Source organism: Ornithorhynchus anatinus, chromosome X1 (genome assembly GCF_004115215.2).
Source record: "Ornithorhynchus anatinus isolate Pmale09 chromosome X1, mOrnAna1.pri.v4, whole genome shotgun sequence".
NCBI classification, from domain to species: Eukaryota; Metazoa; Chordata; class Mammalia; order Monotremata; family Ornithorhynchidae; genus Ornithorhynchus; species Ornithorhynchus anatinus.
Genome location: NC_041749.1, coordinates 63,787,906 through 64,076,263, shown reverse-complemented (window position 1 = coordinate 64,076,263; position 288,358 = coordinate 63,787,906). Strand labels below are relative to the sequence as shown.

The following is a 288,358-nucleotide window of genomic DNA, read 5'->3' as shown; positions in this document are numbered from 1 at the left end:
TCTTTCTACTACCCACCCCGCACGCTCCGCTCCTCTGCCGCCCACCTCCTCACCGTCCCTCGGTCTCGCCTATCCCGCCATCGACCCCTGGGCCACGTCCTCCCGCCGTCCTGGAACGCCCTCCCTCCTCACCTCCACCAAACTGATTCTCTTCCCCTCTTCAAAACCCTACTTAAAACTCACCTCCTCCAAGAGGCCTTCCCAGACTGAGCTCCTCTTCTCCCTCTACTCCCTCTGCCACCCCCCCTTTACCTCTCCGCATCTAAAGCCTCATTTTCCCCTTTTCCCTCTGCTCCTCCACCTCTCCCTTCCCATCCCCACAGCACTGTACCCGTCCGCTCAACTGTATATATTTTCGTTACCCTATTTATTTTGTTAATGAATTGTACATCGCCTTGATTCTATTTAGTTGCCATTGTTTTTATGAGATGTTCTTCCCCTTGACGCTGTTTAGTGCCATTGTTCTCGTCTGTCCGTCTCCCCGATTAGACTGTAAGCCCGTCAAACGGCAGGGACTGTCTCTATCTGTTGCCGACTTGTTCATCCCAAGCGCTTAGTACAGTGCTCTGCACATAGTAAGCGTTCAATAAATACTATTGAATGAAAACATTACTTACCTTGGTTTTACTGGCACTGCCCTCTCCTGATTCTCGTCCTATATCTCCGACCTCTCATTCTCAGTCTCTGTCATGGGTTCCTTCGATGCCTTCCAGCCCATAACAGTGGGAGTCTCTCAAGGTTCAATTCTGGGCCCTCGTCTATTGTCCATCTACACCCACTCCGTTGGAGAACTCATTCGCTCCCATGGCTTCAACTACCATCTCTACAAATCTACATCTGCATCCCTGATCTCTCTCCTTCTCTGCAGTCTTGCATATCCCTCCAACTTCAGGCCATCTCTATCTGAATGTCCCACAGACATCTCAAACTTTTTTTATGGCTTTTGTTAAGCGCATACTATGTGCCAGGCACTGTTCTAAGTGCTGGGGTACATAAAAGCTAATCAGGTTGGACACAGTCCCCGTCCCACAGGGGGCTCACAATCTTAATCCCCATTTTACAGATAAGGTAACCGAGGCACAGAGAAGTGAAGCGACTTGCTCAAGGTCACACAATAGATAAGTGGCAGAGCCAGGATTAGAACCCAGGTCATTCTGATTTCCAGGCCCATTTCCTATCTACTAGGCCACACTGCTTCTCATGTTATTTATGTCCAAAACAGAACTCCTTATCTTCCCACCCAAATCCTGTCCTCCCCCTGAATTTCCCATCACTATAGACAGTACCACCATCCTTCCTGTCTCACAAGCCCATAACCTTGGCGTTATCCTCATCTCATCTCTCTCTCATTCAACCCACATATTCAATCTCTCACTAAATCCTGTATGTTCAATCTTCATAACGTTGCTAAAATCCACACTTTCCTTTCCTGACAAACTGCTATCATGGTAATCCAAGCACTTATCCTATCCCACCGTAATTACTGTATCAGCCTCCTTGCTGACCTCCCTGCCTCCTGTCTCCCCCCACTCCAGCCCATACTTCACTCTGCTGCTCAGATCATTTTCTACAAAAACAATCAGTCCATGTTTCCCCACTCCTCAACATCCTCCAGTGGTTGCCCATCCACCTTCACATCAAACAAAAACACCTTACCATTGGCTATAAAGCACTCAATCACCTTGTCCCCTCCTACCTTACCTCATGGCTTTTCTACTTCAGTCCAACCCACACACTTCACTATTCTAGTGCCAGCCTGCTCACTGTGCCTTGGTCTCATCTATCTTGCCACCAACCTCTCACTTACAACCTTCCTCGGGCCTGGAACACCCTCCCCCTTAGTATCCAATAGACTATCACTCTCTCCACTTTCAAAGCCTTATTGAACGCACATCTCCTCCAGAAGCCTTAGCCCTCATTTCCTCTTCTCCCTATCCCTTCTGCATCGCCCTTGCACTTGTATTTTCACCCTTCCTTCACCACTCCCTCAGCCCACAGAACTTATGTACTTATCTGTAATTCATTTATTTATATTAACGTCTGTCTCCCTCTCTAGACTGTAAGCTCATTGAGGTCAGGGAATATGTCTGCCAACTCTGTTATATTGTACTCTCCTAAGCATTTAGTATAGTGCTCTGCTCATAATAAGAACTCAGTAAGTATGATTTATTGATTGATTGACTGGGAAGATATAATACAATAGATTGGTAGAAATGACCCCTGCCCACAAAGAGCATACAGCCTACAGGGAGAGAGAGACATTAAAATAAATTACAAATAGGGTAAGTAATAGAGCATAAGGATTTGGGGCTGGGGTGAGTATCAAAGTGCTTTAAGGTGACACAGCCTAGTGCATAGGTGATACAGAGGAAAGGGTGGATAAGGGAAATGAGAGTTTAGTCAGGGAAGTCCTCTTGGAGGAGATCTGAAAGTCTTGTTCTTCCTCCAAATTTTGATTGTGCCCCCTCTTCTCCATCCATTCAGCCATCACTCTGGTCCAGGCACTTGTCATAGCCTTGCTTTGCTAATGCATCATCCTCCTCACTGATCTTCCTGCTTCCAGTCGCTTCCCTCTCCATTCAATACTTCACTATGATGCCCGGATTATTTTTCAAAAACGTTGTTCTGCTCACATCTCTCCACTCCTTAGGCACTTCCAATAGTTGCCCATTCCTCTTCTCCTCAGGCTAAAACTCCTGACCACTGGGCTTAAGGAAATCAGCTCTCTCCCTCCTGCTTATGCAGTCTTTTCTCTCACTATACCCCAGATTGCATGCTTTATTCCTTTCAAGCCATAATTTTCACTGTACCTCTATCTCATTTCTCCTGCTGCCAAACTCTTGCTCATGCCCTCCTCCTACTTGGAATTCCTTTTCCTTTCACATCCAGAAGATCACTCCTCCCCCCATCTTTAAAACCCTTCTGAAATCCTGTCTCCTCCTGGAGGCCTTCCCTGATTAATGCTCATCTTCTCACTCTATATCCCCTCAACTGCCACTCCAGTACTTCCCCTCCATCTAAACCCTTGCATATTAAACATTTATGCACATACCTTTATATTCTACTACTTCCTCCTAGCTACAATTTATTTTAGAGCCTGCCTCCCCAACTAGATAGTAAGCTTCTTGAGGGCAGAGATCATGGCTGCTAATTCTCTCATACTCTCCCAAGCACTTAGTACAATGCTCAGTAAATACTACTGTTTGATTGATTGATTAATTGATACCCAGTTCTTAGATCTCCTGAGTACCCAGTGAAATTGCACCTAAAAGCAATTTCAGAGAAGCAGCGTGGCTCAGTGGAAAGAGCACGGGCTTGGGAGTCAGAGGTCATGAGTTCAAATTCCGGCTCTGCCACTTGTCAGCTGTGTGACTGTGGGCAAGTCACTTAACTTCTCTGTGCCTCAGTTACCTCATCTGTAAAATGGGGATTAACTGTGAGCCTCACGGGGGACAACCTGATTACCCTGTATCTACCCCAGCGCTTAGAACAGTGCTTGGCACATAGTAAGCGCTTAACAAATACCAACATTATTAACATTATTAAAACCCCTCATCATTTTAAACATTCAAAAACACAAATAGAAAAATACAGCTATGTATTAGCCTATAATCTGGACAATTATGGCCGATTTGCAGGCTCATACTCTATTTCTTCCTGGAGCTGGACTATAGCTCATAAACTGCCAAATCAGCCTTTTTGCAGTTTATGAGGCAAAGCGAAGCGATCCCCTCAGGTACATTGCAATTCTGTATTCACCCAGTGGCTTTCTCTTCTCTTTGTGTCATAAACCTCTGGCAGTGATTCGTCTAACTCCTTTCTATAACAAAGGGACAGTGAGGACATCAAATAATGACTTCAGCAGGGATGTACTCCAATGGGCAGGCTATTTTCCTTTTCTTTATTCATTTCTCATGGATGAAAAAGCCAGTGCTCTAGGTGCACAGTATGATCCTTTCTTTCTCAAAACTATCTAAGAAAACCCTTCTTGATAAATCACACAATGTAAAAGGAAAGCTCCATTTTGAGATCCGATGCTTTAAAATGAAAAATACACTGCAAATCAGGAGCCAAAATAATATGCTACTGCATCATGTGTGCACCAAAAGCAATTTTCTCCCACATATCCTGACACCTTTCAGATGATTAAAATTCACCTTGACAAACTCTGGGTAGTTATTTTCTTGCACACATGCCCACCATGCTTAATACAAACTGAGTAGATGAGAAATATAAACCGAAAACCTGGCCATGATGTTTCCAAATTCTCAAATTGCTATGGCAGTTTAGGTACAATGTTCTCATAAGTAGTCATTACTTCTAGAGAAATAAAGCATCGGTTTCTTATGTTAGAACCATCTTTGTCTTATTTGGCTTCAGAAAAACAATATGCTTTTCATCCCTTATTGTGACGAGTGCAGAAGAAATATTTAATAATCAAGTTCATTTTCTTGCTTTTCCTCCCTAGAAATGTAAATGCCATTTAAATACCCCAAGGTATTCCTAAAACAAGCTTCTCCCACCCAACCCTGTTAACCTTTGGGCTTTATTGTATTAGTTGCTAGGTAACTGAATAAGATTCATAGTCACCTATTGTTAATTTTGAAGGCAGTCTTCAGCTCACCATAAATAGCATTGGAAGCAGACTCCACATCAATGCACCACAAAACCTTCCAATCAGCTTTCCTAGGACAAGACAACCCCTCTTTAAGCAGTCCAGGGCAAATCAACAACAGAAATAACAATGACTAATCTACACGGTGCGCTAAAAAAATTATAGTACCCTAAAAAAATTATAGTGCGGGAGGATTCACCAAAGCCTCCTGAAATAATCCTGCAAATTTAAGACATAAACTCCAAACTCCAGTGCCCTCTTGTGCCAGCTCTAGTATATGCTTCTTAAGAGCCACATCCAGCAGGCAATCTTCACATGGCTGCATGAAATATCCCACTGTGCTTCTTTCACTTATACCTTAACCCACATTCATTTTTTAATAGAGCATTCTGATCTAGCAGAAATGGCAAGGAGGTCTGGGTTTAGGTGCAATTACATTTATCTGCTCTAAGGCCTTAGGACGCAGACCTCAGAGTTTATTACAGGATGGTATGTGGATTTTAGTGCCACTAACAATTTAAGTGACCCCTTCAGCTATCCTTCAGGAGAGAACAAGTGGCTTCAAAGCACATCATTCTTTATTGGACTCTAGCAGAACTCTCTCCTTGAAGGATTACCTACACAATGAGCTTCTGTCCAATGTTCCTTCTATTTTGAAGCTCATCTGAAGAAGAAAAATGACTGTGTTAAACACTTCAGAGTATATTTATTCTGGTCTGCACATAATACTATTCACCTGGGACTGCTCAGAGACAGGCAGGCTCATTAAACTTAGGACCTCAAATTAAACCTTGCATTTCAGCCCCAGAGGTTATAGATCACTTAAAACCTCCCCCAACACCCTCCCCCCAAAAACCTCCTTTGACTTGTGTACCACCTATGAAGAGATACTATCTTCTTCTGGGAAAAGATTATTGTATCCTTATCATTCCAGGCATAGCTGTACTTTAGGAGCTTGGTTTTTTTTATATATCCAGGAGCTGATTTAAAATGAAAAGAAATGAAGCAAATTAGGGAAGCAGCATGGCCTAGTGGAAAGATCACAGACCTGGAAGTCAGAGAACCTGGATTCTAAACTCAGCTCTGCTACTTGTCTGATGTGTTACTTTGGGCATGTCACTTAACTTCTCTGTGCCTTAGTTTCCTCAACTGTAAAATGGGGATTCAATACCTGTTCGTCCTCCTAAAAGACTGTGAGCCCTATGTGGGACAGGGACTTTGTCTCATCTGATTAACTTGTATCTACCCCAGCCCTTAGAACTGTGTCTGACAAGCAGTAGGCACTTAACATATTTTATTAGCATTATAATCATCGTTATTATTGAAAATAATAATAACAACAATAATAATTATGTCCCATTTCTGAATTACTGAGGGACTTTGAGCCAATCATTTAGTTGCCATTGACCCAAGTGGACTGTGCATGAGAGAAATCAGGATCCATGGAAGTTAGTGTGTTCAAACAAATTTAAAAATACAACTCATAACTATTACTATTTACACTGGGGCTACTGATGTTCACTGACAGGAGTAAATATCCTTCAAGGCTTTCTACCAATTTACTCCATCATACATGTTAGTTCTCTTCACATAATAAACATTCAATAAATGACACATTGTTTGAAGGTGGGGAAGTAAACAGCTTTGCAAGCACCTGGAATTGTTGATCATTTTGGGCCATGTGGGGCCAGTGAATGGTAGGCAGGCTCTGGTCTGGCTTAGATCATGGTCATAGAAAGGATATGGAACTGGGAGTGGGGATATAATGCTAGCTCTGCCTATGGCCTGCTGTGTGACCTTAGGCAAGTTACTTAACTTCTCTGGCCTCAGTTTCCTCATCTGCAAAATGGGGATGAAATTCTTGCTCTTCCTCTCTCTTAAACTGTGAGCCCTATGTCTTTTCTGGGTCTGGGTCTGGGTCTATCACCTATCTACCCCAGAGCTAAATGCATAGCAAACCCTTAATAAATACCACAGTTATTAAAGGTATTTCCTTTAGTTATTAAAGGTATCTCCCTCACACCCACCAAACTGGCTCTCTTTCCCCCTTCAAAGCCCTACTGAAAGCTCACCTCCTCCAGGAGGGCTTCCCAAGCTGAACCCCCCTTTTCCTCTGCTCCTCCTTCCCTCCCCATTGCCCCTACTCCCTCCCTCTTCCCTACCCCTTCCCCGCCCCACAGCACTTGTGTATATTTGTACATATTTATTATTCTATTTTATTAATGATGTGTATATATCTACAATTCTATTTATCTATTTTGAAGCTACTGATGTCTGTCTACTTGTTTTTTTGTTTTGTTGTCTGTCTCCCCTTCTAGACTGTGAGCCTGTTGTTGGGTAGGGATTGTCTCTGTTGCCCAATTGTACTTTCCAAGTGCTTAGTACAGTGTTCTGCACACAGTAAGCGCTCAATAAATACGATTGAATGAATGAAGTGGGACTCAGGATGGTTTTTGTTTTGCACCTCCTCAGGCTGTGGGGGCTCCTGGCAATGGTAGTAGTAGTGGTGCTGTCATGAGACAGTCCCTGTCAGTTCACTCACACTAGCAAACAGTAACCAGGGGCTGTGCACTAAACCCACAGAATGGTCCCAGGTCTCTGGGTCAAGGGGAAGGGGTGGAGGAGGAATTGTCCTGCCACCTAAGAACTTAAGATGGGACCCCTTAAAGACCCTCTTTCAGCCAGGGTGACAGGAGGGGGGTCCCATCAGCCATGATGGCAGTGGCAGTGACATGGTAGCAGGAGGGAAGGAGAGGAGGCTACACAACTTCCATCTGGTAGGCAATGATGACTGTGGCCCTGGTGGCTATCCCAACTAAAGTGGCCTATCTAGACCATATTGTTCGGGCTACTGCCATTTATGCTCAGGTGGCAATGGCAGAAGACAGCAGAGGTGGTGGAAATGGCAAATGAATTCCCTTCTCTCTGGTCACCTTTTGGCTCTTTTGCCTTCCCCCCTCTAGACTATAATAATAATAATAATGTTGGTATGTGTTAAGTGCTTACTATGTGCAGAGCACTGTTCTAAGCTCTGGGGTAGATACAGGTTAATCAGGTTGTCCCACATGGGGCTCACAGTTAATCCCCCTTTTACAGGTGAGGTAACTGAGCACAGAGAAGTTAAGTGACTTGCCCACAGTCACACAGCTGACAAGTGGCAGAGCCGGGAGTCGAACCCATGACCTCTGACTCCCAAGCCTGGGCTCTTTCTACTGAGCCATGCTGCTTCCCCATATAAGATATGGGGACTATAAGATATAAGATATAAGGCTATATCTTATATAGTCTTAATTATCTTAAGATATAAGATATGACTATAAGATCCTTGTGTCTGTTATACTGGTATGTTGTACTCTCCCAAGTGCTCAGTACAGTGCTCTGCATACAGTAAGTGCTCAATAAATATGATTGACTGACTGACTTGCCTTTCTCTCGTATCATCACTCTCTTTCTCCCTTTCCCTACCTTCTTCTTTCCTGCTCACTCTCTGCCTCTCTGACCCTCTTTCTTTGTCTCCCTCTTTCCATCCCTTCCTTTCTTTCTAGCCCTGCTCCTCTTTCTGCTTCTTAGTGACCATGACTTGATCAAGAGACCTCAGGTTACCTTAAACTAGCAGCTCATCACACATAATAATAATAATAATGTTGGTATTTGTTAAGCGCTTACTATGTGCCGAGCACTGTTCTAAGCGCTGGGGTAGACATAGGGGAATCAGGTTGTCCCACGTGGGGCTCACAGTTTTCATCCCCATTTTACAGATGAGGGAACTGAGGCGCAGAGAAGTTAAGTGACTTGCCCACAGTCACACAGCCGACAAGTGGCAGAGCTGGGATTCGAACTCATGAGCCCTGACTCCACCATATCTAATCTTACAGTGGAAAAACAGTGGATGCCATAAAAGCAGCTATATTACCCTTTTTCCTGGGTATATTGAATGCCAATCTGAATATAACTTTCAACTTGGGTTTAAATGAGAGTTGGATTTCTGTACCATAAGTTCTTCTTTTCACATCTCCCTCTTTGACTGGATTCTTTTCTCCTTCTGTGCTACAGCAGCTGTGCGTGTGTGCATGTGTGTGTGTGTGCGCATGCACATGAACACACTACACAAACACACACACACACAAGTGCGGGGAGTATTCTCACCCCAAGTCCCCTCCAAGATTTAATGCTGAATTTGGTCAAGCTTTTGTCATTGCTAAGGGGGCCAACTGTCCATCATTCTGTGTATAACTCTTGCTTCTCCCAACCTCTAACATAAAAGCCCCAGAGTTCCTGAAGGTCCAGAGATCCTGCTGTGCTTCAGTAATTTAAATGGAATTAGAAAGTAAGGGAATGACCTTGATTGGCTTGAGTCACACAGGGTAGCCAATTGTTCTTGCCCTTTCTTTGTGTCTAGATTCTCTCTTCAGGTGAGAGGAAATGCTACAGAAAAAGATTCAGCCAGTGGAAAATGCAAGTTAATTTGCTCAGTCAGGCTGCACTGTTGTTTGAAAAATAATAGCTGCAGTGAACACAGCCCAGAAGAACTGATACTCTATTAGTGTGAAGTTCAAAATCATCACTGAAACACCCAAATGGAGTATCAATGTAAAATGGAGTATCAATGTAACTGCAGCTGCCCAATCTGGCAGCTGGTGATTGGGTATTTCTTCATTAGCCTTGAGGTGCCCATAACAACACCAACTCCACTGCTAGAGAAGCAGTGTGGCCTACTGCCTGGGAGCACCAGGTCTGGGAGTCAAAGGACCTGGGTTTCTAATCCCAGCTCTGCCATGTGCTGCTGTGTGACCTTGGGCAAGTCACTTCACTTCTCTGTGCCTCAGTTCCCTCATCTGCAAAATGGGGACTAAGATTGTGAGCCTCACATGGGTCAGGGACTTTGTACAACCCAATTTGCTTATATCCACTCCAGAACTTAGTACAGTGTCTAGCACATAGTAAGCGCTTAACAAATACCATAATTATTCTTCTTCTGTGCTTTAGTTTCTCCGTCAGTGAAATAGGGATCAAATACCGGTTCCCCCTTCTACTTAGACTGTGAGCTCATTGTGGGACAGGGACTGTTTCTAACCTGATTCCTGATTATCTTGTATCTACTCCTGCACTTAGAACAGCGCATGCCACATAGTAAGTGGTTAACAATTATTATTATCACTATTCCTACTTTCCTTAGTGGAGGGGTGGCAGTGGAGGCAGGCAGCTTTCTTTGGACAGTGAAATAGAGCAAAATGCAAACTGCAGTAGACTCTTGTTAGACTACTTAGAAAAAGAAGCTGCATTATAATCCAAGGTGAGCTTCACTTTTGTTTGGATTTTACTTAATACACATTCCAGCTGGTATCTCTTCTAAGAATCTTCATCATTATTATTATTAGCATGTAACACAGTCTTGGAAAGCTCTCTGCATATGGGGTTAAGTAGTTATTCAATGTGCTAAGTATACTTATACATATACATATATGGGAATTTATATATGATCTTGACAGAGAGGATGGAGAATTTTGAGAGGTGTGAGACGTTGTGTGAACGTTGTGGGAACTCAGTTGAGTAATGGTACTGGGTCAAAGATGAGTGCTACCGAACTCAAAGTAAAAAGACATTTCTGGCTGCCTCACAAATTGTGGTTTGCCCCCTCCAGCTTATTTTGCTCAATCCATTAAATCGTGTTCTGGAGATTTTAGTCATCATGATCTCAGCTACATGAACATGGCCTGAACCAAAAGAAATAAAGCCACTACCCAACTTGTCATACGCATCAGCAGTGTGACAGACGGATTGAAGGAACCTTCTGGGAAACATCACATCGGGACTTGTGTATACTCTTATTTACTGGGCTGCTATTTTAAAGTTGTCATTCATATTTTTAAACTTTCTTGACGTCAATGAAGTGGTTGCCAATTCAGCGACAGGAGAAGTGTTTGCCTTTTCTCTAGCTTTATGTCCCAACCTTCAGTTATTTTTCATTAAAAAGGTAGGCTTTGTCCTCAGAATGGTTTCCTTTCTGGACAAAGTTTGAAGGTCTTATGCATAATAGTCATGTTCTGACTACCCCCTGCATGCCTGACACTGACATTCTCTTGAAGGACATGGATCAGTGAGATCTGGGCTGGGGTGGAATAAGATTGATCCCAGATTCCTTTGCATTTCAAACAAATTCAGACTCAGCAGGAAAAACTAATGATGATGTTGAATGTGATAATGATTATGTAAAACTCAGTTTTCTTTGAGGGGCACAGATACATGATCCCTAAATAAATGGAGGAGAACCCAGCTTTCCTGCATCCCTTCCTTGATCTGTCATTGAAACAAGAGTACATCTGACCTGTATCTGCTTAAGGCCAGAATTGCTAGGCAGAAGAAGCACTCTACATTGTCTCTATGCTCCTTGCAAGACCAGGGTCAGTCCTAAGGACTGCCGATTGGTGACCAACTGCCGCACCGCAGTGGGCTCCTAAAGGGTGCCATGTGCCACCCAGCACAATCAATCAGTGGTATTTATTGAACACTTACTGTGTGCAGAGCACTGTACTAAGTGCTTGGGAGAATCCAAAACAAGAGAGATAGTAGGCATGCTCCTTGTCCATAAGGGGTTTACAGTCTAGAAGGGGAGACAGACATTAATATAAACAAAAGACAGATATGTACATAAATGCTGTGGGGCTGAAGATGGGGTGAATGTTAAGTATTCAATAACATTTATTGAGTGTCTACTTGGGAGAGTCCAGTAAAAATTAGGAAACATGGTAACTGTCTTCAAAAAGCTTATAATCTGATGGAAAAGACAGAAAGACATAAATTATTTACAAATAGTGGGCTAAGAGACAGAACAATGCTAATTACATTGTTACTAGCAGGAGTAAGGCAGAATAAATAATAATAATGATAATGGTATTGGTTAAGTGCTTACTAAATGTCAAGGACTGTTCTAAGTGCTGGGGTAGATACAAGCTAATAATAGTAATAATAATAATTCTGGGATTTGTTAAGCGCTTACAATGTGCCAAGCACTGTCCTAAGCACTGGGTGGATACAAGGTAAATCAGGTTGGACACAGTCCCTGTCCCACATAGAGCTCACACTCATATCCTCATTTTACAGTTGAGGTAACTGAGGCACAGAGAAATGAAGTAACTTGCCTAAGGTCACACAGCAGACAAGTGGTGGAGTGAGGATTAGAACCTACGACCTCTGACTCTCAGACCTGTGCTCTTGCCATACAGTTCCTGCCCTATTTAAGTAGCAGAGAGAACATGTATTGAACTCCCATTTTACAGATGAGGAAATTGCGGCACAGCAAGTTAAATGACTTGCCCAAGGTCATACAGCAGGCAAGTGGTAGAGCCAGGATTAGAACCTAGGTCCTCTCAGTCTCATACTCTTTCCACTAGGTCATGTTAAATAGAACAATAAATATAAATGAATATGTGTGTGTGTGTGTGTGCAACCACATACTAAGGGTGCTTAAAACCTTGGGAGGAAATTAATCAAACAATGTCTTCTGGAGCAGGGGTGTTTTCAAGAGAGTCTTTGTAGATGGGTAGGGCTGTGGTCTGGGGAATTTGAAGGGGGAAATAAATTCCAGACTGAAAGAAGGGAGTGAGCAAGAGGACAGGACACTCAAGAACAAGGTATAATAAGGTGGATTACTTGGAATGAGCACTGCAGATTGGAGTTTTGTAGGTGGAGAGAGTGATGTCAGAGGACAAGACCAGGTGAAGTGCCTTAAAGCCAATTGTTAGGAGTTTCTGCTTAATACAGATAGAAATGGGTAACTATTGGAGTTTTTTGAGGAGTGGAGAGATATGAGCTGAACACTATTTTAGAATGGTGATCATGACACTAGTGTGTAATATAGAGTGGAGCTGGAAGAAGCATGAAGCAGGAAGACCCAAAGGTTGATGCCATTGGAACCCACAATCTATCAGCAGAGCAGATAGATAAGAATGTGGCCCTGGCAGAAGACATGAAACAAATGTGCAGGTTAAAAGAATATTGAAGTAAAGCTAAATGTCATCCAGGACCCGTGGTGATTTTGCACATAAGAGTTAAGAAAGTCCTATTTGTGCCTAGCAGTTCTCATACAGGAAACTAAGAATGGGCAATTTAATCAAATTTGAGATAAACTGCATTAAACACTCAGTCCATCAGAACTGAAGATACTTTTTTAAAAAAACAAATCTTAACCTTTTGCTTTTATGGGCTGTCTGAAACAAACAAAACCATTGATCGGCAAATTTCATAGACTGTTGGACATCATCTAGGGATTTGAGAACCTCAGTTCAGAACATGGTATTTATGAATATCTGTCATGCAACCAGGAATATTATGTCAATTATCAATTGTTAGAATGTACTTGGTGACTACCCAAATTTTTATCGTGTGTGAATACTACATTAATCTGAGAAATGAAAGATAATATTGTTATGATGATCTTCATCTTCCAATGTTGGATTTAGATGGACTCAATCTTCAAAGAGATTAGAGCACGTTTATGTTCTCTGAATGCACAAGTCTTCTCCATATGGTTGCCCCATTTTAAAGCTGGAGAAACTGAATCACAGAGAAGTCACACAGTCTGATCACCATTTTAGCAAAAGTCATGTTTTGGTGACCCTCAGATCAGCTACCTTCCCTTAAGGTTCCACCACTTCAAGATATGCACAATGATCCTAAAAGCAGCTGGTGTCTCTTTTGCTCCTCTGGATACACCCAATCCAATAGTCTATCAAGTTTAAGATAGCTGTTTCTGTGGACTGGGGTGATTGTTAGGACAGCCTGGCTAATCCCTCTCCCACAGCCCTCTTTGCAAATGGGAGAGTGCTAGACCATTAGTTCCTGCTGATAGACTGCCAAATTGTCTTCTCTGCCCCACAGGGTGAAACCAATTAAGAGTTTTATCCCAAATATTTCCTTGTGCTTAGTGTAAAAAGCAACAAAGTGGATGACATCATTTCAAAAGCCAGGTCAGTGGCTAGCAAGGAGGGCTCAATATGGAACAGTCCTCTTGCCTGCTTACTCTAAAGGATGGATCAGAATGAAATAATTTCCTACATTTTACCATTAAATTAAGGAATTGATCCATTGGCATGATCATTTTCTGAGCACTTCAGACCAAACCCTAACTGAGTTTTGCTGGGCAAATCTTACGGCAGCAACATCATAGCAACTGCTAGTGATATCCAGTGCAAAACCGGGTGTCTGAGTCCTCTCTTCACCTCTCAATTTAAGTGAGACAGATAAAAAATTTTTTACAAATGGTGGGAACAGGAGAAAGAACAAAGATCAATCAATCAATCAATTGATCACTTACTGTGTGCAGAACACTATACTAAGCTCTTGGAAGAGTACAATTGAACAAACACATTCCCTGCCCACATGACAGATAGTAGTAGAAAATACATAGGTAAAGAGGTGCTGAAGCTGGCTAAATAAGGGCTGAGGAGGGAAATAGGGTGGCTGTTGTGTTGGTATGACTCAGGTATTTGTGGTAAATTAATCAACAAACACTTCCCAGAGAAAGTTGGATTTTAGGAGGGCTTCAAAAATGGGGAGACCCGTAGTCTGATGGATTTGCAGCCAGGAAACAACGAAGATAGAAAAGCAGTTACAAACACATTGATAACTGAACAGACATTGAGCACAGACAACAGACCCTAGAATGACAAACAGCTTGCCCTTAGTTACTCAAAGCAACAGTTCTTGTCCTCAGTTTGGTTGTGGCATTAGAAGATAAAAGTTGAAATCAGAAATCGTGCTTCCCTCATGATTTACTGAGGAATCTGACTTCCCTAAATCCTAGCCTCACAGTCACTTTGATTGGTTCATTTCTTGGTTTGGGAGAAAAGATTCCTTTTCTAACTTTTCCATCACGTAGTTATTCTCTTCTTTGTTCTGACTGCTCCTTAAGGAGGTATAAATTGCTAATTCACATAAAATTTTGACAGTGGAAAACTGCATTGGCATGGCATTTAAGGATTAGATGAGATTGATCCACTTGTATGGGGTTCCACAAACAGACCTAAAGCGGAGAATAAGCTAAACTGCCCAGCTCTGTGATTCCAGGTCAAAGTTTTCTGGCTTCTGCTTTGATTTTCTTTTCCTTCCTTCCATAACAGATGCAGGTGTGCCAGCTTGGATCATTAACAGAATTGAAAAGTGCTTCTCAAAGATTGCAGCTCAGTGCTAATTTTGACACCACTATATGGCAGATAAAAGTACAGCATATGCATTCATTTTTCTAAATATTTTTAAAGCAAAATTAGATGTGAAGATGACAGCATGCAAATTTCTATTTTAGGGACTCATGCCACATGAATAAATTAAAATATGAAATCATATGTGCAAGCATTTGAGTGTAAAGTTTGCTTTGGAAATGTTTTAGCTAAATCAGGGCTTCTTTATATTTATCTGCTGCTTACATGACAATCGATCGAAAGTATTTACTGAGTAATTACTGAGAGCAGAACACTTTACAAAGTACTCATGAGAGTACGATAAGCATAAAAGACACAGACTCCTCAGAAGACAAAAAAAATCTAATACAGAAGACAGAAAGACCCAAATTATTTATGAGTTGAGGGAGCAGGAGACAGAACAATGCTACACACCTGTTGATAGCAGGTTAGAACAAAAACCTATTAATTTAAGTCACGAAACCATAAATTCTAAAGGATAGGTGTATAAGCATAAATTTTATAGGAGATTACAACCTGGAGAGGAAATTAATCAATCAATACCTCCTGGAGGACGGTTGTTTTCTGGGGAGCTTTGGAGCTGGGAAGGGTTGTGGTCTGGAGGACTTGAAGAGGAAATGAGTTCCAGATAGAGCGAAAAGTGTAAGCAAGGGGTCAATCAGTTGATCATATTTATTGAGGGCTTACTGCATTCAGAGCTCTGTACTAAGCTCTTGGGAAAGTACAGTGCAACAGAATTGGTAGACACATTCCCTACCTATAAGGAGCTTAAAGTCTAGCGGGGGAGGAAAAAATTGTTTGGGTCTAATTCCCACCTATATAATCTTTACCAGTGGTTAGTACAGTGTTCTGCACACAGTTAGCACTTTAGAAATACTATTAGAACACTACTACATTAAAAGAAATGAAAGATATGTATATAGGTTCTGTGGGTCTGAGAGTAGGGTGAATAAAGGGTACAAATCCAAGTGCAAGGGTGATGCAGAAGGGAATAGGAGAAGAGGAAATGAGGACTTTTTTAGGGAAGGCCTCTTAGAGGAGATGTGCCCTTAATAAGACTTTGAAGGTTGGGGGAGTAATTGTCTGTAGAACATGAAGAAAGAGGGAGTTCCCGGCCAGAGGCTCAAGTGTGGGTGAGAGATTAGCAGTGAGATAGACAAGATTGAGGTACAGTGAGTAGGTTGGCATTAGAGGAGTGAAGTGAGCATGCTGGTGTGTAGTAGGAAATCTGCAAGGTAAGAAAAGAGGGGGCAAGATAATTGAGTGCTTTAAAGCCAATGATGAGGAGTTTCTGTTTGATGCAGAGGTGGATGGGAAACCACTGGAGGTTCTTCATTCATTCAATAGTATTTATTGAGCGCTTACTATGTGCAGAGCACTGTACTAAGTGCTTGGAATGTACAAGTTGGCAAGATAGAGACAGTCCCTGCCCTTTGACGGGCTTACATTCTATTCGAGGGAGACAGGCAGACATGAACAATGGCAAAAAATAGAATCAAGGGGAAGAACATCTCATTAAAACAGTGGCTAATAAATAGAATCAGGGTGATGTACATCTCATTAAACAAAATAAACAAAATAAATAGGGTGATGAAGATATATACAGTTGAGCGGATGAGTACAATGCTGAGGGGGTGGGACGGGAGGGGGGAGGAGGAGAGGGAAAGGGAGGAGAAGAGGGTTTAGCTGCGGAGAGGTGAAGGGGGTGATAGAGGGAGCAGAGGGAAAAAAAAGGGAGGAGCTCAGTCTGGGAAGGCCTCTTGGAAGTGAGCTTTAAGTAGGGATTTGAAGAGGGGAAGAGAATTAGATTGTCGGAGGTCAGGAGGGAGGGCATTCCAGGACCACGGGAGGATGTGGCCCAGGGGTCGACGGCGGAATAGGCGAGACCGAGGGACGGTGAGGAGGTGGGTGGCAGAGGAGTGGAGCATGGGGGGTGGGTGGTAGAAAGAGAGAAGGGAGGAGAGGTATGAAGGGGCAAGGTGATGGAGAGCCTTGAAGCCTAGAGTGAGGAGTTTTTGTTTGGAGCAGAGGTTGATAGGCAACCACTGGAGGTGTTTAAGAAGGGGAGTGACATGCCCAGATCGTTTCTGCAGAAAGATGAGCCGGGCAGCGGAGTGAAGAATAGACCGGAGTGGGGCAAGAGAGGAGGAAGGGAGATCAGAGAGAAGGCTGACACAATAGTCTAGCCGGGATATAACAAGAGCCTGTAGCAGTAAGGTAGCCGTTTGGGTGGAGAGGAAAGGGCAGATCTTGGCGATACTGTAAAGGTGAAACCGGCAGGTCTTGGTAACGGATAGGATGTGTGGGGTGAACGAGAGAGACGAGTCAAAGATGACACAGAGATTGCGGGCCTGAGACACAGGAAGGATGATCGTGCTATCCACGGTGATAGGGAAGTCTGGGAGAGGACCGGGCTTGGGAGGGAAGATGAGGAGCTCAGTCTTGCTGATGTTGAGTTTTAGGTGGCAGGCAGACATCCAGGTGGAGTCGTCCTGGAGGCGGGAGGAGATGCGAGCCTGAAGGGAGGGGGAGAGGACGGGGGCAGAGATGTAGATCTGTGTGTCATCTGCATAGAGATGGTAGTCAAAGCCGTGAGAGCGAATGAGTTCACCAAGGGAGTGAGTGTAAATGGAGAACAGAAGAGGGCCAAGAACTACCCTTGAGGAACTTCAACAGTTAAAGGATGGGAGGGGAGGGGAGGGCAGGAGGCGCCTCCGAAGGAGACCGAGAATGACCGGCCAGAGAGATTAGAGGAGAACCAGGAGAGGACGGAGTCCGTGAAGCCAAGGTGAGATAAGGTGTGGAGGAGGAGGGAATGGTCAACAGTGTCAAAGGCAGCTGAAAGGTCAAGGAGGATTAGAATAGAGTAGGAGCCATTGGATTTGGCAAGGAGGTCATGGGTGACCTTAGAGAGAGCAGTCTCGGTAGAGTGGAGGGGACGGAAGCCAGATTGGAGGGGGTCTAGGAGAGAATGGGAGTTAAGGAATTCTAAGCATCGATTGTAGACGACTCGTTCTAGGATTTTGGAAAGGAAGGGTAGTAGGGAGATTGGACGATAACTGGAGGGGGAAGTGGGGTCAAGAGCGGGTTTTTTTTTTAGGATGGGAGCTGCTGAGCGCTGCTGGCGAAAGTGCAAGCACCAAGCCGACCTCACACACTTCAAATTTATCCTTTCCTGCCTTAACTCTGCCCTCTCCTCCGCCAGGCAAAGCTTCTTCTCCCTCATCGACACCCATGCCCGTCACCCCCGCCGATTGTTCCGGACCTTTAACTCTCTCCTTAGGCCCCCTGTTCCTCCCCCTCCCCCATCTCTCACCCCCAATGATCTGGCCACCTATTTCCTCACAAAAATCAACACGATCAGGTCTGAGCTCCCCAAAGTCACCCCTCCGCCTCTCCCCTCCCCCCCACCAACCCCCTCCCCTACTTTCCCATCCTTCCCTGCAGTATCCTCAGAGGAGATCTCCTCCCTCCTCGCAAGTGCCACCCCCTCCACCTGCGCCTCGGACCCCATTCCCTCTCACCTTCTTAAAACCATCGCCCCTGCCCTCCTACCTTCCTTAACTTCTATTTTTAACCACTCAATCTCCAAGGGCTCCTTCCCCTCTGCCTTCAAACATGCCCACGTTGAGACCACTTCATTAGTGCCTTGTTTGTTTTTCAAAGGAGGCTTGGCCTGTGTCATAAATTAGCTAGTGTGTTTTACCTCCATCATTTGAATTATGAGAGGTTATCATGTGGGCAGGGAATGGGTCTTCCAACTCTGTTATACTGTACTCTCCCAAGCACTTAGTACAGTGTTCCGCATACTCTAAGCACTCAATAAATATGATTGATTGATTGACATAGCCTCTTGGATAAACTCCTTCTTGGAGAAAATGCCAGAGGAAGGAAGAAGACATGGAAATGGAGTTCTGATTGGAATTGAAGATTTTAAAGCCACTAAGCACCTGAGTTTTTATGGCAGGGAAGCAACAGTGACTAATAACTGGTAAGAACAAGAGTTTGAGAATCATCAGAGATTCAAGTTTGAGTCCCAGCTCTGCCATTGACCTGCTGGGGGATCTTGGGCTAGTCACCTATCCATGGCTTAGTGGATAGAACAATGGGCCTGACCTGGGTTCTTATCCTGGCTCCACCACGTGCCTGCTATGTGACCTTGGGCAAGCCACTTAACTTCTCTGGGCCTGAGTTACCTCATCGGTAAAATGAGGATTAAGAGTATGAGCCCCATGGGGGACAGGGACTGTGTCCAACCTGATTAACTTGTATCTACCCCAAGAACAGTGCTTGGCACATACTAAGTGCTTAACAAGTACCATTATTATTATTATTATTTCTGGGCTTGTTTCCCCAGCTGTTAAATGGAGATGACAGATTGTGAGTCTCTTGTGGTACAAGGGACTGTGTACAATTTGGATTTTATAATCTTGTTTCTACCCCAGCATTTAGTACATAGTAGGCACTTAAACAGTATAAGGAGGGATTTTCTGCCTCCTTTGACTACTAATGGTCAGAATTATTTATCTAATAATAATAAAAAGGTTGGTATTTGTTAAGCGCTTACTATGTTCAGAGCACTGTTCTAAGGCTGGGGTAGATGCAGGGTAATCAGGTTGCCCCACATGAGGTTCACAGTCTTAATCCCCATTTTACAGATGAGGTAACTGAGGCACAGAGAAGTTAAGTGACTTGCCCACAGTCACACAGCTGACAAGCGGCAGATCCGGGATTTGAACCCATGACCTCTGACTCCCAAGCCCATGCTCTTTCCACTGAGCCACGCTGCAGAAGTTGGGCTCCACATATTGAAATTAATTGACTGAACACATTCAATTGGTGGTACTTATTGAGCGCTTACTATGTGCAGAGCACTGTACCGTGCTTAGGAGAGTACAATATAACAGAATTAACAGACACATTCCCAGCTTAAAAACGATCTTACAGTCTAAAGGGGGACCTTATTCTGTAACCTTATCCATTCGAATGCTATTTCTCATCAAGCTACATAAAGTTAAACCCCACCCCCTCCAAGGCCCATAATACCAGAGGTTCCACAGCTTTCCACCCAGCACCCCTGCTGCCATTATCTCCCCTCCCCATGAAGGCCCAGACCCATGTCAAATACCCATCTCACAATTTCCCCAGTACTTAGAGTACAGTGAGCCGCAGGCCTGTGATGATGATTATAACAAGACAAACTAATTATCCTTAAGTAACTCTTTCTCCCAAATATACCCTTTCTCTGAGGAAGCCATGAATAAAGCTTCTTTCAGGGCCAAAACAGGACCTTGTGAGGTAAGATTTTAAAGCTGCAGTTGTGTTTACTGCCGTGACTGGCACTCCCTCTGCTGGCCCTTGTAGCTAAGGAACATAAACCTCTTTGAGTCTCCTCTGTTGTAATTGAGATGGAATGCTTCAGGCATGTCCAGTCCTGAAATAGCAGTCCCTATGGAACCAAAGAAAGATTTGACACAGCGACAAAAGATTCAAAGAAGTCAGAGGGAAGAAAGGCCCTACTCAGGGTTGTCCTGTTTGCAAGACAGAAAACACATAGGGCATTCTAAGAAAGAGGAGTGGCAGGAGCATTACCCCTACCAGAAAATTATATTTAAAGAAGGCAGGGACTGTAGTTTAACTCCTGACTCAGACAGGAAACTATTAATCCTTCCCACTCCCACTTAAGCATTCTAGGAAACACAGCACCTCTTCTTTATTTCTTACTTAGTGGGATAATATGGCAAGATCACACTAAAAGAGAGTATAGTTGCTTGGTAACCCAGAAATCGATAAAGATAGGACAGGAATGATCTTTTGAGGACCATTACTTGTTTCAGTAAACAGGACCAGATGTCATCCTTCTCTGCTTTAGCATTAGGTAATGAGGTAATAGCTAATGGCTAACTCGTAACTCCATTGGCAACATTTTTAATATTTAAAATTTGCCTTGCCATTAAGTATCCCACACTGACTCACGTGCCCATTCCCGGGTATTTGAGTGCTTACTATGTTCAGAGCACTGTACTAAGTGCTTGGGAGAGTACAATGCAATATAGTTGGTAGATGCAATCCCTGCCCTCAAGGAGCCTACAGTCTAGTGGGGAGACTAGAGTCTATCCAAAGTATTTAGCAGCTGAGCCTCCCCACAGGAGACCAACAGGTGAAAAAATGAAGTAAATCTGACCCCAAATGGGTGCTCACCCTGGTGGAAAGTTGAGAACACTCTGCACACTGTAAGCATTCAGTAAATATGATTGATTGATTGATTGATTGATTGATTGAAGGCTGCTTTACCTCCATGAAGTAGTTTCTCCAAATAGCTGCACTAGCAAAAGCTACAAAAGGACAGCATGGCTCAGTGGAAAGAGCCTGGGCTTCGGAGTCAGAGGTCATGAGTTCGACTCCCGGCTCTGCCACTTGTCAGCTGTGTGACTGTGGGCAAGTCACTTAACTTCTCTGTGCCTCAGTTACCTCATCTGTAAAATGGGGATTAACTGTGAGTCTCACGTGGGACAACCTGATGACCCTGTATCTCCCCCAGCGCTTAGAACAGTGCTCTGCACATAGTAAGTGCTTAACAAATACCAACATTATTATTTATCTTTTGTACAACAAAACATTGAGAATGTTTGTTGAGAAGACTATTACACAGAACTCCTAAAGGATAGAAGATATGACCCTGTGAATTTTGTTTCAAGCCTTCTAGCTGAACCAGTTTAAAAAAACCCCACACAGTTTTAGACATTTCTCTATCTAAACATACATTTCTTTCTCTGTCCTAAAAAAGAACCCTATTTTGCAGTCCTTGTCGCATCTTAGGAAGGATGTAATACAGCTGAAGGTGCAGAGGACAAAATGATTAATGGGTGGAGACACATCCATGTGAAAATAGATCAAAGAGATCAAAACTGTTCCATTGTGGAGATGCAGGCCGTGACATGACATGACTGGAGCCTACAAAACCACGATGGTGGTGGGTAGGGCAAACAGGGAATTGTTGTTCACCAAACCCCAAAATACCAGGCAGCAAAAGTACCAACTGAAGCTTGAAAGTGGTAAGTTCAAAATAAACACTTTTTACCATAAGGAATTTGCTGCCACAGGATTAAACTGTCAGCAAGTTCAAGGGGGATTTGGATCAATACCATGGAGGAGCAGTGCCCAGTGGGGTACTAGAGGGAGAGTTTGGGATGTTAGCTGGTGTAACCTTATTCATTAAACAGATGTGACTATCATGTATTTCCTCTAAGCATCAGGGACTATTCATCTGACTCAGTAATGGCATTTCTTATTGTCTTATGATCTTTAAAGATATTTTAAATAAAGAAATGAGCACTTAAACTGGATATAGGGTTATCTGAAGAGAGTAGAAGAGAGTAAAGCCATTTTTATTCGCACAAATCAAAGAAATATTGCAGTATCCAAAGAGAAAGCAAGATAACAGTGAAATAGCATGCAGAGAATTCAGACTACCCTCTGGGCGATTCATAAGCTTTTCAAGGCAGCAGAGGATCAGATATAGATCAGATTCTTTTACTATACTGCTGAGGAAAGAGCAAATAAGTGTCCGGGGCCATTACTGAGGATACTTGTTCGAGAATTCTGTGAGCCAGGCAATTGGTCCATGGATGAATGCAAGAGCTCTATTCATCCTAGTCATTGATGTAAGTCTGACCCTGATCAGGCTCTAACCATGTGATTTAGTGGATAGACCATGGAGGAATGTCTAGTTCAGACATTGACAAGGTTTGTTATGCTATTTAGAAAGTGGAAATAGAGAAAAAGGGTGGCCTGGGGTACAGGAGATGGCTCTGCTCAGGAAAGCAGTGTGCCTTAGTGGAAAGAGCACAGGCCTGGGTTGTAATCCTGGCTCTGCTTGTCTGCTGTGTGAATTTGGGCAAGTCACTTAACTTCTCTGTGCCTCAGTTACCTCACCTGTAAAATGGAAACTAAATCCTACTCCCTCCTATTTAGGTTGGGAGCCCCATGTAGGACAGGGACTGTGCCCAACCTGATTATCTTGAGAGAAGCAGCGTGGCTTGGCAGAAAGAGCACGGGCTTGGGAGTCAGAGGTCATGGGTTCTAATCCCGGCCCTGCCACTTGTCAGCTGTGTGACTTTGGGCAAGTCACTTAAATTCTCTGTGCCTCAGTTATCTTGTCTGTAAAATGGGGATTAAGACTGTGAGCCCCATCTGGGACAACCTGACAACCTTGTATCTCCCCCAGTGCTTAGAACAGTGCTTGGCACATAGTAAGCGTTTAACAATTACCATTACTATTATGATTACACAGTAAGCACTTAACAAGTACAGTTGAAAAAAAGAAAACATAAAAGCACCACAGAGAAAAATTGACCTCCAACTTCAGGAGGAAAGTCCAGGACCTCTTCTTTAGGAGACCATGCACTCCACCAAATGGAGGCCTCACAGACTGTCCTGGAGGTCATATGCCCCACAAATGGAAGGCCACAAGGAATGGGCTTCAAGCGAGGTTAAGCGAACCCAGCTTAGTTTTTCACAATAGACTTGAGATTGTGAGCCCCATGAGGTTCAGGGATGGTGTTTAATTCCCACTTTCATATTTTCTCAGTGCCTAGTACAGTTCTCAGCACAAAGTAAATACTTAATAAATACTATTACTATTACATCCCCTCTGACTCTCCTTCATTTCCTTTCTGGCTTCAATTTCAGGCCCTTTTTTTTTTTTAATACTTCTAACTCTGTTGGCAGGAAGCATAATGGACACTACCCCCAGCTAGGAGTGGAAGCCATTGCGATGATGAACTTACTTTGGGGGCAGATGTGCCAGGGACCAAGGGTAGGACTCGGAGACCTGTATCCCCAGGGTGGAGGTGAATAGGAGTTCATGGAAGCAGATAATGAAGTCACAGCCCCAGGAGTGGATGTGAAGTATGGGGAAGAGCAGCATACCTGCATATGGCCCAGAGGGAGGAGGAGGAGAAGGAGGAAGAGTTCAGCCCCAACCAGCCTGGGCCTGGGCCTTAGAGGAACAGGGCAGACTAGGTCTGAAAGATGGGGCCACAACTCCTGCATCTCAACAGCTTTGTCTCTCCTACTCTGGAGATGGTTCAGTTGCCCTCAGGCTGAAGAGGAATATTTCCTCCACCCCAGGTCAGAGAACAAATCACTTGACTAGAAATTGTTCACAATCATTCAGTTCTTTAGACCTTCAGAAACCACCTTCTTGGCACTCCTCTGCCCAGGTCCTAGATCTTGTTAGTGATATTGAGTGGTGAGGAGTGTGGAACAGCCCTTTTGTGGCGCAGAAGGAAGAAAGAGAACCCCCAATCCTTTCCCTTCACCCCTACCAGGACCCAAGGGTGCTATGGCACTACCCAAATTTCCAGAGACCTCACCAGCCAGATCCATGGTGGGCAGCAGCAAGCCCAGTGCTGGCCCCAGAGCCTAGGGTCTTCTGGGCACTTTCCTGCACACTATGCCATCTTCCCATAAGGGACAAGTAGGGTTGAACACCTCCTTAGAGCAGTGTCCTGAACCTATTGCTTGGAAAAGCACAGCAGAAGCACATAACACACTCCCTCACCCCAAGGAGCTTACACTCCCTTTTATCGGGAGAGATAAAACTGTTTACCAATCGTTCAATCAATCGTATTTATTGAGTGCTTACCGTGTTCAGAGCACTGTACTAAGCGCTTGGGTGAGTACAATATAACAGAGTTGGTAGACACAGTCCCTGCCCACCATGAGCTTACAGTCTAGAGGAATCTAAAGAAATTACCAGCAGTGTAATCAGGATAAATAAATTGGATAACCTGGCTCCTCTAGTGCCAGCTTGCTCACTCTGCCCTGCTCTTGTCTATCTCACCACTCACTCCTTTCCCGTGTCCTCTCTCTGTCCTGGAATTCCCTCCGCACCACCACCATAAGACAGACCACCACTGTCTCCACATTCAAAACTTTATCAAGGTTACATCTCCTCCAAGAGGACTTCCCTGATTAAGTCCTCTTTTCCCCAAATCCCTCTCCCTTCTGTGTCATCTTTGCACTTGGATCTGTACCTCTTGAACACTTGATATTCACCCCATTCTCAGTCCCACAGCACAGATGTACATATTGGTCATTTACTAATTTATTTATATTAATGTCTGTCTCCTGCTCCAGAATGTAAGCTCATTCATTCATTCAGTAGTATTTACTGAGCGCTTACTATGTGCAGAACACTGTACTAAGCGCTTGGAATGTACAATACAGCAACAGATAGAGACAATCCCTGCCCATTGAGGGGCTTATAGTCTAATCGGGGGAGACAGACGAACAAAAAACAAGACAACTTAATCACAATAAATAGAATCAAGGGGATGTACATCTCATTAACAAAATAAATAGGGTAATAAAAATATATACAAATGAGCACATTGCTGAGGGGAGAGGAAGGGAGAGGGGGAGGATCAGAGGGAAAGGGGGGAAAGGGGGTTTAGCTGAGCGGAGGTGAAGGGGGAGCTGAGACGGAGCAGAGGGAGCAGAGGGGAAAGGGGAAGCTCAGTCTGGGAAGGCCTCTTGGAGGAGGTGAGCTCTCAGTAGGGCTTTGAAGAGGGGAAGATATTTAGTTTGGCAGAGGTGAGGAGGGAGGGCATTGCAAGACAGCGGTAGGATGTGGGCCAGAGGTTGACGGCAGAATAGGTGTGAACGGGGGACGGTGAGGAGGTGAGTGGCAGAGGAGTGGAGCGTGCGGGGTGGGCAGTAGAAAGAGAGAAGGGAGGAGAGGTAGGAGGGGGCAAGGTGATGGAGAGCCTTGAAGCCTAGAGTGAGAAGTTTTTGTTTCATGTGGAGGTTGATAGGCAACCACTGGAGGATTTTAAGGAGGGGAGTGACATGCCCAAAGCGTTTCTGCAGGAAGATGATCTTGGCAGCAGAATGAAGAATAGACTGGAGGGGGAGAGACAGGAGGAAGGGAGATCAAAGAGAAGGCTGACACAATAATCCAGTCGGGATATTATGAGAGCTTGTATCAGTAAGATAGCCATTGGGATGGAGAGGAAAGGGCGGATCTTGGCAGTATTGTAAAGCTGAGTGGACAGGGAACGTCAACCAAATCTGATGTATTGTACTCACTCAAGCACTTAGTACAGTGCTCTGCACACAGAAAGCATTCAATAAATGCCATTGATTTATTGATTGATTGATTGAAGAGGGGGAGGAAAAGGAAGAAGAGGAGACTGGGCTGGCTTTCCTCTCTTCTTTCTTCTATCTGCTGCCATACTGCCTCCAGTACTGCTGTAGTTATACAGTCTCTTCCATAGAGCTCCTCCATTAGACTGTAAGCTCCTTGAGGGCAGGTTTAATGTAGGCTGTGAGTAGTTTAGTATGCTCTGCCCACTTTGGTACTTAAGATGATGATGATGTTGATGTTGTTGTGTCCTATCTTTAACTGGCAGGATGTAATCTTGAGTGGCAGGATAATCCTGATGTAGGATTTGGGATCACCTTAATGTAGCATTATACTTAAAGGTCTTCTAGTGTTCTAGGTGTAATCAATCTTGACATAAGCTAATTATACATACTGTATTTCTACAGCCTCTTTCAAAGTACTGCAACCCCAACACCATTCTATTATGCTCAGTATTTCAAAGGAAATTGGGACACAGAGAGGATAAATGTCTCAGCAGGATCAAGATGATATTTATTGAGCACCTACTGCTTGCAGACCACTATGTTCAGTGCTTGGGAGAATGCACAGCAAGTCAAGAGGAGCCCTGCTACTAGAAGTGACTATCTACATTTGTAGATTAATGGGTAGCCACTGAGTTTCATAGAATCTGATGCCTCCATTGCAAAAGTCATAATCGCACACTAGTGCTAACTGATAAACCTATTGCTGTTATTTCCCTATACATGCTGGGTCAGAGTAGAGCTGGCTGTGAGGAAACTATTAGTGTTTGGGATGGAACTCTGTTTTGCAGATCAAGGGTTTTGACAATCTGGAAGTCCCACAGAGACCAGCCAAGTACTTTCCCAAATTAAATCCCTTGTAAACTTTTGCCTGAGGTTTGATCAAAAATGAAAAAAAAAATTCTGTTCCCATCAGCTTGTTACCTGGTTACCTCAGTGAAAACACCATTCCAATATGATATGATGTCTCCTAATACTGGCAGTCAAGAACAAAACAACCAACATCGTAACCCTCTTGCATAAGGGTAGAAAATATTTACCACATTTATTAAAACCACTCCTTCCCTTTGGGAAGTACACAGGTAATAAATATAAATGAAACCAGCATTCTTTCATACACCCTCAGCCAAATTGGTTACTGGCCCAAGGCTATTAAGTGTTTGAAAAACTGCAGTATTCTGTGTCTTCATATATAGTTCCTTGCCTTTATATTGTAATTCTATATAGATCAATATATCACATATTATTTGGATAGTTCTTCAAAAAGCTCAAAGTACAAGATACCATATGGAAGATGTAATAGCCACGGTGGTACTTGCTAAGCATTTGCTATATGCCAACATTGTCCTAAGTGCTTTTGTAGTAACAATGCAATCAAAATGGATAAAGTTCCTGTCCTACCTGGGGCTCACAATTTAAGGGGATGTATTAATTCTTTCAGGGACATTAGAGTGATATTTAGTTATGAGAACTCATTTAGAGAAGTTTACTAGAGTAATGTAAAAAATGCAACTTCCAGAGACAAGTTAGTAGTTTAGTGGAGTTTGGCCTACTTAGCCCCACAGCACACCTGATTCACAGTTCAATTCTCTATCCACAAGTCAATACCCACTCTAGTCATCCTTTGATGTGGGTTAAGATTGTACCAGTTCTACTGAAAAATGCAACCCAAACCCAGATAGTCAACACAATAAAAATGCTGTAGAGCAATTTTATGTAGGCAATTAGCACATGCACTTAGTACACTGCTCTGCACACAGAAAGTGTTCAATAAATAGCATTGATCGAAGGTACCATTTGCACATTTAGAATCGATTACAGTTTGATATTTAATGCATATTATCCATTTAGTATCTAATAGAAATCTTTTTGATCCACATGTCAGTAGAATCCTAGTGCTTAATCATTCATTTCCCCTCTCAGGATCACACCTGGAGAGTTTTCAGTACTCTACAAGTTTCTGCTAAGGGAGGGAGAGTCAAGCAGGGGCATACCAAGTCCATTCCTAGCCCAGTGGCTAGCGAGTGGCAGGCAATCTGCCACAAGTCAAAACTCACCTGTGCTGGGCAGCAGCGGCATGGGAGAGAGTTGAGGTGGAGACTCAGGTTTTCTGCACAGAGGAGGCAATAGTAAACCACTTCCATATTTTTACCAAGAAAACTCTATGGATACACTATCAGAACAATTGCAGATGGAAATGGAGCATTCTGGGAGAGATGTGTCCATAGAGTTGCTATGGGTAGGAGATGACTCGACAGCATAAGACAAGACAATCATTCATTACTACAGAGCAGCCAGATTCTGATTTAACACTGAGCCACAACAGCACCTATGCTTGCTTGATCTTTGGCACAGTGGGCAATATAACTTTTCCTAGGAATGGAAATCATCTCCTAAGATATCAAAACATAATTAATTGAGAGTGGGGAGTGGTCAGCAGCCTCTTGCAAAATACATAGAGATTTCAACATACCAGCTCCGTCACATAACACATTCTTTTGTACCCGTCAAAGGAGTAATTGTTTATCACATTTGTTGAAAGGCTGTGCCAAACTCCTTACTTCCTCCAGGAGCACATGGATTTTCAAGGGGGTGGGGTGTGTGTGGAAATGAACTGCATTTATAATGGAAACCAAATACATGCCCCAAAGACTTCTATTTATGTAAGGAGAATTGAGTAATATAATTCAGTTTCCCATCTGAGGATATTTACTTTGGTCTAATGAGATGCAGTAGTTCCAGGGCACACATTTAAAATTCAGCACACTCATGCAAATAAACTTAAGGAAGGCCACAGGTGATGTGGTTTAGTGTAATCTTGTTGCAGCAAATGGCATGAATGTAATTAACAACTATTCCCCTTTAGGATTGAAGCTTTTCCCTCAGAACCCCAGCTTGCCTCAAAATTTAAATTGCAGTTCTAATCTCTGTTAGATTAGCATGCATTGTTCATAAAATGATTATTGAGTGTCCATAATTTTCTGAGAAGTCAATCAAAAGCCACCCTCAGTATCAAATGACAGGACAAAATGACTCACAACAAATCCTGGAATACAATTAGCTCTCTAGCTTAAAGCAGCCCAACTTTTCTGGGTGGGACATGTGAGAAAAATGGATGACAGTAGGGATATCCAAACAACAGCTGAATGAGAATTAGAAGGGCACATGTAAAATATGGGAAAACAAAACAAATATCTGAAGACACAGTGAAGGAGGAGACATAACAATGGACTGTTAGAGGTCACCACTGCAGACAGCATGGGGTTAGTAATAATAATAATAATGATAATGTTGGTATTTGTTAAGCGCTTACTATGTGCAGAGCACTGTTCTAAGTGCTGGGGTAGATACAGGGTCACCAGGTTGTCCCACGTGAGGCTCACAGTTAATCCCCATTTTACAGATGAGGTAGTTGAGGCACAGAGAAGTTAAATGACTTGCCCACAGTCACACAGCTGACAAATGACAGAGTCGGGATTCAAACCCATGACCTCTGACTCCCAAGCCCGGGCTCTTTCCACTGAACCCCGCTGCTTCTCCAGGGTAGTAATTGGAGAAGGGATGGCTCTCCTTGAATGGGAGTTTTGTGAAGCTCAGAACACCATGAGGCATCATCAGAAACAGAGATAGGAATGCAGAAGAGAGTATTGATTGTATGTATATGGGTTTCTTCAACCACACTCACGTGCCTGGATAAGATCTCATCATCAATAGTAAAATCATCTTGAAAAGTGAAGGGCAGCTATATTTATCAGTGTCTATGGGATGTAGAGCACAGTGCCTGTCCTCTAAGAGCTTAAACTTTAAGGTAAACAGAGAAAGGAAGAAGGAAGACTCATTATAGATTTCCAGAGGCAGAGAACATTATGTGCTAGTGAGATTAATGTCAAAATAATCTTGATAGGTTTTCCAGGAGAAGTGGGAATTTTGGAGGGATTTGAATGACAGGAGGTGTTAGAATTACCTTGAAACTTGAGGCACTGATAGGTGAACTAAAATTGAAATTTAAGTTAACCTTTCAGAAATCAGTTCCTCGAGAGATATGACCTAATTGTGATCATCCTTTTCCCACGAATTTCTGTAATAAGAGTGAGTAAAGTTGTTTGACCCTTTCACCAAGTGGGTAGAGGTAATCACTGTAAAAAGCAACACTACTCTCACTGCCACCACGGTCCTGTAAGAACAGATATTCTTCTGCTGGAGCCTTCCTCAAGAGATCGATTCAAACAGTGTCTACCACCTATGCATTCTCTCCTAGGGCTTAGTACAGTGCTCTGCATGCAGTAAGCACTTACTAAATACTATTACTACTATTACCAGGAATCATACTCCATGGAGCAACTGACATACCACTGGGATCAGACCAGAAATTCCAGGTTGTCTACCACCCGCAGTTCTCAGGTCAGGCAGAATGAACCAAACTCCAGGCTGTAAGCTCATTATGGGCAGGGAACTTGTCTGCTCATTCTGTTGAATCATACTCTCCCAAGTATTGAGTACGGTGCTCTGCACAGAGGAAGCACTCAATAAATATAATTTATTGAATGAGTGATTAACCAAATCATCAAATATGTCTTAGAGAGCAGGAAGTATCGGAACAGTGAACTCACGATTGTGCTCAAGCTTCTGAAAGGATCTCAGATCAGAGCAACTGATATCTCTCCCCTCAAGACAATGAGTAGACAGAAAATGCAGAACACTGAAGGTCTCTTGGTACCTCTACCAAAACTGCTAAAGTTGGGCACTCTCAACAAAAGGTGGCTATAGACCATAGAAAAGCATAATGGCTTAGTGGAAAGAACATGGGTCTGGGAGTCAGGGGTCCTGGGTTCTTATCCTGACTCTGCCACTTGCCAGCTGGATGACTGTGGGCAAATCACTTCACTTCTCTGTGACTCAGTTTCCTCATTTATAAAATGGGGATTCAATCCCTGTTCTTAACTGTAAAACTGTAAGCCCAGTTGTGGGACAGGGACTGTATATGCTGGTTCTACCCCAGTGTTTAGTACAGTGTTTGGCACACAGCAAACACTTAACAAATAGCATTGCTATTATTAGAGTTGAGCAAATCAACAAGATAGATGCACTAGCTAGTGGCAGAGAAGGTGGGGATTAGTACCACACAGGCAGCCCAATACTTGGACAAACAAATCAGGATGGAATGTTGGGGACTGGGTCATGATAAAGAGGGACAATCCAAGTTTGATGGCTCCTTTGGCATTGTTGATAAAAGTAAGTGCAGCCCCAGTGAATATCTGGCCAGGTTAAAGGCCACAAAGGGGCACAGACATGTGATTCCACATTGATCATTGAAGTTGTTGAAGGGAAGTAGCAGATCTTTGTGATTCACATTTTGAAATCACCCTCCACCCTCTCTCCCAGCCCTCTTTGCACAGAGTTTTGGTAGGACCTGACTAAAAGTTTGGGAGGATCTACCCATTGGACCCTGAAGATGACTCCATGAATCAGGGAAGCAGCAGACCTAGTGGATAGAGCACATGCCTGGGAATCAGAAGGACCTGGGTTTTAATTCTGGCTCTGCTACTTGTCTGCTGTGTGATCTTGAGCAAGTCACTTCACTTCTCTGTGCCTCAGTTACCTCATCTGTAAAACAGGGATTAAGACCATGAGTCCCATGCAGGGCAGGGACAGTGTCAATCAATCATTGCTATTTATTGAGTACTTACTATGTGCAGAGCGATGCACTAAGTACTTGGGAGCATAGAATACAACAGAATTAGTGGACATGTTCCCTGATCATAACGAATTTACAGTCTAGTGAAGCCTAATAATAATAATAACGATGGTATTTGTTAAGTGCTTACTATGTGCCAAGCACTGTTCTAAACGCTGGGGTAGATACACTGTAATCAGGTTGTCCCACATGGGGCTCACAGGCTTCATCCCCATTTTACAGATGAGGTAACTGAGGCACAGAGAAGTTAAGTGATTTGCCCAAAGTCACACAGCTGACCAGTGGTGGTATTCCCAGACAGTTACACATGCAACTACTAACCAACCTGGTTATCTTTTATCTGCCCCAGTGCTTAGTATAGTGCCTGGCACAAAGTAAGTGCTTAACAAACACTATAAAAAAAAGCTGCCATGACCATTGACCTGAACAGTAAATGAGATTCTCCCCTGAACTGGACTATGGTGATCAGCTGGACATGGCTATTCTGGGATCATGATTGTGACATCCCTTCTACTTCTTTGGACTGAGTCCCCTGAATCACCTTGCTCCATTATACCATCTTTCCCTGATTAGATTCATTTGTCATCTGTAATGTGTATTTATTCCCCCTTGATTTTGGTTTATTATGAATGTGGTTCATCCAGTGTAGTTTGTTTGAGTTTATTTGTTTCTTTGTATTGGTGAGTGGATTTACTTTGTTTTGTTGTTTATTGTTTGCACAATATTTAGCTGTTCCTTTTTACTTTGGTCACTGTGGACCCCTTCTGTGGTTGATTCTCCCTTTATTTTGTTTTATAGTTTGAGTTGTATTGCTTTGGAGGAGAAGAATAACTCCAATCCTCTTCACTGCCACTGCCTGAGATCTGAACTGTTCACTGGCCATAGTGCACCTGCTCCCATACACAGCTACCAATCAATCAATCAATCATATTTATTATTTACTCTAAGCAGAGGACTCTATTAAGTACTTGGGAGAAGAGAATGGAGTTAGTAGATATGATCCTTGCCCTCAAGAAGCTTACAGTCTAGTGGGAGAAGACAGACATTAAAATAAATAACAGATATGGGAAGCAACAGAGTAAAAGATAGGTACGTAAGTGCTATTGGAGGGAGAAGAGACGAGTGTGAGTACCCAAGTACTTGGGTGACACAGAAGTTCTGAAATGGCAGTTGGAGGGAAGTAGAGTAGGGGTGATGAGACATTAATCAGAGAAGGTCTCCTGGAGGACATATAACTTCAAAAGGTCTTTGAAGATGAGGAAAGCAGGGATCTGGATGTGAGGGGGGAGGGAGTTTGAAGAAGAAGGAATGATATGAGTAATAGGCTAATGGTGAGACACAAGAATGAGGCACAGTGAGGAGAAGTTTGGCTTGAGATGAGTGAAGTGTGTGAACTGGGGTATGGTGGGAGAGATGTGAGAATAAGTAGAAGGGAGAGAGCGAATTATATGCCTAAAAGCCAATGATCAGGAATTTCTGCTCGGTGCAGAGAAGAATGGGCAAACATTGGAGGTTTTGAGGAGTGGGGAGATGTGTGCAAAACTATGCTTCAAAAAAAATGATCCGGACAGCAGAGAGGAACTACAGAGGGACTAAGAGAGGGAAGAGACTGGCATTTTGGCATTGGGCTGGTCTTGGTGAGACTGTGGAGACAGTGTGGGATCCCCTAAGATGCAACTGCTTTTAGACCAAGTGTTTCCAAGAGGAGAGCGTAGTTCACAGTGTTGGAGCCAGCTGAGAGGTCAAGGAGGATTAATATAGAGTCTGTTATATTTGGCAAGTTAGAGGTTGTTGGTGAGAGTGACCTCACTGGAGTAAAGAGGGAAGAAATCAGATTGCTAAGGGTCCAGAAAGGAGTTGGAGGAGAGGAAGTGAAGGAGTTTGGATGGGATTGTGAAGAGGGATCAGGCAATAGCTGGAAGATGCAATTGGATCCAAAAAAGGTTTTTTTAGAATAAGGGAGATGAAGTCACATTGAAGGCAGAGTGGAAGGAGCCACCCACCAGAAGCAGTTGAAGATGGTAGTGGGTGTGTTTTTAGAAAGTGCGAAGAGATGGGCTTTGAGGTAGTAGTGGAGGAGGAATGTGTGAGAGATCTCTCTTCTTGAGAGATGATTGAGATGAATAAATGAGTGGATGTAAGGTGGGAGGGAGTGTAGAGAACCAGTGTATGCTTGGGAGTCAGAGAACATGGTTCTGATCCTGGCTCCGCCACTTGTCTGCTGTGTGACTTTGGGCAAGCCACTTAACTTCTCTGTGTCTCAGTTACCTCCTCTGTAAAACGAGGATTGAGACTGTGAGCCCCACATGGGGCAATCTGTTTACCTTGTATCTACCCCAGCGCTTAGAACAGTGCTTGACACATAGTAAGTGCTGAACAAATACCATAAATATAATGATAATAATAATTATTAATTATTGTTATGAAGGAGCTGCTACTGTCTCTGCTGTTACCATGACTCAGTTGGACTTCCCAGGCCAGTTTCTGGAGGTTTCCAGAACTGCCTTATGTGACATGTTTCTGGCTGTGTCAGAATCCTCCAGGAAATAGCCAGGTCTCATACAGGGCAGCAGCTTGCTTGGATCTTGTCATTCATTCATTCATTCAATAGTATTTATTGAGCGTTTACTATGTGCAGAGCACTGTACTAAGCGCTTGGGATGAACAAGTCGGCAACAGATAGAGACAGTCCCTGCCGTTTGACGGGCTTACAGTCTAATCGGGGGAGATGGACAGACGAGAACAATGGCAATAAATAGAGTCGAGGGGAAGAACATCTCGTAAAAACAATGGCAACTAAATAGAATCAAGGCGATGTACAATTCATCAACAAAATAAATAGGGTAATGAAAATATATACAGTTGAGCGGACGAGTACAGTGCTGTGGGGATGGGAAGGGAGAGGTGGAGGAGCAGAGGGAAAAGGGGGAAAAAGGGGGTTTAGCTGCGGAGAGGTAAAGGGGTGACAGAGGGAGTAGAGGGAGAAGAGGAGCTCAGTCTGGGAAGGCCTCTTGGAGGAGGTGAGTTTTAAGTAGGGTTTTGAAGAGGGGAAGAGAATCAGTTTGGCGGAGGTGAGGAGGGAGGGCGTTCCAGGACCGCGGGAGGACGTGGCCCAGGGCTCGACGGCGGGATAGGCAAGACCGAGGGACGGTGAGGAGGTGGGCGGCAGAGGAGCGGAGCGTGCGGGGTGGGTGGTAGAAAGAGAGAAGGGAGGAGAGGTAGGAAGGGGCAAGGTGATGTAGAGCCTCGAAGCCTAGAGTGAGGAGTTTTTGTTTGGAGCGGAGGTTGATAGGCAACCACTGGAGTTGTTTAAGAAGGGGAGTGGCATGCCCAGATCGTTTCTGCAGGAAGATGAGCCGGGCAGCGGAGTGAAGAATAGACTGGAGCGGGGTGAGAGAGGAGGAAGGGAGGTCAGAGAGAAGGCTGACACAGTAGTCTAGCCGGGATATAACGAGAGCCTGTAACAGTAAGGTAGCCGTTTGGGTGGAGAGGAAAGGGCGGATCTTGGCGATATTGTAGAGGTGAAACCGGCAGGTCTTGGTAACGGATACGATGTGTGGGGTGAACGAGAGAGACGAGTCAAGGATGACATCGAGATTGCGGGCCTGAGAGATGGGAAGGATGGTCGTGCCATCGACGGAGATAGAGAAGTCTGGGAGAGGACCGGGTTTGGGAGGGAAGATGAGGAGCTCAGTCTTGCTCATGTTGAGTTTTAGGTGGCGGGCAGACATCCAGGTGGAGACGTCCCGGAGGCAGGAGGAGATGCGAGCCTGAAGGGAGGGGGAGAGGACAGGGGCGGAGATGTAGATCTGCGTGTCATCTGCATAGAGATGGTAGTCAAAGCCGTGAGAGTGAATGAGTTCACCGAGGGAGTGAGTGTAAATGGAGAACAGAAGAGGGCCAAGAACTGACCCTTGAGGAACTCCAACAGTTAAAGGATGGGAGGGGGAGGAGGCTCCAGCGAAGGAGACGAGAATGACCGGCCAGAGAGGTAAGAGGAGAACCAGGAGAGGACAGAGTCCGTGAGGCCAAGGTGAGATAAGGTATGGAGGAGGAGGGGATGGTCGACAGTGTCAAAGGCAGCAGAGAGGTCAAGGAGGATTAGAATGGAGTAGGAGCCATTGGATTTGGCAAGAAGGAGGTCATGGGTGACCTTAGAGAGAGCAGTCTCAGTAGAGTGGAGGGGATGGAAGCCAGATTGGAGGGGGTCTAGGAGAAAATGGGAGTTAAGGAATTCTAAGCATTGATTGTAGACGACTCGTTCTAGGATTTTGGAAAGGAAGGGTAGTAGGGAGATAGGGCGATAACTGGAGGGGGAAGTGGGGTCAAGAGCGGGTTTTTTTAGGATGGGGGAGACGTGGGCATGTTTGAAGGCAGCGGGGAAGGAGCCATTGGAGATTGAGTGGTTAAAAATAGAAGTTAAGGAAGGTAGGAGGGCAGGGGCGATGGTTTTAATAAGGTGAGAGGGAATGGGGTCCGAGGCGCAGGTGGAGGGGGTGGCACTTGTCAGCCAAGTTTCCATCACTTCAAGACTAATGGCAAGTGGTGATGGTTCTCCTACCACATACCCACTCCTCCTCTCTTTCCCATCTCTACTGATAACACTGCCAATTTCCCTTCCGCTCCTCCCAAATTTATCTTTCAATTAATTATACCTCACTCATGACTTTCACAACTCTGACCTCACTCATGACATTCAACAGCCTGGAATTCTCTCACACCAGATTCACCAGACCCACCTTTCCCCATTTTCAAAGCCCTCCTAAAATCCCACCTCTTTCTAGATTAATTCACAGCATCCCATTCATAACCATCCAACACTCACAGCACTTCTGTACTTTGCTCTCTCTCTCTCTCTCTGTATTATATATAGAACACTTTCTGTGTGCAGAGCACTGTGCTAAGTGCTTGGGGGAATACAATATAACAATATAACAGAGTTGGTAGACACATTCCCTTCCCGGCTTACAGCCCTCTATATATAGAGACTGTAAAGTCCTAGACAGTAAGCTCATTGTGAGCAGGGAATGCGTCTACAAACTTTATTGTATTGCTATATTGTACTCTCCTATGTGCCTAGTATAGAGCTCTGCACACAGTAAGTGCTCAGTAAATATGGTTGATTATATATATATATATGTATATATATACATACATATACATATATATATATAAACATATTGAATATACTCTTCAAAGAATTTAGTACAGTGTGCTGCACATAGTAAGTGCTCAGTAAATACCACTGATTGATCATCTTCCCATCTCTCTCTCTTCTCCCCTCAGTCTTTCTGTACTCCCCAATAAATCATATTTATTGAGCTCATAATGTGTGTAAAGTACTGTATAAAGTGCTTAGGAAAGTGCAAGGGAATTAGAATTAGAAGACACAATCTCTGCATTGAAGGAACTTACAATGTGGGAGGGGACACAGACTAATTTACAGATAAAAGAAAAGAAAAATGAATATATAGATGAATAAATGCTTAAATAGTAGAACTTGTAAGTCATTATATATCGATGTTCTGCAGGTGAATGTGAGTGCCTAAGTATATAGTTGGTGCAAGATTGCAGAGGTTGCAGTTGGGAGTTATTATTATTGTTATGGGATTTGTTAAGCACTTAAAGTGTATCAAGCACCATTCTAAGTGCTGGGGTAGATAGAAGTTAATCAGGTTAGACACAGTCCCTGCCCCACATGGGGCTCACAGTCTAAATAGGAGGGAGAAAAGGTATTGCATCCCCATTTCACAGTTGAGGAAACTGAGGCACAGAGAAGTTGTGACATGCCCAAGGTCACACAGCAGGCAGTTGCCAGAGCCAAGATTAGAACCCAGGTCCTCTGACTCCCAGGACTGTGCTCTTTCCTCTAGGTCAGAGTGCCTAGGGAGAAGAAAAATTAATTCAGGAAGGCATCTTTTCCTCTGGATTTTCTTACAGAATGGGTGTGTTAATTAGGGCTGTGTGCTTAGGACCTGAGCAAGTCCTGTGGGTCCAAATGATTCCTGTAGGAGTCCCCTGCTAGCCTAAGATAGCCCTGGTGGACTGTTGGAAATTAAAATGGGAATATATCTTGGGGTATTCACTGAGTCTAGCTTCTCCCCTCTCCTCTGGAAGCCTCTTAGTGTAGCTGGGGAGGGGAAAATACCAGGAATGGGGGTGGGGAAAAGAGACAAGAGAAAAGACCTGTCTTCCCTTTGCTTACTCGTGACTCTCCTGGAACAGAGAAGAAATATAGAGTCCAGTTAGTGCCAAGGTTTGCCCCTTGAACAGGCGGCATTGGGATAAGTGTATTGAGGACGTTCAGCATGTTGGGGTATCATGGTCTCTGCCTTTGAAAGGGAGCATGTGTGCTAATTCTGTTATATTGTACTCTCCCAGGAGCTTAGTACAATGCTCTGTAAATAGTAAGAGCTCAATAAATACCAATGGTTGATTGATTGATTGTTTGACTGATGCACTTAACTACTGACCTAATTTTAATGTTGCTGTAATTCCACCTAATCACAAGTCCTTTCTAATACAAAACCAAACAGCAAGGGAGACAATTTTTAGTTAACATCCCTATCTTTATTTCATGCAGTGTCAAAACTTCAGTTTGCAGCTGAAATAAAAATGAATCACATGACTAGTATACAAAAGACCATAAAATTCTTTTTCATTACCAAGGAAAACTTTTACACCATTTAAGATGTAATCCTAAATAATTTAGCATAAACAGAGAGGAGGAATGGAAATTGTTACTGAAAGCCTTGTTCTGTTATTGAAATAGATTGTGAAATATTGCATGCCAAACTTCAGAGATCCAATTAAATGTGTTGGGAACCTGACAATTGTTTCCTGATGTGGAAATCACTTTGAAACATGAAAGCTGGTTGTTAAGGCTATTAGTTTTCCTGATTCCCATTTTGGCTTCAAGGACAACTACAAAGAAAATATTTTGTAAATTGCACAATAACTATGGCTTTGCCAACCCCTGAGTTAGTCCTAACTGATCACACAATGGCTTTTAACACTTCATTTCATATGTGGGCTAATGCACAGTGGGAGACTGAAAATAAATCTTTACTCATAAGGATAATATCAGAATTATTTAAAGCCATAGGATGCTTTGAATTAGATGTTCAGTTAAGACTGTGTCTCTTTTTGCTGAAAAAACACATCTTTCCGTGCACTAAAATTGTGGAATGCCAATTACCTGAAGAGCTCTAGCCTAATTTTTTCATTTCAAAGCAGGACTTATCTTGCTAGATGCAAATACAAAAACTGGCATAGCTACACTGTACTTCAAAAAGCTCTCTAGGTAATCTTTAAAGGTGAGTTATAAAGAGAAATGGAAATATGAGCAAAGCACTTATGTGTTTTATTCCTCTTCTCTGAATTTATGTACGTATGAATATTTTATTTGTATGTTCAGTTATTTATTCAGTTATTTCATCCTGAAATATTAAGCACTTAATAAATACTATTACTACTATTACAACTACTACTACTACACAGAGACAGGAAAGCTATCCTTTTCCCAGTCATAGCACTTCTCCAATTTGCTTTCCATTTTGCTGAGCTGCAGTCCTGGTTGCTTTGTCAAAAGGGGAAACAGCAACCCTGTCCTGGGAAATCTGGCATGTCCCTTGAGAACTCCAATAAAGGTTATTCACCAGTGACTGAATTTCATTCCCACTACTTGGTTGCATCCTCTTCCACCGCTCTTTCACACACAGTATCAATCAATCAGAGAAGCAGCATGGCCTAGTGGAGAGAGCACAGGCCTGGGAGTCAGAAAGAACTGGGTTCTAATAGCGTCTCTGCCACTTGTCTGCTATGTGACCTTGGGCAAGTCACTTAACCTCTCTGTGCCTTAGTTACCTTGTTTGTAAAATAGGGATTAAGACTGTGAGCTCAATGTGGGACAGGGCCTGAGCCCAACCTGATTAGCTTGTATCCAACCCAGCACTTAATACTGTCTGGCACATAACACTTAACAAATACCATAAAAAAATCAATGGCATTTATGGAGTACTTACTATGTTCTGAGCACTGTACTAAGCACTAGGGAGAGTACAATACTATGTCTCTTTCATTCTAATTTCCCTCTGTGCCAAACTCAATTATATTGTGCAATTAACATTGCACTGTAATGTTAAGAATGATCTGCAAACCTCAAGGGCTCAGGGAGTCCTATCCCACCTAGTGCAAACCCAGTCTTGCTGTTGGTCCAGTGGAAAGACCACTGCCCAGGAATAGTAATGGTGGTAATTGTTAAGCTCTTACTTTTTACCAGGCACTGTACAAAGCGCTGGGGTGGATGCACGCAAAGCTGGTTGGACACAGTCCTTCTCCCACATGGGGCTCACAATATAAATCCCCATTTTACATATGAGGTAACTGAGACACAGAGAAGTGACTTGCTCAAGGTCACGCAGCTGATAAGAGGCAGAGCGGGGATTAGAACTCAGGTCCTTCTGACTCCCAGACCCATGCTCTACCCTCTAGACTATGCCAGGAGACCTCAGATTTGAGTCCTAGTTCTGCCTGTAGTTGCCACTGTGGGCAAAAATTCCACATGCACTTTGCAATGTGTTGCACCCCAGTTCACCCACTTGCTCGCTGCACGCTGTGCCCCAGTGGGAAGATGTCTACACAAACCACTAAGACTGAGAAGCAGCGTGGCTCAGTGGAAAGAGAGCTGGCTTGGGAGTCAGAGGTCACGGGTTCTAATCCCGGCTCTGCTGCTGGTCAGCTGTGTGACCTTGGGCAAGTCACTTAACTTCTCTGTGCCTCAGTTACCTCATCTGTCAAATGGAGATTAAAACTGTGAGCCCCACGTGGGACAACCTGATCACCTTATATCCCCCAGTGCTTAGAACAGTGCTTTGCACATAGTAAGGGCTTAACAAATACCACAGTTTATTTATTTATAATTTCAATTTTTCTGCAAGGGTTCTCAGTCATGAAGTCTCAGTACTGCGGCTCATCTGGCTTTATTGAGAGGGAAAGACTATCATGAAATCCCAAGATTCCGTATTGAAATGGCTGGGACCAGGGCTTCCCTCAGCTCTCACATGCCTAGAGTCCCCTACAGCCACTAAAGGACACCTTTTCCAAGCCCAGTAAGTAGGGCCTAAGACCAGAGGGGTACACAATATGGGTATGAATTGTTTAGGACGATGGACTGGATTATGGGATGTGCCTGAGCTCTGTATCTGATCACTCTCCACCTAGTTTAAGGGGTTGATTTAAAATCTGCTAATCAGCTACGTCCCACGGATTGGTTCCTGCAGACAGAATCTGATTGACTGGAACCTCTGCCACTCACAAAATTTTTCTCTCCCACTGCTGCTTGTCATTACAGCTGCTGAGAAAAAATTTCAGACCAGCAATTCTCATTTCTTTAGAACACCTGCAGCCTGACTCTTTAGAACACCCCACGCCCATTCATTCAATTGTTCATTTATTCATATTTATTGTGCGCCTACAGTGTGCAGAGCACTGTACTAAGTGCTTGGGAGAGTACAATGTAATTATAAACACACACATTTCCTATCCACAATGAACTTACAGTCTGGACTCCGGCTGTCCCTCCGAACCTCACACACTTCTGTGAATTGGCTCCTTGAGTGTGCGGGGCATCGTCTCTGGAGCTTTGCACACCCCCACAGGCCTCACAGCACCACATCCAGGTTCCTGGGAGAGGATGTCATCTCCACAAGACTCACAGTGCTGCGTCCTGGCCCCTCTGGGAGAGAGGGGAGGAGTGTTATGTCTGTCACAGCTGCTGGGGACATTCCCCTTCCTGCCCCCACAGCCCATGCCCTTCCAGAGGACAGAGAGGAGGTAGAGAAGGGCCCTAGTAGTGTCATTCCACCACTGCTGCCTTTCCTCTGGACACAGAGAGGTGGCAGGAGGAAGGGGACACCGAACCGCTGTGAGAGAGGTAGAAGCTGGGCTCACTGGTTACTTCTAAATTCCCTCTTCTCTAGGCCAGCCGCCTTGTCACTAGATCAGTGATTAAATAGTTTAAATCACTTATACAGTGGATGAGGTGGCCAATAAGGAAGTTGCTTATCTGGTCATCTTGAAGGACTTTGCCATATAAATGGATTGTAGTTCAGAATGATGCTAATCCTTTATGGCACTGAACAGAGGTCTCAGGGTCCCTTACTCTGAACCTGGTAAATGTAAGGACCGTGGCGCTCAGGGGTTCTGAATCCCAGAGGATCACCTGGCTGTACCTGGGAGGGACATGACAAAACTGAAGAACATCTGTGGAAATCACAGGTTACCAAATCCATTTAAAAATAATTGCCTTTATTGTCAGCTCCATCTCACTGAGACTTTATAGCATTTGCCTTTCAACGTGGCCAAATTCTTTTGCATGTATTGGAGAGGAAATTGAATTATTCTTTCCCCAATGTCCCTTACCTCTCCAAAATATCAGTTGTTTTACAACTCATGTGACTAAGTAGGCTGAGCATATGGGATCACCTCCAATAGACCTGACAGCAATGACGCTCTGAAACTGAAAATATTTCATTAGGTTGTAGTTCTTCTAACAGAAACTTCTTAAAATATTCTCTTGTCTCCCAGTGGCAAATTCTCTGGACTGTCATTCATTCATTCAATCGTATTTATTGAGAGCTTAATGTGTGCAGAACACTGTACTAAGCACTTGGAATGTACAACTTGGCAACAGAGACAACAACGGGCTCACAGTCTAACAGGGGGAGACAGACAACAAAACTGCAAGTCATGCACTGCCAAACTGAGTGAAATTCTAAAGTTTCACATGTATAGTGGACTTTATTATTCCTTGTGAATGCCCGAAGTGCAGGAGGGTTATTAGTGCTTGGTTTAGGCCAGTAGGGAGGTTCTAATTTCACAGATCATGTTACTCTAACATGGAGGATAGGTATAAATGAGGACAGTCATTCATCCAGTTTCCTAATAGGCACCCAAGTTTTCAGCTGGTCTGCTTCTTGTCCAGTAAGGACTCAGTACCAAACATTTGTATCTTGGTCCCATTAAATTGTAAGCACCTTCAGGGCAGGGATAATGTCTACCAACTTTAATAATAATAATAATAATGTTGGTATTTGTTAAGCGCTTACTATGTGCCGAGCACTGTTCTAAGCGCTGGGGTAGACATAGGGGAATCAGGTTGTCCCACATGGGGCTCACAGTCTTAATCCCCATTTTACAGATGAGGGAACTGAGGCACAGAGAAGTTAAGTGACTTGCCCACAGTCACACAGCCAACAAGTGGCAGAGCTGGGATTCGAACTCATGAGCCCTGACTGCAAAGCCCATGCTCTTTCCACTGAGCCACGCTGCTTCTCCAGCTTCTCTAATACTTTATTGTATTATACTTTCCCAAACACTTAAGTACCGTGTGCATTGCACACAGTAAGCAGTCAATAAATACCATGGATGGATTGATTAATTTTCAGATGCTATATTCAAGTTAATTCAGCCTTGGACCACCTCCTTCTTCTTGAAACATGATCTAACCTGGACTTCATTGACACTGTCCTCTCCTGGTTCTCCTCCTATATTTCTGGCCATTTATTCTCAGTCTCCTTCACAGGCGACTCCTCTGCTTCCCAATCCCTAACTGTGGAAGACCCTTTAGATTCAGTTCTGTGTTCCCTTCTATTCCCCAGCTACACCCACTCTCTTGGAGAACTCACTCACTCCTTTGGCTTCAACTACCATCTCTATGTGGATGATTCCCAAATCTACTTCTCCAGCCCTGAGCGCTGTCTTTCTCTGCAGTCTTGTATTTCCTCCTCCCTTTAGGACATCTCTACTTGGATGCCCCTCTGATACCTCAAACCTAGCACATCCAAAAAAGAATTCCTCATCTTCTTACCCAAGTCCTGTCCTCCCCTTGACTTTCCCACGACTGTAGACAACATCATCATCCTCCCAGTCTCACAATTCTGCAACCTTAGCATTATCCTAGTCATCTCTCTCATTCAACACACATGTTCATTCTGTCACCAAATCCTGTCATTTCTACCTTCATGGAATCACTAGAATCTGCCTTTCCTCTTCTTCCAAAATGCTACTATGCTGATCCAAGCATTTATTATACCCCACATTGACTACTGCATCAGCCTCCTCCCTAATCTCCCTGCCTTCTGTCTCTCCCAACTCCAGTACTTCTCTCGGCTGTCTGGATATTTATCTTAAAAAACCCAATCAGTCCATGTCTCCAAACTCCTCAGGAACTTCCAAGTAGTTACCCATCTATGTCTGGATTAAACAGAAACTCCTTACTGTCAGCTTTAAAGCACTCATGCAGTTCTTCTCCTCCCATACCTGACTGATTTCCTACTACAACCCAGCTTGCTCGTTTCCCTCCTCTGACAACCGTTTCTAACTCACTGTAACTCAATCTTGTAAATCCCACCACCTACCCCTTACCTACTTCCTCCCTCTGACCTAGAACACCCTCCTCCTTCATATACAGACTACCAATCTCCCCACTTTCAGAGCCTTATTAAATTCACATCTCCTCCAAGAGATCTTCCCTGACTAAACCCTCATTTTCCCTACTTTGTCATCCCTTCTGTACCACACTTGCACTTGGATCTGTACTCTTTAAGAACTTGGTACTCACCCCACCCTAAGCCCCACAACACTTATGTACATATCTGTAATTCATTCCTTTATATTAATGTCTGCCTCACTCTCTAGGCTGTAAGATCCTTGTGGGCAGGGAATGTGGCTGACAACTCTGTTGAATTGTACTCTCCCAGATGCTTAGTACAGTGCTCTCACACAGCAAGCACTCAATGAATACCACTGATTGATTGCTTGGTTGATTAGGAGGGAACTCTGAAAGAAATGGAAAGGTCAGAGAACCACAGAGAAACTCTCTAGGTTCAGGCTGAATAGGGCAAACGTTTTTGAAATAGCATCTGGAAATCCCTCTCTCTGACCATAACCTTCTCACCTGCCTCATCTCTCACACTCCCTCCCCCTGCAAATCATTGCTACTGCCCCACAGAGACCTCCGCTCTCTTGATCCCATCCATCTTTCCAAAAGCATCTCTCCTCACCTTGCCGCCCTGTCCTCACTTCCCACTCTCGATGATCAGGTCTCCCGCTCTCAACTCCACCCTCTCTACTCATCTTAATTCTCTCGCCCCCCTTTCCCTCCGCCGCTCTCGCTCCACTAACCCACAGCCCTGGATCACCTCCTCTGTCTGCCTCCTGTGCTCCTATGCTCGAGCTGCTGAGCGCTGCTGGTGAAAGTCCAAGCACCGAGCCGACCTCACACACTTCAAATTTATCCTTTCCTGCCTTAACTCTGCCCTCTCCTCCACCAGGCAAAACTTCTTCTCCTCCCTCATCGACACCCATGCCCGTCACCCCCGTCAATTGTTCTGGACCTTTAACTCTTTCCTTAGGCCCCCTGTTCCTCCCCCTCCCCCATCTCTCACCCCCAATGATCTGGCCACCTACTTCACAAAAATCAACACAATCAGGTCTGAGCTCCCCAAAGTCACCCCTCCGCCTCTCCCATCCCCCCCACCAACCCTCTCCCCTACTTTTCCATCCTTCCCTGCAGTATCCTCAGAGGAGATCTCCTCCCTCCTCGCAAGTGCCACCCCCTCCACCTGTGCCTCGGACCCCATTCCCTCTCACCTTATTAAAAACATCGCCCCTGCCCTCCTCCCTTCCTTAACTTCTATTTTTAACCACTCAGTCTCCAATGGCTCCTTCCCCTCTGCCTTCAAACATGCCCACATCTCCCCCATCCTAAAAAAAACCGCTCCTTGACCCCACTTCCCCTTCCAGTTATCGCCCTATCTCCCTACTACCCTTCCTTTCCAAAATCCTAGAACGAGTCATCTACAATCGCTGCTTAGAATTCCTTAACTCCCATTCTCTCCTGGACCCCCTCCAATCTGGCTTCCATCCCCTCCACTCTACCGAGACTGCTCTCTCTAAGGTCACCCATGACCTCCTTCTTGCCAATTCCAATGGCTCCTACTCCATTCTAATCCTCCTTGACCTCTCTACTGCCTTTGACAGTGTCGACCATCCCCTCCTCCTCCATACCTTATCTCACCTTGGCTTCACGGACTCTGTCCTCTCCTGGTTCTCCTTTTATCTCTCTGGCCGGTCATTCTCGGTCTCCTTCGGAGGCGCCTTCTCCCCCTCCCATCCTTTAACTGCTGGAGTTCCTCAAGGGTCAGTTCTTGGCCCTCTTCTGTTCTCCATTTACACTCACTCCCTTGGTGAACTCATTCGCTCTCACGGCTTTGACTACCATCTCTACGCAGATGACACACAGATCTACATCTCTGCCCCTGTCCTCTCCCCCTCCCTTCAGGCTCGCATCTCCTCCTGCCTCTAGGATGTCTCCACCTGGATGTCGGCCCGCCACCTAAAACTCAACATGAGCAAGACTGAGCTCCTCATCTTCCCTCCCAAGCCCGGTCCTCTCCCAGACTTCCCTATCACCGTGGATGGCACGACCATCCTTCCTGTCTCTCAGGCCTGCGATCTCAGTGTCATCCTTGACTCGTCTCTCTCATTCACCCCACACATCGTATCCGTTACCAAGACCTGCCGGTTTCACCTTTACAGTATCGCCAAGATCCGCCCTTTCCTCTCCACCCAAACGGCTACCTTACTGCTACAGGCTCTTGTTATATCCCGGCTAGACTACTGTGTCAGCCTTCTCTCTGATCTCCCTTCCTCCTCTCTCGCCCCGCTCCAGTCTATTCTTCACTCCGCTGCCCGGCTCATCTTCCTGCAGAAACGATCTGGGCATGTCACTCCCCTTCTTAAACACCTCCAGTGGTTGCCTATCAACCTCCGCTCCAAACAAAAACTCCTCACTCTAGGCTTCAAGGCTCTCCATCCCCTTGCCCCTTCCTACCTCTCCTCCCTTTTCTCTTTCTAGTGCCCACCCCGCACGCTCCGCTCCTCTGCCACCCACCTCCTCACCGTCCCTCGGTCTCGCCTATCCCACCGTCGACCCCTGGGCCACGTCCTCCCGCGGTCCTGGAATGCCCTCCCTCCTCACCTCCGCCAAACTAATTCTCTTCCCCTCTTCAAAACCCTACTTAAAACTCACCTCCTCCAAGAGGCCTTCCCAGACTGAGCTCCCCTTCTCCCTCTACTCCTTCTACCACCCCCCCTTCACCTCTCCGCAGCTTAACCCTCTTTTCCCCCCATTTCCCTCTGCTCCTCCCCTTCTCCCTTCCCATCCCCTCAGCACTGTACTCGTCTGCTCAACTGTATATATTTTCATTACCCTATTTATTTTGTTGATGAAATGTACATCGCCTTGATTCTATTTAGTTGCCACTGTTTTTACGAGATGTTCTTCCCCTTGACCTTATTTATTGCCATTGTTCTTGTCTGTCTGTCTCCCCCGATTAGACTGTAAGCCCGTCAAACGGCAGGGACTGTCTCTATCTGTTGCCGACTTGTTCATCCCAAGTGCTTAGTACAGTGCTCTGCACATAGTAAGCGCTCAATAAATACTATTGAATGAATGAATTAATATCTGCATATCACTCTCTATGTCACCATAAAGTGTGTGACGTCATATGCATCCTGGGGTCTAGTTTTTTGGACAGCCGTTGCTATCCACTTTAGAATAAATATATGAGCGCTAAGGAAGGCTGCTTGGTTGAAGAAAGTTGTGGGGTTCGTATTCTGAAGGAGTTGAAATTTCCCGGGAAGCTTTGTAGGTGGGGAGAGTTGTGGCTTGTTGGATTTACAGATGGAGGAAGGTCCAGGAAGGAGGAACAGCATAAACAAGTGGTTTGAGACAGGAGTGTCAAAATCAAGGTATAGTAAGAAACTTAGTTTTACTCCCATGTGTGACATCCTCTCCCATTAGTAATGCATCTCCATCTTCCCTCATCTTGCTCTCCTCCCCCAACCCTCCCCTCAACATCCCCCATATCCTGGCAGCAATTTGAGCCCTCAGGGGTCCTCTGCACATAAGCTCTCCACACCTCATAATCCCAAACTTGCCTCATTGGGTTCCCCATTTCTCCAGTGGTATGCCCCTTGCAGGCCACCTTCTCCATTGACTTGGGTAACATCCCCATCTCCTAGATCTTTCCCATCCCCTCTCCTGTTTTGATGGCCCAGTTAGGTATTTCTTCCCTTAATTCGGGTTAATAACAGGGTAGACAGTACCTTTAACTCCATGTGCATGATTTTTAAGATAAGAAAGGTGAGTTCGACCCATAAGGGGTGTTTTCATTATTTGATTTCGATAGAACACTACTCAAGAATTAAGGAACAGTCTTTCAGCAACTTGTGTCTGTCTGGATAAATGCAAGCTGCTGTAGGAAGAAGGGGGAGGGTGCACTGCTCCTTTTATTCACCCCTCCCTCAGCCCCACAGCACTAAGCAGCGTGGCTCAGTGGAAAGAGCACAGGCTTTGGAGTCAGAGGTCGTGGGTTTGAATCCCGGCTCTACCACTTGTCAGCTGTGTGACTGTGGGCAAGTCATTTCACTTCTCTGGGCCTCAGTTACCTCATCTGTAAAATGGGGATTAAGACTGTGAGCCCCACGTGGGACAACCTGATTCCCCTGTGTCTACCCCAGCGCTTAGAACAGTGCTCTGCACATAGTAAGCGCTTAACAAATACCAACATTATTATTATTATTATTATGTATACATCCATAATTTACTTATGTATATTAATGTCTATCTCCCCCCCCTTGACTCTACGCTCATTGTGGGCAGGGAACATGCCTACCAAGTCTCTTAGTAAGAGCTCAATAAATACGACTGATTGCACACACCGTCTATCATGCAATGAGCATCGTAATGTGATTTCACCTTAACAGGGAATTCCTTAATAACACAACTTCCGCATTATAGGAGAACTGATTGTGTTTTGGAGCACTTTCCTACCTCTAATGAGTATCACCAAGTAGTTGGGGATTTCACCATCCAGCCTAACTTCCAATCTGACTTGACTGACTTGAGGGATGGGGGCACTGGAGATAATAGAAGGAGAGAGGAGCCATTATTGATAAATTCTAGCAGCACAAGTCACCTCAAACACCTTCTCCTCTACTCCCCAGAACCTGACAAACCTGACTCCTATTGGTAGTCTCCATTCCCAGTGGGAAGAGAGGGAAGCTGGTGGATATGTAGTCACTAAGCCCCACTTGACTATTTACTCTTGACACTATTCAAGACCATATGGAGAAAAACTTTTCAGAGTCAAATTCATTATATATCATTTCATTTATTATATTTTGAGTAAAAAATACTTGTATACATATGCAATGGTCAAAGAGTCTTCAGTCCTCCATACAAATATGTAGGGTAAAGTTAAAAAGCACATTGGAACCCCTGTACTGAAAAGGGCAGGATAAACCAGACAGGATAGGCAGGGTTAGGCTCCCAGGAACTGACTAAAGGGCAAGGAAAGGAATTATTCTTACTTATGGAAAAGCCAAACACATGGGTGACATAGAGCTTGCCCCTCTTGAGCTAAGGCTATGAGCTTTTCCACAAAACCTGGATACTGAGCTTTAGACAGCCCTATTGCTGTGTCAATCTGAGGAAAGCTGGACACATGGCGGAGAAAGGGATCTATACTGTAGAGTGGCTAGGAAGTCCTTTAATTCTTATCGGAATGACTGGTGGAACCCAGCAGACTGGTGCCAATCAATAGTTATAGAGTGGGCAGCCAGTTTCAGGGTCAAATGACAAAGGGATCATTGTAATGGTTCATATAATGTATGTTCATGATTGATATTGAAAGCCCTTTAAAGGGGTTATGTCAATGTGCAAGTTTTAGTTATTCATTACCACCTTACTTACTACTTTAGACCCTAAAGATGTTAAAAATAAATATAAAGGGACTGCTGTTCTTTGGGGACCTCTAGGCTGACCTCAGTCCTAGCTATTTTATGAAAACATTCATCTGAAACAACAATGCCTATACTATGTAATACGTCTGTAATAAACATGGCAACATAATAGAGCAGAGGTCATGAAAAATGATTATGACAAATTAAAACTTACAATACACACCACAAACCTCTTCATTTCCTTTGGTAGGAAAGAACTGCAAAAAGAACCTATACTCTGGAGAAGGCACCAGCAAAATTTTTCGAAATACCGCAATAATACTTGTCTATATTAAAAGGCTAATATTATTCAAGGTCTTTTTAATCCGTCAATACTTCTTAAATGAATATTTAGTTTCCTCACTGCTCATTTTTTATTTTGTCTACTTGAACAATATGGAAAGACTGCAATGGCCTGACTTGGTAGGATTAAATATACAGGCTTTTGACAACAGTTCTCTGTATAAATACTTCATTATAGAAAAAAATAACCTGCATTTCCTAAACATTGATTAATGAAGCACCATTGTTTTTCTCCTGAAGTTTATAGTGCAATTTTCCCTTTTTCTTTATAGAACAGAAATTTTCAACAGAACTAGTCATGATATTACCATATCATAAATACTATGGGTTTGTTTTTTTTGCTGGAACTTACAAATGGGATTTTTTTGTCCTTTCTCCAAAATATAAATTGCGTTATTTGGAGATGCGCTAAACACACCTGTGACAACATATTATGGAGGATGACTCTGTTCCCAGGAGAACTGTCTCAGATGGCTTGGGTAGCCAAAAGAAAGCCAATGAGACAGACCTGGGGCATTTGTCTTCCTTTGTAATTCCAACATTAAGCTAACTGGATTAACACAATCTGTAACACATTACGACAAAGATTTTCAAAACAAATTGGAAACATTTTCATTCTCACCCTAATTAACGTGTCTAAGCAATGTGGATTCCAAATGGTTGGAATTAAGAATCTAGGTTTTAATTATCCACTAGTATTGGAGGTCTTAAACTTAGTATGCTTTTCTCTGGAGCAGTCTGAAACTGAAATTTGGCTTAGAGATGATGCCAAACTTTTCATAATAGTTTTGTTCCTCCAAAGGTGTCAGGGAATATCAACCCTTGTGCCAGTGACAAGGTTTTCTTTCTCCCTACTCATCTGAGAGTGTAGTAAAACGAAAAGATGCACAGAATATGCATTGATAAAAATGACACATTGCATTATCTTTTATGCCTAAAGGCCCTTTCTTTGATTAACCTGCAATCACCTGACAGATGTTTGCAACCACACAAATAAGTGAAAATTCACAGACTATGGGCCTAAAAGAAGTTAGGCTATGAGTGAATGCAAAATTGAATAAAAATGGAAAACGTGAAGACCAGCACCATTTTTGTGCTCCTTTAAGGTGTGGAAGCTCTTGGCCGTCATATGCAAAGCCATTTATGAGTGTGAGAAGAGCTAGGAAACTTTTATTTTCTCCTGCTGGCAGAGTTTTTGGACTCTATCTGCAAAACTGTATGAACACATTTATAATTTCAATATGCCCATGAAGTCGGTCAGGCCATTTCCATTTTTAACTGCATAAGAGTTGAGGCCCAGATGGCAGAAGCCAAGTGACTATTCAAAAAGAGTCCATCGGACTTCAAAAAAGTGTATTTCAAACAAGGGCAAATATCTCAGTGGATTTTTTTTTTTTCAAATTATTCTACCCAACCCAGAATTTGACTGTCATTCCTTCCTTTTCTTATAGGATTACACTATCTACATTTCTAAATCTAAAGATCATTAAAATACATGATATTAGCACCAAAGGGAGTCATTTTTCACAGAGATCCTATGAGACTGAACATGTAGTTAACATAGTTAATAGATGCTGTATTCTGCAATACCAACCTATTAATATTGGCGGTTACATCGTTTAAAAGATAAAAAAACAAAAAAGCCTATTAAATATCAAAATACCCTTATTAAACTCACATAGCACCAAAGTGGCAGCTGGAAACAATATAAAAAATGTACAGATTGACAGTAAACAATAGAGTACCATGATGATAAAGGAACACTTTTGTCATATTACTACATATGATGTAGAGTACACAATAATAATGATACTATAATAATAATAATAGTAATAGTAATAATAATAATTGTGATATTAGTTAAGCATTTACTATGTGTCAAGCATTGTGCTAAGCACTGGGGTTGATACAAGATAATTGGGTTGGATATAATTACTGATCCACATGGGACTCACAGTCTAAGTAGAAGGGAGAACACATATTGACTCTGCATTTTACAGATGAAGAAACTGAGGCACAGAAGTGAAGTGACTTGCCCAAGGTCACACAACAGGTAAGTGGTTTGACTGCAGAGAGCAAAAGAACATGGAAACAGCCATAATATATACCGTTTTACGTACAAAAATATTAAATCAAAATAAATAATTCCAAACATAAATATTAAATTTTACATCATTAAGGCTATTCAATATATATATATATAGTATATATATATATATACATGCATACACTCAAACACACAAGTCCATATGCACACGCACTCACACACACGCGCAGTAGAAGGTGGAGGTATTGCAATAATATCCTTCATCCATCCAATTTGACTTCCTCCCGAGAGCACCTGTAAAATAGCAATACCTGCATTATTCATTTACCTTTTGAAATAGCCTTTTGTTTCCAATTAACTCTCTTGAAAATGGACATATGAACCTTCATCTTGTTCTTTTATATCAAACTGTGACATTTCAGATCCTGGGATTGAAATCAGCCACAAAGATCATTTAAAAATGTGAATTTGCCCCAGCATCTTGGAATTGGCTACCTAAACCAGAAATGGAGAGGTGGGGGGAAATAGGGGCTGGTGGGATCCTGAGGGAGATTAAGGGGGACAGTCACCCCACAGAGACTCTGCTTCTCCCCAGCAGGTCTAGAGTATGTGGAAGAAGAGGTTGCAAGTGCTGCAAGGAAGCAGCCACCACTTAAACGCAGGGATGGTACAAGGATGTGGTGCCTGAGTTGTAGGCATCCCTTGTATGTCTGCTTCCAACTAGCCCCCAAAATATCTGCCTTTTTCTTCCATTCATTCAATCGTATTCATTGAGTGCTTACTGCGTGCAAAGCACTGTACTAAGCGCTTGTAAAGTACAATCGGCAACCCATAGAGACAATCCCTACCCAACAATGGGCTCCCGCTGACAGCCACAGATAAGGGTGGCGATTGGCTTTGTCCATCTGTTTCTGTCTGGGAAAGGTGGGGGAGGGTAATGGTATAAACTTAAGAACAACTACTAGTTTCAGCCATGCCCACTGATACATAAGAGCTAACGAGGAAATACGCTGAGCATAGTCCGCTCAGGAAAGACCTACCACAGCTATAACACTTGAACCTCAAGGCCGGTTCCAGAGGATGGAGTGCATTTTCCACAGTAACCACCACATTTCCCTGTTACTTTGGTGCCATCCTGTAAGCAGAAAGAAAGAGATGCCATCTCAGACTGTTCCTTTGCAGTATTTGTTTAGTACCCACAGTGCATATGTACAGATCCGACAAACAACATACTTCTTGTCCTCGGAGGGACAAGCAGGAGCCTGGAAAGTGGCATGGCCTAGTAGATAGAGCATGGGCCTGGGAGTCAGAGGACCTGGGCTCTAATCCCGGTCCCACCAGTTCTCTACTGTGTGAATTTGGGCAAGTCACTTCATGTCTCTGTGCCTCAGTTACCTCATCTGTAGTAAAATCTGTAGATTAAAACTGTGAGACCCATGGGGGACGTGGACTGTATTCAACCTTGCATCTACCCCAGTGCTTAGTACAGAGCCTTGCACATAGTAAGCGCTTAACAAATACCATTTAAAAACAGAAACCTCCATTCTAGATTTAAAAATTAATTGAATGGCAGGGAAAGCAATTGCTAACTTCATCAAATATTTAAGTATGTGATTTGGTGGGAAGAAGAGGGAAACTAAACATTTCATTAGCTGCAAACACTGTCAGGATCTCCCTCTAGACTCATGGGTAATTCCCTTTATTGCCTAAGGAAGTTAGATGTCCTAACAAAGGTAGATTAGATGCCCTAGCAATCATTTGGTATTAACTATAATCTGTTCTAAACTGGTTTTCCAGCTTTTCTATAAATTCCCCTTTCTTTGCTTGTTCATAAAAAAAGGGTAGAAGGGTTATTGCTAGCCCTTGTTAATCTGTCTATAAGGCATGACACCTCATGTGTAGCAAAGGGAATGTCCAGGCCTTGGTGTCTGCTCCCACCCAGTACTTTAAATCTAGGGTCCCTAGGGAAAGCAGGCCACAAGGATCAACCTTTGTTGCCTATTTCTAAAGCCACACTTTCCTGCTTAGAATAGAAAAAAAATATGAGTTTGTACCCACATTCAATTTAATTAGTCTTCCTTCCCTTTATTCATGCATAACTAAGACTACTTCTAGGCATAACTATATATACATTTGATTGCTTTAGGTGTGTAATCCTGACAAATATCTGGGTAACATGAGTGACAATGATTGCGGTGGCTACCAAGATGCTTTTTTAAAAATATGGTATTTGTTAAGCACTTAGTATGTGCCAAACACTGTATTAAGTGCTGGGATAGATACAAGCTAATCAGGCTGGACACAATCCACAGTCTTAATCCCCAATCTCTGAGATTCAGAGAAGTTACCTGACTTGCCAAAAGTCACACAGTAGGCAAGTGTCAGAACTGGGATTAGAATTCAGGGCCTCTGACTCCCAGGCCCATTCCCTATCCACTAAACCCTAATGCTTCTCTAAGGCCTTACATTCATCCAATCGTATTTATTGAGTGCTTCCTATGTACAGAGCACTGTACTAAGTGCTTGGAATGTAGAATTTGGCAACAGATAGACAATCCCTGCCCAACAACGGGCTCACAGCCCAATCTAGGTATCTCTTAGCCTGATGGCCTTTTTCCAGTGGTAAAAAGACCAAGTAACAGCACTGTGTCCTTAACCCTAAGTATTTCTCCCCATTAAATCTTGGGACCTCCCCAGCCATACTCTGGACTGTATACCTCTTCCTGGGTAAGAGGTCTCATTTATAGTGCCAAGACAGGAAGAACACTCACACTAACCCCTGGGATGTCTGAATTAGGATTTGTGAAAGGCCTTGGTAGCATTTTTAAGTCTTTGGCAAGCTCTGTACATCAAAATTATGCTGAACCTCTGAGAGACAGTCCTTTTCAGTTTTGCTAAGTTTTGTTGTGGCTCTAGGAAATTTATTAAGGGATGGCATCTGAGCCTTACACTGCATCTTGTTTTTATGGTATTTGTTAAGTGTGTATTATATGCCAGGCACTGTATTAAGTGCTGGGGTTAAGACAGGCTAATCGGGGCTTACATGGGACTCATAGTCTTAATTCCCATTCGTCAGATGAGATAACTGAGGCCCTGAGAAGTGAAGTGATTTGCCCAATGTTACACAGTAGACAAGCAGTGGAGATGGAATCCCAGGTCCATGCTTTATCCACTAGGCAACACTGCTTCTCTAGTATGAACTTATATTCATAGTCATTGTCAAGGACAAAGGCTGTGGATGTTGAGGCTTCAGTGTGGCAGACTCGCCTCTGCTGGCCCAGTCTGCCCACTTCCTCCAAACCAGTCAAGGATCAAAGGCATTTACTGACTGGTTCTGGAAGCACTACAGAGCACTGTACTAAGCACTTAGGTGAGAACAATAGACGCTAAAGACATGGTCCAGGCCCTCAAAGAGCTTATGACCTAATCAGGGAGATGGACCCAAATTATTTACAAATAATGGGAGCTGAGGAAGAACAAACCTACAACTGGTAACAGCAAAAGTATGGAGAATGAATAAATCAACTGATAAGTAAATGAAGTGTGTGTGTGTGTGTGTGTGTGTGTGTGTGCGCGCGCACGCGCTCACAGAAGTACATGTGCTGAGGGTGATTTGGGGGATGACGAGACCTTTAGTATTGGAAATAACTCAAGGAATATCTCCTGGAAGAGATGGGATTTCAGGAGGGCTTTAAAGAAGGGGAAGTCTATGGTATTGCAGATTCGAAAGGAGAGGGTGTTTTAGTGAGGGGAAATTCGTGAGCAAGGGGTTGGAGGTCAGAGGCAGGAAAACTGAGAGCAGGCATAGCAAAAATTTCAGTATGGGAGGCATGTAGAGTGAAGGTTGGGGAGTAGTGGGTGAAGAAAATAGATATGCAAGAAGAAGCAGGTATTACTTCTAGACTGTAAGCTCAGTGTGGGCAGGGATTGTCTCTCTTTATTGCTGAATTGTACTTTTCAAGCACTTAGTACAGTGCTCTGCACATAGTAAGTGCTCAATTAATATGACTGAATAAATATGATTGAATGAATTACTTAATGCAGAAGGAGATGGGTTTTTAGGAATGGAGAAATGCATGCCAAAAACATTTTAGAAAGATGATCTCAGCAGCAGTGTATAAAATAAATTAAAGGAAGAAGAGGCTGGAAGTTGGGAATTCAGGGAGGAGGCTGATTGGTTGGGTGAGGACAAGGTTTGAACCAGTGTGGCAGCCATTTTGGGTAGAGAAAATAGGGGGGAAATGGGAAATATTGTGGAAGAAAACCTGGTGGTAGCTGAAGCCATGTGAGTGAGCTCCCCAAGTAAGTAAATAGCAAAAAAGGTAGAAAATCCTAAATGGAATTTTGTGGAACACCCCCAGTAAGAGGGTAAAGAGCCAGCAGAGCCTGAGGAGCAGTTCAGAGAGGTAGGAAGAGAGCCAGGTAAGTACTGTGTCATCAAAACCAAGGTCATGTAGCATTTCTGGGTGTAAGGAGTGGTCAGTAATGTCAAAGGCGAGCAAAAGATCAAAGTCACAGAGGATTAGGATAGAGTAGAGCACATTAAACTGGGGTGAGAGGAACTCACTGGAAACCTGGGTGAGCAATGGAGTTAAGAGAGTACAAATAAATTGTATTGGGTCAAAAGGAAGTTTGATGGGAGAGACAGTGAAGGCTCTAAGTGTAATCAACCCATTAAAACAGTGTGTACAGGAATGGGATTCAGAGAGGACTACTTTAATTTAGGAAAGATTTGAACAAATGTGAAAATAGAGGGGGAGCCAGCAGACAGACAGTGAGAAATTGAATCACTCTATCAACCAATGCCATTGTTGAGCACTTACTATGTTCAGAGCACTATAAGCACTTGGGAGAGTACAATGCAATAGAGTTGGTAGACACGTTCTCTGTCCACAGCTATCTTACAGTCTCGAGGTAGAGGAGAGGGAAAGAGGGCAGAAACAAGTGTTTTTAAGAGGTGAGAGGGCACTGGGTCCAAGGCATGGGGTGGGGGAAAGGCAGGTTGGATTTAGAGTACAGGTGGGAGACATTCTCTTTAAATACAGTTAGGAAGGAAAATATGGATGTTGGACAGGACTAAGTTCATGGCCAATGAATTATGCTTTACCAACAAGAGTAAAATACTTTTCGGGGAAACAGAGACATTGGAATCCTCTGAAACATCAAGTTGGGAAAATAGAATTCACCTGAACGTCACGGCAAACACAAGTCTCTTATAATTGTAACCCAAAGGGCTGATAAAAACATGATTCTTCTAAACCATGGATAATCTAGCCTTTCAAAATAGAAGCATTTCATAAAGGATCCCATCTCTCTTTTTTCATTGTATTACCTTCCCAAAGTTCATGGAAGCAGAATTAAGACAGCTAATTACACATACATAGGCACCATATTCTACCTATTGCTTTTAGCTTCATGGTTAAGCAGACCTCTTAATTACTTGTAGTTGTTCACATCAAGTTGAATAATTTACCATAAGAGAAGCATGATTATGAGCTTTTTTCTCTCTTACTTTTTTTTAGTGATTTACACTTGATTTAATTACATAATTTTATTCTCCATATTTCAAACAACAGTTTGAAGAGAGTACAAGAAACAAACAGACACATCAAACCTTCACAGACATACAGTATTCAGAAAAACAAAATTATTTTCTTACCAGTGATTTTTTAATTTCAGAGATGGCATAATTCCCCTGTGATATCCATTTTGCTGCTTCTGTTAAGGTCAGGCCGGTTCCATATAGGTTGATGCTAAAACGACCCTAAAAATATACACCAAAAAAAGTCTTAGGTCACATTACATCACATGAAACTACTAAACACGGTGGGCTTTGAGATGTGAATGGATTGTAAAGTTCTATTGTGATGTACTCATAATTATAAGAATCCTTCAGAGACAAAATGACACACTGTAATTTTTCTAACAAGATCTTTCTGCCAAAGATTTCCATTTTTCAAATCCTGACAGTGATTAACACGTAGTGAGTAAAGCACAGCAGGGCTTCCAAGAATTTCTTCTAATTTGCAACTTCAAAGGAGAAATTACTTCTCCCAGTTTACCAGGAGAGGGCACTCTTGGCCTTCTCACAACAGCTATGAGCAAAGAACAAGAATTTAGTTGAATTATGGAAAGGAGATAAATAACAGACTGCTTCTTTTCCATCTCGCTACCATTGTCTTACTATTAACCTGGAAAGGATATTTGTTGCCACTTTATGGTAGTAGGTAAGAATGTATTACCCTATTCATATCTAACCTCATCAGGTTATATTTTTCTGTGCTACCTAAGCACTAGTGTACGCACAACTTCCCATTGCACTCAGGAACATACCTTACTTACCCTAGCATTTAAGTGCTAACGTAAGCACAGATCTCCTTTTCCTTCTTCCTCCAATGTAGATTACTGTAGTGTGTGTCATCTGGCTAGATTGTAAACTCCTTGAGGACAGGAATCATGACTATTTGCACCTCTGTATTCTCCCATGCGCTTAGTACAGTGTCTGCACTCAGCAGGTTCTCAATTTAAATACTATTGATTGAAAAAAAACTTAAGAGTTCCCATCTGGAACATGAACATAAGTTACATACAACCTGCACCAAGACCTCTTCATGAAAGAGAAGTAGCATGGCTCACTGGAAAGAGCCCGGGGCTTGGGAGTCAGAGGTCATGGGTTCTAATCTTGGCTCAGCCACTTGTCAGCTGACTTTGGGCACTTAACTTCTCTGTGCCTCAGTTACCTCATCTGTAAAATGGGGATTAAGACTGTGAGCCCCATGTGGGACAACCTGATTACCTGGTCCCCCCCGACTGTCTCTATCTGTTGCCGACTTGTACATTCCAAGCGCTTAGTACAGTGCTCTGCACATAGTAAGCGCTCAATAAATACTATTGAATGAATGAATGAATGAACAGTACTCAGCACATAGTAAGTGCTTAACAAATGCCATCATTATTCTTATTATGAAACAATCTTTTTCTATGTTCCTGTTGTTAGACTCTTCTGCAGGAGCAGAGATGGAGGCTAGTCTACTAAAATCCCCTCAGTCAAGTTGATGAATGTCAATCTTGGGCTACAATCTTAACTAACATTTTTGTAGTTGAAAAATCAATGCGTATGAACATTTCTGGGATCTCTAACTCTGAAATCTAACCACCTCTACAAAGCCCAACCTGAACAACTGGATACCAAGTGTCAACTCTCTCTCCTACCTATTTCCTCATCACATATGCTTTTTCTACAACAAAAAAAGTTTCCTCTATTGCAGTTACATAAATGAACTATAGTCTTCCAGGACCTAAACTCAGGCACTCTTAGAACCTGAATTAATTCTTTCAGACCATTAGCACATAGAGACAGCAAGTGACTAAATAGAACAGAGCCAGTACATGCTAAATATTAAATATTAAAAATTTCAGAAAAATATGTGCCAAATGATCTTTAAATTGTTCTTTCACTGGTATCTGCTTTAAGTGGATGAAAATTCTTTGGTTGAAAAAGCAAGAGGCTGCAGGACCTATTTTATAGTCCTATTATTTTTCATAAATATTTGCACATACAGCCCTGGGGTTAATAGGTTCCTCAATGCTTTAATGTACTTCATCTTGACATACATTCATTTGATCGTTTTGTTTTCTTTTGGTTTTTGTTTGAAAATATTTGAAAAATATGAGGACAGCCTCTAGACTATAAGCTTGTTGTGGGCAGGGACCGTATCTACCAACTCTGCTATACTGTACTCTCCCAAGTGCTTAGTACAGTACTTTGCACACAGAAAGCACTCAATACATACCATTGATTGATCTACTGAAAACGAAACGTCAGCATGAAGTCCTCCCAAACTAATCCTGCCCTTTTCCTGTCTATACACTAGTCACTCCAACTTCCTGAGTTATTATGGGTAGGTTTAGGTAAACATTTCTGTAATTTTTGCACTTCTCCTTTGGTCTGTGTAGCTGTTTGTGTGAGTATCAGTTGCTTCTGTTACATCAGAAAGCCATCAAATGCAAGGTATCATGTATTACTCTTCTTTTCTCATTCCCATGAGCATTTAATATGGTACTTTACAGAAAGTAGGCACTAAGGAAATGCTGCTGCTGCTGAAAGGCTGAAACCGTATTAAAGGGTCCTCAAACCTAAACCACTCTAAAGGACATACATTTCAAAAGCTTTTCATTTCTGCAGTTTCTGGGTAACTCATGAAGGACCATTTTATATTGAGCTCCTTGTTCATTTTGTTCACTTTTCTGAAGCGTTCAATTTGAATCTCCCTCCCACTCAACCCGCCCCTGGAAATCCAGTGGTCAACATCAATTTCCAATAACTGGGAGCGATAAAACACTGGGGTTAAGATTCTTAAGTTTATCCCTCAAGTGATATGTTTGTTGTCAGGGTTCTTCCAGCCTCATGAGAACCCTGTCCTAGGAAGAAACTCTGTAAGAAAAACATTTATATCACTGTAGCCCCAACTCCAGATTTGAGGTAAACTCTAGGCATAGAAGGCCATTTCACAGTGCATTATGAGCAGGGAATGTGTCAGTTTATTGTTGTATTTTACTCTCCCAAGTGCTTGGTACAGTGTTCCACACACAGTAAGTACTCAATAAATATGACTGAATACATGAATTAATTTAATTATATTTTTGGAGAGACTTCAAATGTACTAAATAATGATGATGGCATTTGTTTGTTAAGAGCTTACTATGTGCCAAGCACTGTTCTAAGCACTGGACTGTAAGCTTGCTAAGGGCAGGGAATGTGTCCACTAAATCTGTTGCACTATATTCTTCCAAGCTTTTAGTACAGTGCTCTGCACATAGTAAATGCTCAATAAATACCATTGATTGATTGACTAAAGGACCCATATTCACTTGAACACCGAATTGCTTTATTTTTTTGTAGCCCACCCCACCTTGGCCAACTTCCATTAAAATCAAACTAGTGACCTTGCAGAATAACAAATTATCCTCTTTTTTAAAAGGCCAGTGTTAGCATAGTGGAAAGAGCACTGTTCTGGAATTGGAAGCCCTGGGCTCTAGTCCTGGTTCTGCCTGCTGGGGCTATAGGGAAGCAGCATGGCTCAGTGGAAAGAGCACGGGCTTGGGAGTCAGAGGTCATGGGTTCTAATCCTGGCTCCACTGCTTGTCAGTTGCATGACTTTGGGCAAGTCACTTAACTTCCCAGTGCCTCACTTCCCTTATCTGTAAAATGGGGATGAAGACTGTGAGTTCCACGTGGGACAACCTGATCACCTTGTATCGCTCCCCCACCCCCCAGCGCTTAGAACAGTGCTTGGCACATAGTAAGCGCTTAACAAATGTCATCATCATCATCATCATCATTCATTCAATAGCATTTATTGAGTGCTATGTGCAGAGCACTGTACTAAGCGCTTGCAATGTACAATTGGGCAACAGATGGGGACAATCCCTGCCCAATAACGGGCTCATTGTTTAAACGGGGGAGACTGACAGCAAAGCAAAGCGAAACAGAACAAAACAAAACAAAACAACATAATCAAAAGATAAATAGAATCATGGAGATATACACACCATTAACAAAATAAATAGGGTAATAAATAATATATACAAATATGTACAGTGCTGAGGGGAGGGGAGGGGGAAGAGCAGAGGGCGGGAGAGGGGGAATGGGGAGGGGAGGAGGAGCAGGGGGAAGGGGGGCTCAGTCTGGGAAGGCCTCCTGGAGGAGGTGAGCTATGCCATCATCGGTAACGATTGCTGACTGGAAAACCACTTAGGGTATTCTGAGAGGTAGACAGGCCCAAAAGTTTTCCTGAAAAATAGTTGGTCCACTGCTTGTTGGATCATGGTGGATCAGGACTCTTCTGTGATCACTTTGGCCATAAGTCGATCCCGCATGTAAAAAGCAAAGAAACAAAAAAAACTGCATGCACCATGCAGTGTGCTACATTGCTGCTTGCCTCCTTGCTCAATGCATTCCATGCCCCACCAGGAACGTGACTGACAGGGCAGAGAGATTGTGAATGGAGCTGGCATAAACCGTTAGCACTAATCAACTTTGCACAGGTTCTCGGTTCTGAAGTTTTAAGTATGAAAGGGAAGTCTCAGCCTTTGGGTGAAAATGAGGTGAAAACTCCATAATGCAGAGAGTTTCTAATCGAAGGAGAACGTGGGGGCTGTGGTTCAGTTGCTTGGGGGAACAGGATCCCTTAGAAAAAACATAATCGATTAGGCCAAAGGGGTGCTCAAGAAGATACCTGAGGGCACTTGGCAGCACTGTAACAGTCCCCAGCGGTGGCAAAAGGAACAGGTCGTCCATCGTGTGTCCATGCAAACTGTAAGTCGGTGGCTGCAAGAGATATTTTTCATTCAAAACAAAGGGAATAAAGGAAAAAGGAGGCAGGACAGAAAAGATTCAATATGCTGTTTGCTAACAAACAAATCCAGATGGGCTGTTGCTTCTTCATTAATAATTTGAGACACCAAATTCCTTTCTGTGGATTTTATCAACTACTAGCTCTGTCATCACGATTTGTAGGCTTAAACTAAATTTAAATTACTTTCCAATTGAATTTTACATCAAACACTAGGTGCGTTGCCCCACCCAATGTAGGATAATTGGGTACCTCAGAAATCCCAAAAAGGAAAGGAAATATATTGTATTAGAGGATTTATAAAGGAAAATAAAACCTCCCAAATCATTTCCAGCTACTTATAAGTTATTGTGTTAAGTTTTATGCATTCCATACCCAGCGGCTTAAAGACTGGCATCTCCAAAAGGCAGTGCAATTAGAATAGACATCTTGAAAGTATTAATGGCAACTTCTCAAGTTTTATTTTATCTAGTGGTTTTCAAAATAGTAATGAAAACAATTCTGAACTAGTCTGAAGATTGTTAGCCCTCTGTTGAGTTCAAAAAATCAACTTTGCAAACCAAAAAACATGGACAGCAAAGAGCTATGCTGTGATACCACTAAAGTGTGCTTTCTCCTGGTCAAAATTAGGGTTAATGTATTTTCTGTTAATGATTTCTGGATTGGTGAAAAAAAAAGATTTAATTCTCTCACACTGTAAAATGAAAAGACTCTTCACACAGTAAGCACTCACTAAATACAGCTGATTGATTGGGGCAGTGTCCTGAGCGGATGGGATTATGGAATCAGTGGAATCAGCAGCAATAGCAGAGCCACTGAGGAACATTCATGACATTATAATGCTGTGAAAGCCTGCTACTACAATGTCACAGTGTCACTCTAACTTGATGTCATAGCCTCGTATCCAACTCTTCCTCAGACTTGAAAGCTTTGCAAGTTGAAGGACTATGCAAATAAGTCCTTTAAATTTACAGACTCTAGGTGAGACCAATTAAAAAATAAAAATCTGAGGGCAAATAGGGTTCAATTTACCTCAAGGGTAAAATAATCCAATATAACAAGTATAATGTAATAAGGAAAAATTAATTATTCAAGATTCTCTGCTTTTCCTGGATTCAAGGAACCAGGTAGGACATTTGAGTTGCCTTTAAACTGCTTCTGTGATTAATGTCCCAAAATTTCTAAGTACTTGAGCAAATGCATTGTATAAGGTTATTTGCAGGGAACTAGAAATAATAATTATGTAGATTCTTTTTGTGATAACTTGTGATTTGTGGAAAATAAATAATTTCTAATGAAATCCATTTTTACTCACTTATTATTTGCATAGTGTCCAAGTCCAGCCGGACTTTCCGAAAGGTGGAAAATCCAGCCGCTGTATAATCTTTCCGACACTGGCAGTCTTCTCTCCTGCTCCCATTGTATGGGCATTCTGTTGGATTGTGCAATCTAAATCAAAAGAGAATTCTTTCTACTAATGACGGGAAAATATTTCCAAAGATTCCAATTCTTCCAAAGTTAAACAGCAGAAGCATTCTTACCTGTGCCCAAAAACCTCAGAGAAATTTTCAGAATCCCCATTTACTAGAGTCACATACTCTTTGGGGTTTTCAGACTGCATCCCTGCACAAAATATCTGAAAGGAATGAGAGAGAGCCCAGAAATGTCCATTAGACATCCGGGTGGAAAAGTGATTATAGACTCAAAAATAAGAATTCAAGTATGGAAAAAAGTGAGAATTACTGAAATATGTTTGAACCTCTAAAACAATTTACAATTATCAATTGTAATAAATTCACCTTTAGAATCCGTCCTTTAATTATAAGATAATATTCGCCATCTTCAATAACACCTTTGAGTCTTTTCACCTCTTTACAGCTCCTGGGTAATTCACCTGGAATAAAGCCAAATAGAATGGGAATTAGATTTGGAACAATCATAGGTTACCCCACAGACCTGACACTTTGATGGTAGGAGGTGTGGGGGGAAGGGGGAGAGGAGATGTCATCTGCTTAGCCTCCACTGCTCTTGGGGCTAGCTCATCCCACCTCTTAAGCAAGAAGGGGGCTGGAGATGGAGCCAAGATGGCGAATCTACCCCTTTTCCTCTGCTGGCAAGACGTGACTCCTGGCCCGGGAACTTGTGGGGGTGAGCTATCCCCTTCACTGCTTTCATGAGGATCATCTGTCCCCCACCTCCCTCCACTGCCAGCTGCAAATAGTAGCAGCAACAAAAGTAGGTTAGCTAAGCAAGCCACAGCTGCTGTATGTGGGATGCACACCAGGAAGGGGATGTTGCTCCAGCCGGGCCTGGATGAATCAAGTGGTGGTGGCAGTGGAAGAGGATGCTGCTGCCATGTTTCTGATTTTCAACAGGACCAGGCACGGGCAGTTTCCCTTATCTTCACAAAGGGGCCTTGAGAGGGAAGGTCCTATGGCTCCCTTTCTTAGATAGAACAGGTCAGCACCCTGGGACAAAGAGGCCATGGCACGAGGCCGCTTTCACAGCTCTTGATGGGGCACATGCACCTTGGTGATACAAAATGGATCCCTGGCAGGCAGGCAGGCAGGCAGGCAGCCCCTCTTTGTGGAAATATGGAGCAGGAAGGAGAGAAAAGCCTGTTTTTGGCTGGGTGTGCCCAGGAAGCCCTGGAACACGGTCCTCTTTTCCTTCCTTGAGTCACCTGATCCCAGCCACTGCATTTGGTGCAGACCCAAAAGCAGTAGTGGAGGAAGAAGAGAAACGCTACTATTCTTTTCTGCCTCCTCCTCCCTCTCTCCTCTTTCTCTCTTTCTCTCCTTTTCTTTCCCTACTCTTGTCTTCCTTTTTACACCAATACTGTGCCTTCAAGTTTACTCTCATGTTTAAAATGAAACAAGAGGAGATACTCCTGATTACAAATGATTTTTTTCCTAATATGGCAAAAGACACATTTCTTTAGTAAACTGGGTAAACCAATACCAATATAAAAAAATTGGGTTGAAAATTGGGTTGACCACTTCAGAAAAGCAGCGTGGCAAAAAGAGCATGGGCTTGGGAGTCGGAAGGACCTGGGTTCTAATCCCAGCTCCACCACTTATCTACTGTATGGCCTTGGGCAAGTTATTAACTTCTCTGGGTCTCAGACACCTCATCTGTAACATGGAAATTAAGACTATGAGCCCCATGTCTGACATGGACTGTGTCCAACCTGGTTATCTTGCATCTACCCCAGTGCTTAGTACAGTGCCTGGCACATTGCAAGAGGCTTAACAAATACCATAAAAAAGAATATTTGTCAAAAGGACTCACAATTGTGAATTTCATGGCAGGTCCTTCTTTCTTCAGGTTTTAGCTCAATTGGGCATAAGTCACTTGCTTGGTCATCATTTGTTAAGCACTGTACTGACCGATGCATCACTCCAACTCCACAAGAAACGGAACACTATAAATCAAAACCCAATAAATAATGTGTTCCTGCAAGGTAATATAGCAGGCAAAAGACAAGACCCAAAGACAATCACTGGTAACTTCACAAGTGTGGACAGGCTCAGGACCCCTGGAGCATTCTGGCTTCATTGGCGGAAACTAACATACCAGAAACCAAGCACATCAAAATGAGGGTGAATTTTCCACATCCCAACACTGGTCTTTTGGTATTGCACAGCAAAGAAACGTACTCAATGGATGCTTAGAAATTATTAAGGAATTTTTTATTTGAAATCCTCACTGACTTCCCCACAAAGTTCAGCATCACAAATAACTCCAAACTCCATTCTCCATAGTTCCCTCTCTATTCATGGAAATTAATCAGGTGGATAGTATAATTCTGCAGGGAATTTAGGATCATACACTCACCCTGTTTCAATATTTCAGGCCTAAAACCTCTGGGAATAATTGTGCAAAAATGCTTTTGCATATCAATCCATAACTTATTTATCATACCCACAATTTATTCATTATATCCATAATTAATTTATTATACCCTTAATTTCCTCATTATACCCACAATTCATTTATTATACACATAATTTATTCATCACAGTCATTTATTACACCCATAATTCATTTATTATATCCATAATTTATTTATATTTATGTCTGTCTCCCCCTCCAAAACTGTAAGCTCTTTGTGGGCCGGGAATGTGTCTATCAACTCTGTTATATTGTTTTCTCCCAAGCATTCAGTACAGTGCTTTGCACACAGTAAGCACTCAATAAATATGATTGATTGATTCCATCCATCATCTTCCTCTTTGGCTGTGTAGATACAACATAAGCAAATTCAACTGTGCCTAGATCAGGGAAAGCATTGCATCCAATTAATCAATCAATCCATCAATGTGTACAGAGCATTGTACTGAATGCTTGGGAGAGTACAATACAACAGAGTTAGTAAAAACAGTCTCTGCCCACAAAGAGCTTGCAGTCTAGAAGGGGAGACAGGCATTAAAATAAATTACAGCACTATGAATCTATATCTAATTGAATGTTAAATATCACACAAGCTACAAAATCTTCCTTTAGCTTTATTATCCCAATAGAATGTAAGTTCTTTGAGAGCAGGGTTTGGGTCCATTTACCCTATTGTATTCTCCCAAACACTTAGTCCAGTGCTCTTCACAGAATAATTGTTCAGTAATCATAATAATAACTGTGGAATTTGTTTAGCACTTATTTTGTGCCAAGCACTGCACTAAATGCGAGGGTAGATACAAGATAATTGGGTTAGACACAGTCTCTGTCCCTCCTGGGGCTCACAGTCTAAGTATGAAGGTGAATAGATATTGAATTCCTATTGATTTTTTGATTAAAATCTTTTCTGACATGGGAAAAATTATGGTTTACTAAGTGGAGACTTTTTACCATCATATAGAGTCTTGACTGTTGTTGATCAGATTAGCATGACTGCTAGACCCTCCCACCCCCACTCCATTTCACCCCCATTTGGATGTCTAGGCAAGTTTACCAGGAAGTGCATAAAGCCTGAGTCTATCAGCTCTCTCTCTTACCACCTGGAGGAGGATTCCAACACATTTTGATCTTTGTAACCTTCTCTTGTCAGAGGGCAGATTCCCTTCAATTAGCCAAGGTTACTAAGCCAATGTACCAATTTCTTCCAGGGCCTAAGCTAATTTTTGGAAGCAGCTTTCATTCTTTCACACTAATGAGGGTACTAACAACTTGATTTACAACTAAGAAGTAGCTTAGGCACTGGAGAATCTACCTGAATGGGCTTGATTTTCTTCCCTATGAGGAAGCCGTTAGTTGGCTCCCACTTATTGGCCTGGCTAGTGTAGTGTGACATGAAACTGCCCCAGAGAATTCAAGAGGAGATGAAAGAATCTTCTCAGTGACAATGAGGATGCAGTGCCGGTACATACTTCAATTCCAAATTGTCATATAAATTTGCTTTTCTATTGTGTAATTAAGCCCTTCAATCATTTACTTATGAGTAGGCTCCATTTTCCAAACCTATAACTTTATATTCTTTCAAAGATGGGCATAGGTCTTGCCCAATTGCTCATCAGGCTATTTTGAGGATGCCAGAAAGCATTACAGCTGCCAGGGAGGATCCTCTGACTTATCCCATACATATCTCAGCCTTCCTCATCCCTCCAGTATCTGCACAGGATAGCCCCTTCCTCTCCAGATTTCCTTTCTGCACTACAGAAATCACACTGCGATTTGAAGCTCTTCCAGGGAACTGCAGGAGAAGCTTCTACCATGAGGTAAGTCCATATTGCTGACCTGGGACAATGTAGGGGAATGTAACTGTACCCCTCTCCTGTTCTTCCTAGCAAATGGAGAAGCTATGCTGTGCTGATCACACCACCAGCCAATTTCATTCTGGTCCCTCCTGCGCCCTCCAGGGCCTCTATCTACTTTATTGAAGAAACAGAGGCACCTATACCAGTAGGCAGCATGACTCAAGTTCTGGTCTACTCACCATGAGAGCAAGTCAGGGAACCTCAGTGGTCCAGCTACAAGCTCCTTCCTCTTCATTCCAACCCCATTCCTCTGCTCCCCTCGTTAAGTGGGGCAGAAGGTGCACTAAGTCATGGGAGAGCACTTTATCGTCAAGCTCTTGAGGCTCTCTAATCTTCTAGGCTTTCATTGTGCTTCTCCTAATGGGGAAGCAGTGATTCAGAGAGTGAGAGACCACCTACATGTGGCTCTCCGAACTAGACAGGGAACTTGACCTCCAAGGTTTCTAGTTTTACAGAGATCCTAGAAGATGGAGGAGGAGTGCCCAATCTCCTCCTTTAGACCATAAGCTCCTCATCGGTAGGGAATGTGTCTATCAACTGTTTTATCGTACTCTCCTAAGCTTTTAGTACAGTTCTCTGCACTAAGTGCTCAATAAATACGACTGACTGATTGCGGTGAACCCAGAAAGCAGGAGTGGGATCTCCTATTTCCCAAGAAATCTAATTGGGTGGTTCCATTCCACCCTAAGATGAGGTAAGCTACGCTGCAGGTTTTCCAAAAGACTTCTAATTCCAAATCATCTTCTCTCATCAGACAAAACCACTGCAAAGTTCCTGGAGCTCCTGGAAGCTCTCCTCCTTTGTCAAATATGCAGTGGAAACCAAAAAACAAAAATACAACCCCAAGTCGCTGAATGCAGCACTGAATCCTGTGTCCAACATCAAAATTTGATTTTCAACAAGGAACATCCATTCAATCAAGACATGAACACCATCTTTCAGGATGATCTGATCTGGAAATCATAACCCTAACCCTGAACGCTAATTTGATAAACCAATCCATAAGCAATATCTGCATGGCAACAGGCTAATTCAGAGATGACTCATCTGTGGTGGTGGACTGCAGTGTACCATTATTACAGCCCTTTGGTAGTGGCGTTCTTGCCTACGTGGGCCAGGGCCAGGGAGAGGTGCACCACTTGATCCTGCTCCGGCTATCTCTTGCTCAATACCTCCTCCGCTTACTGCCAAAACCCACCCTGGGGAACACTTGCTTAGCACCACCTCACTCTCCTGGAATACCCACTCGCCATCTCGCTTAGAGGAATGCTTTTGTTTTTCAATCTGTGGTTTTGGCCATGTTGCGTTTTTGGTTTGTGGTTCACAAAGCTTAGGTACCTCTGTTCTTATTTTTGCCATAAGTCTTGTCATTGCTCAGACCCCGCACCCAACTAAGAAACTCATATGTTCTTCTCAGTCCTCCAGAAGCTGTTCCAACAATGGCCTCCATCTTCCCTACTGGAGAACATCTGTAGGTTACACAGCCTACCTAACCATTAAGCTGACCAGAACTTTACCCCCCTCTGAGACAAACAGGTTATTTACCTGTAACCTTTGTTCTCTGAAGGTGTTGTGGGGTCTCATCAACTCATCGTATCCCACTCGCCTTCCCCTTGGATGAGGCCAGTTCCTTTTCACATGTACACACTGTCTAGATGAGCAAGCTCTTGATTGTATTTCCCTGGTTCATTCCACTACTATCTCCTGGGTGGAGGCAGAGAGGTCATGAATCTGGACCTTTAGGGCAGGTGTCTGGCCTCTTCCCTGAAAGGGAAGCTCTTGGAGCCTTTAACAGCAATTCTAATCCTCTCTAGCATTCAGGAAGGGCCCTACCTAAAGGAGGAGATGATAAGGCACCACACCTATGCAGAACAAAAGCATTCTGTTTTTATGTCACAGCAATTCATTACTAGCCATCAATGTTCCTCCTGGATGGGCATTAATCTGTAACTGCAGGTTGATAGGAAATAAATGACTAGGAAATTTGATTGTCTGGTAAAATACAATCTTGAAAAGAGAAGCACATATTATAAAACTTGGCCATATTCCTTTTTCTGTCAAAAACAGTTTATATTCCACTTACAGTCCCCCAGTTTCCAACTCTCCAGGTAGCTGACACGGGGCATTCTCCAAGGTAACAGGGGTGGACACTGGGAGGTTGTGTGCCTGGGCAGTTGACAGTGTTTTGGTATCCATACTCATAGTGATCCTTCCCAGTGTAAATCTCACTACACGAAACAAGTCTTTGTTTATAGCCCTTGCCACAGGTCACTGAGCACTGTGAAAATCAATGGTCAAAGGAGAAGTTTGAGAAGTTTTGTACAGCATCTCAATAACCTCTTTGTCAAAACTGAAAACCCCAGCCAAAATGCTCACACTTTTCTAGCTTACTTTTTCCATGTTAGAGGCTTTGAGCACATATCAAGCATAAAAGTAAAACATTTTCTTATAATATTTTTAGCACAACTTTCACTGCCCATAAAATTGCAAGCTGCTCACTTCTTCTAATGTATGCTCCCAACTACCAAGTTCAGAGCACTCAATAAATATTGATGATGATGATGATAGTGATAATGCCCATCCCCCCTTGCAGGGTCCTCTTCTCACCCCAGAGAGACATTATAACTCATATCCCTTGGAATGAAGGGCATTATCTGCCTTTCACTGAAACTGTCTCAGTGAGTTTGAATTCCAGTACATACAAAGGAGACACATTCCTTCAAAAAGAAAATGTAGTCAAAATCTTTGGCTTGGTAACGAGGGACCTAGTCTTGGTTTCATCACTCAGCTACCTGTGAGTTTGAGACAGGGTTCTTAACCTGACAAATGTGATAGTCATTTCCTAGGCCTTGGCTTTTCACTTTTAGGGTTGGGGCAAGAAGGGGACAGGGATTTTAGGGGGATGAGGACTGGGAGGGGACAGACTTCAAAGAATAATAACCCAGGACATTATTGTGGGTCTTTTCTGCCCTGAATAGAAACTTTCTGGTCTTGTCAGTGACCTGGAATGAGCGAGGCTGAAGTCCAGCTCAAAAAGCTGTGGGGATCATCATCCCCATGAAGTTGACACCTATAATAAGTGCTTGGTACAGTGCTAAACACTTAGTACAGTGCTCTGTACACTCATTGCACAGATGAGAGACTAAATGTGATAAGCAGCGTGGCTTAGTGGAAAGAGCACAGACTTGGGAGTCAGAGGTCATGGGTTCTAATTCCGGCTCTGCCGTTTGTCAGCTGTGTGACCTTGGGCAAATCACAACTTCTCTGTGCCTCAGTTACCTCATCTGTAAATGGGGATGAAGTCTGTGAGCCCTACGTGGGACAACATGATTACCTTTTTTCTACCCCAGTGCTTAGAACAGTGCTTGGTACATAGTAAGCGCTTAACAAATACCAACATTGTTATTATCATAACATCAGTGAAGTGTTTGAAGCTGATTGCTACTACTAACAACCTACTACTTAACCTTCATTTTGAACATAAGGTTTGTTCTCCTCCACCATAACTCTCTCCTTTCCTTGTCTCCCTCCCTCCTGATTGTTCTGGTCCAATCTGGTGCAATCCCACCACATTGGCACTCAGCAACTTCTCAATGCTCTTTGCTTCCACTTTGTCCCAGAGGCCTGTCCACTAGATTCTGGAGCTTCTCGGTCAGAAGGTCATCTAGACCCCCTTTGTAATCCATGGGGACAGGTGAGGATGGGTGAATGTGCCATCACCCTTCACTCTGACTCCATCTTCACACTCCCACTTGACCTTATGATTGGGATTCTTCAACAGTCCTCTGGGGCATTCAGGATATAGGAAGTGCATTGTTCAGTTTTTAAAGGATCTTTCAGGCAAGAAGCACAATAGAGACATGCCAATGGATGGAGTCTCCCATCAAGAATAATAGATGAGCCTCAATCCTGAGACTTTAGGCCTGAAAATCTGTGCAGAGGAATTGATTAGAGTGCTAGTGGCTAGTGCCTGCCTGTCATGTTTCTGCTGGGACATGGAGGGAAACCTGCATATGTGGTCTTCATCCACGTTCGCCGGTTACAGGCAAAACTGGAACTAGAACCCAGGTTTCCTGATTCCCACAGAATCATTCTTTCCATCTGATCAATGACAGAGCTCAGGCATAACAATATGGCATTACTGTCAATCTCTCCAGCTGCCACTTAGCACTTACACATGCTTCCGTAAGTGATGTACATATGTTCCGTTTAAAATACATAAGTCATTTACTTGCTGAGCCTTTTTCATTTGCAGTTTATGGTTATCCGTATAGTTGCGCATTTTGGTTTACCTTGTTTCCCTCATTAGATAAGAAGCTCTTTGAGTTCTGGGTCCATGTCTTGTTTTTTCATTATAACCCCTTTGTAACCCAATGCCTGGTTCAGTGCTCTTTGTACAATAGGTAATCAATTAAGTGTATGATGACCTACTTCCTACACGGTGGTGGCTCTTTCTGCTTTTGTTGTGACATGTTGCCCAGAGCTAGGAGGTGTATATCTCCTTGATTCTATTTATTTTGTTGATGTTGTCTTGTTTTGTTTTGTTCTGTTTTGCTTTGCTGTCTGTCTCCCCTGTTTAGACTGTGAGCCTGTCATTGGGCAGGGATTGTCTCTATCTGTTGCCGAACTGCACATTCCAAGCGCTTAGAACAGTGCTCTGCACACAGTAAGAGGTCAATAAATACTACTGAATGAATGAATAAGAGAGTAGTACTGGTCCAGGAGACTTCTCTTTCCTTCCATTTCTTATATTATTTAATAAGCCCTTACTATATGGGCACAGTGATGGCTGACATTATTATTGGAAAACCGTTTCATTTTCTTACTCTGTTTTGCATTTTCTGTTCTTCTCTTTGGTAGAGAAATTCAACATAGATAAAAACTGCCCAGGGAGCATTAGCGAGGCAGTGGATAAGTATGATTGTGATGCATTTTAGTGGTCAGAGCAAATACCTTTGCAATCTTCTGGGGATATTTGGAAATCTCTTGCTTCATTTCTACCTTAATAATCATTGCGATAATTATTAAGTGCTTACTATATGCCAAGCACTGTACTAAGTGAGGAGTAGATATATGGTAATCAGGTCCCACACATGGCTCACATTATAAGTAGGAGGGAGAACAGGTATTGAATCCCAAAGTCACAAATGAGGGACCTGAGGCACAGAGAAGTTAAGTGACTTGCCCAAGGTCAAACAGCAGGTAATTGGCAGATCCAGGATTGGAACCCAGTTCCTCTGATTCCCCGGGTCTGTGCTCTTTCCACTTAGGCCACGCTGCTTCTCAGCAGCCTTTAAATCATCATCACAACTAATGAAACTCCATGACAATCCAATTAAATCTCCATAATGGAAATTCTTTTACCTACCTCAGACCATTCTCCTGTAATCCATATGTATTCACAAGGTTGTAAATTGCAGCTCTCTCGGTCCACTGGTCGCTTGCTCATATCACATTGCATGCTGTGCTCTTCTTTATTGTCACTCACACAAACAACTTTACGGTATCTGGAACCCTCGCCACAAGTTTGACTGCACTGGTAAGAGAAAATAAATAGGAGAAAATAAATATTTAATTAGGATGACCTTGATATTTATTTTCTGTGCATCAATAGATCGAGATAATTAGCTGAATTGTGAGTAAGTAGGCGGGAGAATGGCAGGCCCCATCCCCTCCGAGTAGTAGCCCCAAACCACCAAACTGTACTAGGTGGAAACATGAAGTACAATTCCTGGAAGCGTCAACCAGTGGCCTGGTATCATGAGAACTGATCCAGTGTGCTGAGTACAGTGGTGGCCACTAGATGCTGATCCAGCCTCACAACCTCCCTCCAGACCAGTGTGGGACAGGAGCTCCAATGCCCTATAGGAGTGGGGATGGCCACTAGCAGAGACCTACATGGCCTGGAGACCCCGTAAGACTGGGAGCTCCTGCAGTCACCCAATGTCAATCCAACCTTGCCTCCTCCAGACAGAACAACATGTCACATCAGAAGTGGAAACAGCAACCTCCGCATAGGAACAAAAGGAACTTCACTTACTATACCAGATTCTAGTTGGCATGATTCTTACCATTTTTCTCAAAGAATCTGAAAAAGAGCATTCTAGGCAGATTTGTCTTGTTGGTCCAGGACTCCCCTTTCTAAGACTAAGGCATGAAACGCCAACAAAGAGTAAGGATAATAATGATAATGATGATGGCATTCGTTAAGCACTTACTATGTGTGAAGCACTGTTTTAAGCGCTGCGAGGGGTAATCATAGGGTAATGGGGAAATACTGGCAATATCCTTGAGTGCTTCTCTCTGGGAATTTCTGATCTTTTTTCTTGTCAATAAGCTAGCAGCTGTGTTTAGTATCATTCTAAAGAGAGAGGCTCAGAGTAGCTCTTTGCAAGAAACTGAGTCCCTCAAAGGGTCACTTAAGACTATCCTTAGAATCCACAGGATGTTGCTGTATTGTCCTAAGGATTTATCAATCAACAATCAGTGTCATTTATTGAGCACTCACTGCTTGGGAGAGCACAATTCAATAGAGTAGGCAGATGTGATCCCTGCCCACAAGGAGCTTATAGGCAAGAGGAGGAGACAGACACTCAAATAAATCACTGATGGATATGTACGAAAGTGTTGTGGAGGTGGATTGAAAATTAAAGTGTTTCAGTGTACAGACCCAAATGCACAAGGGACGCAGAAGGGAGGATGAATAGGGTGGGGAAATAAGGGGTTAGTCAGGGAAGGCCTCTTGGAGGAGATATAATTTTCGTAAGGCTTTGAAGATGGGAAGAATGTAGCCTGGCGGATATGAAGGTGGAAGTAGTTCTAGGCCATAGAGAGAACATGGTCAAAGGGTCAGTAGTGAGAAAGCTGAGATTGAGGAACAATGAGTAGATTGCCATGAGTAGAGAAGCGAAGTGTGTGAGTTGGGTTCTAGTAGAAGATCACCGAGCTAAGGTAAGAGGCGGTGAGCTGACTGAGTGCCTTAAACCTGAGAGTAAGGCTTTAATTCTTACTATCGCACCTACAAAGACATGCCTGATAGACTGGCTCTATAGGTATCTTTCTCAGAGGCTCCTTCAATCTAAGGACCATGTTGATGTTTTCTCAGCCCAAATGACCATGTCCCTAACTAAAAACAAGATAGTTGGAGGCTTCAAACCATAAAACCTCAGTGAGTGCCAGACAAAAACAAAACAAAACAAAAACCTAAAACGAATAAACTGCTGGATAACATTGGGAAGAGCAAAGAAAACTAAACATGTAATTTTGCCACTATATAAAGTCATGGAACATCGGCTCCTAGAATAACATATGCAGTTCTGGTTGCCATATTTTGGAAGGACTATAATAAAGCTGGAGAAAGTACAGAGGAAGGCAACCAAGTGATAAGATGGATGGAGTAACTTTCAGATGAGAATAGACCAAAAAGTTTAGGACTCCTCTGACTGAGAAGACAAAGGCTGAGAGGGGATATGATTGAAGTTCACAAACTCATGAAGGGTGTGGATAGGGAGGATGTGGAATTGTTCAACAAATCCCACAAGCCAGATGAAGAGTCACTCAATAAAGCTTGAAGTTGGAAAGTTCAAAACAAAAATAGGAAACACATCTTTATGCAGTGGGTGGTTAACATGTGGAATTTGTTTCCACAGAACATTGTACAGGATGAATATGCCAATAGATTCAAGAAGGGTTTGGATAAATTCATGGATGTGAGGTCCATGATGGGTTATTAGAGCGAAAATTAGAACTGAGAAGGGAAGTTAAGGATTTTAGATAACATATTTGTAACTACCAGGATGGCCATTAGGAAGGGTGATCACAACGTGATCCACATGTTAGAATACTGGATTAGATGGACAATTGAATTCTCTTGGTATTGGAATTTCTAATAGCCCAGTGTTTTAAGGCACCCAGAGGCAATTTGATAGCCAAGGGACGCAATGTGTGTGACCTATGGGAATGATCATGAGGCTGAGGGCCAGAAGGCATGAGTTTTAATCCCAGCTCTGCCACTGTCTGCATATTGTATGATTTTGGGCAAATCATCATATAACATTTTTTAAAAAAATATGGTATTTGTTAAGCACTTACCATGTGTCAAACACTTTTTTAAGTAATGGAGTAGATGCAAATTAATCAGGTTGGACACAATATGTCTAACCTTTCTCTTCCTCTGTTTCTTCATCCCTACCTCATAGACTGTGAGTTCGGTGAGAAATAGGAACTATGTCTACTTTGCCTGATCTGATTATCCTCTATCTACCTCAGCATTTAGCACAATGCTTGGTACATAGTAAGCACTTAATAAATGCACTAAATAATATTTATTATTCCTAATTAACATGTTTATATATAATAAAATAATTATAATACTATATATTGGTATAAATGAATTATTATTATTAATAATAATAATAACTGCAGGAAAATCTTCTGTAAAAGAACCTTCCATGCTTTAATTAATCCAACTTTTGGTTTAAGGTGTTTCTTGCCTTCTTTTGCATAATCCAGAATCCCTGATTTATTTTTGCCCTGCCCTAGAACCTCTGTCCAACATCCAGATGGGGAGACCCATCTCCTGTTTGAACTTGCCAAGTTGGTCATGGGGAGTTGGATTGACTGATTGATATATAAAAAAATCAGAGTCTCATGGGAGATTTTAGTATACATGTGGGCAGGGACACAAATAGGTAGGAAAAAATTTGTGGGACAACACGAGACCAATTAGCTAAACACCATTAGCTGAACACCAAAGTACTATTTCTGCTCACAGAAGATATCAAACATCAACTCATGATCACCAACCAAGAGAAAGATATTCTCGATGTCATCTTCCGTCACCAAAACCTGCTGGTCTCACCTTTATAATATCGCCAAGATCCGCCCTTTCCTCTCCACCCAAATGGCTATCTTACTGTTATAGGCTCTCATAATATCCCGGCTGGATTATTGTGTCAGCCTTCTCTCTGATCTCCCTTCCTCCTGTCTCTGCCCTCTCCAGTCTATTCTTCATTCCGCTGCCCGGCTCATCTTCCTGCAGAAACGCTCTGGGCATGTCACTCCCCTTCTTAAAAACCTCCAGTGGTTGTCTATCAACCTCTGCACGAAACAAAAACTTCTCACTCTAGGCTTCAAGGCTCTCCATCACCTTTCCCCCTCCTCCCTCTCCTCCCTCCTGTCTTTCTCCTGCCCACCCCGTAGGCTCTGCTCCTCTGCTGCCCACCTCCTCACCATCCCCCGTTCTCGCCTATCCCGCCATTGACCCCTGGGCCACGTCCTCCCACGGTCCTTGAATGCCCTCCCTCCTCACCTCTGCCAAACTAATTCTCTTCGCCTCTTCAAAACCCTACTTAGAACTCACCTCCTCCAAGAGGCCTTCCCAGACTGAGCTTCCCCTTTTCCCTCTGCTCCCTCTGCTCCCCCTCTACCCCCCCCTTCACCTCCCCTCAACTAAGCCCTCTTTTCCCCTCTTTCCCTCTGCTCCTCCCCCTCTCCCTTCCCCTCCCCTCAGCACTGTGCTCATCCGCTCAGTTGTATATATTTTCATTACCTTATTTACTTTGTTAATGAGATGTACATCGCCTTGATTTTATTTATTGCTATTGTTTTAATGAGATGTTCACCCCCTCAATTCTATTTATTGCTATTGTTTTTGTCTGTCTGTCTCCCCCGATTAGACTGTAAGCCCATCAATGGGCAGGGACTGTCTCTATCTGTTGTCAATTTGTACATCCAAGCACTCAGTACAGTGTTCTGCACATAGTAAGCGCTCAATAAATACTATTGAATGAATGAATGAATCTTAGGTCTGAGCAGTGGCATCTTGCAGATTCTACAATCATCTCCCAGAGAGACCTGCAGGATGTTCATACTACTGCTATTACTGGGGCTAGGTGCTGGGCTGACCATTGCCAAATGTTCACTAATGTTTAAGTCAATGCATCAGAAAATGATATTCAAACCATCCAGATATCTGAAAGTCAATCTCCTGGAAAATTAAGACCTATGCAAGAAACTTCACAAAAGTATCAGCCAGCCCTATTAGAAAAAAGAAACCCCATTTGCCTCTACCAAGCTAGCCAATGATTGTATATCTCTACTGAAAATTCCCTCTCCAAAATGTAAGCTCCTTGTGGGCAGGGAATGTATTGACCAACTCTATTGTGTTGTACTCTCCCAGGCATTTAGTACAGTGCTTTGCACACAGTAAGCACTCAAGAAATATCACTGATTGATTGACTGAAGGGAAGTAAGCTAATTGTAGTGTCCAGCCTTCTTTATGCTGAGAAATTCAGACCTGCCATAGGCATCACATCCTCTTTCTATAGCTGGTCCATCTATGTGCACTCTTAACCTTAATTAGAATGAACTCAGGCCACAAGGATCAAAGCTGAGCTCAGTACAATACAACCTCTACAAGATGTAGGAAAGAATGCCTGAAAGCATGGTACAGAAACAGCTGCACAACAGCAAGCTAAAGTGGAGTGACCATAAACATTGATAAATGATTTAAAGAGACAGTGAAGAAAAAAACAATGTGGCATAGGAGTAGGCAGTTGGGAAACAACTACAAAGGAGAGCTGGTCCTGGCAAATGGCAATTGGAAATCAGCCAGCTATGTTGGAGCAGAGGTTTGGAAAGACTGGAACACCAAGACGGAGAAATGAAAATGGCACCAAGCACTGTGACAAAGTCAATAGTTCAGCAAGGGCCAATCTTCACACGTACATGATGTGGATGAGATTGTCAGTCATGTATTGGTCTCTTCAGCCACACTGAATCTTATCATTAGTAGCATAATCTTTGAACCCAAAAGAAGCTCTCTCTCTATATAGATCCAGCATTTATTCATGGAGCCAGACTTCCCTAGTGCTCAAACTACTCCTAACCATGTATTTGGTAACAATGAAACCTGCATTAATTCAAGCGTGTTATTCAGTAAGTCATTGAAGCAGTAACTTCATCAGATAAGAAACCACATTTTATTGACTTGCTCTCTAATGTTCTGAAAGAGTTAATGAAGTTTCCTGAAGTGATTAACTTGGGAGTAGTTTGGGTATTGGCACAATCTGGCTCAGTAAATAGTTTTGTCCTTATAACAACAGTTAAAACATAATTTGTATTGTCTCTTTCAAAGCATCACTGGGGACTCCAACAAATTGATAAAACAACCTTTCTCATGTACATAGTATGATTATCTCTTTACTAGGAGTATAAGTGCTTATATTTGCATTTATTTATGCACCTTCCTTAACTGTGTGCTCTTCTTTCCTGTAGCATCTCCTTACCTGCCCCCCCCCAACCCCCACTTCTATTGTTAGCTACTTTAGGTCAGAGCACAGTTTAATCTATATTAAGTAAAGTGTCTTGTATCCAGAGGGTGTTCACAAATTATCATCGAAAGCATTTATCATGCACCCAACTGTAGGCAATAATAAGCAAAAACTGCTAAAGAACACAACCCCCTCTTCAAGGAGTGGACAATATAAGTTATACAATGCCAAAGTCAACAGGAAGATTAAAGATATAAATGAATGAGCAAATACACAAATCAAACAAAAGCAGATTAGGGCATTCATTAGGTGGTGATTAGACAAAGCAAATATAGGATTTTAGAGGCTATTTGAGTGCTGTAAGGGTGAGAATTTAGTGAGCTGTGGGTAAATGGGAGTATTCAGATGCAAGATATGGCTTGGGAAAAGTGTTTTATCCCACATGTGAAAATAAACAGGTGATGTTTTAAGACAACATAGTTTCAAAGCAACACAGCTCTGACAAACAAGACTATGCAATTAAACCTAGAGATAAAGCACATGCTATAGAGTCCATTATTTTATAATCCTCTTCCTCTGTTACTATTCATTACTATTTCATCTTTCTTGGATTTTCAGTACTTATCCAGTCTCATGGTAGTTTCTGAAGATTTTACTTAAATACCATTATCATTATGATTCTTAGGAAAAATGTTTCTAATATCCCCTGGTCATTTTAAGCTATACTATGCTCCATATTTGAATGAACAAAATTATAGTGATGTGGGCTTAGATCAGATACCTGCCCCTCTTGGAACTGAAATCTAGTTTTTAAAAGTACCTACCTGTCCGTAGGAAGATAAAAACCACCCAGTTGTCAAATTGATAATGGGAAAATACAATGATTAGTTTTTGCAATACGATTCTAAGGTGCTGCAGTTTTCAACTAAAAAGATAAGCCATTATTCAGTGGCATGAAAAGAATCGCTTAATATAATAAGAAGAAAATATATTTCCTAAAGAATGGTTTAATCTGCCAACTGCCTAAATATTTAGAATAAAATTTTCAAATTAAGTTACTACAGCTTGGAGAAACCAATCAATGCAGATTCTTTTGCTTCAGTGTTTGCTCTCTTTTATCTATTACTGAACCCATGATTATATCTATCAAGATCTGTGGTCTATGCATGCACAAAACAATATAAATTTATAGGAAGCTTAATGACCTTGTGTTTGTAACACTTAGCTCTCAACCAACCAACCATTTTATAATCTCTCAGGAGAACAGCAGTAAAAATTAATTCCTCAAAAGATTAAAGGAGATAATAAATATGTAGCAATGCATCATTTCTCAGTTATAAATCTGTAAAAGTCTGAACAAAAACTTCTAAGCAAAGTTCTTTGGCATTCTTGGATGTAATTATGCCAAACAAAGATGCCTACAATGAAAATAGAATTTTGGAAAACTTCTAGTAGGTGTTAGAAGGTTGATTATTGCTTAAAACCAACAGATCACAAAAGACTCAAAGAAATTTGTGACCTTACTAGCTTTTTGCCTTAGCATGAATGGCATTCACGGTTCTGAGATGATAACTACAGCAAATAGGAATATGACAATTCACTAGAATATGTTGTTTCTGCAGGTTAGGGAAAAAGTTGCCCTTTTAGGATATCATTTAATTCTATAAACATCGAATTTGAATAGTAAATATTTTAAAGAAATAAAACTACAATATCTGTCCTTATAATGCATACTAGAATAGAAATTGCAACTTGATCATTCTTCCTCAAATTTATTTTCTTTGTTTTCATTAATTTTTTTAAAATCCACTTTCCAACAATATGGGCAATTTTAGCTTTCTTGAGAGGTTTTAACTTACTGCTTCATGACCACTGCTGAAGCAAGATACAAATCCTGCAGTAAGAATCAGTCCCAGAGAGGCAAAAGCCTGTGGGTTGGAGTGCAGTGAAACTCAGACAAGGTTCAAGATGGCAAATTCCTTAGGTACAGAAATATTTCAGGACAGTAACTTTGTGTCCTCTCTAATTCAATGAAATGAAACAGTCCTTCCAAGACAATCTCAGATTTTTCTCAAGTTATACTATATTTCCCAGGCTTCTGGCTCAGAGATGAAAACCCTGTGTTAGCAGATGATGTCTAAGTTTTTTTGTGGGTTTTTTTTGACTACCTGAGAGATAATTTTATGTGAAACTGCTCTGAGTGATTAGTTAAAAAAAAAGTGCTTTGGAAATCCAAAGTATTATTCTCAGTGGTTTTTCCTGGGAAAAAAGGACTCCCATTTAAACAAAGCCACTGGCAGAACTTCTAGGGGTGGATCTTCCAGATAGAGATAACAACAAAATACAATATACTGAAAGAATGATCAAATGTTCTAAAAGTCAAAAAACCCCACCTACAAATTCCATAGTATGGTGACAAGGGGAGGAGGATGGATAGTTTTTGCATCTATTTAATGAATGAATAATAATAATGGTATTTGTTAAGTGCTTACTATGTGCCAGACACTGTACTAAGTGCTCACTCAGAAGTCCTTCACTTACCACCACCAACCGCTCTCCAAAATGTTGCCTCCAGCTTCTTGCTCTCCTCATCCTTTTTTTCCCAAATCTCTTTCTTTCCTTTGGTTTTTAATAATAATAATAATAATGATGATGATGATAGTATTTGTTAAGGACTTACTATGTGCCAGGCACTGTACTAAGCACTGGGGTGGATGCAAGCAAATTGAGTTGGACACAGTCCCTGTCCCATGTGGGCTGACAGTCTCAATCTGCATTTTACAGATGGGGTAACTGAGGCCCAGAGAAGTGAAGTGACTTGCTTAAGGTCACACACTAGACAAGTGGCAGAGCTGGGATTAGAACCCATGATCTTCTGACTCCCAGGCCTGTGCTTTTATTGACTACACTCATGCCACTCTTTATTTCTTGTTCCTGTGGTCCTGCATCTTCCTCCTTTTTGCTCTCTGGTCTTCTCCTTAGTTTTCTTTGTTAATTCTTGTGGATTTTTTCCCCTTCCCTTTTATTGGCTCTCTTTTTCCTCCCTTTTGTATTGATCACCTCTTATCTGTTTACCCCTCACCCATCTCCTCAGTCTTTATCACTTTCTTTTTCATCCTCTTTTTCAAAGAGGTCACTCTTTGCTCTTTATGTGAATGGACAGCAGGCATCATCCTGGGCCTCCCAAATTCCTGGAGTGCTCAATCAATCAATGATATTTAGTTAGCATTTATTGTATAACAGAAAAAAGGAGCAGGTTCAGTAGAAAGAAAGAACTTGAGGGCCTGACCTTTCCTCCCTCTCTAACCCCCTAAAGCACTATCACCCTAACCAGGCCAACTGTCTCATACACACTGTTACGACCCAGTCTTTTCCTGCCTCTCAAACTTTCCCTTCCCATATATTCAGTGTGACATGGTGATATGGTGTGTTTTTTTTTAAAGGGAAGAGGCATCACTCTATTCAGCTGGCATGAGTATCCCACTTTATCATGTTCCCCCTGAGTAATTATAACTTCATGGGGATCATTGGCATGTGCCCATCCTGACCCTGCAGGATCAAGGATGATTCAGGTGCCTCAAAGAGGCTATGGTTTGGGCCTTCCAACTCATAGAACAGTTTACTGCATTCCGGACCAGTGATTCTCAAACTTTTCCTTTCACAACCTTCTCAGGGTTTCCCATGACCTCCTTCACCTGCCATCATGCCTCCCCCCTCCCCCAATTAGACTTTCTTCCACTTGCCATCATAGCATATTTTAAAGGCTGGGAACAAGGAAGTTGAATACAAAAGCCTAGAAAGAGGAGGTGGGGGAGGAGGAAGAAGAGGAGGAGGAGAATGGCTCACCCCATTCCTGTAACCCACAACTCACCACAGCCACTACTTGAACAGCTGTTGAGTCTTAGGAACTCCAATCTCCCTGACAACTCCCTGGGGTCCTAACCCCACTTTGAGAAACACTGCCCTAAATTATCTTGGATTGCTTTCAGAAAACTCTTTTGTGTCACTGGGCCAATATATCCAAACAAATCTTTACAAAAAAGGCTCAGAGAGTCTGAAAGCATATTTTTATAATATATTTACTAGCTTAATTTATTTTTTCCTTTGCTTTTGTGGGAAACATTTTCCTGCAGCCCAGAAACCCAAGATTTCTCTATTAGATATTGCCCTCCTCTTTGGCGGCAAACAGATTTCTTCCTCCTGAGTTTTTAATGGAGCTTGAAATGAACCCATTACTTTTTTTGATTGGTTCCAGAATCATCAAGAGTCTCTTGTCAGCACAACTTAAAGTCTGTTAGTTAACTGACCCTAGCAAAGTGCTAAATTCCATGGCCTGATTTTTAGCAGAAGCAAAAATAGGTAGGGTACAAAAACATCCAATAATTTCTTGTATTAGGAATATCCTTCATTTCTGCCATCACCACCTTGCATTAATATAGCCATCCTTTCCGTTACATGGGAAAGTAACTAAATGCAGTCTTTATGTCTATAAATGATAGAGGGTAATGTATAGTCTGTGATCTTCTGCTTTGTGACATTTCTCTTTCTAGTGCTATTGATATTATTTATTTATATTAATGTTTGTCTCCCCTTCTAGACTGTAAACTCACTGTGGCAAGGAACAGGCCTACCAATTCTATTGTACTGTACACTCCCAAAAGTTTAATACAGTGCACTGCTCACAATAAGTACTCACTAAATAACACTGATTGATTGATATTTCTTTGCAAGACACTTGGTCTCAAACAGTGAGGGCCAACACTTTGAAGCAGGTATTACTCTCCTCCGATCATTGAGAATAGTTTTGAATATTCAGTAGACAATTTTTAAAAGCCTGTTTTAAAGGATAGATGAAAATGAACTCAAAACAAGCAACAGCTGTTTGGCAGTTGTTTAATGATTATTACAAAAAAAGATCTTTGAATCTCTGTTGGGCTCGAGCCTGTGACATGAAACAGATTTTAGAGCATGCTCAGTGCAGAGTAAAGGACTGAGAAAGGTGGAGGAAGTCAATATCACCTACAATAGAAGAATTGTTACTGGAGTGGAATGATCTCCAGTTGTAGAAAAATTATAAGAAGCAAGAAAGACAGGATGACTGCAGAATGGCAGAAAGAAAGGCAGTTATCAGGCTAAGCCTGTAAGTTGCTATAGTTAAAGTAACTTTATTTTCTAAATCTCTGCAACTGCAATATACCAAATGGTATTGAAGGCAGAAAATGAAATTATACATTGCCTGTAAATTCTTAGAGGATCTTGAAATGTATGTTTTGCATAAGCATATGGAGAGATATTTCTGTTGGTCTGAGAACCAGTGGGCATTCATCTCTCTGGCTTTTGGTAGCCATTTTATCCTTATAAGGAGCACAAAGCAGCCAAAATATAGCCTCCTACCCTGCATGCATGCCTTCCACAAAGGCCACCTCAGCCAATTCTTCAGGTCTCGAAGTTCACTGACCCTGATTTAAGTTCATTCTCCCCTACCTTTAGGGTTAACTTTTTGGGTTAGCTAGGAAGCAGTGAGAAGACAATTACAACAGATCTGCTTGTTGCTGTTTGCCTACAGTGCCTAGCATTCTGGCTGGACATTTTCAAATAATTATGGTATTTCTTAAATGCTTTGCATGTGCCAACCACCATTCTAAGCACTGGGGTTGATACAATATAAACATACCAGACTCCTGTCCCACATGAGGGCAGGAGGCCGGGGTGGCTCACAGTCTAAGTAGGAAGAAGAGGTATCGAATCCCCATTGTACAGATGAGGTAACTGAGGCCCAGGGAAGTTAGGTGATGTGCCTAAGGTCACACAGCAGGAACGTGGCAGAATGGAGATTAGAACCCAGGTCCTCTGACTCCAGGCCCATGTTCAAATCAAAGCTTTAACCTCTTCCAAGCTTTGCAAATAAAACCCCCTATATTTAGTGAGGAGCTATTGCACAAATTACCCTAATACACCTAGTTCTACTTTGTATTTCCTTGGTCTTGTGCATTCAGAATCATATTTTCAAATGAAGGTGCATGGAGGGCCTCTGCCAAAGGAGTGCTGCAAATGAAGTGCTGCCAAGGTCAGTGTGTTAAAGGTCAATGATCAGTTCTGTGAGGGGCACTCATATTTTTCCAAGACCATCAGAAAGAAGAAAATTCCATTTTTGACATGTAGAGGACAAAGCTAACCTCTGACACCAATCTAACATTTTCAGGGATCATTCTGTGCAGATATGATGGCCACTAATGGAACACATGGATACCAATGGTCCTTTACCGACCTGGAACTAACAGCCGTCCATTACATCTGTTACACAACATAATGTAATGTCAAACGGAGCCTTTTATGGAAGTCTGCAGAACCTGGAACCTGTCGCTGGGGGGTCAGGGGGAGGGTGACCCCTGAATGCCTGCTTTTGCTCCACAGACAGTGTGTTCCCTTCCCAGTTTCCTGCAAAAGAGGTGGCACATCTGACCCACAGATCTCGGCAGAGAGGAGCCAAAGAGAATGGAGGCTGCCCATTTAAAATGAAAATATCATCATATAAAGATGTCTAGTAAGGTATTTGAAGTAGCAGTGTGGCCTAGTGGATAAAGCATGGGCCTGGGAGCCAGAGGGCCTGGGCTCCAATTCTGGCTCTGCCACTTGCCTGCTATGTGACTACAGGCAAGTCACTTCACTACCCTATACCTCAGTTTCCTCAGTTGCAAAATGGGAATTCAATACCTGTTCTCCCTCCTATTTAGACTGTGAGCTCCATGTGGAACAGGGACTGTATTTGTCCTGATTAACCTGTATCCATGCCAGCACTTAGAATAGGGCTTGACACACAGTAAGCACTTAACAAATCCCACCTCACCAACCAACAATAATAAAAAAAATGGTTAGCTGAAAACTAGGCTGTCCTGTATACAACTGGATGAATGGCCACCCTATGACCAGACAAAGGAAGTGGTTGGTATCCGTGTTTCTCTAGACCTGCTCAAAACCTATCCAGGGAACTCTCTTTGATAAATGTCATTCAAGCTTTTCCAGCTACCCTAGCGCTGTTCTCTTACTCTAATGCTGCCTGCTTTTAAAATCATTTCTTGCCCCCACCGCCACCAATAAGGTGTTCTCTGCTGCTTGCCTCAGTAATTTCCATATTGTAATTCCTTAGGACATTCGAGCACAAAGGACACATTGGTCCACTTTTATGAATTAAAAATTCCAGTTTACATTGAGATTCAATGCTGTAGCTTGAACTATTCAATTCTAGGTAATCTTTGGCTTTCACTAGCACTCCAGGGTAGCAGCTTTCAATCAGGCTGACTTCCAGCCAATCAGGAGCCACACCCAGGATATAGTCTTACTCTTATGGGGTGATGGTGGGGAGTGAGAAAGAAGTAGAAGAAATAGCTGTATGTTTGGGACCTCATCAGATGGAGTCCAGTTCATCCAAATAAACTATGACAAACCCTATTACTACAAAGCACCCATTTGTTCAATCACTCAATTGATGGTATTGATTGAGTGTTTACCACGTGCAGAGCACTATACTAAGTGCTTGGGAGAATAGAATACAAGAGACTTGGTAGACATGTTCCCTACCCACAACGAGTTTACAAAGGCTGAAAATGAGACTTCAGATATTTGTGCCTATAACAAATGTTTCCATTCTGAAGTTATTTTTTTCCATGAGATGGGTGTTTCTCCCTGTGTAATCGCAGTACCATAGAAACTAATGGAATCAAACCCTCATTTTAGTGCCCATGCTATTTTCTTCTTTAATACATTTAGTTATGGTATCTTAAAATATTGCTTTTTGATTGTCGGAACATCAAATTAATGTTAATATTGGATCCCAAACATGGGTTTTTATCCATATGAATGCATTAGGACTGCTCAATAAATTTCAAAAACAAATACCAAAGGGAGGGGATAGGAGAGCAAACACTGAGGTTAGGAAAAAAGAACACAAAACATTTCAAATACAATTCTTAAAAAGTTGCACTAACCTATTAATCACTGACACCAATACAGCATTTTTAAGGATCTTTTCCCCTTCCTTCCTTATCTATCTCATGGGTGAGCTTATTAACTCACAGATCAATAAAGAACATTCTAAAAGAAACTGAAAATCTGAACCACTGTCTCCAAATGAATATTTATACTGTACAGTTGCAGGCCATCAATGTTGCTCTTTGACAACTGGGATCAGAAACATCACTGCTATGACCATTATTAAGTGTGAGTGAAATGGGTGAACATATGAAGACTGGCACACAGTTTTGTGGGCCAGGAGATATTTAAACATATTTTCAAGGCCTCTGAACAGCGTAAACTGGATATATAATAGGGATGTAAAAAAAAAAACAAGTGAAAATCAATTAAGGACTGGCATTTTCTATCCTCTGACTGTGCAGTGACATGTCCTATACCAGAGACAGGGCTTGGCTTAGGCCACTGAATCTCCCATTTGAATCTCTTCAAATAGAAGAACACTGGGAAGGCTGTTCCACCCGTGTGCTTGACATTCGGGTGGCTAAATCCTGATATATAATCTCCAGATAAAGGAACCACCCACAATTTTTTAGTCTGCTGTGCAAGTTTAGTTTTTTCCTCTCTTCTATCCTTCTGAACCTTCACCTCTTAAAGTCTAATAGGTTTTGTGAGCTGCTTTCACTGTTACAGTCAGTTCAACACTAAATCATGTTTGCTCCAATGCACTACATTCTTGGGCATCCCCCCAACCACAGGAGATATGGATAAACCCATCTCTGAGCAGCTAGGAATCTATATACTTGGACTTGTTTAATGCAGCTCATTTCCACTTTGAAGGTGTTTAAGAACAATATAGATAATTTAAATTGAAAGTTAATCTAAAAATCGTGGTTTTGTCAATACTTCCAACCTTTTCCAACAAAGCTTCAACAGTAGTACTCTTCTAAAAGAGCAAAATGAACTTCATCCCTTGCCATTACCTCATTTGAACAAAGCAGGTAGAGTAGAAGCACAGGCACTGGTTTATCTAAAAACTGGATAATCAGTCCATGAATAACCAAGAGTTAACTGGACATGACAAGGCTCATGAGGATGAAGAATAGGCAGAGACAAAACAGATGAGGCTAGCTCCCCCAAATATGAGATAATTTCATGACAAAGGAATAAAGACACTTTTAAATATTAGATTTAGAATTACAAGGCACCCTATCCTCAGAGTTATCCCACCATTAAAGATGCTTCAGGATTTCCCACTCTGATCTGCCTCTAAGGCTCTTTTTCAGACCCAACCATCCACACTGTAAAAAAGTCTTTTATTAGGTTTGGAACATGATACATCATCTAGAATTTCTCAATAACGATTTAAAAATAGGCAGTTCGTTATTCCCTTTGCATTCCTCTCACAGATCAAATCTTCATTCTCCTACTCAATTTTTCTTTAACAAAACATTAGCTGATGATGAATAAAACACAAGTCATCCACCCTGATTCTATTGAGCAATTCCTTCAGATTGTTTTGATTTTTTTATGCTATCTGAACAACCCTGGAAATTTTTTTTTAATGACTATCTGCCACCTATCCAACAAAAGGCATGATGATAGAATTAAGCCCCGACTTAATTTAAACAGTACAACAATGAAAATAATGTGTAGGGGAACATTTGATTTTAGTTATTCCCTTTTTCTTCCCCCAGGGGAAGCTGAAATTATCTATATGCATTTAACCATACGATCTAATTAAATATTTCTTAGAGCCAGCCAAATTTTAATTTTCAAGTACACAGCCATCTCTGAACTGGATAAAAAGGAAAGAACTCTCACCCTAATTAGTGTAAACCTTGGCCATCTGACAAAAATGTTTTTGAGCAGGCCATCTCATCCTGCTTTGTGGATCACACTTCCCAAAGGGAGTAATGTGATACTGGTGAGCATCATGAACGATTATGCTTTGAATATTGCTGAAGCTGTCGGCTCCAGGCCCTCTACTTACTTCTTGCCATTCCTCTGCTTTCCAAGTGTACATGGAACATTCCGTTGCCAGGCAGACTTGTTCAGACACGGGTCGGGTGGATAAGTTGCACTCAGTCTCTCTAGCTGCTCTGTGGGCTCCAATCTGACAGTACACACTTCTCTGCTGAATTCCTCTGCCGCAGGACACCGAACACTGAGGAAAGACAACGAGTAAGTGGTAGTTTTTGTTGTTGTGCTTCCCTTTTCTAGTGAAACACCTTCCATAGTATTGTGACATTTCTAATTATCCTTAAAAGTGTCTAAGTCAATCCTTTGTGTCTGAAAATGAATGCTCAGTAGGTAGATCCATAGGGAATACTGGAAATCACTCTTGCTTTTTGAGATCAAAATGGATTTTTCTGCAAGAAATTTGAACAAATGAGATACAGGAAGAAAATGATACTCATAGCTTCTTCTGTTAAAACATGCAAAATTGCTGTCATTTTCAATGAAAAACACTAAATTTATTGGTGTATCTGGAACACTGGAGACTTAGAGATAATATACAACTAGAGTTTCTCAGTATATTGCTGCATATTTTTTAGCTGTGCAGGCAGAATTATTTCCCTTGCTTGCATATTATAACTGATTACATGAAACAAATTTTAGTCTACTTTGATGTATCAATAAGTGCATATTTAAAATGGGAGATGCATATATTATATATATACAATTATGAAGCCATTCTCTACACTTAGTGTTTTCAGCACTTTAAAATACTGTAAGTCAGATGAAAACATTTTATGGACCAAATCTGTACAATATATGCAATTCATATTTCTCCAAATTAATTCTTAAAGTATTTTTTGTTGTTAGATTAAATTACCTTGCTTTATCAGTGGAACAATTATTTTTACCCTAATTATTGTTTAGAGTTAGACAATATGTAACAGAGAGTAATGACTGAAATGAGCATGCTATTATACTTACCCATTAAAAATATTACCGAGCCTCAGTGATATAAGGATTGCTGATAGGTCCACTTCTGGAAAAGCATGCTTAATTTAAATATAGTCAAGCCAAATCCATAAATGTAAATCATTTTAAGTACTGGATTTATGCTGTTTACAATGAGAATGAAATACTCTAGGAATTAACTTTTTAGGACTATTTATCTAGAAAAGCAGCACTGTGAACAACTGATGATAATTTATCACAAACCACCAGAAAGCATATAAAGCTAAAGTAAGGTCTCCATTAGAGACATTTATGCTTTCCATAGCAATTCAAATGATTCAAATGTTTTCCAAGAGAAGTAGCACTTTTTATTACCATACATTCTTCTATTCAGTGTTTGAAAATTCCATATAATAGCTGGCTGAATAATGTATTCTCGATAACCAAGAAATTTGCTTTTTGTTGTTCCATGCAAGACAATTTGACTCTTTAAAATTAATAATATACAAAGAATAACACTTTATAATCTTTTTAGGGATAAAGTCTAAACTATTGGTGATAGTTCATGGATAACTGCTTTTTAAAGGCAATGGAAGTTCCATGTCTAATTCTCCTTGCTATATAAGTGTGGGGAAAGGATACATATCATTTTCTACTGAAATGACAGACATCCCACTTAATGTGGGCAACAAAAATTGAAAGAAAACCTTAAACTAATGTTCTATTCGAACATTGTAACATATATGATATCCATGCCCAAGAATAGATTTCATGTAAAAATGCAAATTAATGGAAAGGGTACATATTTCTTTTAACTCACTTTTTTTTTAGTGAAAATATACAACTTAAAAGCTAGGTCTGTCCAATAAATTTAAAAATATGTCAATATCTGATTTTTCATTAGCTAATCAACAAAAAAGCATGAACAGCTTTGAAGGCAGAAATGGCAAATAAGTATTTTGAATGTTTACTCAACCAAAAGTATTTTTGAGTGCCTACTGTATCCATAGCATTGCACTCAGCTTTTCATAACATTCAAACTAATACTATCTAGTTTCACCTTCGGATGATACTGTTACCCTATTCATAGCAATTGTTCTAAATAATGGTAGAAAGATCAAAGCATCAGTGCCAGCAATTTAAGAAAGTACATTTCAGTTTAGCATTTGGAGAGCTATTAATGTGCTCCTTTTTTGAAAATACATCATTTTATCATATGGAAGTAATTTAACAAGAAGAAGAAGAAGGATGAAATAAAAGATATAATTTAGATGGTAAATGTTTTGCTGGTTTACAATGTTAGTAGCATGTAAACCATTAGAATGAAACACTGTCAAAGCTCTACATGATTAAAAATATCAAGCAAGGTCCTTCTGCTTCTGCTTCTCTGCGTCCATCAGGTTTTTAAATCAAAATGAGATGTTTTAAACTAGAGGATCAAATGCCTAACTTTTCATATCTTTTTGACTAGGGAAAAAGTTATCTACAAACCCAATCAAGAGAGGTTTTCAACAGATTATTCAAAAACCTAAAAATAAACATAAATAAATGCATAATCCTGATGTGTTAGAGCCATTATTTCAGTAAGACAGACTTATTTGTTCTCATTTATTCTTCATTCAATAGTATTTATTGAGCGCTTACTATGTGCAGAGCACTGTACATAGTACTGTACTGCTTGGAATGAACAAGTCGGCAACAGATAGAGACAGTCCCTGCCGTTTGATGGGCTTACAGTCTAATCGGGGGAGACAGACAGACAAAAACAATGGCAATAAATAGAGTCAAGGGGAAGAACATCTCGTAAAAACAAAGGCAACTAAATAGAATCAAGGCGATGTACATTTCATTAACAAAATAAATAGGGTAATGGAAATATATACAGTTGAGCAGACGAGTACAGTGCTGAGGGGATGGGAAGGGAGAGGGGGAGGAGCAGAGGGAAATGGGGGGAAAAGAGGGTTAAACTGCGGAGAGGTGAAGGGGGAGGCGGTAGAGGGAGTAGAGGGAGAAGGGGAGCTCAGTCTGGGAAGCCTCTTGGAGGAGGTGAGTTTTAAGTAGGGTTTTGAAGAGGCGAAGAGAATTAGTTTGGTGGAGGTGAGGAGGGAGGGCATTCTAGGACCGTGGGAGGCCGTGGCCCAGGGGTCGATGGTGGGGTAGGCGAGACCGAGGGATGGTGAGGAGGTGGGCGGCAAAGGAGCGGAGCGTGCGGGGTGGGCAGTAAAAAGAGAGAAGGGAGGAGAGGTAGGAAGGGGCAAGGTGATGGAGAGCCTTGAAGCCTAGAGTGAGGAGTTTTTGTTTGGAGCAGAGGTTGATAGGCAACCACTGGAGGTGTTTAAGAAGGGGAGTGACATGCCCAGATGGTTTCTGCAGGAAGATGAGCCGGGCAGCGGAGTGAAGAATAGACTGGAGCGGGGAGAGAGAGGAGGAAGGGAGATCAGAGAGAAGGCTGACACAGTAGTCTAGCCGGGATATAACGAGAGCCTGTAGCAGTAAGGTAGCTGTTTGGGTGGAGAGGAAAGGGCGGATCTTGGCAATATTGTAAAGGTGAAACCGGCAGGTCTTGGTAACGGATAGGATGTGTGGGGTGAACAAGAGAGACGAGTCAAAGATAATAATAATAATAATAATGTTGGTATTTGTTAAGCGCTTACTATGTGCTGAACACTGTTCTAAGCGCTGGGGTAGACACAGGGGAATCAGGTTGTCCCACGTGGGGCTCACAGTCTTAATCCCCATTTTACAGATGAGGTAACTGAGGCACCGAGAAGTTAAGTGACTTGCCCAAAGTCACACAGCTGACAAGTGGTAGAGCCGGGGTTCGAACCCATGACCTCTGACTCCAAAGCCCGTGTTCTTTCCAGTGAGCCACGCGATGACACCAAGATTGCGGGCCTGAGAGACGGGAAGGATGGTCATGCCATCCACGGTGATAGGGAAGTCTGGGAGAGGACCGGGCTTGGGAGGGAAGATGAGGAGCTCAGTCTTGCTCATGTTGATATGTAACTGTCATCATTTTTTAATGTTACATATGATACTAGCATGGGAAATGCTAGATGCTTCATGAGAGATATTTTAAATGTGAGGCTAATGATAAGTAGGTAATCGCGGCTCCCCCTCTCAGAATGGCACCTGGAGAGTTTCCAGTACTCTACCAGTCTCGACTATGGGAGGGAGAATCAAGCAAAGGCATACCCATTCCATTCCTAGCTTGGCCAGTGGCTAGGGAGTGAAATGCAATCTGCTACAAGTCAAAACTTGCCTGTGCTGGGTAGCAGTGGCATTGGAGAGAGTCAAGGGTGGAGACAAGTTCACGGCGCACAAAGAGGCAATGGTGAACCACTTCTATATTTTTACCAAGAAAACTATATGGATACACTACCAGAATGACTGCAGATGAAGGTGTGGCGTTCTGGGAGAGATGGAGACCCATAGAGTCATTATGGGTCGAGCATAAAACTCGACAGCATAAAACAAGACAATCTCAGCTTACTGTGTTTCCAACAGGAAATTCTTATTGATGTAACTAAGTAGTCGATACTTATTTCAGGTACATCAGGAGGAGAATAGGATTTTTATTTCTCAAGGCCATGTCCACTTATTTATATGTAAACACATCCTATAAGTGTTCACAAAACCATAAAGGAAAGTGTTTTCACTGAAATTGGAATGCTGGTGTCATTTTGAAAAAACAACAGGCATGGGAAACACTGCTAATAAATACACCAGCTAATATATGGGCCTCTATAGAATTATACAGACCAAAGCCTCCACTAGACATATATAAGGATATTGTCCCTACGTAGAATCATAATTCGATTCTTAGCTTTTAAATATTGGGTTAATTTGATTCAAATAGAATCTATTTCCCCACAAAACCAAAAATATCAGTTTCTGACTAGAGAACATTGGTGTTTCCAGTCCAAATGGCACAGAAATGAAAAGGAGCTCACACATGATCTAAATATCATATTCTCTATCATTGACAAAACGGATACTGGTACCAAAACTTCAGGTGGATTACACACTAAAGGTGAATTACAGACAGCTTTGCAAGGCCCACAGATACCTATGAAATGCACTAGTTGCAGAGAACCAACAGAAACTGAAATCTGAACTAATGTACCCCACTCTCTCCCTCTCATTTCACACATTCATTGAACCTAAAACAGTGAATATGATTAAATTGCATTTTATGCTAATTCTGCAGAGTACTCATTCTCTAATTAGCAAATATTTTTCTAATCCAGACCAATGTTCTTTGTGATTTCTTTTCACATCTACAAGTCCTCCATTTCATATTAATCTCAGAAGACATAGCAAATCATTAAGCGGACTGGAGAAGCAGGCTAGAGTAGTGGCGTAGTGCATTGAGAATGGGCCTGGGAGTCAGAAAGTTATGGGTTCTAATCCTGACTCGGCTACTTGTCTGCTGTGTGACCTTGGGCAAGTAACTTCGCTTCCCTGTGCTTCATCTGTAAAATGGGGATTAAGACTGTGAGCCCCATGGGGGACAGGGACCGTGTCCAACCCTATTTGCTTATATCTATCCTAGCGCTTAGTACAGTGCTTGGCACCTAGAAAGGGCTTAACAAATAGCGTAATGATGATGATAAGTTTGTGTTCAGTTTCCCTTATGTCATTTGGCTAAAGAGCTCTCAAAGTGTAACAAGTCGATTCAGTATTTTATATGGACTAAATATGCACAACACTGATAGTCATTTCTCTATATCAAGGGTGCACTTTAATTCAAAAAAATCAAATTCCCAACCCATTCCAACTCTTAAGGGAGCATTATGGCTGGGGTGGAGTGGGGAGTGAACCTTGGAGAAAATCTGTGTTCTGTTTTTAGTTGGGCTGATTTCTACAAAAGCTCATTTCTTTATCAAACATCGTTGGGTTCAAAATTGAAGCAAATTATACAGTCTTATCTGGACACATGCATAGGGTAAGGATTTTTAAGGTATTACTCTATAATCCCCCAAATCATTTTAAAAAACCAGGATGAAGTCCCCAAATACTTTGTTTTTAAAACTTAAGCTTTTGCTTAATACATTTAAGCATTTTTACAAATCCATCTTAATTATTTCAGGATTTAGCAAATTTGTATAAGAATTGTTAATATCCCCACTCCTGACCAAAAAAACATTTTAAAATATCTCAAAGGTTTGGCCATTTCTAAATGTATTATGAATATATATATATATATATGTAACATAACATACCTATATTATTTTTTTCCTCTGTGAGATTTTCCTTCTACCTATTCTGTAAAAGAATCTGGAGTTTTTTGGTCACCTCTTGCTTATTTCTTATGTGAATGTCCTCATCTTCTTGGCCTCATCTCATAAACAAGATTTGGATATTGAAAAGTTTTAGATTCTCTTTGGAATCCAGTACTCTAAATTAATCAAGCTGCAATATGTAACATTGCCATGTATACAAAAAGGTAACCACAATGTTGAGCTTTTGGAGGCTTTTGCAAAGAAAAGAGTAGGTTTTCTGAAGAAAAAGTTGACAAGTGTATGTTGTATGTGAATCATAAAAAAATTAAAATTTGATATTTAAATCCAGTTTGGACAATTAAAAAAGAAAACATTATGATAATTATTGTTTAAAAACAATAACCCTCAAAATCTTTACCATACTTCCTTATGAAATCTTTCCTTGAAATGATATTCCATGAAATCTAATCTCCTGTGGGCTACTGAAATAGCTTCTCTAGAAATTCTGAAACTCAAGTTCCATATGACATTTTGACACTAAAGTATACAAGTTTTCTTGCTACTTTAATTTTCTAATACAGAAATATATTTTATCTATAAGCTCCTAACAATATGTATTGACAAATGCAACAAGAAAACAGAGAAACAACAGAACTGGTATTTTCAAATGATCTGAACTGTTTATGTGAACTGTTATTTTTACCTTTTTACCATATCGCTGTGTTAAATTTGAAGCATATGTAATGTTTCTATTTAGAGCCAAATCATCATACCAATATTCTTAGGGAATGTGTCTACCACCTCTGTTGAACTGTACTCTCCCAAACATTTACTACAGTGTTCTGCACACAGTAAGCACTCAATAAATACTACTGATTTACTAATCCAGTCACTACAGAATCATAGTGCCATAAATAATAGTATTTTTATAATGTGCTCTGCTTCTCCAAACAGCAAAAACTGAATGCTTTCACATAACACACTGTCTTGCAAGTCTTATCTTATATTTTTAACAATAAAATCTGTGTGATTTAAAGCAGGCCACAGACCAAAATGAAATGGAATTGATGACTTTCATGAAGAAACAATAATTTCAACTACTTTGGAGATCTCTTCTGCCTAGCAATTCTAAGAATTCTATTTTTGTCATTGTCCAGTTGAATAGACAATTTTTAAAATGAACTACATTTAAATGTTCATGCTTTACTACTCAGAGATGGATGCAAATACAGTAGTATAAGAAACAGAAAGAAAAGTAACAAAGCATGAGACTTTTCAAGGAAATAAACACCTTAGTTGTAACCTTAACTATTCATTCATTCATTCAATAGTATTTATTGAGCGCTTACTATGTGCAGAGCACTGTACTAAGCGCTTGGAATGAACAAGTCGGCAACAGATAGAGACAGTCCCTGCCGTTTGACGGGCTTACAGTCTAATCGGGGGAGACGGACAGACAAGAACAATGGCAATAAATAGAGTCAAGGGGAAGAACATCTCGTAAAAACGATGGCAATTAAATAGAATCAAGGCAATGTACAATTCATTAACAAAATAAATAGGGTAATGGAAATATATACAGTTGAGCAGATGAGTACAGTGCTGAGGGGATGGGAAGGGAGAGGGGGAGGAGCAGAGGGAAAGGGGGAAAAGAGGGTTTAGCTGTGGAGAGGTGAAGGGGGGGTGGTAGAGGGAGTAGAGGGAGAAGAGGAGCTCAGTCTGGGAAGGCCTCTTGGAGGAGATGAGTTTTAAGTAGGGTTTTGAAGAGGGGAAGAGAATCAGTTTGGCGGAGGTGAGGAGGGAGGGTGTTCCAGGCCCGCGGGAGGATGTGGCCCAGGGGTCGACGGTGGGATAGGCGAGACCGAGGGATGGTGAGGAGGTGGGCGGCAGAGGAGCGGAGCGTGCGGGGTGGGCAGTAGAAAGAGAGAAGGGAGGAGAGGTAGGAAGGGGCAAGGTGATGGAGAGCCTTGAAGCCTAGAGTGAGGAGTTTTTGTTTGGAGCGGAGGTTGATAGGCAACCACTGGAGTTGTTTAAGAAGGGGAGTGACATGCCCAGATCGTTTCTGCAGGAAGATGAGCCGGGCAGCGGAGTGAAGAATAGACTGGAGCGGGGCGAGAGAGGAGGAAGGGAGGTCAGAGAGAAGGCTGACACAGTAGTCTAGCCGGGATATAACAAGAGCCTGTAGCAGTAAGGTAGCCGTTTGGGTGGAGAGGAAAGGGTGGATCTTGGCGATATTGTAAAGGTGAAACCGGCAGGTCTTGGTAACGGATAGGATGTGTGGGGTGAACGAGAGAGACGAGTCAAGGATGACACCGAGATTGCGGGCCCGAGAGATGGGAAGGATGGTCGTGCCATCCACGGTGATAGAGAAGTCTAGGAGAGGACCAGGTTTGGGAGGGAAGATGAGGAGCTCAGTCTTGCTCACGTTGAGTTTTAGGTGGCGGGCCGACATCCAGGTGGAGACGTCCCGGAGGCAGGAGGAGATACGAGCCTGAAGGGAGGGAGAGAGGACAGGGGCGGAGATGTAGATCTGCGTGTTATCTGCATAGAGATGGTAGTCAAAGCCGTGAGAGCGAATGAGTTCACCAAGGGAGTGAGTGTAAATGGAGAACAGAAGAGGGCCAAGAACTGACGCTTGAGGAACTCCAACAGTTAAAGGATGGGAGGGGGAGGAGGCTCCAGCGAAGGAGACGAGAATGACCGGCCAGAGAGGTAAGAGGAGAACCAGGAGAGGACGGAGTCCATGAAGCCAAGGTGAGATAAGGTATGGAGGAAGAGGGGATGGTCGACAGTGTCAAAGGCAGCAGAGAGGTCAAGGAGGATCAGAATGGAGTAGGAGCCATTGGATTTGGCAAGAAGGAGGTCATGGGTTACCTTAGAGTGAGCACTCTGGCTCCCATATTGATCATATGGCCAAAAGTTTGAAATTCCAAATCTAAAGAAATGCATCAGCACATCAGAAAAAAATTAATAAAGGATAGCTAGTATGAAATCTAGCTTTGGAATTCAAACACTCCAGGAACCAGCCTGAGAATTGTAGCTGGTGATGAATACTCATTCATTAATTGCTCCATAAAAGAAAGAATTGATTGTTCACTAGATAAAACCCAAAAAGGATTCAAGGAATTCTGCAAGGAAAAAACACAAATCCATAATCGTATTTCCAATGAAGTATGGGTGAGCTACCTGTGGTCACAGCTAACAGCCATTTGATGTAAATGGGGGAAAAAAGGATGGCTAGAGTTCATTTCTCTTTGAGATTTTCAAATTGGGAATCCAGATTATTTTTACACTACTATGTCTAACTCCTAGAGAACATACTTTGCACTTAATTTAATGGCACAGGAGGCCTTAAAGCATCTTTGTTGGAGGTAATTGCTTTTATAAGCTATTTTTTTTTCAGTAAAATTCCCCAAGTCACCTATTGATTTTTCTTTAGGAAAAAGGAATGGAAAAAAGCACTTTTTCAAATGTATAGTGAACACTACTCCACCCCTACCCCCACAAATGTATGTGTGTGTGCATGTGTAAAAGTAGTGTAAACCCTACTTAAAACTCACCTCCTCCAAGAGGCCTTCCCAGACTGAGCTCCTCTTCTCCCTCTACTCCCTCTACCACCCCCCCTTCACCTCTCCTCAGCTTAACCCTCTTTTCCCCCCATTTCCCTCTGCTCTTCCCCCTCTCCCTTCCCATCCCCTCAGCACTGTACTCGTCTGCTCAACTGTATATATTTTCATTACCCTATTTATTTTGTTAATGAAATGTACATTGCCTTGATTCTATTTAGTTGCCATTGTTTTTACGAGATGTTCTTCCCCTTGACTCTATTTATTGCCATTGTTCTTGTCTGTCCGTCTCCCCCGATTAGACTGTAAGCCAGTCAAACGGCAGGGACTGTCTCTATTTGTTGCCGACTTGCTCATTCCAAGCGCTTAGTACAGTGCTCTGCACATAGTAAGCGCTCAATAAATACTATTGAATATTGAATGAATGAATACTTTGGTATAAGCAATTTGCCTAAAAAGGACTAAGCAGTTGGTAGAGGAGAAATAGTGTTAGCTCACCTGACCCCAGTCTCCAGTTTTCCATTTGGGGCATCTTCCTCCTCTGCACTTTCTTTGCACATTGGGCTTAGCAAGATGTTTACAGTAATCACTTTCTAAATGGCTTCCATCTTTTGCCATGCAGTAAACATTTCGTTGTTTATGTCCCCGACCACAAGAGACAGAACACTGTAATATAAAGCAATGGCAATATTTTTTAAATCACATGGAGTTTTAAAAAAACCCGTTGAGAAGTAAAGATGATGTCCATCTAAAAGTCACAATTGTCCCATTTGTCAGTAATCATTACGGATGTTATTATTATTATTGTATTTGTTAAGTGTTTACTTGTGACAAACACTGTTCTAAACACTGGGCTAGATACAAGTTAATTGCATACGCATTCTTCGTCATCTCACATCTAACAATGAATACTGAATACACACACACACACACACACACACACAAATACACATAATCAAAAATCTATGACCCACAAATCAGTTGAAAAATACTGATCATCTTGACTTTTCTAGGTTAAGCATAAAAATGGAATGTGTTGGTCTGATACAGAGGTATAAATCAAGCCTGTCCAATCTGGAGATGAGTATGAATCAATAATGAAAATTTCCTTTACACAAGTCTAACTACCTATCATGACATTTTTCAGATGAAAGCTTCCACATTCAAGAGATTCTTGTAGTTGATATTATATGCAGTAGTAAATAAAAATGTTTCCCATTTCTTAATTAGGTTTTTTAAAGAATTTGCATTCATCAGACAAAGGATAAGCATCTCTCTGTATTTTGACATTCACATAAAAGAAAACAAGGAGGCAGAATATTAAGAATTAAAGGGCAAGTCAGCAGGTAGGTAAGTGCCAAACTTTGTAGTGAAGCAACTAATTTCAACCTTTCTATGCAAGTTCACTGAACTGCTTTAAATGTGACCATGTCTGACATCCAGACCCTGAGCGACTTTACTTTGATTTCAGATTAGGCTACTCTGAAAGATTTAGAAATCAAAAGGCCGCTGAAATCACGACAAGAATTTCATATGACAGCTTCTTGTAGAACAAGCTTCTTACAGAGATTAACATTCTAAGGTACTTTCATTTCCATTTCTCTTTTGCTGATTTATATTTTCAATGCAAACACTTGTTTCTCAACATGTAATTATATCTCTTCCTTTTTAGAGTGAAATGAATAAAAGAAGAGAACATGAAAATGCTGCCTGATCAATTTCCAGATTCTGCATTCCCTTGAGTTTTCTCCAGGAATTCCTATTCTTTTGTTAAACTAAAGTTTAAAAATACTCCCATTTTACTTGTTGATAAATAACCTGTGAAGCATTAATTGAAACATTATACCAAAGACACTGAAAGTTAGGTGGCAGATGAAAATAATAAGTTGTTTTATGAGATATTTCTCAATTGCAGCAGTTTAAAAATCTAAATCTCAATTAATATGAATTTTTACCTTTTATTTTCTCAGATCAAGTCATCGTTCTCTTCTTGGTTGCCTCTTTTGACTTGTTGTTATAAACTTGGGTCATTTTAAATCTCAAAGCATTTTACAATACCAGTACTGCAGTCTTTTCCCACAGTCAACACTAATGTCTAATGCCACACACAGGCTTAGCAACCTACCAGTTTTAACTCCCCAAATTCCTGGAGTTAAAACTTCTCTAATTTACTGAGATAAAATTCAACAAAATACTTATTTTTTAAAGGATATTTTCTCTAACCGGACCTAACTCTTTAAAACATGGCCATCAAATCCACTGACTGCTAAGATTAAGACTAGGAAAAGGTTAGGGAGGTGGACCTGGAATTTAGAAAAAGTAATGTAGACATTTTAGCTGAGAAGCTGCCAACACTAGCTGCTTGATATCCTTTTGTGATGAGGTCAATATCCACTAAACTAGCTAAAAGTGGAAAGAAACTGCTTAGCCCAACATCATATTCATGGATGATTAAATTATTGAAGTTGAAATAATTCATTCACAAAATCTTCTTCACCTAGAATAAATTGGACTAGGGACAAAAAGAATGTCTATCCATCTATAAGATCTTCATTTCCACCTCCTTTAAGCAGATCTCTCAATTTAAAGAGCCAGCCACAGAGAATACCATCCATAATAATAGTATTGATGGCAATAGAAATGGTATGTACTCAAGCCAAATTAAAGGAACAAAAACCTAAACCTGGTAATAAAAAAAACCCTCTAAAATTTAGTTAAAATATATCTAAGTCCATTTCTAAGTGCATGTGTCTCATTATTCATTATTTTGCCAGAATATAATTTGACTTGAGAAAGAAAAGGTATACTTAAGCATAAGCAAGACCTGTTGCTCTTATATTTAGTGGACTAATTTTTGTTCAGTAAGAATTCTTAGTATACGGGACCTGACAAAAAAACACCACTGCACTCTCACTTTTTAAAGTATAGATGAAGACAGCTGTTTGTAGATATTTGGTGACCTAATTTGTTTTAATGAGATTCATTGTACATTTTTAGAAAATACCACCAAAATGAAAAATAAAATCAAAAATAAGGAAGAATTTGGAGAAATTCTACCAAGTCATTTCCAATACTTTCATAATTATGGGATTTGTTGTTTTTTATACTTACAGAGTCAAATTGACTCAACCAATTTAGCCTGTTACTTAGATTGTTATATATTAGAAAAACAAATGGTTGGATTGCTATATTTTTCTTCTAATCCTGCAACTAATAGCTTCATAGTTTGCCAATATAATTCTAAATATTTTTCAAATCTATAAATAACACTATCATCTTAAAATCATCACTTTTTTCTTTGTCAGTCACAATTCCCAAATGATGCAACCCCTGCCTAAAATCACTTAAAAGAAGTAAAGGTCATCAGCAAAAATGTCTATCTTTTGTACTTATGTTTATTTGAAGTGGTTCAAAGGAGAGGGTGGAATTTAGAATCTCCCAGACCCTGTACTAACACTTCATGCTAACTAACTAGGCTTCAAGTGTCAGAAATGCTTGCTTTCAAAAACAGCTAAAAGCCAGTGGGATTCAAGACTAGATTTGGGACCAGTTTGGGTATGAATCAACTCCAAATCTTCCATTTTTGTGAATGGAAATTCGTGAGGTAGGTTACTTTCAAGGATTAGGGCTTCAAGAGAAGGATCTATTGTACTTTTGGTCCCCACAAGCTCCTTCACTGATACTTTTCAGTATACTATGTTTCACCTTAGGGCAGGACACAATCATGAGGCATGGGTCATGAGATGAGAAAGCTGACCCAATAACATCCTTCATGGACATGAAAGATGGAGGTTCCTGCCCAGCTGATATCCTTCAATGAGAAGAACAAAAAGCTTAATTTGCATCAGGAAGAGGAGAAATTAGCTATAGGAGAACTTCAAGGCTACAAAGGTTATCAATCACTAAAGCAGGTTACACTTATGTTAAAAATATGGCATTTAGCCATCTCTCTCATATAGTTCAGAAGCAGTCCTATCCTGAGGAAAACTAGTGGGCTAGATGACTAAATTATGAAAACAAATAATTCAATTTTAAAAATAAATGTTAATTTTAATTACATAAGGCAAAGCCTTTATGAGTCCCATCATAAAACTAACCCAGCATTCATGACCTTCATCTAATAAGTATACTAGCAAAAGAGATTATGATTTGAACAAATGATCCATTAGGGCTGTTAACATTTATGATAACTTCTGAAGCAAGTATCATTGGTTATACAGGTGGTCCTCAATTTAGGATGTTTTGAGACATGATGAATGGAATTTACAACATTTAGAATCTCACACCCTGATTCAGTTTTACAACTTTAGTCTCATTTATAGCATTAGATCCAGAGGTGCCTGCATGGGAGTAAAAAGGAACTCATGGGAGTTGCAGAGAATTTGTTAAGATCTTACTAGGTGCCAACAATGTACTAAGTGCTGGGGCAGATAGAAGGTAATCACTTCAAAATACAGTCCAAGAAATTGGGAAACCATTTTTAAAAGTCACCATGGCAGGAGGGAAAGGGTCAAGAAGTTTAAAGACAAGCAGGGGAGGTGGAGAGAGAAAGTCCAGGGAAAGAGGGAGTGATTACCTGATAGAATCACCAGGGAGGATCAACACATCCACTTTACATTAGAAGAAGCAAAAGTCAATAAATCAATGGTATTTGATTCGGAGTGCTTAATGTGTGCAAAGAACTGTACTAAGTGCTTGGGAAAGTGCACTTCAACTGAGTTGGGAGGGGCAATCCCTGCCCACAAATAGCTTACAGTCTATAGGGGAGACAGACATTAAAATCAATTATGCATAGAGAAAATAGTAGAGTATAAGGATATTTACATGAGTGCTGTGGGGCTTGGGGGAATATCAAAGTGCTTAAGGGGTACACAGCCAAGTGCATAGTTGGCACAGAGGGGAGGGTGGGTAGGGGAAATAAAGGGCTTAGTCTGGGAAGGCCTCTTGGAGGAGGAGGTTTTGAAGGGGGTTTGGGGTGGGGGAGGGGAAAAGAGTGGTGGACTGAGAGGGAGTTCCAGCACTGAGGGAGGACTTGGGCAGGGAAATGGCAGCGGAACAGATGAGCTTTAGGTATAGGGAACAGGTTGGTGTTAAAGGAGCAGAGCACACAGATTGGGTTATTTCTCTGTCTCAATATAAATACATGAATGCAGCTATATTACTCATCTATAATCCACTGAACACACAAGTCTAGGTAGTTCAGGACCCAATACCCAATTTATAATATTGTTCTTATTCATTCATTCATTCATTCATTCATTCATATTTATTGAGCACTTACTGTGTGCAGAACACTGTACTAAGCTCTTGGAAAGTACAATTCAGCAACGAATAGAGACAATCCCTGCCCACAACGGGCTCACAGTCTAGAAGGGGGAAGACAGAAATCAAAACAAGTAAACAGGCATCAGTAGCATCATTATAAATAAATAGAATTATAGATCTATACACATCATTAATGAGAAAATTGGTTCAAATTTATAATGTTTCAACTAAAGACACAGGAACCAACTGTGGAACCGATTTTGGCCTATGAATCCTATTCCTACACTTTGGCAAACTGGCTCCAGGATTACCAGATCAGCTTTAACAGTGGCACAGGGAATGTGTGTGTGCTCCTCTTCACTCTATTCTTATTGCACTTTAGGACTTCCAACCTTTTTCAGACTAATTTCTTAATATGAAATATTCCATGTTTTATGGAATATGTTTTATACAGCACCAAAGTTCTTGAGGGAAAAGGGCAAAAAAGGGCAAAAAAAAATCTCTAACAAATGGAGAAATAATTTGAGTAGAGGATGCTCCCTAGAAATGAAGCAGGGCAAAGTTTCTTAGGGCAGCATGTTAATTCCTGCTTCAGTGTGCTAATTATTGCTCTGGGAATGAGGACACTGATGCCAAAATGTCTGGCCTACCCCCAGGAAGTAGTCTACAATTGAGAAAAAGTGACTCAAGTGAAAAGTAACGTCATCACTAAACTTGAGCAAAATTATCACTAATCTAAAAGAAAAGAAGTAAAACAATTTAAACAGGAAATTTGATATATGTTATGTAAACACACCCACAAATATAGAGTCAGCTTTCCCAGCATTTTGGGATTAAGATTTTGAATGAACATGCGTGAAGGAAATTCACAATAATCAGGTGCCACATGGGGCTCTCTCATTCATTCATTTATTCATTCATTCATTCATTCATTCATTCATTCATCCATCCATCCATCCATCCATCCATCCATCCATCCATCCATCCATTCATTCATTCAATCTTATTTATTGAGTGCTTACAGTGTGCAAAGCACTGTACTAAGTACTTGGGAGAGTACAATATAACATCAGACACATTCTCTGGCCACAACAAACATATTCTGCGGGGGGGGACGACAGACATTAATACACTTAAATAAATAGATAAATGAATTACAGATATTCATAGTGAATCATATTTATTGCATTACATATATGATATATATCTCATATTATTTATACAGACATATATGTATGTGCTGTGGGGAAGGGAGGGAGGATGAATGAAGGAGTAAGTATGAGTGGGGCAGAAGGGAGTGGGAGAAGAGGAGAGGAGGGCTCAGTCAGGGAACAGAAGGCTTCCTGATGGAGATGCACCTTCAATAAGGCTTTGAAGTGAGGGAGAACAATTATCTGTCTGATATGAAGAAGGAGGCGTTCCAGGCCAGAGGTAGGATGTGGGCAAGAAGATGGAGGCGACATAGATGAGACTGAGGTACAGTGAGAAGGTTAGCACCAGAAGAATGAAGTGTGTGGGCTGGACTGTAGTAGGAGAGTAGTGAAGTGAGGTAGGAAGGGGCAAGGTGTCTAAGTGCTTTAAAGCTAATGGTGAGAAGTTTTTGATTGATGTATAGGTGGATGGGCAACCATTAGAGTTTCCTGAGGAGTGGGAAAACATAGTCTGAATATTTTTGAAGGAAAATGAGTCAGGCAACAGAATGGAGTATGGACTGGAGTGGAAAGAGACAGGAGGCAGGGAGGTCAGCAAGGAGGCAGATACAATAATCAAGGAGGCATAGGATAAGTACTTGCATTAATGTGGTAGAGTGTGGATGGAGAGGAAGGGGCAGTTTTTGTCGATGTTGTGAAGGTAGAACTGACAGGATTTAGTGATGGCTTGAATATGTGGGTGGAACGAGAAAAAGGAGTTAAGGATAATACCAAGGTTCTGGGCTTGTGAGACAGGAAGGATGGTGGCGCCCTCAACCTGGATGGGAAAGTGAGCAGGAAGACAGAGTTTGGGTAGGAAGATAAGAAGTTCAGTTTTAGCCATATTAAGCTTGAGCTGATGGGAGGACATCCAAGTACAGATGTCTTGAAGGCAGGAAGAAATGCAAGATTGCAGAGAGGGAGAGAGATCAGGACTGGAGATGTAGATTTGGGTGTCATCAGCAAAGAGGTGATAGTTGAAGCTGTGTAAGTGAGAGTTTCCAAGAGAGTGGATGTAGATGGAGAAAAGAAGGGCACCCAGAACTGAACCTTGACACCGACAGTTAGGGGATGGGAGGCAGAGGAAGGGCCTGCAAAAGAGACTGAGAATGAGCACCCAGAGAGATAGGAGGAGAACCAGCAGAGGACAGTGTCAGTAAAGCCGAGGTTGCATAATGTTTCCAGGAGAAGGGAGTCATCGACAGTGTCAAAGGCAGCTGAGAGGTCGAGGAGGTTTAGGATGGAGTAGAGGCCATTGGATTTAGCAAGAAGGAGGTCATTGGTGACCTTTGAGAGGGTGGTTTCTGTGGAATGAAAGGAACAGAAGCCAGATTGGAGGGGGTCAAGGAGAGAATTGGAGGAAAGGAACTTGAGGCAGAGAGAATAGACAGCTCGCTCAAGAATTTTGGAGAGGAATGGTAGGAGGGAGATGGGGCAATAACTGGAGGAAGCTGTGGGGTCAAGGAGGATTTTTTAAGGATAGGGGAAATATGGGCATGTTTAAAAGCAGTGGGAAAGAAGCCACTGGAGAATGAAAAATTGAAGATGGAAGTTAGAGAGGGAAGAAGGGAAGGGGCAAGTGTTTTGATGATGTGCAAAGGAATGGGGTCAGATGCGTGAAGGCAGGAGATTTACTCTAGAGATAGTGCTGGGAAAGATGGGAGCGTTGACAAAGGGGCAGCAGAGGGAGTACAGGTATTGGATCCTCATTTGGCAGATGAGGAAACTGAGCACAGAGACTAAGCAACTTGCCCAGATAACAGAGAGGAAAAAAAATAGAAGAAAAGGGGTGGAGAGAGAGAGAGAAACACTGCAAAAAATCCTCACAAACTTTTCTTCACTTGAGTCAATGTCTGTTTGTATTCATGGGACCATCTTGGGTATGTCGTGAAACCAAGGAAGCAGAAACATGAAGGACAGTTTGTTGATTTATGTCAGCCCACAGATTCTAAAATTAAAAGTCTTTACTCAATGACATCAATGCAAGCCTGAGGGAGAGTTGGTAAATCAACTTTTCAGCCATGCAAACACTCACATAGCTATGCCTTTTCCAAACATCTAAGTAAGAACTAGAAAATATAAATGTTGTATATTCCTCCTGGAGCCTCACACCCTTCTCTGGGTCATTAATTATTAACATGGTGCCTCTTGTCAGAGAAATACTGAAAGAAAAGAATGCCACTATACCTACAGACACCCATTATTTCCTGCTCTCAAATAGTTCCTAAAGAACCATTCATATCTCTAGATTGTTAAAAAAAATTCTGATTCAAAGCCAATAACTGTGATAACCATCAACAAATACATATTTATTTAGTGCCCAAGTGTGGATGGCGCTGGACTTGATGCTATAAAAATTCTTTTTAAAAAAGAATCTCATAAAAGTTCTCCAAATGAGTATGTTGGTGCATCTCTTGCATATGTGATTGAGAAGACTTTTCCAAGTGTATTTTTCATGTGGAATGCCTGAATTTCTACATTTACTACAGGGGAAACCCTTTCCTGGAAATACATGGACCAGGTCTAGAGCAGTTTGGACCTACCATATCTCATCAGGGACCCAAGGGGATTTGAGCAGATGTAATACATCTGTGTTTTTAGGTCTCCTTTCAGGGGAACATGCAGCAGTATTAAGACATTTCTTTAAGCACAATTTATGGCATGAAGAACTTGAGGACCTCGGAGGCATTGTTAAAATGGAAATCTGATAGGATGAGAGTTAAAAGTATATTTGGGACTGTGTGAGAATAATTTTTAAGAAAAGACAGAGGATTTTGGATGCTGGGAGAGTGGAAGGGATTTAGCAAGTTGCAAGGTCCTATAACAAATAGTTATCTGAATAATTAAAACTGTATGGATGTGATCCCTAGGCAGCAGGGGAAGACTGAGAGGAAATCAAAGGACTTTGAGATGAATCTGGGTGGGTCCAGGACATGGCAAGGAAGAAGAAGGTGGGGGAAAGATACAGGACCCTTTGGGAAAAGCTACTGCCTCACCTGCTCCCACCTACTTTCCAACCCAATCAAAGTCATTGCCTGGCCTTCACCTGCTAAACATGGAAGAGTATTGTTCCATGGATGAGGATTTGTCACTGGACTGAATTTCAGAGGACTGAAGGAGAGTTCAGCAACCAAGGAAAAGATGGAGTTTAGGATTTCACAATCTGTGAACCTCAAAGCAAGTTGGCAGAAGTCCTTGCTTTTGTGGAATCACACAACAAAGATGTTTTTCTTCAATTTGGCTAAAATCCACATTACATTACTAATTATACTCAATATTTACTTGTTTAAAAAGACATATATACACATTTCTTGATTCCAAGGAACATCTTTGCCATTCTTAAATTATCCTTCTCTACACTGGTGTTTTCGCTTCTCACACTCCTAGATCTTATATTATCCATGTTTAAGATCTACACCTTTAGCCTATATAGTATTCTCTTCAAGATTTGTTTTATTTTCCAATCAATTGATTTTTTTTCTTCCCTTTCCCTATTCCTTGCTTCTTCTCTTCCCTCATCTATATCTTTCCATTACATTACTCCATTACTGTGTGAAGAGCACTGTACTCACCAGTGCTTAAAGGATATAAATCCAAGTGCATAGGCGATACAGAAGGGAAAGGGAGTAAGAAAAATGAGGGTTTAGTTGGAAAAGGCCTCTTGGAGGAGATGTGATTATAATAACTGCATAATAACTGCATATTTGTTAAGTACTTACTATGTGTCAAACACTGTAATAGATGCTGAGGTAGATAGGAGATAATCAGGTCGGACACACGAGACTCACAGTCTAAGATACATAGACGGTCCCTTAGAGGGAGGGAGAACTGATATTTAATCCCCATTTTACAGATGAGGAAACTGAGGCATAGAGAAGTTAATTGACATGCCCAAGGTCAACCAGCAGATAAGTGGCAAAGCTGGGATTAGAACCAGGTTCTCTGACTCCCAGGCCTGTGCTCTTTCCACTAGGGCATGCTGCTTTCCTAAGGCTTTGAAGGGGGGGAGAGTAATGGTCTGCCAGATATGAAGAGGGAAGGAGTTCCAGGCCAGAGGCAGGATGTCAGTGATCATTCAGTCGTGAGATAGGTGAGATCTAATGCCTACAGTTAGTAGGTTGGCATCAGAGGAGCAAAGTGTGTGTACTGGGTTGTAGTAGGAAATCAGTGAAGTAAGATAGGAGGGGACAAGGTGATTGATATAAAGCCAATTATGAAGGTTTTCTGTTTGATGCAGAGGTGGATGGGTAACCACTTGAAGTTATTGAAGAGTGGGGAAACTTGGATTGAATGGTTGGTTAAAAAACGATCCGGGCAGCAGAGTGAAGTATGGACTAAATGCTTGTTTACAATATTTAATCAGTTCAAACACATTCATGCCTGCATCATTACATTCATCATCTCTGTTGTATTTATCTACTGGCATGTCCCACATTTTCAAAATCTTCTCTAGAGTTCCTTCAAACAATCCATGATATTTATTGAACACTTACTCTGGGCAGAGCACTATACTAACTGCTTGGGAGAGTACAAAATAACAGACCTAGAAGACACATTCCCTGATCACAAGGATCTTACAGTCTAGAGGGGGGAGACAGACATTATTAGAAATAAAGTATGGATAAGTACATAAGTACTGTGGGGCTGAGCGTGGGGGCAGAGAACATGTCTACTAACTCTACTGTACACTGCCAAGTACTTAGTACAGTGCTCTGCACACAGTAAGTTGTGAATAAATACTATTAATTGATGGAGTGATTGGAAGGTATTTGTGTAAATGGAAGAGTGACTTTAATACACAATTCATACCTCAGATTAGATACATATTTGTTGAGGTTGGATGGAGACTTAAAAAAATCAGAAAAAGGATTGATTTTAGTTATTACTGAATCAGACACATATCCTTTACTTGTGGGTTTGCAGAATGAGATTTCAAAGATGATGTATTCAACTTTTAATTATGCTGGAACTAATTTTCAAATTTGTGGATTACTTAGTATTGGGCTCCCAAGTTCTTTAAAATGTCTCAAATTTTGATTCCAAGTCACAAAACTGTAATTACTCTCCATCTAAAATCTATCCTTGCCTCTCCATCCAAACTATTGCCTTGCTAAACTGAGCACTTACCCTATCCCACCTTTATTACTGCATCCTCCTCCTTTCTGATCTCCCTGCTTCTTGTCTCTTCCCACTCCAGTCCATTCTTCACTCTGCTACCCAGATCATTTTTCTACAAAACCATTCAGTCCATGTTTCCCTATTCCTCAAGAACCTCCGGTGGTTGCCCATCCAACTCCACATCAAACAGAAACTCCTTACCATAGGCTTTAAAGCGCTCAATCACCTTGCCCCCTCATACCTTACCTTTCTGATTTCCTAACTACAACCCAGCCAGCAAACTTCATTCCTCTAATGCCAATCTACTCAGTGTATCTCCATCTCATCTATCTCACCCCTGACTTCTCATCCACATCCTGCCTCTGGCCTGGAATGCCCTCCCTCTTCATGCAGACAATCATGGTCCCCAACTTCAAAACCTTTTAGAAGGCACATGTTCTCCAAGAAGTCTTCCCTGATTAAGCCCTCATTTCCTTTTCTCCCACTCCTCTCTATGTTGCCTTTGCACTTGGATTTGTACCCTTTATTCACCCCTCCCTCAGCCTCACAGCACGTATGAACACATCCGTAATTTATTTATTTATATTAACGTCTATCTCCCCCTCTAATCTGTGAGCTCATTGTGGGCAGGAAATATGTCTACCAACTCTTTTATACTGTACTCTCCTAAGCGCTTAGTAGAGTGCTTGCACACAGTAACTGCTCAGTAAATACAATTGATTGATTGACTGATCCGGTATTCATTAAAAGAGTTATTGGGAGAGGAACCTGAAAAAAAGCTCATGGTACCTCCAAATATTTTTCCAAATACAGAAGTTTAGTTGATTGAAAAGGGAATGAAAAAGGGGAAAGCCGAACCAGATCTAAATGCTAACACCCATAGAAATGTAGTCTTCAATACACGTACATATAAGCACTCAGGCAAATTTCCATAGATACCCAACATTTTGAGCTTATGTATTCATAGGCTGCATTCCAACTGAAAACTGAAATTCAAGTGCTGCAGTGAGACCAGCATGGCATACTACAATCCAGAAAGAAGTGGCTCCTTTTGAGTAGAAGGTAATAATAATGTTGGTATTTGTTAAGCGCTTACTATGCGCCGAGCACTGTTCTAAGCGCTGGGTATGGAAGGAATGGGAAAAAGGCGAAAGCAGTGTAGCCTAGTGGAAAGTCATTCAACTTCTCTGTGTCTCAGTTACCTCATCTGTCAAATGGGATTAAGACCATGAACCCCATGTGGGACATGGACTGTGTCCAACCTGATTAACTTGTATCTACCCAAATGCTCAGAAAAGTGACTGGCATATAGTTAATACTCAACAAACACTATAAAAAAAGAGAAAGTAAAAACAGTGATATGTCAGCACAATAAGGGACACCCTCTGTGTATGCAATATGCAGCCAAGACTGAGGGTCCAGTACATGCATCAGTTGATGAATTTCACTGTCAATAGTGTCATCTTCAAGTATGAAAGAAATTCATATACCTTTCCACTTTCCCTCCCTTAGGTCTCTTCCTACTGGTCTCTGGTCCCATATTGTGTCCTGCCACTTATGCCTGGATGAGGTATCACAAGGGACAGTATATTTTAGCAAAGTGTTATCAGACTGTGCCTTAAAAGGCAAGGATAGAATGAGTCAGTGCTGAATTGAAAACCTCAAACTGGCTGCTGATTGTTCAATTTCACAGATGATTCTGGAAAACTTGGCCTCTGATTTGTGGGAGCCTTCAATCTCTGGATTTAGGCATGGTACAGATTGCTATTTCCCCTTTAGTCCCTTGGCTCCAATAAATACAATAAATTCACTTGCATTTGCATGGCCCTTCAGTCACTTGGCTCCAACATGAGCCTAAACATTGTCACAACAGGCTTAGGCAACATCCAGGCACTTTGTTTCTTCACTATCTCCTTCCCCTCACCTGCTTTTTGATCATCCTACTACTTTTTGCCCTTAATGCAGAGGTGAGGAAGAACAGAAAGAAGAGATGACACTTGTTAGAACACTGGTGAATGGTTTGGCAAGGAGATGGTTAAACCAGCAAAAATTAGAAATTCAGATCATTTATTTGTTTATTTTACTTGTCCATGTTTTGAGAGTTATATGCATTTGGTATGAGTTTTTAGTCCCTATCTAAAGCATTTAGTCTTATATTCTAAATAGACCAATACAATAAACCTATACAAGAATCTTCTCATGAAGTATAAAGTCGAAGGTAAGACATCTGTTTATATCAGATTTTCTTCATGAATGCACCAATGAACAGCATCAAATAAGACCCGAGTAGGAAAATTTGTTACTTTAGTAGTTCTATCCCTAGCTGTTGTTACCTCCATATACTGCACATTTCTGGAAAGAATTTCTTAGTTTCTCCAGTGATGTTACATTTAAATGGACTTTGGAAAACTTGCCAGATGGAGAAAGTCAAAGTGAAAACTGAAAATAGAACATGAAGGAACTAGAAAAGGATGATGGACTCAAATAGGAAGGGATAAGAATTTTTTGTTATAATATAAAACTTTAGGGATAAAATATACCAAAAATCCTATCAAGTCAGCTTTCTTCCTATTAATAAAAATTTTTAAGTTAAATATTGACCTGATGCCCATCCAAGCTGAACCCAGATTATTTTATATCTGAGGGAGAGAGAGAGAGAGAGAGAGAGAGAGAGAGCTTTAAAATAACTGTATAACCATGTCTACACTACAGAATCCTTGGAGGATTTAGGAATTCTGAAAATTAAGCAAGTCCCAGAATTCATTTGCATTTCCATGGTCCAATTATCACTTGTTTACTAGCAAGTTACCAAAACAACAATGATTTTTTTTTTACCATGCATCTTTATCCTTAAGAAATATAACTTAATTTTATGGGTGTTTGCCTTAAACTAAATCTTTCCTCATAAATTATATCCAAACAAGATTAATATTATCTGTACATTAAAAAATTATCAATCTATTTTTATGATATAAAGGATAGCACATGTCCTAAAGTATGTCATTTTTATAGTAGCTACTTTAAAACATTCATATTTATTGCTAAAAAGCATGGTTAAAATGTAATGTTGCATTTCCATATAGGACACAATTAAAAATGTAATATAGTAGTATGTTTTCAGATTCTATAAGATACTTTTAACTTTAAGAGTATATCTGTGACTCTAAGTTTTCACTGACCGTGGCAGAATGATAAGCACAGACTGAATCCTTCTTTTAATTGGAAGCCATAATGTTTTCTTTAGTATGTAAGATCCACCAAAAACTATCTAAGGCTCAAGGCAACACACAGGTTCTAGATTTCACTTCTTTCCTATACTGATAGATTTCTTCAAATCGCAAGACCATACAATAACTAGAAGGTTTATGGCTCCTCTTACAGGGAGGACTTAACCATAAAAGGAGAAATTGAGAATGATTTCCTTCCTTTTGCCAAAAGAGCTATAATCTACAATGTACCGTATACCTCTGCTACCATGAACTGCTAAGAATATTTAGGGTACAGTTTCTTACTATTTGCCAGGTGTTGTACTAAACATTGGGATAGATACAAGCTAATCAGGTTGGGCACAGTCCATATCCCACATGGGGCTCACAGTCTTAAAACTTAAAACAGTCTTAAAACTTCATTTTACAGATGAAGTTACTGAGGCCAAGAAAAGTGAAGTGATTTGCCCAGGGTCAAATGGCAGAGTCGGGATTAGAAACCAGGTCCTCTTTCTTAGGGTGAACAGACATAATAGAAAATGGGGCCAAAAATATTGCTCCTCTAGAAGAACATTTTTAAGGCATTGGTCAACACACACTAAAATGCATGATGACCCCACAAAACTGGGACTGCTGATCAATCCCCTCAATCCTGAATTTGCATCTTCAGTATGAGCTATTGTAAAAACTCAAAATGAATAATTTAAACTGAGCACTGTTCCCAATATTATATTTATACTTCCCCTGCTCCAAAGGATCTTACTGTTTCAAAGAGACAGAGGGTATGAATACAGAAAAATACTTCCTATTATCATCTCTATGATTTTTAAATGGTGTTGATTTTCACATTATTTAAAGACTTATTGAGCTATTGGTATAAAATATTAGAAAAGACAATGATTCCTTAAAAAAAGGGTAGCAACTTTTGGTAGCTGAGTACCAGGTAAAGTGCACACTAAAACTGGCATTGCCATTTTCCTTAATATAAGAAAGTGGTGGCAAAAAAATAAAAAAAGAATTTAACTTCACATTCAAAGCTGCCTGAACATAAACCCTCTATCAACCTTCAGAAAATAAATCCCCAGGGTTATTTGCCACAAAGCTTAAAAGTCATCTACACATAACCACCACTTGAGTGTAAAATCACTTTATTAGAAATGTGCTATAATCCTTCCTTCTCATAAGATAAATCCTCACTGTTCCTCAAATTTCCAGAAGGGAAATCAATAATATGTCAGTGAGTGTACATCACAAAAATGTACATTTTAAAAATGATCAAACTATATGTGGGTTTAGAAATCCACAGCCTAGACAGTCATTTTTAAGACTCTTACATTTTCCAATTCAACCTTGAAAATCATATTTAGATTTTGTTGAACTTGATAGTTTCCTTCAATTTAACATACTGTTAAATTACTGAATGTGAATTCCAAGTTGGAAGCAGTGATTCCCAATATACAAATAGTAACAACTGTTTCATTCCCTATATTCCCCTTTTGCTTTTCCTAGGGAGGATCAGGAAATCAGTAGAATTTGTTGAGCACCTTCTGTGTGCAGCGCACTGTACTGCTTGGGAAAATACAATGCAGTAGAGTTGCTGGATACATTCCCTGTCTACAGTTAGCTAACAGTCTAGAGGGGGATAGAGACATTAATATAAATAAATTATCCATAATCTATAATTTATAGATATGTGCATAAGTGCTGTGGGGGTGAGAATGGGTTTAAGATCAAATGCTGAAAGATCACCATCTAATGGAAAAATGATTAGTATGATAATAGGTAAAGTCTATTATTATTATTATTTGGTTGTTAGAGCAACTCAAATAATATCATATCCAGATGCCTTTCAAGGACATCACTGCCATAACCATCTGGTGTGAGAGGGATTTTAGAGCTCTGCATAATTTACTTTCAACTGTAAAAGAAATGATAAAAATCCTATGGGTTTCATGCTGGACCCTGACCTACTTTGCAGGGAATCAGAGACACTACTTTGTATTTTTGAGATTTATGTCAGAATTTGAGTGAAAATCACAATGTCCTTGGGAAAAAGGAAAGAAAAATGATACTGTTCATATAGGCCGTAGGGAAAAAGAAAAGAGCTTTGAAGAAAGTTATTTTGTGGCAGATGACCTGCATCTTCAGCAACAATTACTTTTAAATTTGGATGACACTGCAATTGGAGAGGGAATGAAACAAACTCCTGAAAATATAACCAATTTAAAAAATCTAAATGGCATTCTTCCTGCCATGAGAAAACCCACTTCTGGAGTCTCCAAAATACAGAACTAACTTTTAGGCTCTTTGGAAGATGCTCCTGTAGTCTGGTACTTTCTGCTTGCCAGAAAATATAAAGCGGTAAACAGAAATCATGGCTTCAGTTTTTAATAGCTCCATTTCCATACAAAATGTCATATTATGATATTTCACAACACACTTTATCACCAAAATCTGCAAATCATCCAGTAAAACACTCTAAAAAATGATTTATCATCCTCTTCATGCATGTATCTACATTGTAAAGAATAAATTCAGATGTTAAATTTTTCATCTTGAGTCCTCACTGGTCTTCAAATATATTAAAAATTCCCCTAAAATACCATTCATCTTATGTTCAATATAACCTGATTGCTGCATTTTTTCTCATTGTTTTTCAAGGACCACTTCTCACTCAAAGCATAGACTCAGCAATACCTCTTTTCTCAGCTCTGAGGAGTTTTCTTGGAGCAGAATAAAAAAAAAATAGGTCCATGAGAACAGTGAGATGCTAAAAATAGTTAGAATATATGAGAATATAAATTTTGGAGTCCTATTAATGAATTCTAGTAATAAGTCTCCCAGACTATTTGAAATAAAATTAGTGTATGAAATTTGTTAAGGCACTAGACTGAAACTCTGGTAAGAGCAGTGGGCCAAAGTGGATAGAGCAGGGGCCTGGAAATCAAAAGGACCTGGGTTCTAATCCTGCTTTGCCACTTGTCTGTTGTGTGACCTTGGACAAATCACTTCACTTCTCTGTGTTTCAGTTACCTCATCTGTAAAATGGGGATTAAGATTGTGAGCCCCACGTGAAACATGGACTGTGTCCAACCTGATTAGCTTGTATCTACTCTGGCTCTTAGTATAGTGCATGATACATAGCAATTACTTAACAAATACCATAAAAAAGAGATAAGTGCATTTAATCAAACAGTGGTATTTATTGACATTTAATATGTACAGAGCATTGTAGTAAACTCTTGGGAAAGTATAATATGACAGTTTTTGTACTAAAGTACTACAATACAGTGAGACTCACTATATTGTTGCCCAATATAATGGGGAGAATCCCATCTCACTGCCATACACGATGCTAGGGAATCCCTGGATACTTGCAGAAATGGGGACTGATATTTTCTGTACCCTTAGCTCATGGGAGTTTGGGGAAAAGGGAATCTCCATCTTGTAACCCCATGGGGTGCTGTGGATACCTTTGCTAAAAGATGGATGTGACTTTCCTTAGTACTATATGGTGCTAAATTTTTTTTGTGGGGGCATGGTTTGGAATCCTAAATTGTGCTCTATGATATAAGACTAAATGCTTAGAGCTACTGTACTCTCTCCCAATCACTTAGCACAGTGCTCTGCCCAAAGTAAGTACTCAATAAACATCACTAAGTTGATTGACAGATGGCTTACTTATAGTGAGGGTCTCTCTGAAACACTTTGAATTTTTATGGCTGTAGCTGAAAGCAGTTCTCTTACAAAAATCAAGATTCAGAAAGTAGATTCAGAATTTACTTTCAGTTAAATAATAATGTTGGTATTTGTTAAGCGCTTACTATGTGCAGAGCACTGTTCTAAGCGCTGGGGTAAACACAGGGGAATCAGGTTGTCCCACGTGGGGCTCACAGTCTTAATCCCCATTTTACAGATGAGGGAACTGAGGCACAGAGAAGTTAAGTGACTTGCCCAGAGTCACACAGCTGACAAGTGGCAGAGCTGGGATTTGAACTCATGAGCCCTGACTCCAAAGCCCGTGCTCTTTCCACTGCGCCACGCTGCTCCTCTATCAGTTAAATGATCTCTAACAGTGAATATTCTTTAACTGGAAATTCAGGGTTAGCTGACTTTGTACATCATTATGCTAAAGAAACTTAGATCAACCCAAATACCTACAACACTACAACTTTTATTAATAATACAGGACAACTCACTTATCTAAGTCCAAAGTGGAATAGGGATCTTTTCTGATCTGATCATTTTGTATCTATCCCAGAATTTAGCACAGCACTGGACACCTAGTGAGTGGTCTTAATAAATACCATAATTAACATATGGAGAGAGAAAGACAGAGAGAGAGATAGCAAGAGGTGAGAGAGATTGAGAGAGAGAAGTATGGTCCTACATACTTGATGAAAATACAGGGATATAAAAATGTTCAAACCCCTAAATCATCAGGAGGAGTAAATATTTATTGGTAACTAAAAAACAGATTTATTAAAATGTCACAGTATTAAGAAACTTGCTTTTAGGGTTTTTTTATAACAAATCTCAATAGCTAATAATTCACCCACACAGTGAACCTACACAGCTTGCTCATTCAACAGATCAATCTACACAATATGACATTATAGTTTTTTTACTAAACTTTTTCAAAACAAAATGCAAAGAGGAAAGTCTTTACAACTTTTTCATTCCCCTTAAATTCCTAATTTCCTTAAATGAAAACAACCTTGCTTTTCACTGTGCTTCATAGAAACACAAATCAAACTGAGCTCCCCAGAATACCAGAGGATCTAATCCTGGCTTTGCCCCTTGTCTGCTGTGTGATGTTGGGCAAGTCACTTCATTTCTCTATGCTTCAGTTATCTCATCTGTAAAATGGCATTAAGAACATGAGCCCTAGGTGGGACAGGAACTGTGTCCAACCCGATTATCTTGTATCTACCCCAGAGCTTAGAACAGTGCCTGGCACATAGTAAGCTCTTAAATACCACAATTATCATTATTTTTATATTATAAGAAGAGTAGGACACTAAGAACTTTTAAACCACTGAGTTGTATTAAAGGATGAGTACTGTTTTACCAGCTGCCTTTACCTTCGGGCAGTGAAGTTACAGCCTTGAGACAGAAGGTTACAATGTTTTCCTTCACTTTAGATTCCTTTTCATCTCTTTCAACTGGGAGAGAGTGGAAAATGCAGAGAATTTTAAAATCAATCATTTATATGAGGCTGAAGGCAGGAAGTAGAGGAATGGTAATAAAATTCAGATATGCTTTACAAGGGCAAAGTTTTCCACTCAGCTGTTTAAATGCCCTTAAATAAATTCCCTCCCCATCATGGGAGGAAGGGACTTTGACAGCTCTGGATAATTATGTGTGGACTGATTTTAATTATGGTTACTCTTTTCTGTTAGGAAAAAGTCCCAATCATCTGCTGGAAGAGGGTGATGTAGAGTAGAGAGGGATGTCAGGAAGCCTTGGAGGGGGTGTTGGGGGCAAGGAAACATATGGAACGTGGGGAGGAGTGGCAGGAGAGGGTTGGATTTCCCCCAGTCCCCAGCCAATTTTTCCCCAGACATCTTACCCACGGCTCTGCTCAAGAGTTTCTGATAATGAATATCCATTCATTCTACCCTAGTATAATAGATCTTACAACTTTTGGGGAGAGAACAACTTTGGTAGATGGATGGCAACTGAGATTTATCTCCATTTAATTGATAAATCAATCAGTAGCATTTATTGAGCACTTACTGTGTGCAGAACACTGTACTAAGTCTTGGGAGAGTACAATATAATAGAGTTGATAGACTCAATCACTGCCCACAAGGAGCTTACAGCCTAGGGTCTACTGATCTGGCCATTAATTGTATGTCCTTTAGTCATTTGCTGAAAATTGAAAAAGCTATCAATTGTATGTCTCTAATTCATTTTATAAAAATAATTAATGGAAGCTTATTTTCCCAGCTACAGTCAGAGATCCATCTCCACAGCAAAGCGTCAATGGTGATAAAATGTAAATTTTCAAAGATTCGTCTGGTCCCCTTCTTCCTCAGGCTTTCACTTCAAAAGTATATAGTACTGTATAAGCAGCCTAACCTAATGTCCAACCTTCAATTTGACTGTGAAACCTGGACTTAACACATATACCACTTTATTAATAATAATGATACTAATAACAATGGTACCTGTTAAGTGCTTACTATGTGCCAAGAACTGTTCTATGTGGGGTAGATACAAGTTAATAAGGTTGGATACAGTCCTTGTCCTGCATGGACACTCTTAATATCCATTTTACAGTTGAGGTAACTGAGGCCTAGAGAAGTTAAGTGACTTGCCCCAGGTCACACAGCAGATATGAGGCAGAGCTGGAATTAGAACCCAGGTCCTTTTGACTGACTCCCAGGCCCGTGCTTTATCCACTAAGCTATGCTACACTTGAGACTGCTAGAGTGTTAAGAGCATCTATGTGCTATACTATATACCGAGTGGCAAGCTGGAAAACAAGCAATGGGATTCTCAAACACAGTGCTTCAATCAGTATTATTTTTGTTGCATCACAACTTTGCTGGGCAAGACATATAAGGAAAATAGCCACTACCTAGTGAGTTTATGTAGGGGCACCTCATGCCAGGATGACAGAAAGGTTTTAATGTCATGATGGAGTAAAATCTCAGGTGATGTGGCATAGCTGTGGACAGCTGAGATGTAACAGCAGAAGACAGACTGACCTGCTGCACAGCAATTCAAAATGGAGGGATTCTTAGAGCAGAGGCTCTAAGATGATCATGAAATCAAAAGGCAGAAACAAAAATGTTCCAGCACATCATATGACATGAAAGCGATTGTCGGTTATGTATCTACAGTCACATGCATGAATAAAATTCCACTGTCAGTAATGACATCTTCAAACCTTGAAGGACTTATAAATTTTATACATATTCATGTAGATACACAGATAAGAGTAGTCTACCCTCTAAGTGGCTTGGATTTAGCAATACCATTAGGTAGTAATGAAGGGTCTAAAAGTACCAGGTTTATGAGAGTAGTTTTCCAAGGTCAATTATTTTAGTGTCTGTTATTAGGAACGTCTTCACTAAGCAAAGACCATGAGGAGATATTTAAATAGCAATTTATGATTCTATAAACAATAATAACAATAGTAACAAGAATAACTGTGGTATTTATTAAGCATTTACTATGTGCCAGGCAGTGTACTAAGCGCAAGGATAGATACAAGCAAATCAGTAGGACACAGTCCCTATCTCATGTGGGGCTCACATTCTTAATCCCCATTTTAGAGATGATGTAACTGAGGCATAGAGAAGCTAAATGACTTGCCCAAGGTCACATAGACAAGTGATGGAGCTGGGAGCTGGGAGCAGATCTACATCTCCGCCCCTGTCCTCTCGCCCTCCCTTCAGGCTCGCATCTCCTCCTGCCTCCGGGACGTCTCCACCTGGATGTCGGCCCGCCACCTAAAACTCAACATGAGCAAGACTGAGCTCCTCATCTTCCCTCCCAAACCCGGTCCTCTCCCAGACTTCTCTATCACCGTGGATGGCACGACCATCCTTCCCGTCTCTCGGGCCCGCAATCTCGGTGTCATCCTTGACTCGTCTCTCTCGTTCACCCCACACATCCTATCCGTTACCAAGACCTGCCGGTTTCACCTTTACAATATCGCCAAGATCCGCCCTTTCCTCTCCACCCAAACGGCTACCTTACTGCTACAGGCTCTCATTATATCCCGGCTAGACTACTGTGTCAGCCTTCTCTCTGACCTCCCTTCCTCCTCTCTCGCCCCGCTCCAGTCTATTCTTCACTCGGCTGCCCGGCTCATCTTCCTGCAGAAACGATCTGGGCATGTCACTCCCCTTCTTAAACAACTCCAGTGGTTGCCTATCAACCTCCGCTCCAAACAAAAACTCCTCACTCTAGGCTTCAAGGCTTTCCATCACCTTGCCCCTTCCTACCTCTCCTCCCTTCTCTCTTTCTACCACCCACCCCGCACACTCTGCTCCTCCGCCGCCCACCTCCTCACCGTCCCTCGGTCTCGCCTATCCCGCCGTCGACCCCTGGGCCACGTCCTCCCGCGGTCCTGGAACGCCCTCCCTCCTCACCTCCGCCAAACTGATTCTCTTCCCCTCTTCAAAACCCTACTTAAAACTCACCTCCTCCAAGAGGCCTTCCCAGACTGAGCTCCTCTTCTCCCTCTACTCCCTCTACCACCCCCCCTTCACCTCTCCGCAGCTAAACCCTCTTTTCCCCCTTTCCCTCTGCTCCTCCCCCCTCCCTTCCCATCCAGCACTGTACTTGTCCACTCAACTGTATATATTTCCATTACCCTATTTATTTTGTTAATGAATTGTACATTGCCTTGATTCTATTTAGTTGCCATTGTTTTTACGAGATGTTCTTCCCCTTGACTCTATTTATTGCCATTGTTCTTGTCTGTCCGTCTCCCCCGATTAGACTTTAAGCCCGTCAAACGGCAGGGACTGTCTCTATCTGTTGCCGACTTGTTCATTTCAAGTGCTTAGTACAGTGCTCTGCACATGGTAAGCGCTCAATAAATACTATTGAATGAATGAATGAATGGATTAATAATAATAATAATAATAATAATGGCATTTGTTAAGCACTTACTATGCACAAAGCACTGTTCTAAGTGCTGGGTGGATACAAGGTTGTCAGGTTGTCCCATATGGGGCTCACAGTCTTAATCCCCATTTTACAGATGAGGTAACTGAGGCACAGAGAAATTGACTTGCCCAAAGTCACACAGCTGACAAGTGGTGGAGTCAGGATTAGAACCCAGGTCCTTCTGACTCCCAGCCCAAACTCTATCCACTAGGCCACGCTGCTTGGATTTTTCCAAAGAAAAGTAGAAAGGTTGATTGCTTCATCTTTACATATTGTGCTTAAATTAGTTTTTGATCTGAATGCTAGGAGTTTTATTTTGACAATTGCAGGAAATTGCTATTTTATTCTTCCATTGTTCTAGTCAAGCAAAGTTTCACACAACTGTCCTTCCACTTTATTACATCTACACATCCTTCCCCACAACTACAAGTAGCAACCTAGAACTAGCTCCCTCTATCCACGCCAGAACCCAAAGCCTCCTTCAACGAAACCACATATAGGAAATCTGCTCAATGGCACGTAATAGGGAGAAGGTACACATTTGCCTCAAAGTCAAACCAGCAACCTCTCTCTTTTGTCACTATTTTTTTCCTAAAAGGGAAAAGCATAAAGAGAAAACTGCTCTATTCCCTCTCCCCTTGCCAAGACTTTCAGGTCACACTTTGGTGATAATAACAATGGTATTTATTAAATGCTTACTATGTGTCAAGCACTGTGCTAAGTACTGGGTTAGATACAAATAATCAGATCATGCACTGCTCCTATCCCACATGGAGCTCCCAGTCTAAAAGGGAGGCAGAACAGGCATTTTATCCCCCCATTTTACAGATGAGGAAACTGAGGCACAGAATTTAAGTAAGTGAAGTGTGCCCAACGACACACAATAGGCCAGTGATGAAGCTGGGACTAGAACTTAGGTCTGCTGACTCCCAGCATGTGCTTTTTCTATTAGGCAGGGGAGAAAACAAGGGCAGAAGTGGCAAGACTGCTGCCCTGAAAGCATTCATTCTTCCAAAAGGGGAAGCGCTGTCTTCCCAGAGTGTGTTTCATTCACTCCTGCTCCCCATTCCTAGATTCAACCAACTCCACTATACTGTATTCTACCAAGTGCTTAGTTCAGTGCTCTGCACACAGTAAGTGTGCAATAAATATGAATCAAGAATCAACCATAGAATCAAGTTCACTGGGAGCTCACCCACGTTGTTGAATTGTGAAAAGAATGGAGTCAATTTTCATTTAGAATATTTTCTTTAAAAGGGTATTTTCTCAAATGCGTTTTACACTAAAGCCAAATGACTACTTTATGCTCTTACCCAGCTATCTAATCATAGTCAAAAGTTATTCTTTCCACCTAATCTTATTATGCACCATGGGCCACTTTCTCCCTTGACCAAGTCACGTATGTGCATAAAGCCCTTCTCCTAATCAAATGCTGGTTGTATTTTAAGATTAAAGTTCATATTGCATAGCTGAGACCCAAGGAAAAGGAAGAGCAATTTCAGAAAAGAAAAACCAACAAAATGCTAGTCAATGTAAATGTTTGTTTATAAGCAGCATCATTTCCATTTCAGAAATCTTGAGAAAAATGTTTTTAAAATATACAGATGCAACTATTATATTACATGATGCTTGTCATTTACTTATTGTGAATGTTTGGAAATTTACAAAATTAAACATAAATATTAATTAGTCCCTATGGGTCTTTACATGGCCATCTGAATACATTCTATTTGCCTAACATCTAATAAAAGCTGATTTTAAACATAGTAAATATAAGCATATGTGTTTATATAAAATTAAATAACAATATTGAAAAATAAATACAATTTATTGCATAAATACAAAATTCTATATTGCTTAAGGTTTTTAGGCAATACCATTCTCCATTGCTTCAAAAGGGTTGAGAGACATGGCAGGATATTTACAGGTGTTTTTAGAAATGAAAGCAATAAGGTCATAAAATTCTAGTGACATTTTTCTTTCTATTAACTACAGTAGTTGCACACTTTAATATGAAAATGAGGTAGACACAAATTTATGAGTTTGCCAGTATGCACAACTTTTGGTGGAAATCATAAATGTTCAAGACTTAGGTCCACCAACTGTATTTTGAATGCATCCAAACCAGAACTGTCAGACAGAGAACAACATATGGAGAATAAACAAAAAACCAAGCAAAATAGGTCTTATAAACTAAAATCAATTCTATATAGAAAAAGGCTAGTAGAACATTATCTAACAATATTGATGTATTTGGGACCATCTATCAGGTTTTAGGCTTTAATTACTCAGAAAAACTGTGCAAACAGTCCTCAATTCACCCAGATTGTGCCCAAGTGCACTCTAGCTTGTCCGTGTAAATTTCTAACAACTCAGTTCTGCAATCATTATGTGTGACCATATGAATTGAAATACATTATTATCACTAATCATTATCATTAAGCACTTAGTATAGTGTTCTGCACACAGTACACACTCAATAAATACAATTGAGTGAATTACCAAGGGTCAGGTCCAGTTTTTCAAAAGGAAAATTTAAATGGGACACCCAAGGTTCCTCAGTCAGAATTTAGTTGCCTAAAACAGCTGTTTGGGAACTGAAGTTTTGGACAGAGTCTCCAAAGACTCCCCTATTCTTTACAATTCTAAATCAAGCAGGGCTCATGGATCTCATTTGTGAAAATTGTTATAAAAAAAATTCAATAATAATGCAGAATTAAGCTAAAATGTAACACTATAACTCCATGTCTTATGACCTTGAAAATACTGTTGCATATGGAACAACACAAAGAGCAAATATGCAGTGCTCATTTTCGAAAAGCTACTTGGGGAGAAAATACATGTTCTGAAAATTAGTTGTGCTTTACTTAGTTATTTTAAGCCATAGCTACCTTTTCATTTCAAAGTGATACATCAACACCTCAAGTAAAATATTTAATGCCACCATCAATTGCAGTACTGAAGCACCATATAATGTAGTTTTATATTTTTTATGGCTAGCTATACACATAATTAACTGAGGTAAAATAGAAATATTAGAATTGTTAGGAAATGTTACCAAAACATCCACAGGATCTCCTGCAATAGGATTTTTGAAAAAGCATATACACTTAGAAAAATCAATATATAACAAATGAATCTCTTAAAAAGTATTTTAAAATGAAAATTAAGTGCAATTAAACACACAATGCACTTTGACACTTTTGTAGATAATTTTAATGTATACGTAAATGATGTTTAGGTCATCAAAAGCTTAAAAGACTCACATGTAATTTTAAATAATCTATCATATTTTACAGATACTCAATATGTTATGAGCATGTGAATGTATCTGTGAATGAGCCTAATGTAGCACTAGAATTCTACCAGGTTGCTAGTATTTCTAAAAACCATGAACAGGTACTAATATGTTGAAGTTAAATAAATTCAAAGGACTAATTTTTAAATTAAAAGGTAGGATATTTCAAATTTTTTAAATAAAGAACTAAACCTGAAAATACTGTATTTAAATTCCAATGAGTCATCCCCATTTTTTAAAGCTAAATGAGAATTAAGATATATGAAAGATGCACCACGCAGTATAATAAAATCCAAATAAAAGAAACATGTTATTTAGCAGAAAGTGCTTTGAATGAAATAATTTTAGCGGTTTAAGTCTCTCTTGAATCATTTCTGACCTGAACTCAGGAGCTTACAACATTAAATTTAAAACAGTTTAAAGCCTGAAAAAACCATCACAATGTGCCCATTGGGAAATTACTTCCTTTGGTGTCATCTGCTCTTGGTAGGCACACTCACTTTTCAGGATATTTTAGGGACCATTTGTTAAATGATTTCTGAAGTACACTAAATATACACTCCCCCACCATCATTGGCTTGGAAGAATAAATGCATCTGTGACAGTGCTCACTTACACCCAGATAGGTAAGATCTCTGCATCTGACAGAATCAGGCACAAGTGTGTTTTCATGTAACTGTGTCACTAAGCAAAGAGTTATTTGTGTTATGAAATTTCTACACACGAATTAACAAATATAAAGATTTATGGTCGTACCGAACTCCAAGGACCTGAATTCCATCCTGCATCTTGAGGACATGCCTGAGTGTTGCACTGTTCCCGATCTGGTGGTTTGTCAAGAATCTCACAGCTCAGATCAGTAAATCTTTCACCATTAGGTCTCTGGCACACCACAAGCCTTGTCCGTGTTCCTCCACCACATAGCTTTGTACACTAAGCAGAGGAAAATATAGTGCCATAGTATTCAATATGCACAGTTATTGATTTTTTGTAGACAGCACATTTTTCCACCCCCCCAAAAAAAGGAAATCATAATATGACCAGCAAGGTCATGCTCTTGATAAGTTGGATCACAGTGAACCCTCATATACAGGTACCCCAAGCTTCAGGTTGCTTCACAGTTCACAATTTTTCCAATGAGAGAAACCCAGAAGAGCAGAAATCTGCTAATAGGGCTAGGGAGTGAGATATTTCATTGGTTATGTTGGTTGGAAACTTACTGTCAAAATGACCTGCTCATTTTTTTTTCTAACTGCAACCTAAAATGGCTTAGCACACCAACTGATTTTTTAAAAGTAACATTTCCTATATAGTTGAAAGCTTGGAGAACAAATTAAGTTTCTTGGACTGCTTAGCTATATTCACATGAAAAAAGAAAAAATTCAGTTCCTATTACTGGTTGAGATCCCACAGATTTTTAAAGATCTGGATGAAATATTAAGACGTTGGCTCTTTCTAGCAAAATCTCACAAGCCAACTTTATCACCCCTAATATTACTCAACAAGAAGTTCAGAAACTCTACAGTAAAGGAAATTCAAATGATAACTTCCTCTTTATGGTTCTGTTTTCAAAGCCTGAAATATACATACTCTTCCCCATTTCTAGCTCATATTCTATAATTTTGTCAAGAATAAGTAGGGCAGCATTGCATGAACATTCAGGTTTTTTTAGGCTAAGTCTTCCAAATGATATGTCCCTTGATCTCCTTCATTTGTTTGCCCCAGTTGGCCTAATTATTAAACCTCATACTTACTCTAAACTTTCTAATTGAGACTGGGCAGTGAATTCTTGAATGGGGTTTTTTCAGTACTCAGTATAACTAGGCATATCCACGATTACTAAATGCAAAACAAAAATCTGAAGCAAGGGCTGGAGTTGTGCTGCTGAGGAGCTCTGATGGCTTAGGTCACCTTGCACATTGAAGCACCGCCCCACTTCCCCCCAAACCCCACCCCGCAGTTCTGAAGTTCCACTATCTGCAGGAGAGGAAGATGGGTGAAGGAGGATTTAGCTTAGTACAGAGTCTGGCACATAGTAAACTATTAACAAATACAGTAATGATAATACTAATAAGAACACTGTGACAGTGATACTATTTTTTTTTACTGTTTTTTGGCTTGAAAAGGGAAAGGGATAGAGGAAAAGAGGCCATCATTATGCTCTGAACAGTCTTGATGAGTAGCACTTGTTTAAATATTGACATGTTATCTTCAATTTTGTTTCAGTTTTTCTTCCTTTCTAGATAATGAGCTCCCTGTGGGCAGAGACCATCTTTAATTCATCTTCCTAAGCACACGTAATTTTCACTCAGCAAACATTTTTTGATGAAGATGATGATGATCAGGAGATGGAAGACAATAGCGGTCCATACCTTGGATTCTTATAGGGTAGAATGACACTAAAATATTTTGCAGGTAGGAGGAAGTAGCAGGGTTTAAAGATTTATATAAGTGCTGTGTGGGTCCAGATACTGCATAAAACACATGTGAAGGTGTAAGAGAATCGATTTGTGGAAATTTCCTTTATGACACATCAGCCTCCACTTATGTGGGGATGAACAAAACTAGGTCAGGAAAATACCCTTAGATGACTTTGAAAATGAAATACTGTGGCATCGTATGCAATTTCATGAAGAATAATATCAATTTTCATGAAGCTCTAATCTTACCTCTCCCCAGTTGCCATACGCCCATTGAGGACAGGGTCCAGATTCACATGATCTCTGCTCATCAGGTTTTATTCTTTCAACACAATCATTTGCAGTGTTCCCATTTTCATCTTGGCACACAACTACACGTCGCTGGAATCCACCAGCACAAGTACTGGAGCACTAAATAAATAAATTTTTAAAATTAATCCATGTTCCTGATCTAACTCCTACAAATAAGAAACTGATTCAGTAATGATGAAAGAATCATTTGTAAGAACTCATATTGGAAACTAGCAATTCAGCCATCACACTTAGCTGCTGTTAAATATGCATAGGTTAAACTGCTGTTTACATATCACTTTTACTTCACACCACTTTCACCTTCATTTTCCAATTTTATCCTTACAACATTGTCTTAAGGTAGAGAGGGTCATGATCATTAATACAGCTGGTGCATCCATGTGGTTATTTTGTTTATTTTAATTCAGGTTAGTTTACCTGGGTTGGTTTTTAACTTCCCTTTTAACCAGCACCCAGTTTTATGCTCAGGTTCACTGTCAGTCATTGAAATGAAAGCCACTGAGTCTCTTGTTTGCAGAACTCTTCAGTTGTTGTCCAAGTTATATGCCTTTTTACATACAAAAACAATTCCTTTCCCTTTCTCCTAATATTTCCCAAAGATGGTGATTTTAATATTTATTTTATGTTTTGCTTTTCCAGTGTGTTTTGTTAAATCTCACATTGTCAATTTACCCTCTATATATACTGCATTTCTTACCAGTCTAGTGGTCCCATTCAATAATGGGTTTGAAGGAGCCACTTATGAGTGGCAAGGGAGGTGGACAGACCAGACCAGGAGAGCTCAGGGAAGGAGAGAAAGGAGGCCAAAGAAAGACCCATTGCCATGGAAAGCCCAATTCTGGATTCTTCCAAACTGCCTCTTCCCAGAGTCTCCGTGGGCTAGTTATTTTTCTTATTCTAATTGTATTTATATTATTGTTGTATTTGTCTTTTTTTAATGGTATTTGCTAAGTGCTTACTATTTCCTAGGCGTTGAGTACAGCACTGGGGAAAATACAAACTAATCACATTGGACACTATTTATGTCCCATGTGGGGCTCATGGTCTTAATCTCCATTTTACAGATGAGGCAACTGAGGCTCAGAGAAATTAAATGACTTGCCCAAGGTCACACAGCAGACAATTGGTTGAACCTAAGTCCTTCTGACTTCCAGGACTGTGCTCTATCCACTAGGCACACTGCTTCTCACGCTCTCATTAAGAGCTTACTATGTGTCAAGCACTGTTCTAAGCACTGGGGTAGATTTAAGTCAATTCAGGTCAGACACAGTCCCTGTCCCACATGGGCCTCAGAGTCTAAGTAGGTCTAAGGCTAAACTAATTCTTTTTCTCTGGTCTTTTGGTTTTTCCTGTTAGGGTATTGCAAAATGCATGCTGAATGGCCAGAAACTCCTGACATATGTAGGGGCTTCTGATAACCACCCAACATCTTCCCCTACATCTCTAAGTGTATATTTCAAGAACTTCCCAAGCAATCTTTTCATACCTCCTTTATTGTATTACATTTCTTGAGTATTTTCCTCTTGACATAATTTCCTTATCTTTCTACGTCTAATTTGTGTTTGCAAACTCCTTCTGTCCAAACAGAACTCAATTCACCTTTAAAGAGAACCATCTGTTCTAAAACGAATCAAGTTCCCAGGGTTTTTTGGAGTCTACACTTGTATCCTTCCTCAGCCAGTTTTGTTATGTTCATATAACTAATTTGCAGTAATAATAATGTTGGTATTTGTTAAGCGCTTACTATGTGCAGAGCACTGTTCTAAGCACTGGGGTAGACACAGGGGAATCAGGTTGTCCCATGTGGGGCTCACAGTCTTAATCCCCATTTTACAGATGAGGTAACTGAGGCACAGAGAAGTTAAGTGACTTGCCCACAGTCACACAGCTGACAAGTGGCAGAGCCAGGATTCGAACCCATGACCTCTGAGTCCAAAGCCCGTACTCTTTCCACTGAGCCGGTACTCATCTAGCAAACTGATATCATTCCAAAAAAGCAGATCACCCTGGATTCCACTCTCTAGATTTCAACCTAGCAAAAAATACACACACACACACACACACACACACACACACTCTCTCTCTCTCTCTCCCTTTTATTTATCCCATTTACCTATGGCCACAACTAAACTGGTCAAACCAGTTTTTAAACTGTTAAGTGCTATGTGGCTGGCACCTGCAAAAAGCATTTAACTTTTTGTTTTTCAAAAAAACATACAGTAACGAGAGATTTGCTATTTTTCCCATGAAAAACAATGCAAAGCATCCAAACTGGAAAACCCACATTTAATCTCCTAAAAGTGTAAAGACCACTTTGTTAAATGGAAAATGCTTATGTTTTCTTCTTTCAAATAACCTGCATAGTTATCATAATCTTTTGATTGCCCTCATAATCCTTTAATTTATGTGGACATTTGAATCCCTTTACCCTTAGCCAAATGTTTACTTTGACACTCAGCTACTCAGTAAAACTAACATATTTGTTGGTTTTACTAATTATCTCTGAATAATCTCTGGATCACTGTTATTTCCTTAAGATTTTTTTTGTTTTAATTCTGTCACCAGCTACATTCACATCCTTGGAGAGAATTTTGTATCTTACACAGTCATTATAACAAGCTCACAAGTGAATCACTTTTAGCGGTCCAGAGAAAATCTTTTATTATTTTCAATTTAGCAGGGACTAATTTCCAACTCAAGCTTCAGGTATTACTCCAGATTCTCTTCATTATGAATTTAAAGACTCTATACTCCACGACAAAATAGGTCACTCATTTTCAGTGTGCAGGGCTTTCAAGTGGCCTGGGCCTGAACATGTGCATCTGAACATATGCAGGGGGTTAGAAATAAGGAAAGGGAGGAGAAAAAAAAGCAGGAAGGCAGAGATATAAGAGACAAAGGGAGAAAGACCATTTTCCTTCTCTTGCATCACACAGATTTCTCCCAATCCTCACTTTCCCCTGGATCCCCCAAGACCATCCAAGTCTTTTCTCCTGTCTACCTCTGGATGGAACTGGAGCTGAAGCTGGGATTGACTGATGAGGAAATTCTGGTGGAGTGAAGCAATCCTGGCACATCATACCCAGGGTGAGGGAGGGTGGGCCAGTGGGATTCCCAGTCACTAGAGTTCCCTTCCGCATAGACCACCACTCATCTGGTTCCATTATGAAAAATTGCCAGGAGTCAAGTGGTTAGCAATTAAGGTGACAGACTCCCCAGATGGCTATCGCAATCCTGCATTTGGGAGACATGAAGTGATTGTGCAGGGTAGTCACTTTATATATGAGTACTTTATCATCCTTACTGTAGTAGAATGGAACAAGTTTGCCCTTCAAAGGTCAGACTACCATGTTTTCCAACACTGGCATCTCTTAGTACTTGAACACAATTGTGAGCACCTATAATAAGAATGAAATTTGATAATTTCATAATAACTACTGAACAGGGTTTTTGGGAGTGGGAGGAGGAGAGGATGTGGGAGGAAGAATAGATCCCATCTTTGTCATTTTTCCCAGAGACACAGTCAATAATCTCAGTGTCAAAAGGTCCAAATCTGGTCCTAAGTAATAACTGTGTCTTCTCAGGGGGAGTATTAAAAACTACAAATAAAATGAACATGTAGGCATTTGAGAGTCTCAGACCAAGAAGAATCAGAGAGCATTCAGAGATTTTCATTAAGCAGTCTTTAATCCTTCAGAGGCTAAATCCTTTATAACCTATGTAAAAAAAAAGATTGAAAAAGAAAAGGAAAGAAAGAAATGAGATGAAAGCCTGGCACTGATTAACTCGATGGGTGCCCTCCACATAATCAGCATTTGGAATGGATCAATACACTCCACAATTTACCAGCAGTCACATAAAAATGCATCTAATTTATTGAAACTGCATCACTGTGGAAAACTGACAAATTTCCTCCAGAAGCACTTTGTTTTGTACCCATTAAATAATTAAATACAATTTACGAGTGAGGGAAGAAATGATCATGATACATAATTTTTAAAAGACAATTGAGTAATCAGTAACTCCATACCCTCACCACACATGGGGTTAGGGAAGAGTAGAGAATTTCCAGGTCATCAGTCCTACATGCCACTCAGTTAAATTAAAAAAAAATGTGATTCACCTGACAATGTGCTTTTCAGATAAATGTCAAAGGGACACAACATTCATTCATTCATTCATTCACTCATTCATTCATTCATTCAATCGTATTGATTGAGTGCTTACTGTGTGCAGAACACTGAACTAAGCACTTGAAAAGTACAATTCTGCCACAAAGAGAAACATTCCCTGCCCACAACAAGCTCACAGTCTAGAAGTGGGGGAGACAGACATCAGAAAGAGTAAACACGCATCAACAGCATCAATATAAATAAATAGAATTAAAGATATATATACACATCAAAACAAGTAAACAGGCATTAATATAAATGAATAGGATTATAGATATGTACATATATATACAAGTGCTGTGGGGCGGAGGGGGTAGAGCAAAGGGAGCGAGTCGGGGAGTTGGGAAGGGGAGAGGGAACTGAGGAAAAGGGGGATTAGCCTGGGAAGGCTTCCTGGAGGAGATCAGTCTTCAGTAGGGTTTTGAAGGATGAAAGTGTGATTGTTTGGTGGATTTGAGGAGGGAGGGCATTCCAAGCCAGAGGTAGGACGTGGGCCAGGGGTCAATGGCGGTACAGGCAAGAACGAGCAACAATGAGAAAAATAGGACCAGAGGAGCGGAATGTGTGGGCTGGGTTGTAGAAGGAGAGAAGGGAGGTGCGGTAGGAGGGAGCAAGGTGAAGGAGAGCTTTGAAGCCAATAGTGAGGAGTTTTTGCTTGATACAGAGGTTGATAGACAACCACTGGAGATTTTTGCGGAGGGGGGTGACATGCAGAGAACATTTCTGTAGAAAGATAATCCAGGTAGCAGAGTGAAGTATAGACTGAAGTGGGGAGAAACAGGAGGTTGGGGGATCAGAAAGGATGCTGATGCAGTAATCCAGTCGTGATAGGATGAGTGATTGTACTAACGTGGTAGTGGTTTGGATGGAGAGGAAAGGGTGGATCTTGGCCATGTTGTGAAGGTGAGATCGGAAGGTTTTGGTGATGGATTGATATGAGGGGTGAATGAGAGAGCAGAGTCAAGAATGACACCAAGGTTGTGGGCTTTTGAGACAGGAAGGATGGTAGTGCCATCCACAGCGACGGGAAAGTCAGGGAGAGGACAGGGTTTGGGAGGGAAGATAAGGAGCTCAGTCTTGGATATGTTGAGTTTTAGGTGGCAGGAGAACATCCAAGTGGAGATGTCCTGAAGGCAGGAGGAGATGTGAGCCTGGAGGGAGGGAGAGAGAACAGGGGAGGAGATATAGATTTGGGTATCATCCGTGTAGAGATGATAGTTGAAGCCATGGGATTGAATGAGCTCACCAAAGAAGTGATTGTAGCTGCAGAATAGAAGGGGACCAAGAACTGACCCTTGAGTAACCCCTATAGTTAGTAGATGGGCGGGGGAGGAGGATCCAGTGAAGGAGACTGAGAATGACTGGCCACAGAGACAAAAGGAGAACCAGGAGAGCAGAGTTGGTGAAGCCAAGGTTGAATAACATGTTGAGGACAAGGGGATGGTCCACACTGTTAAAGGCAGCTGAGTGGTCGAGGAGGATTAGGATGGAGTATAAGTTGTTTGATTTGGCAAGAAGGAGGTCATTGGTGACCTTTGAGAGGGCAGTTTCAGTGGTGTGGAGGGGATGGAAGCCAGATTGGAGAGGGTCCAGGAGAAAGTTGGAGGAAAGGAATTCGAGGCAGCGAGTGTAGACGACTCATTCTAGGAGTTTGGAAAGGAAGGGTAGGAGGGAGATGGGGCTAGAGGGGACTGTGGGTCAAGGGAGGGTGTTTTTAGGGTGGGGGAGATATGGGCATGTTTGAAGGCAGAGAGGAAGAAGCCATTGGAGATTGAGCAGTAGAAGACGGAAGTTAAGGAGGGGAGGAGGGAAGGGGAGAGAGTTTTTATAAGGTGGGAGGGAATGGGGTCTGATGTGCATGTGAAGGGGGTGGCACTTGAGAGGAGGGAGGAGATATCCTCTCAAGATACTGCTGAGAAGGATGGGAGAGTAGAAAAGGAGTTGGGGGTGGAGGGGATGGAGAAGGGGGAGGGGTGATTTTGGGGAGCTCAGACCTGATGGTGTTAATTTTCCTAATGAAGTAGGTGGCCAGATCATTGAGGGGGAGGGATGAGGGAGGGGAAGGAACAGGGGGCCTAAGGAGGGAGTTAAATGTCCATAACATCTGACAAGGGTGATGGACGGGGTGTCAATAAGGGAAGAATAATAGATTTGCTGGGCAGAGGAGAAGGCAGAATTAAGGTAAGAAAGGACAAACTTAAAATGGACAAGGTTGGCCTGGTGTTTAGATTTCTGCCAGCAGCGTTTAGCAGCTCGAGTATAAGAGTAAAGGAGGCTGACAGTGTTGGTGATTTAGGGCTGTGAATTAGTGGTGCAGGAGCGATGAAGGGATAGGAGAGCAAGTATGTTGAGTTGAATAGAGAGGGAGAAGTTGAGAGTATCTATTTGGTCATCAAGAGTGGGTAGGGAGGCTAAGCCAGTGAGGTTGAGAGAGCAGAGGTCTCTGTGGGGGAGTAATAATTCTCCTCCATAGATTTTAAATATTTCTAGAGCATGAACTAATCTACCTACAATATCAATTACATTATATTTGCCAGCATTTTCCTCCTAATCCAAAGCAACAATTTTTTTCGAAATTATATACCCAACTAAGCTGATCTGAAAGTACACTCATCTTAAAAATAGCAAGAAAGGAAATTACTTTCATTTAGAACTCTCTGCTCATAAGTTTCCTTGCCTTCTCAATTTCCCCACAGATCTGCACAGTCAGTATCTTCAAGAATCAATCATAATTACTCTCACAATCTCTCCCAGTAGACTATCCTATCAACACGTATATACTGGAGAAGCCTCTCAATCAGTGGGAGGTGATCTCCCCAAAGCCACTGTGATTTAATATAGATGTGCAAACCCAATTGCATGGTATCACTTCAGCAGTAATGAGTAGACTTTTACAGTCTTCTAAATCAAATCAAAACACGATGGAGTGTCAATCCCATATAATGACACCACATTCGATCATTTTCAATTTGTTTTCCCTGAATCTGTTCAGGATGAAATTGGAGAGCCTGAATAGGGAAGTGCTTCTTAGGATACTTACTGCACCCCAGGGTCCAGTTCTCCACTGATTGCCACCGAGAATGTGGATGCCACTTGGGTTTGGACTTCTGGGTTGATTCTCTTCATTTGGGAAGGGGTTTTCTTCTTGGCCATTGCCCTGGCTCCTTTGGAGGCAGGGAGACATGGAACAGTCTTGATCCACTTCTGGGATGTCATCCAGGTCACATTCGCTTCGATCAAGCACTTGATCACTATAGTTGACACAGACCACTTGGCGGGTTGCCTTACCTTGCCCACAGGTCACTGAGCACTGGGTTGGAATTTCAAAAAGGAACAAGATTGATCATTTGGTGATGAATGTAGGAGTGAATGCTTGTCTTCCCCCAACCCTTAAAGCACACATAACCACAGGGGGAAAATTGTGAAATAAATCCTGGCCACCACGTTAGAGAATCGCACAGCTACACTCTACATTCTACCCCCAAATAATAAATGAACTTGCTTACAGAACTCCAGTCAAGGGCCTTCCACTGACCACAGGGTGTCACTGTACACACTTCCTTCGCTGATGGTCTGGGAAGGGGCAAACAAGCTTCTGCATCAGCTACCGAGCCCTGTTCATCACGGCAGCTGACATATCTCATCCTGGTGCCTTTTCCACATGTTGCTGAGCACTGGAGAAAGAGAAGTGGGCAGAATAGTTATGGGAAGCTGCCTCCTACTGGTCAGGGGCTTGAACCCTACCATCACACGAAAAATAAATATTCTCTCTCTTCACACGTTCAATTTAACTCCCTTACCGGTGTCCATGATCCAAATCTCCACTGTGTCCTTTGTACATGAGGCAGATTTCTTTTCAGTTCTGGGACAAGTGGAAGCTGATGGCATGGCACTGTTTCACAGTCCTAGTGGAGGAATGAGTTGAGTTTATTTTTCAAATGATCAATGGTATGTATTAAGTGCCTACTGTGGGCAGAGTACTGTACTAGGTACTTGGGAGAGTACAGTACAGGAGTGTTGGTAGAACTGTTCCCTGCCACAAGGAGCTTACAGTCTAGTGGAGGAGACAGGTATTAAAATAAATTACAGATACATACATGAGTGCTGTGGGGCTGAGGGTGGGGTGAATATCAAATTGCCGCTTCCGCACTATCCCTCCTCCCCCCTCCCTCTCCTTCCCCTCCTTCGAAGACCATATCATTCGCCTCTACCACCCCCTCCAGATACTTGTCGCTGTCATCTACCGCCCTCCTGGTCCCACCTCCGACTTCTTCAACCACCTAGACCCCTTTCTCATCTTCCTTCTCTCCTTCTCTCTGCCCACTCTGATCCTCGGAGACTTCAACATCCATATGGATGTACCCGATGACTCCTCTGCCGCCTGCCTGCTATCCCTCCTCGACTCTGCCAACCTCCTCCTCCACCATACCGCGCCCACCCACTGACTCGGTCACACCCTCGATCTCGTCATCTCCTACCGCTGCACTATCTCCTCCCTCACCAACTCTGAAATCCCTCTCTCTGACCATAACCTTCTCACCTGCCTCATCTCTCACACTCCCTCCCCCTGCAAATCTTCGCTACTGCCCCACAGAGACCTCCGCTCTCTTGATCCCATCCGTCTTTCCAAAAGCATCTCTCCTCACCTTGCCGCCCTGTCCTCACTTCCCACTCTCGATGATCAGGTCTCCGCTCTCAACTCCACCCTCTCTACTCATCTCAACTCTCTCGCCCCCCTTTCCCTCCGCCGCTCTCGCTCCACTAACCCACAGCCCTGGATCACCTCCTCCGTCCACCTCCTACGCTCCTATGCTCGAGCTGCTGAGCGCTCCTGGCGAAAGTCCAAGCACCAAGCCGACCTCACACACTTCAAATTTATCCTTTCCTGCCTTAACTCTGCCCTCTCCTCTGTCAGGCAAAACTTCTTCTCCTCCCTCATCGACACCCATGCCCATCACCCCCGCCAATTGTTCCGGACCTTTAACTCTCTCCTTAGGCCCCCTGTTCCTCCCTCTCCCCCATCTCTCACCCCCAATGATCTGGCCACCTATTTCATCACAAAAATCAACACGATCAGGTCTGAGCTCCCCAAAGTCACCCCTCCGCCTCTCCCCGCCCCCCCCCACCCAACCCTCTCCCCTACTTTTCCATCCTTCCCTGCAGTATCCTCAGAGGAGATCTCCTCCCTCCTCGCAAGTGCCACCCCCTCCACCTGCGCCTCAGACCCCATTCCCTCTCACCTTATTAAAACCATCGCCCCTGCCCTCCTCCCTTCCTTAACTTCTATTTTTAACCACTCAATCTCCAATGGCTCCTTCCCCTCTGCCTTCAAACATGCCCATGTCTCCCCCATCCTACAAAAACCCGCTCTTGACCCCACTTCCCCTTCCAGTTATCGCCCTATCTCCCTACTACCCTTCCTTTCCAAAATCCTAGAACGAGTCGTCTACAATCGCTGCTTAGAATTCCTTAACTCCCATTCTCTCCTGGACCCCCTCCAATCTGGCTTCCGTCCCCTCCACTCTACTGAGACTGCTCTCTCTAAGGTCACCCATGACCTCCTTCTTGCCAAATCCAATGGCTCCTACTCCATTCTAATCCTCCTTGACCTCTCTGCTGCCTTTAACACTGTCGACCATCCCCTCCTCCTCCATACCTTATCTCACCTTGGCTTCACGGACTCTGTCCTCTCCTGGTTCTCCTCTTATCTCTCTGGCTGGTCATTCTCGGTCTCCTTAGCAGGCGCCTCCTCCCCTTCCCATCCTTTAACTGTTGGAGTTCCTCAAGGGTCAGTTCTTGGCCCTCTTCTGTTCTCCATTTACACTCACTCCCTCGGTGAACTCATTCGCTCTCACGGCTTTGACTACCATCTCTACGCAGATGACACGCAGATCTACATCTCCGCCCCTGTCCTCTCCCCCTCCCTTCAGGCTCGCATCTCCTCCTGCCTCCAGAATGTCTCCACCTGGATGTCAGCCCGCCACCTAAAACTCAACATGAGCAAGACTGAGCTCCTCATCTTCCCTCCCAAGCCCAGTCCTCTCCCAGACTTCCCTATCACCGTTGATGGCACGACCATCCTTCCCGTCTCTCAGGCCCGCAATCTCGGTGTCATCCTTGACTCGTCTCTCTCGTTCACCCCACACATCCTATCTGTTACCAAGACCTGCCGGTTTCACCTTTACAATATCACCAAGAGCCGCCCTTTCCTCTCCACCCAAACGGCTACCTTACTGCTACAGGCTCTCGTTATTTCCCGGCTAGACTACTGTGTCAGCCTTCTCTCTGATCTCCCTTCCTCCTCTCTCGCCCCGCTCCAGTCTATTCTTCACTCCGCTGCCCGGCTCATCTTCCTGCAGAAACCATCTGGGCATGTCACTCCCCTTCTTAAACACCTCCAGTGGTTGCCTATCAACCTCCGCTCCAAACAAAAACTCCTCACTCTAGGCTTCAAGGCTCTCCATCACCTTGCCCCTTCCTACCTCTCCTCCCTTCTCTTTTTCTACTGCCCACCCCGCACGCTCCACTCCTCTGCTGCCCACCTCCTCACCGTCCCTCGGTCTCGCCTATCCCGCCGTCGACCCCTGGGCCACGTCCTCCCACGGTCCTGGAACGCCCTCCCTCCTCACCTCCGCCAAACTGATTCTCTTCCCCTCTTCAAAACCCTACTTAAAACTCACCTCCTCCAAGAGGCTTTCCCAGACTGAGCTCCTCTTCTCCCTCTACTCCCTCTGCCACCCCTCCTTTACCTCTCCGCAGCTAAACCCTCTTTTTCCCCTTTTCCCTCTGCTCCTCCACCTCTCCCTTCCCATCCCCACAGCACTGTACTCGTCCGCTCAACTGTATATATTTCCATTACCCTATTTATTTTGTTAATGAATTGTACATCGCCTTGATTCTATTTAGTTGCCATTGTTTTTACGAGATGTTCTTCCCCTTGACTCTATTTATTGCCATTGTTCTTGTCTGTCTGTCCCCCCGATTAGACTGTAAGCCCGTCAAACGGCAGGGACTGTCTCTATCTGTTGCCGACTTGTTCATTCCAAGTGCTTAGTACAGTGCTCTGCACATAGTAAGCGCTCAATAAATACTATTGAATGAATGAATGAATGAGTGCTTGGATCAGCAGAGTAGCAGTTTTAATGGAGACAAAAGTGTGGATTTTGACAGTTTGGAAGGTAATAATAATAATAATAATGATGTTGGTATTTGTTAAGTGCTTACTATGTACTGAGCACTGTTCTAAGCGCTGGGGTAGACATAGGGGAATCAGGTTGTCCCACGTGGGGCTCACAGTCTTAATCCCCATTTTACAGATGAGGGAACTGAGGCACGGAGAAGTTAAGTGACTTGCCCACAGTCACACAGCCGACAAGTGGCAGAGCTGGGATTCGAACTCATGAGCCCTGACTCCAAAGCCCGTGCTCTTTCCACTGAGCCACGCTGCTTCTCCAGGTAGAAGGTAGAACCTTCTCAAGGTAGAACCGACAGGATTTGGTGACAGACTGAATATGTGAGTTGAATGAGAGAGATGAGTCAAGGATAATGTCGAGGTTATGGACTTGCACTAGAATGGTGGTGGTGTCTACAGTGATGGGAAAGACAGGGTGGCGGGGGTGTGGGTGGGAAGATGAAGAGTTCTGTTTGGTCATGTTAAGTTTGAGGTGTCAGCGTAGAGATGTCCTGAAGGCAGAAGGAAATGAGAGACTATAGAGGAGATAGGTCAGGACTGAAAGGTAGATTTCATTCTAATTGGTTTAAATTAGCTGAATTAAAGAAGCAAAGGACTGGAAGGGATGAAGGGGCATTGAGGTCATGACCAGGTCGCCTACTGAGAAATATTCTTTTTCTTTAAAAAATAATATTATTTTATAGACATTCTGATCTCCCAGGACTACTACATTGTTGAAGATGAGCTGGTGAAGCAGAAAATATTTCTATATCATGCCCATTTCCAATTTTCTGTCACCCTCAGAGCAAGCACCAGTTGGTGTTAGGGCTCTATCTTCTCATAGCCCTCTTCAACTGTCTCCTAGATGCTTTTCAAGGATTTTCCCATTTTCTACTTTTGCTTCTGCTGGCCTGGACCTTGGTTAAGTCACTTCACTTCTCTGGGCCTCAGTTATTTCATCTATAAAGTGGGGATTGAGACTGTGAGCACCATGAGGGACAGGGACTGTGTCCAACTGGATTACCTTGTATCTGCCCCAGCACTTAGAACAGTGCCTGGCACATAATAAGCGCTTAACAAATACCATTAATCCCCCCCCCCCCCCCAAAACCCTCTTGTGGTCTTAGTCTGCGCCTGGGGTTCAGGACATTTTTGAACAATATCAAAACAGGGTTAAAGCTAAAGCAACAGTCATCCTCAGGCAATTATATCAGGCCTGAGGAAAAAAAAATTGCTATCATTTGCACTTTCTATCCAATCAATAGCATTTATTGATTGCTTACTGTGTGCAGTGCACTGTATTAAGCATTTGGGAGAGTACAAGAGAAGCAGCGTGGCTCAGTGGAAAGAGCACGGGCTTGGGAGTCAGAGGTCATGAGTTCGAATCCCAGCTCTGCCACTTGTCAGCTGTGTGACTGTGGGCAAGTCACTTCACTTCTCTGTGCCTCAGTTACCTCATCTGTCAAATGGGGATTAACTGTGAGCCTCACGTGGGACAACCTGATTACCCTGTATCTACCCCAGCGCTTAGAACAGTGCTCTGCACATAGTAAGCGCTCAACAAATACCAACATTATTATTATTATTATCTCTTCCCTTAAGAAGTGTACAGTCTAATGGGAAAGAGAGACATTAAAATAAACTACAGGTAGGAAAAACACAAAAGGACATATAAGATGATCATCCATCTGCTTATAGATCAGTTCACTCATCTTGTCATTTGACTTTCCTCACAGATCTTCACCACTAGCTTATCCTTGTTACCCTTCGCCTCCCCTCGTGACCCTTCCATCTGCCTGTCAGTTTTGTTATTTGACTACATTGGTCATTCACATCTCTGAGAGGGGAGCCCTTTAGTTCTGAGGCTACAGTAAATCTAACAGCCAAGACCCCTGAGAGACTATACAGATCAAGAACCCTTCAAAAGTTCCTCCAATTATTCCTGGAAATCTCACCCAATCAGACCTGTCCAAGAGCCTACTTTCTGTAAAAGAAAATGATAAGGAGTTTGAAATTTCATTTTTTTATATCATTTGACATAGTGGTACCTCCCTGAAACAAGCAGGAACTGCTGCCCAATGGCTTCAAGGCATTCAATCATCTTTCTCCCTCCTACTTATCCACTCCCTTCTCCCATTACATGCTGACTCACTCTTCGTTCCTCTCATGCTTAACTACTCATGGTGGATTATTGTTCTCTCTCTCACCACTGACCCTCCCTCCTGTCAGAAAATCACCTCATCTTTCACATTTGATACTCCATAGCTCTCCTTATCTCAAAGCCCTTCTGAAAGCATATCTCTTCACAACTGACACTTCAACACTTCCGGCCACAAAAACACTTAAATGCTCTCAACTTCCCTTAGCACGTAACTACTTAATAACTAACTCATATACACATTCTGCTTTCTTACTTCCTATCTATAATTCATTTTAGTGTCTATCACCCGGATAGAGCGTAAGCTTCTTGATGTCAGAGATGGTGTCAATTTACTCTACTGCATTCTCCCAAGCTCTGTACACAGTAATATTGTTGATTGCTATCAATACTATTGACTGATTTGTAAGGAAGGGAATGCTCAGCTTACAGCACATTTACTGTACTATATTTTGTAGTTCTGAGAAGCAGCATGACCTAGTGGAAAGAGTATGGGCCTGGGAGTCAGAGGACCTGGGTTCTAATCCCAGCTCTGCCAATTTCTTGCTGGGTGACCTCAGGCAAGTGACAATTTCTCTGTGCCTCAGTTACCTTATCAGTAAAATGGGAGTTAAATACTCCTCCCTCTAATTTAGATTGTGAGCCCCATGTGGGACAGGGACTGCCTCCAACCAGATAAACTTGTATCTACCCCAGTGCTTAAAACAGTGCTTTGCACATAGTAAACTCTTAACAAAGACTATTTAAAAGAAGGGAGAATTTACCATCCCAACACCTAGAATCAAGATTGTAGTAATTTTTCACACTCGACTGCTTACCCAGAGCTATGGTTTACCCAAGGACTGAAGAGTAAAGATTGTTTTGTGCTTGATATTATTTTTTACTGTTTTTAGTGGCAATCATTAAGTGTTTACTATGTGTGAAGCACTGGGGTAGATACAAGCTAATCAGGCAGGACACAATCCATGTCCCAAATGGGGCTCAGAGTCTTAATCTCCATTTTACAGGTGAGGTAACTGAGGCACAGAAAAGTTAAGTGACTTGTCCAAGGTCACAGAGTAGACAAGGGGTGGAGCCGGGATTAGAAGCCAGGTCCTCTGACTCCCAAGCTTGTGCTCTTTCCACTAGGCCACTCTGCTTCTTAAATGGGTCGATTGGTCTATTTTATCTGTTCTTCCTTATTTTGACTCATTTAAATTGTTGACTTCCTATCCTTCCTCTCTCCTACACATTTAGATTGTGAATCCATTGTGAGCCAGGAACTGCATCTGAATAAATGTCAAAATATTTTTTCCAGCACTCAGAACATTGTTTTGAACATTTTAAGTGGTTGATAAATGTTATTGACTATTGGAGTAGAGCAGCTTGGCCTTAATGGAAATACCATGGGCCTGGGAGTCTGGAGACCTGTATCGTAATCCCAGTTCTGTCACTTGCCTGCTGTGTGACCTTGGGCAAGTCACTTAACTTCTTGGTTCCCCATTTCTCTCATCTGTAAAATGGAGAAAATGATACCTTTTCTCCTTCTCTCTCAGACTGTGATCCCTGTTTGGGGCAGGGACTGTATTTGAGCTGATGACCTATTATCTACCTCAAGAACAGCACAATGCTTGGTACACACTAAGTACTTGATAAATATCATGATTATTACTATTAGAAAAGATCAATCTTACCAGAGTATCTGTTGGTCTGGTAGCAGCATTGCATTCATTGTCATCTACTAGTGCCAAATAGGCACCAAAAACACATTTCACTGCTCTCATTTGGTAGCCCTGTCCACATGTTACAGAGCACTGAAAAGAAAAATAAATAGGTGTATATGTGTACATCTGATACGACATAAATTCTTTCCTTTTCACATTTTTCATAACATATGCAAAGGGACATGATCATGCCTGCCAAACTAGGGAGCATCTTGAGAATTATAGATTAAAATACAAAATGGTAAGAATTTAACAGAACAAGCACAGAAAAGAAAAAAAAAGAAGCAAAAATATGGCAGACATGTTTTAGCACGGTAGAAAATGATATATTAAATGAATCAGCAATACTGTGTTAGGGCTTAAAAAGCAAGTTGTTATCTTTTCTATTATTAGAATTTTTCAACTTTTAAATTTAGGCATTCTGTTCTAATTTCTATTTTTTTTCACAACTGAAGAATAATAAGGAGAATTTAGAGAAATCAGAAAAAGAGTGACAAAAATACACCAAGGTGATAAATTACTGCATGTTAATCAAGAAAACTTTTTGTTAAAATGCCTCTGGATTCTCTTGGGCACTTATTTATAACACACACATATACTGAAAATAGGGTATGGATTTTTTGGGATTTTACCTAAAATAACCCAATTTCTACTCTCTGGTGCACTTTTTTTTAAACAAAACCCACTGTTTTTTAGTTTTTCTCTCCATTCACTGCCAAAATGAACTGAAATCAATTTACAAATCCATCTGCACTTTTGCCGTGGTATATTTATGTTTATTTAACATAGCTGTGCAATGATGAGCCAATATCTCCACAGATGTTAATAGGTTCAGCTTGTATATTGGATTATGATACCTGTAATGTTTCATTATTTCAATGTATTAATAATAATAATAATAATGATAGTATTTGTTAAGCACAATGCACCAAGCACTTTACTAAACACTGGAGTGGATACACGATAATCACATCCCATATTGGGCTCACATTTTAAGTTGGAGGGAGAACAGGTATTGAATCCTCATTCTGTAGATGAGGGAACCGAGCCACAGAGAAGTTAACTGACTTGGCTTATGGTCACCCTGCAAATAAGTGACACAGCAGAAGGTCACCCTGCAAGTAAGTGACAGAGCCGGGATTGGAACTCAGGACCTCTTCAATCCTAGGGCCAGGATATTACCTCTAGTCCACGCTGTTGTAAATATTATATAGGGGAAAATTTCCCATTTGCTATTCTAGAGTCTGGAATTTCCAGGTAACTGGCACTCAAGATCAGTTTTTGCTTAGCTCTTGTGTATGTGTACCATTCTTCTTATTCCACTATAAAGTCTCTGCCTCAAAACCAAGATGTAGATATTATTAAATTTTGGATTGGGGCTGAATACTAATACCTTATATTGAATACAGCTGAACAAGTAGACAGGATGTCAAACTTAGTCATGTGTGACATTTGTAGACCCCAGAAATGATAATAGTACCAAAAAGGCTCATCTTTGCCATGTAGATGTCAAAAGTGAATCATAAAAATGACTGCTAACAAAAAAACCTCATTTAAAAAAAATTTTTAAGCACAATTTTTCTTTACATTTTCATAAGAATAAAGGCCCATAATTTGCTAGATGAAAGGATCATAGCCAAAGCAGTGTGTTTTAAAATCCTTTCCAGCAGACCTGGCAAGATAATTTCAGGTGAAGAAAGGACCAGAACAAGTCGAGAGGTTAATTTTGCCTTCACTTCCCAGAAGCTATTGACGCATTCTGGGAGGAGTTTAGCATCTGTGCCAATAGTAGAAAAACTCCATCCTGAACTGGTTGCTCTGTTTAAACTCTAACCAGGGTAAAAAAGAAGCTAGAGTGAGGTAATTAGGAGATATTTTAGTCTAAAACCTTTTCTATCCACTCCCCAAGACTTAGGATGCCATGTGATGAGTGGTGAGTGGCTTTTGGTAATCAAGTTCTGTATTTGCAGCTTTAAATCTCAGTGGCTGTAAATATGTAAATTTTACTCTCTGTCTTTCTGTTGATAGTCTTTCCAATTTATAATATTAATTAAATCTTGGCGAAGCCTAGTGGTAAGAGCATGGGCCTGGGGATCAGAGGACCTGGGTTCTAAGCCCAGCTCTGCCATTTGTCTGCTGTGTGACCTTGGGCAGTTACTTAACTTCTCTGTGCCTCAGTTCCCACATCTACAAAATGGGGATTCAAAACCTGTTCTCCCTCCCACTTAGACTGTGAGGTCCATGTGGGACCTGATTATCTTGTGTTTACCCCATACTTGGTACAGTGCTTGGCACAAAGTAAGCGCTTAACAAACATTATTCATTATCATTATTATTATTATTATTATTATTATCATTAAATTTGGCAATTATTCTGTTTGGGAATCTGGTTCAGCTTTGATTACTGGGGCCTTAACAAAGCCATTAACAAGCTCCTAGCTGAAGTTTATAATCCTGTATTGTGCCTGGATTGCTTGGAATATGAATTTTTAGCCCAATTTACAGTTGAGCAGCCCCAATTCCAAATTTAAGAAGCTTCTACTTCTGAGACTAACAACTTTTCCCTAAATCACTTATTTTCAAACCTGAAAAATCCATTCATTAGCTGTAAAACAGTATTTACCAAGAGTAGAATTTGTAACTGTTACTTTGGTTAAATGTTAGTATTTGGAAGCTAATTTTTCATTTCAAAGTAGAGTACATGCAGATATGGCAACAGTTGAAACTAAATGGATTGCTGTACTCTGAAAAGTGCAGTGACAACCCTGAGAACTGAGGCAAAGTACTTATGAAAATGCACACTGTATAATCACCATTCAGATCCTGTACTGTACATGCCATACTGTGCAAATGTTTAATTCCAACTATTGAAGTGTCATTTATCTAGCTCTCTCTAGATAAGAAGAAAGAATGTAGTTAAGGACCTTATCATTTAAAATACCTGTCCCCATGGCCCTACTTGCCATGATGCACATTCCTGTTGCTGACATGTTTGCACAGAATCTGGTTTGGTCTCAAGGTCACAAAATCGATCATTTAGTCGGTCTTCACCAAAGTGACACCAAATCTGGCGATGTTTATGTCCTTTACCACATGTTACCAAGCACTGAAATGAAGAATGGACAAAACTAATTTGACTGCTGAACCAAGTTCTTTTTTCAAAAAAATTAATTCTTAAAATCAAATTTTCAAGTCAAGATATTCCTCCCCTGAGAAATGTTGTTTTGTAAAAATATATAACAAAGCCCAAGCAGTGTCAACTTACTTTTTGAAATAAATACTAAAGAATGGTCTAACATCTTATGCTTTGGTAAATGTGATGCTAAAATACTTTCAATTTCTAAGTATCCTGCATGTTAATTTTTGACAGAAGCAAAGGTACTAATTTTAATTATTTTCCTTCTTTTTAAATGTCACAATAAAATGTTAAAAGAATACAACTTCACTAGCATTTAGCACAGTGCTTTGGTATATAACAGTGCTTAAAAATACCATTTTACCATTTGGTAATTAATATGTATTTAAGTGCTTACCATTTCCCAAGCACTGTATTAAGCATTGCACTGGGGTAGATACAAGATAATTGGGTAAGGCAAGGCCCTGTCCCATGAGGTTAACATTTTAAGTAGGATGGGGAACAGGTATTAAATTACTATTTTACAGATGAGGAAGCTGAGACACAGAGAAATTAAGTGACTTGTCCAAGGTCACGCAGCAGGCACGTGATGGAGCAGGGATTAAAACCTGGATCCTCTGACTCCAGGTCTGTGCTCTTTTCACTGGTCCATGCTGCTTCTCATACTAAAAACAGTTTTAATACTAATACTCTATAACCCTACAAGGGTATTACTTCCAGCACATAGTAATAATAATAATGACTGTGGTATTTATTAAGCACTTACTATGTTCTAAGCACAGGCAGATACAAGATATGTATATTCGACACTGTCCCTGCCCTAAAGGGGATTCACAGCCTAAGTGGGGAGAAGAACAGGCATTTTATCTCCTTTTTACAGATAAGTAAATAATGCCCAGAAAGGCTACGTAACTTGCCCAGGGCCACACAGCAGACCAGTGCAGAATTCAAACTTGAGCCCAGGTCTCCTGACTCCCAGTCATGTGTTTTCCACTAGGCCTGGGTACCACCCCATAGTGTTTTTTTTTTAACTACAATATCTCAATCTAATTAGCCAGGCACCAACATTAATTGAATGTTACACAATCTCAACTCCAAAATAAATAATACACAATTCAATATCATTTTTAGGGGCCATTACTTAGTTGATAATAAAAAACTACATGTCTATCAAACATTAAGGATCTATGTGTCTTACCTCTGACCAATCTCCTACTTTCCACTGTGGACACAGAAAGTCACTACATCTCTGTATGGTGACCTTCTCTTGCTGACTGCATTTAGTGTCATCCAGTATATCATTGAACGTATTAATGCAGACAGCTCTTCGCCTCCTTGTTCCACCTCCACAGCTCTTGGAACACTTTTTAAAAAAGATATATAGTAAAAACTTTCACCTATGAGAGTTTTTAATGCCACACCATCCATTACTACATTAGACCCCCCACTAATAATCTTCACCACCTGTAAAAATAATGAACTGAAATTTCCCAAATCAGGCATTGAACATATTGTTAACCCACAGTCCTTCTGAAGTTTGAATCATTCCATTGGTGTGTTCACAAAGTGCTCAATGAGAGCTATAAGGGATGAAGAGAAACACAACTAAATGTAAGAAAAGAGAAAGAGACAAAATCTGAGCACTTTTTTCAAAATAACATTTCCTTTCGGTGAACTGACTTACCTCCGTCCAAGCTGAATACCGCCAACCACCCGTGTTACACTCTCCTGAGCATTTTTCCCTGTTGCTTGGTTTGGGTTGACTGCTACAGAATCGGTCATCAACTTTTTCCGTCTTCCCTTCTGGCCTACTGTACTTAGCACAATAGAACTCTAGTGTGCGATAACCTAACCCACATTGTGTGCTACATTCACTCTTTCTAGCAACATGCCACCTGTATGATAAAAAAAGAAAATGGAAACTACCTTCAATTGGAAGCAAAAATTTTCAAATGAAAACATATTAAGTCTGCAAAAATGATGAAAGAACTAGAGAAGAAGTGGATAGAGTATGGGCCTGGGAGTCAGAAGGACCTGGGTCCTAATCCTGGGTCTGACATTTTTCTGCTGTGTGACCTTGGACAAATCACCTCACTTCTCTGTGCCCCAGTTACCTCATCTGTAAAATGGGGATTGAGACTAATAATAATAACAATGTTGGTATTTGTTAAGCGCTTACTATATGCAGAGCACTGTTCTAAGTGCTGGGGTAGACACAGGGGAATCAGGTTGTCCCATGCAGGGCTCACAGTCTTAATCCCCATTTTACAGATGAGGGAACTGAGGCACAGAGAGGTTAAGTGACTTGCCCACAGTCACACAGCTGACAAGTGGCAGAGCTGGGATTCGAACTCATGAGCCCTGACTCCAAAGCCCGTGCTCTTTTCACTGCGCCACGCTGTGGGATAGGGACTGTGTCCAATGAGATTATCTTGTATTTACCCAGCGCTTAGTAGACTGGCACATAGTAAGTGCTCTGCCGCCCACCTCCTCACCGTCCCTCGGTCTCGCCTATCCCTCTGTCGACCCCTGGGCTACGTCCTCCTGCGGTCCTGGAACGCCCTCCCTCCTCACCTCCGCCAAACTAATTCTCTTCCCCTCTTCAAAACCCTACTTAAAACTCACCTCTTACAAGAGGCCTTCCCAGACTGAGCTCCCCTTCTCCCTCTACTCCCTCTACTCCCTCTACCGCCCCCCCCTCACCTCTCCGCAGCTTAACCCTCTTTTCCCCCCATTTCTCTCTGCTCCTCCCTCTCTACCTTCCCATCCCCTCAGCACTGTACTCGTCTGCTCAACTGTATATATTTTCATTACCCTATATATTTTGTTAATGAAATGTACATCGCCTTGATTCTATTTAGTTGCCATTGTTTTTACGAAATGTTCTTCCCCTTGACTCTATTTATTGCCATTGTTCTTGTCTGTCTGTCTCCACCAATTAGACTGTAAACCCATCAAACGGCAGGGACTGTCTCTATCTGTTGCCGACTTGTTCATTCCAAGCGCTTAGTACAGTGCTCTGCACATAGTAAGCGCTCAATAAATACTATTGAATGAACAAATGCCACAATTATCATTATTTTTAAATTACTACTATAATGCCAGTTATTAAAATATAACTCAAATCAACCACTTATGGCATTTACACCATTATCAAATTTAAGGAAAGTTCTATAATGTTATCAATGTCTAAGTTTATAGTTTTGTTTTAATCAAACAATGTGGTGCATAAACTTGGTAGTTTAAACTTCAGGGAACCTAATATGGGTAATTTGGAATTAAAGAGGTTCAAATTAATCCAACCTTTCACTAACTGCTTGAGAGAAGACCACTTAAGTCTGCATCTTCAAACAAAGACTGTAAATGGGCCTGCTGGCTTGTCCAGTGGAGAGAAGGTCATGAAAAGGTTACGTGGTTTACAATCTAACCTCTCCCTTTCCTCCCGTTGAAAAGGAATCACAGTCCTTCCCGGAGTGTTGTTTCGTTGCTGCTTGTTTATTGGTGTCTGAGAACTCTCTTTTCCAGCTCTCCTAAACTAAAGACTTCTCTGGACCTAATTTCTTTTTCAAATGTGTATTATCTATATAGGAGTAAACAAACAATTTTAATGGGAAAACGATCCAGTTATCTGGGCTTGCATTAAAATGCCATTTTAATTTAACCTATATTAAATTGTGGTTCACTTTTAAAAATTGAATTATGGAGGGTAAGCCAAAATACTTCCCTTTGTTTAATTCCAATGAGATAATTATTTAAAATCATAAATGGACAACACGGACCAATTTTTCAGCTTGCCTTAGCTGAAAATTCTTTTTTCAAGTGTTCTTTTTTTTTTCTTTTTGCAATTTATGAGACCACTGTAAGGAAGTCCCTCAGTTGTTGCCCCTTATTCTCATTCCCTTCATTCTACCTAAAGCCTCTCCAAAAAGTAGGTCAGAGCTAAAATTCTGGCTAAGGAAAATGAATTGCAGTTATTTTCCATTATAATTACATTGCATCTTTTTTGGGTGTTTTTCCCAATAAATAACATATTAAGTTAGGAATTGTAAAACAATGTTTTATCTCATCTGTCATAGTGTAATCAGGGTGGACTTATTTCCTCAAGGAAGTGAGTCAAAAATTTGGCCCGATTCAACAGAGGAATTGAAGACTTTCATCCACCCTTCAACATTTGGCCAGCTTTTGGGGGCCATATCCTAATGGAAAGGTCATTTCCATCCTGGGTCAAGGTAGCCAGCTATCCTATCCCAGTTTACAAAGTCATTCTGAAGGAAGCTTCAAAAAACGCAGTGGGGACTCTACTTTCACTTGTAGAATTAAAGCATAATACCTAGTAAGTTTTCTTCCAATTCTGAGTAGCCTTTCTTGAGACTATCACTCCTGTGAAGTGGCATTAGTGGCATCATGTAGTATTTATTAAGCCCTTTCCATGTGCCAAGCACTGTAAACGAAGGGCTGGCTAAGAGACAAATATAACAGATGAGGCACAGTCCCATCGTGAACTCACAATCTAGATTGGGCTAACAATAATAATAATAATAATAATGATAATAATAATAATGATATTTGTTAAGTGCTTACTATGTGCCGAGCACCGTTGCTGGGGTAGATACAAGCTTATCAGGTTGTCCCACTTGGGGCTCACAGTCTTAATCCCCATTTTCCAGATGAGGTAACTAAGGCACAGAGAAATTAAGCAACTTGCCTAAAGTCACACAGCTGACAAGTGGCTGAGCCAGGATTAGAACCCAATGACCTCTGACTTCTAAACCCATGCTCTTTCCATTGCTTCTTCAGGGGTAGACTGATGAAGACAACAATAAGGGTGGATTGCAAAAATAACACCTAATCAAGACAACAATGCTAATGTTAATAGGGCAAGAATAGAGAGGTGGGAGTCAACAGACTGCCCACTGCTCCGGGTAAACAGTCCTTATTGACAAACCACCACAGCTTGTCTTCAATCAATCATATTTATTGAGTGCTTACTGTGTGCAGAGCACTGTACCAAGTGCTTTGGAGAGTAATATATAACAGAGTTGGCAGTTTCTCTGTCCACAATGAGCTTACAGTCTAGAAGTACAAGGAGTCTTGTGGTGCTGGGGGACTGGGGAGAGTGACTTAAAATTCTATTTATGTTATATTCCCCAAGAATTCCAAATATGTCTCCCCCAAGTTCCATATCAAGAAGGCCTTCACCTTCATCAGTTTTTCATAAATACCTGATTTTTCCATAACGTGATTATTAAACTCTGAGGTTTCAGCAAAGTACTATGCTGTCAAATGGCTTAAGTACCAGCATGTTCAAGGGCTGTGGCATGAATTAACATAACTGGAAGAGAAGCAGCATAGTCTAGTGGATAGAACATAGGCCTGTAAGTCAGAAGGACCTGGGTTCTAATCATGGCTCCACCACGTGTCTGCTCTGTGACCTTGGGCAAGTCACTTACCTTCTCTGTCCCTCAGCAACCTTATTTGTAAAATGGGGATTAAGACTGCAAGCCTCTTGTGGGACTTGGACTGTGTCCAACCTGATTAGCTTGTATCTACCCCAGTGCTTAGTACAGTGTAATAAATGTGTAAATGCAAATAATAAACATTTAAGAAATACTATAAAAAATCAAATCAATCAATCATATTGAGCACAATGTGTGCAGAACACTGTACTAAGAGTTTGGGAGAGTACAATATAAAACAAAACAAAATAAAAAACTACAAGAAAAAGAATTCTTGAAGACATTCTCTGGTCTCATGATATATCTCTGTGAGTTTGTTGTATGCATGTAAAGATGGAACAACAGTCAGTGAGAGTTCATCCATGTGTGAGAGAAGCAGCAGGGCCTAGTGGAAAAAGCATTGGTCTGGGAGTCAGAGGACCTGAATTTTAATACTGGTTCTTCCACTTCTCTACTGTGTAACCTTGAGCAAGTCACCTAACTTCTCTGTGCCACGTTTACCTCTCCAGTAAAATAGAATTAAGACTGTGAGTTCCATGTAGGGCATGGACTATGTCCAAGCTGATTAGTTTGTATCTACCCCAGTGCTTAGTACATCATCTGGCAAATAGTAAGTGCTTAACAAATACCATGAAAAAAACAAACTGAAAAGATAGTCACTTTCACATTATTTGAAAATAAGAGTAGATCCCTGCACTGCAAGATTAAAGTTACCAGGAACAATAGGTGGGTGAGCAGGTTTTTGTGGTAGGCAATATTTACGGGACTAACTTTTGCTCCTTCACCATTCTGGGTAGGTAGTTAATTCCTAAATGTGGCTGCCCATACACCCAGGACATAAGTGAAGGCCACTGCCTCAATAGTGATCCAACAGCCACTATCTTGGGCTGAACACTTGCAGAGGACTACTGCTCAAGTATGGAGTAGGGAGTCTTTATAAGAAAGATCTCTAATTAATCAATAGTATCCATTGAGCACTTATTATATGCAGAGCACTTGTATGAAGTACTAGGGAGGGAACAATAGAATTAGTAAGTTCCTTTCCTAAGATGCCTTTCAGCAAAGTTACAGAGCAAAATAGAAATTGAATGAAACTCTTTTTCCATTGGTTGGTCAGAGCCCTGTCTCCAGCTAACTCACAGAAAAAAAGAGAGAGATAAAGAAAAAAAGGCTTTTAACAAGTGCCTCTTCAATTATAGTTTGTTCTTTCAAGTGTTATCTTTTCCCAATCTTTTTGAATTTCCCCAAGAGGGTTGAAAACTATTATTTTAAGAATGCCTGTTATAATCATGACCTAAACTTCAGGCACTGAAAAAGACTGCCCAAATCTGAAATGGATACATAATCAATTCATAAATTCATGCAGCAATTCTTAAAATATTTTCTTGACCTATGAAATTTCAGCCTTTGTAGTAAAAGCTAAATATTCTTAGGCGACTAATTGATTTTTTATTATGTAATATCACTCAAAATCCTTTCTAGGAACTTGGACCTTTTCAAAAGCATAAAAGGTTCTGATAGGGTTGCAGATAAGTGTTCCATTCTCAGCACACTCTAAACACTTGGTATTTGAGTCTCTCCTCCCAGACTGTGTAGGATGTCTACTTGTGATGCAGGAAGGAGAAAAGTCACAGTCATTTAGTAGAAGACCTCAGTATCAAAAAAGAAAAAAAGTTTTCTTTTTTTAAAAATTTTCTCAAGGGGGTGGGGTGGGGTGGGGGAGGGGAGTTTTCTTTTTTAATGTTCCCAAAGGAAGAAAAAAGCTGAAAGGAGGATAATGACAAATCATTAAATGGTTGTCATTAGGATTATAACTGAAAGGAGGCAGTTTGATCCAGTGGGACGTTCCCTAAATCTGGAAATCTGAGTTCTAGTCTTAGTTCTGCCACTGACTCACTGTATGAAATTAGAAGTCTTGTAATGTCCCCTTCTATGAAATGGGAATAATGTCTGTTTCTTGCCAAACTCATCAGGATGTTGAGAGGACAAATTGAGATACTACACTATATATCTATATGGACTTTAGGATCATAGGGTCTATATCAATCCACAGTACTATTAATATTAAAAGTATATTATACTACTGTATTGTTCAATAAAAATGATATATGATAGTAGTAGTAATAAACATCTCTGGCAATGAGGGACAAGGATAGCATGAATAACTTAATAAATTTAAACCCATCATTTTTGCCAATTATTTTGACTGTTAATACCATTCTTGAATTTATCAGTCAGTCAATGATACTTATTGAGCACTTACCAGGTGCAGAGCACTGTACTAAGCACTTGGGAGACTATAATACAACAGAGTTGGTAGACAAATTCCATGCCCACAGGGAACTTACAGACCAGAGGGGGAGACAGTCATGAAAATCAATTACAGCTGGACATGTACAAAAGTCCTGTGGGACTCTGGGAGAGGTGGATATCAAAGTGCTTAAGGGGAACAAACCCAAATACATATAGGTCACACAGAAGGGAAGGCAAATACAAGGAAGTGAGAGGGCTTATGGAAATCCTTGTGGAGGAGATGTAATTTTAGTAGGGCAATGTATATGGGGAGAGTAGTGGTTTGTCATACATGAAGGAGGAGGAAGTTCTAAGCAGAGGGAAGACATGGGCAAGGGGTTGGAAATGGGATAGATGAGATCAAGTAACAGTGAACAGTTTGGCATTACAGGACTGAAATGTGCAGGCTGGGCTGTAGTAGGAAATCAGTGAGGAGGGGAAAGCAGATTGAGAACTTTAAAGTCAATGCTAAGGAGTTTCTGCTTAACATGTCGAAGGATGGAGGATTTTAAAGAGATGGGAGATGCGAATTCAGCATTTTTTTAGAAAAATGATCGAGGCAGCAGGGTGAAGTAAGGACTGGAGTGGGGAGAAACTAAAGGAAGGGCTATTGCAGTAATCAAAGCGGGCTCAGATAAGTGCTTCGATCAGCATGGTAATAATATTGTTAATAATAATAATTTTGGTATTTGTTAAGTGCTTACTATGGGCCAAGCATTGTATAAAATGCTGGAGTAGATAAAAGATAATCAGGTCTAACAGTCTAAATAGGAGGAGAATAAGTCTTGAATCCCCATTTTGCAGATGAGGGAACTGAGGAACAGAGAAGGTAAGTGACTTGCTCAAGGTCACACAGCAGACAAGTGGTAGAGTTGGAATTAGAATCCAGGCCCTCATTCTTTTTCTATGAGGCCATGCTGCTTCTTTTTTTATCCATAGGATCTTGGGTGGAGAGGAAATGGTAAATGATGAGAGGATGAGAAGGTAAGAACTGAAAGGATTTGGTGACAGACTGAATATGGCGGGTTACAGACTGAATATGGTGGGTTACAGACTAAAAACGTGATTTATGAATTTATAAACATTTTAAAATGTTTTTCAAAGTCTTTTCACATTAATTATATTATGTATTATTATTCCCTTCTACAGGGAATTTCTCTGCCTCAATTTTATGTGACTTTCTCCAAATCACAAATCAGGTTGGTGGCGTATCTCAAGTCTCTTGACTCTCAGCCCCCTATTTATTCCACTAGACCAGTGCTTTTCAACTGGAAGTGTGCATGGGAAAACCTCTGTGTTATGCTTTCAGAATTCTGGGATCATGAGATGTTCCATTCATTCATTCATTCATTCATTCAATAGTATTTATTGAGCGCTTACTATGTGCAGAGCACTGTACTAAGCGCTTGGGATGAACAAGTCGGCAACAGATAGAGACAGTCCCTGCCGTTTGACGGGCTTACAGTCTAATCGGGGGAGACGGACAGACAAGAACAATGGCACTAACCAGCGTCAAGGGGAAGAACATCTCGTAAAAACAATGGCAACTAAATAGAATCAAGGCGATGTACAATTCATTAACAAAATAAATAGGGTAACGAAAATATATACAGTTGAGCGGACGGGTACAGTGCTGTGGGGATGGGAAGGGAGAGGTGGAGGAGCAGAGGGAAAAGGGGAAAATGAGGCTTTAGCTGCGGAGAGGTAAAGGGGGGATGGCAGAGGGAGTAGAGGGGGAAGAGGAGCTCAGTCTGGGAAGGCCTCTTGGAGGAGGTGATTTTTAAGTAAGGTTTTGAAGAGGGAAAGAGAATCAGTTTGGCGGAGGTGAGGAGGGAGGGCGTTCCAGGACCGCGGGAGGACGTGACCCAGGGGTCGACGGCGGGATAGGCGAGACCGAGGGACGGCGAGGAGGTGGGCGGCAGAGGAGCGGAGCGTGCGGGGTGGGCGGTAGAAAGAGAGAAGGGAGGAGAGGTAGGAAGGGGCAAGGTGATGGAGAGCCTTGAAGCCTAGAGTGAGGAGTTTTTGTTTGGAGCGGAGGTCGATAGGCAACCACTGGAGTTGTTTAAGAAGGGGAGTGACATGCCCAGATCGTTTCTGCAGGAAGATGAGCCGGGCAGCGGAGTGAAGAATAGACCGGAGCGGGGCGAGAGAGGAGGAAGGGAGGTCAGAGAGAAGGCTGACACAGTAGTCTAGCCGGGATATAACGAGAGCCCGTAATAGTAAGGTAGCCGTTTGGGTGGAGAGGAAAGGGCGGATCTTGGCGATATTGTAGAGGTGAAACCGGCAGGTCTTGGTAACGGATAGGATGTGTGGGGTGAACGAGAGGGACGAGTCCCATCCACCTTGCGGAAATGCAATTTCCAAACCTTTGGGCTATCAATTCATGCCATAAAACTGAAACACATTTACGTATGCAGTAGGAAGGAAAGGGTTAAAACGCAAGACATCAGAACAAATATTCACAAACGTGGTCATCTGTAGTCTTTGTCTCTTTTTGTGTGCTGCCAGGGTATGTGCCAACTCATATCTGGGTATATGGGAGCCAGGTTGGAAGTTATGGTTGGGGCTGCAGGGATTCTGAGAGAGGAAATCAGAGCCAGGCAGTTGAGTTGGCAGAGTGGGTTTGGTCATAGAGAAGTGAAGGAATCAGGCAGGCTTTTGGACATGAGGAAGGCTGCTTGAAAAAACTGGTTACTACATGTTGTGGTGGCCACAACAGCAACCTCAGCTGTATTTTGAGAGTAAAATTACTGCATTTTGTTAAACCAGTGCAATCCCCCACCAAATCTTTCCCACACAACAAACAGTAAACTGTAATGAATTTACCCTGTTTATAATCTGGAGGGAGTGCCAGTAAGCAGTGAAATAGCCAAAAGACAGGAAAACAGAGAAGGAGCAGTTTCTGAATAATTGTGAGTTGGATGCAGCTAATTTCAGTAAACACAATAGGAAAGAGATTGTATTCAGATCCATATTCAACTTTCCCCAACATTTGGCATAAAATTCTGACAAACACACACCTTACATGTGCATCCCCAATTTTATTTTCATCTGGAGCACAGTACTGAGATCAGAATGGCAGTGAGGGGCTGAGTGACCAGTGGGGCCACTCAAAAAACCAGATCCCAAGACCCAAGACATCACATACTGGCATGTGGCATAATGTGATGATGTCATATGGATGCCATGCTGCATAATTAGCTCTGATTTAGTTTATTTCTCTGGGATACCATGCCCCTTCTACTCTCTTTGCTCCAGAACCATTACATTCTCTCATATGTACTTGGATGCCATGTTCAAGCCACAGAGCAGTAGAAGCCACAGCAGAAGGAAGCTAAAAATTAAAATATCAGAAATAAATGTATCCATACTTGACAGATAAGCTGTAAACCATACTGTTCAGTACAAAACCACACCACTGTCCACCCTAAGTGCTGGAGAAGTCTTCATGAGCACCCCAGGCTCCTCAGAGTATATCTATCCACTATTGCTCAAAGGGTGGTGGGCCATTTGGTGCTATCAATATTCTTCATGCTCGTCTATCCTCAAATGTTTTCCCTGGATCCCCATAGCTTATCTGGGGTCAATATTAGACCCCTGGGCATCAGCTAGGCAATGCATTCTTTTTAATGTACACCAGGAATTCTGAAATAAACACTAAAGTCCAAAGCCATGCAGAGCAGGGGGTCTAATCAAGGCAGAAGGGGGCACCCAACACCATGGAGACAAAACCCAATCCCAAACTCATGAATCAAAGAGGCTATATCGCCATCTATTCACTTGCAAGGAATCAGTGCCTATATATAAATATGAATAAACAGGAGAGAAAAAAACACACCTTAAGTCACAATCTGTACCACAAAGCTCAATGATTGGCTCTGGCTGAGGAATTCGGTCACATCTTTGATCAGAAACTGTGAGTTGATCCGATTCCCTGGTGCAAATAGCTTTTCTTCTCCGTTCCCCTAAAAGCAAGGGGGGGAAGGGGAGAGTCATGTAAGAAAGCAATTAAAACTAGCCTCTACTTAGAAAAAGTAATGATAATGTCGGTATTTGTTAAGCGCTTACTATGTGCAGAGCACTGTTCTAAGCGCTGGGGTAGATACAGGGTGATCAGATTGTCCCACGTGGGGCTCACAGTTTTAATCCCCATTTTACAGATGAGGGAACTGAGGCTCAGAGAAGTTAAGTGACTTGCCCACAGTCACACAGCTGACAAGTGGCAGAGCCGGGATTTGAACCCCTGACCTCTGACTTCCAAGCCTGGGCTCTTTCCTCTGAGCCACGGCTGCTTCTCAAAAGTCTTCACTTCATGGGACTTCAAAAGTCTATGTAACTGAAAATAACTAACAGAAAATAGTTGTTGCAGCAGCAGTGTAATGTGAATCAATATACCTTCTCATCAATCAATAGTATTTATTAAGTGCTTACTGTGTGCAGAGCACTGAACTAAGTGCTGGGGAGAGTACAATATAACAGAGTTGGTAGACACATTCCCTTAGCACAACAAGCTTAAAGACATTAATATAAATAAATAAACTGGGGATAGGTACATAAGTGCTGTGGGGCTGAGGTAGGGTTGAATAAAGGATGCAAATCTGAGTATATGTATGAACCTTCTGGGACTGGTAGAATATTGAGGATCAACAAGCACATACAACAGAAATGACCAGGCAGTAAAAGGAAATTAGAGATTTCATGCAGCCAAGAAATATGTTTACATATTATCAACAGTTGGATGGTTAGAAAAAATTACTTAAAAAGAGATACCGTTACAAAGTTTACTGCATGCCTGCCAGGGACCATAGCTGTTCCAGTAAAACTGCTGAGGTTTATCTTCAATTGGAATATTGAATGTGTAACGCACATCTGGATTGTATAAATTGCCCACAGATAAAACCTGAAAGAGTGCATAAAAAGAGAAAAGTTGCTTCCATATTCAAAAATATACAATTCACCTGATTTTCACTTGTTTTACCTGCAGCAATATTTCTTGATCAAGACGATCTGTAGAATTAATTCTTTCAACAGCATTATCTGATCCACTGTACTCAATCACAGCATTTCCAATTTTTATTTCTCTCTTGGACATAGTGACAACAAAGTCTCCATTGAGTAAGAATTCTCCATGACTGCTTGATAACGCTGAGAGAAAGACAGGCTTTTGGTTAACTAAAAAAAATCTTGCTTAATAGTCAATAAACCTGATTTCTTCTCCAAATCCCCTATCTAACTCATTGAAACATGTACTTAACCTTTCAGTGACTCACTTGCATGGAGAATGTCTACTGAAATAATTGGGAACCAAGTAGGTTACTGAAGGGCAGAGACTGTCTTTTTTTTTCTCTATTATACTCTCTCAAGAGCTTAGTATGGTGCTCTGTCCACAACAGGTGCTCATAGGGATGTTTATTTTTTATTAATAGCACTGGGGAGGAACTTGGGGAGGAACATTGAGGTTGCAGGACTTTGAGAGAATAGGACTTTTAAGGGAGCAAACTACGGAAAGAGTAAAAAGGGGAAGAGGGAGAAAAGATAGGAGAGAAAACAGAAAGCACTTGAGAAGCAGATGTTTTCAATTATAACTAATTCTTTTGCATACTTCTCAGTCCTGAAGTCATTGATAGGCTCACCTGCCATTTTGTTTTAGGCAGGCGATTCGGTCATCATTATTAGTCTCTCAGATGCCTAGATCAGACCTTTGTGCACAGTAGGTAGAGGTACCCAATGAAGTAAAGCATACCCTGCCTACCCTGTCACCATTTCCCGCTCACCCACCCACCAAGACCTCCTTTGGTAGTACATCACTGGGCAGTAGAGCCAGAGAGCAAACTCTGTTCATGACCCCAGATGCAGCACAGAGTCAACTTCTGACACCCATGGGGGCCATATGCAGTGACAGCAGCACCCAGCAGAGGGATTGCTATGACTTTCTACCCCATTGCTTTCCTGCCCAGTGCACAGCCTACCCCACAGCAGCATGGGACCCAGTGGCCTGTAGGGCAATCTGGCCTTTTTGCTGGAGGCAAACTGCCCCCATGTCTCACCCTCTCTCTCTCTCTCTCACACACACACACACACACACACACACACTAATGATGGCAGTTGGTGGGTGACATTCGGGAAAGCCAGGACATGGTGGGAGGGAGGTACATGGGAGAGAGGTAGCAAAGGAAGCAGTTCACCACCAGGGAAGAGACTGATTCACTCCGACAGGCCTTTGCCAGCAGCCCGGTGAAGACAACAGGAACCCCATAAATTCCCCGGCAAGGGGCTGCCAGTGGAGGGCAAGAAGTAGACCTATCTCGGCTCTACTTCTGGCTCCATACCCCAAAAGTTGTGGGGGCCAAGCTAATGGTGTCACCCCCACAGTGTTAAGTCTAAAAGAGGGCCATTATCCCCATATTACCTTCATGAAGTGGGTGCCAATCATGCTCATTTAATACTAATGGCTGATTTACACAACCTACCTATACCTACATTGCTATCCCACTTATACTCAGAGTATCACCAAAGCATTTACAAAAGAGCTTAGATTAAAATGGAAAATTCAAAGGAACAGGGAAGATGAGAATTTCATCTGTACACATTACTGAGCAGTTTGTGGGAAACCAGTAGTACTTTACTCTGGACCTAAGGTTGACTGCACTCCTACTTTTCTTATTCATTCAGTCGTATTTATTGAGCACTTACTGTGTGCAGAGCAATGTACTAAGCGTTTTGAATGTACAATTCTGCAACAGATAGCGACAATCCCTGCCCAACAACAGGCTCACAGTTCTAGAAAGCAGAAGTTACATTCTTGCAAGGTACTGTGTTAAGCAAAACTCACACTGTAGTATTCACCATGTATGACGCCTCATCTATGCACACTCCATCAATCAATAAAATTTACTATCTACTTAGTGCACGGCACTATACTAAGCCTTTGGGAGAGTGCCATGGAACTTAGACAAACATTTCTTGACCTAAAGAAGTTTACAATCTAAAGAGTGAGACAGACAAAAATTATTTACAGAGTGTAGGAGCAGGAGGAAGAACAAGGATATAACACGAAGTAGTATTTTTTTGGTATTTGTTAAGCGCTTACTATGTGCAAGGCAGTATTCTAAATGTTGATGCAGAAACAAGCTAATTAGATTAGACACAGTCCATGACCCACATGTAGCTTGTAGTCTTAATCCTCATTTTACAGAGGCCCAATTCTCTGAGGCCCAGAGAATTGAAGTGACTTGCCCAAGGTCACACAGCAGACAAGTGGAGGAGCTGGCATTAAAACTGAGGTCCTGCTGAATCCCAGGCTTGTGATTCATTCAATCATCCAATTGTATTTATTGAGCACTTACTGTGTGCAGAACACTGTACTAAGCGCTTGGGAGAGAGTAATATGACAATAATAATAATAATGTTGGTATTTATTAAGTGCTTACTATGTGCTGAGCACTGTTCTAAGCACTGGGGTAGATACAGGGTAATCAGGTTGTCCCACGTGAGGCTCACAGTCTTAATCCCCATTTTCCAGATGAGGTAACTGAGGTACAGAGAAGTTAAGTGACTTGCCCACAATCACACAGCTGACAAGTGGCAGAGCCAGGATTTGAACCCATGACCTCTGACTCCTAAGCTCTTGCTCCTTCCACTGAGCCACGACAATAAACAAACACATTCCCTCCCTACAATGAGCTTACACCACTGGGCCACGTTGCTTCTCATTTGTATATGTGAGGACTCAGTAACCGAATAAATAATTTAATATAAAAATAAATATTCCTGTGTACATAAGTGCTGAGGATAGGAAGTAAATAAATAAGTGCTAAGGGTGGCTATTAACGTGTTGTGAATGAATTTGGGAATGCTTCCTGGAGGAGATGGGCTTTCAGAAGGGCTTTGAAGCTGGGAGAGTTGCAGTTTTATGCACTCTTTCAGGTTATATCTATGGGCAATTTATACGCTCCAGATGTGCATTACACACTCAATATTCCAAGTGAAGACACCTCAGCAGTATGACTGGAATAGCTATGGTTAGGAGGAGAACAGGAGCAAGCAATCAGAGGCAGAAGAATTGAAGCAGCAGCATGGCCTAATGGAAAGAGCAGAGGCCTGAAGATCAGAGGACTTGGTTTGTAATCCCAGCTCCACCACTTGACTGCTGCATGAGCCTGGGCAAGTCGCTTAACTTCTCTGTGCCCCAGTTTCCTCATCTCTAATATGGGGATTCAACTCCTGTTCTCCATCCTACTTAGACTGTGGACAGGGACTATAAAATAATAATAATAATAATAATAATAATAATGATGGTATTTGTTAAGCGCTTACTATGTGCCAAGCACTGTTCTAAGCACTGGGGGGGATACAAGGTAATCAGGTTGTCCCACGTGGGGCATACAGTCTTTATCCCCATTTTACAGATGATGGAACTGAGGTACAGAGAAGTTAAGTGACTTGCCCAAAGTCACACAGCTGACACGTGGCCGAGCCGAGATTAGAACCCATGACCTCTGACTCCCAAGCCCGTGCTCTTTCCATTGAGCCACACTGCTTCTCTGTACAGCTTTGTATCTGGTAATTACCTCATTGCTTAATACAGGGTTCAGCACACAGTAAGCATTTTATACCACAACAGTCACTTTTATTTTTATTGAGAGTGGATACAGTTAGAAAGTAAACTTCTTCTGACATCATGGAACAATGTACCTAAACAGGTTTGCGCTGTCAGAATAACAATTCCCTAATAGTTTTAGAGAAATAATGTAGTGAAAATACAGGTTATGCCATAACTGAGTGTACCCTGAAGAGAAAGGGAATTGTACATTCCAAGTGCTTAGTACAGTGCTCTGCACATAGTAAGCGTTCAATAAACAAAACTGAATGAATGGATCATAAATTCATTGTAAGGGGAGCATTATTTGAGGCAGAAGGCAGTGACCAATTCACAAAAATCAACATGGGTGATTAAATGACTCTTTGTAGTCTATAATTGGGTCCTTGTCAGTCAGGGGAAGGCAGTGCTTAATCCTCCAGGACCTGTTTTCAGGCTCTTCTAGGCTCAGAACTCTGACTCCCAAGTGGTCCAATATTTGTATTGTATTCCTCAGAGTAGTTAAGTAAGGTATTCATCTTAATGCGAGGTTTGAGGATTCTGTCTAATTTGGGTGCTGTTTGGTCACTGGGTGGTACATGTACCACACACATATAGGATATTTGCGGAGTGGCTATGGTGAGATCTTTTTGTTTTTCTTTGAAATATTTCTTAGAGAAAATATCCTATATTTTTTGAAAACAAAATATCTTAAACACTTTGAAGATGAGATGGAATAAAATTAAAAGACAGTTAAACTAACCAGATGTCCTGTTTGGTTGGAACCCTTTCGATTTTGGGGACTCTCTCCCACATTCCAACAGGCCTAAAGTGGCACCTATTAAGAATCTTAATTTAGACTGTGAAGGGGTAGGACAGTATCTCTCAGCCATGGAAGTGATGAGAATGATCATAATGGTGGTGTTTGTTAAGCACTTACTTATTTGTCAAGCACTGTTGCAAGTACAGGGGTAGATACAAGGTAATCATTTCGGACACAGTCCCTGTCCCACAAGGGGCTCACATTCTAGGTAGGAGGTAGAACAAATAGTGAGTCCCCATTTCACAGATACAGAAACTGAGGCACAGAGAAGTTAAGTGACTTGCCCAAGGTCACACAGCAGGCAAGTCAAACCCGCTAAAATTTGCCCTTTCCTCTTCAAACTGCTACCACACCAATCCAATCATTTATCCTATCCCACCTTGATTACTGTATCAGCCTATTTGCTGACCACCTGCCTCCTGTCTCTCCCCACTTCAGTCCATACTTCACTCTACTGTCTGGATCATTTTTCTACAAAAACGTTCAGGCATGTTTCCCCACTCCTCAAGAACCTCCAGTGGTTGCCCATCCACCTCCACATCAAAAAGAAACTCCTCACCATTGGCTTTAAAGCATTCAATTACCTTGCCCCCTCCTACCTTACCTCGCTACTCTCCTACTACAACTCAACCCGTACACTATGCTAATCTTCTCATGGTACCTTAATCTCATCTATTTCACTGCCCACCTCTCACCCATGTCCCACCTCTGGCCTGAAATGCCCTCCCTCATCAAATCTGACAATTACTCTTACCCTGTTCAAAGCCTAACTGAAGACACATCTCCTCCAAGAGACCTCTCCTGACTAAGCCTTCTTCCTTTTCTTCAACTCCCTTCTGTGCAACCTTAACTTGCTCCCTTTATTCATCCCCTCTCCCAGTCCCAGAGTACTTATGTACATATCTCCAATTTCCTTTTTTTTTAATGGTATTTGTTAAGCACTTAACTATGTGCCAGGCACTGTACTAAGCACTGGATTTATATTATTTATATTAACGACGTATCTCTAATTTACTTATTTATATTAATGTCTATCTCCCACTCTAAACTGTAAACTCATGGGCAGGCAATGCGCCTGTTTATTATTGTATTGTACTCTCCCAAGTGCTTAGTACATTGCTTTACCTGGGCCATAGCTGCCCTGCTCTGGCCCAGTTTCTGCCCTGGGAGGGGCTGCTCCTCCTACTGGTGCAGGAGTTTACTCCCCAAAGTCTTCACCTTTGAACAGTTCCCCGGTGCCAGGAACCCCTAGGGGAACATACAGTTAGAGAAGGGGCAGTGGTGACAACAGAAACAGTGGGTCCTCCTGCAGCAGGAATCCACCATAGCAGAGAAGCATTATGGGCAGGAGTGGGCCTGGTGACAGAATCTAGTATCATGCATTACAGGCAATAGCAAAAGAACCAATTTTAATCCACTTTAACCAGTGGTGATTCTAATTAGGAAAGTAAGGTAACTGAGATTTTGCTCTTGTTGACATTGCGGTCTATTTGGTGTCATGTCAGTGTGAATATTTACAAATTTAAAAGTTTGTGCAAGGTCTCATTAGGTAGCTAGAATTGCTTCCTCTCGGAGGTGAATTCATTCATTCATTAGTATTTATTGAGCGCTTATTGTGTGCAGAGCACTGTACTAAGCGCTTGGAATGTACAGTAGTGGGCTTGGATACCACTGGAATGCTGGAGTTGAGTGTGAAATTGAGCTTCACCATCCTCCCGCTGCAGCCTGGCTACTTCTCTTCTTAGAACAGTGCTTGGCACAGAGTAAGCACTTTAACAAGTACCACAGCTGACCTGAAACTTCAGGGGAAGAAACTTTTTAATTGAAAACCTAAACTTTTGTGTACTCGAGACTCTAAGCTCAGTGTATCTACCAACTCTGCTATATTGTACTCTCCCAAGCACTTAGTACAGTGCTCTGCACACAGCAAGCGCTCAGTAAATACGACAAATTGAGTTACCTTTCCAAGTTGGTCACAAAGCAGAGGTCTTGACTGACAGTGTACAGGGCAGAACTCACCCCTCACATCAGTTGAATAAGATGCAGCTGGTTTTTGCAAGTGAGTTATGCCATTTCCCATATTATTAGGTTGTCTTGAGATTGGTTCAAAAAAGCCAGTTAATAAAGGTTGAAATAATCATGCTCATAGAGAAAACAAATCCAACTTGATTTGACTTCTTGTTGTATTCCTCACTTGTTCCCTTATGGGTTAGTGATTTAAGGCTAGAAGGAGGATCAATTTGAGCTGCCTCTTAATCTTGTTTTGACCCGAGGAGACCCTGAAAATATTCATCCAGACCCCTTATTGCCTACTGTTTTGATTTAAGAAGTAAAGGATCTTTCCTGTTGGGTTTTGTAATCCTATTTTAGCAGTGCTGGTGAGCAGAGGGTACTCCTGTGTCTTTGGTGGTTATCCAATTATTAGAAGGGATGTCGATTAGACTGTGAGCCCGTCATTGGGCAGGGATTGTCTCTATCTGTTGCCGAATTGTACATTCCAAGCGCTTAGTACAGTGCTCTGCACATAGTAAGCGCTCAACAAATACTATTGAATATTGTGCCTGTCACCCATCTGCCATCTTATATCTCTTTCATTTTTTTTCTCTCCCCCTCCTTCTCCCTTTTATTTTTCTCTCTCCTTTTTTTTCCATTTTTTTCTCCTTCTCCCCATCTCTTCCCCCTCTCTTTGCCTCAGTCGCTTTCCACCCCCTCTTGTCTCTGCTCCTATCTTTCTCTCTCCCCTTCTTGCCTTTTCTAATCTCAGACCACAGGCCCTAACCCACTGAAGTCCTGCCCCATTACACTTTGGGTATTGGAAAAATGTGATTGCCTTAAATATATAGGTATCACTCTGGAAAAGAAATGCAGCAATATTGTTTTCTTTTACAGCTATTTTAAGAGGTGAAACATACCGTCCAATTTAGTGCTCATAATGCTGCTCTTACTTTTTTATGTGCTTACTATGTGCCAGGCACTGTACTAAGTGTGGGGTAGATATAAGGTAATCTGATTGGACACAGTCCATGTTCCACATGGGGCTCATGGTCTTAATCCCCATTTTTCAGATGAGGTAATTGAGGCATAGAGAGTTAAGTGACTTGACCAAGGTCACACAGCAGACAAGTGGAGCCAGAATTAGAATCCAGGTCCTCTGACTCCCAGGCCCATGCTCTTTCCATTAGGCCATTCTTCTTACTCTCCTGAAGTCCAGTGAATTTGTTTCATTAGACTTTTAGAACAAGCAAAAACTTTATCTTTCATTCCATCTTGTCTTTATGCTATCTAAAGGACCTCACATTTCTAGTGAACCACTCATTTGCTGTCTTCAGGGCCGCCCAAAGATAAACCATGAGGTGTGAGGTGAGAAAATGTTTATTGTGTGCCATGCATTATGCTGAATGGTCACTTCTTAGAGACTGAACTGTTTCTTTGATACTTCGAGATGAATTTCTTAAACTGCTCCCAAATGCAGGTCACTCTCATGGTAGTTACAATAATAATGATAATAATAATGGAATTTGTTAAGTGCTTACTATGTGCCAGACACTGTACTAAGCACTGGGTGGATACAAGCAAATTGGGTTGGACACAGTCCCAGTTCCATGTGGGGTTCACAGTTTCAATTCCCATTTTACAGATGAGGTAACTGAGGCCCAGAGAAGTGAAGCGACTTGCCCAAGATCACACAGCAGACAAGTGGAGGAGTTGGGGTTAGAACCCACTACCTTCTGACTCCCAGGTCCATGCTCTATCCACTATGCCATGCTGTTTCTCTTAGCATGATACCTGCCAGATGAATCATCTAATAATTTTAAATAAGTCCTAGTCTAGTTGATTAGTAATTTGAAAAACTAGGCATGTCACAATGCCACTTATTTGAAATGTGGATAAAATTGTTTAATCTTCATTAAAGTAGAATAGCAGTTTCTCAGCGATTCAGGGTCTACTGTCCCTTAGCATCTTGTCCTCTCCCTTTAAAGTCATTTCTCTGGTCAAAGGAAAGACAGGACAGGCACCAAAGGACAGATAGGAATGAGAAAGACAATGAAACCCATACAGGGTTGAAACTTGGAGGCAAAAGAAGAGTTTAGAATTATCAGAAGATTGGTTATCAATGTAGCCCCTTTTCAAAGATGACTGCACGTGGGATGAATAACATATCATTAGCATGGCATTCTCATGGAAAACTCTAAGAGAACTGAACTTAGTCCAGAAGTTCTGCTTTTTGAAATGATTTTGTTGTAACCCAACCTTGAGAGAATGCCAAAGTAGAGCTATAACAGCAAGCATTCGACCTCAATACTTTGTAAGAAGAACAGTTTCCTGAAAACAGCAGTCTACTGCACAACTTCTTACTAATGCGATTATGTAGCTAATTTCCTGAGATAATTTCCCCACCATTTCACCCATCAAAATTAAGTTGTAACAAAGGCTTTTTACTGGAAAACGTGCAAAGCATGAAAGGAGTGCTTTACCAAGAATTATGAAGAATGGGTCAGGCTTCCTAGCAACAAATACCTGAACAAATAACATCCCATTTTGCATTTTGCTTGGGTATTTAGCCCAATTAAACTGACCAGATCTTAAAAAAACTGTCAGTGCATTTGCTGCACCTTCCTTTAACAAAAGGGTAAACATTTACATGCTCTAGACTTGATATCAATGTTTTTCCTAAATTGTTAGGTGACAACTGCAAGGTTACCAGTATCTAGGTTTTCCATTTTCACACTCAGTGAACTGTGACATGAAGTCCATGCCTGCATACTTTTGCCCCCTTAAAGGCCTCACAGCCCTGAGTGATCTCCCAGAATAATCAATTAAATAACCACAACTGGCACCGAATGAATGTCTGAAATGACACATCTTCTTTAATTTGGTATTTATTTACAAATGTATTTATTAAGCACCCTTCCTTGAGGAATATGAGGTTCTTTGGAGGAATCAGCAGAGGAATCTCTCAAAATATCCCGACTGGATTATTGCATCAGCCTCCTCTCTAGTCTCCAACCCTCCTGTCTCTCCCCGCTTCAGTCTATACTTCACTCCACTGCCTGGATTATCTTTCTACAGAAACGCTCTGGGCATGTCACTCCCCTCAAAAACTTCCAGTGATTGCCTATCAACCTTTGCATGAAGCAAAAACTCCTCACTCTTGGCTTCAAAGCTCTCCATCAATTTACCCCCTCCTACCTCACCTCCCATCTCTCCTTCTACACCCCATACACTCCGCTTCTCTGCCGCTAACCTCCTCACAGTGCCTTGCTCCTGTCTGTCCTGACGTCGACCCCTGGCCCACATCCTACCACTGACCTGGAATGCACTCCCTCCTCACATCCACCAAACTAACTCTCTTCCCCTTTCAAAGCCCTACTGAGAGCTCACCTTCTCCAGGAGGCCTTCCCAGACTGAGCCCTCCCTTTCCCTCTGCCCCTCCTCCCCTCCCCATTGTCCCTACTCCCTCCCTCTGCTCTACCTCCTTCTCCCTCAGCACTTGTGTATATTTGTATATATTATTTATTGCTCTATTTTATTAATGATGTGTATATATCTACAATTCTATTTATCTGTTTTGATGGTATTGATGCCTGACTACTTGTTTTGTTTCACTGTCTGTCTCCCCCTTTTAAACTGTGAGCCTGTTGTTGGGCAGGGATTGTCTCTCTCTGTTGCTGAATTGTACATTCCAAGCAATTAGTATAGTCCTCTGCACACAGTAAGCACTCAATAAATACAATTGAATGAATGAATGAAGGAAGGGGAGAGAGACGAATAAAGAAGGATGTCGCTCCCTTGGGTTCAAAAAAGAGACAATTCAACATGGGTTACTGCATTTTCTAATACAAACTGCATTCAATCCCATTTTGTCTAATTCAGAAATTGTAAAGATGTGGTGCAAATGTGCTTTAATTTGTAGCGGGAACACATCAAGAGAAAACCATGCCTGAAATTCCTAATGACCGCTTTTCAAGTTCCTAGGTGCACCTTTCCCTGAAACTAAACAGAACTCTTCATCTTCTCACCCAAACCCTTTTCTCCTCTCAACTTTCCCATCATTGTAGAACACACCATCCATCTTCCCAGTCTTTCAAGTCCACAACCTTGGCATTAACCTTGATTCATTTCTCTCATTCAACCCACATATTCAATCTGTCACCAAATCTTCTCTGTTCTACCTTCACATATCTAGAATTAACCCCTTCTTCTCTATCTAAACTATTACCATACTAGTCCAAGCACCTGATATGTCCCTCTCAAATACAGCATCAGACTCCCTACTGACATCCCCGCTTCCAGCCTCTTCCCTCTCCAGCTCATACTTCACTCTGCTGCCAGATTATATTCTAAACAAATGCTCTGCACATATCTCTCCACTCTTAAAAAAATTCCAATGTTTGCCCATCGAACTCCACATCAAAACAGAAACACCTCACCAGGGACTTGAAGGCACTCAATCAGCTCTCCCACTCCTATCTAACCTCACTCCTATGCCACTATAAACCAGCCCACACACTTTGCTTCTAACACCAATTAAATAACATTTTATCTCGATCTCCTCTCTCTCCCCTTCAACCCCTTCCTCACTTCTCTCTCATGTGGGAACTCCCTCCCAATTCATATTCAACACCACTCCCCAAACTTCAAAGCCCTACTAAAATCTTATCTCCTTCAAGAAGCCTTCCCTGACTAACCTCTCATCTCCCACTCTATTCTCTAGCCCTTCTGTGTCACTTAGGCACTTGAGTCCCTACTCCCTAAGCACTTTGATATTCACCCCATCCCCTTAGCACTTATATACATATCCTTATGCTCTACCACTTTCCCTACCTGTAATTTATTTTAATGTCCCTGTCCCACTTTGTTGTACTGCTCTCTCCCAAGCATTCAGTTCAGTGCTCTGTACAAAGTAAGTGCTCAATAAATGCTGTTGAGTCCTTTTTTCCTTCTTACCTTATTTCTCAAATTGGAGGAAATTCTTCACTTTTCACTAGTAAAAGAGCCCATCGGATTAGTTTGGGCTCTGTGGAACATTTATGGATTCAGTTGGTAATGTTAAAATCCAAGAAAATATGGCTAATGATTAACGGAAAAACTACACAATGACTTGATAAAAATGTAAAAATGATTAACATCTAAAATATCAACATAAAAATATTTTGATCTAGAACCTTGACATGTTACCTTTTCAAAATAAATTCTTTCAAGCACATCTCCAAATGATAGAACTTGTTATTGATGTACTAACTCACCAAAATTAGTACAAATACATCGGGATAAAGTCCAAATGAAATGTAGCCCTGAAGATTGCAAGCAGGTTTGAGGCCTTCAAAATCAATAGACTTCCAAACATAGTGTTTGGCTGGCAAATGACACTATCTACATCTACAAAGCGAGGTTATTCCATGCAATTTTAAGCCTCTGCTGTTAATAAGAGCTCCCCTCCAGACAATAGAATCTCATGAAAACTTAGCATTGTGGGGCTGGATAACATTAAAGTTACTTTAGGCTCATTGACTCATTTTGATTTTTCACCTACCCTGATTTCTTTTAGCGTTGGAAATGTTGGCTGGTGTGAAATTTACGGCTGCTTTTATGCCTCTAATATATTTTGCTGAATTACTTTAGTAACTCTTTCTATTCTCTTAAGTAACACTTTCCTGTCTTTCCAGTCTAATTAGGGCAATTTATATGGTGACAAGTTAAAGGGTGATTTAGTCTGCTGAATAAAATGTTATACCATCATCACTGAGGATGTTGTGTTTTATGATTCATATGTAACTGACAGACGCAAACCAAGCAGATAGCCTATTGCACAGAGAAATGATGACAACTCCTTGAAATAATCAGGTTAGCCATCTTAATTTTAACTAGAAAGAAGAGTGCCAAAACTACTGAGGTACTTTAAAATCATTTTTAGAGTACTAACACCAACAGTGTGGCTCAGGAAAAACCAGGAATGGTATGCTAGTAGCTGATACAATCAATGAAAAGAATGCATAATGAAAGAAATTAGCCCACTTTACAGAGTAAAAACCATCCAGGAGTGTTGCAGAAGTCTCACTGGGGAAGCTAGACATGTGTATTCAAGTTAACCAGATTCAGGAAATTATTTGAGGGTACTTTAATGTTACGTTTTATGAGACCTATCACAAAGCACCAAATGTTGACTTTGCAACTGCAAAATGTTAAAAATCAATTAACCCAAAAGTTTTGGGACTAGAGATAAAGGAAATAATAAATGTGGTCAAGTTCTGTCTTGAAATCATGACTTTGTGGCTATCTGAATGTCTCCAGTTTAATTTAAACTGTCACCACATCAGGAAAAGAGCATGTGTTTATCAATCAATTGGATAAAGGGCACTCCATCTCACCTAAATAGTTATCATCTTCTGATTTCCCTGAGAAACTGTGCTGCCGCACGTCAATATTTGTAGCACCAGCTGGAATACGAACCACAGTGTTGTACCCTAAAACAATTTAAAGAAATTCAAGAAAGTAAAGTTCATCTTATGTGAAGGGGGAATCAAATACATTATTAAATTAGAAAACTATGATAATACAAACCAAATGTTCATTATAAAGCCGGACTTTGGAGCCAAGTACATAGCCCTATAATCAGATTTTAAAATCAGACTCTGTTTACATGTTTAAATACTAGATGTGGTTAAGAATTTGGGAAATGGGCACTGTTCTTCATAAAGTATGCAGTGATAGCTTCTTACCATAATATACCGTATTAAATGTTCCCGCCACAGTTTTGCATGAGGAATTATCACCACCACATACGCCACATTTATCTCTCCTTGCTTTTGAATTTAGAACATGGTCACATCCAGCTTGCTTTAAAAAGAAAAAGAGACATTTGAACAAATACTAAGTGGTAAAGACTGCACAGAGTCAAAAGCTAACACAATAAAATCCAATAAAATCAAGTATCATTCTAAGCCTGTTTAAAATTGTCAATTGCTTTCTTAAAATAATTACAAAACAAACCATTGAGAACTGGGATCCTTTTTGGCTGTGAGTGTCCAGGAAGTTTTCCCACACATCTACCACCCTGCTATTATTCTGTGGTTCACATGATCTTTGATAGAGAAGCCTGTTGTGTAGCAACTACAGAATGGACAGAGAAAAGAGGAAAAGAGGTCCTATATTTAAGTGATGAGGCTAATCTCTCTTGCAAATCTGACCCTGCATGTTCTATCCACCTGAAAACATTCACAACTTTGCAGTGTCTCAGATTTTGCAGAGCGGGATTTACCAAGTGGGAAAATTGTCTCCTGGTGAAGGGAATTCAAAGACTATGTCACATCGTGAGTGTGCATGCATGCATGCATGTAAACGTGTGCTGGGGATCATTCTTGATTCCTAGAAAAGAATACTGCCATTGTTTATAGACACTCTGGAGAAGGACTCCAGATGCTGCACTTACCATTTGCCAAAGATCGCTTACTTTCCCCTATGAGAATCATTTTGGAAGCATCACAGGCAAATGCTAACATCTCCTGCATCCTCCTCGCTTGCATAGGAAGAGCTGTCAGTCAGGGATATACACACAGCCCCATGGGTCTTAAGATGCCTGTTTAATGTTCTCCATGGTCTATTCAGGTTAAGAAATGATCTTTCCATATGGAATGATATCCAAGAATCTCCCTAATCTGGGTTCACGGCAAAGTTTACAGGCCAAAATAACTAGGAAACATACTATATTTAATAATAAATAATGTTGGTATTTGTTAAGCGCTTACTATGTGCAGAGCACTGTTCTAAGCGCTGGGGGAGATACAGGGTAATCAGGTTGTCCCATGTGAGGCTCACAGTTAATCCCCATTTTACAGATGAGGTAACTGAGGCCCAGAGAAGTGAAGTGACTTGCCCACAGTCACACAGCTGACAAGTGGCGGAGCTGGGATTCGAACTCATGACCCCTGACTCCAAAGCCCGGGCTCTTTCCACTGAGCCACGCTGCTTCTCTAATGTTGGTATTTGTTAAGCGCTTACTATGTGCAGAGCACTGTTCTAAGTGCTGGGGTATACAAGGTAATCAGGTTGTCCCACATGAGGCTCACAATCTTCATCCCCATTTTACAGATGAGGTAACTGAGGCACAGAGAAGTTAAGTGACTTGCCCACAGCCACACAGCTGACAAGTGGCAGAGCTGGGATTCGAACCCATGACCTCTGGCTCCCAAGCCCATGCTCTTTCCACTGAGCCATGCTGCTTTAACCACCAAAGCTGGAAAGATTGACTCCATTCTGGCAAAATTGTGGGCTGAGGAGAGTTAAGGGGAGAGCACTTTCCCTGAAAAAATCAAGAGGACATAGAAGTTACTTACCTGTAGCCTTCATTCTCAGTAAGTGTGGTGTCTCATCAGCTCATCAATTAGGTAGGTCCCTTCCAGGATGCCAGAGAGGATTGGAATTGCTGTGAAAAGCTTCAGGAGCTGCCCTGCCAGGGAGGAGACCTGAGACCTGCCCAAGTGGGTCCAGGTCCCCCCCCCAACCCAGGGTACCTGCGCAGGGTAGTCCCTCCCTCTCCAGATTTCCACAAGGAGCGGGAGGTAGTAGAGTGTACCGGAAAAATACAATCAAGAGGTTACTCACATATACAGTATATACATGTGAAAAGGAACTGGCCTCACTCAAGGGGAAGGCGGATGGGGTGTGATGAGCTGACGAGACCACACGCTTTCAGAGAACAAAGGTTACTGGTAAATAACCTTTGTTTCTCTCAGAAGAGGGTAAAGTTCTTGTCAGCTGATCGGTTAGGTAGGCTGTATAGCCTACGGATGTTCCCAGGCTGGAGGAGATGGACACCATTACTGGAACAGTTTTCTGGAAGACCGAGCAGATCGAGGGAGTTTCTTGATCTGGTGCTGAATCCGGGAGATAATGCTCGGTGAAGGTCACTTGTAGTGTGGACCCAGAGCTCTCCTTTGCATACGTAGCTTGGTCAGTTCCAAAGATTAAAGGCTGTGGCGACTCACTTTCACACTGAATATGCTGTCACATAGCTGGTTTGTTGGATACTAGCCTTGCAGTAGCAGAACTTAGGCAATTTGTGAGTCACTTGGAAGGAATCCGTTTAGAGACAGGGTAACCTATGGAGCAGAGGCCAAATGAAACAAAAAACTGCTTTTTCCTACCGGTTGTGCTTTGCTCTGTCCTGAAGGTAGCTCAGTGCACCTTGAGGCTCTGTGCCTAAACTGAAATAGGTGTAGGAGGTACCTGAGCACCTGTGGGATGGAGCATGAGAAAATGAGGCGATGAGGTGCAAACAAGGCTGTAAATCAGTGTTCTTGTACATTCTCTTTGTGGATTGGTTTATCCATCGGGGATTCACATCTGGTACTCTCTTTGGTTTCAGGGGCCAGAACGAAAGGGTTAGCATCTCAGGGTTAGGATATCAAATCTGGATCCGGTCCCAAGTTGAGTCATATGGTCCATCTACCACTAGTTCCATGGTGGAAGGAAGCCATTCGTGCCTGGGTCTAAAGGGAGCAAACATGATGAGAGGGCCTCCTGGATGGTTCAGTTTTGTGAACGTTTATGAGATGAATGCATTTGGTGGAAAAACACTGAGGAGGCCTTCGTTCCAGGGCATGTGGAGAGCATATATGGCCTGAACACAAGGACTTGGTAATAGCAACCAGAAGAGTTGAGTTTTTCATTTCTCTTTTATGATGAATGGGTCTATTGCCAGACAAACCAAATTTGATAATACGCAGGCTGTTACTGTGATATGGGTTATCCACTTCTATGCTTTGCAGTCCTGCTAGTTAGAAGGCTGATAGCCAGACTCCATTTTGGATCCATGGTCAGACTTTCAGAATCTTTTTGCCTAATGATCTGAAGCAAGACCCCTTCTAAACTCTACTGACCACTTTTATATAATGCATTGAGACTTGATTGCCTGTCTGGACCATAATGTCCATAATATGCTTGCCTGAGAAGAGGTCTGAGAAGCCCTGGAGGCTTTCAGAACCATTCTCATCCCCAGGACATTGATGCGGAGATTTTGTCATCTGGATGTCCTGGTATCTCTTCCCTTTAGTATGGCACATCCATAATGAGCACTACCTGATAGGATGGTGGAGTCCTGATGTATTTTCTGGAAACAAAAGTCTCAATTGATGTCCACATAGAAAGGAAGAAGCAGGCAAGTTGCTGATTTTGCTCTTTTTTGACAGGGACTTGGACTGCTAAAACTATTAGCTTTTGGAGGCTAGTTGAGAGTTCCACATGTGGAGCTTTGTGAATAGTATGGCAGCCATTAAACCCAGTAATCATAGAAAAGTCCTCCCTGGAGGTCTGCTGAGAGGGCAAGATGGAGTGGAGTGTGGAGTGGATATCCTAGGCCATGTTTATTGGGAGGAAAGCCTTAGGAGGGCATGGTGGGGGCCAATAAAGGTCACTGACTGATTTGGGGTGAGCTGGGATTTTGGGAGATTTAGTTTAAAACCCAGTCATGTAGTGTGGCAAGGTTATGCTTAAGTCCTTCCAAGATGACTGTCCTGATTGCATCTTGATGAGCCAGTTGTCCAGTTATGGGAACACATGGATTTCCTTCTTCCCGAGCCATCCTAATGGAGTAATCAAACATTTGGCAAATAACCAAGGGACCTTTGGCAGGGTCCTGAATTGGAAGTGAGAATCTGACGTGCTTGTGATGGGTTGGATATGTTGAGACATGAAGATAAGATGCCCTCAAGGTCCAGAGAACATCATCAATCGCCCTGTTGTATGAGGTGGGAGAAGATGTTCTTTGAGGGGATCATCTTGAGTCTTTCTTTTCTTCATGAGAAAAGTGATACCCACAAGGTCCAGGATGGTCCTCATGTCTCTTGACTTTCGGGGATGAGGAAGAAGCCACAGTAGAAGTTCTGGCCTCATTCTTTTCTGGGAGCAGGTTCAATGGCTCTTTTATCTAGCAATCCTCACTTCATCCAATACTCTCCTTGAGGTGGGGGCCTCTGGAAGTCTGCCTTGGGAGTTCCAAGATGAATCTTATGTGATATCTATTTGCACTATTTGTACAGTGACAAATTGTACATTCACTCAAAAAGGTCTGCTATTGGTATGTTTCCAGGTGGACCTCCATTTGTAGAGTTAGTGGTGGCTAAATATTATTTTTCTGCTGGTGGTCCAGGCTAGTATTTGTTTCTGACCATGTTGCTTCCAGCTCGCAATCAAGTGGCGTTTATGTGGATTGTTTCCTGCTCAGGACATTGGCTAGACACAACAGGCCTTGCATCTTGTCTCGACAGACACAGCCATTGTGCTGGTCAGTACATAATGGAGACCCTTTAGTCTCTGAAACTGGGATAATTTCCATGTCCAGTCATCACTGGCAATGGCCACCACCACATTCTTTTGAGAGCTACCGGTGCAAAACACTGGATTTGAGAACACACAAGACAAGGAAAAGACACAGTCCTTTTGCTCTTGAGGAGACTATAATATACAGTCCACCATAGATGATTCATTCATTCATTCAATAGTATTTATTGAGCACTTACTATGTGCAGAGCACTGTACTAAGCGCTTGGAATGTACAAGTTGGCAACAGATATCAACATCACTGTTAAGATGGAGTTTTGGGGAAAATTGTCCTTTACTTTGCCTCATAATCTTCTTTGGAGGTGGACAAGGTAGACGAGGTAGCTGGACCACCTAGCTGCTGTCGTCTATTGTTTTGGGCATAGAGTGTACTGCTGCATTTGGGAATTTTGGAGTAGGTTTTTGGTTTGTTCTCCTCTGGCCTCCTCCATCTTCTTAGGATTGTTGTAAAGCAAGACACCTCAAAATTCTGTGCCTCACCCAACTGGGAGAACGATGTGTAGTTGGTCTCTTGCCACTTTAATTCACCACGTGTCAGGGAGAGGGAATAGGATGAATCCCTGGAGGATGGGGATCTCTATCCCATATGTTTTGCTGTGCAAAGACCTGGAAAAGGAGGTGATTTCTTGAAATGCAGTGCAGCTCTTATCTTGCTTTGTAAGGGTCTCCTGCCCTGCTTGATTGGAGCATGGTGAGATAGGGCTGGTGAAGTCAGGGCAACAGCAACTTGTTGCAAGGCCACTGATGCAATCAGTTCTTTGAGAAGGTCTCACAGTGATTGGACCAAGATTTTGCTCAGAGGTGCCCACCAACATGAGAGCCTCCACTGTCTTGGATGAACAACTGTATTAGGTGGGCTCAGGGGAACTGGGACAGGGTCAGCTGGTGCTGTGGTCGGCGCAGAGCAGCTTACCTCGTCCAGGGTTCCCGCGGGTGGCAGGGGTGCACCAATCCTTGGAAAGCCTTGATCCACATGTTAGGCACTTTCAGGCTGTAGGCTTAGTAGTCAAAGCCATTGCCACCTACAAGCATCAGGAGGAAGCAGCCAAAGCAGTGAAAACCTGGCTAGTAGTTCCTAGGCAGGCTGCTAGTTGACCGGGTTAAAAAAAAGACAGTAAAATGTCCCAGAAGGGGCTCCTCCCTTAAGGCCCCTCCCCTCAAGGGTTCCTATCCCAATAGGTTTCTTCCTCCGGACTCCCAGGGAGAAGGTTTCCCCTGAGAATACTTCTTCCCAATCCTGTCTTGTGAGGAGGGTGATTATTAAGCCTACACATTTCTCCAGTAGGGAAAAAATAAGTTGGCTTTGGCTTTCAAAAGGCTGAAGTTTTCCCTCCTTCCCTCAAGAAAAACCAACTGTTTCTTTCATGGGAAGGAAGGATGGAGGAGGGATGGGTTGGAGTGCTCATGCAAGTCACATTTACATCCCTCCACCAAGCACCGCTCAGAAAAGAGGTCTAAGATAGGTCCTGCCTCTCTAACTGGGTGGAGAGACTCAGTTAGAAAACCTTTATGCCACCCAAATCAGGCATAAGGGAACATGAAGAGCCAGGAACATTCCACCCCACTAAGGCTGACGTTAGAGGACCAGGTGTGGATCTGTCGGGGCCTAGAGAAGGGGACTCCCCAGGGTGGGGGAGGCCGGGGTCCTTCCCACACCTCAAGAAATTGCTGGCAGCATAGGGGATGGGAAATGAGGGCATTGGGTTTAAGCCTCCCCTGACTTTGGGTGGTCCAAGTAGGCCTGGGCCCTGGCAGAGAGAGTCTACCGAGAAGAAAGAGAGACCTCTAGGTGGAGAGGAAAAGGTAGGGATCCTAACCTTGGCAGAGCTGGAGGGGAGATCAAGAAGAGGGTCTTCTGGGCTGTTTGGGAAAGCTGATGGGATTCCAGACTGGAAGTCACCCTTTCCCAAACTGCAAGTACGAGCAGGAGCAGAAGAGGGGATGATGGAGGTTGGTAGCCACCCTGGTAGCCACCCTGCCAACTGACTGTGGAGGCAAAGGCATTCCATCTGCCTAGAGAAGTGGGCAAGGGGCAAATACATCCCCTTACCCAATCTCAGGTAGAAGTTACAGACTTACCTTGCAGTAGTTCTGAAGTTCGTTTGTTGAGCTTCAGATCGTAGAGTGATTCCTCCAGCGGAGAAAGGAAATCTGGAGAGGGAGGGACTACCCTGCGCAGGTACCCTGGGGGTGGGGAGTATAGGAGAGGGGGCTTGGACCCAAGTGGATGGGTCTCAGGTCTCCTACCTGACAGAGCCACTCCTGAAGCTTTGCACAGCAGCATGATCCTCTCTGGTGTCTTGAAATGTACCTACCTAATTGATGAGCTGACGAGACCTATACCCACCTTTGAGAGAACCAGGTGATTCTGGATTACAGAATAAAAATGCAGCTTCCAAGAAAAAAAAAAAAGAAAACGAGACGGAAAGCTATTGCTTTGTATTGTTTAGCATTCAGTCCTTCAGAGTCCTGTTCTACTGAGACAGGGTTTAGAGGTGAGAAATCTACTGTCATCATGAGTGAAATTTTGCTCTGATGGGAAGGTTATTTGTTCACTTTGAAAAAATTACTGATTATTCATTTAAGAGTTATAGCAGGTAGCCCCCTGGGAATTTGATTCTACCACAAAATGAGCTTCCTGAGGTGCCAAATCAGCTGCTCCTACCAAAAGCAGTGACAACAAAAGGATTAAACTCAAAAGAGCTGATATGGAAATGGGGTGAATGGGAAATCTAGTCACTACAGCACAGGGCAAAACAGCTACTTATTTATCTAATGCCAATGTATAAATCACTTCTGGAAGTGTCAACAAAGAGCCAAGATCAAGAAATAAATGGCACACTCTTACTCCCCAAACATGCTCCAAGCCACTGTTTGGACACCCAATTTTTCAAGTCTCTTCAGTGTGAAAATGGGGCCTTTCTTAAAAAAGAAGGGATACTTACCCGACAAAGTCCTTGGACACAGATATCATGAGTGTCTTGGCCACAAGGTGTGCCATCTACCACTCTATCTCGGAGCTGATAGTATGCTGTATTTCCTGCAACCCTACAGAAGAGCTTGCACCGGTCTTTCATTAAAACTGTTTAGACAAAAGATGGTATGATATGAATTTTATGTCTTCATCAAGTGTCTGAATTCAGCTGAAGTTTTCTTTCTGATATACTTACTTCCACTGTACTTAGGAACCCAACGCACATTAGGAAGTAGACCAATAATGTTGAAATGTTTTCCATCAAAATCAGAACATTGTTCATCTCGAAAGTCCTTCTTCTGCCTAGAGCATGGTTCAGTGTTGCAGGATTTGAATTTCATTCTTCGACCTACACAATATCTGCCACCATTTCTGGGCCTGTGAAAATCATAGAGAGTACACCCTGATGTGATATATTTCTTCCAATTCAATACTCCCTATGCATCTTCCCTGGCCTTAATTCTAGAGCCCTTAACCTCTTAATTGGTCAGACTTTCCTACAGTGATAGAATCTCTGGAGTAACCGAGCTAAGTTGCATGGAGTGAAAGTAGGTCTGATTATATTGAGGAATGCAGATGACATGTTCTTTGAACAATGACTCAGTCAACTGAGGCAGCATGAGAATAATAATAATAATAATAATTGTGGTATTTGTTAAGCACTTACTATGTGCCAAGCACTGTACTAAGAGCTGGAGCGAATAAGCATATTAGGTTGGACACAGTCCCTGTTCCATGTGGGGCTTAGAGTTTCAATCCCCATTTTACGGATGAGGTAACTGAGACCCAGACAAGTGAAGTGACTTGCCCAAGGTCACACAGCAGACATGTGGCAGAGGTGGGATTAGAACCCATGACCTCTGACTCCCTAGCCCGGGTTCTTTCTACTAAGCCATGCTGCTTCCCAAGAAGCATCATGGCATAGAGGATAAAGATTGGATCTGGGCATCAGAAGGACCTGGGTTCTAATCCTTGCCCAACCACATATCTGTTGTGTGACCTTGAGCAAGTCACTTGACTTCTATGTGCTTTAGTTCCATCATCTCCAAAATAGGGATTATGACTGTGACTCCCACATGGGATAGGAAATGTGTCCAAACTGATGATCTTGTATCTACCCCAATACTTAGTACTGTGCCTGGCCCATAGTAGGCACTTAACAATTACCATTTAAAAAAAAAACACCAAGGGAAAAGTAAAATATGAGTAACGCAAATGGAGCAAAGGAACACCTCCACAGCACTACAGTTCTTTGGGTTTCATAAACCAAGCTTTCATTCCCAAACTCAGGTAGATCTCTCAATGTCTTTCTTCCAAGACACCTCCACTTAGCCCACTGTGATCTCAATCTTAACATGCCTAAAACTGAACTACTCATCTTCCCTTCTAAATCTGTTCCTTCTAAATTCCCTATCTCAATCAATAACACCACCATCCTCCCTAACCCGGAAGCCTGCTACCTTAGTGTTACCCTTTATTCCTAACTCTCTTTAAAGTCTTACATTCAGTCTACTGCCAAGTCCTACTGGCTTTTCCTTTTCTCCCAACATCTTCAGGATCTTCCCCTTCCTCTCCATCAAACAGCTACCACTTTGGTACAAGCCCTGGTCATACCACAGCCAGATTATTGTATCAACCTTCTCAATAGTCTCCCTACCTCTAGCCACTCCCTCTTCAACTGCATACTGCTGCATGAATCATTTTCCTGAAGGATCACTCGCCACATATCTCTCCACTCTTCAAAACCTTTGCTTCCTGTGTCACTTCACAGCAAGCAAAAACTCCTCAGAACTGGCTTCAAGGCTCTCCACCAATTCACCCCACCTTACAACTGCTCTCTTCAACTGCTACTCCCTAACCTGCTCACTTTATTCTTCCCAAGCTCTTTTTTTTATGGTATTTGTTAAATACTATGTGAAAGGCACGTACAAACTAATCAGGTTGGACACAGTCCCTTCTTACATGGGGCCTACAATCTTAATCCCCATTTTACAGATGAGGTAACTGAGTCCCAGAGATGTTAAGTGACTTGCCCAAGGTCACACAGCAGACAAGTGGTGAAGCCAGGATTAGAACTGAGTCTTTCTGACTCCCAGGCCCGTGCTCTCTATCTACTAGGCCACACTGCATCTAACTAAATCTCCTTCTCGACTCTCCCACCTCCATCCTATTACACATGCTGTTCCCCCAGCATGGAACCATCCTCTCCATATTCTCATATACTCTGCTTTTATCTAATCTGCCCCTATACCCCATCACACTCTGTTTCTCAACAGAGCGGTCAGCCAATTACACAGTAGCAAATACCGGTAACATTAAAATTATTTTTAAAAGGGAAACACAATTGCATTTGTGATACTAACTTAGGAGAGGCACATTGGTTTCATTACCTTTGGTATGGCAGTTGAGAAGAATACAAGGCTTCTTGTAAATGTGCAGCCTATCAAAGCTCTGAATGCAACTCTGTACATTCATTTTCCAGATGTAGCATTGAGCAACATACATAACACATTACTAGAAGCTAATATCTAATAAAACTTATCATGGAAACTCTAATACTTGCCATGTGTCTTAAAAGAGGCCCTGAAGCCATTAGGAGGATTCTCACATTATAATTTGAATTATTTTTTCACCTCTCCTAGTAAAGCAAAACAGTGTGGGAAGCAATGTACCCTAGTGGAAAGAGTACAGACCTGGGTTCTAATCCCAGCTCTGTCTCCTGCCTGCTGGGTGAACAAGGGCAGGTCACTTAACTTTTCTGTGCCTCTGTTTCCTCATCTGTGAAATGGATATCAAGTCCTACTCTCTCCTACTTAAACTGTGAGCCTCAGGTGGGACAGGGACTTTGTCCAAACTGATTATCTCGTATCTATCTCAGCACTTATTACAGTGCTTGACACGTAGTAGGTGCTTAACAAATATCGTAACTGTTATTATTATTACTTTTTAAAAGAGAGAGAAAAGTGCCAATGTACAGGTATGCATCACCAAAGTATTTAGCAACGGCAACAGGAGAGGCCAAAGGCTGAACAGACCTAGAGAGAGAACAATTGAATGATGCTACATGACTAAAATAAGCAGCCTGAGCCTGGACATCAGAGGACCTGGGTTCTAATTATGGCTTTGCCACTTGCCTGCCATGTCAACAAGGGTAGGTCACTTAATTTTTCTGTGCCTCAGTTTCGTCATCTGTAAAATGGACCTCCAATACCTGTTCTCCTTCCTAATTAGACTGTGAGCCCCAAGTGGGACAGGGACTGGGTCCAACTTAATTAACGTGTATAGTGCTTGACACATAATAAGTGCTTAACAAATAATATTATAGATGATATTATTATTATCATTATTATTATCATGTGTGCCTGTTTTAAATATTGTTATACTCTTTTATTATTTTCTGATGAGGAACCCTGTTTTACTAAATGTGAATCTGTAGGTGAGGAAGCCCAGCAGAAAAGTCATAGCAGGTGAGGCTATGAACATCAAAAGATTGCCCACAGGCAGTGAGAAGCTAGTGCAGAAGTGGCATGGCTTAGTGGAAAGAGCAGGGGCCTGGTAGTATGAAGGTCATGGGTTCCAATTCTGTCTGCTGGGTGACCTTGGGCAAGTCACTTCACTTCTTAGAGAAGCAGCGTGGCTCAGTGGAAAGAGCCTGGGCTTTGGAGTCAGAGGTCATGGGTTTGACTCCCGGCTCTGCCACTTGGCAGCTGTGTGACTGTGGGCGAGTCACTTCACTTCTCTGTGCCTCAGTTCCCTCATCTGTAAAATGGGGATCGACTGTGAGCCTCACGTGGGACAACCTGATGACCCTGTATCTACCCCAGCGTTTAGAACAGTGCTCTGCACATAGTAAGCGCTTAACAAATACCAACATTATTATTCTCTGGGCCTCAGTAGTTACCTGTGAGGACTGTGAGCCCCACATGGGACAGGGACTGTGTCCAACCTGATTTTCTTGTACCCCAGCAATTAGTATAGTGCCTAGCACGTAGTAAGCACTTAACAAATACCACTATCATTATTATTATTCCTATTAGTGGTGTTTAAACTGCTCTGCCTATGAAAAGTTTACCTGAAGAACAGACAAAGTGGAAAGTTATTGCTGGAGTCCTGAACTCCCATTAATCTCCCCCTTCCTTCTAGCCCTTCACCTGACTGCTACCCCATCCTTAGCTTAAAGACTAGATAGTAGGGCTTGTTCCTACTGACAGCACTTTTAAGAATGATCAGTTTACAAGCAATAATCTATAGCTAGTGTGAAATGTTTTGGTTTTCCTATCTCCTATACTGTATACTTGGTATGAATTGTATCAAATGTACAAAAAGTATCATTTACTCTATTCAATGATTCCACTTTGGAATTTATTTTCTGGGGAGAATATTCATTATAGCATTTATCACTTTCATAAGCTATGTTCGCATTCAGCCAAGCAGAGAAAATGGCTTTTAAACAAAAAAAAGAATTGTGATTCCTAAGCACCAGATTCATTTTAGATTTGCATTTGAAAGAAGAAAGGAAAAAATTATTTTTCTAGAAATAGTATGTTACACAGACAAGATGGAATCTTTAGACAGACTCTACAGCTACACTTGAAAGGCAGTCATTTCAAATATGAGGCAGCTTATGTACAGTTGATTACTGATTCTTTACACATATTCTTCTTATATATTCAGCTGTATTTGGTGTATTAACTCGAATTTGGTATAAATTCTTTCAGAAATAGCCAATTTCTCGACTTGTCTCCCTATTCTCATTTCCTCAAAAAACTGATCACTCATATAACCAGTTGAATAAAAATATAAATGGGGAAAAATGTCTTTTATCACCCCTGGGTATAATAAGCTTACATTGTAGAGATTTACTTATCTTTAACTTTTATAAATGGCTGTATTGACTATAGTCATATCTATCTACTTATGTGACAACTTTTTTCCTTCTTGGGCATGGTAAACTCTCTATTTTTAAATGAATGAGTTTAATTCAGCAACTGACTTCACGTTTAAGCAAGATGAATCAATCAATCAATCAGTTGCATTTACTGAGCATTTCTGTGTGCAGAACACTGTACCAAGCACGTGGGAGAGTACAATATAAGAGAGTTGGTAGACATATTCCCTGCCAACAAGGACCCCACAGTCTTGAAGAAAAATGAAAGGTAGTGAAGTCCCCCATTAATAAACTTCTCCTAGACAAGGGCAAATTCTGGACTCATTCCATAATGATAAATCTAGACCCATTCCCTTGCCCCAAATTTTAAAACCTACCATCTGCATACTTGCTTACCTTTCTCCTGACCTTAAAATGTTTCAATAGGAACACTCTATTCATTTTGCTTAGTACTCTACTGAAAAATTACAAAATGCAATATGAAAAAGTCTCTGGATCCATGAAGAATCTCCCTCGCCCCCTTCAATATTTCTTTAAAATGAATACCGGACAGTGAAATTGACAAGGCTCTTTTAACTGACACATGTATCGGGCTTTAAGAGAAACTGGACTCTATGTCCAGAAGGTCATCAAAGCAGGGAAGAGGTGACCCCAAAAAGAATAAGGATCCCTCTTTTAGAATAGCTCAAATTTAAAATATAACGTGCTTTCTTCACGTTTCATCTGTATGACCAACTCAGACGAATAGCTTAACTTGTACTTTGCATATTACTTTACCTGAGTTCATTGGTTTCCATAGTTGGCACATTTTTTGCTTGATTTTCCTTTCTGAAGCAACTTCCCTGCTTAAATTACACTTCCCTTGTCTAATGGTAATTTAACTCCACTCTTCTTTCCTCCTTCCTCAATTAACAGGTATACACCATAAAGTTCAAATAGCTTGCAGGTGCTTTCACAAAATGATATAAACGTTAACACACCACTAGGGTGTATTTTGTTATTGTTGTTGTTATTAAAAACATTACAATCCAAATAATTTTGAGGACTATGAATAACTGAAATATTCATATAACAATTCCTGTTTTTTGGGTGAGGGCATCTCTGTCTTAATGGACTTCAATTTCTTACACAGAGTTTATTGATTTTAAATACTGTCCAGTGGTCAATATCAACATCCTCTTCAAGTTCAGTTTGGGATAATTTCTTTTTCTCCCGATACTGAAGGTGAATATACCACTCTCATTACTTTCACATTCAATGTATTTCTAATTGTGGAAGCCCAGAATAGCCAAGATATGCTACTTTTATCAGAACAGTCTTGTAATAGCAGGAGTAGCAGAAGTAGGAGCAGCAATACTAGTAATATTAGCACTAAGTGCCCATTTAGTGCTGCGCACTATAGTAGGTGTTTGGGAAATACAGAATAAAAAAGTAGTACATTCCCTACCCACAAGGAATATACACCCAATGGGGAAGACAAGCATAAAAATATTTACAACTAGAGTGATCAAAATAAATAAATTGAGCACACATGTCTAGGAGAAGCAGCATGGCCTAGACCATGGGCCTGGGAATCAGAGGGACCTGGGTGGGTTCTAATCCCAGTTCTGCCACTTGTCTACTCTATGACCTTGGGCCTCAGTTACCTCATCTGTAAAATGGGGATTGAGACTGTGAGCACCACATGGACCAGGGACTGTGCCCAAACTGATTTTCTTGTATCTGTGCCATCACTTAGTACAGTGCCTAGCACATAGTAAGCTCTTTACAAATATGACAATTATTATTATTATTATTAAGGAGCACTAAGTGCAAAATTTGTAAGTGCCATAGTTGCCTGAAAAGATGATATGGCTCAGAGTCATGAAAAAAGTTTTTGGAATATTCAACAGAGCCCTCCTTATCTAGCAAGGTCTAAAGAGCCCCTCCTGGCTACCAAGGCAAAGAGAGGTCAACTTTCTCCACCTTGCCTGCTGACCAGGTACATCCATGTAATTTTCCTACTGTCCAAGTTTTATTGCCAGGGCAGTTGTTCCTGCTGAAATGTGATGGTGGAGGACAAGGGGTGAAGTCTGTATTGGATATATGCCCAGATGCCACAAACAATAGATGGTTAATTAGGAATCAGGAAAAAAAAGAAAAAGAGGGAGGCAACTGACTGAGGAGGTGAGAGGGACAAGAGAGAGATTATTTCACTCTCAGAGCATTTGGAGCATAATGACTCTATTTCCCACTGAGATCCCTTACTCAATCAATCTATCAGTCAATGGCATTTATTGAGCACTTACTATGTGCAGAGCACTGACCTAAGTGCTTGGGAGAGTACAATACAACAGAATTAACAGACATATTCCCTGCTCATAACAAGCTTACTCTTCACTAATATGTCCCACACCTTGCTGAGTTCCTCCAACCATTCCTTACTGGTCCCTGTCATTTTCCACAGTCAATCAATCAATCAAACAATTGTAGCTATTAAGCACTTACTGTGTGCAGAGCACTGTACTAAGCACTTGGGCGAGTACGCTCTAATACAATTGGTAGACATTCCCTGACCAAAAGGAGCTTACAGTCTATAGGTGGAAACAGACATTAATAAAAATAAATAAATTATTGATATGTACATAAATGCTGTGGGGCTGAAGGAGGGGTGAATACAGGGTGCAAATCTGAGTACAAGGGAGATGCAAAAGGGTGTGAGAGAAGAGGAAACCTTTTCTGTCTCTCTGTCCCTAAACTTGTGGCCAAATCCTCAGTCTCTTCAGGCTCCAGGAGTTTGTATGCTTCTTCTGGCATCACTGAAGAGTTATTTATAACCCCATGAAATGGTCCAATCCTCCCATAAGTCAGTTTAGGGCTACACAACTCTGAGCTTCAAAGCAATTTAGAACTATGGGGCCTTGGGAGGAGCAGCAGGGGTTCCACAGGCTCAAGAAGATAGAAGCAAGGAGATAAAAAGAAGAGACCCGAAGAGAACAAAAGTAAAAAGAGTAGGTCAAAAGTAGCCAGACGATAACATAAAATAATTCAAACCAGTGGCAGAAGTAACAGGAAAAAAATATAAAAAGAAAGGGAAAAAAAGATAAGTCACAGCAGAAAGAAACTGAGAAACCTGCAGCTCTGGAGGTAGGAGAGGAGAGACGGAGGACAGGTAAGTGGGAAACTGGGGGGATTCAGTGAAGGGTGGAGAGGTGGGTCGTAGTAGGGGATGAGTCAATGGGTGGTAGAAAGAGTCAGCAGGAGGATGTGAAATTACTAAGGACAGCCTTACTTAGGTGAAGAAAATCAGAGGAATAGAGGAAATCAGCCATGGAGGTGGGGGAGAGAAAGCCAGGATTTTGGAGAGGTGTCAGTGGCAGGTGAGGCAAAGTGGTGGAGTTTGGAAGCCAGTGGGGTGTAGAGAAACTCAGGTGGGGAAAATGAGAGTGGGCATGGGAAGTCAGGAGATCAGAGAACCCAGGAAATTCAGTAGGGAGGGTATTCTGCTGGGATATGGCTAATCAGTGGGTTGGGAGAAGTTAGTGATATTTGAAGGTGAAGGGGCCACCATATACCTGAATTCTGGACAACTGCTAAACAGCCAGAATGCAGCCATTCAGAGAGGAGGGGCACAGGCTGAACATATAAGCACCCATCGATTAGCAGTGTGAGAAGGAGTGTGGCTTAGTGGAAAGAGCCTGGGCCTGGGAATCAGAAGGACATGGGTTCTAATCCCAGCTCTACCACATGTCTACTGTGTGACCTTGGGCAAGTCATTTAACTTCTCTGGGTCTCAGTTACCTCATCTGAAAAATGGGGATTAAGAGTGTGAGCGCTATGTGGGACAGGGACTGTGTCCAACCTGCTTAACTTGTATCTACCCCAGTGTTTAGAACAGTGCTTGGCACTTAGTAAGCACTTAAGTGCCACAATTATCATTATTATTAGTTTGAGAAATAATTACACTTTTACTTATGCTTTTTTCAATTTTTTAAAACTACGTATTCCTACTGTAATGACTTGTTGCAGAATAATAACCCTACATTACAGAAGTCTGAACATTACATCTAAAGCCTTCAAGAAGGGTATTTGAACAATCGTGTTGGCTTTATATTAACAAATGTTAGGGTTCTTCAACATATGTTACTTTCAGGCTTTCATAAACTCATTTGAAAAATATTTAAAAGTGACTATTTACTCAGGTCTGTTGCATTCTCGAACCGCAGTCTTGATACCCCCACCACAGGATCTTGAGCAGGTTCCAAAGGGGCTCCATGTCCCCCATGATCCATCTGTCATTGGTATCTCCTGCTCTTTCGGCACACAAACTCCATACTTGCAGTGCTATGTTCAATAAAAACAAAAGATTAGAGATAGGTAGCTTGGGGGTACTTTCCATTCCAAAATTAGTGCTTGTAATTTTTCCAGTCCACATTTTGATTTAAAATAGTTTAAATTCTGTTTATATCATGCTATGAAAATTGTAGGCCTCTGCATCATACAATTTCTGAGCCATAATTTTTGGATGTATGCATCACCTTTCAATTGAAAAACACTGAGTCATTGAAGAGAAATCTTTTTTAGAATCACATTTTTTCCCAATTCCCATAAGTTTGAGGTGAATATTTTAATGAGTAATTACAACATTCTAATCTAAAATCAATGTTTCATTTAAAAGACAAAAAAATTCTCCACCAAACCTTCTGTATTAATGATTTCTGACAAAAGGTACACTGTTATTTTGGAGTGCTACTGCAGGAAGGAATGAGAAAAGAAAATTTTAACTTTTTGGTACTGTTAATTAGTGAAAGCCCTGAGACTGTGGAGGTCACAAGAGTAGTCTAAAAGAGAAGAGTGACAGCAACAGCAGTTGGTGAGTACCCCCGCTGCTCACTCAGATCTATGAAGCAGAGCTGGTAGCTGCTTTAAAGAGAACTACTCATCTGCTTTTCTTGTTGGAAGCTGTATGAGTGAACAGGGGGCAGACTGGGTGACAGATCAGAAATTTAAAGGAAGGTGCAAAGTTGAGGGAAAGAACCTAGTAAGAGAAAAAGAGAAAGAAACAAAATGCGAGAAAGGTGAAATACTAAAACAACTTCTCTCTCCTCCTTAATAGTTTTGCCCATGGTCATTTCATGTGATGAAATTAAATAATTTCCTATCCTAGTACTTCTCTTTTGCAAAGCTGGTAATTATATTCCTAAAATATATAAATACTACTGCTCATAGTTTGGGTTACTTGACTGAGGTGTTCAGGTTTGTTTGATGAGAGTCAAATGTCCTTAACATTTACTACTAGAAGTTTGGTCAAACACCTGTAAGTTATTTTATATTTCTCATTCTCCAAAATGGTAACATGGATTGAATTATGTAGGCATATAAATAGAGACATTAGAAAATGTAAAGAAAAATTTCATCTAAATACATGAAAATGTTATGATGATGATGGTATTTGTTAAGCACTTACTATGTGCCAAGCACTGTTCTAAGCATTGATATTATGAAAGAAGCAAAAATTTCTTTATGAAGCCAGACGTCAGTTGGAGTGTAGCGCGAGCAGCAATCAATGGTACTTATTGAGTGCTTAATGGATGGAGAGCACTGTACGAAGCACTTGGGAAAGTGAAATACAATAGAGAGGGTACACACATTCCCTGTCCTCAAGGAACTAATTTTGCTGCTTTAGATGTTTGAATCAGTACACACTAGCTAGAGATGCACAAAAGAATTTATGATTCTATGTTGAATAAATACATAACATAGATTTCATAGAATCTGCCTGCCTTAACGACCCCTGCAAAGCATCTGTTAACCAGAAAACATTAGGGAAATTTGATAGTAGCTGGTTTCATCACAATTCAGAATTGTTGGACTAAAAATAATAGGGTTAAGTCATGCATATGATGGACTAAAAGCATAAGAGTTAGGTCATGCATAGTGAGTACTCTTTTCTGAGATTGAATCTTCATGGTATCTATTTGATTGGTTGGCCCAGAAATCTGCCTGATTGATAGCTGCTGCTCATAGGAGTCCATGCCTCTGGGTGCTGCTCTTTCTGATCAGCTTATTTGGACTTTGCAGATGGGAAAGGGTTGGGGTCGGGCAAGCAATTTTAGAGTTTTGACATGTCCAGCCTGGCTTGGCTGGTACTCAGTCTTGTCAATCAAGCAGATATGTGTTTCTCAGCAGAATTGGAGATTGATCCTGTATGCTGGACAATCCCTACCAACATTACTTTCACTCACTGCAGAGACTTCACTCACTGCAGAGATTGCCTCAAGGATATTTGGGTCAAAAAATATGACCTTCAAAAATATTCTTGATATATGCATTCTTGCAAAAACTTTAATTAATTAATTAGTGTTGGTATTTGTTAAGCGCTTACTATGTGCCGAGCACTGTTCTAAGCGCTGGGGTAGACACAGGGGAATCAGGTTGTCCCACGTGGGGCTCACAGTCTTAATCCCCATTTTACAGATGAGGGAACTGAGGCACAGAGAAGTGAAGTGACTTGCCCACAGTCACACAGCTGACAAGTGGCAGAGCTGGGATTCGAACTCATGAGCCCTGACTCCAAAGCCCATGCTCTTTCCACTGAGCCACGCTGCTTCTCGCTGCTTTAAATATTTAGGGAAGAACTCACATTACTGAATATTTCATAAATAAGAAATTAATCCAAGATCACTTCAATTAATCAATCAATCATATTTATTGAGTGCTTACTAAAGCACTTGGAAGGATACAATAGAACAGAATTGATATACACGTTCCCTGATCACAATGAGCACTTTAGACTACCACTTGTATTCCGCTTTCACCTGCACCTCCTGCATGTAGAAGGTATTCCTAGGAGTCACATAAACCATTAATATGAATAAATTAATGTGGCCATTAATAAGAATTAGGTAAGAGCCTGAGGTTACCTGGGATTCATTAACACAAGGAAATGGGGGTGATTAGGAAGTCAACTTTTGGTAGACCGATAACTATACAGTGTAGGTAACACTGTAATTTTAGAATAATAATTAGTTATTCAAATTATTATACAATCTAATTGTTCTTTGATTATTAAACAGATGTGGGACAAGGTCTTATTTGTTCCGATTATACTGTATCTAACCCAGTGCTTAGTATACTGCTTGGCACATAATAAGTAAACTCGTCAGTGGGCTCTAATCTCTTTGTACTCTCCCAAGCAATTAATACAGTGTTTTGCACACAGTAAGCATTCAATAAATATGATTGAATGAATAAAAGTACTTCATAGATAGCATAATTATTATTATTATAGTGGATAGGCCATCAATGTTAAGTATTAAAGCGATTGTGAAATTTAAAGCCAGAAAATATTTAGTCTTTCAGAAAATGTGTAAAGTCATCTAAATGATATTTCAAAGAAATGTGATTTTTTAAAATTTGGATGGGAAACTGCTAGTTTAATTTTTCCCGTGAGGAGAATTGGAACAATGAGTTATAAATCTTAGAAACAGAGCTAAAATGAAAATGTGAAATAGACTTAATGAAGGGATGAAGAAAATAAAAATTGGTGAATCATTCACCAAAATAATATTAACAATAATTCAGCAGACCAAGATTTTCTAAAAAATTACTAACAGGAAAGCAAGAAATGCATCAACACCTTGTGGCGCCTCTTGATCATACAAAATGGAGACCTTCAAAGACTTGCGATAGGTCCTACAGATCAAGCTAAGAAAGAGGTGTGGCCAGTGGAAGGATGCTAATGTTGAAGATATTCAGTGATATGCTGACCACCACCACATTTAGGGCTTTTACTTGTCACTAAAGTTTATGACCCCTTACAAATCACCAATGCACCCAAGTGCAAATGGAATAATAATAGTAATTATGATTCTTTTGTCAACCACTTACTATGTGCCAAACACTGTACTAATAAACACTGAGGTAGATACAAGATCATCAGGTCCCATATGGGGCTCACTGTTTTAGTAGGAGAGAGAACAGGTATTTGATCCCCATCTAACAGATGAGGAAACTGAGGCACAAAGAAGGTAAGTGACTAGCTCAAGGTTACACAGCAGTCAAGTGGCAGAACCCATTTTGGAACAAGGTTCTCTGAATTCCAGGCCCGTGCTCTTTCCATTAGGCCACACTGCTTCTCTACTCACTGTAATGGAACCGCTCTAATCATAGAAAAGGGCAATTTTGCACAGATGACAAGAACATATGGTTTAGTTGAGGCTTTCAGCCTCACCCCAGCCTTTTCAGCCAGATAAACTTCACTGTCAGTGGAATCGTCTTTAAACATGAAGGAAAACTATGTATGTGTGTGTGGTGTATACACATACATTGTTGAATTAACACACACATTCCTCTTTAATAATAGTGATTGGATGTTATATCTTTCTCTTCATATAGTGTATAAAAATTTACCTATATTTCTTTCTTGCTTAATTTTACTAAATTTTCTTGACAAATCTTTTGTGGGAAATGAATCTCTTTATAAATGCACGGTGCATTTGGGGAGCATCATCAAAATTTTATCTTAGCTCTTAGGATTTGGGCTTATTCATCAGACAGTGTTTTGGGAGTTGGGAAGTTTTCCTGCAATATGTAGAAAATCTTGAGTTAGGGGCTATGATGAGATTGATTGAACTAAGGTTGGTGACTTGTCCTAGAGAGATATGTGTAAAGACATTTGGTGGTTTCTTGGTAAGAAGTGTACTCTAGGTTATTTATTTTTTGCCTCAAATTTATTCAAAGTTTGCTTATGTTTTGAGTTTTCAGGCTAGCCAAATACCAGAAAAGATGTAAATTTCCTATTTACATTACATTACATTACTACATTACATTTAGATAATATTCCATTTGACTGTAAGCTCATTGAGAGCAGGAACTTGTCTTTTAATATTATTGAACTTCCCAAGGCACCTAGTTCAGAGTACTGCACACAGTACAGTAGGTGCTCGATAAATATTATCAAATGAATCCTTTTATAGTATTTTTTAGGATTTTTTTTTGACTGTAAGCACATTGTGGGCAGGGAACGTATCTACCAACTCTGTTGTATTGTACTCTCTCAAGTGCTTAGTACCGTGCTCTGCACACAATAAGAGCTCAATGAATACAATTGATTGATTTATCCCTATAAAATATGTCATTATATTTTTGTTGTCATTGGGTTTTGTTGGGAAGCAGCATGAACTAGTGGAAAGAGCACGAAACTGGGAATCAGAAAACCTGGGCTTTAATCCTGGCTCTACCACTTACCTGGTGTGTGACCTTGGGCAAGTAACTTACAGTCCCTCTAGACTGTAAGCTCGTTCTGGGCAGGGAACATGTCTACCAACTCTGTTATAGTGTACTCTCCCAAGTGCTTAGTACAGTGCTCTGCACAAAGAGCTCAATACATCTCTTAATTGGCTGATTGACAACTTCTTTGTGCCTCAGTTTCTTCAACTGTAAAATGAGGATTTAATATCTGTTCTCCTTCCTACTTAGACTGTTTGAGCCCTATGGGAGACAGGGACTATGTCCAATCTCATTAACTGTGTCCAATCTCGTATCTACTCCAAAGTTTAGAACAGTGCTTGACACATAATAAGTGCTTAACAAATACACAGCAGATGAACATCAGATTCTGAAGAAGCTCAGTGGAAGTATGGTGCTAGCAAACACACTTTCCAATGCTCCAACCTTACCTCACTGATCAGTGGTATTTATTAAGTGTTTACTGTGTGCTGAGCATTGTACTAAGTGTTTCAGTGTGTACAACAGAGTTCGTAGACACCTTCCTTCCCCACAACCAGTCTAGAGGAATAATCTACTAGAACCTAATCTGCACAGTTCATTCCTCTAATGCCAACCTACTATCTGTACCTCGATCTCATCCATTTTGCTATTGTCTCTTTGCTCATATGCTCAAACTGGCCTGAAACTCATCCCCTTCATATCCAGCAGACTGCCACTCCCTCATCTTCAAAACTTTCCTAAACTTCCATTTTCCCCACAAGGCCTTCCTTAAGCCCTCATGTCCCCTGTTCACCCTTCCAAGTCACCTAAGCACTTGGATCTGTATCTCTTAAGCACTTTGATATCCACCCATCCCCAGCCCCACAGCATCTACGTACATATTCCTATACTCTGCCATTTCCTCTACCAGTAATCTATTTTACTGGCTGTCTCCCCCTCTAGTCTGAAAGCTCGTTATGGGCAGGGATCATGTTTACCATGAGGAGAAGCAGCGTGGCTCAGTGGAAAGAGCACGGGCTTTGGAGTCAGGGCTCATGAGTTCGAATCCCAGCTCTGCCACTTGTCGGCTGTGTGACTGTGGGCAAGTCACTTAACTTCTCTGTGCCTCAGTTCCCTCATCTGTAAAATGGGGATTAAGACTGTGAGCCCCACGTGGGACAACCTGATTCCCCTATGTCTACCCCAGCGCTTAGAACAGTGCTCGGCACATAGTAAGCGCTTAACAAATACCAACATTATTATTATTATTATTACCAGTTCTATTGTACTGCATTCTGTATTGTATAGAGAAGCTGCATGGCTTAGTGGAAAGAGCATGGGCTTGGGAGTCAGAGGTCATGGGTTCTAATCCCGGTTCTGCCACTTATCAACTGAGTGACTTTGGGCAAGTCACTTAACTTCTCTATGTCTCAGTGACCTCATCTGTAAAATGGGGATTAAGACTGTGAGCGCCACGTGGAACAACCTGATTACCTTGTAGATACCTCAGTGCTTAGAAGAGTGCTTGGCATATACTAAGTGCTTAACAAATACCATTATTATTATTATTCTCCCAAGTACAATACAAGTACATAATATAAGTGTGCTCTGCACACAGTAAGGGCTGAACAAATACGACTGATAGATTGAAAAACCATTTAAAAAATTTCTTATGCTGGCCCAAAAGTAGAATGATCATTATTGAATATTGCTACAAAAGAAATGAATATGATAATAATTAATCCTATCTTGAGTGATCCTCTTTATATAGATATCAACTATCAGATATCTTTCTGGATTAATGATAGAGGGATGGATGAATTCTTGGGGAGCACATCAGCTCATGTGATTTCAGCTTCCACTTCAATGCATTTGACTCCCAAATCTGCATCTCCAACCCTATTCTTTCACCTGCTCTACAAACTCACATTTCCTCCAGACTTGGAGACATCTCAATTAATCAATCAGTATTTATTGGGCATGTACTGTGCGCAGATCACTGTATTGTGTGCTTAGAATACAACAGAATTAGAAGACACGACCCCTGACCACAGAGATCTGACAATCTAATGGGAAGACAGGCACCAAAAAATTTATAGATAGGAGGTGAAAAAAAGAATGAATACTTGACTACCTCCAAGCACCAGGATGTCTCACCAGCACCTTAAATTGTTCAAAATGTACGAAGCGTACAAAGTAAACTACTTTCAAACTTCCTCAATGCTACCATCTTCCCTGTCCCATAAGGTTATAATTTTGGGGTAACTCCATCATTTATATTTGACCTTGTTTTAAGTTATGCCGGTTCTTGAGAATGCTAAGAAGAAACATCACGGTATTTTTCCAAGAATCCTTTTGCCACTATCAAAGACCATTCGTGTGGTCACGAGTCTGATGCAGTAATGACAACTCTTATGTTCATGTTCTTGGGTGTGTGTGTGTGTGTGTGTAATAATGAGGACTGTATATACTACTGCATGAATCCACTGAAGGAATTGTTAGTGTTGCTGTTCTTTCCAGACTTTCAAGATGTCAGATCTTAGTTTGCAGTGTTAATGGCTTGCTGCACATCATCCACACTTAACAAAGACTATTATAATTATTAATAATCATCATATTTATTGAGCACTTACTGTGTGCAAAGAACTGTATTAAGTACTTGGGAGGGTACAATATAACATCAAACACATTTTCTGCCCACAACGAGCTCAGAGTCTAGAGACCTTACTGATGAGTATAAGGCACTCCCACTGTAACCACATCTGCTGAGACTGTGAGCCCGTCATTGGGCAGGGATTGTCTCTATCTGTTGCCGAATTGTACATTCCAAGAGCTTAGTACAGTGCTCTGCACATAGTAAGTGCTCAATAAATACAATTGAGTGAATGAATTTACTACTAACCTAGAAATTAATATGATCAGTGAATCTGACCATGTGCAAATAATGAGACAAAGTAAGTAGGGTGGGAAGGGAGCCAGGAAACAGAATTAGAGATAGGGAAAGATGAAGGGAAGATAAGGAAAGAGCAAGATGAAGGTGACAAAGAAGGGAACAGAGCACAGAAGAAAAATTAAGGATGGGTTAAGAAATCAAAACAGTACCTACACATTTATTCTACCTAAACATATTATTAGTCAGACTGAAGGAAGAAATTTATCTGATGTTTCTCTCATTGGGGTGGAATGAAAAATTCTAATTGGAAGAACTCTTATCCTCCATATTTGAGACTAATAACAGGCCAATAATGGGTATGAAAACCTCTCCATTTGCAATGTTAAAGACATTGCAATTCTTCAAAGTAATTGTAGTTTTATAAAAGAAGTATGTGTCAAATAATATCAAAAGAAAACCCACTAGCTACATAACAGTTATTCAAGTGTCCACTGATTAAAAAGAGTTAAAATTGTTCATGATTAAAAATGGACAACAATGCAGAATATTACTGACCTTATCAGGTTCGCACTCTGTCCCATCAGCCCAGGGAGTATGCTGAGTCCGGCAACCTTGGTGAGCTCCATTTATATTACTACACCAGAGTCGTCTACACTGCATCTGCTTAATTGGCAACAGTGACATTATGGTCAATGGCCCATGACAGTATAACAAGCTCTTGATTCATAGGGCATGTTAAGAATAATTTATTGCTGAATGATCGTGATTATGAAAACAACTATGAATTTGAAAGTGGAATGTTTCAGGGTTGAGAAATAGAATTATAAGTTCACGAGGATAATTCCAACTCAGGTTAAGCACTTTACCTTGAAACCAGTTATTGTTCACAGGTTTATTTCCCACAAAGCCCTATTATCCTTTTCAAAACTTAACACCATCAAAAGGGATATTAAATAGTATTTCTGGTTGATGACATCCTTAGCCAACAGGTTAAATAAAATAGACAATAAAAACTATTTTTATCTCTAAGGTAGTTTTTCTCAAACTGTGGTCCACGGATCATGCATGATTTCTTCAGGCCACAGGAGAGCTTGCTATCATGATTCTGCTGCTGCATTCTCAAAGACTTTTAATCCCTTCGCTGACCTTGGGCTCCCTCCAATGTGTTTGCAGAGTTATATTAGAGCAGGGCATGGGAAAGGAATTTGAAATTATGGCCTCCCTGTTTGGTAGCAGAGTTCCCCTTTCCCAACCAAGGTGGTCGGTGGAGACTTTTGCCTCAGAATATCAGACTGAAAGGATCGAGGACTACTTCTCTAGTCAGAGACCTATTCCACAGGATAGAGGCATGTGGAAGAGCCAGAGGGTTGTCAATCTGGTATCTATTAGTGGGAAATTTAGCCCCAAAATAAATCAAGAAACTAAAACCCCAAACTAAGAGGTTCAACATTTCATGCCACATAAAGGTTAAGGTTAAGTCTTATTCAGTGCTGTCACTTACCATATATGGGCACACTTTAGAGCCTGGTCCAAAAATCAGTTCGCATTGCTTGTCCACATTGTATATGAGACCTGGGAGTTGTGGTGGTAAAGGGTACGTTCTTGATTCAGGTTCATTAAGCAAACACTCCCCATAACCCGTGCTAAAGAAAATATAAAAAAAAAGGGAAAGAGTGATGTCTAATAGCAGTTATACAAATAGTTTGCCAAGGATAATGATTTATTCCAGATGACAACTAAAGAATGCTGATTTTGTTTGTGCAAGCATGCTTTTCTACAAAGAAGTTCTTGTTAATACTTTCTATGAACCTTCTGGTGAGAAGAGTCAGCTGGTAAAAATGTGGAAAAGCTTTTAAGTGTGCACTTACTTTAAATGTGGTCACCCATCTCCCTCCACATTTAGAAAAAACTCCTTATAATTGGCTTTAAGGTTCTCTCTGTCCTTTTTATCAGCTCTCCACCCAATTCTCCCCAGTTCACACTCTTTGTTCCTCCAGAGTTAACCTTCTAAAGGTATCTTGGTCTCTTCCACCCCCAAACCCTTGCTTGTCCTATTTCCCCAACCTGGAATTCTCTTCCCTCACAAATCCACCAGAACACAGCTCTCCCCATCTTAAAAGCACTCCTAAAATACCACCTCCTCCAGGAAGCCTTCCTCTATTAATTGAAAATACTCCAATTGCAACAGACCAACCTCCTTAGCCTTATCCTCAGCACCCGTATTTTTAGACCTTGTTATATTTATATATCTATCTGCACATTCAATTATTTGTTCAGCTGTTTTTAATCTGTTTTTCTTCCTTCTTTCACCTTGCTCTCCTTAGTAGTAATAATAATAGTAGTATTTATTAAGTACTCATTTAATATTTATTGAGTGCAGTGCACTGTTCTAAGCACTTAAGAAATACCTCAGAAGCATAAGACATGTCATTCCCTGTCCACAAGATCTTATAACCTGAGGGAGATAGACACAGATGACGTTGAATATGAATATATGCAAATGAGAAGAGGTGCATAAATACATATACATAAATGTAAATTGTGGTTGAATGGTTTACTACATGTAAAAAATGCTTGTTTATTTCTCCCTTTAGTTTGCAAATTCTTTGAAAGCAACGAATGTGCATCTTGCTACTACAGTACTCTCCCAAGCACTCAGTTCAATCCTTAGGATTTGGAAGGCACTCAATAAATGTCATTGGTGGATTTTTGAATTGATTCAAGAATAATTCAATCTTGTCACAAAATCCTGTTATCTTTACCATCACAACATCTCTTGAATCTGCCCTTTCCTCTCAATCCAAACTGTCACCATGCTAATACAAACACTCATCATTCCCCACCTTGATTACTGTGTCAGCCTCCTAGCTGATCTCCCTGCACCCTGTTTCACCCTTCTCCAGTCCATATTTCATTTTGGTGTCCAGATCATTTTTTTTGAAAAATCGCTCTGTTCATATCTCCTCATCCTCCAAAACCTCCAAAGGTTGCCCATCGACTAAAGCACCACTCAGAAACTCCTCACCCTTGGCTTTAAGGCACTCAGTCAGCTCTCCCCTTCCTACCTTATCTCATTAATCTCCTACTACAATCCAACCTGCTCATTTTGCTACTCTAACATTAACCTTTATTGGATTAACCTACTCTCTGTACCTTGATTTCATGTATCTCACCACCAACCCAGCATGGCTCAGTGGAAAGAGCCCGGACTTGGGGGTCAGAGGTCGTGGGTTCTAATCCCGGCTCCGCCACCTGTCAGATGTGTGACCTTGGGCAAGTCACTTCACTTCTCTGGACCTCAGTTCCCTCATCTGTAAAATGGGGATGAAGACTGTGAGCCCTACGTGGGACAACCTCATTACCCTGTATCTACCCCAGCGCTTAGAACAGTGCTTGGCACATAGTAAGTGCTTAACAAATACCAACATTATTATTAACCCCTTGCCCATATTCTCCCTTAAGCCTGGAACTCCATCCCCCTTTATATCTGACAGTCCATCACCTTCCCATCTTCAAAACCCTCCAAAAATCACATCTCTTCCAAAGGCCTTCCCAGACTAAACCCTTTATTTCCCTATCCACACTCCACGTTGCATCCACTGTGAACTTGTACTCATCCAACCCTCATCCAAAAGTCCAACCCAATTTATGTAAATATTCTTATACCACACTATTTCCCTGATCCCTAATCTATTTTAATGTCTGTATATCTATGAAGATTGTAAGCTCCCTATGAGCAGGGATTGTGTCTATGAACTCTGTTGTATTATAATAATGGTATTTGTTAATCGCTTACTATGTTCCAGGCACTGTTCTAAGTGCCGGGGTAGATGCACAATAATTGGGTGGGACATAGTCCCTGTCCTACACAGCACTTGTAGTCTTAATCCCCATTTTACAGATGAGAGAACTGAGGCACAGAGAAGTGAAGTGACTTGCCCAAGGTCACACAGCAAACAAGTGGCAGAGCCAGGATTAGATCCCAGGTCCTTCTGACTCCTGGACCCATGTTCTATCCACTAGACCACTCTGCTTCTCAAGCACTACTTTCCCAAGCACTTAATACAGTGCTCTGCACACAGGTAGGAGTTCAATAAATACCATTAATTGATTGATGGATTGAATATAGCAGAATATATGTGATGAAGAGAACACTCAAAGCCTTACCCTAGCAAATATGTACAAATGTTTCCCTTTGAATTAGGAAAAATCACATTCTCATTTAGAGAATTTCTGTCTTCTCACTAAAGACAACCTGGTCTCATTAAACTGAGAACGTTATACCTATGCTCAATATATAAAACACAGAATTTCTGTTCTGCATTCCACATACACACAATGCACACACTTTAAAGTCACAGCTCATAGTTTCTGGATTAGCACAGCTAACACTCTTTGCCCCCAAACCACTTCTGTAATTATTGCATTTATATGTACCAAGTTATGCTCTTCATATATATTTGTCATATTTCCTCCAATTTTTATGGAAACTTTACAAACAAAAGAGAAGCAGAATGTAACCCTCCAGGGCAGGGACTATTCATTCTTTAACTTGACTTCCAAGTACAAAGTGGGTGATCAGTAAAATATGTATGATATACTATTAAGGATCTATATAAGGATAAGGATGTATATAAGGATAAGGATCTGTATAAGGATATACTATTATGTATCTGGGGTGTGGGGGAGATAATTTGATCGATCTAAACTACAAAGAGTGTATATTCATATTTTTCAGCTTTGTAAGATTAGTATTCAAAGTATATGTATTTTAATGTCGCCTTGTTGATAAGATTTTTAAAAAAATGGTGATCTGTAAAATTTTCACTAGCCAGCACAATTTGCATGGGCTCAATTTCAGTTTCTCAATCTTATCCCTTGTTACTAATTCCAAAATACTAGTTTTAGAGAATTCAAACTTCTACTGTTTTCATGAAACAAGAACAGTCCTGATTCTTTATGTTCCCTTGGTCATGTTTCCATGGAAATTGATATTTCTGAAGGAAAAGTAACAATATAATAAATACCTTCTAGGCTTCATTGGCAATTTCCATTATGTTCATCTTTTTTTAAATGTTCAAAGTTTTGCACTGACTTGTATGGCTGTCTATAAGAATGTTTTCTCAGGAGTTAAAAAATAGAAAAACACTTTTTTTTCTAAGAAAACAGAGAGTCCAAGATGCTTGTTCACTCCTGTCATCTCCTGTGGCTTTTCTCCTCATCCCATTTTCCTTCACCACTCCCTCCTGTTATTTGAAATGATTGTGCTGAATGTGTACATACATAAGCAGAGAGAGCAGGAACTAATGATTTAAAGATACCGTGAAACACAGGCTCAAAGAATGTGACATAGCCATGGATTACTGGGAGATACGCTGGGCAGATAAACCAGTCTGGCAAGGACCAAGTGGAGAGGAACGATGATGGGGTGCAAAGAACCAGTAACAAAGTCATAAACAAAGACAAGGACAAGCTCTGTATGCATTAAATGCATTCATCCAGCAAGAAGAAGCCAAACAAGGAGGGATAGAGGTGGAAGGTGAAAAGGAAGAAAAGTTAAGTAACACTGAAAGAATATAGAACATCTGGAGGTCATGGGAGAAAATGATTTTGAATCTTTTCAAAGTAAGTACACCCAATCAATTATATTTATTGAGTACCTACTACGAGCAGAGCACTGTACTAAACACTTGGTCAAGTTCTATTGAACCGATAGACATCATATCTGCTCTCAAATCTCTAACAGTCAGAATGGGGAGACAACCACTAAAACAAGCTACAGACAGGAGGAAGTAATAGAGCATAAAGATATGTACATAAATGCTGTGGTGAAGGAGTATCCAAGTTTTGAAATGATAAAGAAGTGCTGAAATGGCAGTTGGAGAATATAGGGTGGAGAGATGACAGATTAATCAGGAAAGGCCTCCGGGAGAAAGTGTGATTTCAGAAGGGCTTTGAAGATGGGGAGAGTAGTAGTTTGCTTAATATGAAGGGGAAGGGGGGAGTTGGGAGTTCCAGACAAGAAGGAAGGTGTAAGCAAGAAGGTGGTGGAGAGAGAGAGAGATGACAGTGAGCTAGAGTGAGTAGGCTGGCTTGAGAGGAATGAAGATTGTGAGTTGGGGTCTAGTGGAAAAAGAAAGAGGATAAATAGTGGAGACAGAGAGAGAGAGAGAAAGATGATTGAGTGGCTTAAAGTCAATGACAGGGTTTACTGAGTGATGTAGAGAGGAATGGACAACCACTGGAGATTTTTGAGGAGTGAGGCGACTTGTGCAGAATGATGCTTTAGAAAAATGATTTGGCCAGCAGACTGAAGTATGTACAGGAGAGGAGACAGGGAAGTCAGTGCGGTTGCTGGATAAAGTGCCAGCATGGTGACAGTTTGGATGGAGAGGAAGGGGTGGGTTCTGGAAATCTTGTGGAGAAATATAGGGATTGAAAGAAAGGGAGGAAAGAAGGGAAAGGGAAGAATCAAGAATAATGCCAAGGTTACAGGGAGGAGTCAAGGATAATGCCAAGGTTACAGGCTTGAGAGATGGGGAGAATGGTGGTGTTGTCAACCACAGTGGGAAAGGTGGAAAAGAGGATTTGGAAAGAAAGATGAGGCATTCAGTTTTGAACATATTGAGCTTGAGGTGCTGATAGGATATCTATGTAGAAATGTCTTGGGGGCAGAAGGGAATGTGAGAACGCAAAGGAGCAGAGAGGTCAGGACTAGTGAATTAATTTGAGTGTCATCTGCATAGTGCTTTTAGTTGAAGCCACAGGAGAGATTGAACTCCCCAATCAATCAATCAATCAATCAATCATATTTACTGAGTACTTACTGGGTTCAGAGCAGAAGAAGAGCCAGAACTGAGTTTTGAGGACTACCCACAGCTGGGGAATGGGAGGCAGAGGAAAAGTCAGTGAATGAGGAGAGCAATCAGCTCGAGAGATAGGAGGAGAACCAGAACTTGTGTCTTTTCAAGCACACTTCTAAATGAGACATGGACATATCCTTATATAAATAGATGAATCCCCATTTAGATAGTTGTGTTAAATTATAGTTCAGCTCTTACTCTAAAAATTCAGTAATGTATTTTCGACTACATTTTGACCACATCCAGGGATTGGTGTAGAAGTTCAAGGTCGGTGCCATGACATGCTGCTGATTTTTAACTCCATCTTCTTTGCATTTATTATTGTCATCATGAGGCATATTAAATCTAAGGAAAGAAAAATAATGACAAGAATATTGATAGGCATTCAGATCACTAAGCAATATAATTGCTTCAATAGAACATTTGTGTGTCTTGAAAAATCACCTATTACAAATGAAAAGTCTCAGATGTTAATGGTAAGAAAATTTGTTTCATTGAGTTTTACACAAAATGTTCAACAATAAATCAGAGGACTAAAACAGGCAATGTGTTGCCTTTAGTTTTCTGATTTGCTAGTGCGTTTTCATTTTCAACAGTCAGGTACAACACTGTAGTGAGACAACCTAATGATCTATCTAAAGCCAATTCACTGAGGCAAGTGCTTGTGTGAAATGGAGGAATTATTTTGGATTTTACATCATTGACCCAGCGAACATGACAGCATTACAATAAGAGCTTAATAATCAAGTTACACTGTGGTCTTTGGCAACCACAGTTTATTGGACAAGTTTACCAAATGCCAACAGGCATGTAGTTATATCGTTATACAACGTACAATGTTACAACTATCTTTTCAGTCTCTAATCTTTTGAGGAAAGATGTAATTATAATAGCAAAGGCAAATAAGAAGAAAAGAAATGACAAACCCAGAGATTAATTCTAAACCTGGAGGCTGATGATCTTATACTGTATTGAGATGAAAAACCTACTTCTCCTCATTCAACTGTCTACCAGATGGGAAGAACAAAAGTGGAAAACTTTCAAATCTGTATCTAATTACTGGAGTAAGACAGTGCAGGTGAGAAGGCTAAGGCCAATCCTTTTGGAAATCCCCTCCATTAACTCCAACAGAATAAAAAAGTGAGTCAGAAGCAAAATTGTTTTGACCTGTTTCACATGCAAAAAAAATAGAGCTGGGCAAAAAGGTTGCTCTAGGAATTTACAGAAGAGGTTTGTTTTATTAGCTTTTGGGCTTTTGCTGAAAACTGGGAAATAATTATAATATTAATTGCGGCATTTCTTAAGTGCTTACTATCTGTCAAGCACTCGGGTTGATACAATTTAAGCAGCTTGGATATAGTCCCTGTCCCACATGGGGCTCACAGTGTTCGAGGGAGAATGGGCATTTTATCTCCATTTCAGACATGAGGAAACAGGAGCCCAGAGAAATGAAATGACCCACCCAAGGTCACACACAGTGAGCAAGTGACAGAGCAGGATTAGAACCTGGGTTCCCTGACTCCCAAGTCTTTGCTCTTTCCCCTAAGCTACACTGCTTCAAGTGGGTATGCTAGGAGGCTTCATTAATCCTGATTAAACATACACATATTGAACTGTTAGGCCTCATTTTTCCCCCAAATAAAAAATAGCTACTGCTTAATATGTTTAGTTCATATTCCTTCCCATCCCCTCTTGTCAGTGGGAACCCCAGGCCAGATCTCCAGACCCTACCCCCCGACTAGTCCTGACCAAGACTGCAGCAGTATGGCCTAGTGGATAGAGCATAGGCCTGGAAGTCAGAAAGACCTGGGTTCTAATCCAGACTTTGCCACTTGTCTGCTGGGTGACCTTGGCAAGTTCACATCACTTCTCTGTGCCTCAGTTACCTCATCTGTAAAATGGGGATTAAGACTGTGAGCCCCATGTGAGACAGGGACTGTGTCCAACCTGACTAGGTTCATTCATTCATTTATTCATTCAATCGTATTTATTGAGCGCTTACTGTGTGCACAGCACTGTACTAAGTGCTTGGAATGCACAATTCGGCAACAGATAGAGACAATTCCTGCCCAACAACGGGCTGACAGTTTACAAGGGGGAGATAGCAAGACAAAACAAGTAGTCAGGCATCAATACCATCAAAATAGATAAACAGAATAATAGATATATACACATCATTAATAAAATCAATAGAACAATAAATAATATACACAAATATACACAAGTGCTGTGGGGAGGGGAAGGGGGTATAGCAGAGGGAGGGAGTAGGGGGAATGGGGAGGGGAAGAGGGGAAGAGGGAAAGGGAGGGCTCAGTTTGGGAAGGCCTCCTGGAGGAGGTGAGCTCTCAGTAGGGCTTTGAAGAGGGGAAGAGAGTTAGTTTGGTGGATTTGAGGAGGGAGGGCATTCCAGCTCAGTGGTAGGACGTGGGCCAGAGGTCGATGGCGGGACAGGCGAGAAAGAGGCACAGTGAGGAGGTTAGTGGTAAAGGAGCGGAGTGTACAGGGTGGGCTGTAGAAAGAGAGAAGGGAGGTGAGGTAGGAGGGGGCAAGGTGATGGAGAGCTTTGAAGCCAAGAGTGAGGAGTTTTTGCTTCATGTGAAGGTTGATATGCAACCACTAGCAGTTTTTGAGGAGGGGAGTGACGTGCCCAGAGCATTTCTGTAGAATGATAATCTGGGCAGCAGAGTGAAGTATAGACTGAAGTGGGGAGAGACAGGGGGGTGGGAGATCAGAGAGGAGGCTGATGCAATAATCCAGTCTGGATATTATGAGAGTTTGTACCAGCTAGGTAGCAGTTTGGATGGAGAGGAAAGGGCGGATCTTGGCGATATTGTGAAGGTGAGACCGGCAGGTTTTGGTGATGGATTGGACATGTGAGGTGAATGAGAGAGCAGAGTCAAGGATGACACCACGGTTGAGGACTTGTGAGTCTGGAAGGATGGTAGTGCCATCCACGGTAACAAGAAAGTCAGGGAGAGGACAGGGTTTGGGAGGGAAGAGAAGGAGCTCAGTCTTGGATATGTTGAGTTTTATGTTTTAGTTTTAGGTTGTATCGACCCCAATCTTTAGTACAGTGTCTGGCACATAGTAAGCACTTAACAAATACTATTTTAAAAAAACAACTTTTAAATTCAAAGACCAGGGATGAGTGAGGCTGGGAGTCCAGCTCAAATAGCTATGGGGACGATCATCCCTATTGCCCCCATAAAGTGGGCACCTATGCTTATTTTAATTTCCTAACCAGATGTATTAGCCTATTCTCAACTAGCTGATATAAATTGTTCAATTGCCTAGTTAGCATAGGCATTTGGTTACTGTCAGTGAAAATATAATGAAATGCAACATACACATGGCCAAGTTCATGTGCTATTGTAAAAGCAGTACTTAATCCATTATCTTCACTAATGGAACAGCTTCTATATGGATCACAGACTGTACCCAGTTCAGCAAGACCTGTAAAAGAATATGAAAAGATTTCACTTGAATACTGAGCTAAAAGTACTGTTTGAAATCAAAATATATTTTAACATTTTTCCCAATTTAGATGATGAAAGCATTGCACTCACCCAAGGTATCACATTTGTCATGCGCTCGACAAATATCCTGTCTGCAGATAAACAGATTTGGGGTTTTGATTACAGTATACACAAGTTAAAAAAAAACTTTAAAGTATATTCATGTTGAGAATAACACATTGGCCTGAATATGACGTAACCTATAAGGCAACCCTTACTTTTAAGTCTTATCCGAAGGTGGAAAAAGGAAATGATTTAGAAATAACTAAAAATGGAATATTTTCCCACATAATACTTTGAGAGCTAGATCTTCCCCTTTGCATCTTCTTCAAAGAGTGTTTAGTTATTTCCCTTGGGAAAAGTACAATGGAGTCATTACTGCAGATAGCTGCATTGACATCGATGCATGCTATTGACTGCATCCTTGAGCAATGTCATTTAACTACCAAGTTGTTCCTCCTGGGAGGATTATACAGTTTAGGCTATGCAGGGTCATGCATTTGAAGGCGCTGGAAGAGGAGTGAATTCTAGCCTTTAGTGTTCCAGGACCCAATAACATAATCATCATCATCATCATGATGGTACTTGTTAAGCACTTACTATGTGCCAAGTACTGTTCTAAGCACTGGGGTAGATATGAGTTAATCAGATTGGACACAGTCCCTATTCCACATGGGCCTCACACTCTTAATCCCCATTTGCCTTTATGTTAACCTCCTCTTCCCACCCTATGAAGGCAAATACTGTTCATCCATTCTTTGAAAAGCAAAATCCTGTGGGTACTACCATCAGGGGCTTAGCTTTTTGACAGAACTCATCTTCAAAGTGACTAAGGTACCAGAAGCCCTACAAGAGCCCTCTTCTGAGTTTATCTATAGAACTAGGGTGAGTGAGATTAACAAAGGGACCTAGTTCCCAGTCCTCGAGATGCAGCCCATCCACGCATGGATCATGAAACTCAAAGACAAATGTAACTTCTGTATTCCAGCTGTTCTGTAGGTCATTTCACTTTTCTGCAAAATGTCTAATTCAAAATGGGCTTGGTCCAGATCTTTTCTGGATAAATATGTGCCTGTGTTTTAAAAGGCTTTTAGATAGGTTTATACCCAAACTATTGAAGACACATGCTTTTCTACCTCATTCTTAAATATCTCCAATAAAGAAATTTGGCCACCTTCTTGGGTAACTTATTCCAATATTTAACCACTCTTACAATCAGAAAGTTCTTCCTGAAATCTGATCTGGATCTCTTGCTGTTTAAGACCAATTCAAGAGAACAAATAATAACTTATCTATAATCATTACTAGCTGATGCTAGCATGTGTCTTGGAAATTAATTGATTTCTAGTGCAGAAATCCAAAGTACCAGATAAATAAGAAAAGCTGTTGTACCTTGTAATAAGGACGGCCGTGTCATGTTGAGTTCCACCAGGATAATTCTGCAGTTGCTGCCATTGACAAAAATTTTTTAATGTTGTCTGGGCATTAAAGGATATGGAAGGACCTTCCTAACCACAAAAATGTAGAAGATTTTTATATTAGTTCTTTACCATTACTTAGTATTTCCACATCATTTCTCATATAGGTAGAAAAAATATTTTTATTACCTGATCATTATGAATCATGACTAATTTCACAATAACAATATTAATTAAATTTCCAATGCTTGGGTCTTTATAGATAGAGGCTACCTGCATCAAAGATAATTTTTCAAAGTTAATCCTAACATTCAAGGAAACAAATTCATCATTCATTAATGACAGTTATATCATCTTCATTAATATACATTTTTAAAAATTTTTGAATCCTCATTGAACTGAAAATCTTAGGCTATATCATGAATAAGATCGATCAGACTCCCAAGGATCTTTTATCTTCAAAAGCACACTTCTCTAATAAAGTCAATAGGCAATTCATGTGCCAAAGAACTGAGATTTGCTTCCATGTTTTTTTATTTCTTTCTTTATATATTTATTTATTTAACTCTTTCCCCTAATTGTAAGACTCAGGGAATCTAGATCAAAACCATCAGGTCTAAGAGTTCGTTTCTGGAGTGCTTCCCTATTTTGTGCTGGATAACATGAGATTGGCACATAGTCAGAATCCCACAACCACAGTTAAAACTTAAGTATCCCTACTGGAACAGGAGAACATTTAGTTCAGTAGATAAATGAAAGAACACAAAATTTCTCAAATCACTTGGCAGATTTTATTCATGTGGGCCAAATGCTCTGCTGAATAGCCTATCCCCAAGTGCCACACTGCAAGACATCATAAATAGTACTATCTGTACTTACTATTGACATCAAGGTTAAAACGTAATGCTGTAGATTAGCTCCATGGTAAGCAACCATTCTGCTGTCTGCAACCACCATGACTTCAACAAATCGAGGATAAGATAAAAAACGTTTTATTCTTTTGTGGGTCTTTTGTTCATCTATGTTATCAGTCTGGTTACTATGGGCAGAAAATGGGTTTGCTTCTAAGCTACTTTTTAATACCTCCACATCAGATAATATACTACTTTCATGCCATTTTTTGGTCCTATTTTTCCTCTTGTCCTTTTGGTGACTATTATTAGGTTCTGTAATGAAAAATAAACAGTGCATATTACAATTCAAATTGCATACTGGAAATGAAATTTTAAACTTCCTAAAGTGATTCTCTTATAGTCAAATTACTTAAACTCAAGTCCTACATGTGGCATTCTTCATATACCTTTCATCAAAATGACAAAAATATTTTAAAATTAGCTTCAGTTATTAAAATGAGAAATTAAGGAAAGAACAGGCTTCCTTCTCCTTCTATATTTTGTCAAAGATGCAATAATTTATTTATTAATAATACTGATAATTGTGGTATTTTTTGTACTAGGCACTAGAGTAGATATAAAATGATTAGGTTGGACACAGATCCTGTCCTGCACTGGGCTCCCATTCTAAGTAGGAGGGTGAGCAGGTATTGAATACCCATTTTACAGTTGAGGAAATGGAAGCACAAAGAAGTTAAGCGACTTACCCAAGGTCACACAACGAGCAAGTGGTCAAGCTAGGTCAGGTCTTCTGACATAGACTACTTTTCACCGGGCCACACTGCATTTCTAAGATTTCTAATCTTTATTAGAAATTATATACCCAGCCGCATCACCCCTTAAAACAAAAATCATGATCTTCCTACACAAAAAATTACATGTGTGTAAAAAGTTTGCAGGTTATATATATGAAGATAACGAAAGCTAAGAAACAGTGGTACTTCATAACAAGTAAAATTCAGAACTAGATGGTGGATATTAAGGCAAGCATCATAGGGATAATCAACTGGACTCTTTCTTATGTTTAGGGAGTGGTGAGTGGGCTGTTGTATGTTCATAGGGTGACCACCTCTGGTTTACATGATCGGGGGGAAGAACACCTCCCCACTGGGCCACACCTGTTTCACAAGTCTGTATATGGGGTACACCCACAAAGGCCTCATTGATCTGATGGTGATTCTGCTGTCGACCTAGCGGTCACTTTATTCACCACTTTTAAAGCAGCGTGAGAATTGGCATGGCTTAGTGGATAGAGCATGGGACTGAGAGTCAGAAGGCCATGGGTCCTAGTCCTGGATGCGCCACTTGTCTGCTGTGTGACCTTGGACAAGTCACTTCACTTCTCTGTGCCCCAGTTACCTCATCTGTATAATGGGGATTGAGACTGTGAGCCCCACATGGGACAGGGACTGTGTTCAACTGATTTGCTTGTATCTACCCCAGTACTTAGTACAGTGCCTGGAACATAGTAAGTGCTCAACAAATACCACAATTATTATTATTAAAGTATAGCTCTAGGAACCATGTTGGATAGTTGAAATGCATAACCCTGTTGCTTGTGCAGGATGCCTCTGTGTGAAGCAGGCTTTTGAGTAAATCAGGTGCTTGCTCTATATTCCATGAGTTCCCAAGAGTGCATTGCTTTGGCTCTCAGAAGCTGCCGATCAGAGGATCAGACTCTTGATTTATTTGACATCTTTAATGTCAAATACATTATAAATGCTGCATGCTCTACATCTTCATTTCATAAGCCTTAGCCTTAATATAATCCACCCCCCCTGCAAAAAAAAAAATCCATTGAGGTCAAATCTTAGTACAGTGCCTGGCACATAGTAAGCTCTTAACAAATGCCATTAAAAAAGTCTGACATCCACGGTGCCCATTTGTAAAATACTTTTCCTATATCCACCTGGTGCCACTAGCTATTACTTGATGGTAGTTCTTTCAACAATATAACAGTAAAATCATTGCTATTTGACAACCCAAGATTTTTAATCAGCTTACAATAGCAAATTCCAAACAATATGACTGAATTAATAGAATGCATTTATAAATGCTAGCAATACCCAATTAGTTCTGATACTCTAGGACTTTAGACTAAAGTCTTCATATTCTCTAAAGTGTCACTTTAATTTGCTTTTACTAATGAACACATCAAATTTTCTAACATGACTTACTGCGCAGATACAGTAAACATAACAGTATATGTCAAGGGAATGCACAGAGGTAAAATAAAACTGATTGTACTGAAATATCTTTCCTCAGTTATGCTGTTATGCTCCAAACTATTATGTAGTGTAAAAATGGATATCCAAACTGTGCAATTACTAAATGCAAATTTCCCTCAGGCACTTAAGGGTAGAACAACTTATTAAATATTATCAAATAGAACAAAAACTCAAATTTTAAGTACTTTTTTACTCTCAACACAGACAAAAGGGAATCCTGCCCAAATGACAAAACAATTATACTCCTAAACATGGTTCCAACATTGAAGAAGAGGCCTTCCAAAGCATAGAGGCTCTGCCAAAAGATGGAGACATGACTTAGCCTCAACTTTTGAGAAAGAACCTCAGCAGTCCAACTCAAGGTAAGTGGAAAGCCACCTGGATCTAATGGCATTCTTACAGAACTCTAATTATTCAATCAACCAATGGCATGTATTGAGCACCTACTGTGGCCAGAGCAATGTACTAAGTGTTGGGACAATACAGTGCAATAGAATTGGTAGACACACGAAGCAGCATGGCCTAGTAGAAAGAGCATTGGCCTGGGAGTCAGAGGACTGGGGTTCTAACCCCGGCTCTGCCAATTACTTGCTGAGTGAACTGGGGCAAGTCACTTAACTTCTCTGTTCTTCAGTTCTCCTGTTCTTCCTCCTACTTAGACTGTGAGCCCCATGTGGGACAAGGGACTGTGACTCACCTAATTAACCTGTATCTACCCCAGTGCTTAGAATGGTGTTTGACACATCATAAGCACTTAACAAATACCATGAAAGAAGATATGGATCCCTGCCCTAAATCTGCAAGCATTGGAGGGGATTTAATCACAAATCTGCATGAGCTTTTCTTCAACATATAGAATGCTGAGAGAATGTCACAATCCTTCAAAGATACAGCCACAATTTCCATCATCAAGAAGAAAGGAGAAAGAGTTGACTGTAGGAACTACAGAGGAAAATCCCTGCTTTCCACATAGGCAAGATTCTAGCCAGAGTCCTGAATAGACTCCTGAAGAACAAAGACAACTGTGCATTACCTGAATCACAATGTGGTTTCAGACTAAACTGCAGCAGTGTAGATGTGATCTTTGTAGTATGACAGATATAAAGACAGTATAGTGAGCAGCACAAAAACTTTTTCCTATGTTCACTGATCTTACAAAAGCATTTCACCATCAATAGACTGGAGCTCTGGAAACTGCTAAGCCAATTTGGCTGTCCTAAAATACTCACTAAGATTCTTAGGCTACTCCATAGTAAAATACAGAGTTGAAGGAATACTGCCTGATCCTTTTTCCAATTCCTGTCCGATTGTAGCAAGGCTTTGTGGTAGGCCTGGTCCAATTCACCCTATTTTATGCTACTATGTTTAAGGATGTAACAAGTGATCTGCATGCTAGAGTCAGAATATACATCCCAGCCACACAAAAATTTTTCCAGCTCAACAGGCTACAAGCTTCACCTAATGTCTCAGACAGCGATTCAGGAACTACTACATTCTGAGGGCTGTGCCACTGATGACTATGCTTTAGAAGTGCACAAGAAGACTATGACTTGGTGGAAAGAGCATGGGCCTGAGACGCAGAGGATCTGGTTCCTTATCCAGGTTCTGCCACTTGCCTGTGAGCTCATTGTGGGCAGGAACTATGTCTGCTTGTTGTTATATTTTACTCTCCCAAGTGTTTATTACAGTGCTTTGCACACAGTAAGCACTTAATAAATATGATTGAATGAATGAATACCTGCTGGGTGACCTTGGGCAAGTCACTTAACTTTTCTGAGCCTCAGTTTTCTCATTTGTAAAGTGAGAATTAAATACTTGTTCTCCCTCTTAGATTGTGAGCCCGATCAATCAATCAATCAATCAATCAATCAATCAGTGGTATTTATTAAGCATGTACTATGTACAGAGCACTGTACTAAGCACTTAGGAAAGTACAATAAGACAAAGTTGGTAGACTGTGTCTGACTTGATTATCTTCTGCAGTGCTTACACATAGTAAGCACTCAAAAAATACCACTATCATTTCATTATTAACACATAGCTATGTCCTGACACATCAATCTTTCAATCAATCAGCAGTGTTCATTGAGTGCTTACTGTTGCAGAGTACTGTACTAATGGCTTGGGAAAGTATAATTATAATAGAGTTGGTAGGCACAGTCTCTGGCCACAAGAAGGTAACAATCTGCAGGGGGAGACAGAACCTAAAATAAATTATAGAGAGCATAAATGGTAAAGCATAAGGATATTTACATAGGTCCTGTGGGGCTGGGGTGAATAACCAAGTCTAGAGTAAATGCAAGTCTTACAAGCCTACCCCTGAAAACTTTACATATAACCAAATATTTTCATTGGAAACACAGAATTTAAAGCAGTCACTAAATTCTGTTATTTACACAGCGCATTGTCCAATCATACAAAGAGATAGAAAGCAGAATCAGAAAGGTCAGCATGGCTTTCAGAAAATTGTAAGATCAAATGGGGCATCAAGCTCCGCACCAAGTCCCAGGTGTACAGGCGTGTAATGTTCTATGCGGCTGTGAAGCCTCGATGTATTACAGAAGACAAATCCAATTCCTGGAGCAGTTTATCTAAGAACCAAACTCAAAGTCAAATGGTAGCACAAGATTTCCATGTCACTAACATTGAAGGATTGTTCACAGAATCAAAGTTTCTCTGGGTGTGACGTGAAATGAATGGATGGCAGTAGGATGCTCAAGCAGCTGCTGCATAGGAAATGTAAAGGGGACACATGCAGGATCAGAGGACAAAAAACTATTTAAAGACATGGCAAAGCCCAGTCCCCAAATCCAGCATAACAGTTGACTGTTGGGAGATTGCTATAGTATACAGACCAGCCTGGTGGGCTGAAATCAGGAGAGGGTTTCTTTTATTTTTATGCTATTTATTAAGCACTTACTATGTGCTAGGCACCATTTTAGGCACTAGGGTAGATACAAAGTAATCAGGTTGGACACAGTCCACATCCCACATAGGGCTCACAGTCTACATCCCAATTTTATAGATGAGGGAACTGAGGCAGAGATAAGTGAATAATAATGTTGACATTTGTTAAGCGCTTACTATGTGCCAAGCACTGTTCTAAGCGCTGGAGGAGATACAAGGTAATCAGGTTGTCCCAAGTGAGGCTCACAGACTTAATCCCCATTTTACAGATGAGGGAACTGAGGCAAAGAGAAGTTCTGTGACTTGTCCGAAGTCACACAGCTGACAAGTGGTGGAGCTGGGATTAGAACCCACGACTCCTGACTCCCAAGCCCAGGCTCTTGCCACTAAGCCACACTGCTTCTAGTGACTTGCCCGAGGTCACACATCAGACAAATGGCAGAGCTGGGATTAGAACCCAGGTCCTTCTGACTCCCAAGCTGGTGCTCTATCCACTAGGCCACGGAGAGCAGCATGGCGTAGTGAATAGAGCACAGGCCTGGGAGTCAGAAGGACCTGGGTTCTAATCCTAACTCTGCTACTTGACTGCTGTGTGGCCTTGGGCAAGTCACTTAACTTCTCTCTGCCTCAGTTTCCTCATCTGTAAAATGGGGATTGAGACTGTGAGCCCCATGTGGGACGTGCACTGTGTCCAACCCAATTTGCTTATATCTATCCCAGCGCTTAGTACAGTGCCTGGCAAACAGTAAGTGCTTAACAAATACCATTATTACTATTATCATTATTAATAATAATAGTTGTTAAGCACTTACCATGTGCCAAATACTGTTCTAAGCCCTGGAGTAGATACTAGATAATAAGGTTGGACACAGTCCCTGTCCCATGTGGGGCTCACATTCTCAGTCCCCATTTTACAGATAAGGTAACTGAGGCCCAGAGAAGTGAAGGGACTTGCCCAAGGTCACACAGTACATAAGTGGCAGAGCCGGTCTTAGAACCCATGACCTTCTGACTCCCAGGCCTGTGCACTTGTGGTTGACCACTTTTAATGTGTGCAAGTATTGTTTTGAGCATGTTAATATTTGTAAATGTTGATTAATCCTTTCATTTGTCATTCTTCTTGTTGAAAGGTAAGTGCTTAACAAGTATTATTATTATTAATAATGATAATAATGGTATTTTTTAAGCACATACTATGTGCCAAGCATTGTTCTAAGCACTGGAGTAGGCACTAGCTAATGAGGTTGGAAACAGTCCTTGTCCCCCATGGGGCTCACAGTCTAAGCAGGAAGGTAGTTATCTGGGTAGTGAGAGATTTTATAGCATTTCTTAGGCTCAATAAATTTCAGGAATCAGATATGATTCCTTAATATAATAATAATGATGGTATTTGTTAAGCGCTTACTATGTGCCAAGCAGTGTTCTAAGTGCAGAGCATTCTTAAAAATAATACATTGAATGATCATATTTTTTTCATGTTTTGCTATGACTTCTGAAGAATATGTTTATTTGCCTATTATTCACACTACCAGCAAATTACTCCCATTTAGGATGCTGCACCTAATTAATAACTAGACTACCTTGGAGGAAGATGAATTGCATCTTAATTAAAATTATCCTTATAATACCCAAAAACAAAAAAAAAATGACAATTATTCTCTATGTAAACCCTAGTCTTTTGGTGAGTAAAGTGCTCAATATAGTATTACAGGATGAAATTTCATTACATTGGTGCTGAAATTGTGTTACCAAAACCTTTCACAAATACAGTGTTTTTATGGCGTTTTTAACTACGTCTAGGCTTTTTTTTTTCTTGGTAAGGCATTTGTAGTTTGCATCCTCAAAAACTCATTTTATACCTGACAGAAATAAAATTCCTTTCTGAGGAAAATGAAGATTCCAGCGATTTGAAATTAAGCGTTATAGGTACATAGTAACTAAATTTAAGTACAGTGTGATCACTTGATGCTTTAAACTGTTCACAGGTATTAGGTTTTATAGATATGAAAATGAGAAATAATAAGTAGAAGAAGAAGAAAGAAATGAGGAAGAAGCAGAGGAAGAAGAAGACGGAGAAGACGATGGAGAAGGAGAAAAAGAAGAGGGAGAAGAAGAGGAGGAAGAGGAAGAAGAAGAGAAGGGAGAAGAAGTAGAATGATTATGGTATTTGTTTAATGCTATCTTTGTGCCAAGCACTGTACTAAGTGTTGGGGTAGATAGAAGATAATAAGGCTGTTCAGAGTCTCCGTCTCTCCACGTCTTGACTATTGGAGAGGATAGTCAAGTAGGAGGAAGACCAGGAAGTTAATCTCCATTTTGCAGATGACGAAACTGAGGCTGGAGAAGTTAAGTGACTTGCCCAAGATCACACAACGGGCAACTGGCAGAGCCAGGTTTAGAACCCTGGTCCTCTGACTCCCAAGCCTGTGCTCTTTCCACTAAGCCATACTAATTTTTCATCTGGTATTTGGTTTTTACTGTAGAGACTCCAACCATTAGAAACTATATTTTAGAACTTGACCTTATTCTACCATACTAAAATTCACCTTAGTAACCAATTTCCATTAAGAATAGTTCTATTTCACACAAACTATTCCTAGGAAATAAGGTCTGTGTATAATAAGACATGTAAATAATTGAAGAAATTTCAATTCAGTTCCTGGTGCAATTGAATCCGAGCTCTGCCCCTTTCTGCTATGTGACCTTGGGCAAATCACTTCACTCCTCTGTACCTCAATTTCCACATTTGTAAAATGGGAATTCAATACCTGTTCTCCTTCCTACTTAGACTGGGAGCCCTATATGGGACAGAGCCTATGTCTGACCTGATTACCTTGTATATCTACCCCAGTGCTTAATAGGATGCTTGGCACACAGTAAATGCTTAAAATATGTCATAATAATACTTATCATTGTTGTTCTTCTTGTTATCTGAATGGTGGAAAAATCCAGGAAACATCCCCTTAGCTGACCTCTCCATATGAACTAGAATTATTTTCCATTACGTGTTTCAACACCCTGTGCTCATCTACTAAATAAAGTTATAAATTAACTTTATTTTCAAGTGAAATTCTTTCAGTCCCTGGAATTTTTATTTCTTGGGCCTAGTTTTTTCCATATTTATTTTTATAATTTCTTTATCCCTATATGATCCAGCTAAGGGAGATGCTAATGTTAGCTAATGTAGGGAAGTTAATTATTGGACACCATCACAATGTTTATCCAAGTTTAACTCAATTTCCTCAAGGCAGTGAAATACCTTATGATCTATCAGCCTCGAATTTCACCTTTACTGAAAATTGCAGGGACATACTAACAGGTGTGCTGAATAGGTCACTGTTAGATAATCCAAAAGCCTAACCTATTTATTGAAGTTCAAATTCTGTTGTATTGTACTTTCCCAAGTGCTTAGAACAGTGCTCTACACAGTAAACACTCAATAAATACCACTGCTTGATTGATCGCCATCTAAAACTTGCTCACAGTTTCCCTCCAGCTGGGAACTTCCTTCCCCTTCATATACAACAGATCTCCACGCTCCTCATCTTCAAAGCCCTACTAAAATTGTGTCTCTTCCAAGAGGTCTTTTCTGACTAAGCCCTCATTTCTCATATTTGTCCTCCCTTCTGGGTCACCTAGGCACTGCCTAGGCTCTTGAGTCTTGTACCCTCTAAGAATGTTGATACTCACTCCATCCCCAGGCCCACAGCACTTATGTATATATGCTTATACTTGATTGCTTCCCTTATCTAGAATTTCTTTTAATATCTGTCTCTTCCACTATTGTACTGTACTCTTCCAAGTGCTTAGTACATCGGGCACCCAGAAATCACCCAATAATTACCAATGAAAGATTGAAACGTTTAAATTGATTTACATCCAAGTAAAATGCTTTCATACACTTTCAGAGCCCCACTTTCATTCATTCATTCAATAGTATTTATTGAGCGCTTACTATGTGCAGAGCACTGTATTAAGCTCTTGGAATGTACAAATCTGCAACAGATAGAGACAGTCCCTGCCCAGTGACGGGCTTACAGTCTAATCAGGTATTTAATGAGGACTTACTGTGTGCAGAGCACTGTACTAAGCACTTGGGAGAGGACACTACAACAAAGTTGGTAGACACATTCCCTGCCCACAAGAAGCTGGTATAGTATGAGGAAAAGAACCGACACTTTCCCAAACTGCTAATGTGCTGCAACCTTGACCTTGAGGAGCCACCTCTAGAAGTGTAATGCACAGATTCAGCTTTCAGTCTGCATGGGATACAGTGGTGTGAGTTTAAAATTGGGTCCCCCAGAAAAGGGGAGAATGCCTTTCCTGCCTTTCTCACCTTTCCCCCATCCTGAGCAAATCATTGTGTTGCTCTGCCTTCCAAAATGTCCAGGAAACACTATGGAGGAGATTGGAGAAGGGGTACATTTAGAGCAGAGGCATGGGGAATAGGGTGGAATCTGTTAGTTTGGGGAACCTCCCTTACTATGGGAGCTGCATGGGTTGGATTTACAGCTCAAATGGGGTAGTTAATAGTGTCAATTTGTAACATAAGCACATCTCCCAGAAATTTCAGCCAAATTATCAGCAGAATTGGAACATTAGAGGCTCCACAAATGTGGCTCAGTGGAAAGAGCTCGGGCTTGGGAGTCAGAGGTCATGGGTTCTAATCCTGGCTCCACCGCTTGCCAGCTGTGTGACTTTGGGCAAGTCACTTAACTTCTCTGTGCCTCAGTTACCTCATTTGTAAAATGGGGATTGAAAAACTGTGAGCCCCACGTGGGACAACCTGATCACCTTGTATCCCCCCAGCGCTTAGAACAGTGCTTTGCACATAGTAAGCACTTAATAAATACCACCATTATTATTATTATTAATTCTGACCACAAATGACCAGGAATGGAACCCCTCACAAGGGCACCCAATGGAAAAAGATGACTCACAGCATGGCAGAGTGGAAAGAGCACAGGCCTGGGAGTCAAAGGACCTGGGTTCTAATCTTGGCTCTGCCAGTTGCTTACTGTGTGACATTGGGCAAGTCACTTAACTTCTCTGTGCCTCGGTTCTTCTGTTCACCCTCCTCCTACTACTACTGTGAGCCTCATGTGGGACAGGGACTGTGTCCAACCTAATTAGCTGCTCTAACTCCAGTGTTTAGAGAAGTGTTTGACACATTGTAAGCACTTAACAAATACCACAAAACAAAAACAAGAACGGTCATCTATTAGATTATAAGGCAGGGATTGTGTCTACTAATTCCATTGCACTCTACCAAATTCTCTGTAGAGTGCTCTGCACACAGTAGGTGCTCAATAAATAATTTTGATTAACTGATTGACAGCCATTCCTTCCTCTTGGCCAGCTTCTTAAATACAAGACTTTAGGCCTTTTTAGAGACTTGCTATACCAAACCAGTAATTTAAAGCAGAAGGTTTCAACCAAGGTTACAAAGAATCCAGAGTGTTTCAAAATATCTTAGGGGGAAGCAGAGTGTTCTTCTGATTCACTGGCAGTGAGCCACATCTTAAAGGATACATACAGGCACTAGGACAGTGGCAATAGCATTTCCCACCACTGCTGAACTGACTTTCCTTGAGAAAGCTCCCTGCAAGGAACAAAGCAAGAAGGGGCACCAGAGTTTGGAAACATGGACTCCAGGGAGCTGATGGCAGAGGCAGCAGCAAGAGCAGTTTCTCTTACAGCCTGCTCCACTCTGTTCAGCTCTGTGATTATTTCTCTGAATGTATGAGTAGGGAAATGTGTGAGGGCTTGATGGTGAGTGAGCAGGATGAAGGGGAGAGTGAGGGTGAGGAAGGACTGAGCTGAAAAATAGCACAGCCAAGTGGAAAGAGCACAAGCCTATGTTCCAATCCAGGCTCTGCCAATTACCTGCTACTTAACCTTAGGCAAGTCATTTAACTTCTGGGTGCCTCTATTTACCCTTCTGTAACATGGAAATTAGATATCTGTTGTCCATCCTCCTTAGACTGTATCTAATATGCTGTATCTACCCCAGTGCTTAGTACAGTGCTTGACACATAGTAAGCATTTAACAAATACCACAATTATTATTAGACTGTGAGCCCCATGTGGGACAGGCACTATGTCTAATCTGATTGTCAAGTATTTAGCCCAGCGCTTAGTACAGTGATTGGCAGAGTAATCTTAAACACCACTATTATTATTATTACTTAGGAAGATTTTGGTCCTCATAAATTTAATCTGCACAAGGCAAAACAAACCACTCATTTTCATGTGCATAACCCCAATGCTTCTTAATAATGCAAACATATCCTTCTTCCTTTGCACTAACACCAAGTTGGGAATTGTGTAAAAATGCTTATTGAGGTTGCAACCACAGGGTTTCCTCTGGCAGAAACAGATTTTTGAGTATCTGATTCCGTTTTACTAGACGCCTCATGATTGGTTGGTGGCTGTGAGACTCATTTCACTCTGTCATTTATGGTTCTCCTGTCTCTCTTAAGTAAAACTTGAAACACATGGCTTTCATGCTTTCAGCATTCAGCATGCAATGACTGTGTAGCACTCGGCATCCAAAAGGCAAACCAACTGGCTGTCTCAAACAGGATTAATAGGTGTCCTCCTCAGGACTCTTCCTTAGCGCTGGTTAAGACCCCCAACTACTTACTGCAACAAGGCCTTTTAGTTATAGCTTATCAAGAGGGGGTCTTACTCTTTACTATTCAACAGATAATCACTTTCCCCACTTTAAAAGCCTTATTACAGTCACTTCTCCTCCAATAGGCCTTCCCCGACTAAATCCTCAGTTCCTCTTAATAATAATAATGATGATATTTGTTAAGCACTTACTATGTGCCATGCACTGTTCTAAGTGCTGGGGTGGATACAAGCAAATTGAGTTGGCCCTGTCCCACTTGGGGCTTACAGTCTCAATCTCCATTTTACAGATGAGGTAACTGAGGCACAGAGGACTTAAGTTCATTCATTTATTCATTCATTCATTCATTCATTCATATTTATTAAGTGCTTACTGTGTGCAGAGTACTGTGCTAAGTGCTTGGGAAAGTACAATACAATAAAGAGTGGCAATCCCTGCCCACAACAAGCTCACAGTCTGGGGGTGGGGCGGGGGGCAGGGCGAGACAGACATCAATACAAATAAACAGACATCAATACAAATAAACAAAATTACACATTTATACATAAGTGCTGTGGGGCTGGTAGAGGGGGGAAGAGTAAAGGAAGCAAGTCAGGGCGACACAGGAGGAAGTAGGAGATGAGGAAACGAGGGCTTAGTCTGGGAAGGCCTGTTGGAGGAGATGTGTCTTCAATAAAGCTTTCAAGCGGGGGAGAGTGATTGTCTGGAGGATTTGAGGTAGGGCATTCCAGGAAAGAGGTAGGACATGGGCCAGGTGTCGGTGTCAAGAGAGGCGAGATTGAGGCACAGTGAGAAGGTTAGCACCAGAGGACCGAAGTATGTGGGCTGGGTTGTAGAAAGAGAGAAGCGAGGTGAGGTAGGAGGGGGCAAAGTGAATGGAGTGCTTTAAAGCCGATGGTGAGGAGTTTTTGTTTGATACAGAGGTATATAGGCAACCACAAGAGATTTTTGAGGAGGAGGGTGACGTGTCCTGAGCGTTTCTGCAAAAAGATGATCCAGACAGCAGAGTGAAGAATGGACTGTAGCGGGGAGAAGGAGGAGATTGGGAAGTCAGCAAGGAGGCTGAGGCAGTAATCTAGACGGGATAGGAGGAGTGATTGTTTTAACGTTGTAGCAGTTTGGATGGAGAGGAAAGGGTGGATTTTAGCGGTTAAGAGACTTGCCCAAGGTCATATAGGAGACAAGTGGTGGAGCTGGGATTAAAACCCACAACCTTCTGACTCCCAGGCCCATGATCTATCGACTACACCATGCTGCTTCCTTCATTGTCACCCTTACACTTAGATTTGCAGCCTTTATTCACCCCACTATCAGCTCCATAGCACTTGTATACATATCTGAAATGTATTTATGTAAATGTCTGTCTCTCCCTCTAGACTTTAAGCTCACTGTGGGCAGGGAACGTGTCTACCAACTCTGTTACACTGTACTCTCCCAAGTGTTTAGTACAGTGTTCTGCACACAGTAAGTGCTCAATAAGTACGATTGATTGACTGATTGATTGCTAACTTCTAGGTATTTGATTCCATTACTGACCTTCCTGTCTTTTGCAGTCCAGAACACAATTATCTCTTCCATACCACTACTTTAATGCCATTTCCCCTAGCAAAGCCAAATGGAAAAATAGGTGCCATTATTGCTGCTATTCAGTAATTCAGACAAAAAAAGACCCATTGTTTGAGGGTGTTTTTTTTTAAAAAAAACGGAAATTACCTCAATTCTCCAGTTGGCTTTGCCATTGGAAAACTAGTCCAGGTGATGGGATCAACCTCCTATTCCAGGATGTGAATCTCAACTTTTCTCAGCTAGGAAAAGTTGTGATAGAAAAAAACTGTTGGAAAAAGGAGGTGGAAGAGATGAAATACTTTGCAAGAAATGAAGACTCTCTGTTAGAGTTGTAAAGAAAGGAAAGAAACATTTTGTGATTTAATTTTTTGAAATTTGTGGATCCAAAAGAAAGTAGCTTAAAATCTACAGACTGTAGAGAAAAAAAAAGATAAAATGCTTCAGAATATAAAAGCCATAAACAACTAAAATTACATCACAAAATTTGGTGAAAACTACAAACAAACATGAAATATGCCCACGATAAATTGGATTTAGAAAAACTAAAATGCTAATGAGTCACAAATTAAGTAATGACCACGATAACCACTCATTGATATTAACGTACAAGTAGAACAAATCATTAAATATAAGAAACAATACAAAAGAAAGAGAAAATAGAGGTAAACCACGGATATTTCCATGATCATAAAGCCTGTGGACTTTATCTTATTGGACTAAGTGACTACTAAGTTATTCTTAAGCCTGTCAACTGAAAGCAAACAAATTATTTTTACACATGGATGTTAGAGGAAGGGTCCCTCATTAAAGAATAGAAGGATCAAAAGAAAAAATGGCTAAAATATATTCACATCAGTGTGTCATACTTGAATTTATAAGAGAAATAATCAGAAATATTTCCTAGCAGGAAAGAAAGAGTGTTGAAAAAAATGACTTCTTAACAGTGCTTCCGATGTAGCCCGGCAGAAAGAGTCGATTTCCACTTCCTATCAACATGATTGATCTATACCTGGGTACCTAACCAATCAGCATTTAAATGAAATGAAAAATACATCTGGAAGGGAGGAAGGAATGCAGAAAAAGACATGTCTATCAGAGTAAAGGTGACAATTTCCCTAGACCCTTAACAAACTATCAAAGGACAGGTGCTGGCCTGCTTTCCTCAATTTATCATTCATCAGCCAAGGACTTTCCGAGAAGGCTAATAAGAATAATATCCTCCTGCTTTAAAAAAAAATGGGGGTGAGATCAAGACTATCTCCAGACACAGAATTGGAATTTGTTGGGAAAGAAATAGAAGAAATCAACTACCATTACTGGAGTAAGCAACTTACAAAAACACAACAAACAGTTTAAATAGCTTGTATAATTTTATCATTTTGCATCCCTACTGAGCATGGTATTCAGGCACTTGGCCAACATTTATTGAGCAAGCATTGTATTTAAAGCTGTGGGAAGCTGTTGGCACAGGCCTTGCTCTCAAAAACCATACAATCTGACCCAAATACAAATGAGTCCCAAAGTTGGAAACATTGAGAGTTTTTCCGAGAAGGCTAATAAGAATAATCATATCCTCCTGCTTAAAAAAAAAATGGGGGTGAAATCAAGACTATCTCCAGACACAGAATTGGAATTTGTTGGGAAAGAAATAGAAGAAATCAACTACCATTACTGGAGTAAGCAACTTATAAAAACACAACAAACTGTTTAAATGGCTTGTATAAGTTTATCATTTTGCATTCCTACTGAGCATAGTGTTCAGTCACTTGGCCAACATTTATTGAGCAAGCATTGTATTTAAAGCTGTGGGAAGTTGATGGCACATGCCTTGCTCTCAAGAACCATACAGTCTGACCCAAATACCAATGAGTCCCAAAGATGGAAACATTGAGGGTTCCCAAATACATACCCACTTGGAACTGGGTAAGAGGTGCCCGAAACTGGAGCTACCAAGATGTTGTTCTACAACTTCCTCCCATTTCATGTTAAAATTCAAATTCAAATTTTCCTTTCATATTAAAAGCCTTATAAAAATCACATCTCCTGCAAGAGGCCTTTCCCAACTAAACCCTTTTTTCCCCTACTCTCATCTATGTTGCCCTTGCACGTGAATTTGTACCATTTATTCACCCCACCCTCAGTCCCCTAGCATTTACGTACATATCCTTATACTCTGCTGCTTTCCCTATCTGTAATTTATTTTAATGTCTGTCTCTCCCACTAGATTGTAAACTCCTTGAGGAAGGGATCATGTCCACCAAATCTACTGTACTGTACTCTCTCAACCACTTAGTACAATGTTCTGCATACAGTTCAATAAATACCACTGATTGATTGATTGATTGACTTTGGTACATTTTTTTAGTTGCCCTGCTTCCAGCAGGCTGAACCTCCCCAGTCCTGCCCTGGAATCCAGTCAGGGTTCCAGGATTGAGGTTTCAGATGACCCATCAGCGGATCCTGGAAGAAGTTTTGAGATTGAGGTAGAGGTTCTCTCCTTGGATGAGGCCCAGAGCACAACTTTGACTCTGGGAATAAACCAGGGGTTCCTCTCACCCGTGATAAGTTTCAGGGCTCAGGTATTAATATTATTATTTTCATTACCATTGTCATTTTTATGATGATGATGTAGGGACTCTTTGAGCTTACTCTGTCTCTGGCAGATTGTAAACTCATTGAGGGCAGGGAATGTGTCTGTTATACTGTATTCTCCCAAGCGCTTAGTCCAGTACTCTGCACTCAGTAAGTGTTGAATAAATATGATTGACTGACTGGGCAGGGCCTTTTAGTGCCTCTGGATCTATTTAGGAACTTTTCACAGCCCCATCTGGAGCAAGAGGATAGATGCCACATAGCCTCAATACTCTGCCTTGAGGTGGCCCCAGTGCTCAAAATGATAGGGTGGCATGCATATAACTGTCCTTCAATACATGTGGAGTTAAACCTAGAATTAAAAAGTTAAAAAAAAACTATGTAAAGTCCAGAAGGTAGGTGAAACTGGAGGAAAGACATAAGCAAATAAAGAAAAGAAATAGAAGAGGAGCACTGAAATAAAATCATTCTAAGAGACAAATAGCAATTTGGGGATAGCTCTTGACTCTACTAAACTATGGCACTTTTCACTTCTGGGAACAGGAAATATTCCCACCGAAACTATTTTCACTCCCTGAGCAAAGAAACCTCCAGCTACCTTGTTGCAGTAGTTTCCATGACCTGCATGTCCATTCCTTCAAGGACTGCTGATGAAATGTGCCATTATCCATAGTTTTTTCCAACTGTTCTGAGCCTCCTGCATCTGAATTCAAAGAAGGGAGCAGAAGCAGCTGGAAGAGAGAAACCAGAGTGGCATAGTCCAGCAGCAACCTTTGGAAGAACCAATCAAATTGGCCCATAGTGCTAACCCAGTTGGTACTAGGCTCCTCAGATATGAAGGGACATGACTAATGGATGGGTCTTCATAAAGGAAACCTCCAAGAAAAAAATTCAAAAGGTTATAATGGCATTTCATAAGGCTATACCTCTTCCTGTGTCCAAATGAATCAATCCCCTAATGTAGTGATTTGGTAAAGGACCAATTTCAATGTCCGGCAGAAACTAAGATTCTGAAAAATATTGACCATAGTAAAAAAAGGCTTCCTTCTTCACTCATCTGCATGAACCAAGATGTTCTGACTATGCTTTAACCTGGCATGGCTTTGCCTGGTGTTTCTAAATTGTTGCATAATATAATAATGCTATAATGAGTGCCAGCTCCCAATTTAGATGGGGTCAGGATGTCTCCAGGGAATTTACACAGTTTTTTTTAATAGTATTTGTTTTGCACTTACTGTGTGTCAAGCAACGTTCTAAGCACTGGGGTAGATACAAGATAATCCTGTTGGACACAGTCCCTGTCCCACATAGGGCTCACAGTCTAAACTGGAGGAAGGAGGATTTTATAGATGAGCTAACTGAGGCACAGAGAAGTTGTGACTTGCCCAAGGTCATGCAGCAGACATGTGGTGTAGTTGGGATTAGAACTCAGGTCCTCTGATTCCTGGGCCCATGCTCTATCCACTAGGCCATGCTAATTTTCATGATTCATCTACATGTTCTATAAAAAGTAATGAGTTATGGCTGGGGGGCGGTGAAATATGCTAAAATGAATATATAATGATCATTTCCTCTAAGTCTGACACAGGAAAAAAGGTCACTTTTTCCAGTGCCTCAATATCTGTAGAATGTCTTGAGATGCTCCTATTCTCTAACATTAAAATTTAGATTTCATTTATGTGATAGAAAAGTCAATGCTCACATTATTCCAATGAGGTATGACTATATAGCATACATAAGTACACTACCGACTTCTGTTCCTCAGGTAAACAAAGATAAGTAATTTGAGGAAAATATAGAAACTGCTATAGAAGTGGGAGAAAAAGAGAAATCCAACTTGGGATAAGCAGAATGAAAATGTAAGGATATAGGATTTAACGCATTTATTTGAGAAAAAAGATCTTATACAGTAAAGTATTGAAAAGGGATGAAATTAAAGATCACTTTATACTCTTCTGATATCATTTTCTGTTGAATAAGCCTGGGAAGTCAGCAAGGTACACAGAACTTATTCATTGTAGAGAAACAGAGTTATGATGAAAAGATTAATGGAAAGGCACAGGAAGAGAGTTGAAATTTTGGAAGAGAGGAGCCCTGGATGTCATTAAATAACAGGGAGTAGAGTTCAATGTGAATCCTAAAATGTAAAGAACTCTTTTAATCACCATCAGCTGTTGGGTAAGTCTCCATGGCTTGGTCAATCTTAAAGTTAAAGAACTCAGAGTAAGGGCCCCTGGCCATGAGAGAGAATCAATCAATGGCATGTATTGAATGTTTACTGTGTGCAGAGCATTGTACTAAGCGCTTGGAAGAGTACAAAATAACAGAGTTGGAAGATATGTTCCCTGCCCACAAGGAGCTTACAGTCTAAGGAGGAGTTTACAGAAGAGAGGAATATTGGAGCAATAGATTAGAGTTGTTTTTAATGACAATAAATATTTTTACCACAGTGCAGCTATTGCATTAGCAGAGGCTCATAGTCAGAATCTAAAAGGAAGTAGGCTAGGCTTGGAACAATCAGGAAGTCAGCAACTCAGAAATATAAAAAAAATATGAAAATGCAATCCACAACATTAATATTCCATTTTTTTAAAGTAACGTATGACCTCTGGCATCATTTGTATAATCATCATATGTGAAAATGATGGTAAAATTCCTATAAGTTGGTGCATTTTTCTGGACCGATAGGTATTTTGAATCCTCATGCAAGGCTGTTATATAGTATACATGGTAAAGAAAAACATATGCACATAAGCTGTCAAACAGAGAAAATGATTGCTTAGCCTTCATTTCCATTAAAGAATTATGCTATGTGAAATGGATTTCAAGCCATCTAGATTGTGTTGTAAAGATGTTGAATTCAATTAAACAAAGAACAAATACCTGAGGTGTCACAAATATGCCGTTTTCTTGTTGAATCTGGCTGAGGTGCACTACGTCTGTAGATGATGTGAGGTTTATTGTGTTCTTCTTCATATTCATGTTCATCAACTGATAACAATGGCTCTATAAAATAATCCCCATCATGATATCTGAATGTGCCTAGCTGAGAAAGAAGTAGAAAGTAACAAACTTAAACTATGCACCAAATGGAAAAAAAGCAGCAATTAATACAAAATGCATAGATGACCATTTAATATTCATTCATTCATTCAGTCGTAAAAATTGAGCACTTACTGTGTGCAGAGCACTGTACTAAGCATTTGGGATAATGCAATTTAATACAAACTAGTTCCCACGTTACCTACATTTACAACATTTACGAATGGAGATAGAGCAGTCAGCAGTAGCTTAGTAGCACACTTCTCTATATCTGACTTAAAATTAAACTATAGGTAAACTTGACCATTCATGGCCATTGCATTTGTTAATGACTGCAAAATAGCAAATAGCAAACAATTCAACCCTACTGTACAAATAGTATTAGATTATTACCAATGTTGAAAGTAAAAAAAAAAAAAATTCTAACCGGAGTGCTGGTAACTGTCCCTGTATCTGCTACTCCAGTGACAAGTGGGATTTAATCTTGTTATGGGCAGGGAACATGTCCACTAATTCTGTTGCATTGTACTCTCCCAAGCATTCAGTATAGTGCTCTGCACATAGTAAGCACTCAATAAATACCATTGATTGATTGATTTTAGGGGGAAAAGGAGGGTTGGCCACCCAAGGTGGCAAGAGAGCTTCTTGGGGGTGGCAATAGAAAGGGAATGAAGATGGTCAGCCACTGAAGAAGACATCAGGCATCAGGCCAGGCCCTTGGTGCAGAGCAAAACGGGACAAAACTGAGGCTGTTGGTAACCAAAGAGATGGCAGGGGCAAGGGGTGGGACACAGCCTCCCCTTGGACCAACTCAGCCCCACATGGGTAAGGGCAATGCTCAACACCACCCTGAAATATCCAATCTGAGATTTGTTCTTGCCAGAGCTGAGCTGCGCCTGCTTTCGCCTTATTTCCAGCATTGGTTAGTACAGCGATCAAGTTCTGTGACTTCCTCCTAGTATTGGTTTCTGTGTCTCCCTGTCACTGCTGCATTCAGAGGCCTACAAACAAATCTTGACTCCTCATGTTGATGGAGCTCAAGAAACACTGACTTCTAGGGCAGTGGAGCATCCAGTGACATTAGGAACTTGATCTTATTTTTAACAATAGGGTTAATTCTTTGTTCACCCATTTGTGAGTTGTTCATGATGCCAAACAAAATAAATGAGCACAGAACTCATGGCGAGTAGTAAATTTCATGAACTGGAAACCTACTGATAGGTGTAATTATAAGCACTCTCTAAGTAACCCATCTCTTTTCCCGTCTGTAAACTCCTTGAAACCAGGAATAGTGTCTCTTACTTCATTGTCACTCCCCAGAGTGTTTAGTCAGGGCTTTAAAGGAATTCGGTAAGTAATAAATCTTACTGACTGACTCTTTCAGGAAAATGGAATGCAGAAGAGGAAATAATTTACCAAATTATGTCAAAGAGTTAATGTAACTTTTCTGAATAGACAGGAATGAGCTGAATAAGTTATTCTGTGGAGTCACTAGCACAGTACCTAGTTTAGGTGGATGCTTAATATTAAAAGCTAACAGTGATAATGAAGTCAATTTTAGACAGGGTTTGTTTGTGTTGTGTGTGTGTGTGTGTGTGTGTGTGCTGTATGTGTGTATTCAGAGTGAGAAAGATGTCCCTCATATGTGAGGTTGATGTTGATATTTTCAATAATTAGATTTTATCTCAAATTTGAACCCCTTATCGTCCCTTCTAAACCATCTCCTCCTCCTAACTTTTCCATCACTGTTGATCATGCCATCATCCTCTCCATTCCACGAGCTGGCAACCTTGGTGTCATCTTTTCCTCCTTTCTTTCATTTGATTCCCATAATCATTTTGTCTCTAAATTTCATTCTGACTCAAAGTTCCACCAGTTCTTCCTCTATAATATTCTACAGAGCCACATCTTCCTCTCCACCCTAACAACCACTCTCCAGGTACATCGGGTGGGATTCCTCTTTAAGCACTTGGGCAGGCACTATACCAACTGTATATATTTTCGTTACCCTATTTATTTTGTTAATGAATTGTACATCGCCTTGATTCTATTTAGTTGCCATTGTCTTTACGAGATGTTCTTCCCCTTGACGCTGTTTATTGCCATTGTTCTCGTCTGTCGGTCTCCCCCGATTAGACTGTAAGCCCGTCAAACGGCAGGGACTGTCTCTATCTGTTGCCGACTTGTTCATCCCAAGCGCTTAGTACAGTGCTCTGCACATAGTAAGCGCTCAATAAATACTATTGAATGAATGAATAAGTGCTTGAGGTGAACACAAGATAATCAGGTGAGACCCAATCCCTGTCTCACATTGGGCTAAGAGTCTAAATTGGAAAAGATTTAATCCCCATTTCACAGATGAAGTAACTGACGCACAAAGAAGTTAAATGGTTTGCCCATGGTCACATAGCAGATAAGTGGCTGAGCCAGAGATAAGTGACTTCCTTCTTGATCTCTCTGCCTCTGCCCACTGCCCCCCCAGCAACACCCTACCCCACTTTAGTCTCTTTTACATACAGCTGCACACATATCAGCTATTTCAAATTCTGATTGGAGCCATGTCTTTCCCCTTTTAAAATCCTCCAGGGATTTCCTATTGCTTCTCATAGAAAATAAACAATAATAATAATAATAATGTTGGTATTTGTTAAGCGCTTACTATGTGCAGAGCACTCTTCTAAGTGCTGGGGTAGACACGGGAATCAGATTGTCCCACGTGGGGCTCACAGTCTTAATCCCCATTTTACAGATGAGGTCACTGAGGCACAGAGAAGTTAAGTGACTTGCCCACCGTTACACAGCTGACAAGTGGCAGAGCCGGGATTCGAACCCATGACCTCTGACTCCAAAGCCCGTGCTCTTTCCACTGAGCTACGCTGCTTCTCCTTGACTACCAAGCTTTAGTATTTACCAAGCTCTTTATTAGTTGGCTCCCTCTTACCTATCTGCTCTCTTCTCCCATTACAAAACCAGTTTGTGTTCTTCAGTGACCCCAAGCTAACCTCCTAATGGTTCCTTTCTCTCAACTTGCCCTCCTTCCCCAAATCTGAAATGTTATATCCCAACGAGCTTTGCAAACCAAGTTTCACCCCTTTTTCAAAACTCTCCTTGAAGGTCATCTCTACCACAAGGCATTCCCCAATTAATCCCCTTTCCCTTACTCTATCTCACCTTCTCATCACCCACCTCAGCATTTATGTATTTTTTATTCACATGTCTATTATTCATCTAATAATAATGGTATTTGTTAAGCATATACTATGTGCAAAGCACTGTTCTAAGCAATGGGGTAGATAGACGGTAATGAGGTTGTCCCACGTGGGGCTCACAGTCTTAATCCCCATTTTACAGATGAGGTAATTGAAGCACAGAGAAGTTAAGTGACTTGCCCAAAGTCACACAGCTGATAAGTGGCAGAGCTAGGATTAGAACTCACAACCTCTGACTCCCAAGCCCTTGTTCCTTCCACTGAGCCACATCTTACTCTTAACTATGGTATATTCTATATATGTCTATTGCCTTCCCCATTAGATTATAAACTCATCAAGGGCTGGGTTCACATCTTCCATTTCTTTTGCATACTCCTCAAGCACCTAGTGTTGTGAACAAAGGAGTGCTTAATAAAGAGTGTTGGTATTGACACTGACCAGACCATGTTTTATGTTTGTGTGTGTGACTGTTAGATTGATATACAATCAACAGTGCAAACACACTGTGCACATGCAGAGATAGTACTCTGATGGGAAGTGAGACAGGCAGTTTTTAGTGTACCTATCTTGCTTTTTCTCCATTTGGATGAGGAATGAATTTCCATAAAGGAATGCTCAATCACTCGGAGTGCAATCAAATGGTGCTGTCAATGCTTCAGCAACTAAACAACCCTGCTGCACTGTCTATTTTTGTAGGATTTTAGTTTAGAGTTGAAGAGGGTTATTCTACAATTAGTAAATCATTTGTTTTTCCAGTAGCAGTAATAAGCACCTACTACTTCTCTCTCCTTCTTTGCAATCTCACATTTCCTCCTGTCTTTGGGGCATCTCTATTTGGAATCTCACAGGCAACTCAAATTTAACATATTCAAAACAGAACTCATCTTCCCACCTAAATCCTCTCATCCCCCTGACTTGTCCATCCCTGTTGACACCACCACCATTCTCTCTGTCTCACAAGCCTGCAACTTTGGCGTTATCTTCAACTCATCTCTCTGCTTCAACCCACATATTCAGTCTGTCACCCCTTCCTTTCCACCCCAACTGCTTCCATGCTCATCCAAGCACTTGTCACACCCTGCCTTTACTACATCAACCTCCTTGCTGACCTCCCTGCCTCCAGCCACTCCCCTCTCCAGTCCATGTTAATGCTTGGGTCATTTTTCTATAGCATTACTCTGAGCACCATGTCTCCCCCCTCTTCAAAAACTTCCAAATGTTGCCCATCCATCTCTGCAACAAGCGAAAACACTTCACCTTACGATTTAAATAACTCCAGCAGCCTCTCCTGCTACCTATCCTTTCTCCTTTCCCACAACAACCCAGTTCTCAAACTTCACTCCTTTAACACCAACTTACCATTCTTTGATCTAGTCTCTCTCCCTGTCCATCTCTTGCTTACACCCTCCTTCCTGCTTGGAATTCCTTCCCCCTTCATAGCCAACAGACCACCAAACTCTACTAAAATCATATCTACTTGGAAGCCTTCCCTGACTAACCTCTCATCTCCCTACCCTTATTCTCTCCCCCTTTTGGTTAACCTGTGTACTCTCATTCATACCCAACCACTTTCATACTCATCCCAACCTTATCCTCAGAGTATCTGTGCACATACCTTTATATTCCCCTATCTGTAATTTATTTTGTTGCCTGTGTCCCCCATTAGAGTGTAAGCTCCTTGTAGGCAGGGAAGGGATCATGTCTACCAACTGAATTGTACTCTTCCAAGTACTTAGTACAGTGCTCCACAAACAGTAAACCCTCAATAAATACCATTGATGGATTGATCGCAACTAACTTCTTTAGGGCAGGGTGTGTCTACTTTCTCTACTGTAGTCTCCCAAGAGCTTAGTACCGAGTTCTGGACACAGTTAAAAGCCTCAATAAATATCACTGACAGATTGATTGGCAACACACCAGACTAAGGGCTTGGAAAAGTAACAACAGAAGCAAAATATACATTCCCTTCCCCACAAGAAGTTTACAATCTAATGATTGACCATTAAACGCCGAACAATTGTAAATGTACCATCAGTAGTGTTTTCCCACCCCTCAAGAACCTCTAGTGATTGCCCATCCACCTCTGCATCAAGCAGAAACTCCTTACCATTGGATTTAAAGCATTTAATCACCTTGCTCCCTCCTACCTCCCCTATCTACTCTCCTACTACAATCCAGCCCTCACACTTGACTCCCCTAAAGCTAACCTTCTCACTGTACTTCGATCTCTTCCATCTTGCCGCTGACCTCTCGCCCACCTCCTGCATCTGTCCTGGAACTCCCCCATTCCCCCCAGCCCCATTTCATATCTGACAGATAATATCTGACAGATAATTACTCTCTTCCCACCCCTTCAAAGGCTTACTGAAGGCACATCTCCAAGAGGCCTTCCCTGACTAAGCCCTCTTTTCCTTTCCTTCAACTCTCTCTTGTGTTGCCCTGACTTGCTCCCTTTATTCATCCCCCCACATTACTTATATGTTATTTATTTATTTATTCATTCATTCATTCATTTATATTACCCTGTAGACTCTAAGTTCATTGTGGGCAGGGAATATATCAGTTATATTGTTATATTGTACTCTCCTAAACGCTTAGTACAGTGCTCTGCACACAGTAAGCACTCAATAAATATGATTGACTGTGATTGACTGTTGAGCCTTCACACTTAAGGTTATCCTGTGGCCAACAGCATAGCAATAGTTGGTTGGGGTTAGAGGTGTAGCCTATGGCTATGGACCAGAATGTCTCTGTGGCACAGAAGATACTGCTGTGCCCTCTTCTGCTTCACTCACTCTTTTTGAATGTGGTACTTACCTAAAGAATTGGTGGCAGAAGGGGGAGACTTTGATAATAAAACCACTGGAAATGCATTTCTACACAAACCTGGTCATGCCCCAGGAATTGACATGAACTGTATATTACATGTGACTGAACAGTCATTGTCTGAAGACTTGGAGAAGGGGCAATAAAATGAGATCTACATGTGCTAATCCACACATGGAAATCTGGTCGCTTTTACACACATTTGCAGGAGAATGGAACTAGGCCAACTCCCTCTTTCCCCTCTGTGGGGGTTGGAGCCTCCAGTCAGTCTCCCAAACAAATCGGACCCTTCCTGTGAATCACAAATCCTCAACCAAGATTCAGAAAGCACATTCATCCCAGATATTCACCCTCCTCAAAAAGTTGCAGCCTTTTAGGCCCAGAAGACTCCCTAGGGGCTTTCTTGCAAATTTCTGTCTTTGTCTAAATTTGCAGGTGAATGGGACAAATCCAGTTGACTCTCCCCTTCCCCTTGCAATGGAGGTTGGAGCTCTCAGACAGCCTCTCCCCCCAACCCCCTAGTAAAGACTTGTCAACTGAGGACAAAAGCAGTCTCGCCATTACTTAATGGCCAAGGCTGAATAAAGCCCATAAATGTTGGGTAGCACTCCATTTTCCTTATGGTCCCTTTCTTTTATCCCTATTCCAAACCGTGAAATACCCAAATCACTTTTGTGATCTACCTGACTCTCTCTACTGCAGTGGAGGAACACCCACTGTCTGTGAAGAAAAAAGATGAGTTTAGTCCTTATTGCTCACTGCAGTAGAAAAGATGTACAAGTCCCAATCCCTTCCTCTCTGGGTGTTTACAAACAAACGCGACAGTAGTGCAAATGAACACGTATACTCCGGTCTCTCTTGTCTCCACTAATAAACGATCGCCTGACATCGTAACCACCTTAAACTCCCGTCTAAGTCCCTCCCGGAACGGCGAGGCACGGACTACTCCTCGGGCTTCTTAAGGCCGTCCCTTCTCTTCCCCGTTGTGGGTGGGGAATAGGGAGAGGGCTAAGTGGGGTGGGCTGTTGTGAATTTCACTTTTCACCCGCGTGTTTCTGTGGGCCCGCCTAAAGAGAAGAGAAGCAGTGTGGCTCTGTGGAAAGAGAGCCCGGATTTGGGAGTCAGAGGTCCGACTCTGCCACTTGTCATCTGTGTGACTGTGGGCAAGTCACTTTAACTTCTCCGTGCCTCAGTTACCTCCTCTGTAAAATGGGGATTAAGACTGTGAGCCTCACGTGGGACAACCTGATTGCCCTGTAGCTACCCCAGCGTTTAGAACAGTGCACTGCACATAGTAAGCGCTTAACAAACACCAACATTATTCTTATTATTATTATTAAAGAGCAAACAGGGGGCTTTGAGTCTCCTTGCGGGGGGGAGCCAAACAGCTGCTTTTTCCTGCCTTCCACGTCTATACCACCCATTTACCCCGCCTACCCCTAGTAGGGCACCACAGTTGTAGACTCTGTTTTGCTTGCGGGTCCCCGGGCGCCGATGACTCACCCGCCCCCACCCGGCTCTAAATCCCGTCTCCGCCCACCCAACTCAATCACAACAACGCACTCCGGGGGCTGCAGCTCTGGGCGCTACTGGGCTGGCTCTTAAACTGCTGGGGGTCTGGGGGCCTGGGATCTTCTCTCCCACCACTCCCACCACCTCCCCCTCTCGGATGCTTGGAGAAGGTAACTCTCCGTCCGGGGAATACCTGCACGGGCGAGCCCCGGGGCTACCTAGCCGTCCGGGTAAGTATGAGGAGCCCTTCTCTGGAGGAAAGTTTAGGGGGTGGAGTGGGCTGTTTGTAGCCGAACTGCAGCCCCCGGCAGCGCAGAACTGTCCGAACAGCGTACTGCGTGCATTGCCGTGGGAACTTGCGACCCCAGGGAGTTTTCTGCGTCACTAAATGTACTGCAGTCAGCCTTGGGACTGTGGCCTCTTTGTCATTCTCGTAGCCCAGCTCAGGCCGACCTTTGAAGGCCTCAAGAAGCACGCGCGTGTGAGTGTGTGTGTGTGTGTGTGTTGGGGAGTGCGGGGGGGGGGGGGAAGAGGGCATAAACAGACTTCGAAAAGTGCGTAGTTGCCCATGGTGGGAACTACAGATCTCTCCTTTTCGGAGTGAAACTTTGAGTCCATCTCCTCTAGGCTGCTCGACCCCTACCTCTGTCATCCCCAGAAAAGGATTCGGTTTACCCCCTTATGTCCATTTAACTCTTTTCGCCCCTCCCCACAACGGACTGTTTGGGGGTGGGGGAGAGGAGGGAGAGGGGAGGTACGGCCCCGCCCAGCTGTGTCTTTCCCTCCACCTTAAACGGGGCAGGAAAATATTAGGGTCCGCCCCGCAGGCTAAATTTGACCTTCCTCTGCCTCCACGGCCCCGCCTCTCTTCTTCCCTTCCGCGCCTCCTCCTCCGCCCGCCGTGACCCCACCTCCTCGCTTCCGCTCCCTTGGTGATTGCAGCTCAACGTTAGTTCATTCAATCGTATTTATTGAGCGCTTACTGTGTGCAGAGCACTGTACTGAGCGCTTAATTGTGCCGCATAATCCTCCAGGAGCACCAGCGGGGGAGTGGGGAGCACCGGTGTGTAGAAAGAGTACATGGCCCCTCCTGATTAAGAGCATACTGAATGTATAGCTGATTGCTAGGCTCCCCTTCCTACCCCCTTTTCCTACTGATTTTACCCACACTTCCAGGAGAGACATTCGAGCCCTTTATCCACCACCCACACTCAAGGTGCAAAGACAGTAACCCTGCCTGCCCGCTCTCCCCCCCTCAGTTCTGCAAATTCCTCCCTGTTACATTTTGGGCTGGGTGGATGGTTATCTGACTGGCCGAAAATAGAAAAAAAAATAAGATTAAGAAGAAACAGCCACCTATCAACTGCAGATAGAATTCATTTTACTGGAATTTCTGGACATAATTACAGGCTGTACTTTGCATTGTACATCTACCTATATAAAATGCAGTTATTCTATATAACATCATATATAACACGTGATATGTGCTGCATGTGTGTACGTGTGTTGCGGCATGATATTAAACACCCCATTAAAAGTTGGAACTTTGGGAAATGTGGCTTTCAAGGATCAGAGTAATTAAGACGTCAGCAAGCAGATACATCTGAACTAGAAAAAGAAAGGAGGGAGGGGGCACTTACCATTCCTGAACAGATGCTTATTACAGCAGTGTGCTCTGGCTTGGTATTGACATGTCCTTTATAGAAACAGTGCTTGAGCTCAGTTTCCTCCTCGGTATAAAACTTTGTTTGGTTAACCCCAGGTTCTCCGAGGAAAGTGACAGTGAAAAGTGGGGCGATAAATCCGGCATGGGCTGTGAGATTAAATAAAAACTGTTTCCCAAAGGCGGAGAGTCGATAATGTGCTTGAGAGGAGGAAGAGGAGGAGGAAGCGGTGGAGGCGGGCCAGGGGTCAGTGTCAGAATTAACGCTCCGTCGTCTTCTTTTGAAGTGCATGTTCGTGGGAAAAGCTTCTCCAAGGGCAGTCACTCGATTGGGAGACACTATTTCATATTCAGACAGACTCTCCAACAGTTTAGCTGTAAAGAGTAACACAGACACATCCACAATTCAAATTTCCTCTAGGTTTTCTGGGGTTTTTTTTTAAAGACATTATCCTGGTTTATCTCAAGAACAGAATTTTGCTTTGCTGACAAAATACACGCGATCGCAGTCACTGTCCTGTTGATCTCATCGGGGAAGTCCCAAATCAGTCCCAGAGTAGTTAAGTGATTTCATTTTGGGACTCTGTGGGGGGAGGGAAGAGAAAAAAGAGGAGGTTGGGATAGCAAACTGGTTCTAAAGTGTCAGTCCCAGCAATTAGTGGGGAAATAACAAAGGCTTCTCTTAAAGTTAAATACCCTGCATACATGAGGAAGACTTCTTGGAAAACAAGAACTCAGTCCCCATCTGGCCTCAGATCTATGCTTTCCCAACCTAGGTAAGCAGGGAGCGAGGAATCACATAACTTGAAGCAAATCAAAGCAAACCGGTGCTGGATGAATATTACCTTGTCTTGAGTGAAGTTTGGGTGTCTGTAATGCTGCCGCATCAGTGGCCACCTCCAAGAAATCCCGCAGTAGAAACGTTACTAATGCCAATGCCCAGGGCACAAACTGCATGATGCTTCTTTCATAAACCCCTTCCACCCCCCTTCTTCCCCCCCACCATCCACCCCCTCCTTCTCCTCTTTGGCTGCGACTGCTGCTCAAGGAAAAAGAGAAGGAAAAGGGGGAAAAAGGCTAAGAGGGAGAGATCCGAGGCTCTCCCTCCCAACTTTGATTTTAGGAATCGGTCAGGTCCGCCGTCTTTCCCTTCGGCTCTGCGGTGACAAATCCCAACTGCGGAAACTTGGTGGTCAGTGGTGGGGCCAAAAATTGCGCTCGGCTCTTCGGCTGCACCAGCATACTGTAAGAAGAGGGAAGGAGAGAGCCGAGGGGCAGGCTCCCGGTTTTGGTGGGCTCCTTTGCCAAGCACGCTCGGTTGTTGAGGGACGCCCGTCTAGAACTTAATGGCTTGGGGAGGTGGGAGTCAAATGCCCCAAAAGCACGCCTCTTGGAGGAGGAGAGAAAGAGAGGGAGGAGTTCACTGCGAGCTCTTTATGCCGCTTCTTTTTTTTTTTTTTTAACACAAGGGAAGACCTTATCCAAAAGTTGAACCGCACGAATCTTTAGGAAAGATCGGGAAGGGGGATAGAGAGTTTGGTGTTTTTTTTGGGGGGGGGTTGTCGGGGGCGGAGGGGGGTCGGTAGTCGGGGGAGAGGAGAGGAAGTGCAAGGAGAGATGGTGGGGAGGGGGAGAAACGGGAAAAAAGTTTCACCGCCAGACTCATTGTTTCTTTCTTTTTCAAGTTTGTCTTTAAAGCGAAAGCCACACAATTGAGAGTCAGTGGTCTCGCCCATTTCTACTTGCAAAACCATGAAAAGGTTTACTACCTCATCTCGGTATGAGTTAATTGCGGAAAGTCCTGGATTTTATGGGGCGGGGGGAGGAAACTTTAGGAGGGGACCGGGTTTCAGCTTTTGGCTTCTAGAAATCAACTCTTGTACCTATTTTCAAAAAACTAGGGAAAGCACCCTGGGATTTAAGGGGAGGGCGTAGTGGAGAAGGCGGGAGGGAGTAAATTAATTCCCGGGTGAAGGGCACCTCGGTGATTTCTCAATCGTTTGCTCTGTCGTTTTACCTGGCGCATCGGCTTTGGGATTTAACTCTGGGACTTTCAGTCCATTGAGTCGGACCGTGGCTCTCACTTAAATCGCCTACTGATTTTCCATATAAGTTTATAGGCGTTAAAGAAGCCTGTTTTAGGCAGAATTGCAGTCCGCTCTTCAGAGTGGGGGAAGGGGTGAATTGCCATTATCTTGAAAATAGCAAAGAGTTTCTCCTTCCTCCCCTCGGCCCCCCCAACGCACGCACAAAAATAAGGTTTATTGTTTGGTCACAACAGAAGGAAACTAGGTTTTAAGCGAAGTGGCTATTAATATTACGTTTACCCCAGAAAATTATTCGAAAATATCGGTTTCCATCTTTTGATTAAAAAGCTATCGGCAACTTTTGGGTTACACTTTATGGGTGAGTGAAAAATAAAATGATATATTCCAAACCAGAATTTCCTTATGCTCTTGAGATATGAAATTCATAGTTTGGAATATCCAGCCCCACATATGGCTTCATATTATAATTAACACACTATGATATAATTAGAATTCTCGAGAGAGATGGCTCCTTTTACATTTTCAAACACTAAAACCGGCGTGTCAGGCAAATTACCCCCTAACCCATTTTAACTCTGTTCCTTCAATTTCCTCATGAATGTATTGTCTACGATATGTAGATAATTGATATGAAGACAAAAGGATAAATAACAATGAAAATGAATCTGGAGTGAGAAATTTCATTTTCGTTTGTAAATTGTTAGATTGTAAATTATTTTAAGGGATTATTATAAATCAATAAACGACATTCAGAACACTGAAAATAATGCATCATTTAGTCGTTGCATATATTTCAAAATGTGACCACTTTGCTTTTATTAAAACATAAATTATTCTTCATGTTTTCATTTTTTTAATTACCTGAAGGTACTGAGGCTTGGCATATTGTGTTAAAACCCAATTTATGTTTTGAAAAATATTATGCCAGCCCTAAAAGTCTGTTTCTAATAGTTTTGTGCGGTACTCGTTTTTGATTTAAAAAAACACCCAATTTTTCCTTTTCAATCAAAAGCCTTTCCAAATTTAAAGAGCTGCTGATAAACCAGATAAAATTTTAGGTATTTTGTATTTAGAAAAAATAATTCTCCCTATATATTTGCCTGTTTTCTTTTCTAATTACAACTTGTCCCAAAAACAAACAAAAACCTTTGTTGTACTCATCCACTCCCGAAATTTAGTTTTTTCTCGAATTTGCTTTCTTTTGTTACAACATATCATTCCCCCAATAGCTGATGGGGAAAAGATTGAAAGATCTTCCCTCTAGACTGTAAGCTCCTTGTGGGCAGGGAACACGGCTACCAAGTCTGTTGTATTGTACTCTCTCAAGCACTTTAGTACAGTGTTGTGCACACAGTAAGCACTCAGTAAGTATCATTGACTGACTGACTAAGTTTCTCAGTGACTGGGCTATAGTACTAAAAGCTAGGACTGGAGGCTCTCAATATCATCATTGATTTAATGTATTCTTAACTTTTTTTTTCCCGGCTCCGTTCATTCACCACTTAAAAATGGATGGCTCCAGTGACACCCTCTACACAGAATATTGTGAAGAATAGTGTATGGGTTTTGAACTCAGAACAAAGACACTATGATCATTATATTAAGAGCAGCATGATAGGAGTTTCTTATCATTATGGAGGCATCATTTCATTTTTGTCCACAGTGCTTTTTCTTCAAGGTTTTTTGTTTTTTTATTTGGTAGTGGGGTTTTTTTTATAGCCTAATTGTTACACTGATTGATATCTTCCTTCCCCTTTGTATTAACCGAGCTTATGTGGCTATCTTGTCAAAATGTCTTGGGAGTTTGGTGATGTGTACTACAGTCAATCAACTGCATTTATTGAGCAGTATGTGCAGAGCACTGTACTAAGTAGACAATATACAGGGCAGTACAGTACAGCAGAATTAGCAACTCATTCCCTGCCCATAATGAGCCTACAGTCTAGAGGAAGAGACATATATTAATATGAATATATAATTTAAAATATATAATTTAAACTTTTAAACTACACGAATAAATAGACCGATAGGATGACCAGGAGTGGAAGGTGAATCTTAAAATTAATTGTCCCTGAGCAAAAAAGTTAGTTGCAGAGGAATCTAGCCATTTGAAGCCATCTGGAGTTAATAAGGGAGGAGTTTACAATAAAACCTCCATGGTGGCTTTCCAAAATCTAGCATCATTGTTAAATTAAGAAATCAATCAGCCATAGGATGGTTCTGGCTCATCCCTGAAAGGTTGAACAAAGGGAGGTGATAATTAATATGAGTAGCTGGGGAGAGGTAATCTTCTTAATGAATTAGAAAGATGACATTACAAATACAATGTTTGTGGAGCTAAATTCCATGGAAACTGCTATTCGCAGAAAGAGTGAGATATAAAAATGAATGCTTCTATTTCCAGAAAACGGTACAACCTGGACGACCAAAAGAACAGGGTTCTTAATGGACAGAATAGAAAACAAAAAAGAGCTGATGATTTCCTTTAACTACAGCCAGCCCATGATTTCTGGGAATAAGTTCATTTATTAAGGGTGGGAAGGAAGTCTACTCATCAGATGAGTCTGATGAGTAGTGTGCAGTGGTAGACTAGTTTCGGGGAATTGATAGTCTTCCACTTACTTTACTGTGTAACTAAAGTTTTTTAATTTGTAATAATAAATGATGGTATTTGTTAAGCACTTACTATGAGCCAAGCACTGGAACAGTATCTGTTCCCTCTCTACTACATGAAGAAATTCTGAAGACTAGTTAGGTTTCAAAAATTCTCTAACAGTCTCTGTGCTTTAAGGCAAAGTTAATATGAAAAGATTTTTGATCAGGTACAGGTTTATGTACTCTTTGCTGATCAAAATTTTTAAAAAGACTAATATTGTAACCATTTTCTTTGATTACGTTATATTTCATGGACTTTGTTTTCTCTTTCCTTGTACTATTAGAAAGGTCCACTCTACTTACCACTTTTGTGTTTCATATCTTTGAATTATAGAAGCTCACTAATCTTATACCTCCTGCTCATCAGTCAAAATACTCTCACACAAGCATTTATTTAGATATTATCAAAAGAGAGTGATGTACTTCTTCTTTTAAACTGATTATTGGAGGAATATATCTTCCACTAATGGCATGCATAATACATTTCAGAAGTTGGAAGACATGACCTTTCCCATGTATCCAGACTATTTACTATGGAAAAAATAAAGATCCAGATTTGAGACACAATGATAAAGCCATCAAAGAACCTTCTGAAGGGCCAGATGTGTAGATTCAAATATATTTGTACTTAACTTGTGAATAAACATTCTAATGAAATCCCGTGGCCCCTCCAGTGAAGATCCTAACATGATTCTTTGCACATAAATGTACATTTCAGGTTTACAGTCTTTTGGTTTCCAATTTTAGTATTGTGGCAAAATGCATGAAAGTATTTCATGGTAGATAGCATAAACACTTCAAGTGTTTAGCCTGCACATACCATACGTGTAAAGTTAATATATATAATTCAACAGATTTCCCAGTATTTTAAAACAGATCCTCTTCTCTTTTGGTTAGGAATGGGCAGATCAAATTTTCAGTGAGTAAACCAAAGTTACTCCCTTAGTGGTAGTAACTTGTACATTGTAGTCATAAATTAGCTTCTGGTTTTAAGAACTAACTTTTTTTTCTTTACAGTAGATCCAAGTGCATATATGAACAGGGAAACATTGGATAGAGATGTCAAATTATAGGAATGGAATACTGGGAAAAACTTGAGTGGTACCATTGTTCAAATACAAATTAGGTTAATATTGTTTTTCTCCTAAAAGGGAATATATTTTTACAGAAGCCGATCAGAATATGAATCTTTTGAATAGTGTGGCCACTCTTTGCATCTGGCTATCTGTGATAATTACACAGCATAGGCATCATTCATTCTAGGCCATGATCGATTGACAAAACCAACCAGGGTGTCAGTAATGGCAACAGCAGTTCCTCTAATCTCTGTTGTACACAGGTTTAGATTATCTGAAAAAACCCAACAATCCCAAAATCCCAAATGATGCAGTTTTGGAGACCTGGGTTTTATCAGGTCTCCCCTGCCGCTCTCTCCGGGGGGGGGAGGGGGGGGGGGCTTCATCTTTCCCCACTCCCCAAGACGTGGCGGGTAAGGTAAGGGGAAGGAGTTGGTTTCCTACAGTGCCACTTTCACACCGTCCCACCTCCCCCATCCCTCTCTTTCCCTTCTATTGAAGCCCATATCATCTGCCTCCACCACCCACTTCAGTTACTAGTCACGTTCATCAACCGCTCCCCAGGCTTCTCTTCTAACTCTCTGAACAATTTTGATCACTTTTTCACGATTCTTCTCTCATCTAGACTGTAAATTTATGGGCGGGGAATGTGGCTGCTAATTCTGTTGTTTTGTCCTCCCACAACCCTGGATCACCTGTGCAGTATGCTTCCTTTACTCCTGTGCTCGAGCTATAGAGTGCTGTTGGAGGAAATTCAGACATGACTCTGACCTTGTCCACCTTAACTTCATTCTTACCTGCTTCAATTCTTCCTTCTCTTCTGCCCAATGACAGTAATTCTCCTTAATAATTCACTCCGGTACCCATTGTTCCAGAGGTTTAACTCCCTCCTCAAACCTCCTGTCCCCCCACCCCCACTATCTTTTTCCCCTAATGACCTGGTCACATACTTAACAAAATTGAAACCATCAGGCATGATCTCCCTAAAATCTCCACTGCTCCTCTCCAGTCCCCACCTTCTCCTCTGCCCTCTTTGACTCTCCCAGTGTTCCCTGCAGTATCATCGTAAATCAAATTCATTCATTCAGTCGTATTTATTGGATGCTTCACTCCATGGAAACAACCCTCTCTAAGGTAATCCTCTGTTCCATCCTAAGCCTTCTCAACTTCTCAACTCCTTTCAACACTGTGGACTAACTCATCCTTGAAACTTTTTCCATAGCTTGGCTTTGCTGACACTGTCCATTCTTGGTTCTCCTCCTATCTCTATGATTGCTTCTTCTCAGACTCTTTGGCAGGTTCCTCTGCCTCTCACCCTCTGACAGTGAAGTTCCCTTAAGGCTCAGTTCTGGATCCTATCCTCTTCTCCACCTGCACCCATTTCCATTCTCTCCTATGACTTTACCTACTATCTATTCGCAGATGATTCCCAAATGTACATCCTCTAAAGTTTCGCATTTCCTCCTGCCTTCAGGACATCTCTACCTGGATGTCCAGCTGACACCTCCAACTAACATGCCCCCAAAACAGGACTCCTTATCTTCACACTCCCATCTTGTCCTCCCCCCCCCCCCCACCCCTTCCTGTCACTGTAAACAGCACCGCTAACCTCCCTATCTCACAAGCCCCTAACCTTGGCATTATCCTCCACTCATCTCTCCCATTCAACTGACATATTCAACCTTTAACCAAATTCTATCAGTTCTACCTTCATAACATCATTAAAATCTGCCCAATCCTCTCCAGCTATACTGCTACCATGTTAATCCAAGCATTTATTATATCCCACTTTTACTACTGCATCTGACTCCGCACTGACCTCCCTGACCTCCTGTCTCTCCCTACTCTGGTCCATACTTGAATCTGTTGCATGATCATTTTTTCTAAAAAAATGTTCAGTCCGTGTTTCCCCATTCCTCAAGAACCTCAAGTGGTTGCCCATGCACCTCTGCATCAAAAAGAAACTCCTTACCACCTCTGATCTTCTGCAGCCCAGCCACATTTTGAGCTCCTCTAGTGCCAGCTCTGATCTTATCTATCTCACTTCTGACCACTTTCTCGCTTCCTTCCTCTGGCTTAGAACTCCCTCCCCCTCTGTATACACCAGACCATCACTTCTCTTCTTCAAAGTTTTATTGAGGTCACATCTCCTCCAAGAGATCTTCCCCAATTATGCTGTCTTTTCCCTGGCTCTCTCTCCCTTCTAAATCATCTATGTATTTGGGGTACGACCTTTGGGCATTTCATTCATTCAATAGTATTTATTGAGCGCTTACTATGTGCAGAGCACTGTACTAAGCACTTGGAATGTACAATTCGGCAACAGAGACAATCCCTGCCCAATGTTGGGCTCACAGTCTAAACGGGGAGACAAACAGCAAGGCAAAGCAAAATAGAACAAAACAAAAATAGGACAACATCACCAAGATAAATAGAATCAAGGAGATGTACACCTCATTATAAAAATAAATAGGGTAATAAATAATATACACAAATGAGCACAGTGCTGAGGGGACAGGAAGGGGGAAGAGCAGAGGGGAGGGAGGGAGGGAAGGGGAGGAGGAGTAGAGGGAAAGGGAGGCCCAATCTGGGAAGGCCTCCTGGAGGAGGTGAGCTCTCAGTAGGGCTGTGAAGAGGGGAAGAGAGTTTGGCAGATGTGAGAAGGGAGGGCATTCCAGGACAGCAGTAAGATGTGGGCCAGGGGTCGATGGCGGGATAGGCGTGAATGGGGCACCGTTAGGAGGTGAGCAGTAGAGGAGTGGAGTGTACGGGGTGGGCAGTAGAAAGAGAGAAGGGAGGTGAGGTAGGAGGGGGCAAGGTGATGGAGAGCTTTGGAGCCAAGAGTGAGGAGTTTGCGAAGGTTGATAGGCAACCACTGGAGGTTTTGAGGAGGGGAGTGACAGGCCCAGAGTGTTTCTGTAGGAAGATGATCCGGGCAGCGGAATGAAGAATAGACTGGAGTGGGGAGAGATAGGAGGAAGGGAGATAAGAAAGGAGGCTGACACAATAATCCAGTAGAGATATTATGAGAGCTTGTACCAGCATGATAACTGTTTGGATGGAGAGGAAAGGGCGGATCTTGGCGATATTGTGAAGCTCAGACTGGCAGGTGTTGGTGACGGATTGGATGTTTTGGGTGAATGAGAGAGCTGAGTCAAGGATGACACCAAGGCTGTGGGCCTGTTAGACGGGAAGGATGGTAGTGCCGTCCGCAGTGACAGGGAAGTCAGGGAGAGGACAGGGTTTGGGAGGGAAGATAAGGAGCTCAGTTGATATTCTCCCCACTGTCAACCCCACAGCACTTATGTACATATCTATGAATTGTATATAATAAATTATTTATATTAATGTCTGTTTTCCACCCTAAACTGTAAACTTGTGGGCAGGGAACGTGTCTTCCAACTGTTGAATTGTACTCCTCCCAAGAACTTAGTACAGTGCTTTGCACACAGTAAGCGCTCAATAAATACCATTGATTGATTGAACTTTGTGGTGCTCTCTTTGGACATAGACTAGTCACTGCAGCTTCTGAACAGACTGGGTAGGTGACAATCTTGTGAAATACTGTTAGGCTAAATACAGCAGTGAGTTATGTATCCCCGCCACCCCTCCCCCCCCAACACACACACCCCATCATCTATTAATGGCAGTCACTCTAAGCAGAATTTGATGCATTTGGTTTAGAAGACTATCTTTTGTAGCTGTCAAGATGCTGGAAAATCTGCAGTTTGTTTAATTTTCTTTTCTCTTCTGTGAGACACCCTATCCATGAAAGGCATTTAATTTGAATTGGCCTACTTAAAAAAACATGGGATACTAAGCTCACCCTCTAGATTGTAAGCTCGTTCTCTAGATTGTAAGCGTGTTGTGGGCAGGGAACGTGTCTACCAACTCTGTTATATTGTACTCTCCCAAGTGCTTAGTAGAGGACTGTGCACACAGTAAGTGCTCAATAAATAGGTTGCTCGATTGATTGATTAGTAACAGGAGAAAAAATAATAGAGTACATTCCCAAAACAATGTCCATAAATTCATTCATTCAATAGTATTTATTGAGCACTTACTATGTGCAGAGCACTGTACTAAGCGCTTGGAATGTACAAGTCGGCAACAGATAGAGACAGTCCTTGCCCTTTGACGGGCTTACAATCTAATCGGGGGAGACAGGCAGACAAGAACGATGGCAATAAATGGAGTCAAGGGGAAGAACATCTCATAAAAATAATGGCAACTAAATAAAATCAGGGTGATGTACATCTCATTAAACAAAATAAACAAAATAAATAGGGTGATAAAGATATATACAGTTGAGCGGACGAGTACAGTGCTGAGGGGGTGCAACGGGAGAGAGGGAGGAGGAGAGGGAAAGGGGGGAGAAGAGGGTTTAGCTGCGGAGAGGTGAAGGGGGGGTAGAGGGAGCAGAGGGAAAAAGGGGGGAGCTCAGTCTGGGAAGGCCTCTTGGAGGAGGTGAGTTTTAAGTAGGGATTTGAAGAGGGGAAGAGAATTAGATTGTCTGAGGTGAGGAGGGATGGCATTCCAGGACCGCGGGAGGACATGGCCCAGGGGTCGATGAGATAGGCGAGACCAAGGAACGGTGAGGAGGTGGGTGGCAGAGGAGTGGAGCATGCGGGGTGGGCAGTAGAAAGAGAGAAGGAAGGAGAGGTAGGAAGGGGCAAGGTGATGGAGAGTCTTGAAGCCTAGAGTGAGGAGTTTTTGTTTGGAGCGGAGGTTGTTAGGCAACCACTGGAGTTGTTTAAGAAGGGGAGTGACATGCCCAGATCGTTTCTGCAGGAAGATGAGCCGGGCAGCGGAGTGAAGAATAGACTGGAGCGGGGCGAGAGAGGAGGAAGGGAGATCAGAGAGAAGGCTGACACAGTAGTCTAGCCGGGATATAACAAGAGTCTGTAGCAGTAAGGTAGCCGTTTGGGTGGAAAGGAAAGGGCGGATCTTGGCAATATTGTAAAGGTGAGACCGGCAGGTCTTGGTAACAGATCGGATGTGTGGGGTGAATGAGAGAGACGAATCAAAGATGACACCGAGGTGGCGGGCCTGAGAGCCGGGAAGGATGGTCGTACCATCCATGGTGATAGGGAAGTCTGGGAGAGGACTGGGCTTGGGAGGGAAGATGAGGAGCTCAGTTTTGGTCATATTGAGTTTTAGGTGGTGGGCCGACATCCAGGTGGAGACATCCTGGAGGCAGGAGGAGATGCGAGCCTGAAGGGAGGGGGAGAGGACAGGGGCAGAGATGTAGATCTGTGTGTCATCTGCGTAGAGATGGTAGTCGAGCCATGAGAGCGAATGAGTTCACCAAGGGAGTGAGTGTAAATGGAGAACAGAAGAGGGCCAAGAACTGACCCTTGAGGAACTCCAACAGTTAAAGGATGGGAGGAGGAGGAGGAGCCTGCGAAGGAGACCGAGAATGACCGGCCAGAGAGATAAAAGGAGAACCAGGAGAGGACGGAGTCCCTGAAGCCAAGGTGAGATAAGGTGTGGAGGAGGAGGGGATGGTCGACAGTGTCAAAGGCAGCTGAGAGGTCAAGGAGGATTAGAATGGAGTAGGAGCCATTGGATTTGGCAAGCAGGAGGTCATGGGTGACCTTAGAGAGAGCAGTCTCGGTAGAGTGGAGGGGACGGAAGCCAGATTGGAGGGGGTCCAGGAGAGAATGGGAGTTAAGGAATTCTAAGCAGTGAGTGTAGACGACTCGTTCTAGGATTTTGGAAAGGAAGGGTAGTAGGGAGATAGGGCGATAACTGGAAGGAGAAGTGGGGTCGAGAGCGGGTTTTTTTAGGATGGGGGAAACCTGGGCATGTTTGAAGTCAGAGGGGAAGGAGCCATTGGAGATTGAGTGATATGAAAGGGGCAAAAATAAATGCTTCATCATAATCAATGGTACTTTTTTCAGTAGTATTAATTGAGCACTTACTGTGTGAAGAGCATTGTATTAAGTGCTCGGGAAGAGTATAACAGACTTGGTGGACAAGTTCCCTGCCCACAATGAGTTTACAGTCTAGAGGGAGAGACAGGCATTAATATAAACAATTTATAAAGTATAATTTTAGATATATACATACATATTGTGAGGTTGAGGGTGGGATGAATATCAAATACCCAACTGTCTCACATCCAAGTGCATAGCTGACACAGAAGGGAGAGGGAACTGGGGAAAAGAAGGCTTAATCGGGAAAGGCCTCTTGGAGGAGATGTGACCTCAATAAGGCTTTAACAGTTTACCAACATGTATATGCATGTTTGAGATTTTACTATATCAGATCAGTATGATTTGTAAGTGAATTATTTATCATTTACCAGTCTCCAAATCAATTGACACCAATACCACAAAATAGATTGCTTCCTGCAACATAAGCAGGGCAATTAGTGGTTTGTTAGGTGCCTATCAGGAACTGGCAAAGAAATTTACTTCAGTTTGTTTTGATTCAAAAACGGGTCTGACCAGACATATAATTAGTTTCATGGCAAACATCAGTGGAGTAAAACTTTGTTAGATTATTACAAAAGGTGTACTTAATTAAAAACAATGGCTTTGGTAGTATGATAGTGTTTTTGCCAGAGTTGTCATAATGACCAGCAATGTATTGCAAGAATAGTAGTATTGTAGATCATCAAATATTTCCAGAAAAATAGAAATAACACTGTTGCTATACAATAGCAATACGAAACTACCCTGAGCAATTCTAAAGTTATAATTGCTTTAGCGTGCCATCATGACCTTATGATTTCATCCAAAATACAGTGAAGACTATAGATGCAGAGAATGGAGTCAGTCTCTTGATAAGTGGCCTTTATGCTTATGTTCAAAGTAAAAGAGGATAGGAGAATGAGATAAGGAGAAGGATTGTGTTGGTGGAGGGAGAGGTGAGGCCTCAGTCCCTAGAGGAACTCATTCAACTATGTTTATTTGAGTAGAATTTGTCTCCCATTGGGTCCCTGCCTCCAAACTCTGGCTGGGTTTGAGATGACTCCCAGGAGGTGATTGGGCGAGCGGGGTGGACCACAAGAGGAGCCAGAGTAACACTCAAGCAAGAGGAAGAGGAAAAGAGCAGGAAGAGCAGTGGTAAAGAAGATGAAGGAGTAGGGAAGACAGTGGGGGTAGGGCCAGAGAACATCTGAAAGAGGGAAGAGGTAGGAGTCAGTCCCTGGGGCAAAATCTGTCTGAGGAGGGAAAAGAACTGTTCCAAGATAAGGGGAGCCAACTCTTACTTCATTGGAAGTAGAAGAGTCATGCCAAAAACTCCTTGGCAATTCTGCCCGTTAAATCAGGTAATCCAGCCCCTTCTCAGCCTCTGGATTCTTCTGCTTCATTTCTTCTAAGAGAAGAGGATGGCGGAGTTGGGGACAGGAAAGGATACTAATTTTCATTTTTCAGAAACATCTTCTTTGTCCATTCGATCTCTGTGTCCCGCTGTGATCCCCCTATTATTTATTATCCTATTAAAAAGAAGCTCTTCACTATATTATTATCATCATCATCATCATCATCATTATTATATTTTTTAAGCACTTCCTATGTGTTAAGTACTGTTCTAAGCACTGGAGTAGATATATGTCAATCAGAGCATGGACCTGAGAATTGAAAGGACCTAGGTTCTAATCCCAGCCCTACCACATGTCTGCTGTGTGACCTTGGGAAAAGTGCTTCACTTCTCTGAGACTCAGTTAACTCATTTGGAAAATGGAGATTAAGACTCTGAGCCCTGGGTCCAACCCAATTACCTTATTTCTTCCCCAATGCTTAGTACAGTGTCTGGCACCTAGTAAGTGCTTAACAAATACCACAGTTATTTTTATTAGACACAGGGGAAAGAGGTATTGAATTCCCATTTTATAGATGGGTAAACTGAGGCACAGAGAAGTTAAGTGACTTGCCCAAGGTCACACAGCAGGTAAGCAGTGGAACCAGGATTAGAACCTAGGTCTTCAACTCTCAGGTCCATGCTCTTTTCACTAGGCCATGCTACTTTGTGTTAGCAGCACATAGGACAAAGCCAAAGAAAAGTAAAAGCAATAAACATGAAATTCTTGGTAAATGCCAGGAGGAAGATGGGGCCACCTTGGCCATTTTCTTTTTTCTCCTCCGTCTACATTACTGCATCACTCCAAGAAGCCGTGGCTCAACAGGCAGATTGGCAGATGTGTCCACCAATCAGATTCTGCCCAGGGAAACCAATCAGAAGAAATGGCTTAAGTCAGCCGCCTGGCATTTGTTTGCCATGAGTTTCATGGGGTAGCAGTGAGGCAAAGTGGGCAGAGAGAGAAGCTCTTGGGGCTCAGCACTGTGGCCTCACAATTTCTCTGGAAATCACCGGAAAATATCGTTATGGCAGCCAGGTCAGAGGCAGGAGAGTGGGTGGGAGCTTAGAGGCACACTGTGCTCAGTCCTGCTTCACTGGAAAAAGCCTGTTGCTGCCATTGCTCGCATAGCAGCAAGGCATGCTTTGTCCATGAAATTGGTCACCCTAAACTAAAATATATGTGTAGGATGTCAGCAGCTCTAAAAATAGGCGGTCAGTCCGCTGTGCTCTTCGGCCATTTGAAACTGTTATTGGGGATGATTTCAAGTTGCAGTCTTACCAGTTGGGTATGTAATGCTATCCAGTTGCACCCCCACACAGCACTCCCTCCAGCATTTCCTCTTGTTCTCAGATTGTGGGCGATTATTTACAGGATTTAATCCAGAAGGATATGTTTTTAAACTCCTTTTATGTGGATTTTAATAAAGTTTCAGCAAATGTAAACTGTAAAGCACTGACTGACACCTTTTACAGCAGAATGATTTTGCCAGTCTCCTGGCCTTTACTGTCACTGTCGGGATGGGGGGAGAGCAGCCAGGTTTGGGGTCTCAGCACCCCAGTCCCTCATTTCTCCAGAAATCATTGGAACATATCACTTTAGAAGTGTTTAGAGGTGTGCTGTGTTTGGACCCATAGCACTTGAAAAATCCTGCTACTGCCATTCCTTGCTTGCTGATAGAATCTGATCAAAGATCGCCTGGAAGCATAAGAAACTTAGCAATTCATAGTTCACTGGCTTCACCCTCTTGAAATAGGGAAGGGAAAGATGAAGACAAATTTCAGAAGATTAAGATTCAGTTTTCTAAAGAGGATTTTATATGGGATACAAAATAACTTTCGTCTCCTGTTAAAAATGGATGGAAAGTCTTTCAGAAGCATTTTTTTCAAAGCAGTTACTATTGCAGCTGTTTCTGTCTCCTCTGTTGTGTGGGTAGCTTCTTGTAGGCAGAGAGTGTATCTTGTGCTTCTGGATAAATTTTCCGAGGGCACAGAATAGTGCATTACACTACAGTAGGTGTTCAATAAATACCAACTTTACTATTACTATTACTGCTACCACTACAACTCTTGTCAATTGCTTCTTGCATTTCCATTTATGTTTATGGGAATGACTATTTCAAGGCAGGTTAAATGCAGAAACTTTCAGATCCCTTAATGACTGAAAGTGATATGCAAATAGGAGAAAAATTATTTATATATCTTTCAGAGGTTAAAGTTTTGGGCCCACTGTAAAACAAGCGATTAGATCTATTATATAGTCATATTTAATCCTTATATTCCCTATAAGGAGGACCTTTTGTGGTCTTTTGAAAGTTGAACCTAAGGATGAGCTAAAATTTCCATATAAAGTTTTATTGGGTTTTGAAATTACAATGATCAAAATAGTGGAGTGATCCTGATCCCAGGAATTGCAGATACAGAGAGACTAAAAAGAGTTAAAATGGACCTGAAATGATGTTCTATGGTGCTTTAGCTGCATTCTTTCCATTTGAAGGGACATTTTATGTGAGAAATTATTACTTGAAAACTTGAAGGATACTATATTCATTGATCTTACCAAATCCACTGGATAGTTTACCAGTAGTCTGATTTCCCCTTGAAGAACAATCTTTTTAAATATTTTTTTAATGTTTGAAGAAGCCTGACAATAATATATTTTCTTTCCTCTTTCTTTACTCAGTGCTTTATTAATTGGCTTCCTAAAAATTCATGTTAAAACCTTTTCTTTTAAGCTTAGTATTTAGCGTGAAGACCTTTGCATTTGTGACTATATTTAAGATGAGACCCACATATGATTCAACAACTATTTATAACTTTTAAGCATACAAAAAAAACAACCTTTAGAGAGATGAATAGCCAAACAGGAAAGAAAATTGCTTTTCCCATCTTGGCTATTCCAGGATGTCTGGGCCATTAGTTCATTTTCTCCTTATACATAGGCAAGAATATGAAAGCTGCCAGGGACAACTTATGGTTGGGAGACCTTGGGCTACAGTGCTGACATTTATGGACTCAAACTATCAGAACCTAATTTCTTGTCCAATGTAACCCTATTGGAATTTGCATTGAGTTAGGGGATAGAGACTGGCCACAGATTGACATAGCCATGTGGTGTGCTTCACAGTGTCCTAAACTGGGATTTTGTGCAGTCTGTGTCTTTAACCACTGAAAGAAGGACCTAATTTTCTAGATCAATGTGAATAAAGCTAATGAAGTTTATAATACTGGCCAAGTTGCAGATACAGCCTGCAATGAAATGCCTTCATTAATAAATTCCTGCATAAACTACCGTAACTTAAGTCTATGTGAAAAATACCTCAGAACAAAATGCAGGAGTTTAAGTGTTCTCAGTATTTGCTATTTAAGATTTTTTTTCTCAGGCTAAGAAAGACTGCTTCTAGACATCCATCATGAATGGCACAGACTGCTTTACTTATCAGTCAGTCAGTCATATTTATTGAGTGCTTACTTTGTACAGAGCATTGTACTAAGTGCTTGTGAGAGTACAGTATAACAATAAACACATTCCTTGCCCACCACAAGATCAATTAATATAGTATCATCCTGCCCAGAGGGAGAGACAGACATTTATATAAGTAAATTACAGATATGTATCTCAAGATGCAAAATTGGAAGTGACAGTTCATTCTCCCTATGTTAGCTGCATTTTAAATGCAAAGTATATTGCTAGAAACACAGTATCATGGTTTTCTCTAAGGTTTTTAAAGTTACTATATCTAGAAAAATGGGGTACCAGTTGACTCGAAAAGAATACATAACTAATAATGTTGGCATTTGTTAAGCGCTTACTATGTGCAGAGCACTGTTCTAAGCGCTGGGGTAGACACAGGGGAATCAGGTTGTCCCACGTGGGGCTCACAGTCTTAATCCCCATTTTACAGATGAGGTAACTGAGGCGCGGAGAAGTTAAGTGACTTGCCCAAAGTCACACAGCTGACAAGTGGCAGAGCTGGGCTTCGAACCCATGACCTCTGACTCCAAAGCCCGTGCTCTTTCCACTGACCCACGCTGCTTCTCACTAAAAACATCTCTCTTGAAATACTTATTTTTGATGGTATTTGTTAAGGGCTTACTATATGCCCGACACTATACTAAGTGCAGGGGTAGATTCATTCATTCAATAGTATTTATTGAGCACTTACTATGTGCAGAGCACTGTACTAAGCACTTGAATACAAGCTAATCAGGTTGGACATGGTCCATGTCCCATATGGGACTCACAGTCTTAATCCATATTTTACAGATGAGGTAAATGAGGCACAGAGAGGTTAGGTAACTTGCCAAAAGTAACATAGCAGACAAGTGGCAGAGCAAGGATTAGAACCCAGATCCTTCTGACTCCCAGTCCCTTGCTGTATCTACTAGACCATGCTGCACCTAGAAGTCATGTTTAATAACATTCTTTGGGAGGCATCTTGGTCATACTATGAAAATAAGAGCCAAAAAATAAAACACCATTTTTTTAGGATATTTTATGGAATAAGTATGTTAAGCTTTCATTTTAGGGGAGGCAGTATGACCTAGGAGAAAGAATACAGGACTGTAAGTTAGGAGACCCTCATTTCTAGTCCCCATTCTCTTACCAGTTGCCAGTATCTGGAGCCCCAAAACTGGGGGCCAGGTAGGGGCAAGAGCGACAGGGGCTGGCAATTGATTTGGTACAGGCAGACCTTCCACCACCCCCCCCCCCACCTTGAAGAACTCAGGTAACTATTGCTGCTCCCTGATCCCCTACCTGAGCCTGCTTTTCTGGAGAAAGCGACAGTGTCTAATGACTCACTCCTCCTGCTATCATGCCTAACACTACCTCCACAGTTGGGTGTTTGGGGACAGAGCCGGGATGGAGGGTATGGGGGAAGGAGGGGGGGGCTTCATGGGCAGGGGGAGGGGTGGCAGGGGGGAAATTCTCAAGGGAGGAGGAAGGAAACATGTCTGAGCAGAAGGGTGCCAACTCAGACTTATAATCAATCAATCAACCCATCATATTTATTGAGCACTTATTGTGTGCAAAACACTGTACTAAGTGCTTGGGAGAGAATAATATGACAGTGAAACAGAGTTGGCAGACACATTCTCTGCCCTCAGTGAACTTACAGTCTAGAGGGGGAGACAGATATTAATATAAATAAATTATGGATATGTCTGTAAGTGCCGTGCGGCTGAGTTGGGGGATGAATAAAGGGAGCAAATCAAGACAATGCAGAAGGGAATGGGAGCTTGTTGTGGGCAGGGATTGTGTCTACCAACTCTGTTATATTGTACTCTCCCAAGTGCTTTGTGCAGTGCTCTGCACACAGCGCTCATTACATACGATTGACTGAGTGACAGATTGGAAGGCCTCTTGAAGGAGATATGCCTTCAATAAGACTTTAAAGGTGGGGAGAGTTATTGTCAGTCGGGAAAGAAGAGGGAGGATGTTCCAGGCCAGAGGTAGGACAGGGGTGAGAGGTCGGCGGTGAAATAGAAGAGGTTGAGGTACAGTGGGTAGGTTGGTATTAGAGGAACAAAGTATGTGGGCTGAGTTGTAGTAGAGCAGCGAGGTGAGGTAAGAATGGGGAAGATAAGTAAATTATTTAAAGCCATTGGTAAGGAGTTTCTGTTTGATGCGGAGGTGGACGGGCAACCACTGGAGGTTCTTGAGAAGCGGGGAAGACATAGATTGAGCATTTTTGTAGAAAAAATGGGCAGCACAGTGAAGTATCGACAAGAGTGGGGAGAGATGGGAGCAGAGAGGTCAATAAGGAGGCTGATACAGTAATCAAGGCAGGATAGGATAAATGCTTGGATTAACGTGGTAACAGTTTGTATGGAGAGGAAAGGACAGGTTTTAGCAGTGTTGTAAGGGTTGAACCAACAGGATTTAGTGATAGATTGAATATAAATATGTCGCACAGCCCTGTGCAACCCGAGCTATGAGCCCGTGCACAACTCGTGCCTGATTGTGGGGAGAACCATTCCTAGTGCAGTAGGAAAAGGGGTAGATGAATAATAGCCCCTTTCTAGGAAGTTCTCATCCCTGCTCGACAGGTGGAGGTGGGCTGGGGGTAATTCTGGCTAGAATTCCTGCTCTCTGGCCCAGCCCATGAGGTCATCAAGGTGCACTGCATGCCCAGAGTAACGTGGGTGGTGTCATGGGCATTTCAGTTAGACTTTTAAGTTTCAACACTCGACCTATCTATCATTGCTCTTCATATTCAAGTGAACATTCAGATATTGGACCAACTGCAATTACACTATATCTATCTCTGTAAATTATATGGTTTTCTTATAATGATAATGGTTTGGGTTTTTTCTTTTTCATGACTATGGATTTCAGTCTTCTTTCTTAAAGAAATATACTTTATAACCTACCAAATATGGTATATTTCGATGGTATTATCGATTTCTATCCTGCACACTAGGGGGCACCATTCGAAATAGATAAAGTTTCATAAGGTATAGAGTAGGTATTTGAGACCTTGTTTCAATAATGCCTCACCCATTACCACTGGGCTCCTGGAAAGTTGCTCTGACCATTTACTTATAGTTTTTAAAACTAAAATCACAGCATCTTTCCACAGAAATTAGGTCTTTATATGGAAATATTTTCAAACTGAAGAAAGCTTTGATTGAACTTCTAATTGAATACAACTACTCATTTTCATTTCCCAGTGAATCATGTGTGGAATACTATAATCTAGACTCACATAAGTTATCCAAATGGAAACACACATCGTTAATTCCCCAACACAATTACCCAGTGTTATTTTGCAGAAAACAAAATGAATTTAGAACTTTTAACTCATGGAAAAATGTGGAGGATTTCTGTGTCATCAATCAAATCCTGCAAATTCAATTTCTTACCTTTAAGTACTATTGTAACTCCTTTAAATGTCTGGTTCTGTATAGAGGAGAATAAATGTTCAATGATATTTCACTAGAATAAATTAATATGGATAGAAAAGACAAGGGCAGGTTCCACTACTGAGAGGATGCAAACAGATCATTAACATGTTGCACTGACTTCCATCTTAGAGAACCTACTATCTAAAGCTACAAGCTAAAAATCTTCCTGAAAAGGTTGAAAAATCTATCTAGTGCCCATAAGGTATCAAATCTATCCTGGCATCCACGAAGTATTGTGATTTTGACATTAGCCCCAGTACCCCATGGTACTAAAGATACATAACATTAACAGAGATCTTGATTTGTGCGTATTCAGTTTATATTTTCTAGTTGTTGATTAACATTACTTCATATGTATCGAATCATCATCACAGGGGAATAGACCTGGTTATAGTCAATTCCAAAGAAAAAATGTTTCTTCCTTCCAAGACTTCCACACAATGTGGAATTACAAGTATTTGAAGAAAAAAAATCCAAATGGAAATTTTCTGGAAACCAGATAATTTGTGGGGCTGGGATGGTGTTAGAAGGGGAAACAGTTAATCAATCCATCAGTCATATTTATTGAGCGCTTTCTGTGTGCAGAGCACTCTATTAAGCATTTGGAAGAGTACCATATATGTGTTGGTAGACACATTTCCTGCCCACATTGAGCTCACAAGTCCAGAGGACAAGCTTATAGTGTAGTTAAACAAGTCACAAAGGGTGGGGATAGAGTGAAAAATGAAAAGATTGAGTCCACTTACCTATCTGAAATATTTCTCAACCCAAGATGCTGTGTATATACACTGTAAGGTGATCAAGGACAGAAACCTCATTTTTATAATCCTTGGTTACCTCTACTTGTCCAGAATAATGTTACAGTTGCCCCTTTTTTTTTTCTTTTTAAGAGGTGAGCACTGTGAGGCCGAGAAATAAAATGATAGACATAGAATCATACCCTGAGTTAGTAGTGGAGTCAGATCTAGAACCCATAAGAAATCTGGGATCTAGTTCCAGATTCTCACTAAAAGATTGTTATTGGCTCTAGGAGAGATGCTACTTCTCTATGTCTCTGGTTTCCCAAGTGTCAATCGATCCATCAGCTGGAAGCTCGTCTCTAGACTGTAAGCTCATTGTGGGCAGGGAATGAGTCTGTTTATTGTTGTATTGTATTCTTCCAAGTGCTTACTACAGTGTTTTGCACACAGTAAGCACTCAACAAATCCGATTGACTGGTATTTATTGAGTGCTTACTGTGCACAGAACACTGTATTAAACACTTGGGAGAGTACAGTACAACAGAGTTGGTAAACACTCTCCCTACCCACCATTGTGAGCAGTCTGTCTTACAGTCTAGAGGAGACAGACATTCATATAAGCAAATAATGTAGTTCAGTTTAGTCATTTAGACTGTGGGCCCGTCATTGGGCAGGGATTGTCTTTGTTGCCGAATTGTACATTCCAAGCGCTTAGTACAGTTTTCTGCACATAGTAAGCACTCAATAAATACTACTGAATGAAGAATGTATAGATATATACATAGGTGCTGTGGGGAAAATACCAAATGTTTAGAGGGCACAGATCTAAGCGCAAGGAGGATGTAGAAGGGAGAGGGAGCTGGGAAAAGAAGGTTTAATCAGGAGAGGCCTCTTAGGGGAGATGTTACCTTAATAAATTTTTGAAGGTGGGGAGAGTGGTGGTCTAGCATATATGGAGGAGAAGGAGTCCCAGGTCAGACCATGAGGAGCAGCATGGCATAGTGGACCTCGGAGTCAGAAGGTCATGGGTTCTAATCCCGGTTCCTCCATCTGTCTGTTGTGTGGCTTTGGGCAAGCCACTTCCCTCTCTGTGCCTCAGTTACCTCATCAGTAAAATGGGAATGAAGACTATGAGCCCTGTGAGGGAGAGGGACTGTGTCCAACCTGATTTGCTTGTATCAATTTCAGTGCTTAGCACAGTGCCTGGCACATGGTAAGCACTTAACAAATACCATAATTATTATGTATGAAATAAGATTAGTAATACCTGCGACATAGCCATCATATATGGTTGTTTTGATGATTAAATGTCAATAATATAATAAATATGATTGAGTGCAAGTGTGAATGTATAGAAAGAAATATAAATGCCATCAAAATTCAAGACATTGAATTGAAAACAGAAATGTATAGAGAGAATAAAATCAAATGATTCTGATGTCAGGTAGTAAGTTTGACCTCAAAATATTCAGTAAATATCAACTAAAATGCCCTATTATTAGATCACTTTCTTTCCCCTCGGTGTTTGAGAGAGTATTCTGGCAGGGGAAAGGACAAGGTTATTAGTTATTGGGTTGGGCAAGAATGTAGGAAAAAATGCAAGAGAAAAAGAATTATGAGAGTAAAGGATCATTGGACATAGGTCATGAGGGTAAGTGAAATTTGGATATAAAAATGAAATGAGACCAGAGGAATTCCATTAGGTCCATAGATGCTTTCTGTGGGAAAGCAACAACAACAACCAAAAAACCCCCAAAAAACCTTGAGAAGCTATTCTTGATAACCATTAAAGAGTTTTGCTTTAATTTTCCTTTTGTACTTTCCTGTTGTACAATATGTTGCAATTAGTAGGTTCTCAACAAAAGGCATTAGTTTACTGATTGATTGTCGACCATTTCCCATCTTGCTCTGTTTCATTAGAAGCCCATTTAAGTATACAGTGAACACTTTTATTGCTTTGTAGCCTCACTGCTCAAAGTGTGCAAAACAGTTCCAGTTGAAAAATGATTTCCTATTTCAGATTACAATCCTTTAATTTTTTTTTATCAGATTTTCCACCCTTGTAATTTATCTTATCCACTGTGTATTAATGTGGGTCATTCTTTTGTTTGTGCTATGACCCGGTTTTGTTCTGGCTCTTGGCTTTGTCAAATATATGCCTATAGCCTGAAGTTCCACAGATCATATTTTTTAAGAAGCATTTCATTTTATGTGTCCTGAAGTTCATGTCCAAAGATGAGGTGGTGACCAGATGAATGCTGGCTCCATGTTTTCATGGGCCAATATTGTTTTGAAAGACGTGAGAGTTTATTTTTGTTGCTGTTTTTTAAAGCAAAAGCTAGACTTAAATTCTCAGCCAATTTAAAATGTGTTTAAAATATGTGGTTATGAGTTTTGAAGCATATTTTAGGGGAGCATGTTATAAAGGAAGTGTTTACTATAGGCATGAAATTGTACTCTAATTCAATTTGATGCTTTGAATTATACTTTCCAAGTGCTCAAATTGGACTTTCCAAGTGCTTAGTACAGTGCTCTGCACACAGTAAGTGCTCAATAAATACGATTGAATGAATGAATGAAAGCATAAGCAAAGTCAGCAACATTCTGATTTGCAGCTATCCTGCAACAATCCTAGTTGTTCTTTGCTCAAGCTACCAGCTGTTTGTTTTTGAAAGCTTTGTTTTTCATCATTACCTAGCATTTATGTATACTTAACATTGTGCAGTGCCATTTTCTGATTCTCAACACGGATCACATTTCATTTTTTAGCTACAAAAATCAAGTCCAATTTATAACAGGAATGGATGTAGAATAAAATCTTACTGCCTGGAAAATGTTCTACCATAATCCCATCATTGTGCTTAATATCCACTGTTGAATTTGTCCATGTCAAAAATGAGAAACACTTCCAAATTAGCTCTTCATTTGCACTCAGTACAGACAGGTTTTTTGGCCCTTTTCTGAGAGATTCCCATGATCTTCTCATCTTATCTTTCTCAGAAGTTTCATCTGACCCAGGCTGAAGTGTTCTTGGGTAGATTTGAGAAGGCAAAGGAAGCATTCAACCATTTAAGCTAACCACCTAAGGAAAGATCATTTTTATCCAAGTTATTTGGGAATGAGTTAACTCTTCTCTCGGTGCCTTTTCTGCTTTCCATGAATGCAAATTTCAATCATTTTGGAAAGAGTTGGGAGCCTGTTAATCTGGTTCGGACCCTTGACTGCACCTATAATAATCCTAAACCATTCAAAACCGGATGATTTAAGCACATCCAGTCGAATTCTTATATTTCAAAAATATTCTCAACACTTTCCTTCCCTATTCTGTTTGGCCATACACCTTCCCATAACTGGAGACACTCACTCTATCTAACCTATCCCAATTGACCTTATATGTTAAGACAGAGCTGAAGGAAACATTGAAAGGCTTCAGCTTTTCACAATCATCTGTAGACTTCCTTTCCTGTCAGTCAATCAATCAGTGGAATTTATTGAGGGCTTTTTACGTGCAGAGCACTGGATTAAGGACTTGGATGAGTACCATCCTTAGAGTCCCAAATGGTCAGTTCCTCCAACGTTTCTGTCCTGCTTCAGATGCTTAATTGCACTACATCTCAGTTAATTAGATCAGGTCTGATTAGACTGTAAGCCCAACAAAGGGCAGGGACTGTCTCTATCTGTTGCCAACTTGTACATTCCAAGCGCTTAGTACAGTGCTCTGCACATAGTAAGCGCTCAATAAATACTATTGAATGAATGAATGAATGCAGTCATACATACAGAAATAATTGTGATCCAATTCTTTCTTCTTCCTTTTGCTTTTCTTCTTGTCATTTCAGCTTCTCCAGTCATCCAGATCTACTCTAGAGCAAATATACCTTAGAATTCATCCTAGCTCCAAGACGTTAATCTCTCATATCTCGTTGATCTTTGAACTTTGTTGACCTAACCTTCCAAACTTAGGTTAAAGATCTCCACACTAGTTTAGACAGCTTACTTCCAAAATCATACTTTCCCTTTCACTACATTGGATGCTGATTCATCTTCTGCCTTCATCGTCATGCTCCTCTTTCTTCCTGAAAGATTACCAAGGAATCCAAAATATTCCCTTTGGAAACACAGACATTCATCTCCAGGGTCAATCAGTCAATTGTATTTATTGATTACTTACTTTGTGCACAGTGCTGTCATAAGTGCTTGGGATAGTACAATACAGTACAGTTGGTAGACCCAGTCCTTTTCCACAAGTAGTTTACAATCTAATCGGGGAGTCAGGCATTAAAATGAATTACTGATAGGGGAACAAGCAGAGTATAAGTAATCACAATTTGATCAAGCTGAAATCTTTTGGAAGAAATCCTATCATAAGAACTCATAGTAGAAAAAAAATCAACAGAACACTCAACATTTAGCTAGGATTTTGATTAAAAACATTTTGAACAGAAATCAGTGCTACGGTGTATGGTACCTAAGTTAGACATAGGTTATGTATTATGTCATCTCACCATTATTATCATCAGTGGTACTTACTGTGTGTGTAGCACTGATCTAAACATTTGGGAGTATTTTTATAGACAGAAGTTATGTTTGGCTTTGCCATCTTTAGAACCAGTGTATGAAAGTATGAGTACCATTCCTTTGGTCATACAATTCCCTTGGCCTGAAATCCCCTTCCCCATCAGGCTGCAGCTCTCTTCATCTTCAATGCTCTCCTAAAATTCCACCTTTTCTAACAAGCTTATCCCAAATAATTTCCAACACCCCAATCTGTGCCAACCCAACAGCTGGCACAGTATGTATATATTCAAATGACAATCGATTATTTTTTCTGTTTCCAGTAGTTGTAAATATTTATATGTCTATCTGTCTCCCATATTAGAGTGTAAGTTCCTTCTAGACAGGGAACATATCTTATGCTTCTCCAGTATTTCCAAAATGCTTAGTATAGTGCACTGCAACCTGTAGGCACTCGATTAATAGCATTAATCAATCAATAGTATTTATTGAATGTTTCCTGTGTCTAGAGCACTTTACTGAGTGCTTCAGAGAGTACAATACAATAGAGGAGGTATACACTATCCCTCCCCACAAGGAGCTCACTGCTATTACTTAAAGTTACAGAATTGGGAACCACAGCAGCAACTACATTTTTTTAATAGCATTTGCTAAACACTTACTTTATGCTAGGCACTGTACTAAGTGCTGGGATAGGTAGCTAGATTCTACAAGCTCACAGTCTTAATCCCCATTTTACAGATGAGGTAACTGAAGCACAGAGAACTTAAGTGACTTGCTCAAGGTCACACAGCAATCATGTTGCTGAGTCAGGATCAGGTTCTTTCGAATCCCTGGCCGTGCTCAATCCACTAGGCCACATTACTTCTAGATTATCAGGATGTTTTAAGTGAATATTGCATCAATATGTGGGAATGACTGTTTCATTAGGAAGTCTGTGAAAATGGTCACATACACACACACCAAAGCATTAATGGTCAGGATGACAAATTCTGCATTTCATTATTATGCACTCTAAAAATGTTGCTTAGAGAAAGAAAGATTAAAATTCACAGCAAGAGAAGTGTTTGTAACACACCTAGAGGTACAACTAATGAGGAGAACAGTTAAGCTGCACTTCAGGTCATATCTGTTTGGAAGCACTTCTACCTGACCAGCAGAGGATGTGCTGGGTAATAATGACAATATGAAACATTGTGACCCTGAAGATTGGGCAAGGGTGGGAAAGAGAAATGGGAAAGAAGGGAAGGCATGAGGGCTGGAATTTTAAATTCTGTATTTATTGAGTGAGCCCACAATAAGCTGCCTTTCTAGTGACTTTTTGTCATCCCATGAAAAACAAGGAAGAGACTTGAAGACACTGATGGGCTCTACTTGAGGGCAAGTGATTGCTGGCATGTGGGGGCGGAGCATGGAGGGAGGCATGGCCTTCTCTCCCCATTCTACCCAGTAACAGGCCTGGACCAATCAATGACTGCACGTAGAGCCCCAGGGGCAACACCCAGTGCAGATAAAAGGCGGTCGCTTTGACTCGTGAGGAGACACCTGAAGCAGCACTGAGGCACGGCTGAAGCAGGAAGAAGCACACAGAGAGAAGCAAACACTGAGGCAGGAGAAGCAGCAGGAGAGCTGCACTTGAAAGCAGAAAGAAGAAGTATCAGCAGAACGGGCTACCTTGATCAGCAGACTGGTATTGGACCCTTGGTGGAGTGGAGTGAGTGTGTGTATGTATGTCACTCCCTTGCACACTGGTAAAACTAAGTAAAAAACTTTCCACAGTAACCTTGGTGAGCAGAGGTGTGGTTTGACTCTACTACCTGTCACCGAGGCTTCCCCGGTCTAGGAATCCTGGTTGGTACAAACTGGGGGTTCATGATACGAAGCACTGTACTGAGCATTTGAAATCTCTTCTAGGTCAGTGCCTTGTTGAAGAAAAACCCGTGTGGGCTGTGGGCAGGGAATATGTCTACCAACTCTATTATATTGTACTCTTCCAAGCACTTAGTACAGTGCTCTGCACACAGTAAGTGCTCAATAAATACCACTGATTGAAGTCTAGTGGGGATTGACAGTCAACAGTAATCTTTTTCATTCATTCAATTGTATCTATTAAGTGCTTACTGTGTGCAAAACACTGTACTGAGCACTTGAGGGAGTACAATATAACAATAAACAGAAACATTCTCTTGCATTTCAAAGGACATTCTCTTCGGAATAAAGAGTTTACTAAAAGTGCTTTCAAGATACAGCAAAATATTTTCCAGTTGTGAGAGTACTTCTTTTGTTTGAGGTTCTGTGGAAGTTCATTGTGGGCAGGGAATGTATCTATTGTCATATTGTACTATCCCAAATGCTTAGTACAATGCTCTGCACACAGTAAGTGCTCATTAAATACACTTGAATGAATTGGTGGAGAGCTATAACATTAGTGCCTGGCCAATTACTCTTAAAAATTATGCTCTACTGTTTTGATGTATTTTATTTCAGTACTTAAATCAGTCCATTGGACTTCCTTTCAGTTGGCTTTTGGAGCTTGACAATGGTTTTGACTCTTCTCAAAGTTTTCATGGGTGTGTCCAGCATTAATCATGAGGGAAGTATAACTGAGGAAATAGTTAATCTTTAGGGAGAAGCAGAAGTAACAAGAACAAAAGGAACGTGTTCAATGGAAGCAAAAAAAAAGCGGAAATGTGCTCTAATTTCTTCTCCATGTTTGGTATGTGCTTTTAGGCTACTTAAAAACAGTAGAGCTATTTTGGTACTTAGAATTGCACTCTTACCTTAATTCTCCCAAAGAAGGAAGTTTTCTCTGTTTCTATTTAAAGCCAATGCTAGTCATGTGTGTGAAAGTCACACTTACCTTCCACACTAAAACAAGGAATCAAGATTCCTTTTTAGAAACAAATAATCAAAAGGAGATTCCTTCATTGCTTCATTTACTTACTGGTCATAAGATAAATACTTATGGAAGTTAAATAAATGGTTTCATGGACCTCAGATCTAAATTGGTCCCTCAATTTCTACTGTAAAGAAGGGCGTAGTGATTAAGGGTCCAAAATACCTTGCTGAAAAATGATTTCTTTTTTCCTTTTTTCTTCTTTCCTGTTTCTTTGCAGAGTGTTGTTAATGGCACAAGAATATTTTAGAGGTATGACCTGATCTTGAAAAACTGTACAGCATTTATATTAATAAAAAAGCAAGATAAGGTCCAGAGAATTGGTATGAGTGATGTCAAGCCTAAAAAAATGAAAATATAACTCCAAATTTATATTGCAATTTAGTCTTGGAATCAAGTAATCTCCTTAGTAATTGTTTCCTGAACTCCCACTAGGTGCATAATAGTCTATTAGGCATTTGGGTTATAAACAACCTCTAGATTGTAAACTCCAAGGGCAGATATTGTGTCTATTTACTTAATTGTAGTCTCCTAAGTGCTTAGTACAGTGCTCTGAACACAGTAAGCAATCAATAAATGCCATTGATTGATAGGTGAATCTGAGAAAAAGCATAATCTATTGCTTCATTTAGTTGAAAATATTTATCTATTATATGCTGAGAGAAACAGCTTCATCAAGTGGATATGGCACAGGACTGGGAGTCAAGAGACAGATTCTAATCCTTCCTGCTGTGTGACCTTGGTCATGTCACTTAACTTCTCTGTACCCCAGTTTCCTCATCTGTAAAATGGGATGAAAATACTCTGTTCTCCCTTCCTTTAGGAGCCCCATGTGGGACTGTGTCAATCAATGGTGTTTACTGAGCACTTACTTTGTGCAGAGCACAGAATTAGCAGACATGTTGCCTGCCCATAATGAGCTTACATTCTAGAGGGGGTGTCCAATCCAATTAGCTTGTATCTACCCCAGTGCTTGGTCCATTGTAATGGTTGTAATGGTTCAACAAATACCACAATTATTATCATTGGTAGACTACTTATAAGATGTTTAGTGTCCCTTGGGCTACTTGTGATTGAGGTTGTTATCCTCCTTATCTTTTCAGATTGTGGGAAGACTTCCAAGGACCAGTATAATGTTTGGGGGTTAGGATGGGGCCAGAGAAAGTGGAGTCTAACAAGAAATATCCTGCCCTCAAACAGTAAATGGGCATGGAGCTGAAGTGGTCTCATATGTGTAAACCCCACTTCTTCACAATTTCCTCCCATTCAATCACTGATTTCCCAATTTTTTCAATTCACCAATCTGCCAATATCATGCGTGATAAACCAGAGAACCCAGGATACTGTGGGAAGTAGGATTTATTAATAGCAAAGACTCCACAGGTTTTCATAGTCCTACAGTCAACAACAGGGTAAAGTCAATGAGGAAGGTACAGAGATATTCTGTTCCATGGCCACAGACTGCACCTCTAACCTTGGTCAGTCATTTCATTATACATGATATTGACGGTAGTAGATGGCTCACTGCAACCTGTAACTACTCCTGGAAAAACAACTCTAGTACATGTCCTCTGACTGAAAAAATCTAAACTAAATTCCTATGTGACTAAGTTCATATTGGCCAGGGAATGTGTCTATTTATGGTTATATTGTACTCTCCCAAGTGCGTAGTACAGTACTCTGCACATAGGAAGCGTTCAATAAATACAATTGAATGAATGAATAAATCCGCTAAGCACTTGAACACTTCCCCCGGGAGCACTTATGAACATATCTTTAAAATCTGTTGCTTCTTCCTAGATTTTTCTTCCCTGATAGATTGTAAACTCCTCAAAGACAGGGACTGTATCTACTAATTCTACTGTAATATCCCATATCCTTAGTATAGTGTTTAGTACAGAGTAAGCACTCAGTGAATATTACTGATTGAAGATTTATTAGGAAATCTAGGGCGTTGGGGCTTTTTCGTTTGTAGCACTCTGAAAGGCTGAGCAGCACAATCTAGGACCACGCTAATCACCCCAAACAGGAAGGGATCTAGAAAAGAAATCTTTAAACATTAGCTGCCTCACCCAAACTAGGCTCGCTAGAGAACTGTGGATGTTGGGCCTTAAATAACCCTACTGTGCAAAAAGAAAACAAAACCTTACCAAGCACAAAAAATTAATCATCACATCATGGACTATGAGGCCTAGTGGATAGAGCATGGGCCTGGGAGTCATAAGGACCTAGGTTCTAATGCCGGCTCTGTCACTTGTCTGCTGTGTGACCTTGGGCAAATCCCTTCCCTTCTCTGTGTCTCAGGTCCCTCATCTGAAAATGGGGATTAAGATTGTGAGCCCCATGTGGGAGAGGGACTGTGTCCAACCTGATTATCTTATATTTAACCCAGTGCTTAGAACAGTGCCTAGTGCATAGTAAGCACTTAACAAAGACCACAATCATTATTATTATTGTTATTATTATTACCTAGGTATAATCTATACATGTAGATCTTAGCCACTCTTTTATCCTACTACATCCAACTCACGCTCTCCACATTTCTCCAAGTTCACCTCATTGTGTGTATGTACACCTTGTTCTTGACTCTTCCATTAGAGAAGCAGCTGGGCAAGTCACTTAACTTCTCTGTGCCTCAGTTACCTCATCTGTAAAAATGGAGATTAAAAAACGTGAGACCCACGTGGGACAATCTGATGACCCTGTATCTCCCCCAGCGCTTAGAACAGTGCTCTGCATGTAGTAAGCGCTTAACAAATACCATAATTATTATTATTATTTTCTCCTATCCCTGGCTCACACGCTTCCTCCTGCCTGGAACTCTCTCTCCCCTCTAATCTGTCACACTCACTTCTCTTAATATTCACAACCCTTCTGAAATCCTCCTACCTCCAGGAAGCGTTCACTGATTGATTTTTCTACTCAGGTTGCACCGCCCCAACTATTATCTCAGCACGTTGGCACTCATAACCTCATTATATTTTTGTACATATTGATTTACATACTCCGCTTATTTAGGCCTTTCTTCTTCCTACTATAGGTAAATTATTGTGCATCTGTCTCCACTGTTAGATTATAAACTTGTCATGGGTAGGGGTTGGATCAATCATTCAGTCGTATTTACTGAGTGCTTTCTATGTGCAGAACACTGTATTAGTGCTTGGGGAAGTACAATACAACCTAATTAGCAGACATGTTCCCTGCCCATAACGAGCTTACATCTCCTATGTCCATTATATTAATTAAAGCACCTAGTGCAGCGCTCTGCATGTAGTAGGTGATCAGTATATATGGCTGATTAGTGTACAAGATGTGGAAGGAACTGCTAGCTGTGTATCGGTCTTATCAGTCTAGACAGTAAGCTTATCTAGACTGTAAGCTCGTCTCTAGACTTTAAACTCATTGTGGGCAGGGAATGTGTCTGTTTATTGTTATAGTATATTCTCCCAAGCACTTAGTACAGTGCTCTGCACACAGTAAATGCTCAATAGATTTGATTGAATGACTCAGTCACCCTCGCACCATTAAATTCATCTCCCGGTCAGAAGCATCATCTTCAAAATCTGAAGGACAGATATTGTTTGTATCATGTGCCTCTTATTCAAAGACAGGATTCCATTGAAAGCAGGGTCACCCAAGGCAAAACCCCAAACCCTGTGATGGCATCATGAGTCTTTAGCCTGGCCAACAAGTTTAAAACTGGGATGGCAGTTTAAAAGGGCCTGTTAGGAGGGAGGAAGGAAAGAAGGAAGGTCCCAAGAAGGTGGGTTTCTTACCAAGTAACATATATCAACAATGATTTAAGCCTGAAAATAGCTTCATGAAATAAAATAATCATTGGTGGCAAATAATATGTTAGCATATCCAAAAATTGTTTTCAGTCTGATGCTTAAATACACGTTTAATCAATGGAGATAGATGAGATATCTTCCTCTTAATTACTGTTTTATACAAAAAGGCAAGATTTTTAGAAAGATGTATAAATGTGTTTACATTTAGTTCAGAGTTATTTATGTGCATAACATGAGTGCACATTATTTCTCAATGATGGCTTGTTTTTAATATCTGCAAACTTTCAAAATGTTTAATTTCCTTCTTTGGGGAAAGAACTAAGTGGTTGAGTTGAAAGAAAACACCCGATGGGTCATTTTCCAGTGTATAAACTGGATACCTATCAAGATTTTGCATGTTTGTTTGGATTTGGTAAGATTACAAGAAAGGAGACTAGCAAAGAAATCTTTGCTGATTTTAAAGGGATGATTCTGAAATAATGGTATAGTAAAATACTGCATTTTCAGAAAACTTAGTTGCCCAAACATTTCCAGAACATTCTTGTTTTTCTAGTAGACCAAACATTCACTACAGTTCTGAACATCCAACCCATCATTCCATCCCCTTCCCACTTTCCATGAGTTCCACAGGCTGCACTTGGCTGACGCTTCCCTTCATCCTTGAGTTCGTGAGTCGTCCTTGAGGTCATTCTTGAGGTCATGAGTTCGAATCCCAGCTCTGCCACTTGTCAGCTGTGTGACTGTGGGCAAGTCACTTAACTTCTCTGTGCCTCAGTTACCTCATCTATAAAATGGGGATTAAGACTGTGAGCCCCACGTGGGACAACCTGATTCCCCTGTGTCTACCCCAGCGCTTAGAACAGTGCTCTGCACATAGTAAGCGCTTAACAAATACCAACATTATTATCCTTGACCTCTTCCTGTCCTAGTAAGTGCTTCTCCTCGCCAGCCCTGAAACCTGGACCACCCCATATGACACTGTCTCTGCCACCACTCTCCCCCAAGTGGGCTTCATCTTCTCCCACTCCTCATAATTCATTGAGAAAAGGGGAGGATTTGGTTTCCTTCTTGACTCCCAATGCCATTTTTGCACCATCCCACCCCTTATCTCTCTCCCTTTATTTAACATCCATGTGATTCACCACTACCACACACTCCAGTTACTAATCATGGTCATTTACCACCCACTGGACCCCACCTCCAATTTTCTGAATCATTTTGATTCCTTTCTCACATTCCTTTCTCCTTCTCTGTCCCTACACTGATCCTCAGGGACTTCAATATCCACGTGAATGTTTCTGATGACCTCTCGGCTGCCCACTTCCTCTCACTCCTCAACTTCACTGACCTCCTGCTCCATCCCATTTCACCCACTCACCAATTTAGACACACATTTGATCTCATCTTTAGTTATTGTACAATCCCTGTCATCACCAACTCTGAATTATCACTTTCTGACCACAACTTCCTCACCTGCCTTCTCTCCCACCAACTCCTCCCTGCAAATCTGTTGTGTTCTCTAAAAGAGACCTCTGATCTTTGAACCCCCCCGACCCCCAACCACCAATTTTCTAAAGTCATCTTGTCCCATTTGGTCTCCATAGCCAACCTACCTTCTCTTGACACATAAATCACTGCTTAAAACAGTGCCTGACACATAGTAAGCACTTAAACACCATTAAAAAAAAACCATTACCTCAACTCCACCCTCTCCACTGAATTCAACTTCCTTGCTTACCTGTCCCTTTGTCAACCTCATACCAACAACCCACAACCCTGGATCACCTCCACACTATACTTTCTCAGCTCTTGTGCTTGAGCTGCCGAGCATTGCTGGCAGAAATCTAGACCTCACACTGACCACATCCATCCCAAACATATCCTCACCTGCTACAATTCTGCCCTGCACCTCCTCCTACCCCACATCTACTCTCCCATCCTTTCTAGCAGTATATCAAAAGGAAATCTCCCACCTTCTACATGGGCATCTAACTCCACCCCTCCATAACTTGTTAAAAGTCTTTGTCACCTCCTTTCTTCCCTCCCTAACCACGATCTTCAACCACTCACTCTCATTCATTCATTCAGTCATATTTATTGAGCACTTACTGTGTACAAAGCACTGTACTATGCACTGGGGAGAGTACCATATAACAATGACACATTCCCTGCCCACAACAAACTTACATGTTCCTTCCCCACTGCTTTCCAACAAGCCCATGTACCCCCATCCAAAAAACAAAACAAAAAAACCTTTCCCTTTACCCTTATGACACCCTACAGTTTTCACCTCCATTCCTGCCTACTTTTCCTTTCCAAACTCCTCAAGTGAGTTCTTAATACCTGTTGCCTTCACTTCCTCTCCTTGACCCCTGGCAATCTGGCTTTCACCCCCTCCACTACAGAGAAACTGCCTTCTCTAAGGTCACCATTGAACTTTTACTTTATTGGCAAATTCAATGGCCTCTACTCCATCTTTATCTTTCTTCAACTCTCAGCTGCCTTTGATACTGTGCATCACCCAGTTCTGGAAATACTCTCTAATTATGGCTTTAATGACACTGTTTTTTCCTGGTTCTCCTCCTATTTCTCCTTTTTAGTCTCTTTCACTGGCTCCTTCTCTGCCTCTGTACCCCTAACTATGGGAGTACCTCATGGCTCAGTTCTGGGTTCACTTCTAGCCTCCATCTACATCCACTGCCTTGGAGAACTTCTTTAACTCTCAGCTCTATATGGAAGATTCCCAAAACTGCTTTAACTCCCAGCTCTATATGGAAGATTCCCAAATCTACCTTTCTGGCCCCAAACTCTCTCCTTCTCTGCAGTCTCACATTTCCACCTGCCTTCAGGGCATTTTTACTTGGATGTCATGCCAACAGCTCAAACCTAACATATTCAAAACTGAACTCCTCATCTTCCCACCCAAACTCTGTCTTCCCTGTGACTTTCCTATCATGGTAGTGAGTACTATTATCCTCCCTATCTCACAAGCCCATAATCTTGACTCATCTCTCTCATTTAATCCACATATTTCAGCTGTGACTAAATTTCTGTCGGTTCTTCATTCATTCATTCTTTCATTCAGTTTTATTTGTTGAGCATTTACTGTGTGCAGAGCACTGTACTAAGTGCTTGGGAGAGTACAATACAATAATGAACAGACAGTTTCTGCCCACAATGAGCTTACAGCCTAGAATGGGAGAGACAGACATCAATACAAATAAATACATTACAGATATGTACCTAAGTGCTGTGGGGCTGGGAGGGGGGGAAGAGCAAATGGTGCAAGTCAAGGCAATGCAGAAGGGAGTAGGAGATGAGGAAAGGTGAGGCTTAGTCTGGGAATACTCTTGGAGGAGATGTGCCTTTAATAAGTCTTTTAAGGAAGGGGAGAGTAATCATCTGTTGTATTTGAAGAGGGAGGGCTTTCCAGGCCAGAGGCAGGACATGGACTAGGAGTCAGTTGCAAGTTAGGCGAGATCAAGGCACAGTGAGAAGGTTAGCACTAGAGGAGCAAAGTGTGCGGGTTGGGTTATAGAAGGAGAGAAGCGAGGTGAGGTAGGACGAGGCAAGGTGGCGGAGTGCTTTAAAGCCAATAGTGAGGACTTTTTTTTGATGCGGAGGTGGATGGGCAACCACTGAAGTTTTTTGAAGAGCGGGGTGACATGTTCTGGATGTTTTTGTATAAAAATGATCTGGGCAGCAGAGTGAAGTGTGGCCTGGAGAGGGGAGAGACAGGAGGCTGGGAGGTCAGAAAGGAGGCTGATGTAGTAATCCAGGCAGGATAGGATGAGTGATTGTATTGATGTGGTAGCAGTTTGGATGGAGAGGAAAGGGTTGATTTTAGCAATGCTGTGAAAGTGGGACCAACAGGATTTAGTGATGGATTGAACATGTAGGTTGAATGAGAGAGAGGAGTCAAGGATAACACCAAGGTTATGGGCTTGTGAGACAGGAAGGATGGTGGCACTGTCTACAGTGATGTGCAAGTCAAGGGGAGGACAGGGTTTGGATGGGAAGATAAGGAGCTCTGTTTTGGACATGTTAAGTTTGAGGTGACAGGCAGACATCCAAATAGAGATGTATTGAAGGTAGGAGGTGATGCGAGACTGGAGACAGGGGGAGGGAGAGAGGGTTCTTCCTTCATAACGTCTTTAGAGTCTACCCATTTCTCAACATTCAAACTGCTACCATGCTGATCCAAGCACTTATCATATCACTTCTCTGTGCCTCAGGTACCTCATCTGTAAAATGAGGATTAAGACTGTGAGCCTCACGTGGGACAATCTGGTTACCCTGTATCTACCCCAGCGCTTAGAACAGTGCTCTGCACATAGTAAGCGCTTAACAAATACCAACATTATTATTATTATTATTATTATCCCTTAACTACCACATCATTCTCCTCGCTCATCTCCCTGGCTCCTGCCCCTTCCCTCTCCAGTCCATATTTCACTCTGATGTCTGGATCATTTTTCTAAAACTCCTTACCACTGGCTTTAAGGCACTCAGTCAGCTCTCGCCCTCCTACCTTACTTTGCTGATCTACTGTGACCCAGCCCACACATTCTGCTTCTCTAACTCCAACCTACTTAATGTACCTCAGTCTCATCTGCCCCTCTCTGATGATCCCTTGCCCATGTCCTCTCTCTGGCTTGGAACTCCCTTCATATCTGTTAGTCCACCACTCTCGTGTGAATTCTGCAGAATGTAATTTTCACCATTCATTTTTGAAGCTTATAATTCATGAATTCATGGTAAATATCAAAATTTGGTAACAGTATTTTCTTTAGGGTTGGGGCACTATGTATAATTTGTACCACTAAATTGAGCCCAAGTTTCCAACTTGTGTAATTCCATGAAAGCACCAGTCTACTGACATTTTTACAAGCTCACAAACCTGAACTGTAGTCCTAGTCCTGTGTACAATTACCGATGCCCTGGAATTTGACACTTTGACCTGGATTCCAAAGTATTCTAGTATTTATAACTGCAAGTACAGCCTTGACTGATCCATGATTGATGTGAAAATGGGTCTGGGCCTTGGGAAGGGTCTGCTGTGCTTGTGCGGAGGTACCCCAGCTGCCATGCTAACATCTCCAAGGACTTGGAGGATCTAAATTCTTTAGGGCTGCCAACTACTAGAAGATGGAAAACCTGGGACACTTTCAGGACCATGGTAATTGGGGAGGTGAGATTGCTGAAACACATGAGAGATGACACACAGTCTTTTCACTTAACTAGTTCTCCTAACCCATAATCCCCAACAGGAAGTAGACAGTTTACTGGGTCCCATGGATGCCCAGATTAGGCAACCATTGCCACACCCACTTTGAGTATCAGAGGGACCTCTACTAACACCAGTCTTTTTCTGTAGAGAAGAGGAAAATGTTTCAGCCCAGTCCCAAAGGGCTGCCAACCCTCACAATGATTCCAAAATCAACTTCATCTGACTCTTTGTCCAGTTTCATCATATTCTTGTTCGTTTCTTCACTTCTCAGATGATTCTTATGTCCTTTCCACATCAACAGCAGCAGCGTTTACTGAGTTCCTCGTTTATGTAAAAGTACAGTGTTACTAGGTGCTGAAGGGAATTTATAAAACAGAAAAAAAAAGACAAGCTCCCTGATTCCCAGGGGCTTGCACTATGGTGGGAGACAAGCCAATATAACAAGCATACAATTAGATAAACAAGGGACACACTCCTCTCTATCTTATCAGAACATGGGAAATAAACAGAAGGAACTGGAAGCTTTAGTTTAGGAACAGAGTTATACTGTATTTGGAATAACTGAGACATGCTGGAACAGAATTCATGACCAGAGTTCTGGACTAGAAGGCTATCAGTTGTTCCAGAAAGATAGGCAGGGAAAAAAAAAGAAGATAGGGTTGTTTTTATACATTCAAAGATAGCTATTCAGTCTAAGAGATCCAGGAAATAGACTAAAAGGTAGAAAATATCTAGGATAGAGTAAAAGATGAAAAGAGCAAGGATGACATTTTGAGTTTTATAGATCTCCATACAAGAGTAATAATAATAATGATGATAATAATAACAACTGTTTTTGTTAAGTGCTTACTATGCACCAAGCACTATACTAAGATCCGGGGTAGATGCAGGATAATCAGATCCCACATGGGGTTCACATTCTAAGTAGGAGGGAGAACAGACATTGAATCCCCATTTTGCAGATGAGGGAACTGAAGCAAGGAGAAGTAAAGTGATTTGCCCAAGGTCACACAGCAGGTAAATGGCAGAGCGGGATTAGACCCCAAGTCCTCTGATTCCCAGAACCGTGCCCTTTCCAGTAGGCCATGCTGCTTCACTAGGCCACGCTGCCTCCTCACCGTCCCCCATTCTCACCTATCCTGCTGTTGACCCCTGGCCCACATCCTCCCGCTGTCCTGGAATGCCCTCCCTCCTCACCTCCGCCAAACTAACTCTCTTCCCCTCTTCAAAGCCCTACTGAGGGCTCACCTCCTCCAAGAGGCCTTCCCAGACTGAGCTTCCCCTTTTCCCTCTGCTCCCTCTGCTGCCTTTCTGCCCCCCCTTCACCTCCCCTCAGCTAAGCCTTTCCTCCCCTTTCCCTCTGCTCCTCCCCCTCTCATTTCCCCTCCCCTCAGTACTGTGCTCGTCTGCTCATTTGTATATATTTTTATTACCCTATTTATTTTGTTAATGAGATGTACATCCCCTTGATTCTATTTATTGCTATTGTTTTTGTCTGTCTCCCCCGATTAGACTGTAAGCCCATCAATGGGCAGGAATTGCCTCTATCTGTTGCCGAATTGTACATTCCAAGCGCTTAGTACAGTGCTCTGCACATAGTAAGTGCTCAATAAATACTATTGAATGAATGAATGAATGTAATAGTAATAATAGTATTTCTTGAGCACCCACTGTGTACACACTGCATTCTACCTAAACATTTGTGAAAGAAAAGAAGCATGAGGCATGTTCCATGCCCTCAAGAGGGAGAAAAGGTAGATAAGGTCAATTTGTCAAAGTGGATTCAGATTAGGGTTTGGGAATTATGGTAATGGGAGATTTTACCTACTGTGAAAGCTAATAGGAAAGCAATTCAGCTGACCACTGATCGTCACACAGACTTTTGGATTTCAGTGAATAAAAGTTTGCATTGCAGAACATAGAGAAGCAGCATGGCTTAGTGGAAAGACCACGGGCTTGGGAGTCAGAGGTCGTGGGTTCTAATCCCAGCTTTGCCACTTGTCAGCTGTGTGACTTCGGGTGAGTCACTTAACTTCTCTGTGCTTCAGTTACCTCATCTGTCAAATGGGGATAAAGACTGTGAGCCCCACGTGGGGCAACCTGATAACCTTGTATCTATCCCAGTGCTTAGAACAGTGCTTGGCACATAATAAGTGCTTAACAAATTCCATCATTATTATTATAGAAGAATCAGGCTGGGCAGATGCTCTTCTTGATTCTATTCTTGCCAATAGAAAAGGCCTAGTGAAAAATTTCAAGGTGAATGGTTTCCTTGGTGGGAACAATCTTGCAAGACAATTGCATCCAAGAATCTAAGGAAAAGGAGGTAAAATAAAGAAAATGAACTTTAGGAAAGCATATTTTAACTGGCCTAGGGCATTTGTCAGATGGACTAGATCATAGGAACACCAAGATCCAAAAAGACTGGCTGTTTCTCACAGGCTCAGAAACCAAGGGAGGATAAAAAGGGGACCAAATTGTAAAGAGAACCAACTCTCAAGAGAACCAACTCTTGAGGTACCTGAAGGGAAAATGAGAAGGCTACAGAAAATGGAAACTGGACCGGATTGCCAAAGGACTGAACAAAGTTTGGTGTTAAACTGAGGGGACGGACAGACGCGTCGTGAAACAAGTTCTATTGAATATCCTTAACGATGACCCAGATGCAGAGATTGATCCTGTGCAAGTCAAATTTGGATGATGCCATCTGGTGATGTCGCTCATCAGCAGTGACAAATAAGCCTAAGTTCTGGGACTTCAGGGTCAAGAGACTGCACAGGGGAATTGATTATAGCACTAGTGGCTTCTACAGAGCTACTTGCATTTTGTCTGCCCTGCCAGTTATGTTCCCACTGGGGCACAGACTGCAACAAGCAATTAGGTAGGCAGCAGTGTGCCCTATTGCAAAATGCATGTGGTGTCTTTGCCCATGTTAGCCAACTACAAGGAGGATCAGGACTAGAACCCAGGTCACCTGATTCCCAGAGTGGTGCTCTTTCCACTGCATTGGAAAAATGGCCTAAGAGAAAAATGTAGAATAGTGTATTTAGGGACAAAGACAATGTCTGTATAAGCACAAGTATAGCAGGTAAAGCCCTGGAGCTCAGAGTTTACCAGAAGTTGAAAAACGTGTCAGTAATGTGGTGCTATTAGTAAAATCTACACGGAAATGGGCTATATAAACAGGAGCGAAGTGTTCAAGTGTAGGGGAGCAATCTTTCCACTATACTCTGTACCGATCCCACTCTTATTAGAACACTGTGTCCTATCAAAGTACGGTGTATGATACGTGTTTTTCAACAGGGCAGGGACAAACTATTCCTCAATAGATGGAACACTGAGACGACAATACAGGGTCTCAAAAATGCCACCCTCACCCCATCTTCAAGCCCACAGGTGAAAGATCAGATTGTTGCAACTATACCCAATGCCAGAAAGCCTCTGGACTGGCTCCTGAAGAACAGCATTGAATGGAGGCTCCCAGAATTTCAATGTGGCTTCAGACCTCAGAGTGACTCATTGAATAATAATAGTTCATTCATTCATTCAATAGTATTTATTGAGCGCTTACTATGTGCAGAGAACTGTACTAAGCGCTTGGAATGAACAAGTTGGCAACAGATAGAGACAGTCCCTGCCGTTTGACGGGCTTACAGTCTAATCGGGGGAGACGGACAGACAAGAACAATGGCAATGAATAGAGTCAAGGGGAAGAACATCTCATAAAAACAAAGGCAACTAAATAGAATCAAGGCGATGTACATTTCATTAACAAAATAAATAGGGTAATGAAAATATATACAATTGAGCAGACGAGTACAGTGCTGAGGGGATGGGAAGGGAGAGAGGGAGGAGCAGAGGGAAATGGGGGGAAAAGAGGGTTAAGCTGCGGAGAGGTGAAGGGGGGGTGGTAGAGGGAGTAGAGGGAGAAGGGGAGCTCAGTCTGGAAGGCCTCTTGGAGGAGGTGAGGTTTAAGTAGGGATTTGAAGAGGGGAAGAGAATTACATTGTCTGAGGTGAGGAGGGAGGGCATTCCAGGACCGCGGGAGGACGTGGCCCAGGGGTCGACGGCGGGATAGGTGAGACCAAGGGATGGTGAGGAGGTGGGCGGCGGAGGAGCGGAGCGTGCGGGGTGGGCAGTAGAAAGAGAGAAGGGAGGAGAGGTAGGAAGGGGCAAGGTGATGAAGAGCCTCGAAGCCTAGAGTGAGGAGTTTTTGTTTGGAGCGGAGGTTGATAGGCAACCACTGGAGGTGTTTAAGAAGGGGAGTGACATGCCCAGATCATTTCTGCAGGAAGATGAGCCGAGCAGCGGAGTGAAGAATAGACTGGAGCGGGGCGAGAGAGGAGGAAGGGAGATCAGAGAGAAGGCTGACACAGTAGTCTAGCCGGGAAATAACGAGAGCCTGTAGCAGTAAGGTAGCCGTTTGGATGGAGAGGAAAGGGCGGATCTTGGCGATATTGTAAAGGTGAAACCGGCAGGTCTTGGTAACGGATAGGATGTGTGGGGTGAACGGGAGAGACGAGTCAAGGATGACACCGAGATTGCAGGCCTGAGAGACAGGAAGGATGGTCGTGCCATCCACGGTGATTAGGAAGTCTGGGAGAGGACCGGGCTTGGGAGGGAAGATGAGGAACTCTGTCTTGCTCATGTTGAGTTTTAGGTGGCGGGCAGACATCCAGGTGGAAACATCCTGGAGGCAGGAGGAGATGTGAGCCTGAAGGGAGGGGGAGAGGACAGGGGCGGAGATGTAGATCTGCGTGTCATCTCTGTAGAGATGGTAGTCAAAGCCGTGAGAGCGAATGAGTTCACCAAGGGAGTGAGTGTAAATGGAGAACAGAAGAGGGCCAAGAACTGACCCTTGAGGAACTCCAACAGTTCAAGGATGGGAGGGGGAGGAGGTGCCTGCGAAGGAGACCGAGAATGACCGACCAGAGAGATAGGAGGAGAACCAGGAGAGGACGGAATCCGTGAAGCCAAGGTGAGATAAGGTGTGGAGGAGGAGGGGATGGTCGACAGTGTCAAAGGCAGCAGAGAGGTCAAGGAGGATTAGAATGAAGTAGGAGCCATTGGATTTGGCAAGAAGGAAGTCATGGGTGACCTTAGAGAGAGCAGTCTCGGTAGAGTGGAGGGGACGGAAGCCAGATTGGAGGTGGTCCAGGAGAGAATGGGAGTTAAGGAATTCTAAGCAGCGATTGTAGACGACTCGTTCTAGGATTTTGGAAAGGAAGGGTAGTAGGGAGATAGGGCGATAACTGGAAGGGGAAGTGGGGTCAAGAGCGGGTTTTTTTAGGATGGGGGAGACGTGGGCATGTTTGTAGGCAGAGGGGAAGGAGCCATTGGAGATTGAGTGGTTAAAAATAGAAGTTAAGGCAGGGAGGAGGGCAGGGGCGATGTTTTTAATAAGGTGAGAGGGAATGGGGTCCGAGGCGCAGGTGGAGGGGGTGGCACTTGCGAGGTGGGAGGAGATCTCCTCTGAGGATACTGCAGGGAAGGATGGAAAAGTAGGGGAGAGGGTTGGTGGGGAGGGGAGAAGCGGAGGGGTGACTTTGGGGAGCTCAGACCTGATTGTGTTGATTTTTGTGATGAAGTAGGTGGCCAGATCATTGGGGGTGAGAGATGGGGGAGGGGGAGGAACAGGGGGCCTAAGGAGAGAGTTAAAGGTCCAGAACAATTGATGGGGGTGACGGGCATGGGTGTCGATGAGGGAGGAGAAGAAGTTTTGCCTGGTGGAGGAGAGGGCAGAGTTAAGGCAGGAAAGGATAAATAATAATAATAATAAATAATAATTATAAATAGAATATGTAAAGAATAATGATAATAAAAAGGATAAATAATAATAATAAAAAATAATTATAGTACTTGTTAAATGCTTACTATGGGCTAAGCACTATTTTAAGTGCTGGGTATGATCTTTGTGGTATGTCAGATCCTGGACAGTTGCAGGGAGCAGCATCATGATCTCATAGTTTGAGCTCATCATGCTCATCATTTCCATAGACTTTGCAAAAACATTTGACACCATCAGTGATCTGAACCCTGATCTGATTAGAGAAACAGCGTGGCTCAGTGGAAAGACCCCGGGCTTGGGAGTCAGAGGTCATGGGTTCTAATCCCAACTCCACCACTTGTTATCTGTGTGACTTTGGGAAAGTCACTTAACTTCTCTGTGCTTCAGTTCCCTCATCTGTTAAATGGGCATTAAGACTGCGAGTGCCACTTGGGACAACCTGATCACCTTGTACCTCCCCCCCGCCCCCAGCACTTAGAACAGTGCTTTGCACATAGTAAGTGTTTTACAAGCACCATCATTATTATGAGAAGCAGCATGGCTCAGTGGAAAGAGCACGGGCTTTGGAGTCAGAGTTCATGGGTTCGAATCCCGGCTCGGCCACTTGTCAGCTGTGTGACTTTGGGCAAGTCACTTAACTTCTCTGTGCCTCAGTTACCTCATCTGTAAAATGGAGATTAAGACTGTGAGCCCCACGTGGGACAACCTGATTCCCCTGTGTCTACCCCAGAGCTTAGAACAGTGCTCGGCACATAGTAAGCGCTTAACAAATACCAACATTATTATTATTAACCCTGGAAATTGCCTGGTAAATTTGGCTGCCCTGAGAAGTTCATGTTGTACTGTACCCTCCTAAGCGCTTAGTACAGTGCTCTGCACACAGTAAGTGCTCAATAAATATGAATGAATGAATGAATGAATGAATGTAGATTCTGAGACTGCTTCACAATGGCCCGGCTAATTGGGCCAGAGCTGAGCATACCCTGTCTGATCCATTCCCCATCATCCTGACCATTGGCTTTAAGGTACTCCATGAGTTCTGTCTCCAGTCTACTTGTCCACTGTTTCTTCCACCCCACTCCTTTCACACTTTTCATTCCTCCCGCGGTCCTGGAACACCCTCCCTCCTCACCTCCGCCAAACTAATTCTCTTCCCCTCTTCAAAACCCTACTTAAAACTCACCTCCTCCAAGAGGCCTTCCCAGACTGAGCTCCCCTTCTCCCTCTACTCCCTCTACCACCCCCCTTCACCTCTCCGCAGCTTAACCCTCTTTTCCCCCCATTTCCCTCTGCTCCTCCCCCTCTCCCTTCCCATCCCCTCAGCACTGTACTCGTCTGCTCAACTGTATATATTTTCATTACCCTATTTATTTTGTTAATGAAATGTACATCGCCTCGATTCTATTTAGTTGCCATTGTTTTTACGAGTTGTTCTTCCCCTTGACTCTATTTATTGCCGTTGTTCTTGTCTGTCCGTCTCCCCCGATTAGACTGTAAGCCCGTCAAACGGCAGGGACTGTCTCTATCTGTTGCCGACTTGTTCATTCCAAGCGCTTAGTACAGTGCTCTGCACATAGTAAGCGCTCAATAAATACTATTGAATGAATGAATGAATGAAATCTGCTCACTGTGCCTCCTTGGATACATAACAAGGGTGCGATTTGCTAATCTATGACTCCCTTTACATTTGAAAAAACTTCTCCAAACCCTTTGTTGTTTGGGTTCCGCCAGATCAAACTGCCGCCCCTCCCACTCCTCCTCTGATTGGTTTCTCCAGGCAAGATCTGATTGGTGAGAAGACTGCCCTTTGAGTCCCCTGTACCAGTGATGCAGTCCCTTCTGGTTTAATATGGGAGGGTAGGTACAGTGAGCACTGCATCTTACTTCTGATAGAAGTAAGTATGCTCTTTTCCAGATCTGACTACCAGTCCCGTGGGGTGGGGTGGGGTGGGGAGAGAGCAGTTTGGATGCACTCACTAGAGTTTTAGATCGAAGGGGAGAGAGGTGTTTTTCTCCCTTTTTAAGCCTGCCTAAATTTTAGTACCTTTTGAAGTCCAATAATAAACTGCAAACAAGTGGGAGGGAAAGCAGAAAATATTCTGTATTTTACATGGTCCCATGCTTTTTCCACAGGAAAAGCAGGAACTACAAGAGGAGGGAACATGTTCATGACTGAGAGGGTGTCTAAGCCCAGACACACTGACTCAGGATCCATCTGAGCCCAGGAGGGTGGGCATGGTGAACACACTGTTTCCCAGGTCTCCTGACTACCATGATGCAATCGCTTTGCATACAGTAAGTGCTCAATAAATATGATTGACTGACTGGCTGGAGTTTGAGGGTAAGGCAGGGAGGTGTTTTTCTCCTCTTACAAGCCTGGTGAAATGTCAGTATGTTTTGATGTCTGATAAACTGCAAGCAAGTGGGAAAGAAAGTGGAAACATTCCTTTCTTCTACTTCTCTATAAATCTTCACAAAAAAACTGGGAAGGACCGTCATCCACCTTGCTTCCTCCCCCACTCCCCGCCCCATTCACTATAAATGCCAAAATCCATCCTTAGTACACTCGAGTAATAAAAAAGGTACTTCGATAAATACCGCAAAAATGATAAATCTGTGAAGAATTTGCTAATTAGGAGGATTTCCATCCATAAAGTTAGATTGCTTCATGGTACCACCTATTCTCATAATAATAATATTAACCATGGACACATCTCTCCCAGAACACCCCACCTCCTGCAGTTGTTAATAATTATATTATTATATTAAAGCCTAGTACATTTCCCAACACACAATAAATGCTCAATAAATACCAATCAAGTATTTAGTGAGTGCTTCCTGTGTGCAGAGCACTGTACTAAGAGTACAGGAGAGTACAATTTTAAAGAGTTGGCAAACACTTTCCCTGCCCACAGTACCATTGATTAATTAAATGATATGGTGAGCTGAAATTGGGCAACAGAAAATAAAGGAGATAGAATAAATGTTTTAAGGATGCATTAAAACAAAACTTCAGACATCTCAGCTGCATTTTGGGAGACAGCTGGGACAGACTGCTTTTTTATGGTATTTGTTAAGCACTTAGTATGTGTCAAACACTATTCTAAGTGCTGGGATAGTTACAAGTTAATTAGGTCACACACAATTCTCATCTTGGGCCTCACAGTCTAAGTAGAAGGGAGAACACATGTTTAATCCCCATTTTACAGTTGAGAAAACTGAGTCACAGAGAAGTTAAGTGATGTGTCCAAGGTCACATAGCAAGAAATTGGCAAATCCAGGATTCGGACCCAGGTCCTCTCACTCCCAGGCCCATGATCTTTCCACTAGGCCACACCACTTGAAAAAAGAAGCTGCTCTTTCAGATCAGAATCTTAGAGTGATCATGAAACAGTCAAAAGCAAAAATAATACCAGGTACTGCAAGCAACAAACACAATAGTACAACAAAAATAGTTTTTGTGCATACACAGTATGGATGGAACAATAGATTTCACATTGGCCATTTCATCCACACACAATGATAGGTGAATTTCCTCATCAGTACTGTCTTCTTTGAGTTTGGAAGACATCTACATTTAGTCACTGCACTTTAAAATAGATGTACAAACACCTGGCAAAGGTCCCTAGAAGAGTGACAAAAATGATAATAGAGTTGGAAAATTGATCCTTTGAGAAAAGGTTAAAGGAACTGGGTTTGTTTAGCCTGTGAAAAGAGCAAAATGTGTTTTATAATTATTTTAAAGTATAAAATACAATTTTTAATGGGGAAAATCCTACACAGATATTCTCAAACTCCAGTGAGGATTGAAAAAGGAAATGGGACTGAAATTAAAAGTGACATTTTATTAATCCCTAAGAATGAATATTTTACTCATAGGATGAGAAAACGCTGGGATAGTTTACCAAAGGATGTTATATAAACTATATTCTGGAGATCTTTAAGAAGAAAAGATAACCACTGGACCTGGATGGTTTAGTTATTCACCTGCTTTGAAACAGAGGACTGGAAAGGAGTATACGATTCAAATAGCACTGCTAAGCAATATGAACTGAATTCTGTTTCCATCACAATTTTGAGTGACAGTGACTAAAATAAACAATTTTTAAAATCATCATTCAAATGGTTATTTTAGGGATTTGCTTTAAGGTGAGACCTTACCTCCTAATTAGTCTCTGCTAGAAATCCTGGAGTGATTATCTTATTACAACGTCTTTTCAGTTTTCTCTTTTTAAGAGGAAGTGTCAAGAGGAAGTGTCTTTTTAAGTGTCAGCTTTAGGATCTTGCAAAGCATAGACATTTATTATATTTGAAGCCAAAAGGCTAAGATAAATACATTAGCCAGCTGTAATGAGACAGAAACTTCCCTATATGTAGAAATATATACAAACACTTCCTCAGACATAAACAATTTGATTTGCAAGGGTCTTAATGGTTAAATAAGGCATCAGGTCCCCTTCCCCCTTATGACATGTGACAGAGCATCTCCAGGCACCTATGTCTCCCCAAATGCATTTGTCTTTAGACAAAAAAAGTGTCTAATATTTGGAGATCCCAAAATCCTAGAATCCAATTCTAGAGATAGAGATTCAAGTTTAATAATTTCTGGAATAGGTTAGAGGTGCTGAAGAATGCTAAGCATCTAATTTATTCAAAAACACCTTAGCAACATGGGAAATCAAACATTATGACAATTGATTATGACAATCCTTTCCCATCTGCATTACCCTTCCACTGGATTTGTACCCTTTATTCACCCCCATCCTCAGCCCCACAGCACTTGTGTACATATCCATAATTAATTTTAATGACTGTCTTCCCCTTTAGACTGTAAGTTCTTTGTGGTGAGGGAACAGGTTTACCAGTTCTGTTATATTGTACTCTTCTCAGAAGTTAGTACAAAGCTCTACCCAAAATAAGTGCTTAATAAATATGATTGGGTGATTGATTTGATCCTTATATCAGAAACTATACACCTATAATAGAATTACAAATAAACCTCAATATTGTTAGGTAATGCAAGTAATCACAGTTTGATCAAGCTGAAATCCTTTGGAAGAAATCCATAATGTAAGAACTCAAATTAGAAAAAAAAATCAACAAAACATTCAGCTTTTAGATAGGATTTTGATTAAAAGTATTTTGAACAGAAACCAGTGCTACAGTGTATGGTATTTAAATTTGACATAGGTTATGTATTATGTCATCTCACCATTACTATCATCAGTGGTACTCAGTATGTGTGCAGCATTGATCTAAACATTTGGCAGTTTTATAGACAAGTCGAAGTAGAAGACATGGTTCTCGCTCTCAAGGGGTTTTAAATTTAATGAGGGAGACAATGGATGTAAATCACCCAATATACAATAAATGAAAGAATAAAAGCATAAATACCAAAGGTGCAAAACTAAAGTAGGCAATTAAATGAATTGGTGAGTGTTAAGATGGCTGATAAGGTGGTATGACCCAGGTGGGGTGTTTACTGGGGTTTGCTCTGCCATCTGCCTGGAGTATGAGTTGTAATTAATATAATTTCTTCCAAACTGAGTGGTTAACAGACAGTTGACATCTTTCATCCTGAATCCTTGGTGTCACCCAGGCCTATGTCTGCAGTGGACTCAACAGAACACTAAAGCCTGCTCAGTGCAATCTCCTCTTTATTACTTTTTAGAATATAAACTCGTTGTGGGAAGAGAACAAGCACAATTTAACATGAAGCACTAATGCTTAAAATGATTATATTTACACTAATTTGCCCCTTCCAGGTATTGAACCATACTTAGTATGGAGATGTTTGAACTTCTGTTTGCTTGGTCTAATTGCTTTCTCAAAAAGCAAATTAATATCTGAATAAAAGGATCAATTCCTGAAAGGGGAATGGGCAGATGCAAAGTTAAGATTACAGTTATCCAATCCTTTGGTCCAAAGGCTTATTTGTGTGTAAAAATGCCAATATCCTTGATGGACTTTTCATGCTTTTCTTTGAAGATCTAGATCTAGGCCTAAAATCCAAATGCTTTTATCAGTGAGCAAACAGGGCAGCTGCCCTTTTCACTTCACATTCATTGTGTCTAGTCTGAGAACATGGAATGCTTTTTCTTTTCTTTTGAATTTAGTTAATTTTTTATAAATGCAAGATATTCACTTTGTTTACTAGGGTAATTTTTAAGAAACAAGGCATTTTCTGAAACAAAATTCAGTGACTTTTGGAGGGAGCTGCAGCCTCCTCACTAGGAGAACCATGAGATACAGAGGACTAATTTAAGTCCGGAAGTAGGTATGCCATTCTTTGATATAAAAAAGTTATTGACTTCAGAGATAGAACTAGATCTATAATATGTTTATGCCTTTTATTCATTCAGTAATATTTATTGATCACTTAAACTGTGCGCAGAGCATCGTACTAAACATTATACTAAATGGACACTAATAAAACAATTTCTGAAAAAGCCATTTCTGGTAACAGCTTTTGATTATTATAGTAGTTAGGCCTGGTTGGGGCTTACAAGAGAATATTAACTCAACTTGGACCCTTGCAATCTGTTCTCCAAACTGTTAGTGATTTACTCCAATAGCTCTGTACCCATCTGAAGACCACATTGCAGGACCAAGCTAGCTTCCAGGTTATCAACTGCCTCATTAACCGAGCACATTTATGTAACATAGTCTAACATGCTCTGTAAGTGTTCCATGTGGCACAGCCTAGGTAAGTATCCAATTTGCCTCATTTTGATGATATGTTATTTACCTTTAATAAAGTACTTGAAGGATCCTACTTTATGTGTATAAAAAATGTAAACACTAATTCACTTAATTATGTCTGCCTCCCCCTCTAGACTGTAAGCTCACTGTGGGCAGGGAATGTGTCTGCCAACACTGCTATGTTGTACTCTTCCAAGCACTTGTTACAGTGCTCTGCACAGTTTTTGTGTCTGTCTCCCCCAATTAGACTGTAAACCCATCAGAGGGCAGGGACTGTCTCTATCTGTTACTGATTTGTACATTCCAAGCGCTTAGTACAGTGCTCTGCACATAGTAAGCGCTCAATAAATACTATTGAATGAATGAACATTTAACTCCCAATTAATATGATTGTTTGAGTCAGAGGACCTGGGTTCTGTCTGCTTTGTAACCCTGGGCAAGTCATTTAACTTCTATGCTTCAGTGACCTCATCTGTAAAATGGATTAAATCCTCTTCCCTCTGATTTAGACTGTGATCCCCATGTGGGATAGGAACTGTGTCCAACCTGATTAGCTTGTACCTATCCCAGCACTTATTACAGTGCATGGCATATAGCAAGCACTTAACAAGTACCATAAAAAAAAATCTTTGCCATCATTGTAGACAACGACATCATCTCTGTCTCACAAGCACATTACATTGGCCTCATCTTTGAGTCATCTCTCTCATTCAT

At 41.5% G+C, this 288,358-nt stretch overlaps 1 protein-coding gene, 2 long non-coding RNA genes and 1 other non-coding gene across 9 annotated transcripts; 3 read left to right on the top strand and 1 right to left on the bottom strand.

Annotated features, from left to right (window-relative positions):
- Positions 1-51,801: 51,801 nt before the first annotated feature.
- On the bottom strand, positions 51,802-238,943 carry ADAMTS9 (ADAM metallopeptidase with thrombospondin type 1 motif 9). 6 transcript variants are annotated; one of them, XM_029052175.1, is made up of 40 exons: positions 238,832-238,943; positions 237,964-238,361; positions 228,618-228,780; positions 209,791-210,077; positions 209,101-209,184; positions 208,886-209,001; positions 207,545-207,585; positions 207,326-207,431; positions 204,177-204,323; positions 198,617-198,758; positions 197,671-197,778; positions 189,211-189,356; positions 180,342-180,523; positions 180,117-180,253; positions 172,554-172,671; positions 172,203-172,298; positions 159,411-159,577; positions 159,203-159,332; positions 158,271-158,397; positions 148,369-148,579; positions 147,883-148,047; positions 146,490-146,654; positions 143,519-143,638; positions 136,317-136,421; positions 136,023-136,190; positions 135,557-135,826; positions 128,282-128,443; positions 126,369-126,545; positions 99,403-99,570; positions 89,197-89,370; positions 73,331-73,498; positions 70,046-70,240; positions 65,504-65,636; positions 64,012-64,106; positions 63,754-63,848; positions 63,528-63,661; positions 62,096-62,187; positions 57,517-57,621; positions 52,898-52,992; positions 51,802-52,151 (listed from the first exon to the last, which is right to left on the bottom strand). In XM_029052175.1, exons 1-39 carry the CDS (start codon positions 238,941-238,943, stop codon positions 52,903-52,905), a joined length of 5,799 nt encoding a protein of 1,932 aa, XP_028908008.1. In that variant the 3' UTR covers positions 51,802-52,151; positions 52,898-52,902. The 6 variants fall into 6 exon arrangements, with proteins under 6 accessions (XP_028908008.1, XP_028908009.1, XP_028908011.1 ...); XM_029052176.1 differs by having other exon boundaries at positions 197,671-197,775; XM_029052178.1 differs by lacking the exon at positions 99,403-99,570.
- Positions 89,314-102,281, top strand: LOC114806630. Its single transcript, XR_003754690.1, has 4 exons — positions 89,314-89,387; positions 100,135-100,254; positions 100,376-100,486; positions 100,577-102,281. It is a non-coding gene; the product is annotated as an uncharacterized LOC114806630 (long non-coding RNA).
- Positions 93,228-93,365, top strand: LOC114807155. Its single transcript, XR_003755208.1, has one exon. It is a non-coding gene; the product is annotated as a small nucleolar RNA SNORA7 (small nucleolar RNA).
- Positions 236,382-285,732, top strand: LOC114806631. Its single transcript, XR_005659491.1, has 3 exons — positions 236,382-236,553; positions 283,076-283,237; positions 284,822-285,732. It is a non-coding gene; the product is annotated as an uncharacterized LOC114806631 (long non-coding RNA).
- The last annotated feature ends 2,626 nt before the right edge of the window (positions 285,733-288,358 follow it).

Bases quoted from the DNA above. Each gene is read 5' to 3' on its own strand.
- ADAMTS9 (XM_029052175.1), bottom strand. From the start codon at position 238,943: ATGCAGTTTGTGCCCTGGGCATTGGCATTAGTAACGTTTCTACTGCGG. The intron at 189,357-197,670 runs GTCAGTAATATT...TATTGAACATAG, and splicing joins CAGAGTGCGAACCTGATAAG to CACTGCAAGTATGGAGTTTG. The intron at 136,191-136,316 runs GTAAGGGAGTTA...CTCTTTCTCCAG, and splicing joins GATTTGGATCATGGACACCG to TGCTCAGCAACATGTGGAAA.